The sequence below is a fragment of the Pantherophis guttatus genome, chromosome 7 (genome assembly GCF_059756535.1).
Source record: "Pantherophis guttatus breed Tessera chromosome 7, ASM5975653v1, whole genome shotgun sequence".
Lineage (NCBI taxonomy): Eukaryota > Metazoa > Chordata > Lepidosauria > Squamata > Colubridae > Pantherophis > Pantherophis guttatus.
The window spans coordinates 68,730,572-68,974,364 of record NC_142069.1 but is presented as its reverse complement, the minus strand read 5'-3'; the positions used below and the strand labels follow the sequence as shown (position 1 = coordinate 68,974,364).

Genomic DNA, 243,793 nt, shown 5'->3' with positions numbered 1-243,793 from the left:
TCAATGGGCCAGAGGCAGAAACTCAATTCCCTCCCATCTTTGTCAATGGACCATCATCTGCAACACAATAGGACCTATCTAGCAACAGAAACTAATACAATAGGACCCATCTAGCAACAGAAACTCACCACATGACACCTGGGAAGATTACATCAGCCAGCAAGGCTAACTAAGACCCCCCCCCGGAGTCTGACAACCAATCAGGATACTCTTTCGGGGCCCCAGGAAGTTCAAAGCCAGAGGGGGCATAAAACCCAGGGACTCGCTGCATCTCGGCCCCTTTTCTGTTCAGGAACTCAAACCATGTGATCCTGTCCACCATTAAACCATCTTTCCAAGCAGTCTCCATGTTTCCAGTGTCTTTTTCCCCACTTGGAGCTGAACCCAGAATGATATTTCTTCTAACAATACTAGCAGTAATATAGAATATGTTAGAGCTTGCAGCAATCCAACCAGCACACAAGTAAACAATTCAGCAGGATTCATTTATAAAAGAAACTTCTTTATATACAGTACAATACCATACAACAGAAGCCAGAACCAGAACTCAGAATCCAAAAAATACAGAAGCAATAATCACAGAAGCAATATAATACAGAGGCACTCATATATATACAGATCAGTGAACCTAAGCCCAGGCTCCGAGCTGTCTGGGTCACCAAACAGTCCCCATTGGCTGACCTGTTACCATGTCTACCCCAATTCACGAACTCTCTCACATCCTGACAGAATATTTCTTTTACATTGAATAGAAATGCATTAAATATATTTTATTCATTCTTCCTAAATACAACACTTAAATGATTCCAATTCTCCTTGAATAATGTGTTTTGTCAAGTGCTGAAAGGTTAAAATGTTCCCTGTGAATAATTTGTATACATCATTCTGTCTTACAAACAGAAAGCTGATTTACAAATGGATTTTATTTTTTTCTATTACCAGGATTCTTTTGAAACCATTAAAGTTTGATCTTGTACTTTCATATTCAAAAACATGTTTGTTTGGCAGAATAGAGTTTTACAAATCATCAGATAGTTTACACAGGCACTTAATTATGTCTTAAATTATTGTAAGAGGGGAGCTGTTTTAGTTTATGGTATCTGAAAATCGGAAGGAGTCTGGGGGCCACTTCAATTATAGTAATACATTTTATTAAAAGTTATAAGCTTTTGTGAGCTGAAGGTCACTTCTTCAGATGCATGGAGGAATTTGAGCAATTAGGATTTGGATTTTAATGAGGTGAGGAGGAGGAGGGGAAGACAGGATGGTGACAGAGATGGAAGTTACATGGGAAAATTCCTCTTATAATTTTATTTATCTATTTTAAAAATTTGTATGGCTGTCCATCTTAAAAGTACAACTCTGATCAGCTCATAGGAAAAATAAGAAACCATATAAACCATCGGTGTGAAACTCATATTGTCACGGTGGCATCACGTGACGTATCAGAACTTCCCCCTCTTCGCTAAACCTGGCATGGGCGTGGCCAATGCAGGCAGGGAGTTTGACAGCCCCGATATAAACCATAAAAGCCAAAACTAAAACTAAATACCAGTGCAAGCATCTTCCTAAGGTGCTCCAACAATCCTTCATAGGCCCAACTACTCTGTCCCAGAGCCACATCTTGATGGCCTTCCAAAATACTAAAATGGCAGCATGGATAAAGTTTCTTCCCATTATCTTCTTCGGTGTTTGAATCGAAAGCTTCACAGATGTGGTAGGTATTTATCACTATTCTTTCATTTTATTAGCTGGCCCAGTTTATTTGTTTAATTTAAGACATTTCAATAGCTGCCCATCATATAACAAACTCTGGTTGGCTTCCAGTCAAAAATTAAACCATTAAAACCACATTAAAGCAACAAATCCAGATAAGAACAAAAGTGTCAAGCTTCTGAAATGTAGTCATCGCATCTTATTTATTTGTGTGTTGTCTTTATTAGTTCTACAAAGAACTCAAGGTGGTGAACATGTCCAAAACACCTTCCTCTTATTTTCCCCACAACAACCCTGTTAGGTAGCTTGGGGTGAGAGAGAGTCACACACTTTTCAGTTTGTGCATGCATACACACGCAGTTTGGGCACTCGGTGTCTGAAAGGTTTGTGATCATTGCCCTATACCATTTCAGACAAGTGGCTGTCTGTACTGTTTGTCCCATTTCATCACAGCAATTAAGTGGAATAAACTTTTTGACTCTTCAATTTAGGAACATATATTTGTTTATGGATCTAAACACCAATTAAATGCCCAACTTTTGGCCCCCTTCTCTTCTTTTCCTTGAAGCAACTGTGGCCAGAAACACTAGAGACACCCTAGGTCTTGGCACTGGGAACAGATTTCATGCCAGGATAAGTTTTCTGCCATCTCAAGGCTGGGTGGAAAGGCTACTAATGGGAAATAGAGGGCAGTCAGTCAAACTAAATCCTATCAGGTCCGGTGGTGAGTTGGCTGACATTGTGCTCTGTACTTTACAGGAGTGGAGAAATCAGCAAACAATTTTTGAAACTAAAATGCAGATGTGAGCGCATGCCTTCTTTTTCTCTTTTCTTCTTTCCTTCCTTCTCTTTCTTCCTCCTTCCTTCCTTCTTTTCTTTTTTTTCTCTTTCCTTCCTTCCTTCTTTCTCTTTCCTTCCTTCTCTTTCTTTCTTTCTTTCCTTCCTTCCTTTTTTCTCTTTCTTTTCTTCCTTCCTTCTCTTTCTTTCTCCTTCCTTCCTTCCTTCCTTCCTTCCTTCTTTTCTTTCTTTTTTCTCTTTTCTTCCTTTTTTCTTTCTTCCTTTTTCCTTCCTTCTCTCTCTCTCTCTCTCTCTCTCTCTCTCTCTCCCTCCCTCCCTGATCGCCCCTTCACTCACAACAACCCAGAAAAGTTTAAGGCGCCCTTCTGGATTTGCAACTCTTCTGGACGAAGCAGCGCCACTCCCCGCAGGATGCCCAGGGCACCCGCCCAACGAGGCGCGCCGGCCAAAGGGGAGGCGAGGGCTCTGCCGGCCGGCCGGCCTCGCCTGACGGAAGGGGAAGGCTCGTACCCATGAAGCGGCCGGGGATTGGCTGCCGGGGAGGGAGGCATCTTTCGCCTTCACTCTCCCCGCCGCGCCTCCCCGCTCTGTAAATAGCGGCGCTTGGCAGGGTCTGGCGCCTGCTCGCCCGGGTGCACGTCGAGCCCTCTTCGGGAACTGCGGCAGGTCCGGCGTTACTCTCGACCGTTGAGGTAAACGGTGCCCTGCAGGCTGGGCGCCTTGTCACTCCGGGGGATGGGTCAGGCGAGTCGGGCCTAGGAGTCTCCCAGACTCCCGGCGCGCACATGCGGCGGCTGCTGCTTTTGCAGAACCTGCTCTCCCTCTCCTTGCAGTAGGCCTCGCCTGGGCAGCGCATGGGCAGTGGGAGCGGCGCGCCAGGTTAGCGAAGGGAGGCGGGAGCGAATCCTCTTCCGAGCTCTACGCTCGACCTGCGTCTCCTATGAACTTCTTCTTCTTCTTGTTCCTGGCGTTTAATGGGAGCTTCGTAGCCCTCCTTACCTCCTCTCTCTCTTTTTTTCTCGTTTCTCCTGAACCCCCCCCCACTCCCCCAGGCTTTGGGTTATAGGGTTCGCTTCCCTTGCCTTTTCCAAAATGGGTTTTTGGGCACATTCCCAATCGGCAGTCAGTCGGGAATGATGGTTCCAATAGATGTCGAGTCCCTCAGGTTGAGAGAAACATCCTGGCTATGCATCAGAGAGGAGCAAAATAAAGACTTTCGGTTTTTTTTCTCCACATGAAAATCCCTCAGGTGTTCAGAGCTAGAAACAGAGGCAGGAGAAAGCAGTTGGCTGAAAAGTTTCTTTAGCCACTAGATCAGGGGTCTCCAACCTTGGCAACTTTAAGCCTGAAGGACTTCAACTCCCAGAATTCCCCAGCCAGCAAAGCTGGCTGGGGAATTCTGGGAGTTGAAGTCCTTCAGGCTTAAAGTTGCCAAGGTTGGAGACCCCTGCACTAGATCATAAAGTGAAATACAACATTTAAGAGGTTTGAGGTTTCCAAGATCAGTCCGACTAAAGACATTCTGGGAATATGAACGTTCAATAGTCTTGGGGCAGTTGAAGATTTGCTTTAGAGAATTGCTTTAGAGATTAGAGACCTCCAAAGGCAACTTCTGTCTACATATTTAACAGATAGCATAGCAGTCCGTCCCTTTGGAGAGGCAGTTTGGTGTAGGCAGGGAATAAAAGAACTAGGGTGGAAACCAGGAAAGTGATTTCTACTCCTGCTTAGGCACGAAGTTAGCTGGTTGACTTTGGGCCACTCCTTCTCCCTCAACTCTGCCAGAAAGGAGGCAATGGCAAACCACTACTGAAAATGCTGCCAAAGAAATTGCATAGAAAATTGCATAGAAAACAGCATTCATTATTTAGAAGAGCACAAAGTCTTGAGGTTATCGGCCCATCCTATCCCCATCCAACATAATACTGTTGGCTTCTAGATTAGTTCCGTTTTCTTATTCTTGCTTAGATTACAAGTTTGGCTGTATTATTGCTACTTTTGCAACTTTTCTGGGATTGTTTCTGTATCAGATAATGATTTTCTATTTCTGTACTGTAAAGATCAGGTCAATAGCACAATTCAGAAATGTAGAGGAGGCAGTGATTTTCCATTGCCATTTCTTAGCAACTAGTGTTCAGTAAATGCTCCCTGTGATCTCAGAGAAAATAAATAGGTGTGTTGGATGCCTAGTTGTAATTGTAGTATTTAATGACTTTGATTTTTATTGTGTTAGTTATAAAAATTCAGAGTATTTCTAGTATTGGTTCACTTCCATGAGTAGCAGTATTAAGAAAAATAAGTAAATAACTTATTAAGGTGAATTCTCATTGGTAGATGATCCTATATGAATTTTTCTACAGCATTTTAAAGGCTAACTTAATTGGTGACCATCAAAACATCTTTTTACATCAACGAACTCATTCATTAGTGTATTTATGTATTTTGCAGAATTTTAAAGAATAATTCCATCCTGAATTTCCCATATTTAATTTTACTGCATATCCTGAGTTCTAACATTGGGAGAAAGATTTTTCATACCATGAAATCCTTATCCAGTTTCTTCTTCTATGGTTTTGCTGCAAGCTAAAAAGACCCCCAAACTGTAGGCTTTCCTTGTAGAGGCCCACGGTTCCCCCACACCACACTTTGACAACCACTACTCTAGAATATCCTTTTTTTCACTTGTGGTGATCACAATGATAAGCAGTGCTCCAAGTTTGAAGTCATAAATTCACATAAGGAAATTCTGTTGTTCCCATCTGAATGGTTTCATTTCAGCAGCCATATACTGGATTGATATTTTTTTATATTATTTATTTGTTAAATTTATTTGCCACCTATCTGGCTGTGAGGCTACTCTAGACAGTTATTTTTCTTAAGCTACCCATTTGTGAGTCAAAAATAGACCTTCTGATCTGCTTAGATCAGGGGTCTTGGCAACTTTAAGACTTGTGGACAAAGCTGGCTGAGGAATTCTGGGAGTTGAAGTCCACAAGTCTTAAAGTTGCCAATTTATTTATTTTATTATTCACATTTCTATGCTGCCCACTCTCCGAGGACTCTGGGCGGCTTACACCAAAGACAGTATACTAAATAGCATATTGCCCCCAACAATCTGGGTCTTCATTTTACCCACCTTAGAAGGATGGAAGGCTGAGATTTGATCCGCTGACCTGCTGAACTAGCAGTCAGCTGAAGTAGCTGCAGCACTGCACTCTAACCACTGCGCCACCTCGGCTCACCTCGGTTGGAGACCCCTGGCTTAGATCCTATTAATGTGTATTTGAAGTTTATATATTTTATATATTTTTTTAAAAAAGTGAATGACATCCTTGTTTCCATTTAATTTGTTTGCTATTTGATAATTGGGATTGATCCTATTGGAGCTCATTATAATCTCCTTTTGCTTTTAATATAATTAACAACTTACAAATATTAGTAAATTTGATCAACTCACTGCTCTCCTTATAGAATCCCAGCTTGCATTTTTTTTCAACCATGAAAACTGTTCATTTATTCACTTTCGTATATTTAAGTCAGTTAACAATTCAAAAGAATATGTGCCTTCTTATCCCATGTTACTCATTTTGGTAACTGTAATAGTCAAGGTGTTATATAACTGTATATTGATGTTAGAAGTGGCAACTAAACTGAAACAATGTTGCTATTGGCAGAACAGTATGAACATCTTTGCTACAGTGTTTAAAATTGGCTGTAAACAATTACAGATTTATTTGTGGAACCTTTTTTAAGGCTAAGATTTCTTGTTACTTATATGCATGCATGCTAGGACATGTATAAATTCCAAAATTGCATTTTGTTCATGTAAAACACTGAATTACAAGGGCACTCTAATTTTGGAGGCATAGGGGGTGTTTGAAATTGTGGGTACTGTGGTTGAAAACTTTGAAGGTTGAGAACTCCCAACAGCAAGAAGTAAAATTGTAAGCTGCCCTGAGTCTCCGGAGAAGGGCGGCATATAAATCATTTTTTTTTAAAAAAAGTCTTTCTCTTTTGTTCCATTGGAGGTGAACAGAGATCTGTTGTTTTATAGATTATTTCTTATCTTTTCCCCTGAAGTGTTTCAAAAATGTATCCCTGTGCTTGGGTAAGAATATCTCACAGCAACACTATATAATGTTTCTAACGTATAATCCAAATACATCTAAAACCATTATGTGAACTCCACACTGCCATAAATCAGTATGCAATTTGAGAGTTTCTCTGGTAAAGAGGGAGAAGGTGATATCCAAATTTGATAAATAAATACATTTCTGAAACCTCACTTTCTTTTAGGCTTGTTGCTACTAGCACTACTAACTGCTAGGATATGAGTTGGAACTTGATTTTATCATACAAGTTCAGAAATACCTTATCCTGTTCTATGTATTCCTGAGTATAACTGAACTACGATAGTTCTGATTACTGCTTTAAAACCCAAAGTGACCTCAGATAGCCAGAATAAACCTGAATATGAGAAATGCCACTTTTTCTCTTGTGAACCTACTTATGAACATAGATATTGATCTTCTCGAGGCACTTTTGATGTCAAACACAATGCAAATTTCAGATGGGGAGAAGGCTTTTTGTGATGGAATTTGGAATATTTTCCCTAAGGAGTTTCATTGGGTTTCAATTTATATATCTTTCCAGTAAACTCTTTGAACTTTTTTTCACCTAGGCCTTTAAAAAAATGTTAGGTGAGGTCAGATAAGGTACATGTCAAAACATTATTTCATTGAGTATAATGCTATTTCTTAATCACAATATAAATATTTAAGAAAAATTTAAAGTTGCATTGTTTGGTGTTTGTACCCATTTGCATAGTTTGGTGTGGCAGTTAAGATACCAGGGTAGACATTTGGGGAGACTTTCTGGTCCCACCTTTGGCACAAAAGGGCAAACCATGTCTGAAAAAGCTTGCCAAGAAAACTGCAAAGACTACAGGTGGTCACCAGGATTGAAAAAAAAAATGATTTGGACTGTGGTCCTTTTGGAAGAGAATTAAAATCTGGCTGTGCAGGCTGACTTGGAGTCCCAATAGGAGCGCTCAAGGTTGGGAGTGGCTGATGAGTTAGAGCAGTGTTTCTCAACCTTGGAAGCTTGAAGATGGGTGGACTTCAACTCCCAGAATCCCCCAGCCAGCTGCGCTGCGCTGGCTGGGGGATTCTGGGAGTTGAAGTCCACCCATCTTCAAGCTTCCAAGGTTGAGAAACACTGGGTTAGAGAAAAGATCTTTGTCCCTGTGATGCCTGTGGCTTTTTAGTCTATTTAATTCTTCTTAATTTTAACTCTTTTGTATTATCTTTTTATTATGCTGTAAGCTGCCCAGAGTCACTGTTATAGTGGGGTGTGTGTGTCATATAAACTTAATAAATGACTGAAAAAACTAAATAGAATTGTGGATTGTGGATTATTATAATTTTGATCAGTGTGGTTGGTAGGAACTTTTATTCAGAACAATGAACAATGTGAATTCTAGGGGAAGGTTAGGATTGATTGGTTTGGATGTGTTTTTTGAATTCTTGGAGCACCTTTGGTTTTTTCTTTTTTTTGGAATGACATGTATATTTACGGCACTTATCCTTTTTTTGATATGTTACCTGCAAAGTTCTGTTATGATCTTGTTTAGTAAAGAAAAGCCATTTGAACAATAAAAAAGGGCTCAAAGTGCTTGACTATTAGTGTGGTAATACTAAGAGCAGTAATGGTAATAATAATGGCAATGTGCGTTTATGGCTTATTAGCTGCCTAGATTTTACAGCAGATTTCTAAGGAATCAAGATTTCTTTCTCTCTTGTTCCATTAAAACGTTGCTTCAAAACATATTTATGCTGTATTCGTTTGTTACCGCATCTTTGCTATGGCAAGGTTTTCAATCATGCTGCAAGCATTCAAACACACGGGGGATCAGTTTGAGAGGCACCTTTCAAGATGGAAGCATTATCACAAGTCTGTCCTGGCAATCAGGAGAGAGGATGTTAATGCCTGGGAAAGAAGAGCCCCTCTGGCACCACGTCATGTCAAGATGTTGACCAATTTGGGGTACAAAGTTCTGGTGCAACCATCCAATCGCAGGGCCATCCATGAAAAGGTATGTTTAGGTCACGGTGGTGTTTGCATGTAGTATTTTATTTTGCTCTTTTGAACAGAAAGAATGCATGAAATGCACGGGCAAATTAATAAACAACAAAAGCTGTCTATACCAGGGGTCTCCAACCTTGGCAACTTTAAGACTTGTGGACTTCAACTCCCAGAGTTCCTCAGCCAGCTTGGTTGGCTGAGGATCTCTGGGAGTTGAAGTCCACAAATCTTAAAGTTGTCAAGGTTAGAGACCCCTGGTCTATACTATATAGAGAGATTTTGTGGAAAGCTAATGAAACCCTGACATGGATGGGCTAAAATGCCCTTACTCAGGAGCAAAGGAGCTGGAGGCTTTCAGAAAAGAAAGAAGGAAGAGTCAGAGACTTTGGAAAAAGATACCTGAACTTTGGAAAAAGATACCTGAGGTACCTCAAGCAAGACTTAGATCAAAAGCAAGGCTTGGAAGAAGGAATGAACCAAAAGAATGATAAGAAGAATTAGAGATAGAGCCCTGGTGGTGCAGCAGACTAAAGCACTGTTATTAACACCAGCTGCCTGCAATTACTGCAAGTTCAAATCTCTCCAAGGCTCAGGGTTGACTCAGCCTTCCATCCTTTCTAAGGTAGGTGAAATGAGGACCCAGATTGTGGGGGCAATAAGCTGACTTTGTATAAATATACAAAAGTATGAAGGCTATTGCTTAACGCATTGTAAGCCACCCTGAGTCTGGAGAAAGGCGGCATAAATATATATGTATATAAATATATGTATAATATATGTATATAAAGATAGGCAAGAGCAGCAGAGGTGAAGAAGGATGGATTTCACACCGAAGAATCTTTTGTTCAGAAGCTTCTCTTTTAATGTGAAAGGAATTATATTGCAGCTCTGCTCTGGGCTGATGAATATGATCTAACTGAAAATCAAAAGCCCCCCCCGCCCTTTACAGGACTGTAGAACCACTCCATTGGGGGGGGGGGCTTCTGCTATAGCTATGTGATCCTGGAAACAGATGTGACTGCTTTAATGAGTGGCAGGCTCTGTACAGGTGGTCCTTGACTTACAGCACTTGTTTCACGGCTGTTCAGAGTTAACAGTGGCACTGAAAAATAAAAGATACCAGTGCCTACGCTTAATGACTACGTGGTTCACTTAACCATGTGAGTTGCTTAACAACCGTGGCAGAAAAGGTCATACAATTGGGCACAACTCACTTAACAACTGCCTTTTTTAGCATCAGAAATTCTGGTTCCAATTGTGGTTGTAAGTCAAGGACTGCCTATAATTCGGCCTTGCCCATGTTCTAAAATAGCTCTTCAGAATCAAATCTGAAGAGCTGCACATCTCTTGACCAGTATAGATATAAATTATACTCACTTAGAATAGCATCTAGAAAACGTATCTCTGTTTTCTGCTTTTGTTCATCTCGGCTGTCTCAGTAACCTTTTAATGATCCATTGGCAGGACTATATTAAAGCGGGAGGCATTATACAAGAAGATATTTCCCAGGCTTGCCTTATTGTGGGTGTGAAGAGGCCCCCAGAAGACAAGCTAATTCCCAACAAGAACTATGCATTTTTCTCTCATACTATCAAAGCTCAAGAGGCAAATATGTCCTTGCTGGATGAGATCCTAAGCAAGGTAATACTGCACTTACTGAGAACTATTGTTATGATAATACCATTATGAAATGCAATAGAAGCTGTGTGAGAATACTTGTCAAGCATGCAATTAACTTTCCATACTATGACAGTTATCTATAATGTGTGTTAGGAGTTTTAAAGGCAAAAAAGGAGAAAAATACACATGCTCCCAATCTACTGCTATGCATTTTTAGACTATATTAATCTAAGCAGGAAACATTCCCATCAGTGTGGCTTACATTTCAATAGACATATATCAAATGCTTGATTTAATTTTTTACTATAATTAAAAGATGTTTATCTTTAATTGGCTTTTCCTTCTGTTCCCATACATCTCTATCATGAACTTTTCTCCATCCACACACAGTAAATTATTAATTATTAATTTAGGCAAAGGATTGGAGAGACGGAAATTGTATTTTAGGTTATTTAGAGAAAGTCAAGTGGAGTAAAAGAAGGATAAGTCAAATGCAAATTAAAAAATCAAGATTGTGTTGAAACGAAGAAGTCACTAATACCAAGAAATACCCTCTGGGGACAGAGTTGATTTTGAATTCATATTAATGATTTTTTTAAAAGCCTACATAATATTTTGAAGTCATGAGTAAAACAGAGGCACATTTCTCTTATGCTACTATTTCTGAAATGAAAGATATTAAAGCTGGCTTAAACTTTGATACTTGCTTCAATCCCATTTGTTCCAGAGATATATGCATGGGATTTGTGAGGCACCAAACCAGATATAAAAACTGAAACCACATTCACCTCTGTTAAAAATCTGGATCACGGAGACTAATGTGAGAAGCCACCTGCAGCCTGGCTTCTATGACTTGACTTGACGCATGCTTTCTCTCTATGTTTTTAGAAGATTCGATTGATAGATTATGAGAAAATGGTGGATCACAGAGGAGTGCGAGTTGTAGCGTTTGGAAAGTGGGCTGGAGTTGCAGGTATCTGGATTGAATATTAATGTGCACTTATTTTCCAAGAAGAATATTTGGGGTAACTATGAAGTGATAGTGTATATAAAGTGATCCTTCTGTTTTGTTCAGTTTTACTTCATTCATTTAGATTAGAATGTCTTAAATTTCTGCAACATATTGCACTCTTAGACCATAAGATTCTACCTTATCACAAGTCAGGCTATTTGTATAGCTCAGTTTCATTTGGGAAGTTGTAGACTGCCTGGTAGCTACTCATCCTGCCTCTTCCCATTAAAACAAAAACTAGAATGCAATGCTTCACTCAGGGGTGGATGGTTCACATTATCTAATCAGTAAGATAAGTAATAGATAATCTTATCCAGTATTTATTTGAATAGGAGATTGCATTTATATGTAGGATCTGGACTGGCTCAGTTTTAGATAAGAATAGATAGCAACTTTCTCCAACAGGAATCCTTCAAACACTGCAGGCTAGAGTTCCTTCATTCCTAGTAATTTATTTGATAAAGGTCTGAAGGGATTTGTACTTCTAAACTTCAGAACTGACTCATTTTGGAAAGGATGATGATATATATTTGATATACAAGCTATTTCAATTCTGTTCTGTGTTTCAATTGATTTTTTTGTTTTGGCAACAAAAACATTTTGTTTTGCATCATTTGATTAATAACTATATAAATTGCAATTCTAATCCAGGTATGATCAATATTTTACATGGAATGGGATTACGTTTTCTGGCTTTGGGACATCATACTCCATTCATGGTAAGACTATGTACCAAACTGCCAGCCAAACATTGTTAATCTTTCTGAAAGTGCTACTGACAACAGTAACTGTTTTCTGTCTTTGGTTTCAGCATATTGGTATGGCCCATAATTATAGAAATAGCAATCAGGCTGTTCAAGCAGTTCGGGACGCTGGCTATGAAATTTCCTTAGGATTGATGCCGAAATCTATTGGGCCCCTCACATTTGTGTTTACAGGAACTGGCAATGTGTCTAAGGTAAAACACATTTGAAATATGCCACATTAATACGTTTTCTCACTGAAATCATAAGCTATTATCTATATCAGGTTAATAAATAGTTTTTAGAAGTACATAATGCCTATCTACCTTATAAATACCGAGTGCAGTAATGTGATTGCCCCAGATGGCAGGTAAAACAAGGCATTGCCCCAGTGGTGAAATCCAATTTTTTTTACTACCGGTTCTGTGGGCATGGCTTGGTGGGCGTGGTGTGGCTTAGTGGGCATGGCAGGGGAAGGATACTGCAAAATCTCCATTCCCAGCCCACTCCAGGGGAAGGATACTGCAAAATCCCCATTCCCACCCCACTCTGGGGCCAGACAGAGGTGGTATTTGCTGGTTCTCCAAACTACTCAAAATTTCCGCTACCAGTTCTCCAGAACCTGTCAGAACCTGCTGGATTTCACCCCTGCATTGCCCTTATATCAAAGTGGGAAACTCATGGTCTTCATTCCTGATACTTTGCTCCTCTCTTTTTCTTTTGGCCCCAGAACCACCCTTACAGATATCACTTAATCTGTTTTATTGTTGCAAATTGTCTTGATAGTCAAATACGCTACTGGTTTTCATTGTGTTTTCCATGGAATCACAGTTCATGAGAACTGGATGGAGTTTTATAAAAGACTAAGTGCAAAATCTCTCTCTCTCCCTCCCTCTCCCTCTCCCTCTCCCTCTCCCTCCCTCCCTCTCTCTCTGTCTCTCTGTCTCTCTCTCTCTCTCTCTTTCTCTCCCTCTCTCTCTCACACACACATACACAAAATAGACTTTTAAAAACTAACACACTCACAGTTTTATGGCCCCAAAAAGTATAAACACTCCTGTAATGGTCAGAAAGGTAAATTAGGAATCCAACAGGACATTTAATTCATGAAGTTGATATTAGTCAGTAAGGTTTTTTTAATGCTTTGTGAAAAGAAAGTAAGGGCAAAATAGTTGTATTATTTTATTTATTTATTAAATTTATATACCACCCATCTCATTATAAAGTTTCCACAAGACTCAACACATATTTTTCTCCTCTTTTTTTCAAAGGTAAATGAAAATGGGCTATAGTCATATTAAAACTGACTATATGCCACAATGGGATCATGTACACTCATTGGTGGAATCTCCAGGATTTTAGAGACTTTCTCAGATCTCCCCATAGGATTTCTAGGCTGAAAGCAGATATTTTGCCCCTTAGAGTCAGAATAGCAAATGCACTCTTGTGGTCTGGGGTCCCTCTCTGTAGTATCTATCACACATTCAGTAGTAGAGTCTACAGAGAGCAAGAAATGAGAGCAAGGATTGAGAAGGAGGGAATGATGATCTAAAGTCAGGTAGGATATGAATAGCATTTTTCCTTGGCCAATTTGAGCATCATATGGGAGGTATGCAGTGGCGTATCCCAGGGCTCTGTTTTAGGCCCAGTACTCTTCAACATCTTCATCAATTATTTGGACGAAGGGATAGATAGGGAACTCATCAAATTTGCAGATGACACCAAGCTAGCAGGAATAGCCAACACTCCGGAAGATAGGCTTAAGATACAGAAGGATCTTGACAGACTTGAAGATTGGGCGCTATCTAACAAAATGAAATTCAATGGTGAAAAAAGTAAGGCTCTACATTTAGGCAAGAAAAACAAAATGCACAGGTACAGTATATGTGGTACCTTGCTCAATAGTAGTAACTGAGAGAGGGATCTTGGAGTCCTAGTGGACAATCATTTAAATATGAGCCAGTGGTTTTTTTGGCTACCAAAAAAGCCAACACAGTTCTAGGCTGCATATACAGAGGGATAGAATCAAGATCACATGAAGTGTTAATACCACTTTATAATGCCTTGGTAAGGCCACACTTGGAATACTGCATCCAATTTTGGTCGCCATGATGTAAAAAAGATGTTGAGATGCTAGAAAGAGTGCAGAGAAGAGCAACAAAGATGATTAGGGGACTTGAGGATAAAACATATAAAGAATGGTTGCTGGAACTGGATATGTCTAGTCTTATGAAAAGAAGGACTAGGGGTGACATGATAGCAGTGTTCTGATATCTCAGGGGTTGCCACAAAGAAGACGGAGTCAAACTATTGTCCAAAGCACCTGAGGGTAGAACAAGAATCAATGGGTGGAAACTAATCAAGGAGACAAGCAACTTAGAACTAAGGAGAAATTTCCTGACAGAACAATTAATCAGAGGAACAACTTGCCTCCTGAAGTTGTAAATGCTCCAAAACTGGAGCTTCTCTTTTTTTAAGAAGAGATTAAATAACCATTTGTCTGAAGTGGTGTAGGGTTTCCTGCCTAAGCAGGGGGTTGGACTAGAAGACCTCCAAGGTTCCTTCCAACTCTGTTATTCTATTCTATTCTATTCATACCATTACCGACTCCGCATACTGGCTCTATAAAGTATAGTATGCAAAAGTCTTTAGTATAAATATTATTTCCCATTGCCTTGCATTATTTCTAAAATCTTATATTTTTATCTGCAGGGTGCCCAGGAAATGTTTAATGCTCTGCCTTGTGAGTTTGTGGAACCCCATGAATTGAAGGAGGTCTCTAGAACTGGAGGTATTACTAAATCAATCATATGTGCATTAGAAATTTGCAGTATCTAGTATCTCTGTCTGATTTACTGCCTACTTCATCACAGACCTTAGAAAAGTATATGGAACAGTACTAAGTCGACATCAACATCTTGTAAGGAAAACTGATGGGGTTTATGATCCAGTAGAATATGACAAGCATCCAGAACTCTATACATCACGGTTCAACAATGATGTAAGTAGGACTTCTATTTTTTCCAGGTTAGGAGCTCCTTGTTCTTTGAAATTCACCATAAATTGGGAGCACCTGCCCTCTAGTCATGAAAACACTTGTCTGAAATTCATGCTAATGCTAGCAATTCTTGGCAAGGTATCCTACCTGAACAAAGCTTTTTTTGCGTTTTTTATTTTGGGTTCTTCAACTCTTGATTACTTAGACCTGCTTCTGAAAAGCCCATAATTTGCACGTAACCCTCAATGATTCAAAGTGTCAGCTTCAGAAGGAATAGGTTGCTGTCACCAAAATTCTCTGCTAACTACCACCAAAGGAAGTATACTTAAGGCTCCTGTTCAGTGGGATAGGATAATTTTCCCGGAGGTGGGAATCAGAGTGGTACAATCTCTCCTTAAGCATTCAGCATTGTAAAAGGAGGTCCCTTTTGACCACCAATTATCAGGCAGCCTGTTCTGCACCCAAATCTTTTGATGTCAAAATAAGTGTGAGGAATTCAGTTGATGGAAACAGCTATTCAAGGTAATTAATTTGATTCATGTAATTGACATCACAGGGAATAAGTAAAATACAGTTTCATTTACAGATTGCACCCTATGCTACCTGTGTGATAAACGGAATCTACTGGGAGCAGAATACTCCACGCTTGCTAAACAGACAGGATGCACAAAAGCTTTTGACTCCTCTCCAGCCTTCTCCTGCTGCTACTGAGGGCTGTCCTGAATTGCCACACAAGTAAGATGTTTTAATTAGGACATGATTTGGAAACAACCAGCTCAGTATCACAGTGGAATGGATGGAGTTGGAAGCAGACTTAGAACTTGACTGGCACTGAAAAAAAAGCTGGGAAAGCATTGGAAAAGCAATGCCCTTTAATCCCCGTTTTCCTTTTGTGATTGCCTATGCCACTTTAACATTACTCCAGAAGATGCTCAGATGTTCTGGAACACGATGAGAGGTGGTGCTGTAGGTTGCAAGACAGATGATGATTGGAGAACTGGCCCTAATATATCCAAAATAGCCAGATGCCAAGTTATCTTCTTTAGCTGCTATCTTCATCATTCCCATTATTAGTCATGCTGGCTAGACTGACAAGAGTAATAGGTGACAATTAATTTATCTAGTTGCTAGTTAAATATCTCTCTCCTGTCCAATAAAGACAAATAGTAATAAAATAGCTTTCCTCAATTTACAAGAAGAACATTAAAAGGCTTGCCAGCAACAAATATAGGGCAAATATCATTTAAACTTGTTAGGGCAAGCGAGACAGTTTAAAAACTGCAGATCAGTTTAGATGAAAATTTATTTGCCTATTGATAGATAACATCGTGGGGTTCCTTGCCAATCTGAAGATGTTAAAATCCTTACAAATAGCATGTCTTCAAATAATGTCAAGATTTATAGACCAGTAATTTGAGTTTGAATAGAATATGTCAACTCTAGAAAGCTATGCATTTAATCTCAGTTGTCAGGGTTTTCTGGGAAGGAACCTGGAATTACATTTCTAATGAATAATTCTGTGCTGAAGACATAGTTGACTAAATTAGAATCCTTCTAATCTATTCCTACCAATGCAGTAACTATTCTGTTATTGCTAATAATAATATTTTATTCTCTACTGAGTTCAGGTATGCATATGGATTCAGCTGCACTTCTCTATCTTGTGTAGGTAACCTGGTGACCTCAGATAGTTTGGATTTATACAGTCTCTTGGCACTAGCCATAGTGGTTGGTACTGGTAAAAATGAACCCAAACTATTTGGATGACAACAGTTATCTATCTCTGTCTTATATGACCTACTATGTATGGTTATTGTGTTATGATTTCATTAGTTTTAGGCATGTCACATTCTGCAGTCTTGATTTTAAACATACCTTTAAAAATACCAAAATAAATAGGAAAAAAATATTCATATTTACATCTAAACTTTACCTGATGACTAGCATTGTGTTAGCATTCTTCCCACTGCTTTCATTCCTTTTTTAATAAATTTACCCTGGAATGGTAATGCTTCTCAAGTTTCCAGTTTTATTCTTTTTTATAATGAATGACAATCTTACTGAGATGAATGTAGTTAAACCAACCTCACTGTATAAGCTTTAAGTAATGTTGAGCACACACACTGTCCAATTAGAACATGGTTTAGAGGCTAGATATTCAGAAATATAATTCTCATAATTTATGAAGATAGCATTTTTTCCACTTAAATTTATCCATAATGACATTTCATTCATTATTCTGAGGGATTTTTTATGTCAATGGATTACTATTTTGTTACGATCAATTCTAGACTTGTTGCAATATGTGACATCTCAGCAGACACTGAAGGATCTATAGAATTTATGACAGAATGTACAACAATTGATAGTCCATTCTGTATGTATGATGCTGACCAGCATATTAATCATGGCAGGTAAGAGATTTTATTTTTAAATTTGTACTGGTTTGCTTTTGAATTGATGATTCAGGTTTTTTTTTGTTTTTTATTATGGTTTTGCAATCCTTTACTTAACTAAGATGGGATGCCAAAATAATTTAGTTTAAGGAATTTCTGGAAATAAGTTTCCTGTCTTAACCACCCCTTTCGTGGCAATCATTTGTAAATGAGCCCCTTCTCAAACCATTCTGGCAGGGCAAGGGTTCTCTAAATAGTGTGCAAAAATTAAAAATACTTTTTTCCAAGAGAAATGAAATTTTTATTCTGTGTACTATTTACTTTAAGATCCAAGTCAGATTTGGGAATAGGTCACACTCCCAAGCATTCCCTAGACCAGATGTCTCCAACCTTGGCAACATTAAGACTTGTGGACTGCAAATCCCAGTCAGGAGTTGAAGTCCACAAGTCTTAAAATGCCAAGATTGGAGATCCCTGCTTTAGACCCCTGCCATAGACCCTATCTGATAGGTGGCCTCCTCCATCTTAAGAGACGGTTGTTCTTTTCCCCAATGCCATCCATGACACCTTTTTGACTGTTCATTACAAGGAATGAAATGTCTCTCTCTTCCAGTGTGGAAGGACTTGGGATTTTGATGTGTTCTATTGATAACCTACCAGCTCAGCTTCCAATAGAGTCAACAGAATGTTTTGGAGACATGCTGTTCCCTTATATTGAAGAAATGGTAAGTAGAGGATGCACCTTTTGATCTATTCTAAATAAAAGAAATCTGCTGTAAAATGTAACAGGCTTTAATGAAATGATTTCTAAATACTCTTTTTTACATCTTGCTAAAGTTTAATATCTTCAAATGGTTTAATATTTTCAAATATTTGTCAACTTGCAAAGCTTTCAAGTTGCCATGAGCAGGAGGGAGGGAGAACTGAAGTGAATTCCATACATTCTTTCTGACCGCAATCAGAAGGAGGATGTTAGGTTTCACAGCCAGCCAAAGTGGTTAATTGGAGAATGTGATTTATGACATGGCCAGAGAGGAGGGGAGAGACAGGGTCATAGGGGAACGTAAATCTACATAGGATCAGTTCTAATTGCATCCGAGTATTGCCGGAATGGTGCTCCTAATAAATGAATATATTTCCTTTGAAGTTTGGATCATGGCTCATAATTAATTAGGGCATCTTTCGGAAACTTGACAATATTGTTGGACAGTTTTTCTTTCTTCCTCTGCTCACACTGCTTGAGAGAAATTCATCATCTGGGGATAAAAATGTAGGAGATGAATGTTGCATACATATTATAGCCATTTCATTGAAGTTGTCTTCCTACCTAAATTATGATGGCTCTTTTCTGGATATGTTTCATCTATGTTAATTTGGGCAGTTCTTCAAAAGGTGGCTAGTGAAACATTTTTTTTAAAAAAAAAATTTGCAATGGATAATATTGTACTATAGCCCAATCTGATTGGCTATATGATATCACAATATCATTACATTTGTGATATTTAAAGTGGAAAATGGATGTTATTAGATTGAAAAAAGTTCGGCTGTTAAATAACTATGGTAAAACCAGTGAAAAATTAGGCAGCTGAAAACCTCCAATACAGTGGTTACAAAATTTAATACAGCTTTAATTTGCACTGAAAATATATTTTGGGTAGAGTTGGGTAAAGTAATAACTCTATTTGTGGAGTGCTTGGTGCTCTGTGAACTTGGTTGTTTGCTTTCAGATGTTTTATTACCTGATAGGTAACATCATCAGAAGTAGTGAGAGTTTGCTCCCTGTTTATATATGTAGTAGCTTATCCTACCAGTGTTGATAGGAATGCGGTTTTCTTCTCGGTAGTTTCTGATTAGGATAGTGGGTGTTTTTTTCCCCCTAGGTGTTGTCTGCTGTTAACTCCTTGGTTGCTAGAGTGGAATGTGATCTTTTTGTTTCTTTCTTAGCTTTTTTATTGGCTTTTTTTTTAATGGTATGACACACTTACATCACAAAAATGTAGCAAAGCTTTTGACAATTGACAAAGGCCTCCAATCCTATGGATGCCTCTGGGAACTATGGTTAACCTGATTTTATTTTTATCTTTATTGATAAAGCAATTTTCTGACAACTGATACAGTAAATAGAGGTTAGGAAAGATTTGTGGTTGACAAGTCTTATCTGGAGAGGGACATGACTATTGCAGTAGTTTTCTAGATACTAGGCTGCAATTTTATATCTGTAATCACAAATTGTGTGAAATGAAAACAATAAACTAAATATATAGCAGCATTATTGACTGTTTTGAGGATAGAATGGTTCAGAATAGCTACTAAAGATAAATATATGTTAAATATCAAATTTTAATCAATTTGGATTCTGAATACATTTTAAAATGGAGACACCAGTGACTGAATTTGAGATAATCTCATATAAAACTAAGCTATTCTGTTGGCTAGAAATGTACTTCAAGTGTCTTCATAGCACATCAAAAGTATTTTATGGTGCTTCCAATGCAAGTTATTCTTTTGCTATAAGGAATTATTCAAATATATTAGAACTACAACATTCACAGTCATTGGTGTGATATCAGTTTGCCTATCCCTATTTTAAACAGTGCTTCTGTAAAATCCAGTTGTTAAGCTGGTTTCTTACAGTTTCCTGAATAGTTTCTTTTCTGTTGTGATATTAAAACTTATCCCTGTTAAATTTAATTCCTTTCCAAATCTTGCTCAAGAGCAAAAAGAATAATGGAATATTTGTTACAGACAAGGAAAGGAGGAATGATTTATACATGGCTGAAAAAAAGAAGATAGAAACCATGTGATTAAAAATAAAGCAATGGATGGATAGTAATAATAAAAAGGAGGTTTTTATAGATTAATAAAAATGAATATGAATATGAGATGAATATGATATAATATGTAAAAAGCTGAAATAAAGGAAAAAATTAGAGTATGTGAGGAATAGAATATATTAACAGAAATTTACTAATTTATATAAGGAAGTGGTTGGATTAAGAACTAAGCCTCAATGTTAAATTGTTATAAAGATGATAATGATAATGTGATTGAATATTAACAAGTAATGTATTGATGGATGATAAAATTAAAAAAGGGGTGATTATGCTGGGATAAGCAGCAAACTAAGGTGATTATGCTGGGATAGACAGCAAAACTTAGAGAATTATACTGGGTATAACAGTAAAATATTAAGAAAATTATGCTGGGTTTGACAGCAAAACAAGATGATTATACTGGGAATAACAGTAAAGATAAAAATAATTATGCTGGGATTGACAGCAAAAATGATGATTATACTGGGAATAACAGTAAAACCTAAGAAGACTATGCTGTGATTAACAGCCAAAAGAGGATAATTAAGAGGAAGATTATATACTAGGATAAACTTTTAGAGATAAAGAGCAAAAAGAATAATCTTTTATGTTACTTTCTAAGAATTATAGTTCTTGTGTCTCTTGCCTTCTAGATAAAACCTGTAATTATCAGGGAATGTACGAAAAGGCATGTCTTGTACTGTATATTTGGCTTTTTGTTTGTATTTTGTCATTCTTCTTTTCTTCTTTTCTTCCAGCTTTTGTAATATATTGTGCTTGTGTACTTTTCACCTCAGTGGTGTCAATACGGTATTAAGTTAAAATGTGGAGAAGTAAATCCTAGTTTTAATTGCCAATTAACGTTCCAGAAAATTTCTCATTTTCAAAATAACATGGCTACTATTCAGCCAGCTTTTTCATTTGAATTTCTGTCTTGACAGTTCCTATGTTTTTAATATTTTTTTCCCCAAGGTTCTCTTACCTGTCCAACATACGGTAATTACATATCTGAGGATGTGTGTCTATGTGAAAGCAAGTATTCTAACAGAAAACCTTGCTCTCCACAGCTCCTCTCTGATGCTTCAGAACCCCTGGAAAGCCAGAATTACTCACCTGTAGTTAGAGATGTAAGTCTTACAAATCAATTGTCTTTCTTCCACACACTTTAAAAAGGAAATCTGGCATGCCAAGGTCAAATGTAAAGAATAATGATGTCTCTCCTATACCTTTCTAGGCAGTGATAACATCCAATGGTTCACTGACTGATAAATATAAATATATCCAGAAACTGAGGGAGAACAGGTAATACACAGAGTACTTTTTCCCTCTTCAGAATATATTAATCTCAAGTGTAAAATTATTGAGTCTATGTGTGCATGCTAATATGAATGTTTTGTTTTATGTGACGAGGTTAACATAGCAATCACAACATGTCTATGTCAAGTCATGAGAAAACAAAAGGAGCAAATATGGACCATTCCTTCTAGTGTCACCACTAATGATTAGATATTTGTGATTCTTTGGGAAAATGTCCAAAGTTTACTTTTAGATCTGATCATCTGGATTACAGTCTCTTGCCACTGAAATGTGTGGTATATAACGATTCACTTGAAGGTGACATTGTCATTGATTTGAAGGATTCATTTGAAGGCAATTCAATTTAGTGCAGAATTCAATTGATATAGTAAAGTGCTTTCTGCATTTTGTGATTGTGGCGACATGCGGACAACAACACATATGTCTTTTGTGCCCTGATCAATGCATACTTGAGGACCTTATGGCAATATAACAGTTGCTAGTTTGTGGGCAATATCTGTTTAACTTGTACATATTTTAATCTTGTATTTTATATTTTAAATATAATATACCATGCGTTATTTTAATTGTGATGCTTCTGACATGATTAAATAATGAAGTGGCCTTATATAACACTAACTCTGAAAGGGTTAAATTAGTTGCCCATTAGTTTTTGAACCCAAGATGCTGGTTCCCACCTTTATTGCACATTCAGAGTCCAAATTTAACATTTAGCAAGATGCCAAGGATCACAGTGGGAGAAGTAATGGTGCAAAGCAGCTGATTTTTTTCATCTTTTTCCCCTTGGGTTTTTTGAGGGATTTGGATTCTTCTTTGTTTTATAATGTATGTCAATCATGCGTTAAGACTTAGGCTATATTTCTGTGTATTTCCCATCACACAATTCAGAAAAAACATGTTACGATTTTTAGCAATTTTGGACAGAGAACCTTCTAGAGCAGTGATGGCTAACCTTTTTGCTGTCGCATGCCAAAAGCAGGGGGAGTGTGTGTGTGGGGGTCACCCACATGCGTGCCCACACCCATAATTCAATTCCTCTCCATGCCCCGCCCCCCCGCGCATGCGCATGTGACCCGCTCCCCCCGTTTTTGGCACACGACAGCAAAAAGGTTACCGGTGGGCCCAGTAGGCCCATTTTTCACCTTCCCCAGGCTCCAGAGGCTTTCTTGGAGCCTGGAGAGGGCGAAAATGGCCTCCCCCCCCCAGGGACCGGAAACAGCCCGTTTTCTGACTTCCAGTGGGCCCGGAAGGCCTGAAAACCAGCTGGCTGGTGCATGCATACATGCTGGACCTAGGGCCCACTCATGTGCCCACAGATATGGCTCTGCATGCCACCTGTGGCACCTGTGCCATAGGTTCGCCATCACGGTTCTAGGGATTGTAAGTGATAATTGAGGCTTGTTTTAATACCTTAGTGATTCTATTTCTCTGTAGAAGTGTTTGTTTCAGTACCCCACTTGGAGGGAGGGGCTTCCATGTTGCGTAAGGGGAGATAACCTCTGGTCTTGCATTGGTCTTGCATTTTGGAAAGACGTCCAGCAATATCATGCAGCCCTGGGTCTTTCGTTGTACACTCCTGGCCTCAGGCAATACATTTAATGCTGCCATTGTAGTCTCTGTAAGTTTTGGGTTGTGGCAAGATGAGTTGTCCTAATGGAGTTGAGATGATGTAGTAAAATTTGTGGGATTAAACCCTATTGTCTATTATCATCTTTCCTTTTGTGAATGAATTCAGACTGGCTAGCTAAAAGATTCTTACACCTATATTTAAACAAGTCTCACTGATCAATAGAGCAATAATCTATTGGGCTGTATTTAATAATAAGTGTAGATACTATGATGGCAGCAAAAAGAAATATATATTGATTTCACTGTAACCTTGTAAGTGTAAAGCTACTGCTAGAGTTAGTAGAGGCATATAGAGGTATAAATTTGCACACTTATCAAACTGACCATTTTTCACCATCAAATGCAATATTGAAAATATTTTCATATGGGCTCTGAAGGAATAAAATCCTAGTAATCAAAAGTTTTTAAAGCTAATTTATAATGTTAACAATTTTCATGCTTATTTTACTGATATTTACTTTAAATTGTATATATATTGTAGGGAATATATGCAATCCCTGACCATGGATAAGAAGAAGAAGGTTTTAATACTTGGATCTGGATATGTTTCTGAGCCTGTAATAGAATATCTTACAAGAGATCCCAATGTTGAAATAACAGCAGGTTTGTAAGTAAGGTTATAACCCTAAAATCTCAGCATTGTTGAAACTAGGGGAGTTTCATTTATTCAATTTTTCATTTATTTGAGAAGGATTGTCTCTTTGTTCCTTCTGTTTGTTCTTGGCTGGGGTACAGGTAGTCCTTACCTTATGACCAAATTGTTCAGCAAGTCAGTTGTTAAGAGTCACGCCCAATTTTACAATCTTTTTTTATCATGGTTGTCAATGCAGTTAACTGAGTTAGGCAGTCGTTCTGGATCCCCCTATTGACAACTGGGAAGGTTGCACATGACACTGGGACACTGTAACCAATGTAATTACATGCTGGTTGCCAAGTGCCCAATTTTTATTTTTTTTTGCTTGATCATGGGGATACTGCAATGGTTGCATGTGCAAGAGCTAATCATAAGTCACTTTTTTTCAGTGCTGCTTGAGTGATAACTAAACAAATGGTTGTAACTCAAGGACTACCTGTGCAGGCCATTGGGTGGAATGAACATAGATTTTACTTGCAGAAGGGCATCTCTCTCACAGAAGCATCCTACCATGAAAACACTAAATCTTATGACAACAACTACACTTACTAATTTATGAATTACAACAAGAAATGGGTAAAAGCAGAAGAAGGCAAGCCTCTGTTTCAGTGCCAAGGGGTTCTGTACATCTTCAGGCCTGCATGTGTGAATATTTGCTTTGCTCTTCCTCAGTGCTCTGTTTTTGATTATTATGTGGTGGGTTTTTAAAAATCCTAATATGGAAGCTGTCTAGAGTTGCTTCTATGACTGAGGTTTATAGATGTTTATAAATAAATTAAAAAAAAAACATCTGAGATACTTAACCTAAGATGGAAATTAACCCAATATACCTGTGTGCATTGATGTTTCTAATGTGCTGCTAGATCTTCTCCCTGAAATATGTTGTGTTCCTTTGGAATTAACTTTCCCAATACTGGCATTTTTTTTAAAAAAAAATTAAAATTGCAGAATTAAGATTTTAAACAGAATTGATATTTGGATGGAATCTTGGGCTAGCTCTTCTTTACTGTGATTACTCTTCAATTTTTTAAAATTTTGTTTAGTGATGTTATCAACATCTCTCCATGACTGATAAAATTCTAGGGTGGTTTTTTTTCCCCTTTTGCTTTATTTATTTAGTTGAAGATCCAGAGCCTTATGGCATTTGCTAGCAAATTGAGTTAAAATGCACCTGGCTGCTTACGGTGTCACCCACATTAAATCTCTGCCTGGTGGAGAATGTGGGAGTAGTTGACCTGAATGGCTTAGAATGACTAAGCCATCATTTCATTATTTTCATTTGTTGATACTCTTGATTTCTTTCCCCTCCAAACAGTTTCTTCGGTGACCCTTTGTCCTAGAACAGGTACTGCTTTGCCTGCATGGATTAGTTTAGCTTTAGTTAAATATTGATCAGAACTCCTCCTTCTGTTCTTGCCACTATGTACCACAAGATGGTTTTAGAGAACATTCACTTTTGGGTCCTGATTCTACAAATAATATTTTCCAGCAATAAGCCTTGTTTGTTGAAGTTTTATTGCTCTAATCCATTTGATACCTCGTTCTCCTTTCATCTTAAAATGCTGCCTCCCTGTTATAATGACTGCCTTCAGAAACCATTGCAAATCACTGAAGTTTATTATACCTATTTTATTGCCTAAGAAAAATAATCTTGCCAACTTGTGATGGCTAAAGTATCAAACAATTTCCCATTATTGATTTACATGACCAGTTGGGCTTTATATCTCACAGATAATCCCCTTCTTTTCTGGATGGCTCAGCAAGCTATGCCTAATCTGATAAGGATGTGAAACTTTCTGACATTGTTTCAGTGGAGTGCATGAGAACAAGGTTTTCCTGATCTCATCCTGCTAACGCTAAGCTACAGTTCTGGTTTTGAGAGGCAGCATACTTCTCAAATCAAAGATAATATAGAGGTTAAAAATACTGTGGGAGCCGGTCTTTTTCATCTATCATTTGCACTCTCCAATAGCCTCCATCATGAAGACTCAGCTTCAGCAGCTGTCCAAGAAATACAATAACGTTGTTCCCGTCTTTATGAACATCACAGAAGATGAGAGATTATCATCATTGGTGAAGAAACATAATCTTGTTATTAGGTCTGTATTTGATCATCAATTTCAGAAAATGAACTGTTCCAGACTAAGGCTCGATAATTTAAGCATCTGATTCCTAGCAATCACCCATGTTGGAATTCTATTTATTGAAACCTTTTAGGTGTTTACCTCCAAAATATCAGCCCCATCATTAGATAATGTTAGCATTAAACAATAAAAAGGAATTATAATGATAAAATAATCACAAAAATAAAGTCTAAATGTATATCTTAATATCTCTCATAAGTATACTCTGATGAAATATAGTGAAATTCACAAAAGATTATATGATAATACATTTGGTCTTATATAGATGTTGCCTTTTCTATTATTATTTAAAACATTTTTTTTTACACTAAGAACATGCTCCAGGCTACTCGAAACATTCACTACATTTTCTGGTTCAGGTGGTTTTTCCCCAAAGAACTCAGGATTATATATGCTAATTTCTCCCAACTTGATGTTTTTTATGGAGCTTGATGGAAGATCATCATCTGGAACAACACAGTTTGAGAAAAAAATGAGATATAAACTCCCTCCCTCCCTCCCATTTTATTCTTAACAACATCTGCGTGAGAGAAGAATAATAACAACTGGCCCATGTTCACTCACTGATATTATTTATTTATTTAATTAATTTATTAAAAATGTACTGTATGGCTGTACATCTGAAGCAAATAACTGCATGAAAACAATAAAAACTACTATAAAACAACAAAGATACAGTTAAAAAGAGACATAATAAATACAAAAGCTGGAACATCTTATGCATAATTAAAAATCCCAATGCACATACACTAAATCAAGTTCTGCTAACAACTCTGCCTTCTACTATTTTAAACCCAGTTTACTCAATTTCAAATTTGTCATAGTAACTGAAAAAGTTCATAATTCTGATTTCAGTGGACTATGTAAAACCAAAGAAGTATGTGTGGGTGTGTGAGTATCCGTGCAAACACGCATACACAAGAAAGCTCATGTAGCAAGAACTAAATGCATTAATTGCCGCACATTTAATTAAATATTGGTCTATTTGAGTTAGCACTGACAGCTAATGATTTCCCATAATGATTGAGCAGAAAGATGAAAAGGTATAGATAGGTCTTCTACCTACAAATGTTCAAGAGAGATTCCAGATTTAAACCTGGATCATTACATATGTAGCATGTGCCCTAGCCCTCTCAAAATTCCATTTAGCAATTTTTATATATTGTTGCAAAAGTGTTGCTTAATAGCGTTTGAAAAATAAATTAGAGCAGTTCGTATTTAGAGACAAACAAGTTAGTCCATTTCTCAGAAAATTTTATTTTAAAAAAATCTGACAAGTATTTCCTACTTAAACCTTGATACTGAATGCTATTTGTGGATGTAAGTATGCGTGAAAAAAAGTTATTTTTCTTTTCACTTTATTTTAAAAGTCAGAGAATGACCTTTCCAATTAAACTGATTTTATAGAAATCAGTAATTATGGGCTACCTTTCTCTTTAGAAATGAGACAACATTGGCCTGGGTTTTCTGCCTGTTTTGACAGCATAGAAAAGAATTGGCATTTTCTAGTGCTGACCTTGCCCTCACTTTTCCACCCTCTTGTTTTTAGTTTGTTGCCATATTCATTCCATCCTCTGGTTGCTAAGAAATGCATTGACAGCAGAGTGAATTTGGTGACCGCGAGTTACCTGACGCCTGAAATGAAAGAGCTACAGAAAAGGTATGACCCACCATGTTTGAGCACTTAGCATCCTCTGCAAATTTCTTAACATCATTCTTGAAGCTGAATGTAAGTTTAAGCCAGGTAAATGACTTAAATGTGGATTATCTCCAGGCACAGAAATTCACCATTTTAATCAGAATATCAAAATCCAGCATGGCTAAGTAACAACTTTGCTCCCATCTTGTGACAAACATACAAATGAGGCAAGGTTTGTGACAACTCTGCAGTGCCTCAGGGTTTTTTCCTCAAAATCCTTTGCCAACCATGGCTGGATTATATCGCTTAAGATATACAGCTTTTTGGTGGCAACACTTAGTCATTGGGAACCCATACCCATGACTTTTGGCAGTTATAATAGGGAGGTACAGAATGAAGGGAAGGGAAGGGAAGGGAAGGGAAAGGAAGGGAAGAAAGGGAAGGAAGGAAGGAAGGAAGGAAGGAAGGAAGGAAGGAAGGAAGGAAGGAAGGAAGGAAGGAAGGAAGAAAGATCAAAGACTACCTATATGACCTGGAATCGAAAGTTGGGCACCCTGTTTGAAAGAAAGTCATTTAGGTTAAAAACTTGTTTTCCAGATAATTTTTTGTGTGTAGAAAGCACATGTAAACCAGTATTCCTCTCACTGAAGAAATCAAGTGTAGCCCATTCAACTCACTGCAGTGATATTTGAAAACAACTTGAAATACAATGAATTGTATGGACCCTGCCTGCTGGAGCAATGTCTTTAAATCTTGGCCTCTTTAAGACGTATGGACTTCAACACCCAGATTTCCTCGGCTAGGATGGGTTTCAATTCTGGATGTTGAAATCCACACTTCTTAACAATTGCAAGGTTGGAAATCCCTGTGTTAGAGGATGGTTTGGGAGCTACTGAGTTCAATCAACAGTGGAATATAGGTAGTCCTCGACTTATAATTACAGTTGAACACAAAATTTATGTGAGACAGTTAAGTAAGTTTTACCCCTTTTAGGACCTTTCTTGCCACAAATGTTAAGTAAATCACTATATTTGTTAAGTTAGTAACTTAGTTGTTAAGTGAATCTGGCTTCCCCATTGACTTTGCTTGTCAGAAGGTTGCAAAAGATGATCACATGATGCTGGGACACTGCAACCATCAAAATATGAACCAGTTGCCAAACATCTGAATTTTGATCACTTGATCATGTGGATGTTGCAATGGTGGTAAGTGTAAAAAATGGTTATAAGTCACTTTTTTCAGTGCTGTTGTAACTTCAAATGGTCACTAAACGAAAGGTTGTAAGTCGAGGGTTACCTGAAGTTCAGGGGTGTCAAAACTGGTGGCCCGTGGGCCAGATGTGTCACATGCAGGTCATGCTCACCCCAGCTCCACAAGGGAAAAAAACGTTGCAATACATTACATGAAGGCAACATGACGCTGTGAAATTAAGCCCCGTGCTGTCGTTTGTAGAGATATCTTGCTGTTGCCTTTCACCTGGCAGCTTTCCTTGTATTACAGCGCAGAGGCAGCTGGCATTGCCATTATAAGCGAAGTTGGTTTGGATCCTGGCCTTGATCATATGTTGGCAATGGAATGTATTGATAAAGCAAAAGAAGTGGGTGCTACGGTAAGCTCGACTAACTAAAAAAAGAATCCATGTCATCGCCCACACTCCTTGTCCCCAGTTTTGTTTTTATCCTCCTCTTCCTCCTTAGAAAAACTGGGAAGCTTTCCTCTTTCCTTTGCTTTTTCTATGAAGCATCAGATTTTTACCACACACAAAGACAAAATGGAAAAGACAAATTCCTATGAATCTTAAATTTTGAATTTCACCCGAGCAAAGTCAATAGCCTGAGGAGCAGATTAAGTCCCCCAGAAAGCAACAATATGCAGCTGCTGTAATTTTAATGCATTTATAATAAATCCCATCATTTTCAGAGTGGTGTGTAGTAGAATCCCTTTCATGTCTACCCGTTTCTTTTTCTGAAGCTCATCGATAGCTATGGGATTGCAGTGAATTCACTTTGTGATTTGTTTGTGCTTAGAATGTGCAGGCTTTATATGAATAGAAGACCCTAAGTTAACTTTTAATTCTTTTATGTTACTAGACATTATAAAAGTTAAATGAATGAATTTCTAAAGAAAACTGTATAAAATGTCTTAGATGTCTTTCTGTCGACATACTGCAAAACTAGATTAATCAGAAATATAGAGTTAGACTACATTAAATAAATTCAGAAATTTAAATTGAGAACTTCATTTTCATCAACTCCAGGTGATCTCCTACACTTCCTTCTGTGGAGGCTTGCCTGCTCCTGAATATTCTGACAACCCCCTGAGATATAAATTTAGCTGGAGTCCACAGGGAGTCCTACTAAACACAGTTAAATCTGCAACCTATTTAAAAGATGGAGAGGTGACGTAATTTCTTTCTAACAGTATATACATTTGTTTGTATGTGTGAGTGCTTTCAAGTCCACGCCTTTCTTGTAACATTTTTAGAAATAGTCTGCCACTGCATTTCTTCTGGGACTGAAAGAAAGTCCAAAGTCATCCAGCTGGCTTCATACCTAAGGCAAGATCAGAACTCTGGTTTCTAGCTTGGTGGTTTTAACCACTGTATCAAACCGGTTTCCATGTGTATGCATATATATATGTTAAAATGAAAAGGTGGCTAATAGGTATATCAGGTTGAGGAGTTTTGAAAACTCTTCTGAAGTGAACAAAGTTAGTTCTTAATGGAATGTTTTCTTTTTCAGTTAGGCAGGGGCAGATATAACTGAGCCAATCTAAGCACAGCCATTTTTGTATCACTACCCCTTTCCAAAGTTGTCTTTCCCGTGTCATCCATGGCTAAAGGAAATGTAGCCTTAGCTGTCAATCACCTGTTCTATTAACTAAATTGTCTAGTTCAGGGGTGTCAATCTCCCATCCCATGGGCCAGATGTGTGAAGCACTGGCCATGCCCATGCCAAGTTTAGCGAAGGGGAAAAAAGTTACAATACATTATGTGATGCTGCTATGATGCCACAAATTTGACACCCATGGTCTAGTTCCTTCCTGTTAGAATAATCAGTGGACAATGGTCACCTAATTGTTATGTAGTTAGGTGATCAAGGAAGAAATCACTCTATGGGGGAGATAAATTTGATAAACAATACGAAAGCAAGAACAGTCTTCATGCTGCTATAATTGTCATGGAGACTGTTTTAAAGAAAAGCGAAACATTGATCAGCTCGAGAAAGGGCTGATTTCTCCTAATTCTGAATTAAATCTCCTTTGAATTCAGCCACATCCATTGGGACAAAATTGAAGAGGAACAAACAATTTGGCATAGTAATAACTTTTGTTATTATATGAGATTATGTTAGTAATTTAGGCTTTTAGGGCATGAAAAGTAAGATTTGAGGCAATGTCAAAATTTGTCTTAAGAAAGTTTCTATTAAGGGAATGCAGGTTATGTGTGTCATGTAGCACACTGAAGGTGTTGCGAAAGGACAGAGCAGGGACCTGAAAGGAAGTGGCCATAAATAAGATTTGGGAGAGATGCTCAGCCTTCATAATTGTGGGAGACAGGCATTTATAAAGAGGAGTTTACAAAGTTTGGTGGGCCCTGCCCTCAGATATAATAACACTTACATGATTGTTATTTTTCATAATCCTTAGATTATTAATATTCCAGCCGGAGGAGCTTTGCTTGATTCTGTTACTGTCATGGATTTTTTCCCAGGATTAAATTTGGAAGGTTTTCCAAACAGGGACAGTACAAAATATGCTGAACCTTACGGAATTCAATCAGCTCACACCCTTTTAAGAGGAACTTTAAGGTACACGGTAGGTACATTTGGCATCATAGAAGTGTGATTGATCGTAGAGAGAGCATGGGCACCCACAGAGGAAGTGGGAAATGGCAAAATAGATGTCATAACTCAAACCACATGGATTATGTATTTGCATGGGCTATGGAACAAAAGGATGAAAGACTGGGCTTTTGTGTTGTGATATCATAATGCATACATCATCATTTTTGCATCATTGTGGTTTGTAATACATGCCTGTGTCAGAGAGCTGAAGGTGTATTTCCACACCAATTAAAAGATTAGTTACTGTATTTTTTGGAGTATAAGATACACCTTTCCCCCCCCTAAAAGGGTGTGAAAATTTAGGTGCGTTTTATACACCGAATGTAGCCTTGCTCACCCACTGACCCTTACCCTTTGGCCTCTGCCTCCCAGCAGTTTACTGCTTTGCAGCAAGAAGAAACAGGTCATTTCAGCTTCAGCACAGCCTAATTAGCACAAGTTGATTGGATTGGCCTCCCGACTCTCAGCTGTTTTGCTCTCAGCTGTTTTGTCCGGGCCTCTGCTGCTTGCTGCAAGGAGGTAAATTGCTGGGAGCAGATTTTTTTGTTGTGCTAATCAAGCTATGCTGAAAACGAAAATGAAAATAAAGCAGGCTGTTTGCTGCAACGAGACAAAATTGCTGGGAGGCAGATTTCTTTTTCTTGATTTCCTCACCAAAAAAGGGAGGTGCGTCTTATAGTCTGGAGTGTCTTATACTCTGAAAAATATGGTAATTGCTCTTTGGTTTTTAATTCTGAACAGGAGGCTTTTTTTAAAATAGCCCCTGCTTTATACACAGATAATCCACAACTTGCAACCATTTGTTTAGTGATTGTTCCAAATTACAACAGCACTGGAAAAAGTGACTTATGGGTGGTGCTCACAGTTATGACTGTTGCAGCTTCCCCATGGTCATGTAATCAAAATCCAGGCTCTTGACAATTGGCATCTAACTCGTTGCGGTGTGCCCTGGGATTACCATTTGTGACCTTCCCAACTGGCTTCTGACAAGCAAAGTCAATGGACTCAATATTGTCATGAGCTGTTTTCATGCTTATTAGGTTAGTAGGTCTGAAGGTTTGTGTTATTTCCTAATCCTTTCCATTTGTCTTTTCCAGGGTTACTGTAAAGCTATAGAAGGTTTTGTGAAATTGGGATTAATAAATCAAGAACCCTGCCCTATGCTTAGTGCGACTACACCTTCTGTAAAATGGGTAAGTTATACCCGTTCCAAATGAGAGAAATAAAACTGAGGATGGTATGATAATCAATCAGTTCCTGTAAATTTAGTAAGTTTATAAAATGTATTGTTTTAAATTAGTGTAAATAAGAGCAAACCTGTAAAATCATTTTCTCTTGAGGGATTCTGGGTAGAGGGGCCATTATTCAGGAGACCCAGTCTTTGGTGTCAACCAGCCTTTTATAATTTTTATTGAAGATTTTTTTACAAAGTTAAAATTACAGAAAAATAAAAAAAAAACCACATAGAAGAGAGAAAAGTATATAAAAAGAAAAACAGAAGAAAATTCTATAGTATAGATCAAGAAAAGAGAAAGAAAAAAAGCAACTCCAATCTTCTTTACAGAGGTTGCAAGCATAATTAATCCCCCCAAATTACATAACATAGTTCCCTTCTTCCCATCTATAGCCCTTTTTAATCAGTAAGTCCAGAGATCACCAGTTCATTTTTATCTATTTTCAGCAAAAACTTTATAAAGGATTTCTAGTCTTTTATAAAAGTAGTTACTGATCCTTCCTAAGTCAAATAATTCAATTTAGCCATTTCTTCACATTCTGCCATCTTCCTGATCCACTTTTCCATTGTGGCTATTTGTATATTTTTCCATCTTTGTGTATATAATAGTCTTTTTGCATTTCCCATGAGTCTTTACCAGTTGTCTGTCCTTAAATCCTATTAGGAAAAGTTTTGGTTTTAGCGGAATATTAAATTTTTAAAATTCTCTGCATATGAATTTGCACCCAGGTTAAAAAAAAACCTTTTCACAAGTCTATCAAATATGGTAAAATGCCCCTTCGTGTTCTTGGTGATATGTGTCAGAAAACCTCTCTAGTGATATATACCTACAGTATATCATTTTATTAAAAAATCTCTCTTAAATTATAAGACAGTGTAAATTTTATTTCTTTTAACCACATTATTTCCCATTGATCTATCTGTATGTTGTAATATTTTCTTAGCTCATGTTATCATGCACTCTTTAACTCATTCATCTTCCATTTCAAATCTCAACAGTCATGTATACATTTTAGCAATTACATGTTCATCATCTGTTCTATACCTGCTAGCTTTTTATCTATATTCAACTTCTTCCTTAGTTGTGCATACGAAAACTATTGAAAAATAAATCCTTCTATGGCAGGGGTGGCAGTTGAAGTCTACAGGTCAGAGGTGCCCATCTCTTCTATGGTCATTGGTTCTCAGGATTTCAAATTCTCAATTTTCCTGTATTAACAAAACTTGATATGTTACCCATTTTTCCTTGCCTGCTGTTTCTTTTGGTATAATTTTTTTCTGCAATTTTTTAAGGCCTCAGTACAGTGGTGGGTTGCTACCGGTTTGCCCTGGATTGGGCAAATCGGTAGCGGCAGTGGCAGGAGGCTCCGCCCACTCGCCCGGACACTTCTGCGCATGTGCAGAAGTGTCACACGCACGCATGAGTGCGTGTGTACGAGCGAACCAGTAGCAAATGAAATTGAAACCCACTACTGCCTCAGTACCTTGGTTTTCAGAATTTCAATCTTTTTTCTTAAACTGTTTGTATTTAGAAAGAGCTAATGTGTAAGTTACTTGGACTTCAGCCTTCTGTCAAATATGATGAACTCCAACAGGCCGTCTGCAAACATCTGAATGAGAACAAAAAACAATTGGAAGCAGTGGAATGGTATGATAGAAATTGTAGGATTTCCTTCCCCCCCCCCACTTCTAGCATTTAGATATTTCATATACTGGACTGCTATATTGTTTTTCTTTAAAATGTGAATTAGTCATGTTTATCTTGAAATGTTTAGCTCAGTGAATAAATCAGTACTGGATTTGCTTGCAAGATTCCTGGAAAAGGTTAATTTATTGGGTTTTTTTAGCTGCCAGCCCTCAAATACTATAAGGGGAGTGTAATAATGTTTAGAACAAAAGTAACCTTATTAGTGAGATTAATTATAGAGAGAGCAAAAGGCAAGTCTCGAGCTAAAAATATCAGCAATATTCTGATTTTGCTGAATAGGCTCAATATAGAATGCGTTACTGAAGATCACAAAATTGTATGACTGTAGGAGGGAGGAGGTGAAGACAGCTCCACCATTATAGTTTACAGAGTAAATTGGAGGTACAGATACTAGAGTCCTCAGTCTGGCAGGATTATGTCTATAAATGTAAAAACAACAACTCATTTTGGAAGAATCTTTATGTATCATTCTTCATTTTAGGCCTGATATCAACAGAACAGTCTGTTTGTCCCCAAAAGATCATAGCTTGTACCAAGGCACAAAAGTATTCCTAGATGTCAGGCTTAATCATTAGGATAGAAAATATCTCCCTAAGAAAAGGAAAAATTAAGAATTCCATGCTACATATCTTATTTATATTATTTATTCTATTCCTTCATAGAGTCCCTTCTCTGCACAGCAAATGTACACAAGAAGTCTAAAAGCATGGCAGCAACCTGAAACTCCTTGAGAGAAATGCTTTTGTATAGCAGTTCATCTGTCATTTATGCCATAGTGCTGAATTGGTGTACACCTCATAAATATATGGGGTGAACTCAGGGTTTGGGGAGAAGTTTAATATCATACAAGAAGCCCTTGACTTATGACCATAATTGAGGCCAAAATTTCTGTTGCTAAGCAGGGCAGTTGTTAAGTGAGTTTTGCCCCATTTTATGACTTTGTTAAGTGAATCATGCATTCTTTAAATCAGTCTGGCTTTCTCCAATGACTTTGCTTGTCAGAAGCTGTCTGGGAAGGTTACAAATGGTGATCATTTGACCCTGGGATAAATATAATATGTGTCCGAATTTGGATCACATGACCATGGGGGATGCTCATGTGTGGAAAATGGTCAGTCACTTTTTTCAATGCCATTGTAACTTCAATGGTTACTAAACAAATGGTTGTAAGTCGAAGACTGTAATTTTGCTTCTCAGTCATTCCTGTGCAGAATATGAAATTCATACATCTCTGTCAATCCTGCATGTACTTAATAGGGTATAGATTTTCATTCTTCTTTTCCTAGTTTGACATTTTAGGATGTGAATTTTTAATAAAAAAATTGTCTCAGAAATTTGTGTAAGTTTAGGTTACATAGCCTACCTATATCCATGAAAATATAATTTTCAGGGTGGCTGTAATGATACTCAGATATGGAAGAATAAAAAAAAAACAGTTCAAGTGCTTTATCTTCTGCCCTTTACACCTGTTGAACATCTCCACTTGAGAAAAGTCTTCTTATTGTTCTTGGCATTACCTGTTTTTATCTGCTTTTCAGGTTGGGGTTACTTGGAGATGAACCTGTTCCAAAAGCACATAGTATAGTGGATGCATTGGCCAAACACATGGAAGCAAAGCTCTCGTATGGTAGGTGACAAGTTGTTCACCTATAGTTTTATTTTCCAATACAGGTAGTCCTCAATTTATAACTGTAATTGAGCCAGGAATTACGGACCTAAGTCATTGCAGTCATTAACAGAGTCACCATGTGACCGTGTCTGATTTTCCAATCATTTTTGTGGTGGCCATTCAGCACTTGTTAAGTGTACCCAGTGGTGGGATTCTGCCGGTTCTAGGCGGTTCGGCTGAACTGTTTGTTAAATTGCTGGCTCGCCCCACCCCTTGCCCCGCCCCTCCACACCACTATTTATTGCCAATAAATAGTGGTGGGCGGGGCGGGGTGAAGGGTGGGCGAGCCAGCAATTTAACAAATGGTTCGGGTTTTTTGTAATTTATTGACCTCGCAGCACACCGAACCATTTCTTAAATTGCTGGCTCGCCCGCCCCTCGCGCCGTCCCCCACCCGTGCTGCGCCAGCCTACCCTAGCCCATTCAGTCGCTGGGGGAGACGCGCGACTTTTCTCCACCCCGGAACACTGGCTGCCCAGGCTGCAGCTGAAGCTCTGCATCCTAATGGGCTCCAGGAGGAGGAAGGGCGCCAACTGCCCCATTGCTAAGCTCAGTAAGAGCAACCAGACGGTGGGCGCACCCGCGGTGGGGCGCAGACTTAAGGTGCCGCCTCCAAGCCGAGGGATGACCTGATAGTGCGGTAGGTGCGCTGGCGCCGCCGCCCAGACATAAGAGGAGAAAGAGTTGGAGAGAAAGAGAGATGAAGGAGAGAAAGGGGGGAGAAAGAGAGATGGAGAGAAAGAAAGATGAAGGAGAGAAAGTGGGGGGAGAAAGAGAGATGAAGGAGAGAAAGGGGGGAGAAAGAGTTGGAGAGAAAGAGATGGAGAGAAAGAGAGATGAAGGAGAGAAAGGGGGGAGAAAGAGATGGAGGGAAAGAGAGATGAAGGAGAGAAAGGGGGAGAAAGAGAGATGAAGTGGAGAAAGAAAGAGATGAGAGAAATGAAAGAGACAGACAGATACCTGTTTAAAAGAAAATACTGGGCGCCACAAAATCTGGGTGGGAGTAAGTGATATGGAGTTGGCAATGCTCACTCAGGTTTAAGGTTGTGTTTAAGTGTTTACATATGTTTAAGGTTGAGTGTTTAAAGTTGCAGACCCCTGACGTACCCCATCCGATCGCTTCACCCTGCAGCCAGTCCTGTAGGTCTGAGCCCGCCTTCCACCTGGGCAGCAGTGGCCTACCTACCCCAGTTGTATCACCTTGCCCTGCAGCCGGCCCTAACGTCCGCCTCGGACTGCCTCCGACCGGTCATTTTTATTTAATTAATTTAATTAAGAATGCTGCAATGGGCATAAATGATGAGCAGTCAAAAGTGCGAGGACCTGTCAGAAATCACTTTTTTCAGCCCTCTGGGTAGTCCCTATGTGCATGTGGACTACTCAGAGGGCTGAAAAAGTTATTTTTGACTTGAACTTGAACTTCCAACTATCCTCACATTTTACATTTTGTGCCCTATCTTGTCACTGTGGTGAAGAGAAGTAGTGGTGAAATGACTGACACGGTTGTTAAGAATGCCGCAACGGGCATAAATGTGAGGATGGTCATAAGTGCGAAGACCGGTCAAAAGTGCAAGGACCAGTCAGAAATGACTTTTTTCAGTCCTCTGAGTAGTCCCTATGCACATAGCCATGCCCACCCGGTCACATGACCAGCTAGCCACGCCCACCCGGTCACATGACTACCAAGCCACACCCCCAACTAAGCCACGCCCACAGAACCGGTTGTTAAAAAAATTGAATCCCACCACTGAATGTACCCATTTTACTCAACGGCTATTTTTGGTGGAATCTAGAAGCTAATAAAACAAAGGAAGGAAATATCTAACTACCAGATGGATTCATTCAACCTGTCTTAATTAATGTCAAGGAAACCGAGCATTGAGATGGTCAGACCATTCAAATGATACAGTCCAGATAGTCCTCGCTTAAGTGCTAATTGGGACTTCAAAATCTGTTGTTAAGGAGCAGGGTTGTGTCAGCCGTCCCAGGTTTGTTTGTTTATTGTTGCCAGAAGCATCACAATTAAAATAAAGCATACTATACGACATAAAATTTAAAATATAAAATACAAGATTAAAATATGTACAAATTAATCTTGCCCAGAAACTAGCAACATTAATTGCGTTCTGTTGTGTTGCCATGAGGTTCTCAAAGTGCACACTGATTGGGGAACAAAGGTATACATATGTATTGTTGTTTGCATGTCACCCCAATCGCAAACAGCAGAAGCTTATTTCCCAGGTTTCATCAGATTAAAGCTCCTCCATTGGTTCCATCCAGGGTTGGTTCTTTGTAGCTTTCCATAGATCCACTCTGCTTCAAATTCTTCAAAGTCTTCCATCAACCTGAGGAAGTTTTTCCTGGATTTTAATCTCTGCTGAGCTGGTTGTAGGCCATAGAGAGGGTGCTGTCTAGATATTGATGAAATGAGTCTCTTTCTTTGTGCTGCTGCTTCTCTGTGAACAGCAGGCAGGGCAATTGCCAGCTAGGTGATAGATCTTTACCTAGCGGGGTAGGTTTAAGGCATGTGGTGAGAAGCAAAACGTCTTCAAGGATCCAGTGTTGGGACATGAAATATGAAATATGACCTGGATGACTGGGAATGTCTAGGCATTTGATAATAATTCTGCTACCTTCATTCAGAGCAACATTTATTTTCCCAGCATGTGCTGATTTATATCAGACTGGGCATAACATTGTTTAACCTCCTCGAATGATTTTCCCTGTACAGCCATTGCCAGCTATCTCAGGTAATCAAGCAGGACACATGATCATATGAGATAGATCTACTTTATTATAAGGCTCCATTAACAGATCCTTGCAAATCTGAAAGTGCAAACTTCCTACTGCCACTTTTAACCATCTGATTACCATATTTTTCAGAGTATCATATGCACCTTCCCCCCCCAAAAGGGGGTGAAAATTTGGGTACATCTTATACTGGCCCCCACCCTATGGCCTCTGCCTCCCAGCAATTTACTTCCTTGCAGCAAGCAGCAAGAAGAAACAGCCCATTTCAGCTTCAGCACAGCCTAATTAGCACAAATTGTCTGTTGGATCGGCCTCCCAACTCTCAGCTGTTTCAGGCTGCAGGGATTGCCATCGCCTATTGCTGCACGGGCTCTGCTGCTTGCTGCAAAGAGGTAAATTGCTGGGAGCAGATTTTTTTTCCTTGCGCTAATCAAGCTATGCTGAAAACAAAAATGAAAGTAAAGCAGGCTGTTTGCTGCAACGAGGCAAAATTGCTGGGAGGCAGAGGCAGATTTCTTTTTCTTGTTTTCCTCACCAAAAAAGTTAGGTGCGTCTTATAGTCCGGAGTGTTTTATACTCTGAAAAATAGGTAATTAGGGTGGGTCCATCTTACTTTCAATTCTTTCTCTGACTGTTAATTTTGTGGTGACTCTACCCTCTCTTTGATCATTTCCTATTTCTTTCCCTCAAACGCCCCCACTCCCCAAGGTCATTCACACATTCCATTACAGGTCATAAGTCAAAAGAATCATGTGACTGGTTGCAACACTTAGCAACCACTTTCACAGTTCCAATTGCGATCATTAATTGATGACCATGAGGGCCATTAAGTGAGAACTTCATGTGACTGCAACTTCCTGCCAGCTTCCTCACCTATATTTCCCCCACCTAATCTGGCAGGGAAGGGCGTAAATAGCAATCACATGACCTTTTTAAGTAGAGAAGTGAATCTTTAGTATGATTTGGATGGGAGTTAAGCTGCTGTTTTAATGCATTTTTATTATACGGAAAAGTTAATGATAACTGAGTTTCATAATGTAAGTACAGATTTTTTTTTACAATTGAAACTTTATTTAGCAATAACACAACACATACAGATATACATGGAGATATGTATTCAATTCTGTGAAGCACATTCTTTATAGACAAAAAGTGTGATGGGGATTCTGAGAAATATAATTTATAAATGGAGAAATAAAATAATTAATTGATGTTATGCTAAGAAACTAGGAATTGAAGGGTAGACGGTGATATTGTTTATATATTATGTATTAAGAAGAGATTAAGATAAGATAAAGAAGTAGGGAAAAAGAATAATATGGCTGAAATGAAATATGTAAATTGTATTTGGAAAAAACAAAAAGGAAGATTGGAATAGACTAGAAAAATCAATATATAACGATGTTACAAGATGTATACGATATGACCTGGTCAACGCTCTGTTCATAAAATATGTATGTAAAAGAAAAAAATAATAAAACTTGTTTAAAAAAGATATGTATTCAATTCCCTTTTTCAAAAGGTGGATTAGCAGTGCTCTGTGCTAAATTTTTTATTAGAATCCTTTTATTGTACTTAAAATGTATTTTGAAAAAAACATTGTCTATGAATAACAGATAATTACTACTCAATATAGCATTAGTAAAAGTGCTGTTCTTGAAATAGTTTTGCAATTCACTTTTAATGCACAAGTTGGTCAATTTTTTAAGAACAATTTCCTTTTGTTTAGGATCTGGAGAACGAGATATGATAGTTATGAGGAATGAAATAGGAATTAAGCATCCCTCTGGTCATTTGGAAGACAAATATATCAACCTTGTGGTGTATGGAGATGATAAAGGGTATTCTGCGATGGCCAAAACAGTGGGATACCCTACTGCTATTGCAGCAAAGATGATTCTTGAAGGTATGTATCTTTCTTCCCATATTTTAACTATTATAAAATGCCTCCTGAAAAAGCACAACTTATTTACCGTATTATTCCTTTCTATTATATCTTTCTATTTATGTGGTAAGTTAAGCCTCAGTGCCCAACTATTTATTTTAAAGGGCTTTGATTACACTCAGTGAGATTTCGTTAAGATACATTCTGTTGCTCTAACCTAGAAATATGTGTGGAGTAATTTCTCATAACAATCCTGTCCTCATATTCCTAGTACGGTATGTTCCCCATTTTTCTTTTTCTTTCACTTCTCTTTCTCTGAGTGAAAGGAAATTAATTGTTCACTTGAAATTAATACACTTGCTTTCAAGAATAAGTAAAGACGCAAGCCTTAACTGCCAGTAGAATTCCATTGAATTTTTTTATTAAATGAATACCTACAGTTTCTTAAATGAAATGTTATAGAACTATTATGCTGTTATGCCCCTCTAAAATTTGTTCAAATAGAAAATTGTATTATTTTGTATTTCAGGTGAAATTAACAGCAAAGGTATGATCGTCCCATTGACAAAGGATATATATGGACCAATACTAAAACATATTCAGGCAGAAGGCATTGCATACACAACCCAGAGTGTTATCAGGCAATAAAGCACCTTTCATGTTCCTCTCAGCCACCTATCCACTGAGTTTCTAGTATGCAAATTGAAGCTTGAAAATGTGCCATGGATACCTTCAATTGAGAAGTCTTCTGTGTTGAAACCATTGAAATGAACGGAAGAGCAACAGCGTTTCTATTATCTTGAGAACCTCCAGCCTTTGGTTCAGGCTTTCACATGAGATTATCCTATTGAATTGGGTTTATTAAAGGCTACAGTGCCAACGAACTTATTTGGAAGCAAGTCTCAATGACTTCTGTTCTATTTGTGTATTTATCACAGTATTTATCATAGTATGTCATGGTATTTTTTCCTTCAGAAATGTAGGATTTTTATACATGAGGCAAGGCTCTTAAGGCTGTGCAGAAGTGTTTTTCATTGTTTCATAAATGCTGCAAAATTGCTGCATATGGTGAATGTTCAGACTATTTTCTAGTACAGTATTTAAAATGGATTTATAAAACAATGTATTTCTAAATTTAGAATGATTTGCTCTTTATTAGAAATGAAGAGGTTTATGACCTAAGTGCCCATACTATTGATTTTAAAAAGCTCCCACTTCACCCAGATATGGCTAAGTTTTGTCATTCATTGGTCTTCTAAGAGTGTAAGGGATAATTCATTTTTCCATTAGCCATTTTTGTAGTCACTGTGTGATTTGATCCATATGCTTGGTGAGCATCTACACTGATTCCTTGAATGATAACTATAGAGTCAAAAGTATTTTGGCTTTTTTAAAACTTAAATCATATTGTTGAGCTAGCTCAGTCTAAGTACTTCCAGTTAAAGGCTACAATTAGCAGAATTGGAAAAGATCTGACTCTAGAACTCTGAAGAACTTCTCCTAAAAAGGAGATGTTAATGTGCAATACGCCAGCCTTTCCTAACTTGGTTACCGTCCAACGGTATTGGGACTGAAGTTTTCCATATTGTTAGAATGTGTGAACAGTTCTTTGAATGTCATAAAAACTGATACAGCTGTAACAGAGATGATTTTATAGTCAAAGGGAAAACTCTTTTTCAGTTGCACTTTTAATTTGGCATTTTTAATGTATTGAGAATGTGATTGTAGACACTTCTGTATGTTTAAAATCCTATTGTGGAGGTAAAATGATCTACTTTGCTTTACATTTGCCAACTGTTATATTCCTAGAAATTATATTTTATATATTGGACAACTTCTAAATTCTGAAGTGCCATGTAAAGTTGCCAATTAGTTTATTTATTTACATTATTTTGAAGACAGAATATTCTGCAGTGCCTTGTAAGGTCCTTACATGCTTCAATATTGGAGAGAAACAATATATTAGGTAGATATCTGGTATATATAAAAATTATTTTCTTATTCTGTAATAGACTTTCAGATCAGTGTCACACGAATAATATGAATTATCTGTTTCAAATGAAAATATGATGTATTGTAAGGAAACCAGGATGTTTTCCTTAAAACCATTCTGGAATGGAGAAAGGTCTTTTTTTTTTTTTATTCCAGGGAGGGAAAAATGTGGGCAGAATTCATTTGGAAGTAGAGATAAAAATTGAATGTGGTGGGAGAAATGTGGAGTCTCCACTGACATCTGCAGCCACACACTGTTGACCATTCAGATAGCTAAACTAATATCAACATTTTCCCAGATTTCCAAGATACAGTGAGCGATAGCTCTGGCTCTTTTCTTAATATTTTTGGATATACAAATACTAAATTTACACATGGGCCCCTGATATTTGTTGTATTAGGTTAGACCAATTTTTAATATTGTATAATCCTGTGCACATTTACTGAAAAGTAAATTCCATTGTAGCGACGAAATGTAATGTGTATATACAAGTGTATCAGTAGAAGCTTTAATATCTATATAGCATTAATATCCCTAATTCTATTTTTTTGATGCTCACTTATGTTAACAGAAGATAATTGCTATCTGAAATCATTTAGTTTTTTTTTTTTAACAAAATGTCCAATGTTCTTTCTCTGCCTGTTGCGGTCACTGAGAAGTAGGAAAAGTGAGTACAAGATATTCACTGGAAAGTAGTGGAACTGCTTCATTTATACTTCGCAAATTTTGCAGAAAATTTCTTGAGGGCTGCTGGCCTGCAAACAATTTGCCACCTAATTTCACAACAAAATGCCTCGCTTTGTACAATCCCCATAACAAAAAGCAAGCAAGCAAACAAACCCTGTTCTAAAATAAATCTGAAAAGGTTAAATCATAAAGCTGTGTTATTGTGCATTTCTATGGCTCCTGCATACAAGAATGTATGCATGGAGAAGTGGGAGAATAAGGAAACTAAGAAGTAAGGAGTAAATGTGTCAGTAGAGTTTCAGGAGGGATGATGTCCAATTTTAGACTTCATTCAGGGAAAAAAGCACAACCTGTTTAAGAGAAATGTTGTTTCAGGTAATCCAGAATTGATTCAGATCTTTACTCTTTTCATCTCCCCAAATTAAAGGGTTATCATGGAAGCCTTAGTTTTATACGGTTTTCAGTTTACAGTAAAGGGGCAAGAAATTGCCTGACTAAATCCAGAGTCCCTGACATAAAAAGTGTGCTTGTGAGAGACTATTTTATAATTTGTATTGTTTTTGAAAATTACTTTCTTGCAGAGAGGTAAAGCGAAGGGTAATGTGTTACATTGGGTTTAAAAATCTGGTGCTTTTGCTATCCTGCCACACAAAAATAAAAATGTTTGACTTTCATGTGTGAGCATCTTTTTAGAGTAATACTGTGGGAGCAATTCTTCATATATGTGAGAGTGTTCATACTGCATTGTTATTATAATATAGTTTATGTACAGTTAGTGCAAAGAAGCATTAGATCTACATGCAGAAATGTTTTGAATTCTTTTAAGTATAAGGCATCTGTCAGAGATCCCATAAGGCCTTCTGTTTGAAGATCTCTATTTCTGATAACTGCATTCATGTAGTAAAGTATTAACCGCAACTAAATCTCCTTAGCTTTTGAGATCACTCAATTTCAGTTAAAAAGAAAAGTACAGCTAGCCACAGAGTGGCTTGTTCACTAAAAGGAAGACCTTCTATGGTTTATGAATTGGATTTTTTTCCCCCAGAATTAATGAAGATTGGTCAAGTTGCTGCAATGTTACCAAATGTCAAAATGACTCTTAATGGATAAACTTATATATCCATAGCATTGGCCTCTTTTACAGCTAAGGATGCACTTTAGAATGTTGCCTGATTTTGTAATGAAATATTTGGTTCTAACCATGAGAAATGAAGCACCAAGTTAAAATCAAAACATTTGGTTAACAATATGCCAGAAAGATATGTATTGGAATCATGAATCACTATTATCAATGAAATACTGGAAAACTTGCAAGCTTCATAGTGGTTGGACTGACATTTAGGAAAGGGACTATACAAGAATAATCTGAAAGTTTGCCTTTGTTAGGATTGTTTGCATCTCTGATATACTTATTTCCAAAATATATATGCCATTCAGTCCCCCAAAAAGATTCTAAGCCCTTTACAAATGCATATGTTTCTTGACATATAACTGTTTGTTTAACAATCATTCAAATTACAATAGCCTTGGGAAAAAATGTGATTTACAACCTGTCCTCAAAGTTACAGCTGTTGCACAGCCCCTTTGATCATGTGATCACAATTTGTCTGCTTGGCAATTGGCTTGAATTTACAACTGGTTGCAGTCAAGTGATCAGGACTTGCAACCTTTCCAGCTGGTTTTCAACAAGCAACATCAATTGAGGAAACCAGATTTGCTTAACAACCATGTGATTTGCTTAACAACAGTGATTTGTTTGATAGTGGTAAAGACAGCTGTAAAATCAGATCCAGTATGTGATGACTCACTTAACCACATTGTTTAGCAACTGAAATTCCAGTCCCAATCATAAGATCAACCTGTAATAAAAAAAAAAAAAATGAAAGCAGCAAGGAAAGCACCATCATCCTAAAAACCCCTAGTAACAGTAAGATTTCTTTTTGAATAACATAGAGAGGGCAAATAGTCATCTTACTTGCCTCCAATCGGAAAAGGCCTTGCATAGATGTCACCATATCAACAGTCCTTAAAAAACAGTAGCAGTTTGGAGGATCTGGGTGCCAAATTTAATCTTAAATATCAAGGCCTGTGACCATTTTTCTGCCTTGCCAATATTTTGCTGCTGAAAAATGAAAAGGCATCTCTGAAGGTACAACGAGGGTCTTAAAGAGTGATGAGGCAGATTTTATTTTTGCTAAGTGTTCAATACAAGCTGAAATATATTCATTTTTGTAATGTCGTGGATAAAAGCCATTGAAACAATGCTTAGTACAGACGTTATTTTCATAGAAACTTCGTATTTCAAAACACGTATATTTCGATTTCCCACAAAAGTTAAAATTACATGCAGAAATAGTTACCATTTAGGATGCATGACAATATATCAGAAGCTACTAAAATTAAGAACAGGTAATGAACTACATCATTTTAACAATGCAATTACACAGAACTAGAAAACTGACTTTGTAGTAAAATATAAAAATCTACAATTATAAATATAAATTTGGTCCATGGAATCCACTCTAGAAATATTTACAATAAGTATCAGTTCTACTAAATGCCTACTAAAATCTTAAAATGTTGAATATTACAGAGAATATATTTACATTCTACCATATTAAAAGTTAAATTTCTAACAAAGGTATTAGGAGTGCTATAAATAACAGGGAATTGGATACTAAAATGCGTGTTGCTGAAAACTTCAGCATCTATAGTTATGATAAAATTTAAGTGAAAATGTAATCACAAAAATTAAAAACTAATACTGTAAAAGACTACATACCATTCTTAGAAACTGCAGAGTTCAGTAAAATTAGTTCAAACGTAACAAAATGCATTACGAGATTTTTTTCCAAAAAGGCACACATTGTTAATGCATTTGCAAGAAATGTTTATTCAAATCAAATGAAATAAAAAAAGATTATCTAATAGCTGGACATCACCCTGCCCCACGTAAAAAAAGGAAATATTTCCAGCTCTGAATAATTGCTCTGTCATATTTTGATTGAAGTCAAACTAATGATTCCAAGCTCTCGGCTGCACTGCCATCTGGTAAAGCTGAGCCATTACTGTCGATGGATATGGAAGGATTTTCTTCTTGCCTTGAACTAACAAGACTGAGGACAGTTTTGTACAAAAACTGGTAATGGTCCTAAAAGATTGTGGGTGGGTAGAAAATGATGGGACATTAGCGTAGCTTGTATGGATTACAAGAATCACTAACAGCACATTCAGTCACCAGGTAGTAAAAAACAAGCAACCGCATGCTCAGGAGATGGTTGAAAGAGACACATCAATTTGTCAACCCCACAGAAAGGAGAGCATTTTCTTGGCCAAGAATAGTGCCTAGGTGATGGTAGGGAGAAAAGTGACATATTCAAAATAGTAAAAGTAGCTGTTCCTGAGTTATAGATCAAGTATATCCATGTTCAGCAAATTGGCAAATTAACTGTTGCCAATATGAAGCAATACCAGGCCTGCTATTTTAAATACTTAAAATGAGATTTTATCTCTTTGGGAATGGAATTTCACCCCACAAAGAATGCAGTTTCATTATGCAGAGTAATTCTTGCCTACTTACAATATCTGTGAAGACTCCAGGTCTCATCAAATTGACCATCTTAGCTACATGATAAACATCCACACAACTTTCATTTTCTAGCTGATGCATAAGTGTTGTTAAAGCACAGAAGGTACCTGCTGTCACTCCTCCATGCCTTATGAAAAAAAAATATACATGAATGTACATCTAGAAAAAGGACATGCTTTACATTGTGATAAAATATACAGCTGCTTAATAAAAATGCCATTTAGGACTTCCTAGAAGGGTAGAGAATCAATCAAATGTGATTTATTTATGATCAACTACTGGTTCTAATTACTATTAGATGGGCATATCCACTTAAAAAAACATACTAAAGGATTCACATTCTCTTATTTAAGAGCACCCTTAGTTACCTGCTTGATTGTTGCAGTTATGAAACATAAAAATATAAAAAAATAATGTACGCACACTACTTTTGGACCTTTTAACAACTGTATTATTATAAATCAGTAAATCTCTTGCCTTCTACTCCAGAACTATGCTTGCTGTTCTATCATCTTTATTTCTCAAAATTATTTCTTGTATGTATTTCTTGGATCTATTTTGAAGCTGAATTAATGTCTTTGAGTTGACATGACAGTTAACTTTTCTGTGCCACTACATATTTTATTATTATCGTTTTAAGTAGTTTTATATGCATGCTGTTTTAAATGTGCAAATATAGCAATAGACCATGTAAATACATTTCATTGCCTTAAATTACAGAGGATAGTGTTAGGGCACCTGACTAGAAAGTGGGAGGCCATGAGTTCTACTCCCGCCTTAGCCAAGAATGACTTGGGGCCAGTCACTCTTTCTCAGCCCAACCCTCCTCACAGGGTGGTTGTTGTGGGAAAAATAGAAGGAGGAAAGAGGAACTCAAGGTATGCTCACCACCTTTAGTTATTTGTAAAAATAATAAAGGCAGGATGCAAATAAATAAGTAAATAAATTTTCTAACAAAGCAATGACTGAATAATAAGAAATTATTAGTCATTGCTTTTGAATGATCTTCTACTTATAATGATTTTATTATTCTATTAAAGTGTTGCTATTTCTTTTCCACGTACTCTTAAACTGTTTTGCTCCATGGACAGTTCCCACGGATGCAATATACTGAAGTACTGGCAGAGTCAAGAGATGAGTCAAGAAGGCATTGTTAAGAGATTTTGAATACTGGCAATTTTTAAGTGAAAGAGAAATTTGATTCCAATTTCTTTCTATACATATGACTTTTAATAAATCACAGATGCTGTACAAAACATACATAGAGATGCCAACAACTATTGAAATTGAATTAATACTTACTCATCATGCACAATCATAGGGCCATCTCTGTTGGAAGTTTCTTCTTTTATGATGCTTATAAGTTCAAAAGTTTTACTAATAGGGCTATCTGGATTTGGCCATTTTGGACACTGAAAGTGCCTCACTTCAAGAACGTAATCATCCTCAAAGATTAAAAAAAAATAATGCATTTAATTGATTCACATTTATGAAACAGGTGAATCGATACAACTGAAAAACATGTTTGGCTTGAAAATTTCCCACAGTTCTGTGAAAACGTATTTGCCCCCCTTTAGGATTTTCTGAATGGTGATAGATCTTTGCCACTAAATGCATCAGAATTACTGATATATAAAAGATTGAGTGAACAGAATCTCAACCTCCTCCTCAAATGTTTGGGTCATGTTTTATTTAGTTCATGAACAAATAATCCTACACACAAAATAATCCCAGTTAATCTACATTCCTTTAAGAAAACAGGAGTGACCTGCGTCAACTCTGTTTTATATTATTTTTTAGCTGATTCAAGTGAAATTCTCATCATGCAAATTCTAGATGCAAGTCTTAATACCTCTGAAATTAACATTTTGAAAACCTAGATAAAAAAATCACTGATGCCTTTCAATCTGGAAAATATTACAAAACTATTTCTAAAATTCTGGGGCTCTACTACTACTTTAAGACAATCTTAAAATTGAGAACGTTTGGAAAAACAGTGAATTTTCCCAATTTTCCCATCCTGTTAAAATGAATAAAAAAGTGCAACATAAAAATTGAGACCATCAAGAGGACTGTAATCCTTTTTTTTTTTTTTTGCTTTGCAAAAACCATTGCTTGCCAAGATGATTGCTTATCTCAGTTATTAAAAAGTATTTCTGTGGAGGAATGTTTTATGGAGAGATGAATCAAACATGCTCACATTTGGTCTACATTGGTATTGTTATGCTTTCTGGAAGCCAAATTCTGCGTTTTACAGTAAGACTTTTATACCAATTATGAAGCCTGGAAATACTGCCATGGGTTGTTAGGGTTGTTTTGCTGCCTTGGGAACTGGACATTTGGTCATCATTTAAGGAACCAAATTCTCTGCTTTATATCAGAGAATTAAAAGTACATGAGAAAATCAGGACATTAACAATTAACTGAATGGCCAGGTCAAATCAAAACCTAAACCTTATACTAATATTTTGACAGATTGTGAAATGAGATGCCCATGCTATAAAATTCTGAAATGATATTGAACTAAAACATCTTGGTATGGAGTAATGGCCAGGGTTCTGATATAGGAATATAAAGAACTAATAACTAATTATGAGAAGCATACTAATCATTTAATTGTTAACTCACTGCCTTGAGTTACTTATAAGGTGATAAAATCTAATAAATAAATAAATGTGACTGAGATTACTGCACCTGAACAATTACTTTTTCATACTGCATTTCTCTGAAAATAAGACCCTGTCTTATATTTTTTTGAATCCTGAAATAAGCGCTTGGCCTTATTGCCATGTGCTCAAAAACCCGATTGGGCTTATTATCAGGGGATGTCTTATTTTGGGGGAAACAGGGTACTCGTTCACTACATATTGGATCACGATGTATAAAATAAATTAAACAAGCATCAATGTGAATTATTCACTCAGACTCCTTTTCATATCAGCAAGAATTTCTGATAACATTAAATGGCAAAGTTAAATAAAAATTAAGAACCTCCAAAATGGTTAAATACAGGTAGTCCTTGATTTATGACCACAATAGATCCCACAATTTCTATTGTTAAGTGAGACATTTGTTAAGTGAGTTTCGCCCCATTTTACGACTCTCTTGCCACAGTTGTTAAACGAATCACCATAGTTGATAAATTAGGAACCGGGTTGTTAAGTGAATCTTGCTTTCCCATTGACTTTGCATAACAGAAGGTCTCAAGATCATATGACCTTGGGACACTGGAATGGTCATAAGTGACATTTGGAATTACAAAAATATAAATTACAGGGCTAGAAAGCAAGCTATTGTAATCCACCCATAAAAGCAACATGATCATCTGAGTTATGTTTGAATTCAAATGACAGTAATACTCTATTGTATAGTAGGAGAGCAAGTATACTTGTGTAGCTTCTAAAATGAAATCCTGGATTATGAGTTTCTCTTCATTGGATAAACATTTATGCTCTTCTGAAATCAGGCTGACTTTAAAGCTCTCACAATATATAGGATCTTCTTTGTTTGGCCAGTAGACAAATTCATCTTCTGCCTGCTAAAAGGAAAGGAAAAGAAACCCTTCAGATTTGCTATGAAGAAAAGTAATGGTTATTTTAATAAATTAACTATGATGTAATTTAATTGCACATTCTAATATAGGTCAGAATCATGATGATCTTAAGCTTTATGATTAAAATCAAGATTTTAAAAATATGTTTTAAAAGACATTGTCCTGGTTTTGTTTAATAAATCACTAATTTTTCAGTGCATTTTGAAGCATAAATACCAACTTTTAAACAAAGTTATCATGCTAACACATGCCAGGCAACAATTTCCTATCTCTTTTCTTACGACAGAAATATATTATCTTTCCAGAATTCCATCATTTTAAGTATTTTATTTTATTATCTCTATTATGTCCAAAAGACTATTTCCCATGTCTTCATTAAGATATTAGTAATGAGAAAAGGGTTTTTAATATCATTTTCTTATTTTTAACACCGAGTTCGCTAATTTGTAAAGCGATGAGATTCTGTTTCGTGATTAACAACTCTAGTAAGTAATAAAAATGCTGATATGAAGCAAAGCATTTAATCTTACCATATTCTGACTATCAGGGAGCATAACAATTATTTGAGCATTGTGATCCCATATCATTTTCCAGAAATCTTTGATAGTGTGTAGCAAAGGATGTTGGGTAATAATGAATTCATTACTTTGATAATAACCCTGTAAAGAATACAAATTAAATTAAGGACACCCTGTTTCTTATAAGCATGTGTTTCTTATAAGGAGTGCTCTTCCTTTTAATAGGCTTGTGCTGTTTCTTTGAAGCCTCAGAAAAGGCATAATCTTATTAAAAGGAGGAAGATTCCTCCAGAAGATGAAGAACTAAACCAGTGCATAGACCCCAGACTACTGCAGAAACACTTCAGAGAGTTTCTTGTTCAACCTTTTCCTTAACCTGTTTTATAACTACATGGTTTAGGGCAGTGGTTCTCAACCTTCCTAATGCCGCGACCCTTTAATACAGTTCCTCATGTTGTGGTGACTCCCAACCATAAAATTATTCCTAAAACCATCGAAAATATGTGTTTTCCGATGGTCTTAGGCGACCCTTGTGAAAGGGTCGTTTGACTCCTAAAGGGGTCGCGACCCACAGGTTGAGAACCACTGGTTTAGGGAGTTTTTAAAATGGTTATATTGGCAAGGAAGAATATTCAATCAGTTTCATTTCTATGATAGCAAGTATGAATGACTGAGGATCTCCATAGGCATTTGTCTAAAAGTAAGTTTTTTTGACTATCTATGCAAGATGACCTACATCAGAATTATAATTTTACTAGTTCTCTATAAATATACTTTAAACTGGCTATATATTCAATTAGAGTGATACATAATTTGTGCTTTTGTTTTTGTGGTTTTAACTATTTTTAGCTGTTTATAAATTTTTAATTTCCCTTTTATTTTCTAGGGATTTTTCCCACTGCTTTTTTTTCTCTTCAGTATAGTATAGTATAGTATAGTATAGTATAGTATAGTATAGTATAGTATAGTATAGTATAGTATAGTATAGTATAGTATAGTATAGTATAGTACAGTACAGTACAGTACAGTACAGTATAGTATAATACTGTGATGGCGAACCTATGGCACACAGTTCAGCTCCTCTGTGCATACGCGCATGCATCCCACCAGCCAGCTGGTCTTTGGGTCTCTGCGCACATACGTGGGGGGGTGGGGCACATAAGGGGGGGTCGCACATGCATGCATGGGGAGTATGGCACATGTGGGGAGGCATGTGTGCATGCACGGGGGGCAGGGCATGTGCAGGGCCTGCACAAATGCATGGGGGATACATGCAGGGGCGCGCGTGTGCATTGCATTTTGGGGGGTTGGGAGCAGGTGCATGCATTTGCGTGCGCATATGTGCGCTTTGGGTACTCAGTCCGGAAAAGGTTAGCCATCACTGGTATAGTATATACTGCTCCCATCACTGTACAGTTTATTAAAAACATTTAAAAATAAGAAAGCAAAACATCACAAAAAAGATGACAGAAATGACAAAACTCAGTTGGTTGAAGTCTTTGTGTTGAAAAATTAGTCTGAATTGTGTTTCTGTGGTATTTTTCCTCTTCCTTTTATTGTGTTTGTTTTTATATTTTTTCCTCTTTTAATACTGACCCATGGAACACTTTCAGATTGCACCATGGATTTTCAGTGAGACTGATTATTTAGCTCTGCTTTCCTTCCAAAAGTTACAAAACAGGTAAATTAAGGTTCCCAAAGTTGATGCCTTTCATTAAAAAGACCCAATATGAACCTGCAGTCCCTGGTCTCTATGTCCTTTCAGTCTGTGATCAGTGGGAAGAGAGTGAGCTGGAGGGGAGGGGATTGCTTAAAGCTGCTGTTACTCCATCCTGGGGTTGGGATGGTTCAAAAAGCTACAAATAAATATTAAACTGTCACATCCAATTATAAATAGCTCCTGTTTCCTAACTTAAGGACTGGCATGGATTTCTGAATGACTCTTCAACTTAAAGAAAGCTGTGTCATGATATCAAAGCCAAATATTGTGTAATATTGTGCTGGTCCTTACATTTTACTTCATTACACATGTATTCAACCTATGGATCCTACTTCACACAAGATAATTGCAGCTCTTTGGTGTTCTCCTTGCCTTATCTAGGCTTGTTGCTGGTTTGTTTGGTCAAATGGGCAGGCCATGGCTGAGACAAAGAAAGTTCCTCAGAAAGCTGACACCAATGTGTAGATCAATTCAAATTGCAGTGTGATTTACAAGGTAACTCACCATAATATAGGAAGCATTAATGTAATCAGTGCCCTCACCAGACAATGATGAAATACCAACTCTAGATCTTTCCACTGTAACACAAAGATAAGAATTTATTGGGGCGTGTGCTGCCAAACACCAACCATTTTCTGACATATTTTTTAAAATTCTCCAAATCAGAGAAACTGGAGGAGCACTGCTATTAACACAGGAACCAATATCTGGAGCTATATCTATTGTAATTATTTTACCGAGAGGCCTGGTTTCTTGAGATCTGGAAGAATAATAGGGCCTTCCTTTCTTTCATCCTTCCATCTAAGCAAATGATACATTTTGGGTCATTTGTACATTGGATCCATACATTTTATCCCTTCAGATTAAGTTATGGTAAATTGATCCTCCTCCATTTAATAATGTGTGAATGGTCTGTAAATTATCAAAAGGAATCTTTCTTTCTTTCTTTCTTTCTTTCTTTCTTTCTTTCTTTCTTTCTTTCTTTCTTTCTTTCTTTCTTCTTTCTTTTCCTTCCTTCCTTCCTTCCTTCCTTCCTTCCTTCCTTCCTTCCTTCCTTCCTTCCTTATTTTCCTTCCTTCCTACTAAAAGTGCATGAAATACAAAACTGAAAAGAGAGAGTTTGGGATGATCTGAGTTACATTATCTGAAATGTACAGTTTTTCATAAATGCATTGTCATTTCAAGGTGCATCCATCTTATTCATTTTGAATTATATCTATTTAGACTTATACAGAAAAATACCAAAAGTTAATATAAATAACTACCGGTACTTAACACAACTTTTAGTATACTGCATAGCTAACTTCAGACTTTCAGGTCACAAATATTAAAAAGAGAAAGTAAAAAACAGCAGATTTGTTTTCCCCAAACTTCCTTTATCATGATATACTTCTGGTATACTAATAATAACTGCAATAAAATCACTGTCCTAATTTTGTGGTTATGTTTAGTGAATTTTGTTTTTGACAAACCTACCAGGAATTATAGATGAAGTCCTGTTCTTTTCTCTGTTGCACTGTTTCAAGGCAGTAGAATAATCGCACTGCTGTATATTTGATTGGTTCAGAAGCTGAATAAATACATACATAATAGTATTAATAATAAATGAACAACTGTAGTACCACTTGAATACTATTGGCATTGACAAAATTACCATCAGACAATTGCCAAAGGGAGCTTTATTCCAAACAGATTACATCCTGCGATGATACCTTTAACGCCATCAAACATCCACACCTGCCTATTCCAGGTCCTTGGGAAGGACTTGATAGATAAATAAATATGCCAAACCCAGTCTGAACATCTGGCTGACTTTGCTGACTATGAACCATAATAATAAAGAAGGGTTGCTTTAGGTGGACAATGCATATTTCCCTTTATCCTCTTAACTCAGAATAGTTAAGGTTTATTGCCTTTAACATGACTGCAATACTTCTGCATAAAAGCTATTGATCTACATCCAGCTCCCCAGCTACCAGGATACACACATGGACCACATAAAATGTTCGATCCAGCCATCTATAATTTTTCTAAATCTCAAGTTATACTAAACATTCATCCACGAAAAAAGTAAAATAGGTTAATGATGGAATTCTAAAGTACAATAAATTTATTTATATTCTGCCTTTGTTATTTATAGAAATAACTCAAGGCAGCCAATGCCCCTTCCTTCTCCTATTCTCCCCACACCCACCCTCTGAAGTGAGTTGGGCTGAGAGAGAATGACTGGCCTAAAGTCACCCAGATGGCTTTCATGCATAAGGTGAGACTAGAACTCATGAACTCCCAGTTCCTGAACTAGTGCTTTAACCACATGACTTAACTGGCCTTCAGTGAAAGAGGTTTTGTAATTAGTGGTACAGTTTAAGATACAAAGCAGTTAATGAGGATTAAATATAATAGATAATTAGAACTGCAGAAAAAACAATTACTACCAACCTGCCTTCCATTGAGGACCCGTATACTGCACGAGTCAAAAAGAGGGCTGTGAAAATATTTACAGACCCCTCATATCCTGGATATAAATTGTTTCAACTCCTACCCTCAAAATGACACTATAGAGCACTGCACACCAAAACAATTAGACACAAGAACAGTTTTTTCCTGAATGCCATCACTCTTTTAAACAAATGATTCTCTCAACACTGTCAAACTATTCACTAAGTCTGCATTACTATTACTATTAGTCTTCTCATCGTTCCTATCACCCATCTCCTCCCACTTATGACTGCATGACTGTAACTTTGTAACTTTGACTGTAACAGTACATAAATCCTTATGATTTATATTGATAGTTTCCTAGTATGATTTGATTGCTTATTTGTACCCTATGACTATCATTAAGTGTTGTACTTATGATTCTTGACAAATGTATCTTTTCTTTTTATGTACACTGAGAGCATATGCACCAAAGACAAATTCCTTGTGTGTCCAATCACACTTGGCCAATAAAGAATTCTATTCTATTCTATTCTATTCTATTCTATTCTATTCTATTCTGTTCTGTTCTGTTCTGTTCTGTTCTGTTCTGTTCTGTTCTGTTCTGTTCTGTTCTGTTCTGTTCTGTTCTGTTCCGTTCTATTCTATATCATCATCTGGGTTCTATAGCAGCAACTGGGACATGGTGTATCTATAAAGATACTGCTTACTATCAAGTATATTCATTGCCATAGATATCCAGATTATTATTATTCTTTTTCACTTCAATATATATATTTCATTTTTTACAAACAGCCTAAGTGATCCAAGCATCAGGGAGGAAAAGCAAATTCCATTTTATTCCTGATAGGTATTGCAACTGCAATATTGGAAAAATGACAAAACTTGTGATGTGATGTCAAAATGCAAACCCTGGAGTTTTCTCTTGCATCCCAATATTGTACACATCTGTGTAAGTCATATCAATTGTGTTATGAAGTCATAACAGACATTTTGTCATGTTCTGCTTAATCGGCAGACCCCAGAAACACATGGTAATGGTACTATGATTTCAGTGAGTCAAAATGTTAGGCAGCAAAAGCACAGAGTATCTCTCTATGGCTGGCAAGTAGTGTGAACTTTGTTGGGTGGTTTATAAATTTATATAGTTGCCCAACTCACACACAGTGATATTAGCATGCAGAAGGCACAGAACAAAATGCCGGGTAGTTAGAGGTAAATAGTTAGAGTATGCCAGAGGTAAACTGGCATACTTCACATGGCAGTATTTGCAACACAGTTGAGGAAACAGCTGAGGCAGAATTGCCAATTTCTTGAAATCCAAACAGCCTCACCTTGAACTGTTTCTCTAATCTTGTCTTTCCCATTGGTCCTGGTATTAAGAGTGAATTCACATAGGCATGAATGTGATTTTCGGGTACTTCTGTTTCTTTGCTTAGTATGGCTTCCACAAGTGCATCATGAATGAAGATGTACTGTTCCTGATTTACAACATGAAGAAATAGTCTTGGTCATAGCATTAATATTTATTGTGATTCAATGCCAGTTAATTTAGGCTACGTCCTACTATAAACTATTCAGCAGAACAGACTAACAATTATATACATTTTATTCCAAAGTTGGAAATGTTTTCTACAGTTACAACAATTATAGAGATTGCTACAGTACCATGCTGTAATGTATATATAATGTAATGTATTATTCATTACTGATCACAGGAGGCATCAACAAACTATAAGGTGTGTAATGTTTCATTTTTGTTAGAACTTGTCAGTCATATGTAGTCTCCTGTGTTTGGACTATCTTGAGGACTTAGTATGAATCCTCAGATCTCTAGTGTGAAAGTACAAGCAAATAAAAAAGGAAGGTACCATTCGTAGCATCAATGCAGGTACTCCTTGACTTACAACCAATTATTTAGCAACCATTTAAAATTACAACGGCATTGAAAACAAGTGACTTACAATCATTTCTCGCACTTACAATCATTGCAGCATCCCCATGGTTACATGGTCAAAATTTGGATACTTGGAAACCGACATGTATTTATGACGGTTGCATATCCCGGTGTCATGCAATTGCCTCTTATGATCTTCCCAATCAGCTTTAAGAAGTAAAGTCAATAGGGGAATTTGGATTTGCTTAATCACTGCATTTAACAACTGCAATGATTCACTTAAAAAACATAGCATAAAAGGTCATAAAATCAGACACAACTCACTTAACAACCACTTTGATGAGCAATGGAAATTTTTGTGCCAATTGTGGTCATCGTGAATTACCGGTACCTTTAATTACTATACTATTTTCATACATATATATTTGCAGGTATATAAGAATATTTTGAACAGTGCTATATTTTAAATCCACCCCAGAACTGATCTGCATGACAAATTTTTAGTTTTTTATTTTAGATCTAGAACACAAAAGGTAATAAAAAGGTCTCAGTAAGATGTGGTATGGAAACACTATAATAGTAACATAAGGTGCCAAGAAAGATCAGTTTAATGCTCCTGATACTGTCTCTACTGTTCATGTAAACACATTTCGGATTTCTTCTAATTATTGCAGTTGCAGAGCAAAAACCAGGGAGCTGATACTGATTTTATCTTATAAAATGATATAGGCATTTTCTACACTTCCCTTATAATAGCTTTCAAAATATGGCTCCAGTACACATAAAAAAAATCAGGGGGAACTTCGATAGCACCAGTGTGGATGCCACCTCCTTTTTTGCCCACATGCCACTGCAATGTAAAATGTGGATGAAGCCCACAAGTTTTTTGTTTTTTAATTTGATTTATATGCCGCCCTTCTCTGGAGACTCAGGGCGGCTTACAATGCGTTAAGCAATAGCCTTCATACTTTTGTGTATTTATACAAAGTCATCTTATTGCCCCCACAAACTGGGTCCTCAATTTACCCACCTTAGAAAGGATGGAAGGCTGAGTTGACCTTGAGCCTGGTGAGAATTGAACTCGCAGTAATTGCAGGCAGCTGGATGTTAAATGCTGCCTTAGGAGGCATTAGCCTCCTACACCACTCAGGCAAGTAAAATATGCTCATGCCAATTTTCTGTGATAGAATAGATTTTAATTAATTTATCTAATATATTTCTCTAATACACTGAAAATGTTACAGGTAACCCTTGACTAACAACAATAATTCTGCCTGGAATTGTGGACATAAAATATTGGCAGTCATTCAGTGGGTCACCACATGACCATCCCTGATTTTGACCTTTTTATGGCAGTCATTAAGAGAACATTGTGGTAATTAAGTGAATGCTGTAGTCATTAAATGCACCCATTGTATCCAATGGGCCTTTTTTACTGGAAACTGGAAGTAAACATTGGTTTCTGGCAAAAAGCTGGAATTCATGGTCAAGTGACTATGGGATGCTGCAAATGGCTGTAAATTGCCAAACGAATCAGCTTTCAGGTGGTTATGTTACCTGTATTTTTTTTTTTTTTTTTGTGAGGCAGGGGAGCCATTTTATAACAGGGCTCTGTAACCGGTATTGGAACCATAGAATATTTTGATTTGCCTCTTTTAAATCCATTTCAAAAGTTACCTTTGTGAATTTTCATGATACAACATGGACAACCTAAGCAAAGCAAACCATTTTCGTACCTCTGTCTGCACCAAATAATTCCTTTGTGTTCGAATATGCTTCAGGAACCCAAATATGTTGACAGTCCCTTCATGTTGAATTTGCTGGAGCATGCTGTCTAATACTATGTATGTGCCTGTCCTTCCAACACCAGCACTGTTAAACATTAAAAATGAAGAATATATCTAAATCTGAGAAAAAGCATTAATACGACTATTCAGATCAATTCATTCACAACAGGAGTCACCTGCAGAAGAAAGGGCTTGATACTTCCTTATATCTAGTTGAAAACAACATTTTACACTTTATGATTCAAAATCTGCTTTGTTAAAGTGAAACCTAAATGAGAAAGCCAAGTTATAAAGCAGACTGAAGTTCACTTGAATTGAAAGCATTAAGAAAATATACTGTGTTTCCCCGCAAATAAAACCCTGTCTTATATTTTTTTGAACCCTGAAATAAGCGCTTGGCCTTATTGCCATATGCTCAAAAGCCCAATTGGGCTTATTATCAGGGGATGTCTTAATTTGAGGGAAACAGGGTAGCTTCCTTATGGAGAGGTTCATTATGTTTTTGCTAATAATTAAAAGGAGAAAAGGGGAATAAATATCTAACGAGTGAAAGATGAGAACCACAGACCTGCAATGAACCACCACAGGACCTACAGCATGTCGTTTAGCATAGGATGCCTTTCGAACAAATGTCAGCACTGGCAACGTGTACTCAGGAACTCCCATGTCGGGCCACTGAGTATAATGATACTGAGAAACTAAACGACCACTTGACCTTCCTTTTTGGGAGCCCTATGACATAGAATAAAAATTAAATCAACAGCATTTATATTTATTTTATAGTTTTGTGAAGCCACATCTCTCACAATGTGACTCTGGCAATCTACAAAATTGAGTATGGTATTATTATTCAAGACAATACAATACAAAGCAAAACCAACAGATCCCAACAAAATCGAAAACATAAGCAACAATCAACTGGAATATCTACCTTTTTCACTTTGGTGTTCCTGATAGTGAAATTCCTCACGGTGTAGTAGGCAAGAACATGAATGCTCTTTTGTGTCACCAGAAAATTTCCATATTCTTCACTGCCATCAGCAGGCCAGTACTGATCACATTTTCTCTGGCAGCCAAGAAATATACAACGTTAATATGGAAAGGATGCTTTAAAGCATTATTTTAACTAGCAAACTGTCCGAGCGTGTGTATTTAAATATCTCTAGTGCTAAGTGACTACATTATATAAAGGGTCTGTGAAGGCTGTTATTTTTCCCCAGACTTTGGAATTTTAAAATATTTTATCTGATTTGAATGGAATGCTAGGCATGGAAATGGCCAATCGTGTTTGAAAAATAGTACTAAATTAGATTACTTTCAATCAAGGATTAATTTTTTCTTTCCAACTTTCTTCAATGTATTTATTAATTTTCTAGAATTATGGAATTCACCAATACAAATGAAAATAAGATCAAATCCAGACTTCTGCCTTCAAGATTCCTGGAGATGTAGTTATCACTTTTGAAAGCTAGAGAGAGAGGGGATTTTATTAAGAGCAGATTTCAAAAAAATTCTTTCTCAATTGAATTTGAACAGCTCAGGTTTTCTAATGACTAATATTAATTGAACAAGTGATTGCTCCATACTAGTATTAGGCCTTCCACTGTCATTTTCAAGAGAGTATTTCAAACCTATGTGTGTTTATTTAAAATGAACCTGCTCTGTTCCATGAGTTTATCACTAGAAAGCATTCAATTAATAGGTTTTATTGAGAAGTTCATACAACAAATAAAGCTAAAGAATATTAACTAAGAGATTTATACCCGTCCTTTCTCAACAAGGTTCGTTATCATTACAATGACTTCCACATTATGTTCCCATATCATTCTCCAGAAATCTTCCGCTGTTGATTTTAAAGGGCCTTGGGCTGCAATATAAGCTTTTGGTCTGTTGTAGCCCTGCATGAAATAAAGCAAAGAAGACAGTTTATGATAGGACAATGACACATGGTTCTTTTTAATGAAATTGTAGCTTCGGGCAATCCTCTATGAAATATATTCATTTTTTATGGATTGAGAAATAAAAATTACACCTTTTTCTTGGACTGAGGTTATAGTTGAGGATGTAATGTTAAATATTGCTTAGCATAGATTTCTCAGACTTTCAGGCTGAACTGGATTGATGATTGGCTCTCTCATCCTTTTACACAGTTTTTTTCAAAAGGGATGAAATCCAGCAGGTTCTGATAGGTTCTGGAGAACCGGTAGCAGAAATTTTGAGTAGTTTGGAGAACTGGTAGCGGAAATTTTGAGTAGTTAGGAGAACCAGCAAATGACATCTCTGGCTGGTCCCAGTGGGATGGGAATGGAGATTTTTCAATATTCTTCCCACAGGAGTGGGGAGGGAATGGGGATTTTGCAGTATCCTTCCCCTGGAGTGGGGAGGGAATGGAGATTTTGTAGTATCCTTCCCCTGCCATGCCCACCAAGCCGGTAGTAAAAAAAATTGGATTTCACCACTGGAATAACATGAACGGGTATGTGACAGACCAATATTTTATGTAAATTTGTTCCATTTGCTAACCAACTGCTATTTGACCCATGAAGTAAACACCAATATGCAACTTATCTTAAACAGGAGAAAAAAGAAAGAAAGAAAGAAAGAAAGAAAGAAAGAAAAAAAGAAAGAAAGAAAGAAAGAAAGAAAGAGAAAGGAAGGAAGGAAGGAAGGAAGGAAGGAAGGAAGGAAGGAAGGAAGGAAGGAAGGAAGGAAGAAATCTTTTGAGTAACTGGGACCTTTAAAACTACAGGTTCTAGGCATGGGGAGACTTGATTTAATCCATCAAAAGGCTTTTGATATACAGTATTAATGCTAATCTGAAGCTAATATTCAAGGAATTACTTCAAAATGTATAAGACTATCCAAACACACCATTTTGAGATTATATGTATAAAAGTAATTTTGTAGAAAAGCAGATAAATAATGGTGTCCTCACACAAACACAATGAGTCATATGCATGGACCAGACATCAGGGTGAAAATATGCAATGGCAGCATTTGTGTGATGACTTCATTTTGAATGTCATTTGGGTGTCACTATAGTTTTTGCCATTGTATCAACACATACTTAATGATGTCCCGCTGCCTGGAGGCCGTACGGATCTGGATGGGGAGGAACAGGCTCAGGCTCAACCCATCCAAGACCGAGTGGCTGTGGTTTCCGACGTCCCGATATAGCCAGTTGACGCCATCACTGACTATTGGGGGCGAATCATTGGCCCCCACGGAGAGGGCTCGCAACTTGGGCGTCCTCCTGGATTCACGGCTGTCTTTAGAAGAGCACTTGACGGCCGTGACCGGGAGAATTTTTTATCAGGTCCGCCTGATTCACCAGTTGCGTCCCTTTCTGGATCGGGACTCGTTACGCACGGTCACTCATGCCCTCGTCACCTCCCGCCTGGACTATTGTAATGCTCTCTACATGGGGCTCCCCTTGAGGAGCACCCGGAGGCTCCAACTGGCGCAGAGTGCAGCCGCGCGGGTGGTAATGGGAGCGACATGGCGCTCCCATGTAACACCTCTCCTGCGCGAGCTGCACTGGCTCCCGGTGGTCTTCCGGCTGCGCTTCAAGGTTTTGGTTACCACCTTTAAAGCGCTCCATGGCTTAGGGCCTGGTTATTTACGGGACCGCCTACTACCACTAATAGCCTCCCACCGGCCAGTACACTCTCATAGAGAGGGACTCCTCCGGGTGCCGTCAGCCAAACAGTGTCAACTGGCGGCCCCTAGGGGGAGAGCCTTCTCTGTGGGGGCACCTACCATCTGGAATGAGCTCCCCCCGGAGATACGGAGGATCCCGGATCTGCGCTCCTTCCGCCGTGCTGTGAAGACCTTTTTATTCCATCAAGCGGGCTTGGCCTGATCTCTTCCCTTTTTAAATATGTAAATTTTAATCTGTTTTTAAATTATTGGGGTATTTTAATTTGTCTGGGCCAAAAAGTTTAATTTGATTTTATCGGGTTTTTTAAATTTTGTGTATTTATGTATTTTATTGTTGGCTGTTCACCGCCCTGAGTCCTTCGGGAGTAGGGCGGTATACAAATCAAATAAACTAAACTAAACTAAACTAAACTAATGGCAGCTTTGGATCTGCTTTTAAGGTTCACGTATCAAATTGTGGAGAGGAAAAGGGGATTATAATAAATATATTGTTTTTTACAGTGCATATTCTTTTATACAAAGAATGGGATAAAGATGTAAGATCTCTCCATCTCCTCAAGAAATATTCTCTAAAGCAATGTTTCTTAACCTTGGCAAGTTTAAGAGATGTGGACTTTAGCTCCCCAAATTCCCCCAGCCAGCAGAAAAACACTGCTCTAAAGAATACATTTTCTTAATGTTCTTAATTTATTTTATTGGTTCGGTGACTTAAGCTCTCAGCTGGGTCTCTTTTTTTCTTTTTCTCAGCAACTTGGTATACTTCTTTCCAGTTTCTTATTGTTTCCAGTGCTGGAAAAGGGGAAATCTTTCAGCGATCAAAGGTCAAAACTCACACAGAATGCTGAATAAACAAAAATAAAAGAGCCATATGTGGGAAGATGCAAACTTACATCAACATAATTGGCATTAATATAGTCAGTAGGTTTTCCATCCTTGTCTGAAAGTTGGGTAAGTTTAACTCTGCTATGATCATCTACATTGGAAAGAAAGTGAAAATAAGAATGTTTTAGCAACAGGAATAATAGTCTTTCTTAACAGTGAACTACTAAAATTAAAAAAATCAGAAATTATTTATAGTGCATCCACTATCCTACTTACTAAACATAATACAATAAGGTGAAAACAAACCAAAATAAAAATATACAGGACTCGAAGAGAGAGTGTAATTGCTTTCGGTAGAGGGTTTTTTTGGCTATATATGAAAGCTTCTATGTGAGTTTTTAGTGAAATATTCCTTTTGTAGATGATCTACACTGTTCCTAGAGAAACAAAAGATTCCTTGGGGTAATTAGAGAGGGAAGAGGTTGCTTTCTTTTCTGTACATATTGACTTATACATGCACTAGCTGAATACCCGTGCTCTGTTACAAAACTATGTGATCGGGCTTGATAAATCGACACTTACAGCTTAAAAATTAATGAGTAGTTATGATTGGCCTCTCCTCTCCCTCAGCCTTGCCCCACAGAAACATCTCCTATCCTATCCCCTTCTCTCCTTCAGGCTTGCCCCACAGAAGCCTCCCCTATCCTATCCCCTTCTCCCCCTGAGGCTTGCCTCACAGAAGCCTATCCTATCCTATCCCCCTTCTCTCCCTCAGGCTTGTCCCACAGAAGTCTCCCCTATCCTATCCACTGCTTGCTGCTGTGAAAGTAAAACTGAAACTCCTCTCCTCTGTTTGTGTTTTGCATTTGGAACAGATTTCTTTTCAGGTGGAGAGGGGGAGTAGAACTTAGCATCAGAGCCTGTTAATAATAATATAGGAAATACTAATGCTCTAATGGTCATTTCAAAAAATCGTTTCTTAGTGAGCACCTAGAAGCCAAGAGGAACATACGTGGCAAATTTCAAGTTTGTAGGCTTTACGGTTCTGGAGATTTTGTGATGATTTGTGAGTGGTATTTCACACACACACACACACACACACACACACACACACACACACACACTATCATTTAAACCAAACTGTTACAAATTTTTAAAAAATGTTTCATTGGAATACCCAAACATAGTATAGTAATCTGTTTAAACCTCATCTTCCTTCTCTAGCAAATAGTCAAGATGGCTTCTCCAATTACATAGAAATATAGCAGCTAATTTATATCATATTTCTTAACATTAACAACTTTAGGATGGACTTCAAGTTGTAGAATTTCTCAGCATATTACTGTTTACAATAAATAATATGTAGAATTACTTACAGGCAACAATATTTATGTATCTATTCTTATTCTTGTTATCTGGATGATTAGAACTGTCTGATGTAATACCTAGATCTACTGTGCAACTCTGAATTTCCTGAAAAAAAGAAAATAGAAACATGCTGCTGAATACACATGTATATTTGCATACATGGCCCCACCCCACCAAATATCCACATCTTGCCACTATTTCTTTACTAAAATAAGATTTGTTTAAATAATTCCTTACCTGATAAAACTCTTTCAGTGTCTAATGAAGGAATGAATGCAAAAATAAAAATAAATCAAATTTCACAGCACACAAATGAATGTTTATATATTACAAATACAATGGAAAGCAGTTATGGTTATGAGATACACATATATACGGTAGATATATACATGTTGATAATTGAATATTGCTGAGTATTTCCAATAATAAGGCATGCAATTAAAATCATTTTGAAACATAATTTTACTGGCTAGATCAGGGGTGTCAAACTTGATTTCATTGAGGGCCACATCAGGGTTGTGCTTGACCTTGGGGGTGTGTGGCCAGCTTGACGTCACTCATGTCAGGGGGCGCCTGTGGTGGCCCGAGTCCCCTGACAGCGAAAATGGACTACCGAGCTCTGTTTTCAGTTGGGACATCCTCCTGCAACCCTCTACCAGCAAAAATGGAGCTCACACGTGGCCCTCCCAAGCTCTGTTTTCGCTGGCAGAGGCACCACAGACTGCTCCTTCACTGTTTCCAGAGTGGCCCCATGGGCCAGATCTAAGCACCCCGCAGGCTGGATCTGGCCCGCAGTTCATGAGTTTAACCCCCCTGGCCTCGATGTATAATACAATGTTCATTGAAGTCAGTGGAAATACATCATTTTGCTATCTTAAATCATAGGTTGTTTTCAATGCATAATGCGTAAAAATGCTTGTGATTTTTCAGTAGTATTGTCTTAAACAGAAAGTTGGTAAATGCAAACTTGTTTTGCAAATAAAAATATTAATGGCAACGTTTCCATTAAAACATGCAAATAATGTCATGCATAGAACTGGTAAAATATATGAACTGCAAATGAAGTTAAATTTCTATTTCACTGATGCAAGACACAGAAATTAGGTATCTAATGGGGTTACTTTTAATGTTTTCAATGCTTTATAGCAATACTATTCATGCATTGCTTTCTAGAGAAGAAAATCATGATGTATACATGTATTCTTATGAAACTAATATGACACACCGGAAGTCTCACAAATATAAAATGTGAAACTGAATAAGGTAAAATTCAATGTATTATTCTGTTATATATTGATCAAGACTTCCAAATGTTTCTCTTTTCCTGTACTCCGAGCACACTCTGTTTAAGTATAGTGAACAAAACCATTTTACTTCCATATTTATTATTCAGAATTAAGGTCAGAAGCAGCAGTTCAGGTGCGACATGCCAATTATGTCAAAACTCAACAACTACTCAGCTTCAAGAGCATAAAGTACAGAATGAGAAGTCCAGTGAAAAAGGAGAAAGAGCAGAAGAAAAAGTAAGAGGTTTAAACTACAGTACTGTGGGTCTAAAAGAGAACTGTACTTAAACACAGAGGGTGATTAATTGAACTATGTCAAATGAAAGAGTTCAATGGAGTTCACATTTAGCAGATACTGCAGTTAGGAATTTGATTTTTAGCCAGGTCCTCATCCATGTGCCTCACACCTATGAAACGTATAACACATGAAATGGGAGTACAGGACAATAATAAGTTTGAGATGGGGAGATTTACAGGAGACTGTCAGAATAAAACTTCCTCTTCAAATGTTCTACGTGCAGAAAGGCTCAAACATAGTTTCTTGTACTTTTTTTAGTTAGTTCTTATGTGTACTTTTTGCAGCGTTATTACTACAGTTTTTTACTATAGTAATTAAAAGTGTGGTTCAACCCCACATAAGCCTAGATATTCTTTTCATACAGAAACTACTCAACTTGATCCTTGCCACATACCCAATCCACTTTGTGCTCATCATAACATGGCTGAGATTAAACATTTCTTTTCCATATATAAATATGGACATTTCACAATTCATTCTTTTAATTCAGAAAATCTGATTTTTTTTTTCACTTATGAATATACGTTCAACTGTGCCTTTAATTTTAAAGGAGCAATAGTTCGTACCTCAAATTCTTCTGCAAACCCATTACTGGCATGCAAATCCGCAACATGTTTTGGAAAATGTTTTGTTGGGATTGCTCCAACATCGTCTTAAAGGTAAATTGAGAAAAGTGGAGAAAGGCGTGGGGAAGAAGAAATGTAAAAAAGGTAAATAAAGTAATTGTAAATAAGTACTTATTTTTAAGTTATTATTTTTGAACAGTCAAGTCTTAATGAGTTCCTTCATAAACATGTCAGAAGATGGATCTCTCCATTGTTGAAATGCACCAGTGGAACATGGAAAATTGTTTCTGAAGACACACAATTATCCAAGCACATCTATTCTAGGATAAAATATACATCAGCACAGCAAACTAAATACATTTAATTATTGGTCCAAGATTGATTGGTTCTCCTGAAAATTAGAATAAGCACATTGCAATTGAGTGCCTTATTTCACTAGTTTCTTTTTTTTTTCCTTTTGGAATAAACTCCTGCCAGAGTTTTTTAGTGTTTATTTTTAACTTTTCCTCCCAAACTTTAAAAAAACATATTTATTTAATTGTTTTTGTTGACTGTTTTTAGCTGGATGAAATCTGCATATTAAATGGGTGGCTATATATATATATATTCCAAATAAATAATCATAACTTCAGGGAGATACCTATACATTTTTCAGATCCTCGACTTATTAAAAACCAAAAAAGGCTAAAGGATATATAAAAATTTTCTGTGATAAAAGTTTAATTAGCTTTTTGTTTGAATGGCATTTCCCCATAAAATATTTAAATGATGTGGCTGATTATTCTTGAGCTTCTTCTAGGTTTTTTAGAGGGATACTGTGATTATCTTATTAGAAATGAGGTATTGAACTAACCCCCTCCCCAAATATGAACAATAGGTTGCTTTGTATGTTGTTTTTCTTATGTCATACTTTGTAATTTCAAATGATGAATAAACATTGAAAAAAACTGCACAAGAAACTTCTATATGTGTCAGCAGATGTTCCCTTATTTAAGTTAAATAACTTTTTAAAGCTTCAGCTAACAATGATTTGCTGTTTTGTATTAGGATCCATCTGTTCTTCTTTTATCTGAATAGGCTTGAATGCACAGATCAAATTAGCAGTTCAAACCTGCATAAAACTGCATGAATGTGCAAGAATAACTTCACACCTTGGGGAAGGAAGCTGTCAAAATGTATTTCCTAATGAAATTAGACTATATGTTACTTACTTACTTACTTTATTTGATTTATATTTGATTTATTTTTAACTTTTAAAATTAACTTTTAAAAGTTAATTTTCTTTTAAATACACAGCCATACAATTTTACTATAAGGAAAAGACAGAAGCACACTTGTAATAGGCATAGAAATTACATGTTATATAAAGTGGGATAAACTTATATGAATATCTACACACACAAACACACAAGGGATAAAGATCCAGATGTTGCAAAATAAATAATTAAAATAGAAAGATAAGTTGTATGAAGGACTGTTAGGCTGCTTAGAAAGTTCACTTCAACAAGATGGAACACAGGATAAAATAAATCTTCTCGAATACAATTTTATTTAGGGAATTGCTAAAGAATTGCAGTTAGAGAATTGCTCACTATCATATTGTAAGCATATTGCCGATACTTATTGTCGAGAGAGTGATTGTCATTGCTCATTGTCAATTGAAGCTTGCTAGAATGCTAGAGATAGAGCCCACACACATTTATCTAGAAAAGGACTCTTTGTCCAGCCTTTTCTGTGCTTTTTCTGCGTGATGATTAATTTATTTTAACTTTTTATTTAACTTTTTAAAGAATTTTATATTTTCTTAAATGCAAGGCACATACACTTAGCTTTTATCTCCCTTCAGAAATAACTTTTGGATTAATGTCTACAAATCGAAATTAAACCTGACATATTCTCTATATATCTAAATATACTGACATTGTTAATAATGAAGGTGGCACAGGAGATGATAAAATAGATTTAAGTTCAAATCTTTTTGCTTTGTGCTCCTATATAGTTTCATAAATATAAAATTGTCAAACAATAAATTTGCCTTTTAGGAACCACATCTAGAAATGCAAAAGACCAAGAGTCACTCATAATTACATTTCAAAGTGATTATGATTATCTACATGTTCAGAAATTTCTAGAACAGGCTTCTGATCAGATACCCAAATACAGGAGAACATAAGCCTCCATTCTGCATATAGAACTGATCTTGATGTTCTTCTGCTGGATGCTTAGATTTTATAATCTGATTGCAAAAGCCTGAATGGAATGTCTATTCAACATATAATTATATGGTATATCACCAGGGATGAAATCCAGCAGGTTCTGACAGGTTCTGGAGAACCGGTAGCAGAAATTTTGAGTAATTCAGAGAACCGGCAAATACCACCTCTGGCTGGCCCCAGAGTGGGGTAGGAATGGAGATTTTGCACACCCACCAAGCCATGCCCACAGAACCAGTAATAAAAAAAAAAATGGATTTCACCACTGTATATCCTGCCTCTTCATCAACTCACAATTCTATTTACTGAAATGATGCATTAATCACCATGATTAAAAATGGTCATTCTTCATAAAATAAATTCTAAGCATAATACCTGACACAGGAAAGACTGGTGCTGGGGGAATGGATATCACTCGAGGGGATGTATTATCTTCTAAATAAAAGTGTGCAGTTTGAAAGCATTTCCTAAAACAAAAAAAAACAAAACTTCACATAAATATAAGACAGTTCCACCCAGTATTAAGATTACATTCGTCTGTTAAATCATGACTGAAACACTTGAGGGGAAAAATATTACTATGTATGCATGTTCTGACACCTACATGTCAACATCAGTACAGTACATTCCAAATAATAGGACATTCCTCAGCCAAAGTTTAATACATTTATATTGCCTTGATTTCTAAATGACAGTTAAAAAAAAGATATATGCAATGACACCTTAAAGCTTTAATTTCGGTTAGATCACTCCAAAACAATATATGACACAATTGTTTTTAAATACAATTTTTACCTGAAGAAGATGCAGAAAATATAGCAGACATCTGTCATAGTGGCAAGGGTATATCACTGAAACACATTCTTAGTAATGAAGTTTAATGTTTCAGTGATAAAACTATTACTGCAATAAAATCCAAATGCTTCCTTAACAGGTCTTTTTCATAAGCTAGCTAGCTTAGTTCTGGATCTGCTCTTTCAAGCATCTTTTTATATTATACTGAGAGATGTTTCTCCAGGGATATTGAATTTAATGAAAAAGTAAAATATTGTGAAGAGGTTCCAGTAGTTTCCAATAAAACAGCTGAAATTCAGGGAGGAAAGGTTAGTTAATCAAATGATCATCACCCTGTAGCACTCTTTATCTATGCCCATTCATTATAGATTATAGAACATTTCATTGATCAATAAAGAAAGTTAGCAATTTAAGTCAAAACATTTACTGTGTTGCATAACATAATTTGAATATTCTTTCAGTACTCCAGATGTGATGATAATAGAAATAGCATCTGGTAAGAGCATGCTATTAGCAAATTAAAAAACAGTACTAATCAACTTCAGCTTCAAACAATGCAGTTTTTCCTTAATTAAAAAAATCAATTTTAGATAATTATGCCTACTAATAACTTTATATGGATCATTTATTTTATCAGAAATATTATTTATCAAATATGCTTTTTTTAATATGAGACAGCTGCAAAGAAAGCCCTTCCGAATGAGTCAGTTTTTTCTTTTTCATTTTGTATTTGTTTTCTGACTATTGCATAAATTAATGAAGCTGGATTTTTTTATTTTCAAAGCTATTATGCTTCCACTGATTTAAATACTAATATATTATAGTGGATAGAAAATTCTTTTACACTGGACTTAATAGACTTCATTGCATTATGCTTCAATAAACTTTTTGCTATGGAAAAAGGAAATATAATGATAAATTAGTATTTTTTTTTAATATGAAAGTACCATATAAGATGAAATAATACTTAAAATATGTGTAAGCAATAGTTAATTTGGGCAATTTAAATAGCCAGAATATTCAGCTAATTAACCTGATTTACTAAGTCAAATCAGATCAATTCAAATCAAGGGGAGTTTATATGTTTAAGTCACAAAATATTCCAAGCAAACAGAGTTCCAACTTCTGGAATATTTTTGTGTTAAGACAGAAGGAAGGCTTTTGTTCTTGTATGAGACAGCACTAGTCTTTTCTTACATGACACAAGTATTAAATGGTGTCAAAAGAGGAATCTGAACACAGCAGCAGCTCTAGAAAGAATAACCTCAAATACATGGCAAGTACAGCAATTGATTTCTTATTCCGGGAAAGTGGCAGGAAATTGGTTCAAGTCCAGCAGGAGTTAGAATTTGCAGGCTTTGAAGGAGAGAAATGGCCTGAAGAGGACAAGGAGGCACGCTCCTGATGGCCATAAGTGGGAAAGACGGTGTTCATGTGTTTTTGTGTGTGTGTGTGTGTGTGTGTAGATTGCAAATGTTACTACCTAGCTACTGCCTAATCACAAACTATTATTTATCATCAATTATTATTTAATATTTATTATTATATTATTATTTTCAAACTTTTGGGCAAGAACAAGACTATGGAGAGCAGGTTTACTTATGGGAAACTTCAAGGACAATGTGAATTCATAGGTGAGTTGATTAGACATTGCCATAAAGTTTGCACATTTCTTGAAATGGCCAAAACACAAATCGAGTTGGCACAAAATAAACAATTAGTAGAACAAAATGAAAATTTGTGACAAAGCTGTAAATGTTGAGAAGCTGAAGATGATGAATCATCTGTAAGACTATGTATTATATATGTTAAATGAAATATGTAATTAATTCCTTGCTCTATAAAACAACTTTAATATTCCTCATCTGTTTTTGTGTGACTTTACCACATCCAGAATTAAGATATGCCAAGAAGACAAGAGACATGGGAAATGTTGCTTGATTTGCACTTTAACATGAATCTGATAAATTTGTTTTGAGACAATAATACAAACTGAGATCTAATGATTAGTTGAAATTCATGCCTTTTTGTGATGATGTTCCCAATCCCTCATATCAACTGAAAAAAACTGCACTTCTATTTTAAACATAATACTAATAATCACAATATCCATATGAGTTTTCACATTATACAGATATTAACATAATTGGCTTAAATGTGCCATAAAGAACAACTAGGAATTCACAAAATTATGCTTCAAGCAAACATTTCTTGTGCCCAATCAAATATGTGCATCTTCATACTAGTAATTTGCTTGGTCCTTAAATTGTGGAGAAATAATCTCCTCAACGATTCTAAGGAATGGTCACAGAATAAATAACTTAACCCAGAAGACCATCCATTTATCCAGCGCAATGTATTACTTCAGTTGAAAAAGTATCAGCCACCATTTGCCCAATGTCACAGTGCATATTTAGGATTGTTCTTAATATTTTAACAGCATTTTAACATGATTGAAATTTTACTTCAAACAAGGAACTAATATGCTCAGACCTTCAATTATGATTTTCTATTAAATTCATTCATCTGAATTCATTAACTCTCTATTAAAAAATTACCCAAACAGGATTTACCAATATCAGGCAGAGAAATTATTAACAAAAATGAGTATAAATGAGGCTGACAAAAAAGAAAAGCTTACCTCCAGTATATTAGAATAGCAACAAGTATCACTAGACAGGTGAATGTCAAGGTTGATACGATCACAAGGGGTATAACTGTCTTCTGTTCTGGCAGTCCAATAATCAACTGATGGCTACTATTACTTGCTTCTGCAGTCGGAGAAAATTGAAACAGCCTATATTTAAACTTTGGCAAAAGACAGCACATAACTGGCCATGATTTCAGAACCTTAGGTTATTGTCACTTACCCATATGCTTTACCACAGAGAGCAAAATGTGTGTGAACGTGTGTATTCATAGACAGCACATGTACATTTGCAAACCAGTTTAAGGGAAATAGACAGAAAAGGCAGCAAAGCAGGAGAAGCCATGCTTAAGCAACTGAACCTCCTCAGAGTCCAGAATCCCATTTGCCATTCATGATTTTATGGCGAAAAAAATCAGGTTTGATTCAATCCAGAATAATAAAGTAGGCATGTCCTTTATTTATTTATGGCTAGAATCAATAAAAATAATTTCATATATGTTTCCCTATAGTTTAATGCTGATGGGATGCAATTACTGTTTCTAACTTACCATTTTTATTCTTTACTCATACTTTATAATTAAATGTTTTGAATATGCTCTTCATTGAAGATCAGACCTGCATTAAGGTAACTCCCATAAGAAAACAGGATTTTTCTATAACAATACAACTCAGAAATAGACCAGGCTTAACCTTTCTGCCAGTGGAACGTGGAAGAAATTGTAGAATGTTTTGTATCAAAATGTCTGCTTTTCTTCATTAATATATTGACATCAAATGGCAAGTATTCTTCTGTAATTATAAATGGTTCCATAAAAGCTCAATATATTGTAATGATCTAATGAAAAGAGTAGAAGCTAGAAGCTAAAATTATAATCTTCTAAGTCTTCATAGAGTATATTTGAAGTATTAACATAGTCTGGAGACATAGGCACATATTGTGAAATATTTCTAAGTAAATTTCCCAGCAATGACAATATAAATGCGTTCGTGGAACCCATACATAAATCTGAGCTCTTGGTTGAAAATGAAAACAGTAATAATAATGGGATGGGGGAGGACAGCATGACAGGGGGCCAAATTTGAAAACCTACTATCTGAAATAAATGATTTTATCAAGACAAATAGAAAATGCTTTTTTGGGCCAAGTTTTGTAGTTTATTTTTTAGTAAATACCCAACTTGATGGAAAAGTCTGTATTTAAATTGCATCACAGGACTAGAGAAATAAGCCATGATAAAAAAAATGAGGATCAATTCTAAATTATTATTACACTTAAGCAATCCTGACAATGATTTCAAGAAGATGTTGTGTGGCCCATGGAGTTATGTTCAACAATCAACAGAATGGATATGGCTAGCAAAATGGATTTCTCCTTCTGCAAAGAGGTCAGTGATCCTTCTAAGCAGATTTGGAAAGCACAGAAAAAGGATTGAAAGAAAGGGAAAGACTGATTAAGCTTGTATGGAATCCAAACCAAATAGCATTTTGTTCATTGTAACATCATGAAAAAGTAGGTGCTGTGCAAAAGAGTCGGGTGCATATAAAACTTCACAAAATCCTAAGGAAAAAGGCAGTCACTATTCGTACCAAACTGCACACATGTATTAGCATCTAAAATAACATTAGGCTTCTCTATTTTAAGTTATCAGCGTTTCCCACTACACAAGATTGTGTAGAACATCTTAATGCCTGTAAATTGAAGTTTTTTTTTTGAAACTTCTTCAGATTTCTGAATTTATATTACTGACAATGGAAGGATATAAACTGTGCATTTTGGTCATACACCAAAATGCACAGCCAAAAAAAAAAAAAAAAAGGCAAGCAGCCTTTTTAATAATCTATTTAATACTATCTATTGACTGTCAAGAATCTGTTCAGGGCAACTGATTCTTCTGCTTTCAAGTTTGTCTTGCTCACACAGATCTGACCTGAATAATCTGATAAAAATTTCCACATGGTTTTAGTGCAGAAAACAAATCAAAACTTCTAAAATCATTGAAGAGATTTTTCCTCCACTGAAGAGGCTGGGGTATTTAGGAACCTTGCAAACATAATGAGTACTGTATAATGAACGAAGAATAATGGACTGCATTTAAAAACCATTTATAGAGAACAACACAAAAACCTTAATCTGCTAAAAAAAAATTGCCTACTTCTAAAGGAATGCTATTAATGAGATCATCCTCCTTGCCAATATTCATTTATTTATTACAACCCCGCACTTTTGGAATAACAGGTATTTTTAAAGTCAGTGGCATAAATGCAGTCAAAGCAGGGATGATGGCCACCTTGGGATCTGCAAGAATTGCAGCCTATCCTGGATCTTCACTCTAACACCTCCCCCCCACTCTCCCATTATGGTCTGCTGGAAGACTAGTGCACACTCACAGAAGTACCTTGGCATTTGCCTAGGTTTGTAGAGTGGAGATAGAATTAGTCACCAGCAGAAGAGGGCTGTGGATGGCCAGCCTTATTCTGTGCTGCACAATATGTATTCTGGGTGGCATCAAAGAGATACAGAAAACTTTCAGTTTTGCTGTTTTACCGTTGTCTGGATTTGTGCAATTCAGATATGGTAACAACCTGTAAGTGCTGTTCCATTCAACAGGACTGCTCTAAGCTGTGCTGCTGCTGGCCATTCAGAAAATAGCTTGTATGTGCAGATCCTGCTGCTTCGAAGGTAGTAATGATGAATTATTACAATGGGGCACCTCATTTATTTAGGGACCAAAAATTTTTACTCATACATATGGTTTAGACTCAAAGGGCCAGGTCATTGAAACTTGCGTTTTGCTAAATAAATAAATAAAGTCCCTCAGCCACAGTCTATAGCCATAGATAAGTCTAATATTCAATCCATTCATTTAGACTTGAAAATCCATGAAGTGATTTTCTCTTGTGTGCATGAAGAACACTTTAAAATCATTTGTATGACTTCAGGCTTACTCCTATTTCCTGAACTTAGGTTTCATGTGCATTTCTAGTTGATTAACAAAATACCACTTCATAGAAAACATTAATGTTTAACTGCTGCTCTGCTGAAATAAAAATAAAGCAGAGTAGAAGGAAATACTGTTATAATACCAGGAAGGGGTAGAAAATCAAAGATTGCTTCCCATGAAGCATAGCATGCAACCTTTCTAATGTATCCTTTAATTGCTGCTTAGGGTGAACTGCACACAATGTATTATATTGTTAATTAGAGTAAATTAAATGTACTGTCCTCATTTAACTTTTAAAATCCCTCTTTGTATATTTCATTTCTATCCTTTATACAAATTGTCAATAATCTGATTGATGTTACTATTGGAAAGCTGTTCAGTGTAACACATGGATATACATTTTACTGGATTGTTCCGATGGTGAATATTTCATGTGATGATCTAAAATCTATATGCTGGATACCCATAACATCATTTTAGTGAAGGTAAAAAGAAAAAAAGAAAACAAAATGTATTTCTCAGAATCTTTAGCCTTATAACCATGCACACTAGCTCAAATTGTTGTATATGAGGCTGAAGTCTCAGAAACGTAAAGACACAATTCTTTTCTACACACAAAAGATAAAAGGTTATATAATACTGCCCTCTACAGATACAGCTTCAGTGTGCAGTTCACACTTAATTTATCAAATTTAATTTAAATCTTTATCATACGAGACCGTATTTTGACATTGCATTATATCATATGAATAAAAAACTGATTTTAGTTCCCTAATGTTTATTTTAAATTAAGTCATATTGATATAAAGAAAAATTTAATTCTTCTTTCAGTTTTAGTGCGAGGGAAGATAGCAAAGCCTTTATGTCAAAACAATTGAGATCAAAAGCTTTTCCTTACCAAGAAATGTCTTATCATCAGCTATTCTAGCTGAATTATATAATAAATTCATAGTTCTAAAAGTCAATACTGATGCTTTGTTTTCTTCCCATTCCACTTCATTTTTTCTTTTGTATTATATTAGAACATAAGCTAACATAAAGAAAATGTTTTGCACTTAATCTCCAAAAAGTGTCATATTAATGAACATTTCCTAGATTCAGAGAACACATTGTTTTGAATGAACACGGGCCTTCTCATAGTATTGCCTCCAAGTTACAATCCACAGAATTCTCTTTAAAAAGATATTAAAATCAAATTAGAAGACTGCTATAGCTATGCAAATCATGAATACCCACCCACAACTAACCTGCCTCAGAAATGTTGAATACTGTGGAGACAGCTCTAGATATGAATTCTATCGATGACTGTTGCAGTCCAGGAGTTAATTCTGAGTTACCTGTTCCAACTACCCCCTCCAGGTCATGTTCATTAACATCAAAGAAACTGAAATCTGTGGACATCTCCTCATTTATGCTATCTGAGGTACCTGGGCCTGAACCACTTTCTTCATCACTGGTAAAAACTGCCCAAGATTTAGATTCTAATGTTCTTTGCAATGGGCTGCTAAGAGTCTGAATGGAATTATCCAGCAAAGCCTGATCACCGTGTTTCTTCATCTTCCTGTTTGGAGCCATGGCTGGAACTGATGCTTGCTTGAGTTGGTCCGTCTCCTCAGTAAGTGTACGGTCTGACAAAGAACTGAGGATTTTCTTTGCTTCCTTTTTCTGAGGCCTTTCAAAATGTAGTTTTCTAATTATGTTCTGATGACTGTTCACACTGTTTAGGTCAGTATCTGGCTCATCTACCTCTTCCTGAGTTTCTCTGTTGGAAATGCATGTGTGGCAACCACTTACAGGCAAGCCACTATCATACTCATCATATTCATGATCAACAAGAGAAGACCATGATGCAGGATCAGAACTGGTTGTGGGGAGCAATTGAGTGGGAATTAATAGAGGGTTTAAACTTTTGCTGCCTTCACTGCTGGAAGAATCAGCCGTAAGAGAACTATGTGCATTGATAGAGGCATGCTGAATGGAATCAGAAATTATTTCAGGCATAGAAAACGTCACATCAACTATCTTAGCACTTGAGGATAAAGTGAGAGACTCAGCCTTTGGCAAACCATTTGGAAGGCTGTAACTCTGAGTAAAGGCAGCTGTATTTGGCAACATTTCAGTTGGCCCAACAGGAATAGTCACTGTATTCACTGCATTCAGGGGAAAAGCATTTTTATTTTCAAAATTGGTTGGTGGATACGGCACACCATTATTATACAAGGAAGGAGAAACCTGTTGTATGTCTTCACTCTTATGCAAATAGGGAGAGATGTATTCATCACTTACATGGGGAAAAGTTAAACTTTCTGGTGAACTGATAGCCTTACCAACAGTATGGGATATATTTACAGCAGATGGTTTTGATGTAGAATGCAATACTTTTTTATTTTCAGCTGCATTTGTTGCCCTTTGAGGCAACATTTGGTTAAAAACAGAACTACTACTATGACCATTTGTAACATTTTCAACCAGTACTGGATCACCAGGCACAGATGTTTTACGCACTGTATCGTCATTGGAGGATTGAAAGGAGGTTTGCAGCAATGAAATATTATTTAGGGTAGCTGAAGCCCAGTAAAAGTACTGCTGGCTGGGAGAAGGCAGTGTTTTGCTAGAAGCTGGGGTAGAGGAAGCTTGCTGTGAGCTTGCACTAAGCATAGGCTTAAGCAAAGTGTCATCAAAGGCCGGAGTTGTAACATGCAAAGACTGAATAAGAACATTTTCCAAGCGCTTACTAACATAATAACCAAACACCTTAGTAACAGGAAAAGCAATAGATCCTGGCAGGATTCCCTTTGCACTAGAGACAGTAATGAGGCTTTCTTGAGGACGTATATCCTGCTTAGGAATCTCATAATTAGAAACCGATGTAGGAGGTTCAGTCATTTCATTTTCAGTATGAGAAGCCATTTCACTGAAAGCAGAAATTTGCAGTCCTTTGTCATATCCATGCATTACACCATTTTGGGGAGTCATCTCAACCTCACCTGTAAATACAGGTGTGCTGCACATTACTTCACTGGAAGGAACATGCGAAGAAGCTTTCAGTACTGACCAAATATCTGTGTCAGGCAAAAGGGACTCACTACCAGAATGAGCTTCAGAGCAATCCATTTCACTAGAAAGAAAACATGGTGGCCGCAGAAAAGTATCAACTTGCGAGACTGCAGAAGAAGGCTTAGGCACCGGCATATTGCTATAGCTGCTAAACAATGGACCCTGGTGAAATGTGCCAACAGACTCATGCACAAATTCAGACGTGTAATAAGAAGCAGCAACAGTTTGAGGAGAGCCCACATTACCAGATAAAGCATAAATAGATTCAGACATTGTAGACACTCCATGCCCATTGAAATCATTGCTGGGTGGTTCCACTTGAGATAACAAGTGAGTTCTATCATGGCCAAATCTCAATGTCTCTGAAGTAGCATGGATCATCTGATATGACGTCACATCAGAAAACTGAGTGAAGCGTGATTGGGTTAATGTGCCACCCTCCTCCAATGTCAAAGAAACATGCAGGGACCCTTTATCATTTTCAATAGCTGGAGCAGCTTGTGGAAATGTTTGAGAAACCATATATAAATGGTGAAACATTTTACTACTGGAGGAAGCAGAGGAAAATGGAAGCAAAGGTACATCATCATAGGAAGACAAGGTGGATTCAAATGACACATCAACACTGGGAAATACAGGTGTAGCATGCAAGGTCACATCACTACTTGATGCTTCAGGGGAAGTGTTGAGCAACTGAGTGTCAGACAATAAAGGGGTGACTAGAGGAAACACTTCACTACTGTAGGAAGGTTGAAGTGGTATCTCACCATTATAAACTGCTTGAGTTGTCTGAGAGAGTACCTCACTTCCAGAAGAAGCAGAGCCATGTTCTTCAGAATTTGATGAGACAGAGTAAGATGATAACTCAGAAGAGGAGAGAGCAAAGGTAGAAGAATGTAGCAATACTGTAACTGCAACTGAAGTATCTTGTGGCCCCTCGGGATCATTAGGATAAAATGCTGTTGTAGGAATAGGGGAATTAACGTTAGAAAGATCCTTGCTATCCAATGCAACAGCAGTACTATCTGTGCTATTAGGATACCACTCATTTTCATTGATTGCAGATATTTTGGGAGCAGATTCTTCTGCTTTTGAGGGTAACATGTCTTCTGATAGAATTTTGACATAGTTTTGAGAAAGATCATCCTGTGTGGTTGTGTCTGGACTCCCAGAACTAAAAGTATTTTCCTGAGATGTCTCCATAGTAACTAACCGGGTAGCAGAGGTGATAGGAATGGAACCCCAAGGGTCATCAGTTTCTAGGTCAGGCTTAAAAGCAGATACTTCTATATCATCTTCATTACTATCAGCAGCAGATTCTCTGGTTGTTTCATTGCCAGAAAAAGTGTGTGCATACTCTTCCTCATTACCTTTGGAGGAGCTGCTTGCAGGAGGAACAATTGCTGTTGCTGCTTGAAATTCCATGGCGTTATCCTCTTCCTCCTTTAGTCCTTCAGTGATAGGTGGAAAAGTTTGATGAAAAATTGTTTTGGAATGATCAGGTAAGTATTTCTCTTCTGTGAAATATCTCTGTGTTTCATCTTCATTGAATTTTGTTTCCATTCTTTCCTGACTGTAGCTAGATGTAGTTAACTGGAACTTGCTTTTTTGTATTTGGTTTGTTGCACTATCTCTACTGGCAATTACAGTAGCATCTTCATCCAACCCTGTCCTTTCATCTTCCATTTCATCTTCCTCCTTTAAAAACAGGCAGCAAACATGTGTAAAATATAGTTAATGTCCTCTTAAATAATGCCTGAATAAATGAACTAAGATATTATAAGAAATTGTATTTCGGTAGCTTATAGTAGCAGAGCAGTGATCCCCAGGCATTGCAGATTGGCGGGGTGGGTGGGGGGAAGGAAGAGGGAATGGTTACATACAAGTGGTGGGCAAGTACGTGCATGTGCACAGCTCCATTTGTGCAAGTGGTGGGCACATGCGCCCGCTGCTTGCACAAATGGAGTTGCGCACCCGCTCACCTGCCACTTCCACAGCCCATTTCTGAAATGGCCTGGTAGTGGGCTGTGGCCTGGGAGTATATCCTTTTGAAAAAGACTGCCAAAAGTAGAATCCAAGTTGTTTTGGGAAATAGCAATATTCCAGAATTTTGCAAACATACAGAATGTTTTCAGTGATGTACATAATCACTATTAAGAAATACATATGGTAATGAACCAGAAAATAATTTCATTAGATGTCATGAATTACATTTGATTCCCATCCAATAATAAGCTCTATGTATAATTATTTCCTTTCTCTCTTGATAATAGTTACTGATACACAATGTAAAATATATCGTAAGATTCAAAGTTTTCATCTCCTCAAACAGTATCCTCAAACAGTATACAAACTCAAGGTAAACCACTTCAAAATCAATTGCAGAAAATATGACTTCAGCAACAGAGTGGTCAACACCTGGAATGCTTTATCCGACCCTGTTCTTACAGCCTCAAACCCTCACAGCTTCAATCTCAAAATGTCTACCATGGATCTCACCCCATTCTTAAGAGGTCCGTAAAGGGGGCATGCATAAGCACTTCAGCGTGCCTACCGTCCGTCTTTCTGTCCCCATTTATCTGTATTTACTTCCTTTGTTCATGTTTATGTTCATACCTATACTTGTTATCTTGTATATGTTTGACAAATAAATAAATAAAGTATGAAGTACAGCATGACTGGGAAACCTATTTAAAAGAACACATGGCAAAACCTATTTTTGGGTACGTCTGTTTTCTGCATTGTGTATAATATATATTTTTGAGAAGATGTTTTAGCATCTGTTCGTTGATATAAATCAGTCTGATTCATATAGCCAATCAATAGCCATGTCCTAGAAGTGTCTACTGAGATATATATGCTGTTAGTTCAATGACTCTACCTTTAGACACGTTATAGAACTGCAGCCCTGTAATCATTTTTCATGCTTTACTATAACTTACCATATTATTTAGAATGCTTTAGACTAACTTTGTGATAGCTAAATATTTTACTTCAAATGTCAAAATATTCACACTGAATATTCTATTAAACACTTATTTTCTATTAGCAGTAGCATAATATCCTGCAAGATAATGTAATAAGAATACCTCATAATCTTCTGTTTCAGTCAATTCAGGAAACAGTTCAATTTCTACAAAAGAAAAATATGAATGTTTAAGCTAACATTTAAAATTCATAGACAATAAATTGTTTAAGTGCTTAAGATCTATTCTAAAGTTGTTGTTTTTTTAAAAAAAATCACTTTACAAATATTTTTAAAAAGTTTTAATGGAATTACTGAATAATTTCTGTACTTTGGTTTCCAGCACAATTATTTCTGAGACGTAGTATGGTACATAGCAGAAATATTATAAACTACTGACATTACATGATCAAAGGAGCAGAAATAATTATCTAGAAAACTCTGATAGAATCAATCTATTCTAGGATACAAATGTATAGGGAAGATTAAAAAAACTAATCTTTAATTTAATATTGGAACTTCTATGTCCCAGGACCAAGTTATATGAGACTGTGGTGATCACAGGATCATAGACCACATAGATAATAGAAATGCATAATAATGAAATAAACCATATGTATTGGGAAAATGCAATCTAGATATCTATCTTTTGATTCAAATACCAGAGTTGTATTTGTGTGTCTTAACTTTGGAACTGGTCATACTATACTTTGGAAGTTAATCTTAATATTACTTGTCCCATATTTTATTCATGATATTACCATCTCTGAATTATGTTCTGTTTTAATATTTTATGTTTTAGTATTTTGATGACTGTTTAAAGTTGGGATCAAATATTTTAAGTAAATAATATATTTAAAATCAATAATGTGTAGCACAAATAATATCCTCACCATCTTCCAAAATATTAAATTTGTGAATAATTTTTCCAAACAAAAGATGTCAAATTTCCAGTCATGAATTCCCACATTATATCTTAATCTGTTTATTAAAGAAGCAGGAATATCAATGTACCCTTATGACTTTCTTAAACCTGAATCTATTGAACATGTCCATCTGTACAGCCCATTCCATAGGAATGTTAGAATTAGTCTAAGAAGTTACTCTTATGTTTTCATTTATTACAAGGTTATGCTATTACTGATTGTAATCCTTTAATAACTTATAAGACTGGGACGTGGTATGCCAGCATAAAATAGATTTTGGGAACTGACTGCTAGTAAAACAAGACAAATATCGTATTAATACATCTGTATTTTTTCATTATCAGTAATTATTTATCTTTAACTTTTAATTATTGTATTATATCATAAACCTCATTCTAATGCAGGGCAGAATCTTAATATATTTAAATAGTCAACTCAGGATTTTTTAACTTAGGCTACTCAAAAACCATATCAAGTTTTTTTTATTTGATCTGAGGAAAAAACAAATCTATGTAGGCATATACTATTTTTTGCAAATCACAAGCTAAAAGGGAAGAAGCTTGATAAGGTTACAACCATTGATGTGCTGGTAAATGTTTAAAATTCTGTAGAGCCTGTAGTACAGTGGACTAAAGCACTGTTATTAACATCTGCTGCTTACAATTACTGCAAGTTCAAATCTCACCAGGCTCAAGGTTGACTCAGCCTTCCATCCTTTCAAAGGTAAGTGAAATGAGGACCCAGATTGTGGGGGCAATAAGCTGACTTTGTATAAAATATACAAAAGTATGAAGGCTATTGCTTAATGCATTGTAAGCCGCCCTGAGTCTCCGGAGAAGGGCGGCATATAAATCAAATTTAAAAAAAACAACAAACAAACAAAAAAAAACCTCAACTTTGGCAACTCCATTGTCATCATTCCACTGCTAACCCAAAAGTTGATTGGCAAGCGGGTCATTAGGGCTCAAATTCAACCAATTCACAAAATTTCAGGAAATTTAACAATTGCCTCGCAAGCCTGTGCGATCTGGACCAAGAACTAGTTGTACCCCTTAACTAATAATTTAAGAATAATTGGAATAGTTTGGGCATAATTGGAAGTTCCATACAAATTAAAAAAAAATGCACCATACTTTTCTGGTGTAGAATGTGCACCAGAGGTGTTTAAACAGTGTACATAAATACTTAAGTGTTAAAAAAAACATATTTAGGAAAAAATAGCATGGAACGCAGCAGTTTTTTTAGAAAAAAACCAAAGCAAAAAGAGATGCAGAATTTTATTAGATGTTTAGGAAAAATGATCTTACCTGTTATGTTCTGAAGACTAAGAAGCTAATGGATAAAATAATGATGATATTCCCTGGCTTCTCAATACTGAAAGTCATATATATATGATAATACTGAACGTCACACACACACACACACACACACACACACACACACACACACACACACACCTACATACATATATACATATTGGTGGTTTAAATATTTTTCTATTTCATCCAGGAGTGAAATGCTCCTGGTTCGGATCGGATCACCCGATCCGGTAGCGATGGCGGTGGGTGGCTTGGAGAACCGGTAGCAAAAATCCCTGCCCCCCATCATGCCCAGCTGAGCCACATGATCATCATAGGTTTTTTTTTTTACTTTTAAAAGCATTTTTTCTACAACCTCTTCGGCTGAAAAAATGCTTTTAAAAGTAAAAAAAAAAAGCCTCTGATGATCGCGCGGCTCAGCTGGGATCGTCAGAGGCTTTTAAAAGCATTTTTTTCTGCAACCTCTTAAGGTTGTAGAAAAAATGATTTTAAAAGTAAAAAAAAAAAAGTTGGCCATGCCCACCCAGTCACTTTACCCCCCCCCAAGCCACGCCCATAGAACTGGTAGTAACAAATTTTACATTTCACCACTGATTTCATCCATTAGTCACAATTACAGCAATCTTACAGATATTGCTTTTGCAAACTATAACCATGGAGAAGTGATGCCCGAACACCTTTTCCCTTTCTGTTTCTCTTTTTAAAAGTAAATATTTTCAGATCCCATACTTTGTTTTAATTATATAAAAATTGCACTGGGTGGCTTCCAGCAAAAAACTTTATGCTTTAAATAAACAAATGCTGCTTCTCTTCTTTTTTTAAAACATGCACTGATAAAGTTTTACATATTCTTGCATTTTTGCCATCATTTGCTCAATTTAAATTACCAACAAAACACTGAACACAGCATTAGCTCATGATGAAGAGCCAGGTCTCCCTTGAATACTGATGAAGAAATAAATGCAAGTGAACTTTATTTGCATAAACCAGAAACCAGGCTGAAAAATCAGGATGCGTCTCGTTTCAGAAGATGCAAAAAGGGACAAGAAGAAAGACTCTGAAATGCAACAGAAGCTTTTTCAACTTCATCACAATAAGTCTGTCTAAGACAAAATAGTTTCTCGAGTTTTCTATAACAAAGAAGTTTCCTAACGTCATACTTCCTTGCTTGGAAGAAAACAAATGTTGAATAGGTTTATGAGTTCTTTGCTGATAAAGGGAATAACAAATAAATTTAATCTTATTAATTAATTCATTAATTAATCTTATTAATTCATGCTACTCTGACTGAAAAAAAGAGTAAAAAAACCTATCAACTTAAAGCTGTTTGGAAATATATTCTTTAAAAACAAAAAACAAAAAACTTTACAACAAGCAAGGGAGCAAATTCAGTGTTTCATGAATGGATGTTTGTTCTCTTGTTGAATCCTGAAAGTTCACCAACCCTTCTGAACTAGATTTAAAACAGAAAGGCTGTAAGAAGAGCATCTATGAGAAGAAAGGGAATTTGTTCTGCTGGGAAAAAAATTAAATATAACCTTATTTATGGTCCTGAGTCATCATAATAAATTTACTCAAAGAATATTTCACAGAAATTCACTCCTTCCAGCAAATGTGCAATAGCACTATTGTTTAACATGAAATTTTTAAAGAAATTAGTGACAATACAATAGATACTAGCTGCAAAATTGGATAATTCATTTCAGTGGGAAACAGATGAAACAAGTGAGTCATATTATGTCTTTCAAGAGTGAAAATAAAGTTTTGAAATAAGTGCAATTAATTGTTAGTCTTCTGATTTCAGCAATTCAACATTAAGAAGCAAGGGAATTCCATCACCACTGCACTGAAATCTCATTTTAGAAAAGCAACATGCAATGGAATTTCAGAATCATAAGAACAGAATTTATTAATTACTATGTCCCATATCACAGGTCTTTCCTTAATAAATAGAAATTAGTCATATTTTATACATTCTTTTAAACACAGACACTTACTATTTTTACTCCAATTGGAATTATGTTGTGTAGGAATCTGAATCTAATAATATTCAGATTCAGAATAATAATATTCAGAATAATAAATTTAATTTATTATTTTTAAAAGTAATATTTGGCATATTTTATGTATTAGCTCATAATAAAACTTATTATGGACCCCCAGATCTTATTTTTATTCTAAAATAATAAATCTGGTTCTAACATTTCAAAGGAATCTTTGAAATATCTCAGAAAATGAGATATTTAAGGTGAAGAACACTGATATAGAAATACCATTGCATTGTATTTTGAGCTGGTTTGCAAGTAAAAGACCATTGTGGATTTTTAAGTAAAATTTACCTTTGTAAACTTACCTGGGTCATCTAAAGGCATGTCAACAATAACTTGATCACTGTACTTTCCATACAGACCATTAGCACAAATAGCAACTATCTGAAGAATATAACTTGTATTGGGCAGCAGGTTATTCAGAATTGCTCCCTGAAATGATTTAAATTCATAAACCATATTTATTACTTTCTGTATTTCATATAAAGTTACATATTATATTTCTTTAGTCACAGAAAATTCCACTGACAAGAAAAGGCTTTCAAATTAATTTAATGTAAATATAAATATGCAATTTTAATCATTCCAACACTTCCACTCATCCATTTATGGCTTATTATATGAAGAAAACAATTGAAAATTAATTGTTAAGCATTGACTGAATAGCCACAATGCAAGATTCTGTAAAGGTTCCACAACTCTCTAGTAGGTTGTACTCTGTTCAAGACTGAAGTATATTTTTATGTGTCTATGTATGCATGTTTAGAGTAGATATATGTATATCGGTGTATCAGATATTCAGTATATATTATTGCAATTGTGATTTTTTTTCTCATAATAATCAAGGAAAAATGTTTTTGTTAATGGGTCATTAATGATGGCTGCAAACTTAAACACATTTAAATTCAGTTGTACAAAAATTCCTTAAGTCATGACCATAACTGGGGGTCGAATTTCCATTGCTAAGCAAGAAACTGAAGCAAATAACTGCATTTGTTAAATGAATCATGCAGTCATTAAGTGAATCTGGCTTCCCCCATTGACTTTGCTTGTTGGAAACTGGCTGGGAAAGTTGCAAATGGTGACCACATCAGTGGTGGGTTGCCCCTGGTTCGCACCGGTTCTATAGAACCACTAGTAAAACTGGCAGGAAGCCCCGCCCACTGACTCTGACATCATGAAAACGCTTCTGCACTTGCGCAGAAGAGCACGCACGAGCGCAAGCAAGCGCACCCATGCGGCCCCGTTGCGAACTGGTAGTAAAGGTAAGTAGAACCCACCCCTGGACCACATGACCCTCTGATGCCGCAAGTGTCATAAATACTTGCCAGTTTCCAAGCGTCTGAATTTTGACGAGGCCACGAAGATGCTGCAATCAGGGTGAATGGGAGAACTGGCTGCAAGTCACTTTTTCAGTGCTATTGTAACTTCAAATTAATAGTTTCAAATCAAGGACTGCCTGTACTTCATCTGCATAGATGTTATTTAACATCATTGCAATCAATTTGGAAATGGACAATATTCGTGTTAACATATGTGGACCCAGAGTGAGCAGCACGATGGCTTAGAGGTGGAGCTCTCATGCCACAATCGTGAGGTAACAGCAGATATTTTTCTCTCTGGGCACAAAGTGAAAATATCTGCTGCAAACTCTGCATAGGCATGAAGGGCATCCGACTAGTAATGTTCAGCTTCATTCAGTCGCCCCAACTCTACCCCAATGCAAGGGATGACACGGTTGTTAAAAGAAAAAAAATGCGGACTCAGCATACCACTAACACTATTGGTACTGGCTACAAAACCCACCAATTTTTCACCTTGCAAATTGTATTAAAGATACAGATGACTGAGACTTTCATATTCTCACCTGTCTGTTACAGGTTTTCCAGCTTTTAAAAAGCATCTCTGAAAATGACCTCTAAGGCAATCTGCAAGATGGAGTGGTAGAGAAAAGTGGGCAGCAAAACTTCCTTTTTCTTAAGATCGCTTAAGCTAATTTACCTAAGATTTGGAGTGAGTCTATTCTCCAGTTATGCCTACATCCCACTTCATTGTGTTATAGAGAATTCAGAGAGTTTTTAAAGTGTAGATGGAGAAGAAGCAGCATTTGGAAATCTTCCTCATGCAGACTTTTTAAACTTTTTAAAGTTTATTTATTTTGGTATGAGGATAGTATCTCTAGCTAGAGATTTTGTATTAGTATATGATTATATGCAGCTGATTCACAGAGCAATTATTTTATAACATTATAACAACCATTTATAATATAATCAGATATTTTTGATACCATCCACAAGGACATTTAACATTAAAATGGGACTAAGCATAAAAACATTTGGAGTTAAAAGCTGCACTGAATGTCCATTAAGGAAAGTAATCAATATGAATTTGAATATCATTGGCTGAAATGATGGGTGAACTGCACAACACTGATTTTGTCATCATTTGTGATAGTAAGTTTTTTCAGAGGAGTAATTATTTGTTCAGATGAGTAAATTATAGATTTTTCTTATGCTTCTGATAATATCTTTATTGTAAGAGATTTATATATATATTTATACAGGTTATGTGACTGCTAGCCTGCTGCAATGATCCTGGCAGGCTAAAATTAATAAAGCAAAAGGAACACCCAATAGAACAATTAAAAAACATCTACAATAACAATTGGAGGTCCAAATCAATCCCTTCAATCTTGCAATAGGCAGTCTATAAGCAAATAACCAACCAGGTTCGTGCTTGTGGGAAAAGTCAAATATTTTAAGGCTTTACAAAACACCAACAGGGTCAGGCCCATCTGAATCTTGGAGGTGGGGGAGTTGCTCCTCCACAGGTGCTGGGACAGAGAAAGCATATCTGTGTTTTAAGCATGTCTGCTTAATAGATGAGACCTGGAGTGAGCCAATCTGTTCCATCTGGTAGGTTTAGCAGAAACAATAAAAAAGTATGTTCCACAAACAACTTTGCTCTAAGACTTTATAGCAATAACCACCACCTGGATTTGAACTCAGAAGTTTACTGGGAGCTAGTTCAGCTCAGGAAGGACTGATTTTAAATGGGCATTTCAAGCTGCTCTTAATGCCACAACTGGAATCAATTGCAGCTTCTAAATGTTTTGCAATGAACTATGAGTGCAGAAAGAGCTTCAAGCAGCATATCAACTCTGTTTGGGGAATGCAACTCCACTCAGAGTTAAAGAGGGAAGATCTTCAGATCCGGGAGTGTTCTCCAAACCCATACCCAATGATATTGCCAGGGTTGAACCAAAGTTATTCCCTATCCAGACTCTCACAATGTCTAGACATTGACAAAATGCCAATTCAATTAATTCTTGATTTACAAGCATAACTGGGACCAGAATCTTGCTGGCGTGAACCCCGCCCCCCCTTTTTTAGTTTTTAATGGTTATTAATTGTTTAGTTTTAATTTGTTAATGGGTTTTAATTCGCACTGTTTTAATTTGGGCCAAAGTATATAATTCTTTTAATTAATTTTAAATTTTGTATTGTTATGTATTTTAGTTTTGGCTGTGCACCGCCCTGAGTCCACTAGGAGAAGGGCGGTATATAAATTGAATAAATAAATAATAAATCTTGGTTGTTGAGTGAAGTGATCATTAAATGATATGTCACGTAACTGTTTTACTTAATAACTGCAATCCCAGTACTCCTGGTTGTGGCTCTTAAGTGATCTTCTGAGTTGTTCAATGGACAGAGTCTGAGGTGAGGCATGTAGGAGTGCCTTAGGAGGGTGGAGCAGGTTGTGTAGGGGCCTGAGGCAGGTTATAGGACCCACCAGCACATGAAGCTTGAGCCTGCTTCCTGCCTCAACATGCCCAGGAAACCAAGAAGAATAGGAGGCTCAGGCCCAAGCACCCCCCCCCCCCACAATTCTACCAATGTTCATCAACAGGTGTGACCAATGCTACTACAATACTGTAACCAGGTCTAAAATCTGGCTGAAAAATGTCCAGATAATCAGCATGGAGACTTCAATCATCATCATTCCAAGCATCTAAGGCCCTGGTGGAACCATGTACCAGAGCCACAAGGCAAGACCAAGTTCCCTCTGAAACCCAATAAGAATCCATCAGGTGCTGGGGTAGATTATCCAACTAGGTCCTATCTTCCTGCAGTAGAACAGTCACAGATTATTCCAAGACAAATGTCATGGCATTAAAAGTGACATCACTCTATTACAGATCATGTCACCATAGACCTGAATTAAAAACCAGATCTAATACATAATCTCTACTGTGAGTTAAGCTAGAGATAAACAGGCTGCCATGATGACCATATATTCCTGGTTCGTTTCTAGGTCTATATCCATGGATGGAAGGCTCATCTTCACTAGTACCGTAACCCTGGGAAACTCCACTACTAACCCAGATTCCAATAGATAGGCAGATTACTATGTGCCTGTGGGGATGGTATATTAGTCTCCTCATCAGACCAATTTCACCAACAGGGTCCCAGTGCCACTTATTTCTGTGGCAAGGGGTTTGTTTTATACCAATATTTACACAATCCATGAAATGTCTTAGTAAGGGAATGATTGTAAGGAATGGGAATGGCTTAAGGATACTGCATTAGGTGAAACCAACTTGGTAAGCAAAAGCTGTCATAATTATCCTGCTGAAGCATTTTAAATTCAAGTTTATCCTAATCTAATCCACTATATTTGTGCAATCCCATACATTTTGATTCCCAGTTCTAAAGAATACCTTCACAGAAAACCTTTTAAATTGTCATTTACCAAGTCCTGATAACCATCTGTTAGAAATTCATGTTTTGTCTGGTCTTCTCCTTCCAACTGTTGGTAAAAAACAGCAAATTTTTCTATCATTGTGTCATATACAACTCGTGGTCTTTCCCAAGTAACAAGAAGACTGGTATAATTCTTTGGATCGGCTTGAACATTTTCTGGTTCTAAGCTGCAAACTTAAAAAAAGAAAAGGTGGTTTACAAATTATAGCAACTATGTATTAAAAAACAACTATAAAATAGACCTACAGAGAAAATTCACATTTCTGGCTTTCACCCATAAAATAAATCTAATTTTTAATTAACCAATATATAGTCCTCCTCCCCATAATCCTCATTCCATAATCTTTACTAGAGCTATTACTAGAACTGTTAGCTTCATTTTTTACTTTTCATACTGTAATATCTTTATATATTATGAGTTCTTATATAAACATTTTAGAAGCATATGTTAACTTGTTAAATTTATGTCTTTTAAAAATGGGAATCGAATAAATATGATGAGGAAATAAATCAAACATGTACTATTGCTGTGATATAATTGCAAGAACTAGAATGATAAAAATAACTAAGGAATTGAGATGAATAACTGATATCTCTGTTTCAAATATATGATACTACCCTCCTCACATTTTTTTAAGCTTGGAGATTTAATCTGGAAATCCCTTCTCATTTTAAGATGGAAGATCTTACCTCAGACTATGAGAGAGTTTTTGGTTTTCAAAAAAATAACAATGGTCATTCTATATCCAATTAAGTATAGAATTGCTGTGAATGCTTGGATAATTTGGGTGCAGTGAAAACACGTTCTGTGGTATTGTGGTAAAAATCAATTATTTTCCACAGGCCAGAAAAGCTAAACTGTTTTTAATTAGATTTAAACTAGTTCAATGCAGCCACCTTAAAAAATAAATTAGCCTAAATTCAGACAAAAAAGCCTTTAACTCATTTATTGAGATGTCACCATTGCCAATCAATTTTCATTAAATTGATTTCACTTGTTTTTTAATGTGTTTTTCTCTAACATTATTTCAGAATTTATCTTTTGAACACAAGAGGGCACTCACTAGTCGGTATAGCTTTCCAACATTAAACGTGCATGATAAAATAAATTTTAAATTGGTATTTTTCCAATTTTATCAAACTGAAGTTTAATAACACAATCTTATTTAATGTGTGACCCATTTAAAGCTTCTTTTAGAATAAACAATAAACAGATAATGTATTAATGCTCATTTGCCTGATTTTGTTACATATTCCTTTGTTAGAGTGAGTGGATACTCTGAGTGCTTGATTTATCCAGTGGGCAAAAAACCCTTCACTCAGTTGTATTAATTGCTTTTTGGCCTTTGGCTAACTAAGCTCATTCACAGTGTGGTTGGATTATACTAAAACAACAAAACATGGAATCTATGTTGGGTGAGTCATGTGACAAATGTGTGATGGTATCATCAATCACCACAGCTTATATACTTGTTTTACATCTCAGGATGGAAATACAAAATTGTGGCATTTGCAAGATGCCATTATCACAAATGGATGATACTTATCTAACATCCACACTTTTTGCTGTGAACGGGAGTTATATCTATTGCAAGTAATAGCTCACTTAACCAAGGTGAAGGCAATATGAGAAGCCTTATCTAATTTGGTGTTTTCCAGATGTACTAACAATCCCAAGGTGTCTAAAAGGCACTAGCCTGATGTAAAGGCACGTACCTATGTGTGCATCCCCAGGACTATATTGGTATAGCTTCAAAAGCTCAACTGCATGACAGATAATCATGCTGGACAAATGTTCAAGTTTGGGCAAGGTTGAATTTATTTGCTCATTTATTTTTTGTTCCTTGCTTCATGCCCTACAGCTAATTAGCACAAAAGATAATTGTCTTAAAACTCTCTGCATATGGACAGTTGAATAAGGATCTCTTATTGTTTTCCTTAGGAGCAATTCACTGTGGCAAAAATTATGCTTAAGGCCACAATTTTAACACACAAGTACCTGCTTCATGAATTTCTTCCTGTCCAGTGTATGATGAAAATACTTGGCCGGAAAACTTGTGCTGTTGATCTCTAAAATTATTTTGTAGGTAGTCCATTAGCATCACATAACCAGATTGCTGCATGGTTAGAACATCACAGAACACTGACAGCTGGAATAAGACAAGAAATGGAAACACAGAAGTAATTTAGTAAGGAATACATTTTTGAAAAGCCACATTCAGATGATGGAGAAACATGTATTACTCTAAATGTTATGTTGCCTGATTCTTCCTATATAATCTTTTTGTTCAGCAGAACATTAGTTCTTTAGAACTAGAGAGTTCATAAACTCTACGGACAAACATTTTAAAAAAATAAAAATTTGAATCTTTCTAGGCAAGTATATCAAGGTTGATGACTTTATTATTAAACTCTTTCCATACCTTCCATTCCAATGGACCTTTTTCTCTTCTTTTGTCACTAAAGAAACTCCAGTGTATTGTGCAGGGATTTTCACTTCGATGCCACCCCCCATTTAATTTTAATCTCCAAGCAATTGTTTAAAAGAAACATACTCAGAACCTCATTTTGTCATTCTTTTTGTCAATAAAAGAATTCAGATGTACATCAAAATGGCATTTTAAACCACAATAGAAATAAAAGGGGGGAATATGAGAGGAGAAGAGAAAGAGAAGACATGAGGTAGCACACTGTAAAGTTTGAAGTTCATTCTGAGCCTTAACAAAATACTTTTTGTTATTGTTCAACATTGTTATAGATACAATCCATACTATCACAACGTCAGTTTGTAGGTACAGATATTCCAATCACCAACAAGCAAATATATTTTGTTGGTTTGGAAGAGAGCATGCTTTTCCTAAAGCTGGTGTAGATATAGATACCACAACTGTTTATTTTTTGAGGAAACTCTGTCCTTGTTTCACTCTAATCATGTAGATTTGTCGTCTGATGCTGGCTGCAAATCATTTTCCTTTACCATTAGGATCAACTCTTTCATTCAGATATGTATAAATCACCTGGTTTTCTGAAATGTTAACAGTGTCTTTGAACACAATCCATTCAACTGTTTCTGAGCATGGAGGAGTTGACAAAGATCCATTGTAAGTGTAATATTTGTCTGTTGAATTTGGCAAAAGATTCAACAAAATGAAAGGTTCCAGTTCATTTTTCTTCCCTGCAAAATATAAAGAAGTTCCCATGATGATATTTAAAATCCAAATTGCATGGTGTAGAAATGGGGTAGCTAGATGAAGGCATGGATCTGTCTAGGTTAGAATTCAAGACTGAATTCTCTTCAAGATTATTCAAAATCAATATAAATAAGGAAACCTGTAATTTGCCTTGTCTCCAACACACAATTTATATCTCACAGAGCCATAGAATGCCAGGCCCAAAATTTGGGAGATAAAGGCTGTGTTAAACTTTGTAATGGTGTAAGGCTTCCTTAGCATCTTTTAAAATTTCCCAAGTCTACCATGAAGATACCTAATTTTTCCAATGAGGAGACATGGAAAGATTAAGGGGCAGAATTGGTACTTTAAGTCTGTGAAAGGAAACCAAATTAAAGCATCCCTTTTACATAAAGTTATGTATGATAGATTGTTAATCAGTGGCCACTAGCCATGGACTAAAATGTTCAGTAATCCACTTATCCAGCCAAATCCTTTTTCAAGCTCAGTTTTGCTCCTCCTACAGACCCTGAAATCTCTCTGTTCCAACTGATATTTTCCTGCTATACCTGAATAGCTGCAGTTTTAGTATCAGTATCAGAAATAAAGAAAAAAAGAAGAACTATTAGATTAAGATACCAGTTGAAGGAAAAAATTAGAGGTGGAGGTTGCTTCTTTAATGCTATGGTTATGAGCTCCCTAAGAATCTCATTAGCTTATGCTAAAAAACAATGGTAGACTACATGGTCTTTTTCTTTAATCAGGAGAATAACTCTTAAAATTAATGCATGTATATATTTAATTATAAGCCTCCTATAAATTGTCATGGTGGGAATCTGATATTTACAGATTCCACTAAACTCCCTGAGCCTGTTCTTGTCTCCAATGGATCTCTTATAAACAATAGAATTGATTACAATTCACCAGCTCTGTCATCTATCTTGGGAACTACAGAAAGCGTCCATTGTTGAAACATATTTTCCATCATGGTGGCACACTTTCCTTTTGGTAGAAAAAGGGATGCAGTTCTCTTCTCCATGCCTCTAAGAACACAGAACACAGAAGCCGAGATCTCTCTATCATGGAAATGCTTGGTGGACCCATTTCAGGAAGGGTGAGATGGTATTTGTACAACAGGGTTTCAATGCCTTAAATCTGTTCTTCACTGGGGTTGCTGAACACATGCCACGATGATATCTTACTGAGAGTAATGTGTTATATTTCCTCTGTGTTTTATTTCAAAACCCAGATCTCTCAAATAAACAACATGCTATAGCTACTCTCTTGATACATATTATTCTAATCCATAATATTTAAACCAAACATAAAGGAGGCTATTACAGCTTGTTTGGGTGCGATTTACATTATTCCTTACTTAAATACTAATGAAACACTTTGATTTTTTTTTTTTTAGTTTACTCATATTGACTAGGGTCTGAAGGAGCTACAAAGGTGCCCTGTGCACTAAAATAAAATTTCCTTTGAGATGAACCCGATTCCTGGTGATCTCACATATCTTATGGAAATGGTTTGTCATTAACTTCTGATTTTGTTGTTTTAATCACCACTGTAACTCATAACTGTTAGATTGTTGGATTCCAATTCCTAATAAATTCCAACCCGAATAGTGAGTTTCAATCTTGCACTAGTCTGCTACCTGGCCTTTATAAGGAAGGTTCATATTTTGTCATGATATGTAAAGTTATTTTTTTAAAAAAGAAAACAGTATCTTTATTCACATAAAATGATATTGAATACTATGGCTGTGATAATAGGGGAGCAGGGCTGATTAAAATCCTTTGGAGACATGTTTTGCACAGCATTGGAGCCATGTTCTTTTGAACATTTGGCATGGCATCTAAGCATGTTCAGAAGAACTTCCATTGAGATGCAATGTGCCTACTGGATGGTATGCGGAACCCTACCATTTATATAACTTCGGCTATAGAATTTGAACAAATTTTTGCCATGAATTCCATAAATTCATATATTACCAGGCTTAGAATCTTAAAATTGATAGCTTCATATAATTTCTCATATTTTATCACAGACTCACCAAACCGACTAACGCTGGCCACTCCTTCAATAATTGAATTATAATCTATATTATCTTCCAGACCAACCTGTTGAAGAAAGATTGGTTTTTTTTCAATAAGAAATCATGCAAGATATTGTTAGTTTGATAGTTAATAAATTATAAAAATTACACTTCTTTTAATACTTTACACAGACACACATTAGTGCCCAAACCTTTTTAAAAATAAAGCTATTCCTTTTTATGCAAAAATAATTAACAATAATAATACCCATACATATAGTACAACTCTTACCCTCAAAATGGAAACAATTACATTTCAAAGTTGAAGAATCATTAAAAACTATTACCTCAAATAAAACTGATAAAGTTCTTAATTTCCCATTTCCTTCAATTGCTTTGTCGATATCTGAAAACTCATTAGAATCATAACAGTAGATTTGCATCTATAATATAATACAGTTAAAAAAATTAATAGAACAGTGAAAAGAAGGACATTCATTAGTTCTGGTATTTATATTATATTAATTTTATTATATTATATTATATTATATTATATTATATTATATTATATTATATTATATTATATTATATTATATTATATTATATTATATTATATTATATTAATTATTATATTGCCGCTTATTCGCCCATGGCGACTCAAGGCGGCTTACAGAATATAAAATGACATTTAAAACAATATAAACTAACAAAAACTAATATAGTACAATATAACAAAATAACCACCCACCTCCCACCCCCTGCCCTGGTGACAGCAAATCACATGAGCCATTTAATGGGCTCCATCCCACTCTGGCCCGCTGGCAGAACCAGGTCTTCAGCGCCTTCCGGAAGAGTATTTGAGTGGGAGCCATTCTAATCTCTGGGGGAATGATGTTCCAGGGAGCCACCATGGAGAACCACCATGGGTCCCACCAGGTGTATCTCCCTTGGGGGATGGGACCCGCAACATTCCCTGCCTTCCCGTTCTGATGGGTCAGGTAGATGTGACCAGCAAGACACGGTCCCTCAGATAATTTATACCAGGAACTTTAGAAATTTAAAGCACTGATATGCTCAGATGCATATCACTTGGTTTCAAACAATATAATATATGGATATTAAATAAAATTATAAATTAAGTTTATTATTATTACAAAATTATATAGTTAATGATTATTTTTCCATTAATAATGGAATACATATCAAAGTTATTTAGTAGCACTGAGACATTAGCAATATTTTAAATGATTCCAAAGCCATGCATAATCCTCTGTTGTTCAACTGATATTGTGCTGGATTTCAGAAGAGGCTAACTCTAGAGTGTTCTGATTGTTCTAAAGTTATCAGCAGTAAAAAATAACAAGGAAAGTGACAGGGCAGCCCATAAAATACCAGAATGGTATGAAATTCCAATTCTACATAATAATAATAATAATAATAATAATAATAATAATAATAATAATAATAATAAAAGTCTGAAAGCAAAAAGCTCTTTACAACTGTCAAAAAGAGGGCCATAATAGGTTTCAGGTGGAGCTGGATTAAGGCTAACCTAAACACAGCCTAACAATAGTGCTCTTCAGTCCTGCCATTGCTTAACTTAAATTAAGACTTAATAAGTGTTGGAAACTAAAGCTGAATGTGGCATTGAAAGGGTAAAAGTCATGTTAACTAGAGAAATAGAGTCTATGGTGCCCTCCTTTTGCTTAGGACCTTTAACACATGCTTATTTGACTGAGTAGCTTTAGCTTCACTCTCTGGTAAGAGCATACGACAAATCCGAAAAGGCAATTGAAGAAAACATTAAGGCACAAGAATGATTCATCCAATGGAATTAAACCTAATCTGTGCCCCTTGAAAGACTAAAAGCAGCACCTCAAAAATTGTGTCCAGAATTAGTAACTAGCACACATGGCAAACTAGCTATATTCTTTGGAACTAATTGAGGTTATCATATCAAAGGGAAATTTATTAATGGCATTTATAGCTATTTAATTATGTCTAGGCAAAAGAATGTGCACAAATATATTGATACTTATAATGTTATTAAATCAATTACCTCAAGGGGATATTTTTGTCCATCTATACTATGTTCAGATCCATCATGAGATACATTACATTTTCCCCAGTGAAATGTTATCCTGCTTGCTTTAAATATTGCTTCTGATCCTCCTCCAATCACAAAGTATTCATTTTTCAGCTTAATTTCCACTGGAAAAAAACAAAAAATAACTATTATTCATTATATTTAAGAAGAAAAGAGGAACTTGCATTTCAAATTTATCCGCATTAATTTTAAGATTATCAAATCAAATATCACACCATGAGTGAAATTTAAAATAGGTTAACTACATTTTCCCCCACTGAAATCAACAGGATTTGAGTTAAATTAGGCTTATTATTAATTATAATATTAGTCACATATTTCAACTCAGAATACAGTTTGAATTTAACCTAGTAATTATTTATACCTTATGTATGGGAATTATGGAAATATATAGGTAGACTCCAATATAGAAAGGGTTAATTTTACAGCTAATTAACTGCTAAATATTATTTTCTACTCTCACTGTGGTACTGCTGAATGTTTAAAGTAATAATTTCTAAGGACTTTAGAGATGAGAATCAAGGAATTACTAATAGCTCTCTTTCCCTGCCTCCCACCTTTAAATGTTCACCCACATCAAGCATTTCTTCCTCACTTTTCTATGAAAACATGTCCCATTGCCTATTTGGAAACACAATGTAATCCTGGTTTACTATTTATGTTAACATAATGTAGCTAAAATGAATCTAAACTAAGCATTAATATATAGTGTTTGCATGTTAGATTAAATAAGATTACTTATATGAGCTTTAATATATTTTGAACACTTTAAGTACAATGTTTTTATATATCAGTTTTGTTTTTTCAATTTATAATTTTCAAAAGTTCAGTTTGCTTTAAAAATTTTCTGAAAAATAAAAGAACAAAATAAATTATGTAGCAATACAATTGGTTTGCAACAACATAGCTTCAGCAGATAAATGGTACAATATGTTACAGTAGGGAAACCTACCCTGTTTTCCCCAAAATAAGACATCCCCTGATAATAAGCCCAATCGGGCTTTTGAGCGCATGGCAATAAGGCCAAGCACTTATTTCAGGGTTCAAAAAAATATAAGACAGGGTCTTATTTTCAGGGAAACACCTTATTAATACTAAATATTATATCAAATTTAATTAAATAGATAGCTCAATTTCAAATGTTGAAATATATTTTATAGGCCTGGTAAATATTCAACAGATTTCTATTCCATACTTCAAGTTTTTGTAATTTCCCTTCAGTTTTCAAATGAAGCATTAGTAAGTAATTTAGTGATTCAAATGTATGTTTTGAGGAATAATTCACCGTTTTCTTATACAAAAAGAATACAAATCATTAGAACCAACTGATATGAAGATTTGCAAGTTTTATAATACATATTCTAGACAAATAATATTCTATATGATTAAATACCAATTGGATAGATGGTATGTTTATTTCAACTCATTTATTTATGTGACCTATCAATACATTGATAATCTGTACATGGCAAACTCTCAATAATTAGAATGATGCCTCTTGAAATAGAACATTGCAATTAAGTATGATAAATTTTTAAAAATATCTTTATAAACAACTCTGTGAAAATATTAGCTGGGTCTTTGTGACATAACATTTTGCACAATGTGGGCTATATTAATAGCATGCATATTATGCTAAAATATATTTATATTCAGAAAATAGAGAGGACTGGATTATAGGAATTATGTTATTTCAAGGCTATTTTTGTTAATATATTTCTTTTGTGCCTGGTATCCTCGTGATTTAATGCTTGTTTGCTATTGCCAGCTGTCTTCCCATTAATTGCAAGAATCTTACTTTCAAAAAGATAAAAAATAATAAAATAAATCAAGAGACTGTAAAAAAAACTTTAAATAATTGCTTCACATGTGAACAAAAACTTCTATGAATATCAAACCAAATATGAATATGTATTCTGTACCTGTTTTGCCTGTATTATAGATTAAGGTGTCTTCTGAAGTTTCTTCTTCCCAACCTTTGAACTTCAGTTGCTTGAGGTTCACATTTACTTGAGTGAGATCTTCATCAATATTTATAGGTGACTGCTTGGCACCATTGCATGCTGGATATTTTTTCCCCCACTTTGTTTGATTTAAGGCTCCTAAAAATCAAAACGAATCGGGGAAGTAATTTAGTTAAACGTATTTGATAGCTTTTCATTTGTTTATGAAAGCCACAAATTATGTTCTAAAAGATATTCTGTTAATCTCCGAAACAACAAGAGTCCCCTCTAATTCACATGCTTTTACAACAATATATGACAATGCCAGAAAAGTTGTTATGAATAACATTTACAAATGACCTGCCATATCACAAATCTCAGCAAAGGTAGTACATCAAAATATGAATCTTTTCCTTGAACATGAAGTTTGAGTTTTAGCACAATCATTTTCAGTTTCATGGTGTCTACAGTAGGAATGCATGAGGGAAAATGGTGACATATGCATATGGTAAAGATGGTTTCACTGGAAGATGGGTGAAGAGGAATTATAAAGATGTGTGTCCTCGACTTACAATTGCAAAGGAACCTGCAAAGGAATATGGTTGTAAGTTGTGACCAACTTGATTTTATAACCTTTTAAAATGGGTCTATGGAGATTCTCAGCCATCCAGGTCATGGTTGTCCCAAAGGTGCTTTTTGAAGAAGCAACTGGACTTTCTGGTTTTTCGTTTTTCTTTGAAGACATTTCACTTCTCGTCCAAGAAGCTTCTTCAGTTTCTTCAGTGGGAGCTGAAGAAGCTTCTTGGATGAGTAGTGAAATGTCTTCAAAGAAAAATGAAAAACCAGAAAGTCCAGTTGCCTCTTCAAAAAGCACCTTTGGGATTTTTTTGAGGTGGTTTTAAAGTGAACCCATTGTTTGCTATGAGGTATTTTTGCTGAAAACCATAGATAAGCACTATTTTTTGGCAAAGATATTGCAAACAACTGTTTGCTAAGCATCCAAAATGTGCTCAAGTGTCTGTGGGACAGTCAGAACATAAAGTTCCAACTTACAATTAGTCCCAGTTGAAGTTACAGCAGAACCCTCCTCCCCAAAACAAGCAATTATGATCCGGTTCTTAAGTGCTGGGTACTACTGATTCACGTAATGTTTCAGTATGTAATAGACAATTAAGTAAGCATTTATTTTAACCACAAAAAGGCTGATACTTTGTTTTTTCCTCTCTTTGGTATGGAAAGAATGTGCAAAGTTCGATGATCTTTCTCATCTTCAATACTGCTTAACCTTGGGATGGTCTTATCCTTGGCAGAAATGGATGATGCATTCCAGGAATAAGACAAGATAAGCATATCTCTTTGGCTTGGCAAAATCAAGTGAAACAATGCTCACTGAGAAAGGACAAATTATGCTTCAGAATATATATAAGCTGGTTGGCAATCCCCACGAGATGGAAATTCCATGCAGACCTGACTGAGACAGGTGCTGCATAATCAATAGCTCTGAAGAGGCCCACCGTCCATCATTTTTCTGGGTTCTCTGACTGGCAGAAAAAGTCTTTTGTCTTCCTTTTGTTCTTGAATATTTTTGAATATTATCTGATTGCTATTTTATGTTATGATGTTATGTTTATAGTTAATGTTATGTTGTTATACTGGTTTGGAATAAAGCCATATGTTCTTATATTCAATGTTGTCATTGCTTCTGAATCCAAAAGTACCTGTGACTCAAACCTGCTGGGCTGGACAAAGAGCAATATACAACATGATGCATGTAAATTTTGAATCAGGCATCAAGACACAAATATACAGTCATGGGCCACATATGGCATCATATATTCATTTCATCAGTTTAGCATTATTGCAATTTTTTCCATAGGCTCCTGGTCATTTTTATCATCCCCAATTTCTAGTTCATTCATTTTTGGTTTCTATTTTAAAGTAATCTGGAAACTCAGCTGGTCCTTAGATTAATATTCAGCCATTTTTCTCAATCACTTTGGTTTCAAAATTCATTTCAGCAAAGTTGACCTATCAAAGAGTGACTCCTCTTAAGTTTCCATTTCTATATATTTCCCATATTTCATCCAATGTCTAATTGACCATAAGTATGTCAAATAATGTTTTAGTGCAAGAGTAGCAAAGTGGTGTTCATAGTCCTTCTTTCTGATATAGCGTTTGTCAAATTTAAAATGCCCCTATGATGTGAGGTCAGCAAATCTCCCTAGATTTCCATATTCTTTGAAAATGTTACAAGGTTTCCTGTCACAATTCCATCATTTTATATAATAATAATAATAATTTTATTTCTATACCGCCCTTCTCCTGAAGGACTCAGGGCGGTGTACAGCCTGTTTAAAAACACAAACAAAACAACAATATAAAATTTAAAATAATTAAATAAAGTGGCTCAGATTTAAAACCCCAATAAATTTAAATATCCCAATTTAAAAACTATTGTGTTGCTAGTCCGGCCTGGCGGAATAACAGGGTCTTCAGTGCGCAGCGAAACGCCCGGAGGTCGGAGATCTTACGAATTTCCGGGGGCAGTTCGTTCCACAGGGCTGGGGCTCCCACAGAGAAGGCCCTCCCCCTGGGCACCGCCAGTCGACATAACTTGGTTGACGGCACCCTGAGGAGACCCTCTCTGTGGGAACGGACTGGTCGGTGGGAGGCTATTGGTGGCAGAAGACGGTCTCGGAGGTACCCAGGTCCTATGCCATGGAGTGCTTTAAAGGTGGTAACTAACACCTTGAATCGCACCCGGAAGACCACTGGGAGCCAGTGCAGCTCGCGCAGGAGGGGTGTCACATGGGCACAACGAGTTGCGCCCATAACCACCCGCGCGGCCGCATTCTGGACCAGTTGGAGCCTCCGAGTGCTCTTCAAGGGGAGCCCCATGTAGAGAGCATTACAATAGTCCAACCGGGAAGTAACAAGGGCATGAGTGACCGTGCGTAGGGCGTCCCGATCCAGAAAGGGCTGCAACTGGTGAATCAGGCGAACCTGATAAAAGGCCCCCCTGGCCACGGCCGTCATATGCTCTTCTAAAGACAGCCGTGCATCCAGAAGGACACCCAGATTGCGAGCCCTCTCTGTGGGGGGCAGAGATTCACCCCCAATATGTACTGTTAATGTAAAATTTTCACAAGATTTTCATATTTGCATGAAAAATGTGGTGATCTAGTATTATTTCAGTCTATTATTTTCACCTATTTTCCCCATCCTTCATATGACAAGATATGTCAAGTATATCACTTGGCAGATGCCCAGAATCACCAACTTAGGTCTGAATACCTGAATACATGCTGAATACCTCTAAATGAAAGTATATTCTGGATTAAGTTTCCTTTCACAAATTGCAAAAGAGTGAAACAAGAACACTTACAAAGCCACTCAGTTGCAGTCTAGCCGTTGCTGAAATATTGATCCTGTACACACCATGCTAGACAGCTGCTTTGCTAACTTGAACCCCCAATACTAGATGATTCACGAGTGTGAGAAATTGACATCATATGTATCATTATACTATTATGCAAAACATGTATTTTGTGTCAGTCATGATTACATGGATATGGGCCTAATGCTGGACATGATATAATTGTGGCTTCTATTGGGCATCCTTGATAGAAATAATAGTAAGGCCAGATGTTACTTCCTTGGCAAGAATAATACTAGGAGCAGAACAATATCATGCCAAATTCATCACATTCTCTTTAGAGTGAAGGGCAGTGGTGGGTTGCTACCGGTTCACCCCTGATCAGGAGAACCGGTAGCAGTGGCAGCGGGAGGCTCTGCCCATCCACCCAGAAGTCTCTGTGCATGTGCAGAAGCGTTGCACGCAGCCATGCACTTACGCCCACGGGCAAACCGGTAGCAAATGAAATTGAAACCCACTACAGTGAAGGGCATAAATGTAACAACGTAACTCATTAAACTATGATTTTCCATCATTATGGCAGGATTCTGAGCAATATTTCCAGGAAAGAGTTTGTAACAGAAAGTCCACTTAAAAATAAAAACAATCATATTCCCTCCTCCTAGTTCTAATTTACCAATCTCCAAAAGTTAATAATTGTTCGCTATGAAACAACTGACTTCTGACTGCTTAGATTTAAATGTTACCAAATTTTAACAAAGTTTTTAATTATAAATCTAACCTTGCAAACTGTGTCACCCATTTAAATTAATAGTAGACAGCCAGAATTGCATCAAAAATATTATTACATTGGCATTTTGCTTGATTACTCTAATTTTTGCTGAGTTCTATATAATCTGTCACAAAGAACAGAAATATATAATGGCCTGTCATCTCCTCATTCTCTGCCAGAGCAGGTAATTACTATGATTTTCAAGCAGCAATTGTTCTATCCTACTCTGAAAATATTCTTACCACTGTACTTCCCTATGTCCTCCCTATACTTCTCTGTTGCTTATTGGAATTGATCCTAAGATGCTAGTCCTGCAGCTGACAGATACTGTATGTTGGATTTTTATCCTTTCCGAAAAAGAATGAAACAAACTTTCTTTCTTTCAAACAAAAGAATGTTTGAAAGAAATGAGGTTGAAATTCTGTCAATGAGTTTAATAGATCGATGGAAGAGAATATTTGTAGCTCAGGATTGAACTGTAACATGGTTGATGTACTGATGACATTACCTAATGTGGTAATGAAATGTCTGCAAGAAATCAACCAAACTCAGAGAGCATCAAACACCCCACAGTTTAAGAAAACTCTGAAAACTGAACAGTCTGGAACCAACTAAGTAGGGAGAAGTTACCAACAGAAAAAGATCAGTGAGAAGGCTACAAAGAGGGAAAAAATTACCAGTGGATTCCTGTTCAGTGGCTCAGAATGTTAATGATTTATCTATTCTAAGTCCTACCCCCTCCCAGTCACATGATCCAGAGTGGACCACGTGCAGCTTACACAGCCTTTCCCAGCACTCTTGGTGCAACATGAATGAAAGCAAAAATTTACACTTAGAAACATCACTTTGTTACACATAACAGATGCACCTTGGCTCTTGGTAAGAAGTTGGAAGGTATTCCAGAAGTCATTCTCTGCATGCTGTGGCTACATTATTTATCAATGCATTATATACATTAAAGGTTTTTCTTTTTTTCTATTTCTCCCTTTTGTTTTGAACAACCAATACACACAATGGCACATCCCTGCTAGTCAGTGTGTTTCCTGTTTAGGAGGTTGCCGTACTTATGCCAATGTGATATTTCAGTTTTTTTCTTTTTAATAAATTTGCAGACATTTCTAAAGTTCTGTTTTCACTTTGTCATTATGGAGTACTGAATGTAGATTAATGAGGAAAAAAATGAATTTCAACAACTGCAGAATCAGGCTGCAGCATAACAAAATTGACAAAAGTGAAGGGGGTCTGAATACTTTCTGAATGCACTGTATACAGTATTTCAAGAGCCCAGGAAAACCGTCAATAGAGGTAATGACTATTCATTCAGCGACCATTTAAAATTACGACAATGCCAAACGAGACACCTATAGCTAGTCCTTGAAGTTGCAGTTGTTGCAATGTCACATGATCACAATTTGGGCACTTAGCAACTGGCTATCAATTACAATAGTGGCAGCATCCTGTTATCACATTTGTAACCTTCACTGTTGTCTTCCAATAAGCAAAGTAAATGGGGAAACTGATAGGAGATTGCAAATGTCGATCACATGATCCTCTACCCAATAGCCATGGGCAATGTGCCTAACAACCACCACCACTGGAATTGCTGCCATTAAGTCAGCATGGTCACATGACATTACATTTAATGACCTCATTGTTTGATGACGGGATTCACAGTTCCAGTTACATTTGTTAGCCAAGGATTACCTTCACTATAGGGAGTTGAACTATTTTCAGGTTGAAGTCTAAAATATCCCAAAGAGTTCTTGGATGAATTAACAAGAACTGAATTCACAGTAAGCAAATAGAATAAGATTGTGATAAACAGTGAATATATATGCTATTTCTTTAACTGAATGGATTTCCTCCCAGAGAAAATATCAGAACTTTTAACCTGAAAATCATTCTCAAAATTTAAAAGTTCATTTCCCACTAATTAAAAAAAAATGGACTGCTGTGAACAGCTGGCTAGGAAGTGACATTCAAGCTAAGTTCCTTTCTGAATTATATCAGTATAGGTGACCTTTAAAATAATTGTAGTCTCAGTGACTGTAGTTGATTCTGAGTTATAAATTTATAGATCAGAAAGAAGACAAACTTCATAGTCTGTGGAGCAATGTCACAATTCTGTGTGGCTGTAATATTCCATATATCTCATTTTGGGATTTTTTCTATTTTAACTGAGTTATGCATATTTTAAAGTTGGAATTTATGATACAATCCCACTCCCTTATAATAAATATTTTAGAAAATCTTGCTGAATCTTTCAGATTCAAGTTTTGGTCTTGTGCTCCAATATATTATTGCTAATACGTTTTATGTGTGCGCGCTCTCTCTCTCGTTCTCTCTCTCTCTCCCTCTCTCTCTCTGTGTGTGTGTGTATGCATGTCCTGTCGCTACCTACCCTCTGACCGGTCTCAACACAAACTGTCACAACGGCATCCAAGAACATGTCTACTGTATTAACTTGAGGGCAGCCACCCCAAACACTTTGTACACTGACACAAAAGACTTTTTTAGTAATTACACTTATACAATCTGTCACACTTCGGATGTTACTGAATTGTAAGTTCCAGATGCTGTAGCTCAACATCAGCAGAGCTTCTTCTAAGGGGAAGATATTTCCCAACAACCATGATGGCTCTCCATATTCAATGTATCTGCATCTCAACACAGGACCTAACAGAGTCTGCAATCTAGATATCAAAATAAGAAGACTTTTCAGTTGATGGCTGACAGAAAAGCAGATGTTTCTGTTGTCCTATAGCATAAGAAAGAGCTGATCTTTGCCTGCTGTCACTCATATCCAGAAATGATGAAAAGAGAAGAATGGGGGACATGGAGAACTTCAAGAGTTGCTACTCACACACTTCCGGATATGAAGATTTGATCAGTACACATAGCAGCAAATATTTATCATAATTGAAAAACTTTTTCAAATGTCCTATTTCTGCATGTCTCACCAGTTAGAACAACTGAGCATCTAAATATACAAAGAGTATTAATATTCTGCACAACTTGCAGAACCAAGAGGCATAGATGGAAGGAAAGTATTTGCATGCAGAATTAGATAAAAAAACAGAGGGAAAATGTCATTTAGCTAACTCTGAATGTAAAGCTTCTCTGAAGACAATCTAGAACCACTATGCATTATAAATATTTAAATGAATAAAATTAGATATACAAACTACAAATAAAGATATTAAAAAGGTATGCCCTGAGTAGAGCAATGTAGAAAATATGTTATCCCAATTATACCGGCAGGCTCCAAAATTATTCTGAATAGATTGCTCTATTGTATGAGCGCATGCATGCAATACAATAAAATGAGTGCAATGCTGCTTCCATTGAATTTAGTAGAATTTATCCTCAGGTATATAAGTAGAGGATTTTTAAACTGGAGTCCAGTTTAAAAATAGCCACATTATATGTAACTCATTAGCTGAGACCCAATTATATATCTCCAACCTTAGTCAGACAGGTGATGCCATGGCTGTGCTGGTTTAGTGAATGTAAGTTGTAAGGGTCTGAATGGAGAGAAACCAACTTTGACTCAACTTGGCAAGACAGAGTGACTCTGGATTCTTGGTTCCTCAGGCCCTCATCTTTGACTCTGGATGGGATAGCATTTCGCTGGACTGTGCAATTTGGGAGTCCTCTTGGGAGGGCTCCTGCTGAAGGAGCAGGTGGTAGCTGTGGCTAGGAGAGCCTTTACACATACTCATCCAGTGTGCCAATTATATCCTTTCCTGGTCTGGAAGGCCTTGTTGACAGTCACTCATGTCTTGGTCACCTCTCAGTTGGATTACTTCAATGCACTATACATGGGGCTGCCCTTGAAGCCCACTCAAAAGCTTCAATTGATCCAGAATGTGTCCCTTGTACTATCATGGGTATCCCTAGGTTTACTCGTGTAATACCTCTATTGCACGGGTGTCAAACTCAAGGCCCGGGGGGCAGATCCTGCTCACGGGGTGCTTAGATCTGGCCCTCAGGGCTGCCCTGTAAACAGTGAAGGCGTGGCCTGCGATGCCTCTGCCAGCGAAAACAGAGATCGGGAAGGCCACATGCAGCACCCTCCTGGTTAGAGCTTTTGCTGGTAGAGGATTGCAGGAGGCCGTCGCAGCCAAAAACCGATGTCAGGAGCCCGTTTTCTCTGGTAGAGCACTGGGGCCACCACAGGAACCCCCAACACGAGTGATGTCAAGCTGGCTATGCCCACGCTGACTCCGCCCCCCGAGGTCAAACACAAACCTGATGTAGCTCTCAATGAAATTGAGTTTGACACCACTGCTCTATTGCATAATCAACACTGGGTTCCAGTTTCCTTTTGGGGGCAATTCAAGGTGCAGATTATCACCTTTGAAGCCCTATATGGCACAGAGCCAGGTTATCTACAGGATCACCTTTCCCTTAGGACATCTACCTGTCCTAGCAAGTCAGATAGGGTAATCACACACCTAGTCATTTCCCTTAAACATTACAACTTTATGTGAGGCAGGGAGTATACCTTTTCTGTGGGAGCCCCTGCTCTATGGATCCCTTTTCCCCTGAGGTTGAGCAGACCTTTAGCCTCCTGGCCTTCTGTAAAGCTTTGAACACCCGGCTTTTCTCCCAAGCACTGAAACAGGAACGAGATGACTACTTTTGGAAGCTTGATTAGGCACTATGTTTGTTTGTTTTTAATATTTATGGTTTTAACAGTTTTAATATAGTTTTTATGTTTTAATTCTTAATTGGGAACTGTCCAAAGTTTGGTATCAGGCAGATGGCTTATAAAAGTTTCAAATAAATAAGTAAGCTTTATAAGCAAGAGTTATATTGTACTTTCATACAAATATAAATGAAAACTAATTTTTGAAGAGCTCTTGTATAAGATGTTACATTTGAACATTCCCCCACCCTCCACTCAGTCATGTCTAATTTTTGGAGACACTTCAATACAGTCTTGCTGACTTGTTTTATGAAATATTTTTCATATAATAATAATTTATAAAATTCTATGGCCCCCAATGACTCTGGATCAGGGGTGAAATCTAAAATTTGTTACTACCAGTTCTGTGGGCGTGGCTTGGTGGGGGAGTAATGTGGGCGTGGTCATTTTTTTTTTTACTTTTAAAACCATTTTTTCTACAACCTCTTCGGCTAAGAGGTTGTAAAAAAATGCTTTCAAAAAGCCTCTGCCGATCAGGGAACTCAGCTTGGATCATCAGAGCATTTTAAAAAAAAAATGGTTTTTTTCTTTTAAATGCTCTGACGATCTGCCAATCAACTCAGCTCGGATTATCAGAGCATTTAAAAGAAAAAAAAACCTTTTTTTCTTTTAAATGCCTTTGACGAGCCGCGCGATCATCAGAGGCTTTTTTTTTTTTACTTTTAAAAGCATTTTTTCGGTCGAAGTTGTAGAAAAAATGCTTTTAAAAGTAAAAAAAAAAGCCTCTGATGATTGTGCGGCTCAGCTGGGCATGGGGGGGGGTTGCTACCGGTTCTCCGAACCACCGCCTCCATCGCTACCGGATTGGTCTGAACCGGGAGCATTTCACCCCTGCTCTGGATGGTTTACAGTTGTTGAACCATTTAAAAACAAAGAACAATACAAAAACAGCATAAGACAAAAGAATAACACTGGCAAATAAAGTATAACTTGTATAAGAAAATTATATTTGAAGGGTCTCCTCCCCCTCCCCGTGTCTAATTCTTGGAGACTGCCTGGACACAAGTCCCTCCATGGGTTTTCACAAGGTTTTTCAGAAGTGATTTGCCATTGTTTGCTTCGTAGGGCTGAGAGAAAGTGACTGGCCCAAGTTCTCTTTGCTGGCTTTGTGCTCAAGATGGGATTAGAACCAGGGGCAGGTTTTAAAACCTGTCGCTACTGGTTTGCTCGTTCTGCGCGCATGATGGTTCTGCGAATGTGCAGAAGCGTCCGGGTGGGTGGGTGGGCGGAATCTCACACCGCCGCTGCTATCGGTTCCAGGGCGAACCGGGAGCAATCCACCACTGATTAGAACTCACTGTCTCCTGGTTTCTAGCCTGATGCTTTAATCGCTATACTAAGATGGCTTTCATTAGAAGTTTAGTTCTATGCATATCTATGTCTCCTACGAACAATTGAATACTGAATTTTCATGAAATGCAAAACTTATTATTTCAGAGGACACAAAACGCTTGCAGGAAAGGAAAAGGGAATTTTCTACTCTTATATTTTGTTCCTGTCTTTTAATGTGTTAGGGCACTTTTTAAAAATGTGTAAATGATGTAAAAGAATCAGGAATTGTACAAACCCAATGACAAAAATCCAAAGCCAATTTCGATGGGTTCATATAAGTGAGCATAAACAAAAACTTTTCAAGGCAATTGCCATCAGCATTCCTCCTAGTGTGTTACATTATAGTGTTATTTTCTGTGTCTCTATGCCATTTGGCATAATTTTTGCACTTATTCAACTTTAACTGCAGTTATTTGTAATTGATTTCTTAGGAGATAGATGAAGATTGTTCCTGGTTGCAGCAAAATTTCTGTCCCACTGAAAGTAATGCAATATAGTTGGAATGACATCTGGAGTCTACTCCAGCTATAATTTGTCTGAATTGGCTGGATTATGGTAAAAGAAAGCTAGTTTAATTGTTGTGCCAAATGTGATGTGTCTTTCTACCTCCAAACAATCTGGATGCAGTTTTCTTCCTATCCTGAAAGCATTTTTGGAGAGGTTGATTGAGCCTCTTTCATCCTTTCTGTTCCCCTCAGGGTCTATTTATTTCTAAATATTGTTCTTTTGTCTTGTGCTGCTTTTGTCTTGTTTGTTTTTAAATATTTCAACAACTGTAAACCATCCAGAGTCATTGGGAATTGGGTGTCATATAATTTTATTATTATATGAAAAATATTTCATAAAACAAGTCAACAAGGCTGTATTAAAATTTGTGGAATCATACATATTGCTATAGTTAACTTATTGGTGAAATTATTCAGTTGAGTATATTAATTGCTGATTTATTTACTACATGGTTTTAATGTATCACCTATTTCTATAGGATTAAAAATAGCGTAAAAACCAGAAAATATGTAGAATAAAACAGAGCAAATATCTCTATCTAACTACAGCAACTGCTTTATAGACCCCTATGCACTATAAACCATAAATTAAGACAATATTTTGTGATGATGAGTTACTAATGGTTTTTTAAAGTGATGATAATACAGGCAAATTATTAACGAATGCATTGATTTTAATTCATGGAAACTTCCTGCACAAGTTCTTTCAGTTTTCTTGATGAGGTTCTTCAAAAATAATTTGTTACTTCTTAGATGTGTAGTGAGTGACTCACTGTCTAGTCACCCAGTTAGGTTTATGTCTAAGGCTGGGCTAGCTTATAGACTCCCAGTCTCTAGCCTGAACCTCAATCATTATACCAAACTCATATTAAGAAATTAGAGAGTTCTGAATCACTTTTTAGATGCTATATTAATTACTAATTACTAGCTGCTCTTTTTCTTTTCTTTTTCCTTTGATTTATATTGTTGTTATGAATAACTTTTGCCTTTCTATAAGGAAATATGGCATGTTCTTGGATTGAATATGGTTGATTATTTCATTTATTCATGGCATTGAAATTAATTATTCATGAAGTGAATGTTGATAAATTTGTTATGCTTTCCATTTTAAACATTCCTCTTCTTTCACATATTTATAAGATGTATAAAAAGGATACATTAATTATGCCTATTTGAAATGTAAACTTGCATCCCTCTTAGAAGAGAATACGAATATACTTGTATTCAAGGAAGAAGAAGAACACACCAGTAAGGTACAAAGTGCTCTCTGTGAATGCCAGTGGAATGAGATTTCTCCAGAGAAAGTAGATCACAGGAAGCTGTCCAAGAGCAGAGGGTCTGCACTGGAATTATTCACTTCTTGAAGGTTTCTGACAGAAAAAACAAGAGAAGGCCCATGCCACTGCAGCTGTTCAACAACTTTGAGCTCTATATATGGAAGGTAGTATCTGACCATCAAAATAATTTTATCATCCCAAACTCTTCAAATGAATGAAAAATAACAATCTTATTTCCACAAGGATCAACAAAATAAAATTCTCTATTTTCTATTCTGGGGAATAGAGTTTGGGAGAAAGGGCTCACAATATATTAATCAGTATTCATCTGGAGGGGATAATATATGTATACGTGTTGGATTTTGTTTTTAATGCACTTTTTTCAATGTCTTGTTTGCTTTTCATTTTTGTTTTGTTTTGTTTTTAAATTTTTTGGAATTTTGTATTTTAACTTTTTTCAAATAAAATAAAACTAGATTAAGAAAGAACAATATATATCAGCCAATGGAAATTTACACCAGTTTAGCTTAGTGCTTAAGGCATCAAGCTAGAAACCAGGAGATCATGTGTTCTAGTACTGCTTAGATATGAAAGTCAGCTGGGTGATCTTGGGCCAGTCACTCTCTCTCTCAGCCCAACCCAACCCAACCCACCTCACAAGGCTGATTTGTGGAGAAAATAGGAGAAGGAAGGAGTGTTATATATGTTTATTTTATTTCACAAAGGACTGAAGTTTCAATCCTAGATACATTTGCAGAAAGTAGTATTTATGGGGTATACATCCATAGGTAGGATCAGATGGCTCTTGAGTTATTAAATAATAATAATAAAGACAGGATGATAAAAAATCTAATCTCACAAAGGAAGGCAAATATATAGATGTTCCAGGATAATGTTGCAGGATTCAATCTGGTCAGTCACTAGGATCAGAAGTTTACTCTTCTGAGCCTTTGAACTCATGCTGGAGCCAATCCTCAGGGAATGTCTCTCTCACCAGAATGTGTAGGATGGGCTCCAGCACGAGTCCGAAAGCTTGGAAGACTAAGCCTCTGGTGTCTGACCCAGATTGGATCTTGCACATCTAAATCTAAACTAAATAGTGAAATTTAGGAAAACAAAGGATAAAATGATAAAAGAATAAAAGAACTTCCTCTTGACAACGTAAAAGAATAATTGTAACTGAATATCTTGAAAAGATTGGACACTCCACAGTGGCAAAGTATCAAGCCAATCAGGATAGTTTCTTATTTATTTTATTTATTATTTATTTATTTTATTAGACAGAGACATTTCTGGACATCGAAGTGACAATAGGCAGCTTGTTAGAATTATGAAAACAGATGCCCCCATATCCTACATACAGTAATTAGTCTGAGATAATAGCAACATCTTCTTACATTTTTTTGACGTTAGATCAATTAAAATAAAAGTCAAGCAAAAGGACACACATTTTCTGTATTGCATTGTAGAATCCTGGGTCCACTAACCATACGGTGCTAATTAGTGCTAGAGAAAGAAACTGGCAACAAGGCAAAACCCAAGAATGCACAAATTTGCTATCCTGAATAGCATATTTTTAAACAAAAGTTAACTACTGGAAAGTAAATAAATCAGGAATCCCAGCAACAATAAAGAACAGAATGGAAACAGAATCCCCCAAATACACTTTTTCTTTCCTTTGCCTAATAAATATCTTATAATCCACAAACATGCATGGAAATTCTACAGCGTCAAATGATGGAATGTATAAACCTGACTGAATTTTGTTTTGGTGCAAAAATAATGCTGTTAGATTCTTGATTCTTTTCAATCAATAGTAAGAAAATAAGGAAGCAGCTATGAAAACACATTGGATTGGTGGCATTTTTAGAATATAGGAGTGATGATACATGTCTCACCTCTAAGAGTAATTCAAAGCAGTTGTAAGAATCAATTAACTTGATAAATAACCTGAACGTTAAAATCCTAATTGAAAAATATACATCTGAATCTTATTTTTATCTGCACAATTTCTGTAATAAATTATTCCTCATAGTATTATTTCCATCATTATAATATATGTCAGAATAAGAGATAAAATAGGCAGAAATGTTACTTTGTATTCTCTCTTTCTGACATTTTCTGTAATAAATATTATTTTGAAGCCTACAGAGCATGAAATTAATACTATTATTCTGGTCCTATATAATGAAACCTTACATTTGGAGAGAAATAAAATGTTTTAGAATTGAGTATAACTAGTATTGTTAGAGATTATCTATCTATCTATCTATCTATCTATCTATCTATCTATCTATCTATCTACCATCTATCTACCATCTATCATCTATCTATCTATCTATTATACATATATTAAAATGCTTTAATTAAAAGCTAATATTTCATACTGGTTATTAAGAAAATGGGATAACATTTGCGGATTTTAAAACCAATATTATATTATTATATTGCTTCTAATAATACTGTACATTTCTTGGATGCACATTTTCTGTATTCAGGAACATTTATTCTTAGATCAATTTTATTGCTTATTATGGTAAAATCTGGGCTATATATGAATAGGGGCAATTAATTTCTTTAAGGAACTATTGGTTTTTCCCATTATCATCTTAATACATTATATGGAAACTTAATACTCATTCTGCTATCTCCAAATCCAATATGTTAGAAAATGGAGAATAAGATAAAAACATTAAAACTATTCTAAGAATTCCTTGTTCTTCAAACTATACATATTCTCTTGACATTTTTATTAAATCAGTGCATTATTTTATTAGAACTCTGCCTTGTCAGACTTCTGTAGTTGTTATAAACTCTTCCCTTAGTATTATCATTGTTTCTAAACTTACTATGAATCTCTGACAGAGAAACCATATAATCAGTAATAATATAATTGGGGATTAATCAGAAATTATAATATTTGAACTATAATCATGTGAAGGATATTTATTTAGTTAATAGATTAGTCATGAAGTATAATCAAAATTTTAACATTCATTTTCCTGTCAACTTTTAGTACACTTTTCACATCATTTAATGTAATCTTCCTTTAATGTTAATTTCTTTCATTGATGTCAACACAACAGCAAAGCATTTTTTATGGATTTGTACATTTTTATGGTCAAGCAATTCATCCCTGATTCTTTCAGCAGCCAGTGACATCTTCTTTTTTTGAATGTATGTAGTTCAGCAACACTGCTCAGGCTTGAGAAAACAATTAAATGAACTCTTAATTCCCAGTTTAACACGTTCATTAATTAACCCAGAAGAGATGGGACAGAAAAGGTCACTTCTTGTGTAAGACAATACAGGCACTTACTTACTCATCATGATAATCCTTTTCCAGATAAACTATTATATACAGTAGGAAATAGAGTAAAAGATAATAAACCAAAGAATTAGATGTAATATAATACAGCTAAATGTATTCTATACTAATTAGCACCATTCATACATCTCTTTGTATCTTTGTAAACCATTTGTGCTTTTACCAACTCCATATAGGGCCTGGTGGCTCAGCAGACTGATAGTATTGTGATTAACACCAGCTGTCTGCAATTACTGTAAGTTCGAATCTCACCAGGCTCAAGGTTGACTCAGCCTTCTATCCTTTCTAAGGTAGGTAAATTGAGGACCCAGTTTGTGGGGGCAATAAGCTGACTTTGTATAAATATACAAAAGTATGAAGGCTATTGCTTAACACCTTGTAAGCCGCCCTGAGTCTCCGGAGAAGGGCGGCATATAAATCAAATTAAAAAATAAATAAATAAATAAAGATACCATTTCAGTATTGTGTTTTTGTTCTTATGCAGTGCCTTTTTTAAAAAAAATTCCCGTTGTTGGGAACATCATCATTTTAAATCACTGGTCTTCCCCTTCCTCATGACCATCCATTCTCCCTTAATATATTTGTTTGCAATTCAGTCCTCATTAATTCCTTCTATAAGTCACTTGAAAGCAAGATGGGTTGCTACCTATCTTAATATGACCAATTACCTATCTTAATAATATGACCAATTCATCCCAATTTACTTCTTTTATGTTGATCAGTAACTTATGTAATCAGCCCATATTTATTTTTGACTCTATCTCATGCTTTACCACACAAACCTTGTAAATACCCATTTTTATTGTTTAAAAAATAATATATATGTGATAAATATTACACAGAAGTGCTAATAATATATATACAGTATATATATATATATATATATATATATATATATATATATATGTATGTATGAATAAGTGAGACATCGAAACTAAATGTATCTACAAAGTGTAATACAAAACTACAATTCTTTAACAAATTTTGACATCTAATCATAAAAGCCATTTACTGCTCCATCTTTTCAGATTTAGTAATATGTTATTTTGATACAAGATTTATATATTATGCTTATTATAATATATACTTATTATATTAAGAAAATGCCTTAGACTATTAATTCTTTACAACTACATAGATAGACTTTCTATAAGCCATTTTCCCATACACATGATACTAAAATACAAACATTAACCTAACTTGATCTAGTTTTTGCCCTTTATGTTTAATTGCAATTGTTCTGTCAGATATGACTATCCTGTTCTTTGGTACATTCATACTAAAATGCATAATCCTATGTGAGTTTTCCGCGGGCCGCCCATGAGGTCAATATTGAGAAAAGACACGGACACGAGTTTTCTCGGGATGAGACGAACCCAGATCTGACTCCGGGAGCCTCTTTTATTGTACACAAACAAAGGCAGGAGGGGTTTGTTAGCTTAAGCCAATAATAAATCACAGCATGTCTCATGTAATGCATACGTAAGTGCAAGTAATACAGAGAAGCAATGCCCAAATTTGAGAAGATCTACAATCCTAGCTGCTAGTAATTTGTTACAGTTACCTATGAGTTGTTGCAACCTTTATCTAGTTTCTCGCATACGCGGTACAGCATGATTCTCTCATGCCTGCGCGTAGCTTCTGAGCATGTCACAACATCTCCTACTTTTTGTTTTAATTTTTTAAACACGATCATCTTCCTCATCAGAGAGGACAGATAGCAATGCCTTTTGCTGTAGTATGTCGTTAGTGTCTGTTTGAGCTATGTTAATATGTTTTTCTCTAGTTTGGACCACACTCTCTACCGTGGATTGGATAATACTCCGGATTACGGGGATTAGGCATGGGAGCATGAGGAGGCCTAAAAGAATGACACCAATCATGAACACTGCTTGCTTCCAATTGCGGAATATTCCTCCCAAAAAACCCCCTTCATCAAGTATTCCCGTCCACTTTTGTACGGGTACATGCACAAGCTTTCTTAACTCAGCGGTAAGGTCCGCTACAACTTTCCCTGTCTCATCTATTTGTAAACAACAGTTTGTCAGGTTAAACTTTCCACATACTCCCCCTTCTTTTGCTAAAAGGTAATCAAGGGCTAAGCGATTCTGATACACAGCAGTGCGCAATTTGTCTTGAGCGGTCGCGATGGTGTTAAGAGCTGCATCTATGCGTCGGCCTGCTAACTCCAAAATGGCTTGTAAGCGAATAATTCTGTTCAGCATGTAGATCGGGGTTCGGTAGCCGTAAGACCCGTCCTCAGCCCATGTGGCGGGGTCGTAATATGCGATGACTCGTTCGGGCGGCCAGTCGTCATCTTTCCAGTTGCCCACAGAAACGCCACCAAACCCATTGTCAAGCGCTCTCTTTTTCCGCCAGTCATCATAGAGCGGAATTCCCAGTGTTTGTTTTTCAATGAGTGGGAGGAGAAAAAACGATGGTTTGATCCATCCCAGAACGCAAGACCCGCTCCAGTTCGGTGGTAAATATTCATAGGCGAGGTTGCCACAGACCCAATACATGCCTTCAGGAGCTGTCCAGTGTTTATTGGGCTTTAGTAAGTAGGAGAAGAAGGTGGAATTAAGTTTTGTGGGTTCTGTGAAGTTGGAAGCAGAAGTCCACATGTGATTATCCCATTGTCCTTTACAGAGGAGAGTGCCGACGGGGTGGTAGCTGTTTTGATAGAAACAGTTAGTGCCAATGATGTTAGTAGTCAATGTCCATGTAGTGGAGGTGGGGTGAGGTCGCATTGTAAGGTTTCCGGCTGCAGTCATGTTGTTAATCAGCGCAGGGTCGGCCTCAAGGACTTCCCACGGCCATTGCTCTCCCATGTTGGTGCCCCCACACACGAAGCAATTTTTTACGCCTAGGGTTTGGGCAATTTTTGAAGCGAATTCCAGAAAGAGATTTCGAGCAGTAGTAGATACTATAGGTGTGGCTTCCTCTCGCAAGGTCTCAAGTGTGTCATAGACTGACCATTGTATTCGTCTGGCCTCCTCTAGAGTCTCAATCTTTGCGGTTATATAGGTTACTGGATCCTTGCCAGTGCCATCAATTCCAAGGCCATAGGCTTCCATTTTTGGATGGTCTTTCGCGAATTGAAGGCGAATTCTATTAGAGCCAGTCACCCGTGCAAGAAGGTCAATAGTCCTTTTGGCCGTGTTGAGGGGGTTGTAGCAGCCTTTATAACCACCTCCAGTGTAGTCACATACTCCTCTCCAACCAGTTTTTAGGGGGTCACCCCAGGTTATACAGGGTCGCAGAAAGGGGCGGCCCACCGGCTGGGGTTGATTTCGGGTACACAGATATTTATGATTGTGTATATAGGTGTTACGCCATGCTTGGGAGCCACATGAAGTGGAGGCAATTTTGTCCATTGCATCACATACGTCGAATTCCAGCTCCCAGGTGTCCGCTTTGGTGAGTGTTGTATGGTTTTGGTACTTCAGGTTGGCAGCCCCAGCATTTCCAGAAACAATGCCCAAACCTACCCAAACAGAGATGTTGTATCGGGTGGCAATTTTCGGGCTGTGGCAAGTGCTCTTGTTGCCTTTCTTGCAAACTTGGTATTCTGTTCCGTTCAGAAAGCATGTAGATTTGCTGGTCCTGCACCCGTCAGGCTTTATATTAGAATAAACCATGGTGTGGACGGTGGTTGTCCCTTGGTTGACTTGAGTAATGCAATGGCTACAATTCTGATTTTGATGTGCATTTCGGCGCTGTCGATGGGCATGTGTGGAATGAGTAGGGCTGTGGGGAAGGACATTGAGGAGAGTAGCCTTACTGGAATGAGTGGAGGTGGCAGTTTCTGTAACATCACAAAAGTACAGTCCAGCATCAGTTGGCCGTAATTGGTTTATGCGCAGGATGTAAGTTCCTTGTCGAGGGGCAGTCATGCGGATACGGCTGGAGGGTTGTAGGGGCTCGCCATGCTGGATCCACAAATGATAGTGTCGAGGGGAGCCAAAGTATTGACAGCGAATAACGGCAGTGGTGTTGGCGTGATAAACGGCTCGGATCGGGGTGGTCTGAATCAATGAAGCATTGCAGTGGCCCAGAAGTAAAATAAGGATAAAGATGACGAGGGCAAGTACAGCGAAAGCGGTCAGCTGGGTGCATTGCGGGAGGGTTATCGGTTTTCACATAGTTCTCGCGGTAGTTCGACAAAGGTCAAGCCACTGTGGCGGGGGTGGGTAGGGTGGCGGTGGCTCTATCGGGTTCTGGTGGGTTGCAATGATAGGGACGGACGTTTCTCCCGGGGATCCAATAGGTCCGATCATCGTGTTGCACTGCAGCGTAGCCACGTCCCCAGGCAAGAAGTTGTGCAGGTCCTCTCCAGGTAGGGTCAGGCAGCTGGCGAAAGTAAACAAGAAATCGGACCGGATCAGACGATGGGGTGGTGAAGTGACGTTCCGCTGCCGTAGTCGGTGGCGTTCCGGCGATGTTTAAAAAGTTCAAAGTATGAAGGCAGAGGTTTAGGAAATTTTGAATGGCTGGTAAATTTGGAGGATTAAGGTTGCCTTCTCCAGCCGTGTGGCGCTCTAGGGCATTTTTCAAGGTCTGATTAGCCCTTTCTATCACTGCCTGCCCCTGACTGTTATAGGGGATTCCAAATTTGTGCGTCACTCCCCATTTGTTAAGAAATGAGGCAAAAACTGTGCTTATGTATGCTGGCCCATTGTCAGTTTTTAATTCTTTAGGGCAGCCAAGGACGGCAAAGGTGCGCAGGCAGTGATTAATGACATGTTTTACTGTCTTTCCCCTTTGTGGGGTTGCCATGATAAATCCAGAATAGGTATCAATGGTCACATGCAGGTAGTTCCATGGTTTAAAGGAGTCGTACCTTGTGACGTCCATTTGCCAAATCTCACAGGCTCCTATTCCTCTCGGGTTGACACCAAGGGGGAGCCCATGAGCTTGTTTGCTACATGTAGGACATTGCTGGAGGATGGCAGCGGCTTCAGCAGCGGTGATTCCGAATTGTTTCATCAGGGCCTTTTTGTTCTGATGGAAATATGCATGGCTTTCCCAAGGGGTGGGGGTTTTAAGTAGTGGGAAGAGATTAGCAGCCGAGGCTGCGGCATCAGCCACCTCATTTCCCTGGGTAAGGGGCCCAGGGAAAGGTTGATGGCTACGTATGTGAGCAACAAAGAAGAAATGGGTGCGGTTAGTAATAAGCTGCTGTAGTGCCAGAAAAAGGGCCAGCAGTGCAGAATCAGTGGTCAGAGAAATATATGCTTCATGGATAGTCCTTACGATCTGTGTAACATAAAGACTGTCCAGGATTAAGTTGAAAGGCATGTCAGCAAATTGGTTAAAAGCAAGAATAGTGGCAGCAAGTTCAGATCTTTGTGCACTGGTCTGGGGCCCTGTTGTTCTGGTGATCCAAGAGCCATCCTGTAGCCAGACACAGGCACCGTGAGTTTTTCCCCCGTCAGCAAACACTGTTGGGGCAGAAGGAAGAGGTGAAGAAGAGCAAGGGGAAGAAAAGGATATAGGAAGTTGTGTGAGCAATTTAAAACGAAAATCATTTGGGGGATGGCATGATACAGTACCATACCAATCATTAGTGGCCCACTGGAGGGATTCTGAGGTGGTCATACATTGTTCCCAAGCATGGAGAGGCATTGGGACATGGAGGAAGGAAGGCTCCTGGCCCACCATGGCTTTGGAGCGCATACGTCCTTTAATAGTCAATTGTGCGATTTGCTCAATTTTTTGAACTATTGTGTTTCTAGGTGTGTGTGCCAAATGAATCCATTCTAGTATCAAAACTTTGTTGGGTACCTTCTGAATCAAGGCTCCAGTGGGTAATGAGGGGGTGTTAAGAATGACCAATTCTAACGGTACGTTGGTCACACACCGATCTACCCATATCCTGCTCATAGCTTGTTGCACCATTTGTAAAGCATCAAGCTGTTCCTTGTTCAATGTAATTTTGTCCGCAGGATGTTTCCCCCCGCCTAATGCTGTGAATAAGGGTGTCAGTTGACTGGTGGTCAGTCCCATATATGGACGGGCCCAATTGACTGAGCCCAGGTACTGTTGTAACTGTACCAATGTAGTTGTTTGTGGGAGAAATAAAGTAGGCAGGCTGGGGGTAGATCTAGCAAGAGACAGTTTGTGACCAAGGTAAGAGAAGGGTGGGAATAGCTGTACCTTCTCAGGAGCAACCATCAAACCCCCTTTCTGCAGAATAGCTAAGAGTGATGGGAATTCCTTAGACACTGTACCCATTGGGCCAGGAGCGGCAATCAAAATGTCATCCATGTAGTGGTATACCAAAAATTGAGGGTGTTTTTGCCTGAATGGCAACAGGATCTGATGCACATAATATTGACACATAGTGGGACTGTTAAGCATGCCTTGAGGCAGTACTGTCCATTGATATCTAGCGTTTGGTGCTGAATTGTTGTGTTCAAGTATGGTGAATGCAAATAGTTGCCGGTCCTTTGGGTGCAGTGGAATAGAGAAAAAGCAATCCTTGAGATCAATCACCATTAAGTCAAAGTCTTTGGGTATCAGGTTCGGATTAGGCAGGCCACATTGCAAAGGCCCCATGGGCTGTATAATCTTGTTGATATTACGCAAATCCTGTAGGAGGCGCCATTTGCCTGATTTCTTTTTTAATACAAAAATGGGTGTGTTATATGGGCTGACAGAAGGTTCCAAATGCCCTTTTTCTAGCTGTTCGTGTACCAGTTGCTTTAAGGCATCAGCTTTGGTTTGGGGCATAGGCCATTGATCAACCCAAACAGGTGAAGGGGAGGTAAGAATTAGACGCAGAGGTGTGGGCAAAGTCATTCTATGGTGAGTTTTGTAGTCAACCGAGACATGAGGTCTCGTCCCCATAGGTTGACATGGAGAGGAAGGACAACAGGTTTAATATAGACCATAGAGGAGGTGTGAGGGGAGGAAGCAGCAAGCCATTGGCGGCTGACGTGGGCAGACTGAGAACCACCGACCCCCCTGACTGAGGGGGAGGATTCGGTTTCCCAATCCGCCGGCCACTCGTCGGAGCGAATGACAGTAACGTCGGCGCCAGTATCCAGCAGTCCTGTAAAAGGTCGACCATTTAAAAGAAACGTTGCCAGAGGTTTTGCCGCTTGTACGGGCTGTTCAATAGCAAGGAGATCAGATGGAAGATCAGACGGAAAAGATTGCATAGCCGGGGTAATAGGAATAGCTTGAGCAGCCAGCTGGCCAGCGGAGATGAAAACAGGAGAGTTAGTAGTGAAGATCAGTCCAACAGAAGAGAGATCAGCAGAGTCGGTTAGAAAAGGGGATGCCAAAATGCCTTGAGTAACTAAATCTCGTTCGGGAAAAACCAAAAGAGGCAGTTGTGGCAGGGGGGAATCAGGGTGCAAAGGCAGAAAGTAATTATTCCCAGGCAAACTGGCATGAATGGTCTCTGAGGCTCGAAGAGAAAATCGAGTTGGAGGAGGCTCAGCCTTGGGTGTGGGGCTAGCTGGCGGCCCCGAATTTAGTTTCCCTGGTCCGAATTTTGAATAGGGTTGGAGCGACATTGGTTTGCCCAGTGATAGCCTTTCTTGCAACGAGGACAGATGGTTCTGGGCTTAGTCCCCTCGTCACGCCTTTGCCCCGCCCCTCTAGGGGATGGGCTTTGCGGCTGATGCAGCATTCGGCACTGATTGCGGAAGTGGCCCGGCTTCCTGCAGTTGTAACAATTCCCGTTTTTTCCATTCGTTTGTAATGCAACAGCAAGGGTCTCCATTTCGAATGCCCGTGTTCCCACAACACGACAGGCTTTGATGAAATCAGCCAGCGTCGCATTGGGGTTGGCAGCAACGGGTTGAAGGACCCTCTGGCAATCGCAGTTTGCATTTTCTAAAGCCAATTTCAATACCAATTCAGTTCGAGCCTCTATATTGTCAATTTGCCTGATCAAAGCCTTTTGCAGCCTGTCAATGAACTCCGGATAAGGCTCGTTTGGTCCCTGCATGATTTTTGCAAAGGATTTTGTAGGGCCGTCCGTGGGATCATCCACCTTATCCAAGGCAGCCACAGCGGCATTGCCAACCAAATCCAAGGACTCGCGGGGCGCAGTGGCTTGCAACGGGCCAGTATCAAATCCAGGACCCGCCAACAGGTGCCCTGCAGTAACATTTTGAGGCAAGCCCCTTGCTATGGCTCTGTTGGCTTCTTTTAGGTACTCTGAGTTCCAAATTGCATATTGGGAGGGCTTCAGAATCATTCCCATCAACAATCTCCAGTCTGCCAAAACCATCGGATTCCCTGCTAGCAAGGTTTTGACTAATCCCTTTGTATAGGGAGACTGGATGCCATAGAGGGAGGCAGAGCTTTTCAACTCTTTGATTGTTCTGAAAGGAATGGGGGTGTAAACCGGCACTGGCGGTCCTTGTGGATTATTCTGATTAGGTTGGTATTCCACCGGGAGACAATGTTGAGCCAATTCCATGTCTCCTTCTTGTTTTGCCATTTCCAGGGCTTCATTCAATGCACTGCGCCATGGATTGGGAGGTTTTTCAAAAGAAGGTTCCGTGGGAGCGGTTGGCGCTGGATTTTTCATCTCGCTTCCCCCTGCCGTCCCTACATAGGGCGGCGGTGGCAAATGGGGCGGGGGGGGAACCGAGGATTTAACGTTCCCTAAGGCCGATGCCATTCCTTCTTCGTGAATTTGGAGGCACTTAACAATTAAGCGCCATGTTGTCAGAACTTCTGGGGGGGCTCGGGGTTCCTCATGGAAATAAATGCCCAATTTTATCCATAAGGAGACTTTTAAGGACCCCTTTTCCGGGTAAGCCGGACAGTGTTGTTGAAGATATTTTAGTACACTAATTAGATGTTTTTTCGGGGGAATGGGAAGCGGCTTGCCCGCCGCCTGACTGATTGCACTAGATAATTTGCAGATATCTCGAAGTTCATTGAGATGAATTGCCTGGTCCTTCGAGAAGCCCGATCCCATACTCACGATGTGGGAGGGTGCTCCGTTCACCGACGGCCGTCCCTGGGTGCGAGGCTATTCCCAGCCGGGGGTGAGATGGGTGGGCAACACAGATATCAATCACGTCGGGGTCACCAGATGTGAGTTTTCCGCGGGCTGCCCATGAGGTCAATATTGAGAAAAGACACGGACACGAGTTTTCTCGGGATGAGACGAACCCAGATCTGACTCCGGGAGCCTCTTTTATTGTACACAAACAAAGGCAGGAGGGGTTTGTTAGCTTAAGCCAATAATAAATCACAGCATGTCTCATGTAATGCATACGTAAGTGCAAGTAATACAGAGAAGCAATGCCCAAATTTGAGAAGATCTACAATCCTAGCTGCTAGTAATTTGTTACAGTTACCTATGAGTTGTTGCAACCTTTATCTAGTTTCTCGCATACGCGGTACAGCATGATTCTCTCATGCCTGCGCGTAGCTTCTGAGCATGTCACAACAATCCTAGTGGCATTTTATACACTATCTGCATAAATATAATCTCTACACACATTGTACACACATTAAGTACATTGTAGAATCACACCCAAATTTAAACATTTTATAATTCCACATGCACTTGCAGCCTTACCATTGCTCAACAATCTCAAAACATTTACAATGTTCTTCTCATCCATTTTTGTTACGTTAACACTTGATGTATTTGGATTTGTTTCAATTCCATTCTTCAACATATCTTTCCTGTATACTGTACATTTCTCACATGCTGTACTTCTTTCAAATACTTCTCACTTTTATTCTTAATTCTGTTCAATTTTCTAGAAATGTCTTCTTCATCCACTTCCAAATCTATTTATTTCCATCAGAACTGCTTTGCATTTTCTCAGCCTCTTTTAATTTTAATTATTCATTCCTATGTTTCTGTTTCTATACGTTAGATAATATATTTCTCTCATCCTAAACTTTCTCTTACATACATTTTTCTCATCCAAGTCTCTTTTACTTCGTCATCTCAAATATTAAAAGTATCACTTTTTATATTTCCCTTTATTGGGACTCTTCCGTGTCACTCTCTAATTCTTTCCATATCACTTCCCATTATGTCCACTTCCCATTCCTTCTGTTGGGTGATTAATCTATGTACTAACGCCTTTCATGGAGGACTATTTTCCTTTATGCAATCATTTTCCTATACCCGTGATGGCGAACCTGTGGCACGCAGAGCCATCTCTGTGGGCACGCGCGTTGTCGCCAATTGCTCTTCCAGGTTTCGTCGTGCACATGCGCGCCTGACAGCTGCTCTCTTTCTGGTTCCGTTGCACGCATGCTTACATGAAACTAACCCACAAAATTGCTGTATTGGTAATTGCCATACCACAGCTTAGCACAGTGATGGCTAACCTTTTCAGCACTGACCGCCAGAAACTGGAAGAGAGCAGCTGGCTGATGTGCATGTGTGCAGCGGCCAGCTCCTCTTCCGGGTTCCGGTGCTCGGTACCAAAAAGATTAGCCATCACTGTCCTATACTCTACTTTCTCTTCCATGTGCATTTCCCCCAAGATCTATTCTTTATGCTACCAAAAATGATCTCTCCCATGTCCAGAATCTTTCATCCAGACAGCCTTCCCTAATTTGTTCATTCATATTTAACTAAATCATTCAAGCTTTTAGATTTATATTCATTCCTTTGCTTTGTACGTTATGAATAAATTTGTGTTTAAACTAGGTATTGTCATTCAGCATGTCACACAATTATCTCCTGAACTTTTTTCTAAGTTCTTCCTTGATCATCATTCACTGGAGTATAACATGCAATTATCACCACTTACAAATTCCATCCACAAAATGTAGATAATATATTCATATTTTGTGATGTACATTTTTAGTCTTTCCATTCATAATTAAACCAACATTTCCCTCTCCATAGATGTATTCATAAATTCTACTTCACAATCTCAGGAAACCTTTACTCTGACTTATCTTTTTTAGTTTTTCTTTTAGTTTTATTGCTTTGATTTGTGCTTTTTTATGATTTATCATGTTTCCCCGAAAATAAGACCCTGTCTTATATTTTTTTGAACCCCGAAATAAGGGCTTGTAAAATCCCCCATTTTTTCTGCTGATCCCAAATAAAGAATGATCAGCAGAAAAAAAAAGGGGGGCGGGGGTTTCCTGCAGCCTGTCCTTTCTTTCGGATTGCAGCACAGAGACACATCCCCAAAATGCTCCATTCAAAGCTTTCAGCCTTGCAATCCTGCCAGGGGTGTCTGTGCTGCGATCCCAAGTAGAGAAAGATCAGCAGGAAAAGGGGAAGGAGGCCGGCAGCTGGGGAGGTGCTCTGGAGATCTGGGTCGAGTTGCACAGCTCTCACTGGCTCAGCTGATCAGCGGGCAGCAATTATGGGGCTGAACCTTCAGGAGGTGACAGGGGAGGGGAAGGGAAGGGCTGCCTCCTGTGCTGGCCATGCCCACCCCTTCACTAGAGCTTATTTTCAGGAGAGGGCGTATATTTATGCCCATCCCAAAAATCAAGCTTGCCTTATTCTTGGGACATGTTGTATTTTGGGGAAAACACAGTACTTCTATTATTTTCCAAATCTCAATATTCCACACCTCAAGCTTATCCCCAAATGGATCTACATATATTGATCTTGACTATTTATCATAGCTTTGGTCAACTGAGGTTTTCACATAAAGCATTTTAGCTATACAGACAGCACTAAGTTACCAACTAACTTATTTCCTGCTAAGTATATACAGGCAGTCCACAACTTATTACCACAATTGAACCCAAAATTTCTGTTGCTAAGCAAGACAGTTTTTAAGTGAATTTTGCCTCATTTTGCAACCTTTCTCACCACAGTTGTAGAGTGACTCACTGCAGTTTGTTAAATTTGTAACACAGTTATTAAGTGAACCCTGCTTCCCCACTGACTTCGCAAAAGGTGATCACACTGCAACCATCATAAACACATGCAAGTTGCCAAGCATTTGAATTTTGATAACGTAACCATAGGGATGCTGCAATGGTTGAAAATGTGAAAAATTGTCATAATTCAGTGCCAGTGTAACTTCAAATGATCACTAAACAAATGGTTGTAAGTCAAGGACTACCAGTACTGGTTGATATGCCATAAGCATAATCAAATTCCAAGTCCAACTTTACTCCCAACAGACTCACTTTAATCTATGGAAAACTTACAATAGTTACTACTTAAACTTACAAGCAACCTTAACTTTTATAGTCACGGAGTGTGGAAGAATGGGCTACTAAGAAACTTGTAGGCACCTGTACTGAGCCTTCTCCCCAATGTCAGCTGGGCAAAATTGGTTATGAAAGCCACAACCTTGAAACAGGTGGGGGAGGAGACAGGAGGAGCTGTGTGTGTGTTTTGGAAGCTCAACAACCACAAAAAAAGAAAAAGCAGCCAAATAAAAGAAGAATGTTTCATAGAGACTGAAGGAAGAAAAAGAGGCACAGCACTAAAAAGATGCCAGTACTTTACCTGCTGGGCATTTATAAAGAATAAAATAGAAATATAATGAGAGCGAGCGAGACAGAGAGGATTTAAAGAAAGACCAGGATCTATAAGAGTTAAAATATTGTTATATCCTAATAATAGTAGTATAGCAGCAGTAGTACTATACGTCTAGTAGAAGTAATACGTACAGCATAGAAGGACGAACACTAGTATAGTAAAATAGTAGAGAACATTGTATAAATGTAACTAGTAATAGAAATATAGTATAACACAACATACATAGAAAGAGTCACATATATATATTTGTATGTTTTGTATCTTGGATATTTTTTCAAAATAAATCATCTCCCTAATCTTTATAGGGCGATATAAAGATCCCATTGTCTAGGGTCCTATACTTTTTATTGATGTTTTGAGTTGGAGTCAATCAAATTGGGTACAGTTTAAAAAGAACCTGTGACACAGGGAAATTTATGTGACAGCAGGGTTTGACTTTCTTTGCTAACCATATCCTAAAGACAAAGGAGGTTCACTTCACAAAGCCCAATGAAGAGAGCTGGCAGCAGCCAATTAATGGCTTGGATTAAGACCAAGAGCCGTCCTCGTGGATGCTGAAAATAATTTATTTTGTCACAGATAATCTAGGAAACCCACACAGTATACTTTGTGAAACAGAATGAAACATTAAATTTTCATTCAAGAAATGTGATAATATGCAGATCTCTTTAAAGAATTGACTTGAAAGCCAGTAATAACTTTTCTGCCTTTTGAAAGGAGCATGATTTCAAAAAGGCCATTTCTTTGCATCATTTAGTATTCTTACAAAGCCTTCATTATAATAATGGGATGTGGCATCTTCTTCTTAATGTTTGACAATGGCAGACAAGTAAAACATGCTTTAACTGCTATTTCAGGAGCTTTTGTATCTGAGATGAAATATGCATCTCTGGTAAGCCGTCTGATCCTACCCATGTATACCTGGAAAATAAATCCTACTTTCTGCGAATGTATGAATGTACTTGGGATCAGTCCTCTGTGAAATGAAATAAAATACTTTTATCTTCGGTTCAAACTAGAAATAATAATCTTATGTATTTTGTGATTTTCTAAAAATTAAGGTTGCAGAAACACATGGACTGGACTGAGAAAAGAACTGCAATAACTTCAGTTCTGACTTGACTCTCTGTGCTTGTGTTTTGCTCCAGAGGAGAATTCATCCTCAGCACAGCAGATAATCTCCATGCCCATTGGAGAAGCCAAAGATAATTTAATTTTGTTTTAATGTATTTTAATATTTGTATTGTGTGTTTTTAATTTTGGCTGTTCACCGCCCCGAGTCCTTCGGGAGAGGGGGCGGTATAAAAAATAAATAAATAAATAAATAAATATGACATAATTGTAAACTCTTCCCTTCCCTCCACTAACTTCCCCAAAAGTACTATAAAAAGAACCACACGAGATTTAGCATAGCCTTAGTGGGTCACCTGCCATTTTGGCAGCAAGTCAATTTCTTTTGGTTTTTAATTTATATCAAACAATATGAAGTCATTAATAGCTTAACGACTTAGGGAAAATTACATTTGATGCAGGAGATTTGTGATGGAATTGCTAATTTTATAGAGAAAGCTGTGAAGGGTAGATTAATTATTTTTTTTTTCTAGTGATCCTTTTATGAACTGATCTTCAGTTACTGTTGAATACCACCTCTATTCCCTCCCATCTGCCTCTAAATTTCTGACAAAAATCTAGGTTAACTTGAATCAGGTAAAATCATTTTTATAGTACACCCAATAGTACCTGAGTTGCTTCCAATGACATGATGATTTATATTAAGTAAGACAAAATAAACAGAATACTGTTTAACATCATAAAAACTAAAACATAATCCAAACCATTAGTGAAGACAAACTTCAAATCAAGCTAAAGGCCTGGGAAAAGAGAAACAGAAGGCCAGAAAGCCCAAACAGTTGGAAGCAATTGTTTATTATTTATACAGATTAAGGATTTCTATACAACAGGTCTTCAGGCACTTTACAACCAAGAAAATAATAAAAAACAGTTTTACGTAAGTCTTTCAACCACACTACAAATCCTAATCAAAATTCAATAAAAATAAAATAGAATAAAAATCATATTATTATAATAAAAGGTCAGCCCATTGATCATTCAGATTCTACATGAAACAAAATACTTTTGGTGTCTCCCAGTAATGGGTCTCCATGGAAAGGCAGTTCCATAATAGGGCATTTAATGAAAATATTTTTCTTTGCCCTCTTAGGTTGAATGTTCAGGGAAAGAATATTCTGTTTGAAGGAAGATACTTAAAAGGCCATCCTATGGAGGGCTTTATACAATATAATGCATCCATTTCAGTTTATCAAAATAGCTGTCCACAATGCCTTCCTCATACGCTGGGCAATATCGTAAAGCAATCAGGACAAAATTTTAACTGAAGTGGCAACATGGATGCAATAATTGAGCAAGACCTGTTTGATTTCTAAGCCAGTTGTCTTCTAATGATCCTGTCAAATGGAGTTAAGCTTCAAGATGAATGAAATAGGAATTATAATTGTCAAATAATTATAATAGTGCTTATCCTTGTATGTTTATGCATGTCTTTGAGTCAATGTTGACTCCTAGTGTCTCCTTAGATATGTGCCTTAAGTTTTCTTGGCAAGATTTCAGAAGTGGTTTGCTTCCTGGGACCAAGAGAGAATGATTAGCTGTCACCCAGCTGGCTTTGTGCCTAAGGCAAGACTGGAACTCACAGTCTCCCATTTTCCAACCTGGTGCCTTATCCACTATACCAGTCTGGTTCTCACTACTTCTTATTATGCCTACAGCAAAGAAGTAATCAATTCAAACTGACAAATCAATACATTCTGACCCAGGAACTCCAAAGAAGATACTTGACACTTGGGTTATAGATGACTGAAATAATTGAACACTCCCAAAATGGTAATACACACTATGTTGCAATAATTTAATCTTCAGTCTCCAGTGACTTTGGGCAAGTGAGTGCACACTCAGAAGAAAAAATCATGCTAAAAGATATTACACAGAAAAATGCCAAGATCAATTCTCTATTATCCCAGAGTATATTGCAGAAAAGCAGCTTCTTGTTGCAGATTAATAGAAGTGATAGGAAAAGCCAGAGAGATGACCATCTGTAAGGAATACTTTACATTCTGCATTAACCTGACGATTTCTTGTTCTAAGTAAATGCAGGGGTGAAATCCTACCGGGTCAGACCGGTTCGGGCGAACCAGTAGTGATGATTGGTATCAGTTCGCTGAACCGGTAGCAATTATTACTGGTGGCCCCACCCCCGCCTGCCTGGTCACCCAAGGTAGCAAGCGTACGCTGCGCTGTGGGAAAAATGAGAGGCCCTGTCGTCCTGCAGAGCCTGCCACTGCTGGAGTGGAGAGGGGGGGCGAGGAGAACGGCGAGACTCAGGGAGTAGGTCAGGCGGAACTGGCTGACTCAGGGCTGCTCAGAAGCCACCCCTGCCACTGCCAGAAGTTTGGGTGCCTCGGCTTCAGATCGCTCCCTCCCTCCCTCTCTCTCTCTCACACACAAAAACAGAGGTTGGAGAGCTCTCTTGCTCTCTCTCTCTCTCCAAGCACCCTATGCACAGCCCATTTGAGGAAAGGGCACACACGGATGGGCATGCTTGGCTGCAGGAGGAGGCCCAGGTGTAAGACGGCCTTTTCTGCAGCATCCCCCTCCCCTCTTTCAATCAGCCTGCAAGGGGTGGTTCTGCCTTTGCATAAATGGGGCGGGCAGTTTGTGCGGAGGATTGGCAGGGGGGATGTGTGGTCCTCCGCAATGGAGAGCAGGGCAAGAGAAGACTCTTCGCTTGGGCAGTCAAGCCAGAGGGGAACTCAAAGCATTGGGGGCTTTAGAAGGGCAGAATGTGCTTCAGAATGTGCAGCTCCTAGCTCTAACAGTGAGTGACGTGAGTGACGTCAAGTTGGCTACGCCCACCCGGTCACATGACCACCAAGCCACGCCTACTAAGCCACACCCACAGAACCAGTAGGGAAAATTTTTGGATTTCACCATTGAGTAAATGTATGATTCTACCATTTTGAATAAACAAAATATATGCTTGTCTTAAAGGCATGACAGTAAATATAATTGAGCAATTATGAATATAAATGAAGAAAAGTAAAAGAGGAGATGCCTATTTTACTTGTTACACATAAAAATATTCATGATAAAAATACATATATATATAGTTCTTTTCTTTTACTACTATTAACACTATGTTGGAAGATGTAATTTTCCCACCTCCTATATTTAATATTTATCCCTAATAATTTCAACTGGAATATAATTTTTAGGATTTCAATGGTTTTAATATTTTATGTTCCAAGGAAATGAAAATAGGGAAAACCTTAATTGATATTAAATATTCAGCTGACGATCTGAAGAAAAAGTATTTTTCTAAAAATCTGCAGAAGGAAATAATGAAAAAGTATGCTACTGTCTGATTATTCTCAAACTGCTATTTTGGATGAGTGTCTGCTGAATGATCTTTTAAAGAGTACAATTATGTATATCAAATTATCTAATTTGTGAATATCTGAAGGTATTAATCTGGAGAGCAGACAGGATAATTTTACCATGGTAAATCCAGTCCACTCTGCCTCCTTGCTAGACTATTTTACTAAGGAAAGATAATGACCAGACATACATGGTGAACTAACATCTACAGAACATGAAACTACATCCCAGGCTGACTTTCCATGTGATTCAGATTCATACTTAATTTATATACATCATAGGAGTTTCTTGGTAGATCAGGGTACCAGATATAACGGCAGTGCAACATGAACCTGAGAAACTAGGGTGTGCAAGTAGTATTTTCTAACTCATGGGAGTATGATTGACACCACTCTGCATTATTAAAGCAGCCACACCTTTTGCAGGATTTATGTGCTGCTTTGGCAGCTGCTTCTAGATGTTTCTACATGTCTATGCATGCACAGCTAGTTTATTCCATTCCATTACCCAAAGAGAAAGATAGTAAGATGCAAAATTATAACAGCTCTGAAAAGATCAGTCTAATTAATTAGAAACACATTAAATAGTTTCAAAAGAGAATGTAAATAAGTCATAGAGGGAAACCTCTACAAAAATTACATCTATTATCTCTAGTGCAATGAAGCATTGCATACTGAAATGGATCTTCCAACATGAAGCACTTCTTTCAAATACTTTGCACAGCCCTGAGACCAATCCCACATGTACTGAAACTTGTTTTGATTTCAAGCAATTGGAATTGATTCAAGACTATTCATTCATTCATTCATTCATTCATTCATTCATTCATTCATTCCCCGCCTTTATTATTTTTTATAAATAATTCAAGGTAGTTGGATTAGGAATATAACACATCTTCCTCCTCCTATTTTCCCCACAACAACAGCCCTGTGGAGGTGGATTGGACTGATAGAGAATAACTGGCCCAAAGTCACCCAGCCACTTTTGCATGCCTAAGGCAGGACTAGAACTCACAGTCTCCTTGCTTCTAACCTGGTTCCTGAAGCAATGGACCAAACTGGTTCTTTGAAGTCTCAAGTGTCTAAATTTTCTAAAAGAAAATTTGTTCTTTCTGCTTGGCCTGTCAGTAGTATGGGCCACTCATTATCTCCTAAGTGTAGGAATGGATGATATCATCCTCCTTCCACTCCCAGCTCACTGAAAAAGCACCCCATACCCATGTTTTCATTTTAGCATTGATTCAAAACTGTTTTCTGATCTGAGCCCATCAAAGCAGACGGACTTTAGCAATTCATTTCATCCTAGTATCAGTCCCAACTCCAACTGGCTACAGGGCCTGCCACACCCCTTTCCCTCCAGTGGCTAGTCACTGTCATGGGCAGCCATTTTGATCTGATAACAGAAGAACAGAATTGGAAGGGACTTTGGAGGTCTTCTAGTCCAACCCCCTACTCAAGCAGGAGACCCTATACCATTTGAGACAAGTGGTTGTCCAGTATCTTCTTAAACACCTCCAGTGATGGAGCACACACAACTTCTGGAAGTAAGCTGTTCCACTGGTTAATTATTTTCACTGTTAGGACATTTCTCCTAAGAGTTCTAGGTTGGTTCCCTCCTTGATTAGTTTCCATCCATTGCTTCTTGAACTGCCTTCAGGTACTTTGGAGAATAGGTTGACACTCCTTTTCTTTGTGGCAGCCCCTCAAATATTGGAACACTGCTATCACCTCTAGTTTTTCTTTTCACTAAATTAGAAATACACAATTCCTGAAACTGTTCTTCATATGTTTTAGCCTGATATGTTTATATGTTATATTTTTATACAAAGTAGCTTTCATATATTTCTATCTACTGGTTTCTTACATTCTCTCTGATTGGCAATTATTATTTTTCATTACGTTGAGATTGATCTAATATTGATCCATTAAATCAATGAATTATTCTTAACTGTAGAAGTTCATGCTTCTTTCAACTTTTAGGTCTCCCAGTGGACACAAATTTCCATGCTTCCACTGCATTCCCACCTATTTCCAACCCCCAGTAAACAAAATGTTATTTCCCTTTCCCTTTTCCAGAAAACCTCTTTAAGATGCAGTGTAGTAGCATTGCTACTTGCTTCTATGATACTGAATTACTTGTTCATCCTTGCTATAAAGTTTCCATGGAACTGCAGAGCAATATAGGAACAAAATAACAATCTGTTTCCTATTGCTTTGATTACTGCAGCAGTAGAATAACAATGGAATCATAAGAGGAAAAAAAAAATCTGGATTAATCTCAGAGGAGATAACCGAGTCCTGGTAGTGAGGGTGAAGGTATCGAAGAAAAGGCATTATCTCTCTCATCGGGACAGAATCCAGCTAGCAAGACTTTGCTTTGCTGCACAGGTAGGAAAAACAAAAAGCTTGAAAATGACAAATACCTTGCAATGGTTGTAGACCAGACTGAGCACCAGCCCATTGCTAACCCAACTGATATCTCTAAAATTGATTTAAGAAAATTCAGGAACATCATGGGAAATGAGATTGCAGGGCAGAATTGCCCTAAATATCCTAAAAGTACAAAGGTTTATAAGCGGCGCAGTACTGTTTTTAGTGAAAAGAGGTTGTGCCTTTAAGGGAAAAAAAAAATCTAGCCAAATGCAGTTCAAAAATTAATATTTCTTTGCAGTAACTCAAGGTAAACAACCTTTTAATCACCAACCATGCACTTCAAGTATATTGGCACCCAGGACACAATAGTGGAATGGTTAGAAAGATTTTAATCCTTTTCTGGATTTGAAAGATTGATCAGCAGTTTTTTGCTTCACAAATTAGACCATGATTATTTCAAGAATTGCCACCTTTTTTTGTTCCATGCTAGAAATAGTACAAAATCATTACTGGTTTCTTAAAACTGCGGTCAAGGCTTTGGTGCTATAAGAAAGTTGTCCAGAGGCTGCATGCAATAGGGGAATAAGTCAGCATCATAAGACCTTTTAATATTTTTAATTAGGTACACAGAGCACATTTTTAATAACTGATCTTTATCAGCTCATACTGCAGCCAACAGGAACAATTTGATTTGGCCAGGAAAAAACCCCAACTTGCTGAATTGTCATAATGAAGCATTGTGAAATAGGAGCATCCAAAAAGTGTCAAAATAGTGTGATCAAACAATTGCCTGTTTTTATGTGACGCACACCATTGCGGCTTCCATCTTAATGTTTTTCACCACACTCTTTGAGCACTCTTGGTGAAGTAGCAGATAATGTCCTTACCTGAATAGGACCAATCAACAGCTTCTGCAAATTTTCGCTGTGGTCGAAAATAGCCAAGAATCAGTTCTAAAAACAAACAAGCAACATAAAAAGTTAACATTAAACAGCTGAGATGGGTTTTAAAAAATATTATTAACTTCAGTGCATTTGCTGTCAATTTTAGTGACTTGGTGTAATTGCCTGTGCAGGAGGCAGCATCTGGTTGACTTTAGGCCTGGAAACTAAAACATAATGCCTGGAAGATTTCAAGGAGACATCGCTGTGGGCTGCACTGGGAAGTAGAGAAAACTTGAGAGAAGAAAACCATGGCAAAGTCATGTCTGTGTTGTGGCCATGAAAAGTACATAGACATGACCCTAAATTCTCCAAGAGTCAATAACACATTGAAATTTACTCTGACCTTTCTTAAAAATAACTAATGCATATTCTATCCAAATATTTACTTAATTTGTACTACTATATAACAAACTTTCACTCAGTTCTTGTTTCCATTGTTCTAGTCTCTACTTCTTAAATCAATGTAGCTTTCCAATGTATACTGGGAAAGAATTTATTCACCGGTATATATTCAGAAGGTTTACATGGCTGCCCATTCACTCTCAGTGATTCTGGGTAGTTTACAAACATTAAAAAATCCCACTATAAAAGAATAAAAACAATACCCACCCACCCCAGCAGCAACAAGCAATCAAATAAGCCACTTGATGAACTCCATCCCTCTCTGGATTCCACAGGCCTGTTGGCTGAACTAGGTCTTCAGGGCTCTACGAAAGAGTATCAAGTCTCTGTAGGGATGATATTCCAAAGGGAGGCAGCCAACACAGAGAAGGCTCTTCTTCTGGGTCCTGCCAATTGCACCTCCTTAGGAGACAGCATTCCCTACCTTCCTGCTCTAGTGGGTCAGGTGGATGTAACTAGGAAGAACCGTTCTTCAGATAACCTGGTTCCAACCCATGAAGGGCTTTAATTTTATTTTTCAAAAAATATTAGTATTAGGGTTGATTATTTGAGATTTCATAAACTATGCCCATGCTTGAATGCTCTCCCTAATCTTCTCTCATACATTCTCTAAAGAATAGCTTGGGGTGAAAATCCTGCTTTGCATTATAGCAAAATTCTTGGTCTTCTGGTTCACTGCCAGATAGCAAACCAAAATCAATCAATCAATCAATCAATCAATCAATCAATCAATCCCCAGCATGAGATTCTATTTTCATAGTTGGATAGTAACTGAATTAAGTTAGAGCAAGGGAAGAACTGTGGTGAAATAGGTTAGAACATGAATTTTCATTAGTCTTTCACTTGTTTGAATATTGTTCGACATTTCTTAGAAATGTTTAGCATGTTAATAAAGTTTTAAACATAATGTTATTAAACTTTAGAAGAATTACAATAGCCATTTATTAAAAATCTTCTTAATTGTATTGGTAAACATGAATAGTCATATAATTATATAATTACATCACCATTGTATGAAATATTATATACTTTTTTAAAAAAAAAGTTTAGCCTATTACATAAAAATTATAAGAAATATAAGACTATAAGAAGTATATAGTAAGAGAAAAAATAAATGTATATGCAAGCAGAAAAACAAATGAAAGAAAACACATTCCAAATAAATGAAAAACAGTCTTAAATGCATTATAAGCTCACCACCAGCTCCAACCCTACACTTAAATTGTATTTAATTCTAAACATTGAGAAAAGACCATTAAGAGAAAGGGAGAAAATATAAAATATATATCTGACATTTGAAATGATATAAGTTTCTTTGGTGTCATCATGATTCAAATTTTGAACAGTGATCTAATTCAGGGCATTTAGATTCATATTGTCTTTCATTCAGCACAAAGCTAGACCAAAATCTGGGATTGATAACATTTTTAAAGCTAGTCTTGACCATCTAGGACACAAATATTCTTTCATGAATACATAATCACTTTTTTTTGCAACAGTGAAAGTTTTCATATATTGAATATTCAAGATTCCTTGTGTGATGAAAAATCACATTCAAATTTTCTACCCCATAATGCCCTGACATGTCTAACTACTTTAAATGCTGGAAAACCAAATCCCTATTGTTAGAACCAAAATCTTTCCATTCATCTATAAAGGTGGTGACGTAAAACTCTCAAGCTGTGTCCAAAATGGTAGAAGTGAATATTATGTTGTTGTTGTTTTTTACTTTAATTTATATGCCGCTCTTCTCTGGAGACTCAGGGCAGCTTACAATGCGTTAAGCAATAGCCTTCATACTTTTGTATATTTATACAAAGTCAGCTTATTGCCCCCACAATCTGGGTCCTCATTTTACCTACCTTTGAAAGGATGGAAGGCTGAGTCAACCTTGAGCCTGGTGAGATTTGAACTTGCAGTAATTGCAAGCAGCAGATGTTAATAACAGTGCTTTAGTCCACTGTACTACAGGCTCTTTTTTGTTCATTCCACTATTGTGGCATTGTCAAAACTTATGTTGCTTCCATAAAAAAATTAACATTTAAGCTTACCAATCTTCTTGAAATATATAAGTAGAACTAATCTTACTTTATATTATCTATCGGTTTTAATGCAAAATTAATTTTTGCAATAAATATATCTATATTTCCATAAAAGTATGGATATTTTTAACTGCCTCATATCTTTTTCCATCTAGATGATAATTTTGAAATGTTATCTATTATTATAGCTAATATTATTATAAATAAATAATACTGGGTATTTCCTTTTGCATAGTAATCCCAGATTATTTAATAACTTTGGAACAATATATAAAACCTAATATTAACTCTATGAGCTTTAGAATTTTCTTGCCAATTGGCAAGTGACTCTCCAGTTTACTGAATATCCCATATATTTATTATACCTACATACCTAAAAAATTATCAATGCTTGTAGACAATCTTTTTTAAAAAATCACTTGCTCATTACAGCATCTTATTCAGAAAACATTTTAAAATGTTGTATATGTTTTATTAAGCATATTAGGAGTTCCATCACTAAATTACAATTTAAAGGTGATAAAGACATCTTTGATGAGTTTCATATTGCATTTTAATTACTACTGAAATAGTTTCACGTTGCATTTTAATTAATAGTGAAATAATCCCATCGATTATTTATTTATTTATTTATTTATTTATTTATTTATTTATTTATTTATTTATTTATTTATTTATTTATTTATTTATTTATTTATTGGACTTATATGCCGCCCTTTCTCCACAAGGACCATAAGCAACAACAAGTCAAAATTAAAATTCAAACAATAATATAATATATATAATATACAGTCAGAAGATTGGGAGAGGGTATGGGAAAATAATTATAGTATGACAAAATTGGCAGCATACAAGGAGAACCATTAGAAGATGTGGTATAGATGGTATCTAGCTCCCTCGAGACTAGAGAAAATGTACCTGAATGTAAATCCTGTTTGTTGGAAATGTAAAAGAGCTCAGGGTACTTTTTTCCATGTTTGGTGGCTTTGCCCAGAAATAAAGAAACATTGGAAAAAAATAAAAACATGGATAGTAGAAATAATAGATCAAGAAATTGAATTAGAACCAGAAGTTTTCTTATTAGGCATGATAAAAAAGAATATTAGAAAAGACATAAAATATTTGACACTACACATAATTACGGCAGCCAGACTGGCTATAGCACAACTGTGGAAAACAGATCGTATGCCAACAGATCAGGAAGTAATTCAAAAAATCTACACATGCGCAGAAATGGATAAATTAACTCTAGAATTAAAAGACAAGGAAGACTCAAAATATTTTATAGTATGGAATAGATGGTATAAGTGGATAAACCAAAGGAAAAAAGGGTAAAGATAAGAATTAGGGGAAATGCAAGTAATTAAAAAAAAATGCATCATCATATAGAAAGAATAGGTAAATAAGTCACTGTTTGTATATTTGTATATATGTGTTTATATAATCACATGTATTTAGTATGTTAGTGTAACTGTGGATTGAAAATGTAAATTTTACGAGTGAGAAAATTTGTATATTTTCTCTTTTTTTTTCTTGTTAATATTTTTAAATTCAATAAAGTTTGATTTTTAAAATTAAAAATAAAATAAAATAAAATAAAATTCAAACAATAAAAGAATCTAAAATTCCCATTAAAACCCCTATTATATGAGAAGGATATGATATTCCAAGAAATACACTCTATTTAATTTTTTAAACTTCTGCCATACTTAATTGAAACTTGATTTGAACAGAATTCTAATAATTCTAGAGGTATACAGTAGATAGCTGTTGTTTTTTTCAGATACATCTATAATGATATACTATGATTGGCAAATGAGGTAAAATAATCTGCCAACTACCTGTCAAATAGAATTCTATTAGAAAAGTTTGAGTCATTCATCTAATTAATTGCTATCTCCAAAAGATCAAGTTGTATGTACAGGCACTTATAGTTTATGAAGTAAATATGACGGAGTACTTAGTGATATTAAGAGTGTCTATCACCACTTTCTTTTCTTGAATTTCTTTATCCATTATTTTATGTTATCTGCGTTTTCTATTATCTGTTGCTTTTCTTAATTATTAAGCACCCACTAAAGTATTAATTGAAAAACTATGTGAGATTTGCACATAAGAAATTCCAGCTTAAAAACTCCTTAATGAAAAAGAAAATGATAGTCCAATAAAAATGTGCATATTCACATTTATCATCAGTTAATAAGTGTCAAATGATGCTAATTCCAATATTTAAACTATAACAATATTTCATTGTTTTAAATAAATAAAAACTGATGAACAAAACAGGAGCAAAAGTAATTTAGAATGCACTTGACAAATATTAAATATATTACATAATTTTAATAAGAAAAACATGCTTACTATGTGATGAATGACTATAATAAATAGAACAGGTTTGAATAGCATTGTTATTGTGTTATTTCTTAGTATAATACTTTGGAAAAATTAGCATATTGTAAAGAAAAATATGAAGAAAAATTTGTCTTTCAGTTGATTTTAAAATTTACTTTATTTATTCTACAGGTTTATGTACAGTATTTGCCTTAAGACTGCCCAACACAATGTTTACAGGAGACCACAAATAGCACATCCTGTTTATGTTCCCTAGCAACTAGTATTGAGAAGCATGAAATTTTTGATATTAATAATAAGTAACCACTGAGTTTTACTCTTCATGAAATACAGGTATATACTTGTCTATTTTAATGCATTCCAGAAATTGCTAAGAAGTTATCCTCATATCCATATTATACAATAAGATAAATATGAGTGCCTGTATGTATTAACATCAATGGATTTATAAAATTATTTTTCAATTTAAATCAAGGCTAGTTGAACTCTCAAAGTGGAAATTTAAGAATTCACAATGAAATCACAACAACCAACAATACTGAGTAGGATAAAAAACAATACTGAAACCAAGCTTGAAAATATATTTGAAGAATTGGAAAGTCATTGCTGAAAATCTGCTAAGTAGCGCAGAGTTCCTCAACCTTTCCGGCTTTGCAGACCGGCTTGCTGGGGTGGGGGAAAAGATTGTTCTGCACCAGAGGCCAGCAAGCACACGCATGCAGCTCCACTTGTGCAAATGGAGCCCGTACACATGCAGCCCACACACCCCCTCCTCGTGCAAGTGGAAATGCATGCACACACATATTTACCCACTACTTCTGCAGCCTGGTTCTGAATGGATCACGGCCCAGTAGTGTAGGTCATCTAGTTCAACCCCCTGCTCAACCCCCTGCTCAAGGCCTGAGGAATGTTGTCCTATACCATTTCTGACAGATGCTATCCAGTCTCTTCTTGAAAGCTTCCAGTGATGAAGCACCCACAACTTCTGAAGGCAACCTGTTCCATTGGTTGATTGTTCTCACCGTCAGAAAATTTCTCCTTATTCCTAGGTTGAATCTCTGCTTGATCAATTTCCATCCATTATTCCTTGTTGGCTTTAAGTGCTTTGGAAAATAGGTTGACCCCCTTCTGTCTGTGACAGCCCCTCAAATATTGGAACACTGCTATCATGTTACCCCTGGTTCTTCTTTTCACTAGACTAGTCATGCCCAGTTCCTGCAACCATTCTTCATATGTTTTGCCTCCTGTCTCTTAATCATCTTTGTTGCTCTTCTCTGCACTTTTTCTAGATTCTCAACATCTTTTTTATAGTGTGACCAAAACTGGATGCAGTATTCTAGATGTGGTCTTACTAAGGCTTTATAGAGTGGTATTAGTACCTAACATGATCTTGATTGAATCCCTCTGTTGATGCAATTTAGGATTGCATTGGCTTTTTTTGCTGCTGCTGCACACTGCTGGTTCCTATTTAATTGATTGTCGACTATGTCTCCAAAATCCATCTCACAGTTACTGCTATGAAGCCTGGTTTCACCCAGTCTATATGTGTACTTTTGGTTTTCCTTGCCTAAGTGTAAGACTTTACTTTTCTCTACACTGAATTTCATTTTGTTAGATAGGCCTAGTGTTCAAGTCTGTCAAGATCCATCTGGATCTTGAGCCTGTCATCTAGGGTGTTATCTATTCCTGCCAGCTTAGTATCATCTACAAGTTTGATGAGTTCCCCTTCTATTCCCTCATCTAAATCATTTATGAAGATATTGAAGAGTACTGGACCTAAGAGGAACCTTGTGGTACCCCCTACTTACTTCCCTCCATGTAGATGTAGTACCATTAAGGACTGTTGAGTATGTTCTCATGAAGTTAAACTTAGATAAAGGATCCTGAGAAGAACAGAGCTCTGTCATTATATTTAGGATTCCTTCCTTCCTTCCTTCCTTCCTTCCTTCCTTCCTTCCTTCCTTCCTTCCTTCCTTCCTTTTCTCTCACTTAGCTCTAGATAGAACAGCCTTTCTCTTGGTAGAGATGGGCCTAGTTCCTTTTTTCTGGTCTTTTGAAACCTTTAGATTGCTGAGATACTTCAAAGCCCTTTCCCTGATTTGATTTGATATTAACATCATATATAATTTTATGTTCTTTGTAATGCTGTACTGTTTTTATTTTGACAAGTTTTATACTGTTTTTTTTTTTTGTATGTGTGTTAAATCATCAAGAAGTGGCATTGTTGGTTTTGGTGACTACAACTACATCACAGTTTATGTCCCATAAATGATATATAATGATAATATAATGAAATATATTGTTGAATATTTATTTTATTTTGCAGTCCTATTACAGCTACTGTGCTCATGAAGCTTAATAAGCCCAAGATTAAAATCAAATTATATATACAGTTATACAATAAAAACCAGAATTTGGGATATGGTATAAGTCTAACAAGTTGTCCAGGCAATATATGTGTTCTACAACTTTAAATGTATTCTGTAACTTTAAATGTAATGCTGAGTAATTGTACTGCTGAGTCATTGTAATGACTAATGACTGCTGACTGAATGCTGACTGCAATTATCATAATTGTACTGTTGAGTCATTGCACTGCTGACTTCACTTATCTTAAGTGGATAATTACTAGTGTAAACTGTATATAAGAAGGAAGCCAAGCTATAGTCATTGTTGGACCTGCTCTCATCATTGCTTGACTTGCTGCTTGATTGGAACTGTTGATTGGAACTGTTACTGTTGTGTGTGAAGACATGGATGGATATGCTACCATCGTGATTTGTTACCAGTGTTGAATTGCTGTTTATTACCAACTGCTGTTTGTCTGGTAAGAAGATATCTGTAACTTCAGACTGATTTGAATGGCTAAAGACTTGGATTGACTAAAAGACTATGCAATTGTTTTTCACTACAAAGTAAAAGCTTTGTTAAACCAGTTTGTATGTATTGTATTCATTGCTCTCAGTACCATTTCTCTGTGCACTTACTCTGCTGGTTGGTAACACAACAATATCCTTAACAGGATATGCTTTATGAATTTAAAAAATATCCTACTACAAAACATACAAATGCATCCAATGTCTAAATATATTCAGAAGGATGTGATCAGAAATATTTATCTGAAATATATTCCACCATAAATAAAATAATATATACAGTTATAATCCACTTAATATACTCTCAAAAGTGAAATCATCACTTACAGGTACAATTGTTGAAATAAACTTAGCAGACATGTACTATATATATTTAACAAAATAGGAATCTCTTAAATTATTTTAAAATTATTCATCTTACAGTATAAGACAGCTTGAAAAGTCTAATTCTAGCCGTTGAGTCAAACATGTAACAGGATTAATAACTTTTAATGGGGTTTCATTTTATGTTAATTTGATTAGCTTTTTTAAACAAAAAACTCTGTAGTAAATGCATGTGCGCGCGTGCACGCACACACAAATACTCTATTAGCTAACTAGAAAGGTAATACTATTGAATATCTCATTATTGTACTGTGTTCAAGAAACATGACTGTCTAAAGTAAGACTTCAGTATAAAATATGTAATATGCAATTTGGAAACATTCAGCCAGTACAGATTACGAAAAAAGTTTCATTTATGTATCATCCAGAATCCAGTCAGTGGGTGATGTCTATAAATAAATAAAATATAGCTTTTCAGTCACAGAAGTCCCATTTAAATAGTGCAAATAATACACATATAGTAGACAGCTCTATTTTCTATACCCACATATGCAGGGGGGGATGGGCAGAGGGCTAAGGCCAAGTAAGTGCTGGCCTAGGGCAGCAAAGCTTAGGGGCCCCTCCTTCTGAATAGCTGCATTGTAAAAATGCAAATCTTTGCATCAACAAGAGGTGGCAACATCATTCACTGTGGCTTAGAGGCACCATATACCCTTTGGATAAGCAGCACAGGAATCACACTCAGTGTGCTATTATATGAATGAAACTAGGACAAAAAGACATCAGAAAATATATTTCAACTCCCACCTGGAGTTGGGTATTCACAACCTGAAATTGCTTTCAACATTTTTCCACAGAATTGTGTTAGATTTACTTTGTTCTACCCTTTAAATAGAGAACAACTTCTATAATCTTCCTCAAACAGTTTTGTCAGTTTGGGTTTAATTATGCAAACACACTCAGCTACAGAACAGCTTCTCAATTCAAAATTGTGCCAACTATTTCTATTATCATAGAATTGGTTCCTTGTTTAATCCTTAACAAAAGTGGTCTAAGAATCATTTTCCCCAACATCTCTTTTAACAAATCTCAGGGCTTTAGAAAAAAACATTTTAAAAGCATCCCCTTTTCATCTGGAATAAACTTTTATATCCTATAAACCTAATTATGGAGTTGATGTATCTGCTTTTGAGCCCAAGGCTGGAAAATTTTTAAGGTTTAATTATTGCTTTCTGTCGCCAGCTGTTTTTCTAATAGCTTTGTTAAGTCAAAAGCAGATGTACGGTAACTATTCTAATCATACAGGAAGTTTCATTGCATTAAAAAAAAACACTGACTGAAAAGTATAAAAACATAAAGATGAAATCAGCTTGTTGGTGTGGTTTAATCATGACTTATTATATTATACATTATTATTATTATTATTATAATACTTCAGGTGTATTTATTTGTAATTATTTCATATTTAGATAAGATTCATTTTAACATCTGAAGTATCTTCTACTTTATATGGAATGGATGAGATCCTGTAATTTGGTTATATATTTACTCCCATTTTTCCTTTTTTCTTTAAAAAAAAAAAAATAGAATTGGCCTCTATCCTTCTCACCAAATTTTAGAAATTCGCCTAAAGCAGATGAAAAAAAAAAAAAGCCAGAGAGAGAGAAAATGGTTGTCATGGTATCTATGTGGTGAAACTTCTGCAATGCACCTCCATACTATTGCCTTTGAAGACCACTTTGAAAACTATATTGGTCCAATATGCAGCAGGTTGCACATTGATTAGGGTCAGTTGCTATGACCATTTTATACCTAATTTGCAAGCTATGCATTGATTAGCAGGGTTATTGGTGCAATGCAAAGAACTACAGGTAGTCCTCGACTTACAACAGTTCATGTAATGACTGTTCAAAGTTACAATGGTCCTGAGAAAAGTAATTTATGACCATTTTTCACACTTATGACCATCGCAGCATCCCCATGGTCATGTGGTCAAAATTCAGGTGCTTGGCAATTGGTTCATATTTATGATGGTTGCAGTGTCCCAGGGTCATGTGATCACCTTTTGCGACTTTCTGACAAGCAAAGTCAATGGGGAAGCCAGGTTCTCTTAATAACCATGTTAGTAACTTAACAACTGCAGTGATTCACTTAACAACTGTAGCAAGAAATATGGTAAAATGGGGCAAAACCCACTTAACAAATGTCTCACTTAGCAACATAAATTTTGGGCTCAGTTGTGGTCATAAGTTGAGGACTACCTGTAGTGGGTGTTTTATGAGATAAGAGAGGCTGAACCAGGCAACTTTGTCTATATGAGGCCATATATTATATAATATATAAAAGGTATTTATCTTAGCTGGATAAAACTACAAATCACTAATGTGGAAATTTCTGTCTTCATTTCCAGTTGCTTATTTAAATTTGTGAGAAGGCTCATTTTTACACATCTTTGATTTAATATATCATAGATTCTACAAAGTTAAGAGTTGTTCTTTTGGAGAAGATGACATCTGGGATGATAGGTTGGGGACTACAGCCAAATACTAACTTTATTAACAAGAATCCCAGAAAGTGGCAATTGTGTACCTGTCATGGAATACAGTGTAAGGACCCATAATTTGATCATCAGGATAAATTACTGTCTAGACAAAACAATTCTTATTCAGCAAATCTTCCTGAATAGGAAGATTATTTAATTCCTGTGATAAGAGAACTAACATTTGGATTTGGAAAATAGATTTGTTTTTGTTCTCAGACTTGCAAAACCTTTTGATGAGGAGCTGGGTCCAGACAAAAACAGATAATTAAAAAGCCATCAAGGGTGATACATCTTTTATGTAGTCCAGTTCATTAAGTCACTGAGCTGTTTTTAATAAAGGAATACTGTGCTCTAAAATAATGTAGCTTTCGTTCAAAAGCGTTTCCAGGAAAAATAATTGTGCTTAGCTTAATTTTATGCAGCTTATGTCTTGGTAGCTTATAATAGAGGAATAAAATAAAAAGTATTTTTTTAAAAAAATTACTCAGTTATTAAGAGGTATTACACAATCCCAAGTGATCTTTTAAGGAAAAAAAAGACACCTGGTATCTCACTAGTATATATAAATTAAAAGATCTATTGCACTCTTTTTATGGATGCTAGCAAAAGAAGAAAAAGAAAATAGAGAAGAGCCTGAAGGGCAAATACAATATAAAGTATCCTGGGAGATTTGCAGAAGTGATATTTAATTGAGTTGCAATCCTCAGATAATTTACTGTTCATTCAGTTTTATTTTATTCTAGTTTAAGTCCTATATGCTCTCAAAGCAAGAAAAATAAAATAAAATCAAAAGTTGTTTTAAAAAATCAGTTAATGGAAGGGACCTCTGTTATTTCCATTTGACTGTTAAATCATTATCTACAGTAGCATCACTACACAAATGACAACACATATATATGTATACAAATGATGTAAACTGATGCAAAAGTTCTAAATGCAATGTATGTTTATTTATTCACTTACTGATCAAACTTATATATTACCTTTGAGAGTTCATGATAGAGATTTAGTCCACAATCAGTCATGGAATGAACTAGATCTTCCTAGTGTCATTCCCACATTTTCACTATAACATATTGGCATTTTACTTGAAAAATGCCTTCAATACAACAAACATATGTTTGGGTCTGGCATATGTTGTATCTACGCATAGAAATACAATACTGACACTGGTTCATATATAGAGTAGATTTTCTATTGTTCATGTTGCATTGAGCTAATACTGAATGTATTGTTCTGATTTTCCATGCAGTCAATGTTTCTTGGATGTTCAGCTGAGACATACCAATTATAAGAAGCATTTAGTGTGATACAATAAAATATAGCCATTGTTACATAAGACAGACAATGATGAGGATACCATATGCCTCTTCCCATGGAGCAGGGGTGTGTTAGGCCTTTTGCTGACACACAGGAAAATACTTGATTCTTCAACTTGAAGTTTTTACTGAACACTGTACAATTTCAATAAGTTGAAGTATTTTGAATGACAGCATGTGAACTTAGAGTAGATTGAACATATGCAGTGTACATGAACTGCATATACTTAATATATATGTAAGGTAAAGGTAAAGGTTCCCCTCGCACATATGTGCTAGTTGTTCCCGACTCTAGGGGGGCAGCCTCATCTCTGTTTCAAAGCTGAAGAGCCAGCACTGTCTGAAGATGTCTCCGTGGTCATCTGGCCGGCATGATTAAATGCCAAAGGTGCATGGAACACTGTTACCTTCCTACCAAAGGTGGTTTCTATTTTTCTACTTGCATTTTTTAGATGCTTTCGAACTGCTAGGTTGGCAGAAGCTAGGACAAGTAATGGGAGCTCACCCACTTATGTGGCACTAGGGATTTGAACTGCTGAACTGCCGATCTTCCGATCGAAAAGCTCAGCGTCTTAGCCACTGAGCCACTGCATCCCTTTTATACATGTACATATACTCAATATACATGAGTATATTGTACTCATTAAAACCTGAAGAGTATTGCTGAATTCATCAGTATCACCACAGTATCAACATATGGTGATGTACTCATTTATTTAAGTTAGACTAGCCAAAATGATTTTATAAGGAATTTGAAGACAATTTCTACTTTTTATAAGTATCTACTAGTTTTATGAACATTACTTGGCACTAAAGAAAATAAAAGAAATTTTTATTTAGAGGACTTTTTTATTCTCTTAACTGATATACAGTAGTTTTTCTTCTTGAGATAATTCCTTATAAACCATCTGACTCCTTTTTAAAGTATTTTAATGGTGCAATGCTCTCAGATCTATTATGTTCTCAGCATACAACCGATCCATTCACCTTGCTCATTTGAACTGGTCTATTTGTTGCCTTAATCTACTTCTCTCAACCTGATCATTTATTCTTAGTCATAATCCACTCGGTTCACATTATTTGTTCCTTTAATTTATGTGGCTGCCTATTGTACAGATGTGATTCGGGATAGCCAACAGCACATTAAAAGCACTAGGATAAACAATATCAACATAATATAAAAAAAATCAATGATAACTGAGAATAAACCCAGAAAACATTCAGGAATACAACAACATTTCATTTAACCTTTTGACCAGTAATGCCTTGGAGCACAAGCAGCACTTCAGTGCTACACAAAAGGCTAGCAGGGCTGGAGGCCCATCTAATCTCAGGGGTATATTGTTCCAGAAGACAAAAAAGACCCATTTCCTAGGCCCTATTAGATGACATTCTTTAATTGAGAGGACCTGGCCCCATGCCATGAAGGCTTTATATGTGATAACCAGCACCTTGAATTCTACTCAAAAGCATATTGCATACAGCAAGCATACTGCAAGCAAGTGTAGCTCATGGAACAGAGGTGTAACCTGGGTGTACTGTGTACTGTGTAACCTGGGTGTACTGTGTATAAAAGCCCAAGGTACTGGGTGATATGGAAGCTACCAGTTCCACATAACCCAGGTATAGCACATTGTAGTAATCCACTCAGGAGGTACCACTCAGGAGGCAGACAACTGCCACACAAAACAAGATTACGAAAAGTCGTCTTGGTCACAACAGCTATCTGCCACTAGAAGCCCTGAGTCCAGAAGGACCTCCTGATTGTAAACCATTTTTGTCTGGGATGTACATCCAAAAATGGGAAAACACTAGATCCAGTGGAGGGCCTACATCCATCCAGTCTTGCCAAAGTTCAGCCACAAATATGTGAGCTTCTGCTTACTGATCATTTCCTTTCTGATAGCAATCTATGTTTTGTATAATTCTTGCACTCCATGGAACTCTTAGAAACAATATCCATGTTCTGAAGAAAGAAAAATTGGAATTTTCTTAGAAAATAGGGATACCTACTCATGGTAAAACATTAGAACATTTATCTGCTTGATAAATACTTTGGGCAAGATATGAAATTCAATTCCACAACCTAACAATTATAAAAAGAAAAAGAGAAACTCTGATTCAGAATCCCTGAGAATAGTGGGACTTCCAAATTCTCTTGGACAGACCAATTGGTTATGAATGAGCAAAGAGAATAACTCATAAATTAACTGTAAGTTTACACTAACTATACACTAACTGTAAGTTTTCATGTTTGAAAACTTACAGTTAGTGAATGCTACTGGCTTTAGTTGTATTCAGATGCACGCATTGTTTACTGCTTATTTTCTTGCTTAAACAACTGGTGCCAAAAATCTAAAACATCGCAGAACATTGGAGTGCAGTAACTCATAAAAGTCTAAAATTAAAACTCCTGTTTCTCATTTCTTAGTGACTGACATGCATTAAAACAAATAAAACACAAGTGGCCAAAATAGAACCAGTTTGGTCTAAGGGTTAAAGCACTGGCTTAGAAAGCAGAAGACTATGCATTCTAGTCCGGCCTTCACCAGGAAAGCCAGCAGGGTAACTTGGGGCCAGTCATTTCTCTCCCAGCCCAACCTACCTCACAGAGTTCTTGTTGTGGGAAAAATAGGAAAAGGAAGGTGTTGAATATATTCACTGCCTTGAGTTATTTGTAAAAATAATAAAGGTGGGATATCAATCAATCAATTAATAGTGGAATATCTACAGTACTTAATTTGTTTATCAAGACAATGCTGTATGTTAAACTGCTGTTGCTAAACTGCTTTCTTCTATTTAGCTGTTCAGAGCAATAGGTTGTAAAAGCATGTTGTATTTTTAACTGCACTGCCTTCTTGTTGCAATTGACTGAGGACCATTTGTGACTCTGAACTACAGCAAACAAGCAATCAGAGTTAGAAGAATTAAACAGTTCACTCTTCTAGCTTATCCTCAGCTTCTGAAGGTCCTTCTTCTTAGATAACAAGAAATATTACAAAGTTGTCTCCTTCTGCTATTATTTCTTTCTTTCAACTTTACAACATGTTGTAAACAACATACAGCATTTGATCGATAAAGATCAATAAAGAGCTATGCTCGCTGGAGAATTCTGGGAGTTGAAGTCCACAAGTCTTAAAGTTGCCAAGTTTGGGGACCCCTGCTTTACACTTTAAAACAAATAAAACATAAGTGGTCAGATAGTTTGGTCTAGTAGTTAAGGCACCAGACAGAAATCAGGAGACTGTGAATTCTAATCCCACTTTAGGGATGAAAGCCAGCTGGCTGACTTTGGACCACTCACTCTCTCACAGTTCAGCTCACCTCACAGGGTTGCTGCTATGGCAAAAATAGAAGGAGGAAGCAGTATTAGGCACAGTATGTTCACCACCTTAAGTTAAAGGCAGATAAAATAAAAAAATAAAATAAAAATATTTTTTGGGGGTTGTCCATACCACCAAATGAGGCTACCTAAAACTATGCTTATATAAATAGATAACTAGAAATCTGAGTTAGATATTTGCCTAAAAGGTCACAGAACAGCACCCTAACCAGTGAAGTGTGTTTTGGAAAGGGGACTGTCTATCCTGGCAAATGTCTGATCTCTTTTAGAAAAGCTGGACTGAAGCATTTCATCCTGCTGGTCCACAAAATGAGTTTTCAAACTTTTGATTCACATTGTCCCATTAATTCACTGGATAATTCATACCACACCATGCCTTCTTTAAAATTTAAGAGCACTATTTCTATAAAGTTAAATTTAAGGCTTTTAAGTCACTCTTGCAATGCTGAATGTAGCTGATACAAAATTTAAAGCAAGAGAAAGCCAGTCAAATTTGGAAACTCCTAATGGCTTGCCAAGAAAATATACAAGTTACAGTTGTACAGGCAGAGAAACGGGTCTTTATTCATTAAACTCCATCTGGAGCCCTTTATTTCTACATAATACATTCCATTTGAAAAAACAATGGTATGTCAGTAAAACTAAAAAACAAAAATGCCGTCCAAAAACTGTTTAATTTTGTATCTCATTTTTCTATAAACAACCAAAAAAAAGATACTTATCTATATATTTTTCAGGCTTTAATTAAAGGATTGGATTTAAGTCAATTTAGATTTCTACTGAAGCATTAACTATGTGGAGCATTAAAAGCAGTTTACTAAGGATTCTGCTCTTTTTTAATTCCAGTCTCCAATATTGTGTTAGCCTTGAATGTTAGTGGCTAGTAATGAGTATTGCAAATAGAATTGGGATTCAGTTGATGGAGCAGCCATTCTTCTGCCAGCAGGCTCCCTCTTTCACTGGTGATAGAAACAGACTCATAGCCTTGAGGAAATAAAATATTCACGCCAAGGTGAGTTCAAGTGGAGCAGTTTGAGATTTCATGATTTTGTGTTATAATGTTGCAAATTATAGTAAACTTGTCATATGTCAGACATGTTTTATTATGTTAGAATAAGGAATAATAATCCAAGAAATGGGGATTCAGTTATGAGGACATCTATAACTGCTGAAAGATTAACCAATAAATAAGGTCTGATCCAGGAAGTGATGGAATACTGTTCAGGATTTATATGGCTTTCCTCCTGCAGCTCTTTTCTTGGATAGGCTGTACAGCAGAATCATTGAATCTCTTTGATGTGAGGAAAATGGCAGAGGTTGAAGATCAGGGCCCACAATTATTTATGTATTTATTTATTAAAGCAATTTCTATGCAGCCTACTCATCAGACTCAACACAACTTTTAATATTAAAACGTTAATATTATATAATAAACAAACAATAAACACTATCAAACTATTCACATTAGGCTTCATTACTATTGCTATTGGTCTTCTCATTGTTCCTGTCATCCATCTCCTCCCACTTGTGACTGCATGACTGTAACTTTGTTGCTTGTATCCTTGCGATTTATATTGATATTGATGTTTTCCTAGAATGATTTGATTGCTTATTGTACAGTATGACTGTCACTGGGTGTTGTGCCTTGTGATTCTTGATGAGTGTATCTTGTCTTTTTATGTACACTGAGAGCATATGCACCAAAGACAAATTCCTTGTGTGTCCAATCACACTTGGCCAATAAAGAATTCTATTCTATTCTAAAATGTAATATAAATAAATTTAAGTATATCAGTTACCACCTTCCAGTTTATAGTCTTTATCTATAAATATTCTACTAAAGAGATTGTTTATGTATTTATTGTTTTAAAAAATTAGATGGCTGCTCAACTCACTCATGGTGACTACAAGAGCGACTTACAGAAATAAAACCCACAAATACGTAACTCAATAAACACCCCCCCCCCCGGGGCAACAGTGAAACAAACCATGTTCTTGCAAATTCCCTGAAGGGTGAAAGAATAAGGGTTAGTGTGACTTCTGAGAACAAGCAGTGCTACAGATAAGTATCTACCAGTCATCAGTCTCAAGATTTCTCAATGTATAGCTAGATAACATAGGGTAACCTCATTTTATTTAGTTGTCCCAGGAGTAAAAAGGGCACAAGCTGTAAAAAGTGTTGTAGTTAGTATCAGCATCTTGAATTGAATGTGACTTAGCACAATGAGTCCTGTTCCAGGAACTTAGGTATTAATCTATCAAATCATATACTACCAGCTAATAAGAGGACAGCTTCCAAATCATTTTCATGGGTAGCCTCCTTAAAACAGACGAATGGTTACAATGCCATTATTGCAGCATTGTTGTTGTTCAGTTGCTAAGTTGTGTCCGACTCTTTGTGATCACATGGACCACAGCACACCAGGCTCCCCTGTCCTCCCGTCTTTTGAGGTTTGCCTAAATTCATGTTTATTGCATTGATGACATTATCTAACCATCTTATCCTCTGCCATCCCCTTCTCCTTTTGCTTCAATTAACCTATCTGCAAAAAACCTAAGTCAATTTTATATTTGATAACATCTAGAGAATTGGGCTACTATATGAAATGCAGTGGCAACTTATCACCCTAAACTTTAATCTTAGTTCATTCTATCTCTATATTCTTTTTTCTTTATGCATTATGATTTCCCCCCTAATATAACCATAACTCTTCTTTCTTCAAATCCCATCTCCAATGCTTTCTCTTAGCATTTACTACTATGTAATATTTTTTCCTGCCCTATTTCTGCATATGTCTTCTAATCAATAATTTTCCTTGTTAAAGCACAGCAGCACTTAATATGAAAACTTCTAGGAAGTGAATTCTTCAGAGATTTATCTATCAGTTATTTGATAGCTTCCAACTAAGCAGAGAACTCATTGTCTTCAACAACACATTTCGGCCCAGATAACCATGCTTTTTAAACGCATCTCTTATCTTACCTCTTAAGATAATTAACTCAATTTAATAATTTTAATTGTAGATGTCTACTACAAGATAAAATAGCAAAGCTATAAATGGTATTTCCAAATCAACTTTATTCATGTCAGGGTGTTCAGGCATCAGTGATTTCTTATTGCAATCTTTTTTGTATTTTTTTAACTAAAAGGAAAAAATAAAGAAATAATAGCTGGTATATTTTGATGGTACAATGAGAAGGTATCAATTTTAAGGTATGTGCATGTGTATTTGCTTGTTTAATTAATTTATAGGCTGCCCCACTCTATCATGACTCTGAATAGAATAAAGTATAAGACAATTTAAAACAATACCAATTAAAAAGCATATCTCTGGAAAAAATACCAAAATTCTGACAAACCCCACAAGAGGTCCATCACTCACGATAACCCAAGAGAAAGGACCAGTTTTAAGGGTTCATTTGAATAAGATAAGAGTGGTGGACAGCGTATAAATCTTGGCGTAAGCTGTATCATTCCAAAGGGCAGGAACTAACAGAGAAGGCCCATTTCCCAAATTCCATCATATAACACTATTTAATCTATGGACCCACAGCATGCTGATTCTGCCAGATTGTATAAAATGACTAGAAACTATGGGGGACAGACAGTTCCTTGGACCTGTGCCATGAATGGATCTGTAGATGAAAACCTGCACCATGAATTGCACCCAGAAGCCTATGGTAACTAGTGTGGCTCATAGAGAAAAGGTGTTATATGAACATATTATGGTATGCTTATCACTGCCTGTGTTTCTGTATTCTGGGCCACGTACAGCTTCTATGATATTCAAGAGTAGCTCCATGTAGAGTGCAAGGCATTCATCCAAACACAAAGTGACCAAAGTATGAGTGACTTTCTAAGAGGGTACTTCAATAGTGAACTGATGATAACTGGCCACAAAGAAAAGAAATTACAGCAGCCTCCTATAGATATTAAACAGGAGCTGTTTGCTGGTCCCTGATTGAAATAAAGAACTTGAACTGAAGAAAGGAAGGTGAGAGCACTGAGCCCTAAGGCAATTCATAGAGAGGATCCTGGCTTGATCTCTCCCTCACACAATCAATCAACATTAGCTTAATCTGACCACAGAGGAAGGAAGATAAGAACTGAATACCGTGATCCCTACCTCTAATCCCTGTAGGTGGTCCAGAATGATACCATGTTAAATAGTATTGAAAACCACATTTTTCCCAGATTCTTGTCCCAGTTCCAGCAGATATCATCAGCAAGCACAAACAATGCTGTATCAGTGCCATTTCCCAGTTTGCAATCTGAGTGAAAGTAATCTAGATAATCCATATTTTCTAGGTCTGTAAACCAACTATCTTTTCAACAACCTTCCTTAAGAAGGCAAGATCAGACCCTGCATAAATTTTCTCCAAGACTGTCAAGTCCAGTGAGGAGAAAGCATACCATTTTCTATCGGTATATTATAAATCTTTCTCTCAGTAAACTATATATTATCACATGGGTTCAATCACATATCATTCCCCCAGACAGTCTTTACCAAACAGGAAGAATATGTAACTAATAAGCAAATTACTGCATTACCAGATCTGAAGATCCTGTCCACTTCATCAGAATTACTGGCTCAAATAACTATACGAAAACATGCTTCTAATACATTAGTATGACCTACTCAAATGGAGTCCAACTCCAAGCAAACTCTGAGTGATTTTGTCTACCGTAGGCTGAAAATGTTCCTTACAGTGGCCATCCAAATACTTCTGTGTTATGTCCCTTCCCAGCAAGATAAAGTCATTTTAAATATGGTCTCTGGATGTCTAGCAGCAGATACATAATGGTAGAAAAATGTGTTTTGAGATTCTTATTGTTACAACATAATCCCTAATATGAGTTTGGTCAAATTCATTGTTCATCTTCCTCCAGTAATACTCCAGACATCTATTCTGGCATTTCATCTCTTGACATTCCTCAGAAAACCAAGGAGCATCTTAGGAACAACGCACAATAAGAGGTTGCATAGGAGCAATCTGAGTCAACACCCACATCACTTGCCTATTCCAAACAGTAACCTAGGCCTTGGGGGAAAAGCCTAAGCTCCTTCTGAAATCATTATCTACTTGGCACTATTAGTCACATGGGTGGATCACTCTAATAAATCTTATCTTCTGCAGGGTCAATGTTGGGAAATGCCCAGCCAGGTAGGGAGGAGGGATCAAGCAGGGAATTAGCCTTGAATTGTTGTACAGCTGCAAGAGATCCAGGACTAACACAAACACACATACACACACACACACCCCAACTCCATGGAATCTTATCTCTCTGTGTTTCCAAGGGAAAGCAAACAGTCTGGGGAGATTCCTGTATTATAGAGAGAATACAATAAAGTAGTTAGGTTGAATCCTACACATGAGGATCCTGTCACTTGTACCTGTCAGACAGAGGCAGCACCAGGCAGTCAAACAGCCATTAGAAAATGATCTGATTGTGGCAATTCATTGATATTTTACATTCTTAGATCACATCACAATTGTCTCAAGGCAAAATGCAAACCCTGGTCCATGGTTGTCATGGTGGACATGAATTACTGGGTTGTCCCAGACTGTATGTCACCTAGAAGTAGTTTAAAGTACCCAAGAACCATAAACGTTGGGAACGTGACTCTTAACTAGACAATGTAATCTAGCAATTTAGGCAGAGATGTCACTGCAGCAATGACAAAATCCAACTGCTTCTTAAAACCCAACTTGAACCACAATGTCTCATACCCAATGATTTGCAAAGTAGATCCTCTAAAAGCCATAATAATTCCCACCTGCCTCATTGTGTCCTGGGCTTGCAAATGTGCAAAACATGAAAAATATCCCCAAGAGGGAAACTTTCTTCCCTGAGCTCCTCCGTGTTTCAGTTATAATACCAGGTTGGTAGTCTCATAATCAGATTATGAATGAGAATTGTCTTATCTTATACTCAACTAAAATTCAATAAAAGCAGCTGGAGACCACAATAAGTAAGGATTTGATGACTGGTTACAGGAATAAATACTAGAGGACAGGACTGGATAGTTCTGAGCCACAGGTCCTGCTTCCTCTCAAGCCGGTCACCCTCATCTTCCCATCATATCTCCCTTGGTGAAACTGCTTTCCTTCTCCTCTTTCCCCCTAGTTCCTCCCACCCTCACTCTCAAACCCATCTGATCAGTGGTGGGATTCAGCCACTTCGCACCACTTCGGGAGAACCGGTTGTTAACTTTCTGAGCAGTTTGGTGAACTGGTTGTTGGAAGAAATCATTAGGGCAGAGAACCGGTTGTTAAATTATTTGAATCCCACCACTGCATCTGATCATCCCTATCCTTAATCCCATGCAACCACAAGAACCTCCCTCCCTCTATTAGTTATAGACCATCCTTTACTAGTAGTCCTATTGTTACAGTAATGTCATAGAAAGAAATTGTTTACCAGAAAATGGCTGTTCAGATATTGATAGGGAAATATGCCCACCCTGGAAGGTGTGCCATCACTATGAAATGTTGACATAATGATCATTATTGTCATCATAAGACTCAACAGTATCTAAAATATACCTCTAGGTACATGTGAATCAGTGGTGGGTTGCCCCTGGTTCGCACCGGTTCTATAAAACTGGTAGTAAAACCAGCGGGAGGCTCTGCCCACTGACCCCGATGTCATCAGAACACTTCTGAGCATGCTCAGAAGTTTCTGTCCATGTGCAGAAGAGCGCGTGCATGTATGAGTGAAGCAAATGCGCGCGTACGGCTCCGTTGCGAACCGGTAGTAAAGGTAAGTAGAATCCACTCCTGATGTGAATATAAATCCACTTCATACACTGACTCAATATTGCAGCTAACAAATAGCTTGGCTATTACAATTTAATTCTGCATACCAATATGTGATGCATGTTCTTTAAACCAGTACCCGAAAGGTACACATTAACAAAGCAAACCTATCTTCAGTGTTATGCATGTGAGCAATCTTGCTGCCACAGAAACCCCTAATAAGCTTACCTGAATAGAACCAAATAATTACATTGCACAACCTAATTCATGTTGGGCTCAAAGCTAGAACAATTCCACAGGCTATACTATTACATTTGTGCAATAGTTCCACCACACCTAAATCTCACTGCCTCTTAACCAGTATGACACACCACAATTGATTGTGTTTTCATTCTAAAAACACTTTGGATTTATATATATATTGCTATATAGAAAACTGGCCAATGCCATTTGCTTATGCATTTTTTAAATCAGTAAGTTTAAATTAAAATTTAAACAACAAAAATGAAGGTGACATGTGAAAGATTTATTTATTTATTTGTTCGATTTATATGCCGCCCTTTTCCGGAGACTCAGGGCGGCTTACAATGCGTTAAGCAATAGCCTTCATACTTTTGTATATACCTGCTTAGTAGGGCTTTTTGCCCCCCCCCCAAGCAGTGTTCTATTTTATACAAAGTCATCTTATTGCCCCCACAAACCGGGTCCTCATTTTACCTACCTCAAAAGGATGGAAGGCTGAGTCAACCTTGAGCCTGGTGAGATTTGAACTTGCAGTAATTGCAGGCAGCTGGTTTACTTAACAGTGCTTTAGTCTGCTGTGCCATCAAGGCTCCAAGATAACAGAGAGGGTCTTGTAAACATTGTAAACACCAGCCTTTTTCAAAATGGATGTTTTAGAACTACAATTCCTAGATTTTCCACCACAACTGAAGAGTACCAGATCGATAATTATATCTATCTATCTATCTATCTATCTATCTATCTATCTATCTATCTATCTATCTATCTATCTATCTGCAAGGTTTAGTATGTTATAAATGACATTAGAATTTTATATATTCTTGTAAGGTGTCCTAAAATTTTGGAATGGCACCATATGTATGCATAAACAAAAAACCAATTAGGATTAAAAACTTATCTGGATTAAGTCCTATCATTATTTACTTTTGGAAAATATTTCATACTAAGATTTCAGATTGTAACATGCAGCATCACCTTGGGAAAAATAAAATGTCACTAGAAATATATATATATATATATATATATATATATATATATATATATATATATATATATGTACACACACACACACACACACACACACACACACATACATGTCTTCTTAAGTTTTTGCGGGTGTGTGTATGTAAAAAGTTAAAATCTCGGGTGTTTTCCCGCATCATTATAAGTTTGTTAGTTAAAATGTTTAAAATCCTGGCTAAGATCACAGCTCAGAATCCTCTAAATTCCCAAAAACCTTTTTAAGGTCTTTCAAAAACTCTGGCTGAAATCCTAACCAACACTTTAAGGTTAGGCAATGTTTCAACAAGCTCTCTACCTTGTCATCTTCAAGCCTTTATTATCAGTGTAGAAGCTGTGGGTCATGCTTCATTATACTAGCTGCAGCCTGAATGTGTGTTAACGGTCCAGTTTTCTCTGGCTCCCTATTACCAACTGTCAACTGCAAAGAGGTAAGAATTCTAGTAGGCATCACAGCACCACTGGTTGCCTGTTGAGATCTTAGCATATCTTCTGGCTTGGTTCTCTCTCTCTCCCTATTGCTAGCTATCAACTGCAAAGAGGAAAGATTCTGAGCTGTGATCTTAGCCAGGATTTTAAACATTTTAACTAACAAACTTATAATGATGCGGGAAAACACTCGAGATGTTAACTTTTTACATATATATACATATACATATATTTATTTCTTTTAATTCATAGGTATAAATGTGCGATATTTTTGCAATCAGGGTTTTTTCCTATGTTGAAAGATGTTAAAATGGCCATGGTGGGATGAAATCTCTATTCATCGCTTTCAGGCCTGTCAGACATTTTATGTTGTTTCTTCTGAGACTTATGGGAGACTGGGATAGCACTATTTCGGCCTTCTTGGACCTCTTCAGCCAGACACACCCATATTTTATGACTCCTCCCTGTAGAGGTCAAATATTTATTTCTTTTAATTCATAGGTATAAATGTGCGATATTTTTGCAATCAGGGTTTTTTTTATATACATATATAATTTTATATACATATAATATATATATACATATATGTGTGTGTACAGTTAATATTTCGGGTTTCTTCCCGTGTAATTGTAAACATATCCTTAAAAGGGTAGTAGCACTACTACTCTTTTAAGGATATGTTTACAATTACACGGGAAGAAACCTGAAATATTAACTGTACACACATATATACCTGTGAAAACTTACATAAATAAATAAATATAAATACACACACACACACACACACACACACACACACACACACACACATATATATATATCACTACTTAAAGAAATAATAAGATGAGAGAGAGAAAGTAGAAAGAGAAAAATCTTCCCTTCTACTACGTCCTTAGGATCTTCTGCAATGAAGGATAGAGGGTTCTCTGATATGTCATGATTAATTAAAAAAAAGAAATGACAGTTGAAATTAAATAAGTGCTTAGGATGCATCTTCAATCTCATTATTCTGGAATAATCCTATTAGTGTATTTCAGTTATTCAATGAAAATGATCTGCCTTCTTTTTCACATATTTTTCAATAGTGCTGTATTTTGTCTATAGTACCTCTAAAATAGAAAAGGATTTATGTCTACTCTCAAAAAAAAAAAAAAACCTAAATTATAAATATTGTAAAATGTAGCAGTTTCCTTGGACAAATAGCTCTTGCTGAGTAGTAGTTTTATTAATCAAAGCTTTATCATCTTTTCCAAGATTACTTTTGTTTCCTCAGACAAAAATATCCTGGTATCTCCCAATAGACCCTTGCCTTAATGAGAAAAATAGTTGATAAGGATAATTAGTTCATTAACGAAAATATGAGTCAAATTGGAAAAGTTTAAAAAGTACAAAAAGTTGCAAAGAATAAACCTCTTTGATGCTTTTCTATTAGAGATCAGATTTCCAGGGATTGAATCACCCTGTTTCAAGAGGAATTGAAATTGTCAGCAAAAGAGCTGAACCATTTCACCCTTAAGTTCCTAATTAAAGCAGGCAGCCACAGTGGGAACTGACCATTTAAATGACAAGTAGAAGAAAAGAAGGAAACAAGAGTTGCTAAGATGATATTACTCAAATTAATTACTTCACAGTAATTCTACAGTTCTCAGTGGAACACATTGCCCAGAAAAATAATGCAAGGATGCCAAAATACCATTTAAGCTATTTTCAATTCTCTTGCAGTGTGTAGGTCTAAACAGGCTCAAAACTAACACTTTGGCACATTGTATTGATTGCTGTAAACTATCCAACTACTTTGAAGAATAAAGAAAAGTGAGAGAGCATCAACTGATTATGGTATCAATTCAACATTGTTTCTTTTAAATAGCCTATATATTGCCACAAATACATGCAAATAATCTGCCATCTTTCTTGGATTGTGTTTTGTATGGTTCACTGACTATTTATGTTGTTTTCCATATTTGGATTTTGTTCACCACCAGAGTTGTTTTGGCTTGGGGGGTTCACTATATAAATTTAAATAAGTAAAATATTAATTGATGGAAATGCTCCTATATGATGAATATTAACATGAGACTACTTCTGTTCCTCTACATAGGTAGCTGTATACTATTTTAATCTATCTTTTATCTTCTTCACATTTTAAAATAAGATTTAAGTAATCCAGGACTTCCTAAAGCCTTGAAGAAAGGTCACGATATTGGGGCTGGAAAAAATTATCCGGGCAACTAAGAGATAGGTCAAGAGTTCTCTACATATCTTTACTTCCACCTAGTGATCATCCAGATTTTTGCAGCCGAGATTAGGCAGCCCTAGTTTAGAGAATATATCATGTTATACCAGGGGTCCCCAACTCCTGTTCTGTGGCCCAGTGCTGGGCTGTAGCACATTCAGAACTGGGCTGTGGAAGTGGGGGGCAAGTGTGCATTTGTGAAAGTGGCACATGCATGCAAAACCATTCCCTTCCCCCTCTCCCCGCCACCACCACTGGTCCACAGAGATGGAATGGTTGGAGACCGCTGTGTTATACAAATGACTGTACATGTAAGGCCTTTGAATATGATCTCAAAACTATAACACCATTTATAGCATTTTTGCATTTTTGTTTTACTCTCTGGCCTGATCTATGCTTTGTCAGGGTTATCAATCACCTTGTCACCTATGTAATGTGGTTGTCCAATATTAATATTGGCTCCAGGAATTCCTAAGTGTTCAGTCTAATCTCCCAGAAGAAATGCATCCCAATCCTGATCAGACCTATTTTTCAAATTCCCAAATCAAGCCATATTCTTGAATTCTATTCAGTTCAGTTTCTTCTCTTTACAGCCTAAAGTCATGCAGAGCAGAAGAGAATCCAAAACTAGTACATTCATATATTTAAATTAAATAAGAAATTAATATAGGACTTTGTGTCGGAATCCCAACTTCAGGCATTCAGGATGCTACAATGGTTGTAAGTGTGAAAAATGGTCATAAGTCACTTTTCTCAGTGCCGTTGTAATTTCCAACAGTCACTAAATAAAATGTTGTAAATCAAGGACTATTTGTAATTCATCCTCCTAACTTTCTGGAAAACTCTAGGAAGCCCATCTTGTTGCACATTAATATCACAGGAAAGTAGGTAACTAGTCAAGGGAAGCAACTTATCCAAATAAACAATAAGAGTGTACAGTGCTTAGATTCAATTCCAGAATGATGCATAAACATAGCACATATATCAGCAAATCTTTAAATTAGCTGTATTTTCTTCCAGGAATGTATGCCAGCTACAGAGGCCAGCTACATCTTGAGAAAAGACACAGGTGCTTTAAAGAATTGCAAACAGGTGCCACTTTTGTGCCCTTAAGTACTTCAAAGAACCTTTTGTAATGTGAATGTGAAGTACACAGTCCTAAGAAATCAGATTACATGGCGCATTAAACTCATCAAGAGTACCACTTCTCAAAATGGCATCAAACCAAGTAAACATCTAAACAATTTTATATACACACACACAGCTCAAGGTGTTCATAATGTAATCAGATGGCATTAGTTATTTGGCCAGAGCTACCAATGGCTGCATCCTCTGGCCAATAGTTAATACAAGCTCTGGTATCCTGTGGTACCTGCTAGATATGGTCAGCTCTCTTGGAGCTTGGTGAAGGTTTTCTGGGCTAGATGACTCTGGCCTATTCTTGGGCAATTCTGAAGCATCCAGACTAGAAGCATTTCATCCAGCATTTTATTTCATTTATTTCATTCACAGAAGCTTAAAAGGAACCTGCTCCCTCAACCTTGTTCAAAACCATCTGAATTGCTTTGTTGAGATGAATCAGACACACATGCCAATTCATGAAATGAATCTCATCATCTTCATGACAAAAATTACTTGGTATCTACTGTATATTGCTTATACTTTGACTGATCAGATTCATCCTTAGATGTGTCCAATAGTCACTCAAGTTCCATCACCTGCAACAATTCTGTATACTTTTATGCACCATAGACCCAGGAACAAAGATATGCCGGAGGAAAACATTATTTCCTGTCTATACCAGGTTGCATTAGGGTAGCCAGCCAAGTTCAAGAGAGGACACCCAGTTAGATCTACCATACTTAAGATCTGGACCAGCCAAATTTACAGTATATCCTACCCTGTTCAATGAGTTTGGTTTAACAATAATCCTTCACCTGACAATATTCCATTCATGGCATGGACACTACTCTGGAATTGATATAAATTGGATTTCAATAAAGGAGAATATTTGTAGTTCAGGGTTGAAATGAGTGGTCCTTGGTCCTACAATTGATGATGTTACCTAGTTTGGGTAATGAAACATCTGATATAAAGCAACCAAACTCAGAGAGCATCAAGGACCCCGTGAAGATTATTTCTCACTGTGATAGGAATGAGATTAAGGAATGAGATAACTTGCTTCATGGGCATTCTGTGAAATGGACTGGTAAAAGATGAAGAAACCAAGAAATCCACAAAAGCCTAAGCTGTTCCTCTCAAGGAAGACCGCTTCAGTATGAAGTCCTGAGATCCACCAATGCCTTGAGTGTCTCCAATATTATATTCAAGATTACCCAAGCCAGCTCAGTTAGGTTTTCTATTATGCAGTCAATACACCAGTGGAATTCCTGTCTTCACCTGACATTGCACACAAATATCATACTCTTAAAAGATATGGCTTCCCAGTGAAAGGGCCTGAAAAGGAGATGAAAGACCTAAGGACTCTAGCAACCTCCAAGTGATTGCAATTCATGTACAGAATATTCTCTAGCAGCAGATATATCCTAGGAGACTTACCTTATCTGAACAGACTGTTTTTTTTTCCAATCAATTACTCAATCACAAATCATGAAAAGGTCCCCTAAGTGCTTCTTTTTTCAGCTCCTTTTATGAAGTTGTAAGGAGCATGATTTTTAGTTGCAATACACGTAGCCAGTTTAAATTATGGTGGTGCCAGGGTTAGGGTTAGTACATGCCAAACACAAATATGATTATTACTGTTATTGCTATAGACCTAATACAGTAGATTTTATCGGATTTTTAATAAATCTATTAAAGTTTAATGATATAGCTATCCAAAATGTGTCTTGTTAGAAATGACAGCTCGTAACAATCCTTTCAACTTTCCAAATGAATTGTAATAATTTGTATAATAATTATGTCAATACATTCATATCTGGGAACAATTCCTTAACTTGGAAAGCAAAATGTCTACTCAACAAACTCCACAATAAATTATCCTTGTCCAATAATTTATTATTTTTATGGTTCTTTCAGCAAATATCTGAAAACAATGATGTGTCATCCATAGGAAAGCAACTAGACAATGGCCAACATTATACCCTCCGTATAAATTAAAAGTTTTGTTCAAACCAATATCATTCTAGTTTGTATCCCAAATCAAATTAGCACTTCCCACCCCACTTCAACAAGGTAACCTTGTTGAAAATATTCAAGAAAAAGAATCAGTACTTCATTATAGAATGATATCTTGTGTCTTTATGCAATTGATATTAAAAATGTAAATGCTTGTTTAAGGTGTAATAAATTCAAGTTGTGCCTCATTTAAAGAATCAGTGTCAGCAACTGGAGAAATGTTACTCATCTAAACTGAATTCTATTCACATTGAACAAATATGACTTTAGTTAAGATTTTTTCTGCCAATCTGCATATTTTGACACTCATTTATTTTTTGTTCAACTTATTAATATCTAGCACCATGATTGGAAGAATTCAGTTAAAACAATAATGACTACCAAAGCATTAAAAAATATTATATCACTCATCCAATTCTACTGGAGACTCTACTTAATAAACTCAGTTGCAAATTAAGTCTTTTTAGCAGACTTTGAAATCGGAATGCAAATTAACTTGGTGTATGAAATAATGATATACAGAATTTTTTTGCCTAGTTGAAATAGGATACTAATTGTCATGGTGCAGAGAGGTTTAATATACTAAAAGGATGTTTACCCATTGGGTAAAGAATAGAGATTAATGTTTTTTGTGGTAAAAGTGGACTTGAATATAAATTATTGCACCATATCATTACTTTCAGTAAATATTAATAATATAATGTACAATAGGCTAAAGAAAAATCCAATGCTAGTTTGTCAACATGTAACACTTGTAAACTGATCGGTGTAATATGATTCCTATTGTAACTAGTATTAATTACAAAGGAGAAAAGGCACTGTTCGATTCAATACTTTCAACTGAATCTGATTATGCAAGTTGCAGTGTTTAAAAAAAACCCAGGTATTTGAATAAGTAAGTGATGGCAGCACTTAGATTAGTAATGAATTGTTTTGCAACTGTGAGCTATCTGTGTAATACATTTCACCCGCTCCCTCCCTTGCATTCCACTTCGAACTACATTGGAGGTAAGAGCCATTGATTTCAAAAGAAAGAGGTTTCACATCCAGGGCTAACTGCCTGAACATGTAACACAATGTAATACCCAGGACACTGTACAGACAGGTTGATGCCTGTTGTCAACACCCTGCTTGGACTGTAGGCGATTTCTTATTCCCCATCTCATTCTCTTTTTTAGGTCATATGTGCAGATGTTCACCTAAATGTTTCATTTTGCCAGGGAGAATGGCTGAAACGGATTTCCTCTGCTCTCTCTCTCTCTCTCTCTGTCTGTCTCCCCCCCCCCCTTGCCGATTTCATGGCCATGCCACTGATCTGTATGAAATCCTACTGGATGTGGCAGAGAGGAAAGAATGCAAGGAGGAAGCTTCTTCATATCTACCGATCTGCTGGTAAATGGGAAGCTATACTTTCCTACACTCCGGTAAACAGAAGCAGGGGGAGAGCAGCTTTCAAGAAACGTCCCTTCCTTTAAAGAAACTCCCTCCCTCCCCCTCCCCAATATGAGGCCACCACAATCGGCGAAAAGGAGAGAAAGAAGAGCAGGTGCATCCCACGCCCACCGGCCAAAAGGGCTCCTTCCTCACTCCAGGCACGGCACCCCCAGGAGCGCCTTCTTTCTTAAGTTTTGTTCCCGGCGCCTAGGAGGAGGTGGGGAAGGGACGCGAGGGAGGGAGGAAGGGAAGGGAAGAAAACCGAGAGAGGGAGACCATTCCCAGCCTCGTCGACGGCGCGGTGTGCAAGTAAGGCAAGAGAATGGGACAGACTGAGGCGCCAAGGCAAAGTTGGCCGCACCGACGCCATGCAAAGCGGCCCTCACTCACCTATTGGGCAGAGGCAGAAGAGCTGGACGGAAAGAAGCAACAAATGCCGAAGGAGGCGCATTTCCAACCGGTCCTCCTGAGGGTTTGCCTCTTTCTTCCAAGTAGCCTCCTTTGCTCCTTACTCCCCGCCGGTAAGCCGCCTTTTCTCTCGCCGGGGGAAAAAGGCTCGCCGGGGCTGAAAGGCTGCAGGGCTGGGGGATAATTAAGTCCCGTTAGCGAGGCGCTGCGAGAGAATCCAGCTCGGGCTGAGCGGCCAAGCGCATCTCGGAGCGCCTTCCCCCAGCCTCCTGGCAGCCCAAGGCGCTCGGCGAGAGGAGAGCAGGGAGCGGAGCGCAGCGGAGGAGCGGGCGCCGGCTCTGGGATCTTCGGCGCGTGCGGGAGAAATGCACGGGCCCGAGCACGAGCGTGACAAGACGCGCGCTCCCGGTGGGGCAGGAGCGCCCGCCTCAGCCGAGCTCGGGCAGCCGCCAAGCTGGGAGGAGCGGCGGCGTGGAGTGGGCTGGGGCGCGGGGGGCAGTCGGGGGTGTGAGGATGGGGTAGTGGGAGGGGAGGGTCGCGCGCCCATGGCGGAGGAGGCGAGGGAAAGAGGGCGAGCGCCTTCAATCCTGCAGCTGAAGCATCCTTAGTTGGTGGGGGGGGGCTGCTCGTGGTTGGGATGCCTTTTTCAAGCTTGCTCTGCTCCCTGGTCTCCAAAAATAAGGTCAAGAAGGGGGGGGATGTGTGGAGGGAGGCAGCCTTTCGTACAGATGGTTGTTTAAAGGTTTAGTGTGCCCGCGGGAAAAGAAATTAAAGAAATGACGGAGGGGGTGGGGAGAGGGAGGGAAATCGTACATTATCTCCCCCCCACCCTCCTCCCGGCAGAAAAAAAATGAACTGGTGGTGGTCTCTGTCTCCCAGTAGCGGCCTCCGTCAATGGCCACACCAAATCGTCACAAAAGCCAGTGGGGGTGACAAAAATATCGGTAGGCATCCCATTACGTTGCTATTCCTGCTGTTGCCACCAAAATACAAAAGGAAGAAATGCAATGGTTGCAGGCACATTCCCTTCCTGTCCCTTGCCTTCCCCGTATAGTGATCCAAACTTTACTGTGAGGTAGGATAAGAGGGCACAATGGGGTAAAGAAGCGAATCGTTGCAGATTTTCTCCCCCACCCCTTTTAAAAATAAAAATCCAACCTGCCTTTCTCCAAACTACTTCACTGCTGCTGAAGTCCTGTTTCCAAGATGGTACAAGGGTTTTATAGAAGGGGGAAAAAAAGGTACCTAGTCAATCTTAAAACTCTTAACAATATGCAGAGCTAGCAACTGCTCCATCACTCCCCTCTTTCATCTTTGTTTTGTGTGTTTGCTGTCTTGTCTGATGAAGATTTGGGGGAAAGTCCCAAATTCACATCCCATTATCAGATTCTGAGCTGTTTTCCCTAAAAAGCATGGCTTAATGGATTTGGGAACTGAAAGTGCTACTCACTTTCAATGGATTTGGGAACTGAAAGTGCTACTCATCTTTAGGGAAGATGAGAACTAAAGATGAGAACTATGAATGTTGGCCTTGCCTGGTTTTGCGGAATTAAGCATGTCTTGGTCTAGTTCAGTGATGGTGAATCTTTTGAGCTTGGTATGTAAAAATTTAGAAAAATGTCTAATTTGATTCTGCTGGTGGATCTCTCTCACACTCCCTAAACAAAAGAAAATTCTGTATCTCTTCCCCTCCTCCCCACCATCTAAGCCATCCTAAATAGTGACACTTGGTGGTAGCATCAAAGCTGGGCCTGAAATGGAGACTCTGGCCTTGACTTCAGCCCTAGTGGCATCATGGCATTTCGAAAAGTTCACTTTGCACCATTCCACAAGGCCTCTGCAGCCCAGCACTTTCCAGGATCTGTCATACACTGTTTACCTTTAGGTGCTATTCTCTTTCTGTTTCCAGGTTCCTGCAGCCTATCAGGGTTGCAGCTCCGGGCTGCACCAGATCTTTATTGAAGCAGCTTCAAAGAATGCTCTTCAGAGGCCTTTGCAGTCTCCAAAAACTGCACAAAAGCAAAGTTCTTCCATTATTTTTTGAGATTCTGGAGGCCAACCCTCTCTCACTACTTCCAGAAGGTTCAGAGGCTGTGCGAGAGCACACAGTCTGTTCTTGCATGGTCTCCGTAGCCTCTGAAAATCATGTGGAAATGGGGCACACTTTTGAGAATAGTTATTGTTGGTTGTTGGTAAATGCTAGTGTGTTACTTTTTATGTACGTCATAAGTTTACCATCACTGACCTAGTTAGTAGCAGGGTTTTAAACTAGATTGGGAAATTTAAAAATCCTGGGATTAGAAAACAGTGAAGCTATACTATGACCAAGTAAAGTAAATGAATATGTCTACGAAGCCTGAAGGAGACTGCTTTTACTTTGGTCCCTGTTTTGTCTCCGGAACACACACTTGTCAATCCATGCAGTATAGGCTGACCTCATTTAACAACCCTAATTGGGACTGGTAACTCGGTTACTAAGGAAAACTGTTGGTAAGCAAAACATCAGATAATCTTCCTGTTTGTGGCAGTCATTAAATGAATCGTCCATGGTCATTAAGCAAGACATCACATGACTACTTGCAATCTTCCTTGCCAGTAATCACGTGGGACTCTGTGACCATACTGAATGTGTGATGGTTGCCAAGCACCTGAACTACAATCATGTAATTGTGGGATTGCTGTGTAGGACATACAGTAAGTGCCAGGAGAGGTCCTAAGTTCCTTTTTTTCAGCACTGCCATAACAGTCCCTAAAAAATGACCATTAAGGGAGCACTACCTCTCTCGGCTATCTAGAAAAATTGGGTTTTTTTCTATAGAAATCTCTTATTTAGCACTCAAAGCAGCCAGTGACTTGAGATTCTGCCCTTGCAATGCACCCTAATGTACAGTTCTGGGCTAAAATCTTGCAGATGCTGAAATGCCAATACCAGTAACATCATGTATACCATACATATTTGCATTCATTCAGATAAGTGGGGCTGGTGTTAGGCAATGCACACAAGGGATAAGCAACACAAAGCCCCCAAAGAACAATGAACAATAAAAACAGTTATTGTGAGGGTGTCTCTAATGATCAACATTCAATAGTTCAGAATTGTATAGATGATTTTACTTCAGTAAATTACACTCTACCTATTGCTACCACAGTGGTAAAGGTAAGAAATTACAGGTAATTCTTGATTTATGATACTAAGCCTGGAATTATGGTCACACATCATGCTGGTTGTTAAGTGGGTCATCATATGACTGACTTGATTATATGACTCTTTTGTGGTGGTCATTAAGCAAATCATCATGGCTGTTGAGTGAATGTGCTATTGTTAAGTGAACTCATTGTTCATAATGGGTATCCTTGGCTGGAAACCAACGATACACACACACACACACGAAATACTCCTCCCTCCTATTTTCTCTTCACCAGCAACCCTGTGAGCTGGGCTGTGCTGAGAGAGGATGATGGATCCAAGGTCACCCAGCCGGCTTTCATGTGTAAGGACTAGAACTCACCGATTCCTGTTTCTAACCTGTAGCCTTAACCACTGGAACAAACTGATCATCACATAACCAAATGCAGAGGAGCCAGTTGTCAGAACTTTGAATCAAGGTCATAAGTACCTTTTTTTGGATCCGTCATATCTTTGAATGGTCACTAAGTGATTGATCATAAATTGAGGACTACCTGTATATATAAAGGAAAATTCCCAGGGTAGCGTATTTATTTATTTAAAAAGGAAAAGCCATGTGACACTTCACAGCCTGCTTTAATTAATATGTGTCATGTGTTCAATCTCATACTTAACCAGTTTTTAAATAACAGACTTATCTTTTTTTCCTATGACATATATTCCCTTTTGCTGTTGGAGAAAAGGTAAGATATAAATCTAACGAAACAGGATGTCACAATAATTAGAGGAAACTAAAAGCCTTATATCTTTTCTATAATGTTAATTTTCATACTTCTGACATATAATGGAAAAATGCTCACCCTAAGGTGACAGTTGTTCCTATCTATAACTTCTGTAACATATGCAAGTTCAAACGAGATCTTAATTATTATTTAATTTCATCTAGCGTACCAGGATATCTCGAACATGATATGGAAGCCACTTTTAAATCACGTTTAGTATATCTGATGTATGTGTGTGTGTGTGTGTGTGTGTGTGTGTGTGTGTGTGTGTGTGTGTAGGTGGAGTTTTTGTTGTAGATAATTTGACAGGCTTTAACTAACCACATATCTTTCAGTGGTTAAGGCTCTTAATTCTCATTTTCGCAATTGTGAGCTGTCAGTAACTAGTGACTTGGATCTCTGCTGTAGCAGTTAGTAAAAATCAGTAGATTGTCAGGTTGTCTCCTAGACTGCCTGTACTTATGGTAGGTGTATTTGTAACATTAACCTTGCATCTTTGATCTCCACCTTATAAATTGAATCAGTCTTCACTGTTGAGGATATAACAATAGGCCACACAGAAATGTAATTTATTACATGTATTAAAGGATTCTGTTTTTAAAAGAGAAATGTCACCCTTCCAGGAGACATTTCAGTGGAATGCAGCAGCAGCAGTAAGGATGAATGTTGACCTTTTGCTTCACTTCAAAATTGCCCTCAATTTCTTTTCTTACCATGGATGACTTCAGCAATATTCTGGTCACAATAACCATTCAATGATATAATTTCCATGAAGCTTGATGCGCTTATTGCAACCTAGTAGCATCGAAAGTCCAAACACCCATAGCTCTTGTAAATTGATTGTAATAATGGTGAGGGCCTTGGAAGATTATGGATACCCCTACACTTTAACATGCTGTTTTCCAGTCTGCGAAGTAGAAGAAAATATGTTAGAGTTATGCCTGGCTTACTGATCTCTCCTCTCTGTCTCAGTAACAAAGTCTGACTTGCAAATGGTGCTGTCCTAAAAATTCAGAGCAAGAAATTCCTACTGGCAGGAAAAACGCCTACCAATTTCTCTTGCTCAAGTGGACTAGTGATGGGACTGGAGGAAAAAATGAATTAGAGAAGTAGGTTTCCGAATGTTCTCATCCCAAACTTCTTCATCCTTAAAAATGTTTAATTATGTTAATCTACATGAACACTTATTCATGGACAAGGTATATATAGTGTCCTCCTTCTGACATTATTTCCTTTTAATATTCTTATTCTTCCCCAGGCTATTTTTATGATGATTCCTTTGGGTGATAGCAGCTTTTCTTTTTTTAAGTACTGCAAATAAGTATTGTTCCATCTTTCAGCATTATAATTCCTACTGGTAGGAGTGGTTCCAAAGTAGCTATAAGAATGAAAAGCATGACAGAACTGGTTTTCTGTAAATGGGTTGGTCATGGATACCTCTTCTGAGTGTCTTGGAAGAGAGTGACACTGTTATAAAAGATAGTATAAAAGGAAATGCAAAAAAATTCCTTTGAAGTAGTGAAGAATTATTTTCATAAAACAGAGTGCCTCCAAACTGGGAAAAAGAGACTTGCAATAAAAAAACCCAAACCAATTTATTTTAGAGTAAGAATTATAATTCTTACACCTGCATTCCTGCAAATATATGGAGATATGGTTACAATTGTTTGACTTCAAAAGCTGATACAGCAATGTTTGGAGCTATATGTCATCGGTGTTTCCCAAACCTGGGTAAATTCCCCAAACTTGAGTGAAAGTGTTTTTTCACACTAAACCATTAAGAATTTTTCAGAGTAAGCGATCAAGCTTAAATTGAGCAGTCAATGCAAACTCTTATTTGAAGAAAAGAAGGACAATTTGGAATTCGTATGGTTAGCAATTCATGGTGAACAACTTGTGATAGCTTGGAAGATCATTATACAATTATTGCTGTTTTCAAGCACCTACATGTATGAAGTAGAATTTTTCATTCATGCTGTCATAAAGAGCACTAATGAAACTGCTGATTACTGAAAATGGTTTGGGTAATGAAGGAGAAAGTTGGGGAAACACTACTATAGGTGGTAAGCATTCATACCTTTTACTTATAATTTCAGCTCCATGAATTAATATGGGACAAATTGGGTATTCTACATTGTGTTCACGTCATGTATTCCTTTCCCCCTAGAAGCAAATATATTTAGAACAAATACTATATCTTTACAGTGATGCTACACATACAAAAAAGATTCTTGTGTAAAATTGCTCATTATCCTAGAGCAGGGGTGTCAAACTCACGTCGTCATGGTGATGTCACATGACATATCGGGACTTCCCCCCCCTTCATTAAATGGGTGGGCGTGACCAACACACGACGCATCCAGCCCATGGGCTGGGAGTTTGACAACCCTGTCCTAGAGGATAACACTAAAGTACTTATAAATTAAGTATTTATTTATTTATTCATTCATTTTCTATAATCCCACATATTGAATTTTATGGGTCTCACCATGCCTAAAGCCTGATATATCCTTCACAAGTCCCTAAACGCAAGGATCAAATACTGGTTTTTCATATCTCCTACCTTGAAGTTGAGAAGGGAAGGAAGAGTGTACTGAATGAACAACAGAATCTGGGTTGACCAGGTGAAAACAATTTGTGACGTCTCTTGATTTTATCCATCTTTTACCATGTTTGTCTATAGAATGGAATATTGAAAGTGGATAATATCATGCATATATACATACGTTATCACAATTTGTGATATCTGGACCCAGTTTGTCCAGAAATGCAAAATAATTATCAATCTTCATTGATTTTCATAATTAGCATTATCAATTAATGACTTCTAGGAATTCTGAAGAATACTTAGAAGAAGCAAGTACTTCATACTGCGCCAAAGGTGGTTTTTCAAAAGGCAAACAGACTTTATTTTTCTTTGAAGATGTTTCACTTCTTTTGCTTCGTGGGAAGCGAAATGTCTTCAAGGAAAACCAAGTCCATTTGCCTTTTGAAAAACCACCTTTGGGAGAACTATGACCTGGATGACTGAAAATCGCCACAGGGATTAAGTGATTCATATGTATCATCCTCCAGAATTCTAATCTGCATTCTTTATAACTGAACTGCTATTTGATGATTTGTATTAACAGGGTAAAATATTCCATCTTCCTCTTCCCTCGCTCCATTCAGTTTTTAAAAACTTCTACTTATCCTAGCTATAAATGCGGTACCTTTTGCAATTATTTTATAGGTACTTTCTACAGTATGAAAAGGTGGAACAAAACAATTTAAATGAAATAACCCTATTTTATTTAGATAAACCTATGAACTATTCTGATAGAAAACATGCCAAAGGGAAGAAGAACAGGAGTGATCCAAGAAACTGTCACTGCTATTTAGCCATTTAACCATACTTACGCAACTGGCTGCTTCTGCACTAAGTAACCCACCGTCAGCATTTCTCACAGAAAGTAATCATATGGTATCCACTAAAGGTGGCTTTTTTAGCCCAAAAAAATAGGGCTGGAATGAAAATGGCTCTTTTTACAACAAACAAAAATTATAATATCAAATATAAAGATATTAGAACAGTATAAGTATCAAATGTAAGACTTTGTAGTAGATACAAAGAAACAGCAAGGAATGCTTTCCTGAATGAATGGAAGGATTTGGGATGAATTTGTCTATAAAGGGGGAATCAAATGTTTTTTAAAAATAAATTAGTAGTTCTGTAGGATTTCTGAAATAAGTAATATCACAAAAACTGGTTATATTGTAAAACTGTGATTTGGAATAAATCTCATGGCTAATTTTTATTTATTTATTTATTTATTTGTTTTCATTTCTATACCGCCCTTTCCAAATAGGACTCAGGGCGGTGAACAGCCAAAGTAAAAAACAGAACATACAAAATTTAAAAAACAGTTTAAAATAATTAAATATTTTGGCCGTAAATTAAAACAACCCAATTTAAAACCAATTTAAAATTTAACTCAAGCCAGCCCAGCTAGTTGAAATAAATAGGTTTTCAGGGCCCGACGAAAAATCCGGAGGTCTGTTATTGTACGTATCTCTGGGGGGAGGTTGTTCCAGAGGGTGGGTGCCACCACAGAGAAGGCTCTCCCCCTGGGGGTCGCCAGCCAACATTGTCTGGCGGACGGCACCCTGACGAGGCCCACTCTGTGCGAGCGTACTGGCCGGTGGGAGGCTATTGGTGGCAGAAGGCGGTCTCGTAAGTACCCTGGCCCTAAGCCATGGAGCGCTTTAAAGGTGGTCACTAACATGACCACTAATGATATCAGGAGTGTATGAAAAGTGCTTATATATTATAGGTAATAGGTAACCAGGCAACATTTAATGGAGAAGACACTGTTTCAGTCCTGTAGCTTGCATAGATGCAGAAGTGAGAAATTTCATATGAACTGCCACTTAATAAAGCTGAGAGATTTGCTGGCCTTTAACAGTTGAAAGTGATGTGAGATTGAATCAAGGTTGGTCAATCGGGACCAGAAGTTTACTCTTCTGAGCTTTCAGACTTGTACTGGAGCCCAGGGAACTTCTCTCTACTAGAATATGTGCTTTCGGCTATTCTGTGAGTCATATTTATATGGTGCTTTCCTATTGGTTGATTGGTGTGTTAATAGCTGGTCATTGGCTGTTGTTTCCTTGTGCTGCCACACCCTTGGCTCCTAAGATCCCAGATTTGATCTTGCAACATTATACTGAGGCATGTACAGTATATTTACCTTTATACTTTGATTTAAGAAGATATACAAAGAGTTGTTCTTCAAGACACAATAGATTGTTTGTAGAAGGGGTGAACACCCCATTTTAAAGCCAATAGTGCATCAAAGCATAAAAACTCCCTTCCTAAAAAAGCTCCTTCTATCTAAGTATTTTATATCATGCCCAGATAAATAGTAAATGTCCCTACCAATATAAATTTGATTTTAAGCTAAAATGGGTTTAAACAGGAACAGGTACTTCAATAGCAACAATTTTCTCTCAGATGCCACAAAAATAGCCCCAGATCATTTTACCCTATATTTATAACATACAATATATCCATGCAATCTGTTGCAAAATGTTAATTAGGACTGCCATCATGTAGGTTGCATATTAGCGGTTACACAGTGTTAAAATAGAGTGCAACAGAGCCCAGGTAGCATTTGTTATGTGGGAGGAAGGAACTGAGACATGCTTTGCTAAAAGATTCACAGTATCCAGAGAGTCACCATAAGGTAAACAAGGATACTTACTAGACTAGAAATAAGCTACATTTGTTGCTCTGGCTTCACTTTTCATATTTATTTCTTTGATTTTTGGAATTTTTTTGGAGTTGGGGGATGAAAGTGCTTTGTTGACTACAGAATTCTGTTCCAAATACTTTTTGACACAAAATAATTACTTGAAAACTCCTGAAAAATTCACAGGCATTGACTGAGGTGAACTGTGGTATAGCAAACAGCAGATTGTATTCTCTCTTATTTATACTGTGGCAAGTATGTTAGCACACCATATGTGAGCTTATTCCTCTGTAGCAATTAGCATCCTAGCTGCTTGCAATCATAAACCTGCATACTATACATGCAGTAGCTTAATTCGTGTGTGTGTGTGTGTGTGTGTGTATAATTTTTCATTTAAGAAAGGGAAATCAAATGTACTGGCATAAAGTTCATTTAACTGCATTTGAAAAGGGTCATGGAATTATGATTAGCCACAGGCTGGGTATGAGTCAGCAGGATGATATGGTGGTAAAAAATGAAAAATGGAAATCAATTGACTGATTGATTGAATGATTGATTTGGGGTTTGTGTAATTAGTCACATTGTTTCTAAATCATGAGAATTCCTACACTTGATCTAATTGGAATTGAATTGACCACAGTGGCAAATTATTTCTGGTTTGATTGCCACTCTTTAGGAATTCAGATAAATTGGATCAGGTTCAGATAAAGGTAGAAAATAACTGTTCAGAGGATTGGTATGACAGTCCTAACTGGTGGAATGTAAACTGGGTAAGCTTAGTCTTCAGAGGTAAAGATTGACTGAGAGATCTGTCACTCTTTAAGTACCTGAAGAGCTATTATACAGCAAAAGACACAAATTTAGATAACTTCTGTCCTAATGAACTACTGACTTGAAGTTATGGAAAGGTATATTTCAGCTGAATATTAACGAAACAATTCTCATGACAAAATGATTCAAAAAAGGAATCAATTTACAAGTAAGATAGTAGGTTGTCTGCCTTTGGGCGTAGTCTAGCTAAAGTTATTAAGTCATCTATTAGAGTTGTTTTGTGCTGGATTTCTGTACTAAGTAGACCCAATGAATTTATGATTCCTTCCCATTCTAAGATTCTATCACAGGAATTTATTTCCAAATAAACCCTAACCCTAACCCAAATAAAGAAAATGTTTGAAAAGTTCCAATCCAATGCATCCAGACTTGGAAAAGAATCAGATCTTTTTCCATGTAAGCCCCAGTAAAGCTTATATTTGAATAAACATGCATTAAGCATTTCTCTAATTATAAGCAGACTTGGTAGATCATCATTACCATTGACAACACTTAAGACTTAAATTTTGAGTAAATCCTTCTATACATATTACTAGAAGGAATTTGTAGTACCTTGAGGACAAGTTTTAATTCCTTGTATAGGATGGATTAATTAATAATTAAAGGATTAATTTCTGGTCAACCATAACTGGGTTCAATAGAACCCAATATTCTATTTAGATTGCTCAGTATTTCATAAAAAAAAAATCTGGGATTCAGTCTTTAGTATAGAGAAAGTTTCAGCATTTGAAAAAATTATATGCTTTGAATTTAAGATTTAACATTATGATTTGAAGAGAAATCAAAATTGAGATGATTCCATTATATATTTCTTTTTCATATAGTTCGCCGTTCACTTTCATATTGTTCAATTTTACTGAATTGTTTATGTAAGCTAGTCTCCAAATAAACAAATAAAATGGAAGTTTCTCTTCTCATATATGAACAGCTAATTTGGGAGAGGAGAAATAGTGTTTATATGGAGCCAGTCCTTCCAAGGTACTCCTACCTTAGGTAGCAAAATGGTGAGATATAGCCAATGAGTTGATAGAACTGTATGCACCATGTATTCTGTCCTATGTAATTAAAAAACTATTCTATAAATAAGACTGAAATAAGATCGAATCCTCATACTGGGAGGCATTGGTGTTCATGCCATGTTGTCTTAGATATCTTTCTTTTCCTCAGTTTTCTTCAGTGCCAATTGATTGTGCATATCCCAGGAAGTAGTCTAGCAAGTGAATTCTTAATAGTTAAGTGTAATTGGTAATAGTATATTTACATCAGCGGCCCCCAACTTTTGGGCACCAGGGAGCCAAAAGGTTGAGGGGGGGGGCGTGGCTATGTGCTGCCTGCATTGCATGGATTGGGCTTCACTTGTTTGTGCGGCCCAGTTTCTGGCATGCCGTGGATGGGTGCTGGTTCACAGACTGGGGATTGGAGACCCCTGTACTACATGAAATCTTAGGTTTATCCATATAGAATTGTTTTAGTAGTTACAGTTTTTCTGCTTCCTTGCCTGTCCATCCCTCCCTCCCTCCCTCCCTCCCTCCCTCCATCCGCCTGCCTGCCTGCCTGCCTGCCTACCTACCTACCTACCTACCTACCTACCTATCAAAACAGTACTGTTTGTAACTTTAATATATTAGATAATTTCACCACTCTATTTTCTCCACGCCTGCTCATTGTCCCAAAGCAGCTATTTGGTACAGGACAAGTTGCTATTGGCATCAATGGCAATTTCATTCCTTTATCAAATAGTGACTTCAGGATACGATGGTTGGTTTATTTTTATTTATTTTTTTAAAATTTGATTTATATGCCGCCCTTCTCCGGAGACTCAGGGTGGCTTACAATGCGTTAAGCAATAGCCTTCATACTTTTGTATATTTATACAAAGTCAGCTTATTGCCCCCACAATCCGGGTCCTCATTTTACCTACCTTAGAAAGGATGGAAGGCTGAGTCAACCTTGAGCCTGGTGAGATTTGAACTTGCAGTAATTGCAGGCAGCTGATGTTAATAACAGTTAATAACATTGCTTTAGTCTGCTGCGCCATTAGGGCTCTGCTCCGCACCAGGGTTTATATTGGCCTTTGGGTAAAACATGGTGAAATAGATGACACAACTGTACACTCTGGGCCTGTTCCAGTGGTGGGTTCCAACTGGCTTTACTACTGGTTTTCTTCATGCATGCGCTTTGCGCGTGATCACCACGCGCATGCGAGCTCCGCGCAAGCGCGTTAGGTATCTGCCCAGCTGAGGTGTGGCAATCTGCCGCACCTATCAGTTGGGCTAAAAAAGAAGAAATAAAAGTAGAAATAACGCGGGGGGGGGGGCGGGAGGGCCCAGCTGCCAGACAAAGAGAACCAGTTTGGTGACGTCACATCGTCACCGCTACCGGCTCGGCCAAACCGGGCCGAACCGGGAGGAACCCACCACTGGGCTGTTCCCAACCTTTGTCTGCAACTGCAGACAAAAAGTTCAAAATCTAAACACAAACTGTAAAATATTCTATTTTAGTAAAGACAAATAGATTTGTATATCCAAGCTAGCTCATTCACAAATAGATCCCCCACAAAATTGTCACCAGGGAAAAGAATAATTTCATAATCTCAGCCAGCATGAATTTTAGCATCTGAATTAAGCTTTACTTTCAGCCCAGAGTGTTGTGATTATTCATTGGTTGCTTTAACTACATGGGGAAAAAAACATGATTTCTTTTTACACACTTTCTAAAATCTGGGAAGGATTTTTAAAAATTAAAAAGAACCTATGTTGATCTTCATTCAAAACATTTGCAGCTACAAAAGTTGGTAAGACATTACATTTTTTTAAAAAAAGAATCTAGAACATTGTTTAGCAAAGGAAGTTTAGTAGCTACCAAAATTATTTGCAGACTAGACCATTCTCTAGTTCTACAAGGTTGTTCTTTTAGTCAAATCCTCTGACTCAACAGAGCCTTTGGAGAAAACTGTTAGGGTATGTTCCATGCATAACAAAAGTACTCCCTAGATATAAAGCAACTACTGTTGAGAAAAATGGGAGCTTTCTAGGAAAGAAGGAAAACAACAACAAAAGAAGGAAAGAAGCAAAGGAAAGAAAGAAAAAACACTGTTGTTCATGAATGTGAAAACATTCCCTTTATCCCTTGATCTTGTTTGTAGATGAATTTAAAACCCTTATACATATTTACTTGGAAATGTCTCATTAAACTCAATGGAGCTGAGTTTGTATAGAGGTTGCCCTTAAATAGAGTGTTTTAAATTTAACTACTGTAAACATTTTTTGTCAAGATTTCTCCCCTCCCCCCACCCTGAGTATATTTTTAGAGTTATTACTGCATTACTATATAATTATTAATTTTTTATATATGAAAGATGCAAAAAAATCAGATTACAAGTCAAAAATACATGATATTACAATTGCAATAAACATGCAGAAAGCATTGTACACATTTGAATTTTCACTATTAAGATGTTAAAACTGTAGCGTGCAATCTTTCAGTTCACCTTTGAGGAGAATCCAACTCTATTTCATTAGCCAGGAAGACTGCAAAGTATCATTTCTCTCTAACAAAAATATATTTTAGATTGACTTTTAGCTAAGCTCATTTATTTCTAACACTGCGGATAGTATTGTTCCTGTTATTTTTTTTTCTAATAATAAACAACAAATCACAACAATAGTATCTTTAATGTCAGAAAAAGAAAGTAAATTATCATATGACTTATACTTCTATTGTACTAAACATGTTGTTTTATGACCGGTGTGTGTCTTTGAATTCTTATAAGCATTTCTGATCCTTTCAAAACCCATTTAAAAAGATAGATAGACAGACTGATACATTGTTATCAAACTACCAAGATTATACAGTATTACTTTCATTTCTTTCTATGTTGTGATTCAATTGGAGCTACATCACACAGAAGCATATTGTCTGCCTCCTCATCATTACAGAGGTAATTCAAATGCTAAAAATTGACAAATTCCATTAAGCCAAGAATTGGGGATACAGACATTATTTCACAATTGAATATTTATCCTTTTGGATATCCAAGCATGACATACCATACATTCTTCCTAAATTGAAACTTGCCAGATATTTGAGATATAGTTTAATTTTAAAAAATTGACATCTTTAGCCTAACTTTCTTTGAGGAGCCAGGGACATTATAACAAGAACATATAACCAATATGGAAATATAAGTAGATTAGCACATAACATATGTACCAAAGTTCCTTCAAATTTATTACATCTCCACCATAAAATCAATGGGAGCCAACCGTTTTTCAACCTTAAAATTCTCATAGGATTTATTTGCTGACAAAGCAAAGTTTTTAAATCCTAAAAACATGTCTACTATTTTTAAAAATCTGGAGCCATTGGTTGAGTAGTCTGGGATACTTTGATTCATTAGTGTAAATTGCTTGGATATTATCTAAATTTATTTTGATTTTTTTTTAATGGTTTAGTTTCCATGAAGGCCATTTCCAACAACTTTAATACTTCTGGTGTTTATAAGGCTACCGTGGCCTAAGAGCTGAAGAATGTAGATATTTTTTTAATGGCATGGATTCAGCCTATCTAGGTAAGTACCTTTTGCAGAATTTCTAAACTTTTAAAAGTAGTTATTTAATATCTAACTGAGGGCTTTACCTTCCTGAGAACTGGGAAGTTCATGTCTGAGACACTTTCTCAAATTACATTTCTTCCCCGACTCAGAGTCCTTTTATCTGAATATGTCTTGCTTGCAGCCCTTCCTCTTGTTCCTCAAAATTATTCCTTTTGTCCTTTACAACATATCATACAGTACATGATATGCTTAATTATGGTTACTGTGGTTAGGAAGTTCAGTATTAAGATTAATTACACTAATTGCATCAATTTCCAAAAGTATGCAGCGTTATTGGATTGCAGAATGGATACATTAGTTTATTAATGTATTTCTGATAAACTATCAACTATTGGAAAGAGTGAGACTTAAGCACAGTATTGAAATCAAATCAAGGTACATCCTTTCAATTAGATTTGGATACTTATAATTTGACAATATACCATATAATTTGACAATTATATGGATGTAGTAATGTCTAACTAAACCACAAAGAAAATGATTTTCTATCTTTGACCTTCATCATGCAAATAGTGTTCATCTACAGATATAGAAACTTCATATTTATTAATTGAAAACACTCCTAAGTATTAGTTATATAACCAAGCATCTGATCTTATACCAGTGTTGGAACTCGATTTAGCATTGTATCTTTCTCATAGGCTAAAAAATACATTAATAAGAAGATAAATTGATATAGAGAAAAAAAAATCAATGTTATATTCCAAGGAGGTTTTTGGCCATCAGAACAGCCAAGCTCTTTAGACATTTATTAAATTAAATTTGGCTGCGAGCTGAGAAAATTTCAAATACATTTATTCAATATATAAATGAATTTTGTAGCAAGGATTTGGGAAGAGAGCAAATATCAAGACTGATAGCAATTGTTGAGAAATAATAACTATAGCTGCCATCCAATACATTTACTTGGAAGTACATTGCACTGAAAACAATATTTTTAGTCCTGCATAAATATGATAGGATCTAAAGGCCAGACATGATAGCCTCATGACAACATAGCAACTAGACATATTTTCATGTGCTTTAGCTTATTACTAGTCATAATTCACTGATAACTCTGATCCAAACTGGAACCACCATTTTCAAGATTATAATTCATAATTCTAATCAAGAGTAGAGCTGCTGGGGAAAGGGTTAAACAATCTGCCAGTCACCTTGTTCAAGATTCCTTTTACTTTCTTTTGAAATGTAAAAAAAGGATATACTCTTATTTCAGTGGTGGAATTCAAATTTTTTTACTATCGGTTCTGTGGGCGTGGCTTGGTGGGCATGGCAGGAGAAGGATACTGCAAAATCCCCATTCCCACCCCACTCTGGGACCAGCCAGAGGTTGTATTTGCCAGTTCTCCAAATTACTCAAAATTCCCACTACCGGTTCTCCAGAACCTGTCAGAACCTGATGAATAGCACCCCTGCCTTATTTCTTTAAATTTCCTACCTGGAGAGGAAGAAGAATCCTGAATTAAAGTGATTAGAGGTAACCCAAATTGGATTAAGATTCCATACATTTCCTCCAATGAAATGAAGAGGGGCAGTTGTATGCTATGTTATTAAGCATGTAATGCGTAGTCTAACCAGGGAATTGCAGAGCTGAAGATTAAACTTACATTCTACTACAACTAATGAAGATGGCCACACTGGAGGTTGTATCCTTCTCATCTAGGACAAATATCTTAGCAAGAGAGAGACCAGCTTGACTTAATTAGCCCAAGAAGAAATTGCCACATACTGTACATTCACTGGGGAACTGAAACACATAGCAGGGTAGACAATATTTTAGAGGGCTCTAGGGAATTTGAAATATTAAGAGCTTATTGTAGGGACTGTCGCAAAAGAATGCTAGTAGGAACTTAAATATTCAAACAACTTGCCACAGTGAGCACAGCCAGGTGCAAAATGCTCATTTAGTAGTAGCTAAACTGTTGAAGTTGCTATATATGCCATTCCTTCAAGACTTTCATAAAGCTATTCTGAAGTTGTACACAATTCAATAATTTGAAAGAAATGCTTCATACTTGAATGGGTGTGAGCATAGTACCTCTTTGTCACCCACTAAAAAACAACCTGTGCCTGAGAAAGATGTTGTGGTTTTAGAGTCAAGGTAACCTATAACTAGTATAATTTACTTCTGTTATCTATCATAACTTGTAGTCAAATGGATTGCCTTTTTCCATTAACAGTATATTAAGATGCGTATTCCTATCTGCTAAATCTACTTAATGTAATTATCAAAGCATTTGTTATTCTTGTGCTTATTGATGATATCAATTGACACTACCTTCTTCTTTCGTATGGAAATCTGGTTTGGAAAGCAGCAACTCCACCACTACCAACGAGCAAGGGATGGGAAACCTTTGTATCCTTTATGAATAATGAGAGCAATGACAACAGTAGAAGTTGCAGATAGGGATCTGGCATTCCTATATATCAGTGCACCGAGTCTTGATTTGATTGAATCGAATCCCTAGTACAGGTCTCCTGCGTGAGCAGGGGGTTGAACTAGATGACCTCCAAGATCCCTTCCAACTCTGTTACTGACTGACTGAAGTCATTGTCGTCACATTTGAGTTGCATGCATTCACAGTTCCACCAGAACATCAAGTTTAGAGAACCTTAAAATCAGGGCTGAAATCCAGCAGGTTCTGACAGGTTCTGGAGAACCGGTAGCGGAAATTTTGAGCAATTCGGAGAACCAGCAAATACCACCTCTGGCTGGCTCCAGAGTGGGGTGGGAATGGAGATTTTGCAATATGCTTCCCCCAGGAGTGGAGAGGGAATGGGGATTTTGCAGTATCCTTCCCCTGGAGTGGGTTGGGAATGGTGATTTTTGCAGTATCCTTTCCCCAGGAGTGGCGACAGAATGGAGATTTTGCAGTATCCTTCCCCTGGAGTGGGGATGGAATTGAGATTTTGCAGTATCCTTCCCCTGCCATGCCCACTAAATTATAAATTCAGTGGTGCTCCTCATTATATTAAATATCAATTAACCCATATCAATAGAGTGATGTTGCTGCTAAGAAACTAAATTCTTGAAATAATTCAACATCCAGCAGTGGATGAAATCTGATATTCATTCCAAATTTACTCAAAAATAAGGTTTTTCATCTATCACTGGCATTTGATCAAAAGAAATTATCACTGCTTTCATTTTTGCCACCCTCCTTAGTAATTATGTAGAAGATTGCAGCTTCATCTACTATTTTTCATTGGAAGCATTTGTTTTCCCAAAAGAAGAAAAGCTTCTACAACTATAAACAGGCCCTTTTCTCTCTGCCCAATATATAAGTATACAATAAAATTGTATACTTATATACAATTTTATATATTCCAAAAAGCAATGTGTATAAAACCCTTAAGTATAATATAGCAAATTCAACATTATACATGTTTCTAAGCATAAATATCAAAATCTTTCCTGTAATTGTAATATAGCTCTTTCTCCTACTTCCAGATACAACATCTGAAATGAGCACTGCTTGTAATCCACAGCCTTCTGTTCACCTAAAAAAAATTAAGCACATTGCTTTTCTTTCCAGTGGAAGTTTCTTTGGTAGAAATGCCACTGATTATTTTACAGAGATAAAATGAGTCAAGATCCTTGATTAACCTATAGATTCCCGAGCAAATTGTAAAGCTTTCTAGGAAATAATCTTGGAGGCTGCAATTACTGTAGTATAAACCTCAGGACGTTCCAGCTTCTTCTAGGTGAGTAGTGGGGAAAGTGAGGTGGGGAGCAGACAGGAAGATGGTTACTCAATGAGTTTCTCCCATGGCAACTGATATGCCAATTATATATTTTCATTTATTCCATAGCCAAAAATATGAGTCATTAGAAGGAGCATCAGGGTTGTTGCATGAATAATAAATGGCACAAAGCTTTTGAAGTCTCTCTAGGTACTCCTCAATATTAATGGCTGTTTTGGTGTTATTTACTAGGTAGCGTATTAAGAAAGAAGCAGCTAGTATTTAGAAATACAATTTGCCAGAATGACACCTTTAGAAGATAAGGGTTACTTGGTTGCCAGGCAACAGATATTCTAAAACCAAAAGCTAACTGCAGAATGTTATGAGCCTCAGTAAGCCATGATAAGGAAGTTCTACTTTTTCATTCCATTTATTATGTTCATAAAGAGACTGTTTGTGACATTTGTAATTTCTCAGAAGGGAATTAAGTGTCCAGGGCATCAAATTTGATAGAAACAATTTTTTATTATATTTTCTTCTTAAAACACAAAGGAATAGTGCATGCCAAGCTGATACACATCAAAGTATTGTGAAGTAAATTCTAAATCTGAATATGATTCAAGAGATCAATAACTGGGTAGAAGATTGCATAAAGTAGTGGGTGGAAATCACTGTACACTCTAGAGCAGTGATAGTTAACCTTTTTGGTGCCGAGTGCCCAAAGGGCACGAGCATACGCGCAAATGCATGTGCGCATGCCAGAACCCCCAAGATGCAATGTCAGCAGCCCCCACTGCATGCGCCCCACCCTCCCATACCCCGTTTTGGCTTTCAGGTTGGTGCAGAAGGCTTTCCAGGCCCAAAATGGGGTGCAGGGGGGTCCCCGCGCTCCGTTTTCGGCCTGGAAAGCTTCCTGCACCAACCTGCACCCTCCCGTGCATGCGCCCCACCCCACTGCGCATGCATGCATGCATCCCCACATGCGCCCCACCCCCCACACATGCGCAACAGTGACACGAAGACCAGCTGGCTGGTGGGAGGCGCACATGCATGCACGGTGGAGCTGGGCTGGGGCGACCGCTGGTGTGCCCACAGAGAGGGCTCTGCATGTCACCTGTGGCACGCGTGCCATAGGTTTGCCATCACGGCTCTAGAGCATTAGATTAATGTGCAGTGGGAAGGTTTGATACTGCAAAGGAATGTATCATGTGGTATGTCTTTACTCAAAGCCAAGATCATAACCAACCAGAGCAATTCTTATTTGTTTCTGGAGAATATGTCATACTATTCTAGGAAATGAAGGACAAATTAGGGCCAGAGGGAACAAATTCTCCAAATTACATATAAGCCCAAAAAGCAAGAGGATATTAAAAAGTAAATCCAAGCAAGAATGTGATATATGTTCAAATACTTCTTCCTCTAATGAAATATGTGTCATGACCTCTGAGTATTATGTCTCCCATATGCATTGTAAAAACAAAAGGGGGCAGAGGAAAACATCCCAGAGAGTCAAAAACAATGATTTCTATAAAAGTATGCCACATGTGCAAAGTTATCCTAATTTTAATAGAAATGCAGGGTATTGATAATGTATGTTACCGTACTGGGAAAGGCTGACCTGATCAAGTGTGCGTCAATTGTGATCTGATAGGGTGGGTGGCCAACTATTAATTTTTATATAAAGTTTATTGTCATTGTACGTATATACACAGTATACCCATACAAGGAAATCACATAACACCCAGAGACCAAGCCCAACACACATGACAATCCCCACACACACCAAAAATTCCCCATCCCTAAACCACCCAAGCATCCACACAGCAGACCAAGGCAGTTTGAAGACTCTGGTTCTTATGGTCCTTTATTTTAAATTCAAAGCAATCTGAGATGATCAGCTTTCAAACAGAAGTCACCTTTTCTGAAGAAATTAACTAGGCATTAACTTCAAATATATAACTAATATTTTTGACTTTGACTTTGACTTTCATTAGATTTCTATACTGCCCTTCTCCCAAAGGACTCAGGGCGGTGTACAGCCATATTAAAACACATATAATTTACAAAATTTAAAAAACCATTAAAATTGCATATACAAAAATTTGGCCCGCAAATTAAAACTAACATACACCTATTTAAAATTCATATTCATGTTAGGCTAGCCTGGCTTGTTGAAATAAAAGGGTCTTCAGGGCGCGGCGAAAGGTGCGCAGGTTGGGAATTGTACGTACATACATCTAGGGGCAGCTCATTCCAGGAATTGCACAAAATCCTCAGCCCTGCCCTGCAAGGGGTCTTCCCTCACTCCCAGTTGAAGGAGGGAGCGGGTCACCCTAAACAGGGCTGCTGGGTGGTTCTCTGCAGACCCGATAAGAGCGGAAAAATAATTAGATTTTGCCGCTTTTATCGCCACTAGGTAGATCTTAATATGAGGCCTCACCAGTGTTCGGTCAGATTCAGAGCGGCTGGCCCTCCAATCGCTCTCCAGGCCTCTTTTCTGGTGCTTCATCTCTCTCAGCTCCTCAGAGAACCAGGGAGCCAGCTGAGATCGGCACCAGATCAGAGGCCGCAAAGGCACAATGCGGTCCAAAGCTCCAGCGGCCGCCCTATCCCAGGTGGCCACCAGTTCTTCAGTCGCACCGTGAGCCAGTGCCTCAGGGAATGGCCCAAGCTCCGTCAGGAACCTGTCAGGGTCCATCAGGTGCCTGGGATGGAACCGTCTAGTTGGCTCCATCTCCCTGCGGCGAGGGGTAGTGGTTTGAAAGCCCATGCAAAGGAGAGAGTGATCAGACCATGACAAGGGCTTAATGACTAAATCCCCTATTTCCAGATCACCCTGCCACTGACCAGAGACAAAAATCAGATCCAGAGTGTGTCCCCGCATGTGACTAGGGTCATGAACTAACTGGGTCAGGTCCAAGGCCGTCATGGAAGCCATGAACTCCCAAGCCGCCATAGACGTTTCACCGATAGATGGCAGGTTGAAATCCCCCATAACCATAAGCTTGGGGGTATCAACCGCCACCCTGGCTATCACGTCAGGCAGTTTGGGCAGGGCTGCTGCCACGCATCAGGGAGCCAAGTACGTAATCAGCAGGCCCATCTGCACCCCACGGCCCCACTTCACGAGGAGGGACTCACACCCGGCTATCTGAGGTACAGTGGTCTCCCTCGGACATAGACTTTCTTTAATAATAACTGCCACCCCCACCCGCCCCTGCCCTGGGCTCTCGGCTGATTGAATGCCTGGAAACCTGGTGGGCACATTTCAACAAGGGGCACCCCCCCTTCCGGACCCAACCAGGTCTCTGTGATACCCGCCAGGTCCGCTCCCCCCTCTTGAATAAGTTCATGAAAGAGAGGGGCTTTATTTACCACAGACCTGGCATTGCACAACATCAGCCGGCGGCCCAAGCCCTGAGGCTCTGTGCTACCTGGGGAACGAGAAAAGCATTGGGGACCGGAATGTGCAATCGCTCGAAGATAAGGAGTGCGCACTCCTGAAACATGATATGGCCCCCTGCTTCCACCATACCTGCCCCTCCCACCCACAGTACTAATTAAACAGCCCTCACTAGATCGAGTTCTAGCCCCCTCCTTAGTATCCGACCCTGCACCCCTAATGCCGCAGCCCCCCACCGGACCCGGCCTTGACCCTGGTGGGTTACCCCCCAGACCCACTCTGGGGGGTAACTTTATTCCTACCAGTGGCATGTGAGCTGGGAATTCTCAGAGCTGTGGTCCCAGTACTTAGGGATGAAAAAGATTGACCTAATTCATTCCAGATTGCAAAGGGTTGTTTATACCATCAGCATCTTCTGATGTTGTGCTATAGTTTTTTTCTGAAGCTTAGAAGATAGGGAGAAAAGAGAAAAAGAAAGACTAATATCACACGTCTCTGCTTCCCTCCCCAATGTCTTTTGTTTCCTGCTGAACTAATCCTTTTCACTATTAAATCTGCCTCACTTGCCATCCTTCTTGCTTGTTTAGATGACTTTTCCCAAGCTCTCTTAGTTGTGCACTTGACTGATGGTTCTTATATTGGCAAAACGATGAATGAGCTAAAGCTCAATTCTGTGTTTTTTCTGCTGAACTGAAACATGAAGCTGTTAGTTTCTCACACAAGATCTCACACATTGAAAGCAGCCATCGTGATATGAGGCAAGGAAGTCTTTAGTTCCCGTAAATGAATCATGAATGTATTGTATATTGGATTTAAATTGTATCTTTCATAAATGTTAGATTTATAGCAAAATATTATGTAAGTCTTAAAAGAACATTTTGTAGACAAAACTACTAGAACAGTAGCCAGCATCAAGCCAATTTGGTGTCAATGTGATGTTTTGTCATGATGTCATTGCACAAATTACTTAATTATGTACTTGTGCATAGTGAATTTCACTATTTGCTTCCTTGTCTCCATCATAGCATTCATGAGTGCAGCTTTTATACTAGCTTGAAACTGTGGGCAATTTGAAACTAAGGAAGAAATAATTGGGCTACTTAAATTAGATGTACTAGTGCCTAGAGTCATTGACTGAGATGGGAAACTATAGAAATCAGGGGTGAAATGCTCCCGGTTTGGACCGGATCACCTGATCCGGTAGCGATGGAGGCGGGTGGTTCAGAGAACTGGTAGCAAAAATCCCTGCCCCGCCCCACGTTGCCCAACTGAGCCGCACAATCATTAGAGGCATTTTTTTAAAATTTTTAAAAGCATTTTTCTACAACCTCTTTGGCCGAAAAAATGCTTTTAAAAGTTAAAAAAAAAGCCTCTGATGATCATGCGGCTCAGCTGGGATCATCAGAGTCTTTTAAAAGCATTTTTTCTACAACCTCTTCGGCTGAAGAGGTTATAGAAAAATGTTTTTAAAAGGAAAAAAAGCCTCTGCCGATCAGGCAAGTCAGTTGGGATCATCAGAGGCTTTAAAAAAAAAAAAAGAAAGCCTCTGCCAATCAGGCAAGTCAGCTGGGATCTTCAGAGGCTTTTCAGCCGAAGCAGTTGTAGAAAAAATGGTTTTAAAAGTAAAAAAAAAAAAAAGTTGGCCACGCCCACTCAGTCATACACCCCCCACACCAAGCCATGCCAACAGAACCGATAGTAACAAATTTTACATTTCACCACTGATAGAAATTAAACAACAAAAACAAAAACAAACAAACAAACTAGCTGTGTGGATAATTTAATGCCTTAAGGCCTATTATTTTTATAGAAATTTCATTGTATGCTTGGACAGCCATTTTGTGATGAACTTCCTATCTCTGCATCTATTTTGGGAAAGTACTCATCATATGGCCTCAAAATCTCATTCAATATATTGCTTAAAGCTCAATAGCATTGCCTATCCTTGTGTTATATCATCACTGGGTGGTGGAGCAATGATTAGAATGCAGTACTGGTAGTCCTCCACATATGACCACAATTGAGCTCAATATTTCTGTTGTTAAATGAGACATCTGTTAAGTGAGTTTTGCCCCATTTTATGACCTTTCTTGTCACAGTTAAGTGAATGACTGCAGTTGATACCTTAGTTTGATTCATTTGTTAAATGAATCTGGCTTCCCCACTGAGTCTGCTTGTTGAAGGTTGCAAAAGGGAATCACATGATTCCAGGATACATAAATACGTGCCAGTTGCCAAGCATCTTAATTCTGATCACGTGATCATAGGGATGCTGCAATGGTGTTAAGTGTGAAAAACAGTCATATGTCACTGTTTTCAGTGCCATTGAAACTTTAAACAGTCACTAAACAAATGGTTGTAGATCAAGGACTACCTGTAATGAATTTTTTGCACCTATATTTATTGCCAAAGTTAGGGTTATTATGTGAATCTGGCTTCCCCATTGATTTTGCTTGCCAAAAGGTTTCAAAAGGGGATCGCATGACCTTATGACACCGCAACAGTCATAAGTATGAGTCAGTTGACAAGCATCTGAATTTTGATCACATAATCAGGGGATACTACAAAAGTCATAAGTGTGAAAAACTGTCAAAAAATCACTTTTTTCAGTTCTGTTGTAACTTTGAACATTCACTAAATGAATTGTTGCAGGATGAGGACTATCTGTATTGCAGGCTAAATCTGCCCTCATTCAGTTCCGACTGGCTCAAGGTTGACTCCGCCTTCCATCCTTCCGAGGTGGGTAAAATGAAGACCTGTTCTGCCCCAGCTACGGACCCCAAAGAACGCAGCACACACAAAGTCCGTTCAAACCTTAGTTTACTAAATAAACCAGTTTTTTACAACAACGGCTGTTAATTAACTGCATTAACAGCCGCCAAGAATTCAAAGAATAATACTGAAAGCTTATTGTGGTTGGCAGAATGCCCAGAAGCAATTTGCAGGAAGCTGATAAGATAAACAAGACAAGACACGAAGGTATGTGAACGAAGTTGTTCTCTGCAAATTGCTTCAGTTGGTGTTCCTCCTTAAATAGGCTAAGGGGGTGGCCAATTAACCCCAAGCCTTACTCTCAAGGAGACCTCCTCCTGAGGAGCCACTCCTGCCTTTTGGCAGCTCTGCGCACCTGTACATCGAGAGGAGGCTCCTCTTCTTTGTCCTCTTCACTTAAGGGAGCTTCTGGAGGTTCTGAAGGCCCTGGCTGAATCCCCGCCTCTGGCACCACATCTTCTCCAGCCTCCTCATTGTCTGACTCGAGTGCCAACTGCACAGGCTGATGGCGCAGCACCACACCAGCCTCCTCGCTGTCGGAATCAGCTACTAGCTGCACAGGCCGCTGACAGGCCACAACAAGACCCAGATTGTTAGGGGCAATATGAAGACTTGGCTGTTCAAGCAAATAGGCTGACTCTGATTCTGAGTTTTATTATTTATTATTTATTAGTTAATTTGGTTTAAAAATGGGATTTTGTTATACATGTTTTTAACTTGTGTTCGCCGCCCTGAGTCCTTCTGGAGAAGGGCGGCATATAAATACTTGAAATAAATAAATAAATAATAAATATGTTGACTCTGTAAACCTCTGTAAAGAGAGGGCTGTAAAGCATTATGAAGCAGTGTATAATTCTAAGTGCTATTGCTATTGATTCAGCCTTCCATCCTTCCCAGCTCGGTAAAATAAGGACCTAGATTGTTGTAAGCAAACTGTAAACCATTTAGAGAGGGCTGTAAAGTATTGTGAAGCAGTATATCAGCCTAAGTGCTATTGCTATCATCCAGTGTTTGAACCAACTCTAAATAAAGAGTGTATGTTCACTGAAGTGGTATGTGTTGTGCCAGTAAACAGTACCAGAGATTTGGTTGATACTTTATTTCAGTCCTTCGGTGCAAAACTCTCTACTTCTGATAAGGTCTAATTATATTTTAGCCTGGAAGGAAACTGATGAAGTAATTCACACCCTGACTTTTTTCCACAATTAGAAAAATATGCTTTTATTTTCTTCTAATGAAGATCTTACAGTTGGGATACTGGGGTTCTTTATTTTGGACAATGTTTGCAGGATAATTGATAAGGACACAAAGTCCGTTTTTGATTTTTGCAGTCTAACAGGAAATTACAGAGCAACTGTGATTAAAGGCAAATGACACATCTTGATGAAGAAAAATTATCCCAGCTTCTGTATAGGTAAAAATCACTCTCACTAATTATTTGAAGTTGACTGTAAATTTCAGGAGGATTGGGTAAGGGAATGAGATCCTGATACTACTGCTCAGGGTTTCTTCTCGTGTATTGGATCTCATAATTCAGAAATATAGATTGGTCAAATAACCAGAACATTACCAAATCCTGACAAGTATTACCAATAAAGGGAATATTTTCAGGGTTGAAATGAGGGATTCTTGTGCTCTCTGAGCCTGATTATTTTCTTGCAGATGTTTTATTACCCAAACTAGGTAACATCATTAGTAAGGAGTGGAGTTTGCTCTCAGTTTATATTCTACTCGCTTGTGCTACCAATGTTGATGGGGATGGTCTTAGAGAGTCTTTGGTTGGACTATTTACTGTTGGCTTGTTTGGCAATTCCTTGATTGGGGTATTATTCACTTGATTGTTTGTCTGATGTAGGCCTGTCAAACTGGTGGCCTGTGGGCCAGATACATCACATGCAGGCCACGCCCGCTCTGACTCCGCAAAGGCAAAAAACGTTGCGATACATCACAATCCAGCCTGTGACATGATTAAGTTTGACACCTGTAGTCTGATGTTAATTTTGGAGTTAATCTATGCTCATCAAGGTGTTGATTGCTAGTGGGGAGATGTTTTGGACTTTTTGTTCCCTTTTTGGCTTGTTGATTATCTCTTTTGAATAGTATATAGATACTGTTTATGTTTATATGCCTATTAATGGTTATTTTGCCAGACTTCTAGAAATTCCCTAGCATTTTTGGACTTGGCTTGGTCTAGGATGGTCACAGTTTCTGATTTAATATATAGGTAAGTCTGTCTATATGTCAGTTAGTATGTGAAAAGTTATTAGTCTGATACATATGCAAATGTACCAGAGGCAAGAACTGGAAACAGGTTGAGAGAGAAAGACAGAAAAGGGAAAGGGAGAGAGAGAGATTAAAATATTTAGGCAGATAAATCTTTATCTATGTTCTACAAATGAGACTCTTTAATAGGGATTGTTACAACTTTCCTTTTAATGCCCCAAAGAAATTCAGACATGGTTCTCCTTTTGCTGGTCTTCTTAACGAAACCTTAAATTTAAATGACTATTAGCTCTCTTCTCACATATTCTGTCTCAGCTTTAGAGAGCTCGCCTATTGTAATCAAATACAACAGTTTCTTTAGGGGTACTGAATTTCCTCCCCTCTCAATGGGAGTCACCAAAAGGGAGAAGAAAAAAATTTGGTGTGTCAGCAAAGGGACAATCTAATCCTCTTTGCGACTATATCAGCTCTTGCAGTTTTGCTCTACAAATCAAAAGGCATTCCGTTAATGAAAGACCCTTTCCTTTTCATTTTTATTCAGCTTGTGAAATGTGACTAGTATTCACAAAAAGGAAAGGGTGGAGGAGAAGAAGTTTCAGCAAACTTTCAACACCAATATCCACAAGAAGAGTCTACACTTTGATTTGTTGCCTAGTTTCCGTTCACTATTCTCCTCTCGTTTCTCTTTCTCCCCATTCTCTCTCTGTTTCATTTTACGCTGTGGACCTTCTCCCGTGGCTAAGTGCACTACATTCAGAGAGTCTTACAAAAACAAAGCTCTTGTTTCTTGATCAGCAACAAACTCATCTTTGTTTGTGCAGCTCAGTTAAGGAAAGCAGGCCAATTTGATGCAGGTTTCTATGGTTCATGGGTACAAAAGCATCTATTTGTATGCAGGCTCTCTGGCAGCCACACAGCAGACTGTGAGATCATCGAATGCTGGAATCACCAGCTGTAATAAGGAACTGTTAAATATATATATATATATAAAAACTCTTTTTATTCAGTGCTTTTATTTTCTCAGCTATCTGTGCCATGGATTTATTCACAGTTCTATGGGGTAGTAACAAGGGCAGCTACCAATACCTCTGAAAACCGAGAGCCCATTGGACCTTTCCCCCACTTTTGTTTAAGGACTAATGATATTTGTCTTAAGCAGGAAATGATGCTTGACTGCTTCATCCCAGGATTATAATTACTGGAGCTGAAAGAATTCTCACCCTGTATTTGACAGACTTCCATAGCACTTCTGTGATGGCCCCATAATGTCCCGCAGCAGATAATCATCCATTTCACAGTTGCTTCTCTAAAATCACTCATTTGATATGAGGTATTTAGAGATATTCATTTTTCAAATTCAGCCAGTTTCCCTAACATTCACATTGCATTCTGATATGTAACATCTTAAAAATGTGTCCCATTAAATTCAGTGGAACTGAATTTAGGTATGGGGTATCTGGGATTGCAACTTTAAATGAAACCATCTATTTTATTATGTTGGCTTTTTTGGCGGGGGGGAGAGCAGTGGTTGCAATAGGATTTTATAATTCAGTTTTTAAAAATGAGATAGTATAATATTTCATTATAAACACAGTCCAGCATAATTTTAATCATGAAATCATTTCATTTCAATACACCAATGGAACAGTCTTCATGGTCTCTGGCCTTGGTTGTTTTCCTGCAGATGGTTTATTGCCCAACTATGTATCATCTTCAGTGGTATTATTCAGTGCTATAATATTCTCCTCTATTGGAACGATCTGGTTTGAATTGTTAAAGATTAGTCACTTGCCCTTTCCTCTGTAACCCAGGAAAATTCCAAGTTGCTTAGAGAATCACCTTGACCTCAATAGCCATATACCCTGTATGGAATACAGCCAGACCTTTTTCTTCCTAAAATCTAAGAAATGTAGATAGGTCTGTTGCATATGGCAAATGCCTTTATAGGAAAATCCATTCCCATAAACCCATTTCTCTGTTATGTGTCCTTTACAAGCAACAGTGATAACAACATTATCCCTTGATTCAAAATGCATATACTCTCCCCCCCCCCACACACACACATACAAATTAAGAATGACTTCAACTTAAATGATCACTTGCTTTCCGGAGAGTGGGCTAAGTTTTGCACATTATTTTGGAGTAAGTGGTATACCAGACAAAATGATGCAGTGGTACCAGTTCTGGAATTCTTGCCATCAGCTATGTTGTATTATTGGTAGAGTCTGCTATTCTATCTTCTCATGTGCATATTGTCCACCATTCTGCTCACATTATTGATCTGAAAAAGCCCATGGAGACAATTTCAGGATTCTTTTCTCATGATATAATTGAAACCTAGAAAGCTTTAGTTGCTGCAGTTCACTAGAAAGATGAACTTTTATGAAAGATGAAATATTATGAAAGATGGAATATTAATATACATCCCTGGATCAATTCATTAAAAATTAAATGTTAAATTAAAAATTAAATGTTATTTTAAAAAGAAAAAACCCAGTGGAACGGAAATTTGGGATGATTATAAGAATTGAACAGACTATCATGTCTAGCATGATGAATAACAATCATTAATATTGCCTTTCAAACCTGCAATGAACTTGATTTGAGAACTTTAAAACAACTGCCAAGGTCATTAATATTTCATATGTTTTGGATATTGGATCCTATAGTTTGGAGATATTTGAACTTTGTACTTAGAGAGCAATGTGTTCTCTTCATGAATGCAGAGTATTTCCTAGCCACCATAAATGCTTCACTCCTTGTAGAAATCCTCAATTTGCATCTATTTCATACTCTCCAACACACTTCTGGATATTGTCTAGCAAAAATAGTTGTGTGTTGGGAGTTCTGAATTAATTAACCAGAATGTAATATGAACTAAATGGAATGGAAAATGTATGCAGAAGTACTAAGGGTTTTGGGTCTTTTGTTGCCAGGGGTGGGTGGGGGCATTTCAACTTCAAGATTAAACTGTATACTGGCTTACAATAGGTGCTTATCAGTGACATCATCAAAGTAAACAAAATCCACATGGTGCAGATGGCATCAGGTCATGAACTCTATCAGAAATGACGTATTACTAATCCCATCAGGAAAGGCTACTTGCCAGCCCTAAAATTGATGATTAACATCAATCTCCATTTCATTGCATTGACTCTGTAACCCCAGATTTGACTTTACTGAAAAACTTTATTTTGAAGCAAACCTAATTTTGATAGCTTCCAAAATAAAGAAAATCATATTAAAGTTATATTTTTATTGAGTTTTTTTTAAATTAGCACTTTAAATTCCTGGAAATTAACTTTGAAAACTAAAGTTGGGGTTTTTGTTTCCTGTTCTCTTTTTCTGAAAATAAAGTAAATATGTATATTCCTCATCCCACACAGTCCTTAGAACAATCCTTCTCTGTTTTGGCATGTCAAAAATGTTAATAATGCTACACTATATAGATGTGCCTCTGATCCTGCAAATCTGTTTGATGAAATCCTCATAAACTGGTGACTGCAGTATCTGCTTTTTAGTAGTTTTCCTAATGCTTAGATAAATTTCTCTTAAATAGTAAAAGTTGGCTTTCATGGCAGCCTTTCATGGCAATAAAGCTCAATGATATCTATACATTAGATTATAAAAATGTTGACTTGGAACTATAGTTAATATAGATAAGTTATAATTTTCTTATAAATATCCTGGCAATTGCGGAATCAATTTAAATGCAATACATCAATCTTCAGCTTTGATCTTTTTAGGCTAATAGGCTTGGGGACACATTCAGAAGCCTTGCTGGAAGAAAAAAAAATGCATGAAAAGCAAGAGTAAAATTGTAGTCTTTTAAACTCCATGGTAACTCAAATTGCCTGACAAATCCAGGTCACATTTCCATTTTGGATTTCTTTCCTCCTGCTGAAGAATAAAATAGCCTCTTTTAAAAACTTCTTACTGACTGAAAATTGGTGAATCTTCACAGAGGCAGCCAGTTGGAGCTGACCAATTTGTGGATTATATAGAACAATCCAATGGTTGGCAAACAGAGAGCAATTTTTTTTTATAAAGAAGGGAAACCAGCACAATAACGGTGAGTGCCCTCAATGCTGTCAGTGCCAGGGGCTTTAGGCTCCCAGTAAATAGCAAAAGAAAAAAAAAGTCAATTGGCAAAGGAGAGCTACGAGAAAACCTATTTAGTTCAATGAGAATACTTCAGTAAGTTCATGATATGGCCATAAAAGTAGGCTATATTTCAAGCAGCCTTTCAGATTTCAAGCTAAGCTGAAACATCCAGAAATATGGATGTGAAAAGTCTTCAATTGACCCAGTTATCAGAACTTGCATTGTAAAAGCTGCATGGTCAGCTTAGACATCTCTGGACTGGGTTAAGCTTGGTGAATGGTGATTAGGTTGATGAAGGAAGTCTAATTTTTTCTTCTGATTTCATTCATTTGTTTGAGGGGTGAGCACTGATGATGGTACCTAGTTGTGTAATGAAGCATCTGCAAGAAAATAACCAAGCTCAGAGAACACCTCATTTCAACCCTGAGCTACAAATATTCTCCTTTATTGGTATTCATTTGTGTTTTTTTAAACAAAGAAATGTAAATATCTATCAATAAAATTGAAGACTTCAGATAAACTAATCTCATTTTCCTCCAGAATAATTCATTTCCATAAGTAACCACCTGTGAATTTACTGAAATGTAACAATGGTCTCCTATTCCCATAAGAAGAATAACTCAAAAACTGAGAAGCAGAAATCCTGATCTATTAATAAATAACATCTTCCAACTGAGCCTTGGATGAGATTGGGGAAACTCAATTTCAATTCCAGACTACGGAAATACAATTTGTGTATTACTTCCCTATCACATAGCTATGCCCCATTCTCTGCCCATTACTTCATTAGGGAAACAATTCTTTATTTTTAATTTCATTAAGGTACTGTTGCTACACCTTCAGACCAGTGGTGGGTTGCCCCCAGATGTTGTCATCAGCGATCTGCGCGCAATCGCATTGCAAACTGGCAGTAAAGGTAAGTAGAACCCATACCTGCTTCAGACTCATTGTTATTTGTTGTGAACTTTATTTTGCAGTTTGTTTCTCTGATCTAATAAAACACCCCAAGTGAAAAAAAAATATATTTCTCATATTTATACAGAATAAAAGACTTGGACTGCAAAATTCAAAAAATACTAAATTAGCAAAGGATCTTTCAATTCATCTAATATTGTCTTAAAATTAATGTCTTAAACTTAAGACATGGCTGCATGCATAACTCTTCAAGATATGCATACAACCATGTTTTCTCCTGTAACACACATCACCAAGGATTCCATGATCATTTTTAATTTTTTCAAAGAATATATTAAAAGCACTAGTCACAACATGACTATTTTGAAGTAAGCCCATTGAAGTTTACTGTCTGTGTAGCTCATTCTTTTCCAAAATGACAGAGAATTAAAATGTTTCTTTCAACACAGACTTAAAAATTACAATATTTTCAATTTAAATCTACATTTTAAAACTTTGTTGTATTTTCTTAGTCTTCCAATATGTTATATTTAGTGTCTATTATATTATAATAGTTTATTATATGAATATTTGATTTTGATATCCATTGCCCTAAGAGATTCTTTTCTGGGAGGAAAGTACAGGATATTTTTTAAAAATAAATGCCTAATATAACAAAGAGGAATAGCATGTATAGTCTTAGTATCAAATTAACAGTAGTTGGTTTCCATTGGGGAAGCTTATTGTTGGTTTCTTCTTCCAGCAGGTATGTTCCTTCAGTTTCAATCTAAAAGGGGAAGAAAGTGGGGCTATCAGAATCGGGTTACAAAAAAACACACAAAAAAAAAAAACCACACAAAACCAAATGATTTCTAGATTCCAGAGGTTTCCAAATCTCTTTGAAGTCATGGTTCTGGTTGTCCAGATTTGCAGTTCAGATCTCATCCCTCTAAAAGAAAGATTTGATGTAGTTATCAGTTTAACCTCCTCCCTTTCACAAGGATTTGTGTGCTGCCTTGCAGTGTCTTCATGTCTGGATTCTTCACAATACTTACTACAGGCCTTGAACTAGCCAGTCCTCTCTCCAGTAAACAGCTGAAATGAACAAAACTCAATATCTAAACAGTTCCTTAATGAGTTTGCTTGTAGTTTGTTTTTCAGAGAAAAAACTTGGTTACCTTTAATTTAAAAAAACAGGGTGACTGATTGTAAGGAAGTGAGGAAAAGTGAGGGTTCAAATCCTATAACATGAAAGATCATCCTACTACAAAGTTTCCTCCTCACAAAGGTGCTTTTTTTCAAGAGACAACTGGACTTTCTGGTTTTTCTTTGAAGCTGTTTCACTTCTCATCCAAGAAGAGAAGTGTTTCTCTTCCTTAATAACTTTAAAGATGTGTGCAGTCTGTGGACGTCACCTCACAGAATTCTTCAACCAGCATGCTGTAAGTAACCTATAAGTGTTTCTTCCTGTTCTGTAGCTAAACCAGAAGTTAGCATGTTCAGCTGCTAAATACCAGCGTTATGAGAATATAAAGTATGATAACAACCCTTGATTGAGGCACATACTTGAAGGCAGGTAAGGCATTCTTACCTTTGTTCTTTGACATGCTGAAAAGCATAGTGGCAAAAAAAAGGGGGGGGAGCCCTGTGCTGGGAAGCATGGAATCGAGGTAAGTTCTGTCTCATTAGTAACAGAACTAGAACTAGAAAGTAAAAAGAAATAATAAGAGAGAAATGTGTAATTTTTATTATGAGCCACTAACAAATAACCACACTGCTAAAGTGCGACTTCTGATGCACCTGAGAGTAATTACGACTTATCCATCATAGGAGTATATAAGTAAAAAGTAGTTCCTGTTGTGTGACAGTATAATGTATTGATATAACTTATTGCAGTGGTTATTTTATTTTGTATACAATCTGGAATCCAAGATACTGAACAATTTAGGGATAATTCTTAACAGCATATAACAGTTTATTCTGAGATACTTGGAAGTGCTTAGGAAAATGCATCTGGAGTTGAGGATGATGCTACTTTTTTTCCCCAAATGAATTGAAGCAATATAGCATAAGAAAGTACATCTATGAAATACCATGGAAGGTTCATTTGAAAAAATCATAGAATGCTATTACAAATAGCCATTAAAAGAGAATATGTATGTCCTTTGGGTAAAGCATTCCAAATAATTCAAAATATCTTATTTTCATAAAGCTAGGGAAAAGGAACAATGTATTCCTAATGAGTGGCTTGGCTGAATATTGACTTTAAGACTTGTGGACTTTAACTTGGCAATTTAAGTCCACAAGTCTTAAAGTTGTCAAGGTTGGAGACCCGTGCATTAAAGCATCCATGTCTTTGAATGACTTATTCAGAGTAATTCTCAAGGCATGTACTTCCCCATAGACTACTTTCTGAGATAGAACAAGAAGCAATGGGTAGAAACTAATCAAGGAGAGAAGCAACTTAGAACTAAAGAGAAATTTCCTGACAGTTAGAACAATTAATCAGTGGAACAACTTGCCTCCAGAAGTTGTGAATGCTCCAACACTGGAAATTTTTAAGAAGATGTTGAATAGCCATTTGTCTGAAGTGGTGTAGGGTTTCCTGCCTAAGCAGAGGGTTGGACTAGAAGACCTCCAAGGTCCCTTCCAACTCTGTTATTCTATTCTATTCTATTCTATTCTATTCTATTCTATTCTATTCTATTCTATTCTATTCTATTCTATTCTATATTGTCCTTTAAAAATAGTTTTAAAATAATCCTGTATCAAACAGATGAGTGAATTAATAAAGAGCTCCTACAATCTGCTTGCAAAAATCTGGATGACTACTAGCTAGCCATAAGTAGATACAAAAATATTGCCCACCAAATATGGTAGCCCTGGTTAATAAAAAGTGATTTCAATTTTTTTAAAAATAGTTTGTGTCTGAGTTGTAAAAATTATGAAGATGCCATAGATCTCATGTGCTTCTGTTAGAAAGGCTATAGCTTTTTTTGCAAATCATAGAATTCTTTTCTTTTTATGTGTCATAAGAGAATATATTTGATTATTAACATTAACATTTGACACAGGGGCACGGGGTCTAGTGGTTAAAATGCTGGTTTGTTTACCAGAAAGTCAGCAGTTTGAGACCCAAGTATTGCATGATAGGGTGAGCTCCCATTCTTGCCCCAGCTCCTCCACATAGCAGTCTGAAAGCATGCAAATGCGAGTAGATAAATAGATATCGCTTTGGTGCAAGGGTAACAGCATTCCAGAAGGTAACAGTCTTGGCGTATAGTAATGCCAGTCACATGACCATGGAAATGCCTTCAGTCAATGCTGGCTCCCTAGGCTAGGAAGCAGAGATGAACATTGCCTCCTAGAATTGGATACAAGAAGGCAGGGGAAAACACTACCTTTACCTTGTGACATTTGACATGACCAAGAACTATATTATACTGTTAGCTCCATTAAACAATTAAGTAGGAGATGAAAACATTTGAAGTCATTTGTAATATTATTAGTAAATATGCAGGAATGCAGAATATAGCAATATTGTGGGAATAAAAGGAGACTTAGGTTTTTAAAATGAGGCATCTGTTTCATTTATTTATTCATTTTAAAGAAAGATGGGGTGTCACTGAACTGGGAATGGGCACCAGGCTGAAGGGTGTATCTGGACATTTACTGCTCACAGTGCAAATGAATTTCCAAATCAGAAATTGGCACATTAAATGTGGTGAATCTATTTTCAGCAATTTTCTATGCAAAAATGAAAATGGCACACCAAGATACATGAGAATATTTACATGGGTGGTTGATTAGCACAGCACTGCACAAGCCTATGCATGAAAATCTGATAGATGATTTCAAGAAAGTTCATAACAGCTGAAAATGTGCATATATTGTACTGCTTCATGGGGGTGGAATACAAATGAACAGAATATCTTCCAGCTGCATCTACCAAATAAACAGGGAGTTACTAATTTTCTTCTTAGGTTACCCTATAAATTACTCATAGATTTTACTGAATATAGGTATAGTTTAATTTTTTTAGGCATAGTCTTAGAGATGAACTTGAATAAAAGAAAATTTAGACTTGAGTAGCTAGTGGTGATCTGAAAAATAATATCATGTTGATTGATACAAGTATTGATTTAACTATACCAGCATTTTCAGAATTTGTATTTCATAACTGGAGCAATCTTAATGCTGTTTAAATTTTAGACTCCTATCTATGCTTCTGTTTCCTCTTCATATTTTTCAGAAAGAACTAATACCATATTTAATAGTTATCTGAATGCACTAACTTCAATTCCAGTCTTCAAAAAGAATGAACAAAATGGGTGATAGGTTGTCAGAGAGTGAAACGGATATTGAATTGCTCTAGAAGCCTACAGTACATATCTGGCACATGAAAAGTGCTGGGTTTTAAATTCTAAAATCTCCAGTTAGAAGGGAGCTGGGCTTGTTAATATATAAAGACATTAAATGCTAGGAAGTCGCAGCAAAACATTGGAAAGGAGGCGTGTCCAGATAGTTTATTCTGCTTCCCCAATCTAGCTTTCAGATGTAATGAAATATATTGTCTTAGTATCAATAGCAAAAAAAGTATTGAAGCTGCAGTCCCACCATCTTTCCTACACAGAATAAAAGAGCATCTTGTGTTATCTCAAAGTACTACATATCTTGCATCAGATCTTGATAACAATATCAAAGATTGATAAAAACGGTCATCCTAAGATCTTGGAGAAGTACTGCAGATGAAGTAGACATCCTTAGACCAATAAAAGTAGTTTATATTTGTGGTAAGAAGAAAAAGAATGATTGGCCAAGTCAAATGTCAGGAGTAAGATTTTCCTTAAATAAAAAGTAATATATAATAATAACAGAGTTGGAAGGAACTTTGGAGGTCTTCTGGTCCAACCCGCTGCTTAGGCAGAAACCCTATACCATTTCAAACAAATGGTTATCCAACATCTTCTTATAAACTTCCCATGTTGGAGCATTCACAACTTCTGGAGGCAAGTTGTTCCACAGATTGTTTTAACTGTCAGGAAATTTCTCCTTAGTTCTAAGTTGCTTCTCTCCTTGATTAGTTTCCACTCATTTCTTCTTGTCCTACCCTCAGATGCTTTGGAGAATAGCTTCGCTTCCTCTTGTTTGTGGCAGTCCCAGAGATATTGGAACACTGCTATCATGTCTCCCCTAGTCCTTTTCATTAAACTAGACATACCCAGTTCCTGCAACAGTTCTTCATATGTTTTAGCCTCTAGTCCTCTAATCATCTTTGTTGCTCTTCCCTGCACTCTTTCTAGAGTCCCCACATCCTTTTTACATCGTGGCGACCAAAACTGAATGCAGTATTCCAAGTGTGGCCTTACCAAGGCATTATAAACTGGTATTAACACTTCATATGATCTTGATAAGCCTCAAGTCAAGAGAAAAAGTTAAACCTTAAAAAACCTAAAATGTGGCTTTTAAAAAAAGTTAGATCCACATAAAAAAAGTATTCCATGATGTTTTCACCCCAATTTATGGAAGTTGTCTGGCATGCTCAGAATCTTTTGTGGTCTATAAATCAATCAATCATAGATAAATAGGGCAGTTCAATGCCATCTGGAACTACTTGTCATAGAGATGCTAAACTATTCTGCCTCTCAAGATTGAGCTGCCAGACACATGTGACTTGCATCTAATTAAGCAATCTCACCTCAGTATTATCTTCCTGTCATATGCAATCTCTGATGTCAGTGTCTTTTCTTTTGTTCTTCAAAGTTAAAACATAATCCCATTATCAGTCAAAGATCTATTGGGTTGGCTATCATTACCAACACCTTTTCTATCTGGAAAATCCATCCATCCATCCATCCATCCATCCATCCATCATCGGCTGTCTCCTGTCTGTCTTCATTAAATCACTTTATTAAGTCACTGGGTTATGAATAGTAACCTTCATAATAAACATATCTGTAGGCTATCATTCCTTGACTTCTTGGACACTAAATATATATTTTTAACCCTGTCATTCTAAAGCCTTTCTCCCAAATTTTATATTGGTGTAAGAGTTCATAAGCAGCATCTGTTAGGCAGTTCTGGGCTTCAGCCTTCAGGGTTTAGTGACCTTAATAGTATAGACAACATATTGTCTACATGGGACAATCTACAATCATGGGACATGTTTGAAACCTTTAAATATATTAAGGATGTGACTAAGGTTTTAAAAGGCAGTATTTCCAATATTAAGCAAAACTCAAGAACACTGGGGCATAACCTCAATCTGACAGGAGGGAACTTTAAAATAATGTTAGAAAGTATTACTTCACAGAAAAAACAGTGGACGTTTGGAACTAACTTTCAGCAGAGATAATCATCAGTAACTGAGTTTAAACATACTTAGAATAAACATATTACATGTGTCCTTAAAAATTGTGAACAGCTTGGATTTGGGATACCAATATTCAAAAAAGATAGTATCAAACACTTTGCTTTGCCATTTTCCTTACTCTAATTTCCTTAGTTTATAGAACTTCTTTAAAAGCCAAAGATCTGCATGTGCAGCTTAATATATGATTTTTACAAAACTAACAATAAAACTTCAGGAACGCCCATGTCCACCAACAACTACGGTAATGGTTGCAAGTCCATAAACAAGACACAGGATCTAAAATCAGACAATCCCAGAGTATTATATCGCAAACAGATGCCAGACGTGAGCAATGAAATACATTCTGGAAATGACTTGAATAAATTTAGAGATTTATTAAAACCTATTGTGATGAGGCTTAATGAACCCCACCTGGCAATTCAATTCCCAAGGGTTGGGCCACAATAGAAAAGCCCAAACTTTTCCAGTGTTAATTAATAAATAGGCTTTAAAGAAGACCAAATGAGAAGGCCCTCTTCCTCTTCTAAATGAACATTGTTCTTCCTCATGAAACACTCTTGGACTTATCAAACAGGGAATTTGAAGGCATTATATAGAATGAAAACATACTAAGAGGCAAAATCACTATAACTTCAACCATGCAATGAAAAGTTACTTGTATATTTTTATTTGTACATCATTAATTGCTGAGAAGTGCTTTACTAAACATTGACTCTTAAAGAGAAGAAGCACAGATCTTTTCCTGCTTATTAAAATGAAATGCTTTTCACTCAGAACATGGCTGGGGAAATGTAGCTTTGATATCAAAGCCATATTTGGCCAGTTGATTCAGTGGGACATCTGTTTTCTTCAAAGTAACTTTTTAGATCAAAGTAGCTTTCTTCTTCAGGTTTTCTCCTCAGATGAATTATGACTGAGCCTTGTTTGTGTGAGTGGTTACTCTTTAATTTATCAAACCATTTCATTATTTAGCATGATTCCCAGGACTATTTTATTTTTGCATTTAATTGCCACAAAATATTTTATTGCAGGTTTTTTTTTTTTTTTTTTTTTACTGATTTTGCAGTATCTTCCTGGAGGCAAAATGTTGTCAGGAAATTATCTGGAGATTGTTTCCTTGGTGACTGACACATTTTAATTTCCTATTGTCCTTCAAACTAGGACACTACCTAACTCCCAATTCAGATGCTATATTTTAACCTGTATCTTCACTTATGCTTATAAAACCTATTTGGAATATGTTAATATCCTCATTTCTTTTACATTGAACTGTGATAAGTAGTCTAAATGAACCTCTCATGACAGAGGAGGATGTTCATTAAAATGATTTCCTTTTTACAGACTACTGTGCAAAGTAGAGCATTTACAAAAGGGGCTCTTGCTTGCATTCAGCAGATTCTCAATAGGCCCTGTAGCAAAGACAAGGAAGATTATGAATGGCATTTTACAAGGCTGTCATCGCTCAAAAACTCATTTTCTTTCTTTTTTTTTAAAAAAAAGGGGGGGCAGATTTCATCCTGTACTGCCATCTTTTTCATATATTTGACAAATCGCCAATTTGCCTAAAGCTTCTCAAAGAATGTTCAAATATTATGCATTAGTGTAAGGAAGGAAAACTTTTTTGTAGGTGTGAATATATAAATCTCTAATGACTTCTTGGCACTGGATAGTACCCTGAGGCTTTATGTTTTCCCCCTTCCCTACTTTGAAACTTGCACAGGAGCTACAGAATATGGAAATTGAACAGATCATAACAAACTTATAATAAGGAGGACGGTTGGCGCTGCGGGGATACAGACAGGGAAATGGTGAGCTCTGCGGAGCTCTGCCAAAACCCTGTCTGCCAAGCTGCTGCCGACAGGTCTTCGGACCTCCCCTGTCTTGAAGGGACAGGGGGACAAGAAGGGACCCCTTGGGTGGCTGAGAGGAACGGGCAGGTTCCTCGGGGCCAGAGACTTTCCCTTCACACCGGCGGCAGTGGAATGACAGCCATGGCGGCTGTCCCGAAACCGCAGCAACCGGGAACAAAGATCGTGCTGGAGGAGAGGAGGAGAAGTGGAGAAGAACAGGGAGCTTGTATGCCGGGTGAGTTTAACAATTGCCCAGGTGGGAGCTGCCCTCAGATGTGGATTGCAACAAGTGAACCCCTGTTTTATTAGCGGCTAACAACTACAGGGGCTAAAAGACAAAGGACCTGTTTGATAGAAAGCACTTATGACTGTGTGGAAATGGTTTAGTTACAATTTTTTAAACTATTTTTTGTTTTTATTTTTCCTGTGGATAAATGAGGCTAGACTGATTTTGTGGAGTGAGACTGGATTATATCTGGGAGAGAGGAAGGAGAAGAGGAAACAACTATGTTTTAAAAGTAAAGAACAGGCCTGGTAGCTCAGCAGACTAAAAGCATTGTGATTAACACCAGCTGTCTGCAATTACTGTAAGTTCGAATCTCACCAGGCTCAAAGTTGACTCAGCCTTCGATCCTTTCTAAGGTAGGTTAAATGAGGACCCAGTTTGTGGGGGCAATAAACTGACTTTGTATAAATATACGAAAGTATGAAGGGAGGAAAATGCAAGCAAGATAATAATTAAAACAAAATGTTATCAATCAATTAAATATGTGAAACTAGGAGTAATGTGAAACATGATTTTGGAAATTAGCTAAAGTAGAGTTTTGCTCCAGGTTAATAAATATGGTAGGAGTGGAGGAAGGTATTATATTAGAAAACAGTTGAAATAAAGCTTGGAATTAGTTAAAACTTAAAATAAAAGTTAGGAGTGGAGGAAAGCATGAACTGGAAAACAGTTAAAGCAACGCTGTGGACCAGCCAATAAACAGAGTTAGGAGTGGAGGAAAGCATACGCTGGGTAACAGTTTATATGAACTGTGAACCAGTTAAAAATAAAAAGGTAGGAGTGGAGGAGACTATACCTGGGGATCAATTGAAATATAATTGTGAACCAGTTAAAAATAAGGGTAGGAGCGGAGGAAATATGCACTAGAAGACAGTTAAAGTAAAGCTGTGAACCAATTAATATATAGATTAGGAGTGGAGGAAAGCATATATTGGGTAACAGCGAAAGCTAAACTGTGAACTAGTCAAAAAATATGAAGTTAGGAGTGGAGGAGAATATACCTGGGGAACAATTGAAATATAGTTGTGAACCAGTTAAAAATAAAGGTGGGAGCGGAGGAAAGCATTGCTGGAAAGCAACTATTTAAGTTGCAAACCAATTATAAAATAAATATAGGAGGAGTAAAGGAGATAAGGTTGGTGTGTAGTTAAATCATACTGTGAACCAGCCAAAATAATTTAAGATCAGGATGGAGATAAGCCTTGCTGGAAAGCAGCAGATTAAGATGTGAACCAGCTAAAAAATAAAATTAGGAGGAAGTGGAAGAAACTTTACAGGACAATAATAATATAACTGTGAACCAGTTAAATAATCAGATTGAAGTTATATAAACTATGAATTAGCCAAAATAATTTTAATAGTATAAGAGAATAACTATGGAGTAACTAAATCAAAATAAAATACTTTGGAAGTAATAAACTACAGAGCAAAATGTTGATTGATTTTGTGAAAATTCCAAGAGAAAAGGGAAATAAATTTTTGACAAGATTTGGATATTAGTTGTGATCAAGAAGAGGTGAAATATAGATTTGGTGTAATGGGTCTTAAATTGAGAAATATATATGAAATATTGATTGCTAAAATGATAGAGATTTAGAATGGTGGTTATAGTCTAGAATGTTGGGCGAAATAATTGAATAATAAATGTTTAGAATAAGATTTTTTTTCTTTCTTTTTTCTTTTTCTTTTTTTAAAGATGTAATTGGATAAAAATGGGAACAAAATTGATTATGGGAATCTTAATAATTGTACTTACTATATGATAGTATAAGCACCTGTTCTAAAAAGATGTATTTTATGTTTTGTGTTTTGAAAAATAAAAAAAAATGGGAAAAAAAACAAACTTATAATAAGGTTCGTATATAAGGCTATAGAAAGCTCTGCTGCTGCTACTTTTCTGGTATGTCAGAATCTCCTAGTAAAACCTCTAGCATTATTCCTGGAATAATCCTTTTTGCCACCCTCTGATTTCAAAGCAGTCTTAGAATGAGTATATGATCTTGACTCATTTACAGTTGATTTGATGAATGGTGAAATGATGACCGGTAGATTTTGATATTAACAAATGTAGTATCTTTCTGGATCACTTGGAGATTTCAGCTTGGAGTTGTCCCTCAAGATCAGACTGTTATAATTATTCTGTAGTATAATTTGCCTCTGTTGCCTTTCAAAAATTACATGAAATTATAGATCATCAGAAAAGGTGAAGTTGGGTGTATCAGTATTCTGATGACATCAAATCTATTGCTCTCAACATGCAAGGGAGTTGGGAGTGGAGGCACCGTGTTACGGTGGTTCTCCTCTTATCTCTCTGGTCAGTCATAGTTGGTGTTAATAGGAGGACAGAAGTTGACCCCTAGGCCCAGTTAATTGATCTGTCCCCGTCTACACACACACACAAACACAGCCAGCCGAGGGTTAAGAAAGTACTTGGCATGCACACAGGTCATTATCTCAAACTTGGCAACAATATAAGCACCGTCTGCCAAGAGCTTTACTGCAACAGATAACATAAAATTACATACGCATTGCAAATAGTCCAGCAAAAACAATATCCCTTCGGCAGCTTCAGACGTTGTTCAAGTGACTAGCCAGAGTTAGTTTTTGTTCGTCACGGAGTTTTACCAGCCACCACCCTCTCTTATATAGTCTCTGGGATGTGGTCCAGTGACTCAGCTATAATCCCTAGCACGCCTCCTTAACTGCTGCAACCGTTTATCACGCCTTCGTTGGCGTGCATCCAGGAATGACGGCTCTCCTTCTTCGCTCTCATCTGAGACACTTGGCTCCTGGCTAATCTCCTCTCCCTCGGCCGGCACCTGAGACAGTGCCAGAGGGGAGGGGCCTAGAGAGGGAGGCCTGGCTGACTCCTCTCCCTCATGTTCGGAGCCTTCTTCCTCCGATGAGATAGGCTCAGAAGGCGGGGCCACAACATTAATATAGAATTGCATGGCCAAACTGAAGTGAAGAAACTCATGCTGCACTTGTGCTGAAAATGTTACACTGGCTGCCAACTGATTTCCAGGCAAAATAGGAAGTTCTGATTATCACCTCTAAAGGCCCACATGCTTTGAGTCTGGATTATTTTAGAAATCACATTGTTCTACATGATATTCCATCCTCTGAAGTCATCAGATGAGATTTGGTTTCAGATGCAATGGCTCAGAAATGTCCCGAGTGAGACCCGATCTCTGGATTCCACTTTCTGTTGAACTAAAAGATGTAAGCAACTTGTCGGTATTCAAAAAGGCTTTGAAGACACAATATGATTTTCTCAAAGGATTTAATGTTCAATGTTTATTCTTTTTGAAAAAAATAACTCTGATTTTCTTTCTTGATTGTAATGCACTGGTCTCTAGGAGATGCAATATTGAAAATAATAAATAGGAAATAGGAAATGTGGATCGTCACAGAGATTTGTGGACAAATATCATAAAACTCGGTTAGAAACTATGCTCTGTTTCCCACATCAACTTAACATTAAATGGTACAGTTATAAGTCTTTTAAGAACTATAAATGTAAATTAACACTAAGATAATCAATCTAATTAAGATGAAATAATGATGCATTTCAAGTATGAAATAGCCAAAGAAATATAGTCAAAGAGAATGCAAGATAATTAACATCTGGGAGAATTTTCCCATCACTAAATTAAGTTCTTCTCCAGCTATCTTTGAATTGGCAGAAAACTCCCCTGCATGACATTTGCTGTTTCCATTGCCAGTCCTTATCCTGCTTCTGTTGCCTCTAATCCAAGCCACCGTAGTAATGGATGCCAAAACTTAACAGGTGTTAATAAACCTTAAGGTTGTTCTTGTTGGTGTTGAAATAAGGCAGAAAATACTATTTTAACAGGTTGCAAGGCATGTTTCTACCAGGGTCAGATCTAAGTGGAGATGCCTCTTGAGATATAATTGTTTCAAAAAATACAGCCCTGCAGATATGCATGTAACAGTTTTCAGGAACACTCTAAAGCAGCTGTGTCCTTCCTGAACTTGTGATGACTTGCTGCCATGCACTGCAAATAGTCAATCAGAATAGAACTGGAAGGGACCTTGGAGGACTTTTAGTCTAACACCCTGTTCAAACAAGAGACACTATACCATTTCAGACAAGTGACTGTCCAGTCTTTTCTTAAAAACCTCCAGTGAGGAAGCACCCACAATGTCTGAAGGCAAGCTATTCCACTGGTTAATTGTCCTTTGTTAATTGTTAGGAAGTTTCTTCTTAGTTCCAGTTGCTTCTCTCCTTGATTAGTTGCCATCCATTGTTTCTTGTCCTGCCTACAGGTGCTTTGTTAAACAAGTTGAACTCCTTCTCTTTGTGGCAACCTCTCAAATACTGGAATGCTACTACCATGTCTACCATAGTCCTTCTTTTTTCTAGACTAGACAAACCCAAATCCTGTAACTGTTCTTCATATGTTTTAGTCTCCAAGCCTTTAATCATCTTAGAGGCTCTTTGCATTTTTTCCAGGCTCAGTATCTTTCTTGTAATGTGACCAAAATTGGATGCAGTATTCCAGGTGTGGCCTTACTAAGGCTTTATAAAGCTGTACTAATACTTCACATGATTTTGATTCTTTGCCTGTTTATACAACCAAGGATTGTATAAACACTGCTGGCTCATATTTAAGTGATCGTCCACTAGGACTCCAAGGTCTCTCTTTCACAGTTAGTTTTTGAGCCAGATTTCACCTAATCTGTATTTGTATGGTTGCTTTTTCCTGCCTGAATGTAAAACCTTGCTTTTCTCCACATTAAATTTCATGTTGCTGGATAGGGCCCATTGTTCAATTCTGTCAAGATCTTTTTGGATCCTGAGCTTGTCTTCTGGGGTGTTGGCTATTCCTGCCAGCTTAATGCCACCTGCAAATTTGATGAGTTCCTCTTCTATTCCTTCATCTAAGTCATGTATGAAGATATTGAAGAGTACTGGGCCTAAGAAGAACCCTGTGGCACCCCACTGTTTACTTCCCTCCTTAAAGATGTAGTACCATTAAGGACGACTTGTTGAGTATGGTTTGTTAACCAGTTGCAAATCCATCTGATGGTGATGCTGTTTATCCCATATTTTTCTAGCTTACCAAGAAGTAGATTGTGGTCTACTTTGTCGAATGCCTTGCTGAAGTCTAAGTATACTATGTCCACAGCATTTCACTGGTCTACTAATTTAGTCACTTTGTCAAAGAATGAAATAAGATTGATTTGGCATGATCTGTTTTTAACAAACTCATGCTGGCTTTTAGTTATAACTTTATTTGTTTCTAGATGTTTGCAGATCTGTTTTTTTATTATCTTTTCCAGTATCTTACCAGGTATTGATATTAGGCTGATTGGTCTGTAGTTTCCTGGATCTGTTTTTTTTTTTTTTTCCTTTTTTGAAGATGGCAACCATATCAGCTCTTTTCCAATCCTCAGGTAATTCCCCAGTGTTCCAGGATTTTTGAAAGATATGGTACAAAGGGTCTGAGATAAGACTTATCAGCTCCTTCAGAACTCTGGGATGTAAACCATCAGGTCTCAGTGATTTATATTCATCAAGATCAGATTGTCAAGATTTATATTTGTCAATATGCAATGCCTGGAAAAGATAAAATTCTGTGGCAAATCATACAACATCAACAGTACATTTTTTCCTCTGATATGATCCGTCTGATATATATGTATTAGATTATTCAGTAGACTTTTCTTGTTGTTCAGTTTTCAGGCACTTGACCTGAGGGCCTTTATTTTGTCTACGTTCATTGTAAGTAATGGCTTGTTTGAATTCTTATAAGCTCAGGATTCTATCATCCATAAAAGAACCTAGCCATTTTTTGTTCTTGTCAGCTCCTTTTGCACTTCTTCAAGTTTTTGAAACATCAGGGTTTCCTCTCATTATTCTGCTTCAGCAGAGATAGAGAAAGAGAGAGGGGGGGGCAGGAGGGAGAGAGAGAGAAAGATAGAGAGAGAGAGAGAGGGAGGGAGAGAGAGAGAGAGAGAAGAAAAATTTAAATTAATAACTTAAAATCTGACATCTGGGATTTCTTTTGGTACGATAAAAGATAATGGTATATAAATAAAATGAGAATTATTTATTGTGTACTTTAATAAATTTTGCAGAAGTATCTGTGAAAAATCCCTATTAAATCAATATCTTCAAGTTGATAATCATTATTCAGAAGACCATTTTCCTATTTTATTATGCAAAAGTTTCCTGGAATAAACACAGAAGCCAGTGAACAATGTTGGGCTATGCAGAGAAGAATTAAGCAATTGGTCCTTCAAATTCTCCTCTTTGTAAAAATGCTTCACATAATCACAATTCTCCTTTTAAATATAGCCCAAGGGTGTGAAGAGATGTGTACCCTAGAGCGAGCTAATTAAAGAAAGTGCACTGAAGTATGTATAACTAACCACAGCAGAACAGGCCGGGCAGATGCCCGTAAGCAATGAAGAATTCCAGGCGTGAAAAATAATTCTAACCTCCCTCTCAAAATCTCAAAATTGTACTCTTCTACATGCCAAAGCAGGCAATGATGGTAGTAGTGCCTTACCTACTAAAATTTATTTAAAGGACTTTACCTCTGTAGGTAACACACAGTTAAGCGATTTAAGAGCCTAAACTTAAGAATCTTATGGAGAGCCCTTCCTTTGATGTCATTCTTTTATACACAAATGAGTTAAGCCATCTGTGCTACATTCTTCTGAATGGGGCCCTGAAGTCCAGCCTGGGCCTTTAAGTTGTGCCTTAAAAGCTGCCAGGCTTACATTAAACTTTCCACTCTCCAATACTCCATTTCTCCTGTCCTTGTTTGAATCCAGAGTCACCCTTACAGGGTAGATGGGTGGCAGAAAAATTTGATAAACAAACCAACAAATAAATCTTAAAGAAACAAACAGGGCTGTCCAACTGTATAAAGTAGCAAAATTCATACAGCGTAATTGAACAAGGTTAAAATATTCAGGAAACCTATAGCATGAATGGATAGTGCATCTTATTCAGACAATTATTTCAGGTAATACAAAATATGTAATGAAATGTTATCTAAGTCTGGACTTAGAATTTCAGTTTTTATTATACGTATTTAAAATTGCTGCTTTTGAAGTTTTATTAGACATGTAGGCTCATATATAGATATGGTGTCTGTGTGCATTTATGCATGAGTGCGTATATGGGTGTGTATGTCCTTCTGGATGTGTTTTATGGTTTTTTTGTTTTGTTTCTTATTAGCTGTCTAGAGCTACTAAGTACATACATATTCTAAATAAACTATTGTGTATGTCCGGAAGTAGATTTGATTGACTTCAGATCCAGAGTCCAGATCTTCAGATCTGAACTTTCAGTCTTAAATTATAGCTCTGTGTCATTTCTTTTCATAATATATACAGCATTTGATGAAATACAAAGCCTTAGGATATGAATATCCTTTGAATGACTTGAATGAGTCCTGCTGAGTAGACTTAAGGCAACTATGCCAAGTATCAATATATCAAATGTTGATACTTGTGAATTTCTTTTTTTCAAAGTGCTTGTAAGTGTGAGCAGAAATACTTGGGAAAAAAAGGAAGAATATGCAGTTGTGCTCATAAGTTTAACATACCCTGGCAGAATTTATAATTTCCTGGCCATTTTTCAGAGAATATGAATGATAACACAAAAACCTTTCTTTCACTCATGGTTAGTGTTTGGCTGAAGCCATTTATTATCAATCAACTGTATTTATTCTTTTTCAATCATAATGACAACAGAAACTACCCAAATGACCCTGATCAAAAATTTACATACCCTGGTGATTGTGGCCTGATTACATGCACACATGTTGACACAAAGGGGTGGCTATGAAAGGTAACCATCCTCATCTGTGATCTGTTTACATGTAATTAGTGTGTGTGTATAAAAGGTCAATGAGTTTCTGGCCTCCTGACAGACCCTTGCATCCTTCATCCAGTGCTGCACTGACGTTTCTGGATTCTGAGTCATGGGGAAAGCAAAAGAATTGTCAAAGGATCTGTGGGAAAAGGTAGTTGAACTGTATAAAACAGGAAAGGGATATAAAAAGATATCCAAGGAATTGAGAATGCCAATCGGAAGTGTTCAAACTCTAATCAAGAAGTGGAAAATGAGGGGTTCTGTTGAAACCAAACCACGGTCAGGTAGACCAACTAAACTTTCAGCCACAACTGCCAGGAAAATTGTTCAGGATGCAAAAAAACCCCCACAAATAACTTCAGGTGAAATACAGGAATCTCTGAAAACATGTGGTGTGGCTGTTGCAAGATGCACAATAAGGAAGCACTTGAAGAAAGATGGGCTGCATGGCTGAGTCGCCAGAAGAAAGCCATTACTATGCAAATGCCACAAAGTATCCCGCTTACAATATGCCAAACAACACAGAGACAAGCCTCAAACCTTCTGGCACAAAGTCACTTGGAGTGATGAGACCAAAATTGAGCTTTTCACAACCATAAACGCTACATTTGGAGAGGAGTCAACACCATTCCTACTGTGAAACACGGAGGTGGATCGCTGATGTTTTGGGGATGTGTGAGCTACAAAGGCACAGGAAATTTGGTCAGAATTGATGGCACAATGACTGCAGTATGATATCAAAAGATACTGGAGGACAATTTGCATTCATCAGCCCGGAAGCTGCGCATGGGACGTACTTGGATATTCCAACATGGCAATGATCCTATACACAAGGCCAAGTTGACCTGTCATTGGCTACAGCAGAATAAAGTGAAGGTTCTGGAGTGACCATCTCAGTCTCCTGACCTCAATATCCTTGAGCCACTCTGGGGAGATCGCAAATGTGCAGTTCATGCAAGACAGCCCAAGAATTTACAGGACCTGGAAGCTTTTTGCCAGGAAGAATGGGCAGCTTTACCATCTGAGAAGATAAAGAGTCTCATCCACACATACCACAAAATACTTCAAGCTGTCATTGATGTTAAAGGGGGCAATACACCGTATTAAGAACTGGGGTATGTAAACTTGTGATCAGGATCATTTGGGTAGTTTCTGTTGTCATTATGATTGAAAAAGAGTAAACACAGTTGATTGATAATAAGTGGCTTCAGCCAAACACTAACCATGAGTGAAAGAAAAGTTTTCATGTTATCATTCATATTCTCTGAAAAATGGCCAGGAAATCATAAATTCTGCCAGGGTATGTAAACTTATGAGCACAACTGTAAATGTGTTTCTTTGCAAATTAATTTGAATTATTAGAAGTTGCCTCTGACTTGTTTTTCTTCTGGATCTGGTTAATAATGTCTGAAGGAAATAATAGTTATCTGTAGATGTTTTGTCCAGAATAACAATTTTGGATGGGAGAATGAGTATTGGTTGTTCCTGACAAGGCAGAAGAGGGATGTGACGTAAATTTTTTCAGTTTACTTGATTTATTTGGAGTAATTCTTTTCCAGAATAATCTCTCATTAATTCTGAAGACTGATGTAGTCTATTATTGTTTCAGATGTTGGAAGTGGAACATGGAAAATTGTGGTAGGGAATCTGTGGGGAACTAATGGTTCCCCACTTAGACTTACAACACGTGCTATACACACTTTCCCCAAATGAAAGTGAGAGCAACCCAGTCTTCCCTTTTTAAAGCTTTGTCCCACAGAGGGTCTACTTTGGCTGTGTGATCTGCCTCATCCAGGCGATAAGGCCAGTGTTGACAGACTCCTTCATAGGAGTGGCCAAGCTTGACAGGCAGTTTAGCAGCCTTATTGGCAACCCAGGAAACCCAGATCAACCCAGATCAAAGACAGCAAAGCATAGCTTGGTGACAATCCAGCAAAACAACTAGAAATGTAAAACATTATTTCTTAATAAAGATAAAGGTAAAATTTTCCCTGCCCAGTCAGGTCCGATCTAGGGGGCACAGTGTGGCTCATTTCCTTAATACCCTTTTAAAAAGTGTGTAGTCTAAAAAGGAATGTGACCCATGCTCTGCACTGACTCAACAACTAGTTTATTGGCATTCTGCTAAATAATTTGAAGACAACTGTGTTGTCCTTTCTTCATTCCAGAGTCTTCTAGAGGGGATGCAGCCAAAACACATCATCATCATCAAACATTTATTTTGGCAAACCCCTGTAAGATACACAGTTGAAACTTGGTGGGTAAAACTCTCTAAAGGGCCTACTCTCCCTGTTGTTTGCATTTCTTTCTGACCCAAACTGAAGCAGCTTCAGGCATTGATGTTTTCCTATTATAATCTATGGCTTTTATTTTTCAAAGTGGCTTGAAAACCAACTGAGTGGCCATAGAATTTCAAATTGTAAAATTGAATCAAATTACACCATATTGAAATTCCAAATCAGCATTAAGAATTGAATCAGAGATAATTTGCATAAGCCTAATTTGATTACCAATGAATTTTTATATACTAAATCAAGAGAAAATTAATTATCTTTCCTCTATTCCTAATTCTTCAAAATAGACTAAGGAACATAAATACTTTCTGCTGGAGAGCTGATGAGAATAGAAAGTCCAAAAGTTCAAAAAGGAATGGAGTAAAAGGCTAGCAGAAGCTCTGATTACCTTTGAAAATTTTGGACTACGCTGTTAAGAATCCTGTATTATTATAATTGAGGATGGTAGTACTTCAGATCATCTTGATGGTAGCAGATTGTCTCTTTTAGCCCAGTGGAAAAGTAGAGACAAATAGGCTATATTCTAAATTTTGATGTAACTGTCTTAATGCACTTAAAAACATTCAAAGCAGACATTGGTATGCAATGAAATTCTTTAGTGCTCACCAGTTGCATTAGATAGATTCTTAAACTATGAAAGCAAAAAGATCTGAAGCAACTGGTTCATGGATCCCGAGGGATGTTTCCCACGCACCTTGTTAAAAACTTTGCTTCGGCATGTGGCCTCCCAACTTTAAATGAAGTTGCTCAACTCCATATGAATGTGGGAACATATTTAACTAAATCTTATAATGATGCACTGCCTATTAGTTTCCTTCTGGGCCCAACTGAAAGCATCATTTTAACTTTATAACTTGGACTTGACATAACACAGAGATGGACTTCTTGGGATGACAAAAAACAAAAGTGTTTCTTTCTTTCTTTCTCTGTCTGATTCTGGCACTTACTTTTTCTTTGTCACTTTCTCCCTCCCTTTCTGCCAGTGATTATTGTGTGATCTGATGATTTGTCAATTAAAATTTTAGACTGAAAACTCTGCTTCAAGTACCACAAATATCAGAAATCAAATTTGATTTAACTAAGAAGAAATCTTTCTTGGTGAGTTTTCTACAATTATGGAATACTTCTCCCAATGCATCTACAATGCAAAAGCATAGATATCATTAGGGATCCTACAGGACCTTCCATTTTACTGAATTTGTGGAAAGTTCGATGGAGTTTGTATTAGTCTTAATGAAGTGGCTAGCAGGACCACAGTGTCATTTGCACACATAAAGCTACTGTTGTGCCTATGTAACAGCAATAACATCAATACATCAATATTAGCTGGCCCACCTATAGGAAGTACAGTGACTTCCTTTCTGCAGTTGAATGCATACAAATCAAAATACTGAACAAAAATATAATTTTAAAAATTGTATCTTATTGGTATATATACCAGTAGAATAACTTCTGTGTTATTAAAATAGAACCAACCAAATCTAACCAGCAAAGTTTCTGGAAGAGTATACTTACTGCCACATCAGGTTGTTACTTACAAATATATCTAATTTATTTATTTATTGCAGTTGATATACCATTCAATCCAAAAAAGACCAAGGTGGTTTAGTAAAGTTAAAATTTTTAAAAAATTGTGTATGCTTTCAAACCAGTGTTGATTCCTATGACTGCCTGGAAAAGTCTCTGCAGTTTTCTTGGCAAGATTTCAAAAATAGTTTGCTGTTGCCTGCTTCCTAGGGCTGTGAGAAAGGGGCTGGCCCAAGTCACTCAGCAGGCTTTGTCCCAAAGGCAGGTGTAGAACTTTCTAATCTTCCAGTTGGTGCCTTAACCAAACTTGCTCTCTAAAAACTGTAATAAAAAATAACAAAACCAACATCAATTTAATGATTCTACTTTATAAATTTTATTTTGCTTTATGTGTCTTTGTGCAGTGAAGCTTAGTTGAAATCAAAGTAAACTATGGGCCCAGTATCTCAATAGAACTTACTTCCCTAAGAATGAATTCTAATGGTAAATATATAAGGGTAAAAGCAACACTACTGTTTCTTACTAAAGTAAACAAATATGTGTGTTTAAATATAACCAATATATGTGCTCTGATTTCCATTTGTTAGATTTATAACACAGGAAAGACATAAAGAGATTTCTAAAAAGCAAAGTGTAATTAATCATGGGGGGGGGGGGAGAATCACAGGTTTAAGCTTGATCATAAAATAAGCTAACATACTTGACTGTGAAGCCCATATCCTAAGCAGAAAATTATTCTTCACACTCAGGCCAAATGAAAAGAGAATCAAAAACTAAAGTATTTCAGGTAGTTGAAGCTCATGCTTTTCATAAAAGTACAAAGTTACAAAAATAAATAAAATTTACATTTTACAATACATAATATGGATTTGTTTTGTGAATAGACAACAAGAACAGCTGCTGATTTTGACAAAGTAAAATTGATTTTGGCCTAATCACTTCTTAAAATGTTAAAATGAGGTAATTTAAGCTTTAATGCTCAAATAAACATTTACCCAAGAGAACATTCTGAACTAAATAACTTGTCTTTGGAACAAATGGATAAAATCAAGTGTATTTGTGTTGTGAAGCTTAAAAAATAAAACACTGGTTTAGACTGAGACAGAAAATCTCTGAATCTTACAAGAAATCATGAAAATAATACTACCCTAGTAAGGATGATAATATGATAATATATTCGGAGTGTTTTGAAATGGTAAACATTATTAAAATATAGCCCTGAACCTGGTCACAGATAAATTTCTTCTCTTAATAGATTATTAAAACATTTACTTATATAATTACATTGAAATAAAGGTATAATATCACATTTATTATACCTTTTCTTTCAATGTAATTGTATAAGTAAATACAACATATTTACAGTACAAGAAAAGTAAGGGAAGAAGTCAAAGAAGAAAGAAGATAAAAAGTAGAAAAACACAAAATATGAACAGAAATATAAAGAAATTTCTGATTTGTTAAAAGCATTTATATTTGGCTTTTCTATTGGGGAAAATGCTGCTGCAATCAACAAACCAGGCAACATATTGAAGGAAGAAATTAAATTTCTACCTTTCAACCTACCTTTAATTTAGTGTATTTCTTGCGGTGATCTGGAAACTGTTGCATTGTTATAGTTATAGATTATATTGTTATAGATGCCCATCTCTCTCTCCCCCTGCTTTCTGCCCTTTTGGTCTACAGCCAGAGAAATGGAAAAGTCAATTCAGTTGACCAAGATAATGCAGTAACCTCTTCTTTTGCTCAACCTGATGCATTTCTATTACCATGAAGTCATAACTTTTGGTTTCAGTTGTACACCACTTAGATTTCAACTGATTCTTAAAGATGGTCATATTACTTGCACCACAGAAGAAGACTTAGCATTTCCCACGAGGTGAATACCAAAAATTGAAAAGGAGAATCCATAATGCAGACTTCATTAGCCTTGTATAAAGCAAATTAAGAACAATTGTGAAATGTTGTAGGATTGCACACCACACCTTTTCTCTCATAGCAAATAGTTGGGTTATCAAAAGATCTCATATTACAGCTTCTAGCAGAAAATTAAATGGGCAATTATGGCATGCATATATAAGCATAGAGTACACCCTTTTAATTATATTCAGGTTTTCCACTTGCACATTGTGTGAAAATTGTACATTCTTATCTAGAGCTATATGATGAAAGCTATATAGCTTTAAGGAATATTATAGAAACAACCTCGTGATTTAATCACTGGTTATCTAATAACTGTGTTATGCTATCTTTAATATAAAAATATGGCCTGAGTACCTTGTTGTACATAACTTTCCAGCAACATAGAGGACACATGTTAAACACCAGAAATTATGTGTAAGAGAATTACGATCACAGAATGATGAAGTGATGTTTTTTTACAACATGAACAAACCATGTAATATTGTTGCAAGTGGAAATGAATGCATAAGAACACTTAAATTAGCAGCACCCTCTCAATGTTTCTGAATACAATTGCTTATTTTTGATGGATTATCCCTCTTTCTAATCTGTAGACACATTTGGATGTATTTTGCAATCCTTTAGCCCCACTTCTGTTTATTTTGTTTGAAAGTTTAAAGAGCAAGAGTGCCTCCTATCTGATGTTAGATAGGGAGAATTCTCAACAGGACTCCTGACTGAATCTTGGACATAACTATTTATTTGTTAATAATGAGTTCTTCCTAAACTACAGGAAGGTGGTAGACATCGCACCAAGCATACTGATAAGGGACTTCATTCATCACATGCTTTAACTGCTTTTTGGATTTGGAAGTGGGAATTTCCTGTGGCAGACCATTCCAAAATGCAAGTTGAATAGGAAATGTGGATAAAAACACAAAAGTTTCCCAAGCATTTCCAATATAATATGTGTCACAGTCTTACATGAGCGCTTCAAATTCTCTTTATGAATTTATCTCCTTTTTCTGAATACTGAAGGAGATGCTAGATAAGCTCATGTATTTATAAGCTTCACAATTTGCTACTCTCAACCATAACTGAAGGCGCATGGGAAAAGCTTCCAAAGGTTGGCCATTCAGAGAGAAAAACATCAACAAACAAACAAAAAGCAACCAGTCTGGAAATTTTGCTTAGTATCAAAAGCAGCTGTAATTTTGCACATACATCCAGTGCTGTTGTACTTGAAACAATGAGTACAGTTTTGTCTAGAATGAGAAAAAATAATAATAATACAGATCAACAATATAATGTTGTGGATATCTCAGCATTATTACAAAGATTTATCAAAGATTTTCTGGTGGGATAGGGGCATTTTTATATAATGATTTTTAAAGATCTGCTTTTTTTATGGTTGGCAGGTAAATGTATACATTTCCTGAAAATAAAATGGATTTTATGCAAAGGCAGAGGGAATTAACCTTAAAAAGCTCCTAACATTTTAATAGTTCCATGGTCCAAGAAAGCAATGAATTTTCTAGGAAATGTATCAATAAAAGGGAGAAGAATGAATAAAGGGCGTTCAGGACAAAAAATGTACATAAATTTGATTTACAGTATATAAATATTTATATATCAGCCAGTTACATATTCTTCTAGCATTGTTAAATTACCAAATGCTAAATATCAAACTAGCTATATCAAGCTTTGCATTAAGCACAATTTTGTCTTGATTTACTTTAGAGGCACTTTATAACAAACTTTACTTTAAGCAGGACCAGGCCAAGATATTTTGTTTATTGAAGTATAACTGTGAATGTTATCCTGAGTTAGAATGCATGATATAGTATTTTGGAACCTGAGATACAAAGTTTTTAAAAGGCTCCTCCCCTACCTAGCAACTAAACAACAACAATATATCTGGGAGGGGGAAAAATCAGCTGACTGAGGCAGCTGAAGTGCTTCTTAATGGAGGACACAGCAAGAAAGGTACTCAAGAACTTTTACAAGAATGCTAGCTAGATTTCCAAACTGGGCACATTACAAATTGAAGCCATTAGCTTTCTAACCGGCAAGGCTTGCTTTGATTCCATCATTGAGGTATATGATAAGTAGCCTGCCTTGCTTACTATCCACAAATGCATACAAAAAAGACATTAGTTGTGGAAACGATTTAAGCCTGTCTGATCTTCGATAACTACTTATTTTTCAATGCACAGGGGAAGTACTTTTACAGTTGAGTCTTTTTTTTTTTTTTTTTTGCCACAGCCCTGTAAAAGATATCCAGAGAATGCATTGTTATAATTAAGTAAAAAGCTTTTATTTTTCTGCCTGATGCTGAAGTGTTATAGTGCTTTGGAGCTCCACAACGCAACGTCACCTATTGTTCTCCATATGGGGAATCTGTATTACTATCTTATTTTCCAATAAAACTATAAGGCAGGCATAGTCTAAAAGGAACTTGTTACATAACCAACCCTCTCACTCTCAGCAAAATAAACATGTTAATGGAATATAATTATCCTGCAACACAGAGAAAACAGGTCCATTACAAGAGTGGGTTCTACTTACCTTTACTACCGGTTTGCAGCAGGGCCGCGCACGCACACTCGCTTCGCTCACCCGCGCGCATGCTCTTCTTCGCAAGCATTTTGATGATGTCAGGGTCGGTGAGCGGAGCTTCCCGCCGGTTTTACTACCGGTTCTATAGAACCGGTGCGAACGGGGGCAACCCACCACTGGTCCATTCATTAGTCTGAGAGCAGAGAAAAAAAAGGGAAAAACCAGAATCATAGTAATTCATTTGCATAATGACCAAATGAAACCCACCCACCTTTTTCTTCAGTTTTTTCTTCAGTCTATACTGTTTTCCCCAATTTTATGTTTACAATACATTGTGTAAAATATGGACGTTCAAGTGAAATTAAGGACCAATAAACATTTTAGCTCTGAAACAATAGATTTATATAGATTAGTTTAACAAGTATGGGTGGTAACAAGTTTCTGGTTTTGATTTATGACCCTGAAAAGATGAAAATCCATAAGAAGTGAGAAGATAGCTTTGGGAAAGAGATGCAGTTACTGGAAATATCTGAAGGTAGGCTTTCCACTTAAATTGTCTTCCTTTCTCATTTTTGAGCCATTCAAATGCAGCATTCCTTCTCTACATTATTTGCTATGTTGTACCACCTGCAACATCTCACATTTGGAAATATATGGAAGAGTAAATATCACATTGTACCATATTAGACGGAATCAAAGAAGAACTGCTGTCTCCTCTTACAGATACAGTATATGTGAACCATCATGATTAAGGCCAGATCCTAAGACATACATTTGAACATACAAACTGTCTTCAAATGTATTTATTGTTGGAGATCAGAGTGTTGGCCAGGATGGGGTAGAGTGTGTGTATGTAGAGGGCAGCTTGATTACATGGGTGTAGTTGCCCTCTCTTTTGATAGGGCAACTAGAGCCATGTAATCAAGCTGCCCTCTTTTTTTTTGATAATGGGTAAACACAAAGTCACATGGGCAGCTGGTCCTTTTAGCAAAGCTTTCAGAACTATTGTAGAAAAAAATAAATCAGCCATAATCACTATATTTGTGATTAGCTATGTGCCAGAACCAAAGTGATGCTTCCTGGCACAATATTTCCCTACAAAACTCAACAAATGTTTCTTTTTGCATTAAGTTATGAGCAATATAACAGGTCCTCAGAAATGAAACCTCAGTATGAGGGAAGTCTGTACAACAGACTTTGAAGAATAAAACAAAGCATATAAAATGTATTTAATATAAGAATTGTTACGTTGGGTGAATGAGGACACAGCAAGCCAGGCAGTGAGTGGCAACAGCTCTTTAATGTAGAGTGAGAATCCAGCAACTGACCAGGGGAAACAGCTCCCCTTATATACTTTGCAGCTGTGGTGGTCAGCCAATCAGCTGATGGCTAGTTTATTCAAACTTCCCACCAAAACTATATAAATAACACTCCTCCCCTCCCAGAAGTCACTTGGGGTGGACATTAGCATATGTAGTCCCACAGGTGACCAGGGCGTGTCCGCACCCTAGTTGACCTGCGCAGTTCAGTCGGAGGTGCAGCGTCAAGCGGGTCAGAGGAACTCCGTTTCTCCCTGCTCCGCCAATGGAACCTCCGAAAATTCGTTGTGGGCGGCTACTTCTTCGGTTGGTCAATCTTCCGTGATGGGACGTCGCTGGATCTCGGGGCCGACAGCTAAGTCCTCCGCTTGAATCAGGCTTGAGTTAGCCTTGGAGTTCTGTTGGTAGTTAGGGAGCGGTTCATCAAAGCTGTCTTCTGTGTCGGCGGCTAATCGCTTTTGAAGCTGATCGATGTGCCGGTGCCAAATCCTCCCATCTCCCATGTCAACTCTATAAGACTTGAGCCCGGTTACCTCCGTAATTGTCTCGGTTTCCCAGAGAAGTCCATTCCCGTAATTTCTTGCGTATACCGTGGTCCCTATAGTGAGCTCTTCAAGTTTCCTGTCCGTCCCTCTGAAGTTGTCAGGGACTAGCTGGGGTGCAGCCTGTCCAGGGCTTCGGCCTGTGGCGGTACATGGTGTGGCGTGTTGGGCCGTTAAGAATCTGTCTATTCTTTCCTGCCAGTCGGGGCCTAGGCGTGAAATGGCTTCCTTAGCTGTTCTCACAAATCTCTCCGCCAATCCATTGCTAGCCAGATGAAACGGGGCGGAGAGTACGTGCCTGATCCCCAACTCCGCCAAGTACCCCTCAAACTGCGTGGTTGTGAACTGGGGCCCGTTGTCTGAAACTAAGGTGTCTGGTAGGCCATGGGTGGCGAACAACTGCCTTAGCTCCCTAATGACTGCATCGGTGATAGTGGCTTTCATAAGTCTAATCTCCAGCCACTTCGAGAAGGCATCCACGATGACCATAAATACCTGCCCATGCAATGGGCCAGCAAAATCTATATGGATCCTGGACCAGGGACCCTGAGGCTGCTCCCATTCCCTTACCAGTGCTGTAGGGGGGTCTGGCCTAGACTCTTGGCAGGGCTGGCACTTCCCCACCCACTCAGTGATGTCCTTATCCATTTGAGGCCACCAAACGTAGCTCCTAGCTAACCCCTTCATCCTCACGATCCCGGGGTGCCCCTCATGTAACAGATTCAAAACTTTTTCCCTTAGGCACAAGGGAACAATGACCCGATTGCCCCACAATAGACAACCCCCTTGCATTGTCAGTTTGCCTCTTTTGTTAGTGAAGTGTTTGAATTCCCCGCCCTCAGTCTTTTCCAGCCACCCCCTCATGACCCAACTCATGACTTTCCTGAGTACGTGGTCTTTGGTTGAAGCCATCGCCACCTCTGCTGAAGTGGTGGGTCCTGAGTCCAAGACGTCAATCAGCAGGACTGGTATTCCGGGTGTGGGGTCTTCTATCATGTCCAGTAATGGGCAACCGCTGAGGGTGTCGGCGTTGCCCATGCTCACCCCTGGTTGATGTACCAGGCAATAGGAGTATGCTGCCAGGAAGACACGCCCAGCGTGTCATCCTGGGAGACAGGGCTGCCGGGGTGGGTTGGTCCCCTGCTATGAGACCCAGAAGGGAGCGATGGTCCGTGATGAGGTCGAAGTCTCTGCCGAACACGTACTTGTGGAACTTGACTCCCGAGACAGCTGCTAGGGCCTCCTTTTCAAGTTGACTGTAGTTCCGTTCGGTGCTTGACAGAGCCCGGGAGTAGTAGGCAATGGGTGCCTCTAGACCGTTTGGTAGTCTATGGCTCAGGACGGCCCCCACGCCGAATTGGGATGCGTCACAGACTAGAAAAAGGGGAAGCATAGAGTTGTACTGGATTAGAAAACTCTAGGCCAACAGGAGTTTCTTTACGGCAGCAAATGCGATAGCCTCAGCCTTCCCCCAAACCCATGTGGACTTCTTGGCCAACAGTCTGTGCAGGAGCTCTGCTACTGTTGCCTTGTCTTTTAGGAACATCGCGTAGAAATTCAACAGTCCCAGGAACGCTTGTAGTTCTGCCTTGTCTTTGGGGTGGGGGCCTCTTGGATTGCCCTAATCTTGCTCTCGGTGGGGTGTATGCCAGTTCTGTCTACCCGATACACCAAGAATTCCATGGAAGGGACTGCAATCCTGCACTTGTTGCGTTTGACCCTGAGTCCTGCACTTCTGAACTTCCCTAGAACTTGTCTAAGCCTCTCCCCTAGCTGTTGTTCGTCCTCTGCAGTGACGAGCACGTCATCGAAATACGGGACCACCCTGGGGATCCCCTGTAATAGTCGCTCCATGGTGCTCTGGAACAGGCTGGGAACTATGCTGACTCCGAATTGGAGTCTGGTATACTTGAAGGCACCTCTGTGCATAACTATAGCCTGTGCCTCAGCAGTAGCACCATCTACTGGCAACTGCTGATATGCCTGTGCAAGATCGAGTTTTGCAAAGATCGTGTTGGGCCTGAGGGAATGTAGCAGATGGTGTACGATCGGAACCGGGTAAGCGCTCTGTTGGAGGGCCTTATTGATCGTACATTTGTAATCAGCACAGATGCGCATGGACCCATCAGGCTTAACAGGGGTCACTATTGGGGTCTCCCACCGGGAATGATCGACTGGCACTAACACCCCTTGCTTAATCAATTTGTCCAGTTCGACATCAATCTTCGGCTTTAGGATGAATGGTACCCTCCTGGGCTTCAACCGGATAGGGGCAATATTGGGGTTGAGGTTGAACGAGATAGGGATCCCCACATACTTGCCGAGCCACTCGTCGAACACATCCTGGAACTCCTGCATCAGGTCGTCCTTTGCACATTGCGGACTCTGGTGAATCCCATGCCCAGGGCCCTGAACTAGTCCATGCCCAGGAGGCTTGGGAGCTTTCCGCTGACCACGGTGAGGGGAAGCTTCTCCCGGAGTTCCCCGTACGCCACTTGGAACTTGCTGATTCCTCCCAACGGGGATGCGGTTCCCCTGGTAATTGCGCAGTCTGAGCCGCTGGTACCGTAGGTGCCGTTTCTGGACGCTGGGGACAGCCTTCTTTAGCTTGTCCCAGGACATGATGGTTATTGGGGACCCGGTGTCAATCTCCATTACGCACTCATGCCCCTCGATTTCAACCGTCATGTAGGTCTTCTCTCTGGGGGATGTGCAGGTCCGGTCGATTCGAATGGTGCAGGCTTTGAGGTCCTCGATTTTGTACCCTTCCTGTGACCACCCTTCTTATTGGTCTTCTTCCACTGTGCCGTCTCTGATTGGCTAGCGTTGCTCCACGGCTTGTAATTGGAATTCTGCTTGGATCTGCAGACTCTAGCGATGTGACCCTTCCGATCGCATTGCTGGCAAATGGCATCTCGGAACTTGCAGGTCTGGCATGGATGGGGTCCCCCACAGCTTGCACAGGCATCTCGGTGACCTCGACGGTCCTGCCAGTACTGTTCGGTTCGGCAGACCTCCTCATCCGACTCCTCCTTGCTCTCAGTGTATACAGTTTCCTGATGAACTGGGGCTGACCTCTGTGCTGTTCTGGCCTGTGTCGTCCCCTGTAGTCTCTCGGCTGCCTTGGTGGAGGATTCTTGAGCCCTTGCCTCGTCATTGCGATGTTCAATGTTAGATTCGTCTTTGCAAGCAATCTCCTCTGCAAGCGAATATCTCTCACTCTGCAGATTAGTTGCTCTAGGAGCATCTCATCTAGATCTCGATACTCGCACTGGTTTGCGGCCTTCTGCAGGGCAGCGACGTACTCGCTGATCAATTCTCCCTCCTGCTGCATTCATTGCCGGAACTCGTACTGTTGGACGTATTTCGATGGTGTCGGGGCCTAGTGGTCCTTCAGCAGCGTCTGGAGCATTTGCCACGAGATGGTGTGGACCGAGTTCGGTTCCGACAGGGGTTCGACCATGTCAAATACCTTGGGTCCACAATGGCTCTTTCGCACGTCTGGCAGCCCCTGTAGGTCTCTGGCCACTAGGAAGCATTCGAAGCAGAACAAGTAGGATCCCCACTTCTCTTCCGTTGGGTTGAAAGGCGCTAGCAGTATATAGGCAGACATCGTCGGTAGGATCTCTGGGTACTCTGCTCACTCGCCTGGCTGGATTCAGGGTTGCAGCTTCCTTGTCAGCTCGTGGCTTCAGCTCTTCCATGGCTTCTGGCCTCAAAATCCCATCCTCGTCGCCAATATTACGTTGGGTGAATGAAGACACAACAAGCCAGGCAGTGAGTGACAACAGCTCTTTAATGTAGAGTGAGGATTCAGCAACTGACCAGGGGAAACAGCTCCCCTTATATACCTTGCAGCTGTGGTGGTCAGTCAATCAGCTGATGGCTAGTTTATTCAAACTTCCCACCAAAACTATATATATAACAAGAATCAAAGCCAATTCTGTGATAGAAGCTATTAATTTCAGTTCATAGTGTCTAGGCATGATCCCTGTTCCCACAACACGATTAACTGTCTCAATGCGAGGGTGGGGGGAATGTATAGTAGAAACATTAAAAAGAGGAACATCAAAAAGAAGTTAATTCAGTCACTGACTTTCAAGAGATTAAATTAGTTTCAAATTGATGAAGTCATGGGCAACATGAACATCAGTGGTGGTATTCAGCTGGTTCTATCCGGTTTGGGTGAATTGGTAGCATCGGCTGTGGGAGGCTCCACCTACCTGCCTGGATGTAATCATGTCCCGTTTTTGATGCTTTGCGCATGCGCGCATGCTCACATTTGCAAACCAGTAGTGAAGCTAAGTGAATACCACCCCTGATTAACATCATAACTCTACCCAGTCAGTTACCCAAACTGATCTGTTTTGCATAGCTAGTTATTGCCCCAAAATCTGTACAGAAGGAACAAAGGAAAAAACAAGTCTATCCATTATGTAATTCACTTCTAAGGTTGTCAACTCTCAGAATTTGATTGGCTGCTGTGACTAAACCCTCTCTGCTGCTGCCTGCCTGCTCAATGGGGAAGAAATGATGTAATGAGCCCTTGTAGCATTCCATTGATGCTACAATGACTCATGAATATGCAAGTACTTCTGAAAAAAGTGGGTAGCAATAGCACTTAGATTGATTGATTGATTGATTGATTGATTGATTGATTGGAATTTGTCAAACAAAAACAAGAACAAGAATAAGAGAATAAAAATACAATGACAGGAACAATAGGCACGTTAGTGCACTTATGCATGGCCCCTCTACTAACCACTTAAGTATGAAGTAAGGTCCACAGAAGTCAATTTGTGATTGAAACTGAAAATTTGTAGCTGAGATAACTGAATCAGGTAGGGCATTCCAGACTTTGACAACTGCATTACAGAAATCATATTTTTTACAGTCAAGTTTAGAACTATTTACATTGAGTTTAAAGCGGTTGTTCACACACGTATTATTGCAATTAAAACAGAAAAAGTCATTAACAGGTAAAATGTTAATACTTATAATTTTGTATGCAATATCTAGGTCTGACCACAAGCAACACAGTTCTAAGTTCTCTGAACTGAGAATTTCGAGCCTAGTAGCATAAGGAATTCTATTGTGTACAGAAGAATGCAAGAATTTTCTCGTGGAGTACTTCTGAACCTGCTCGATTGTACTGATGTCAAGATATATGGTGGGGATTCCAAACAATTGAATAATACTCTAAAAGTGATCTAGCATAAGTTTTATAGACTTTAATTAGCAATACAATGTTTCCAGAAAAATAAGCTTTGCAAAATTAAGTTTACAACTCTTAATGCTTTTTTAGCAAAGCTGTTACAGTGAGCTTTGGAGCATAAATCATCAGAGATAAGTACAGCTAGGTCCTTAACAAAGTGAGGGTCATCTGCTAGATCAATGCCACCTAGTTTATACTTGACATTCTGATTACGTTTACCAATATGTAAGGCAGAACATTTATTAATCAAAATTTGAAGTTGCCAAATGGATGACCATTCAGACACATAGTTGAGATCACTTTGCAAAACAACAGAATTATCTGTAGAATTGAATAATTTTACATCATAGGCAAAAAGAACACAATTGCTTTTTAGTTAATCACATAAATCGTTGATATAGAGCAAAAAAAGCATGGGACCTAAAACTCTGCCTTGTGGAACACCACTGGTAACTGATACAGGATTAGACAGCAAGTTCCCTATTTTGACTTTCTGCAGTCTATTAGACAGGAAAGCAGCAATCCACTTGTGCAAAGGTCCAGAAATGCTGTAAGAATTTAATTTCAAGAGCAGTTTATCATGTACTACTGTATCAAAAGCCTTACAAAAATCTATGTAAATTGCATCAACAGCTTTATCTTGATCAAGACATGTAGGCCAGATGTTTTTACAGTGCAAAAGTTGTAAATTACAGGAAAAGTTTTTCCTAAAGCGAAACTGTTGGATAGCAAATTATTTGTCTCTAAGTGGTGAACAGAATATAAGACGCTCTGGACTATAAAACCTAGCTTTTGGGGAAGAAAACAAGAAAAAAAAAAACTGCCTCGGCCTCTGCCTCCCAGCAATTTGCCTCCTCCCAGCAAACAGCCTGACCTTTGCAGCATCCCCATGTTAATGTGATCAAAATTCACATGCTTGGTAACTGGTCCATATTTATGACCATTGCTGTATCCCAAGGTGATCACTTTTTGTGACCTTCTGATAAGCAAAGTCAATGGGGAAGCAAGATTCACTTAACAACCAAGTTACTAACTTATCAACTGCAGTGATTCACTTAACAACGGAAGCAAGAAAACTTGTAAAATGGGGCAAAACTCACTTAACAAATGCCTCTCTTAACAAAAATTTGGGGTTCAATTGTGGTTGTAAGTCAAGGACTACCTGAAATATTCTGTTAGAAGTCCAAACTATACTTCTAAATAGAATCCAGTAGAGATTGAATTGGTTTAGTGATTTACTAGGTAAACATGTAGAACAGTGTTTCTCAACCTTGCTGAGATTAAGGTTTTGAAGTTCAGATTTGTGAACTTCAACTCCCAGAATTCCCCAGCCAGCAATGGGGCTGGGGCATTGGAGGAACCCTGATGTAGGAAAAGCAAACACACATCTCGTTGAAATCTATATGTCAGTATTTGAAAACTATATGTCATGTACTGAAGTGACTTTATTCCACAATAGCTAGCAAGCTGGTCAACTGTGGTCCTGTACCTGCTAGAATTTCTATATCAGAATATATTTAGAAATAGATAGTAAAAACAAAAATTAAAAAGTACTGAGATGAAATCCTTCGTATACTGTGCCACTTTTGATACAACAGCTTGTAAGGGAGAGAAAAGGTTTTGCTAAACTGCCCTGGGAAATCACAATGAATGATTATGCACTGTATTTTGCCATAGACCTGCAATAAATGATGAATTGCAATGCTACCAACTGTGGGGGGAAATGGTCCATTTTAAAAGTAACCACATTTGAAAATGTGACGGAAACAAACGGATAAAAGCAGAAATCATTAATGTAAAGTATTCTTCTACATACAATGTCCATAAACAAGCCGATGGATGCCTGCAAGCCTTTTGAAATATTATACAGTGTGTTAAAAATGCAGACAATTGTGCATTATGCATGGCAGGAATGGGAGACAACTGAAGTAAATAATTGACATTGGGTTAATAAAAACCCTACCATATCTGGCATACTATGTTACAACTTGAGTATGAGGAATGGGTTTGAATTGCAAGCCCAGATTTTTTAAAAATGTGCACATTGTTTCGGCGAAACCAGGTGGTGCTTTAAAATGCAGTCTGCTATATATTTTGCAGCCTATTTCAGGGTAAGGGATTAAGAGAGATACTCCATCCCTTGGCAGGATGAAACAGATAATAGCCTACCCCGAGCTGCAGGTGTATCAGGCATATCAAGCTCCTTCATGCTCCAGAGACTCTGCAGTACAGTAGTTTTCAATTTATGACCTTTCGTTTAACAGTGGTTCAAAGTTACAACAGTCTCAGAAAAAGTGATGTATGATCCGTCCTCCAAATTACAATTGCTGCACCACCCTCACAGTCAAGTGATTGCAATTTTGGTACTTGGCAACTGACTCTCATTTATGATGGTTACAGTGTCTTGTGGTCATGTGATTGCAATTTGTGATCTTCCCAGTTGTTTTCCGGTAACTTCTTCGGTAAGCTGGTGTTGCTGAATGACCATATGAGTAGCTTGACAGCCATGTGCTTTGCTGATGTGTGGTGATTCACTTAATGGCTGCAGTAAAAAAAAGTCATAAAATTGGGGACTGGTCACATGATGACTCACTTGACTGATTTAAATCTCAATCGTGGTGATAAGATGAAAACTACCTATAGAAACTTATCAAGATTGCTTGTGTTTCTAGAACAGGGGTGTCAAACTCACGTCTCACGGCATCATCACATGATGTATCGCAACTTTTTCCCCCTTCACTAAACTGGGCGTGGGCGTGGCCAGCGCATGACGCATCCAGCCCCTGGCCATGAGTTTGAAACCCCTGTTCTAGAAAGATGCTCTGGGTGGGTTCATGGATTGTGCTAAACCATAGTATTTTTAACCATCATATTTTGTGTTATTCATACTTTACATATCACTAGGAGTTTAAAGAAAAGCTGTGGTGTGCAGGATGCAGGGTCATGGGTATCAAAATCAATATGATAGTGGACAGAGCATTGAGATGCAAGACATGCCCTTTTGTATCTGCACTGATTGTTGCATGCAGATTCAAAGGGGCAGGGCCTGCAGCACAATGCTTCTACCACATTCTGACACCCCGCCCCAAAACTTCATTACCTTGTATGTGAATCCAGCTCAAATGTATTAGGACATGTTTTTGAACCATGAATAAGAAATCTGTTAAAGGCTTCATTTATTCTTGAATAAAGCTGCACTACCTTCCAGTAAACCTACACAGGGTTGTTACGTGTCTGTTAACAATATCCAAAGAAAAAGCTTATTGCACTGTATACTCAAGCTGCAAGTAAATATAATTCAGCCTGCTTTTATTTAAATTCAGAACTATATTTCAATTTGAATGTGGAACTCATTTGGAAAACTACTAATGCATTATTAGAAAGTCTACTAATGAAATGAGTATCCCTTAATTTAGTAATAGGCTATTCCATTAACAGTTACAAATGTAGGCTACTTAGAATGTAATCGTTATCTAATATACAGTTTAAATATTACAAACAATTTTTACATTTTATTCTTATCCATTTCTATCATAAACACATTTGGTAATCTAGATATAACCAGCGGTGGGATTGAAATAATTTAACAACCGGTTCTCTGCCCTAATGATTTCTTCCAACAACCAGCTCACCAAACTGCTCAGAAAGTTAATAACTGGTTCTCCCGAAGTGGTGCGAACTGGCTGACTCCCACCACTGGATATAACCATCAAAACACTTAGAACGTTGCAAATTCCACAAACCTGCATCCTGACACCCGTTGTAGAGTTTGGAAATGTGATGGCATCAGGATAAATCTGCATTGCAAGAAGCATTCCTAAGTGGTATCTATGTGAATGGAGGGGGAGTGGAAGAAGCTTTGAAGACTGGGTACACAAACAGCAGACACTGAAAAGTCATGATTGATTGTAGATGCTGAATCTGCCCTATTTAAGATGGAAGCGAATGCTGAAACTGAGCAGAGAATGAGGGGTTATGACAAGTAATCATTTCCATGGTCTACAGAAACTTTGTAAAGATTCTAATGTAGTAATGGGGGCATGAAGGAAAAAAGGACTGTTCTGAAGTAAAAAAAAAAACAGTATTTTCTCTACTTCCATTTGAGGGAATATAGTGTTGGAAGAAATGTCCATCTGGGTTCAGTTCCAAGTGGGGAGAAAGACACTGAAAACATGGAGGCTGTTTGGAAAGATGGTTTAATGGTGGACAGGACCACGTGATTTGAGGTCCTGGGAAATTGAACACATGGGAGAGAGAGAGAGAGGGAGGGAGAGGGAGAGGGAGGGAGGGTGGGGAGAGAGAAACAGAGAGAGATATTTATACCCTCTCTTGGGCTTTGAACTTGCTTCCTGTTCCTGTGGCAAGGGCATGTACTCTGATGGGTTGTCAGGCTCCTTGTCGAGACTCCCATGGGCCATGCAGGGGTAATTTTGTAGGCTGTCTTGAGTCCCAGGCTTGGTTGAACCTTGCTGGGTGATGCAATCTTCCCAGATACCATGTGGTGAGATGGGTAGAGGGCAGTGGTGGGTTGCTACCAGTTCTCCCCGGTTCTTGCAAACCAGTAGTGGAAATTTTGAGTAGTTCGGAGAACCGGTATATTCCACCTCTGCCTGCCCCGCCCTCAATCTATTCGCTGCCTCCCAAGTCCCAGCTGACTGGCTAGAAGGAAAAAATCAGGGCTCACTTGACAAAGAAGAGAGAGAGAGAAAAAAGACACCTTAGCTTTAAATTGAGAAGCCAAGAAGCCTCCCAACTGATTGGCTAGAACTGATCCACTCCTTGTAAACTGCTCGGTAGTGGTAGATTGGCAATTGAGGCCAAGCTGCCTGAAATTGGTTTCCGATGCTCTCGGTGGTGGCAGAGCGGCAAAAAACTGTTTAAACTCTTGCTGCGGTGCTTCAAAGGGCCGCCCTACAGCTGATCAGCGGTAAAAGGCAGTGTGGTGGTAGACCAGTGTGTTCCAAAAACAAATGGGTAGACCGGTGCGTTCCAAAAACAAATCAGTAGGCCGGAACACTCCAAAAACAAATGGGTAGACCGGTACGGCTCTGCAAGCAGTTAAAAGCCTGGTAGACCAGTACCTCTGCTAAATCCTAAAGAATTGTTTGTCACATGACCATCAAACCCTGCCCACAAAATAAGCCACGCCCACAGAACCGGTAGTAAAAAAATTTAGAACCCACCAGGGTGAAGGTCTTTTGTTTTGTAGATAAGCTGGCCCAGACTTTTTTCTTGTAGATAGGTTGGCACCAGTCTTTCTGGGGCTATTAACAAAGGTGGGGGCTGCTTTCCAAGAGCATATTTCTCCTTTTCTCATCCAGGGAGGTATAATATTCTGCCTTTTTAATATTTCCTAGATTGTTTCATTCTTCTAAGAGTGAATGGATGTTAACTTTCTTCAGTAGTGAATATAGAGATCCTGCCACTTCTAATGGACAGGGGACACATGCTCAATTTGACTGGATGAAAATGCAGGAAATGTGGTTAATTGGGATATACATTAAGCATTTCAGTTTTTCCTTGAATATTGGTCTATTGTCTGACTTGTCCACTGCTCTATTTCTAATAAAAGGTGGCCTTAAGCCAAATCACATTATACCACAACAAAGCAACTGCTGCTGAGTTCCTCAGTTGCAGGGTGAGGGGCTCTTAGCAGCCTGTAACTTGGCATATCTTGTAAAAAATGCGGTTTGAAGAAAATGGTATGGGAGGAATAAAGAAGAATACATCACACAGAAAGGCTTCTGGGTCATCAAAAGCGTCAGTGGGTGGACATTCTGTGGTGAATTAAAAAAAGATACTTAAAATATCACTTTGTTATATTAATTCTTTGATGGTAAAATCAATTTCTTTGAACTTACTGACCAATCTTTCATGACCACCTTTGATTCATTTTTGTAAAAATAAAGTGCAGAGTTAAAAAACAGTTGAACCAACATATTAATTTTAATATAAAATATAAAAAATAATATAAAATATAAAAATATTTTTTAAAAAACTCAGCTGGTGTGAGAATTGCCTCCATTTCATCCTGAACAACTGGGTGGTGGTGACATAAATTCATTCCTCATTTTAAAGACGAACGGTACCTTGTGGCTTTTTATTTGAGAAGAATATATTCTATAAAAATGGGAATTTCCCCCCCTGATCTGGATTCAGGATTTAGCATGTTGGAGAATGCATACTGAGTTGGGATGAAGAGGAAGAGATGGAAAGTGATTGCTGATCTTAAGACATGGTGCCATGTCTTGAGGAGGGATGTGGTTGGGGAGGGATATTCTCTCTCTCTCTGTCTCTTGCAGTTGAACTTTGGCGTGCAGAAGAAAAGGAGGGTTTCTTCATCCAAGCAGAAAGAATCGAGAGGGCCGAGGCACAGTGTGGACTATAGAGAAAGTTCCAGGAAAGCAACGGCAAGAGAGCTGTCATAAGGAGTCTTGCTCAAGTGGGTGGCTTAATAGAACTTCCATACCAAGGGGCAGTCTTAGTGGGTCCCACCTACCTTCGCTATTGGTTCAAAATCGGGAGCGCGCATGCGCACACTTCACTCACGTATGGTGCTTCTGTACATGCACAGAACCTTCTGCACATGCACAGAGCATCCGTGATGACATCTGGGTGGGTGGGCGGAGCCTCCAGCCACCGCCACTACTAGTTCACTCGAACCGGGGCAAACTGGTAGAAACCCACCCCTGGGCAGTCTACACTGCAAGAGCTTGGATAAAAAGGAAAAGTCTGATCTTTTGGCTTCCTTAAGAGCTGGACCCCTCAAAATTGGAATTTGCCTAAAAGAGGGTCATGTGATCATGAAGCTATACCTATTTTGTTGGGGCAGAATGTGTTCTATGAATACATTTTTTTTTCCTGGCTTGGATTGCTCTATGAGAAATGAGGTCTGGAGAAAAAGGTTTCTGCATCTAAGCAAAAACAACAGAGAGAACTGACCCTAGTCACAGCAGTGCTGGGGGGAAAAGAAAGAGGCTGTCATCTCGTTGGGAATTCAATTGGCTTTATGGCTTTTGGGGTGAAAGGTCACTAACTCTCAGTTGTCAGTTATCACAGTGAAGATAGCAATAGCAATAGCACTTAGACTTGTATACCGCTTCATAGTGCTTTTACAGCCCTCTCTAAGCGCTTTACAGAGTCAGCATATTGTCCCCAACAATCTGGGTCTTCATTTTACCGACCTTGGAAGGATGGAAGTCTGAGTCAACCTTGAGCCGGTGAGATTTGAACTGCTGAACTGCAACTAGCAGTCAGCTGAAATAGCCTGCAGTGCTGCACTCTAACCACTGCGCCACCTCGACTTCCAACATGTAAGTTGGTCTTCAGAAGGACTGCTCTAGCGCTTTTATCAATGTTTTTCCTTGTTGGGGGTGGGGGTGGGGGAGGCAGGCAGGCTGTAGAAGACATCTTTGATGAGGGGACTGAGGAGCATAAGGTAGGGAAGGGATGTCCTCAGGACTGGGCTCCTTCCCAGAGATTTAAACAGAAAGAACTCTCTGCCCAAATGCTCTCTTCAGTTCAGAGACTGAGCAGAGGCCAACCCTTTTCTGAATCACTAAGAAGCCCTTCCTACTGAAGCTCCTCTGACGACCCCCCCCCCGCCTTCCCTTCAGGTTTTCTGTCTTCTGGGAAACACCTCAATTCTTTGCTAGAGACCTTAAATTCACATTGGCAAATTTAGACCATAATTTGCTTTTGGGTCTGAAAAACATAACTAGGCCAAAGACTGCTATATAGAAAATAATTTCTGATGGTAAAAAATTATCTTAATGTTGTGGTAGAGGACAAAGGGAGGCATCTTCATCAAAGTAGAAACAATGGTGGGCTTCCAGTTGGCACCGCTGGCATCGCGGACAGTCTTTTTGGACCGCCAGCCCCGCGATTCTGTTGGAGCCATTCTGACAGCGCTAATCAGCTGTCAGACGGCTTAAAAACCTCTCCTTTGGGAGAAGAAGGAGAGGAGAGCCGGTGGGCGAGGGTAGAGCTCCCCGGAAGCCCCTGGAGTAATTCCAGGGACTTGGAGGGTGAGAGCTCCCCGCTCAGCCCACTGAAGCTCCGGATCCGTGGCGACTCCGTTTAAATGGAGCCAGACGCCGGCGACCGACTCTGCTGTCAAGAAGATGATTAACTGATTTCAAAAAGCAGACAGAACGGAAGCAGGAGAACAAGATTTTGCAAGTATATGCTTAACTCCTGGGATACATTGTCTCTACTTGATTTTGCTGAGCTGGAGGTGGAAATGGCGTCTTCGTTGTGGGTGTGAAAGTGTAAGTTGGAAATGAAAGTGCTTGTTAACAGATTTATGCTCAGAGACTGGATTTAAACTGCTGGGATTTGAGAGCTGGGTGTAGAAAAGACTATCTTGCTTGATAAATTACAAATAAATCTGAGAAAGCTGTTCAAGAGGTTTTATGGCTGTGAAAAGAAAAATTCTTTTAAAATAATATGGCTTCCAAGCAAGGAGTTTCTGAAAGTGGTGGAGGCTCTCCAATGGCGTCAGAAATGACACAGAGAACTGAATCACAGAGCCAGGAGGATTTTTTTAAGAGACCTTACAGAATTTATAAAGGAAGCATTGAATAACCAAATTGTAATTATTAATAACCTAACAGCAATCATAGAACAAAAATTTATAGAACTGGTGGAGGATATAAAAGCAACTGAAGATGTTTTTGAAGGAAAGCACAATGACAATGTAGGAGACATTTTGACCAAAACAGAGAAGCTGGAAATGGCTGGCTCTCAAGAATCTTCCAACTTTCTTCCTGCCCTTTTGGAATTAACTGACAGAACTTTTCAAAAATATAATTTGGAGCAGAAAGAAGAAGAAACTGACCAGCCCTACGATGTTTCGGAGGATAAAGAAGATTTGGCAGAGGCTTTCACACAATTAATTGAAATGCAACAACTGGACTTTTCTTGCAAACTGATCGAGTTAATTCTTCATTCTATGAACTGACTGATTATATAAGCAAGAAGAGTCGATATGGGGGCTCTAAATCAGAGGAAATGGTTCGAAGAAAGGGACAAGTTTTAAAGATACATCAACCCCCAGTTAAAATTCAAAACCTTCTCAAAATAAAAGTAGGAGGGAGGAAGAAAGATTGGAAAAAATACAGAAAGAAAGGAAGAATGGAAGATTAACTTTCTCTGGTCTAACTATTGATGTATTAATGATTAATTATAATGATTAAGTAAATGAATTAAGAGTTCAATTAATGATTAATTAAGGTTTAATTATTGTTGTATTAAGATTTTTAAAAATATTTGAAGGAGGAAGAGTAACATGATTAAGTAAATGAACTAAGAATATCTTACAGATGTATTACGAGATTTTTAGGCTTTGAATGATCTATTAGTATTTGTTAATGGTTTTTAAAAACTCTTAAGGCTAAAGGATTATATGTTATTCTGAGTTTAAAGGGAGGTTGATGAATAATCTGTAGAAGGGGAGTTAAGGAGTCTAGGGAGTTTTAATGTCTTGCATTAACTTAGTATATTTTAGCGTGTGTTTGGTAAAATTTATACCCTGTTTTTCCTCTGGAAGTCGGGGGAGGGGAGAGGGAAGGGGGGGTTGAAGTTTGGGTTAACAAATGTTTAAATAGATAAGTGAAAATGTTATTTGTTTGAATTTAAAAAATAATAAAAACTTTTTGTTTTAAAAAAAAAAGTAGAAACAATGGTGTCAGTTGACCCAAGAAAATAGGGATGATGATGATGATGATGATGATGATGATGATGATGATAATAATAATAATAATAATAATAATAATAATAATAATAATAATAATAATAAAAAATTTATTTTTATACCTTCCTACTCCCGAAGGACTCAGGGCAGTGTACAGCCTATTAAAAGCACAAAGATAAACAACAATTAAAATTATTTAAAATTATTAAATAATTTTGGCTCAATATTAAAACCCCAAAAAATTTAAAACATCCAATTTAAAATCATTACATTGATAGCCCGGCCTGGCAGAACAGCAGGGTCTTAAGGGCACAGCGAAATACCCTGAGGTCGGAGATCTTACGCATTTCCGGGGGCAGTTCATTCCACAGGGCTGGGGCTCCCACAGAGAAGGCCCTCCCCCTGGGTGTTGCCAGCCAACATAACTTGGCCGTTGACACCCTGAGGAGACCGTCTTTGTGGAAGTGAACTGGCTGGTGGGACGCTACTGGTGGCAGAAGTCGGTCTCGAAGGTACCCGGGTCCTATGCCATGGAGCGCTTTAAAGGTGGTAACCAACACCTTAAATCGCACCCGGAAGACCACTGGGAGCCAGTGCAGCTCGCACAGGAGGGGTTTCACGTGGGCACAACGGGTTGCACCCGTAACCACCCTCACGGCCACATTCTGGACCAGTTGGAGCCTCTGAGTGCTCTTCAAGGGGAGCCCCATGTAGAGAGCATTACAATAGTCCAGCCAGGAGGTGACAAGGGCATGAGTGACCGTGTGCAAGGCGTCCCGGTCCAGAAAGGGCTGCAACTGGTGAATCAGGCGAACTTGATAAAAAGCCCCCCTGGCCACGGCCGTCATATGCTTTTCAAAAGACAGCCGTGCATCCAGGAGGACACCCAGATTGCGAGCCCTCTCTGTGGGCAGCAGCGGTTCACCCCCAATAGTCAGGGATGGCACCAGCTGACTATATTGGGACACCAGAAGCCACGGCAACTCGGTCTTGGAAGGGTTGAGTCTGAGCCTATTTCTCCCCATCCAGACCCGCACAGCCTCCAGGCAGCGATTCATCACATCAAGGGCATCATTGGGGTGGTCTGTGGTGGAGATGTACAACTGAGTGTCATCAGCGTACTGATGGACTCTCACCCCAAAACCATGGATGATCTCACCCAGCGGCTTCACATAAATGTTGAACAGAAGGGGCGAGAGGACCAACCCCTGCGGCACTCCCCATATGAGGCGCCTCGAGGTCGACCTCTGCCCCCCTGCCAACACAAACTGTGAGCGGTCAGAGAGGAAGGAGGAGAACCACCGCAAAATGGTGCCCCCTATTCCTAACCCCCTCAACCGCTGCAGCATGATACCATGGTCAATGGTATCAAAAGCCGCTGAGAGATCTAATAGGACCAGGACAGAGAAGCAACCCCTGTCCTGAGCCCTCCAGAGATCATCCACCAATGCGACCAATGCTGTTTCTGTGCTGTACCCCTGCCTGAAGCCCAACTGGTACGGGTCCAGATAGATAGCTTCATCCAGGTGCTGGGGAAGCTGTCGTGCCACCACACTCTCAACAACCTTTGCCACAAAACGAAGGTTGGAGACCGGACGGTAGTTAGCTAATTCAGCCGGGTCCAGGGACGGCTTCTTGAGGAGGGGCCTCACCACTGCCTCTTTCAAGGTGGCAGGAAAGGCACCCTCACTCAGAGAAGCATTTATAATCCCCTGGAGCCAGCCTCATATAACCTCCCAGGAGGCCAGTACCAACCAGGAGGGACATGGGTCCAATAAACACGTGGCAGCACTAATCTTACTCAGAACCCTGTCCACATCTTTGGGAGCCACAGGATCAAACTCCTCCCAGATAATATTCTCAAGACCTACCCTCGTCTCCTCCCCTGGATGTAGGGTCAGCCACAGACAATGTACCTCCAAAAGTCAGTGAGTCTTACTTACGTTATGCAGGAGCTTCCACATTAAGAGGCAGTCTGCAGTACATCCAAAGAGCTACTCTTCCTCGGCAACACAATGAAAAATAGTCTGGTTTTGTTTCAAAGGTGCTTTTTCAAAAGACAACTGGGTTGTTTTTTTTCTTTGAGAAGAAGAAAACTTCTCAACCAAGAAACTTCATCAGTTCTGATGGTGGGGAGATGGAACCATCCTATCAGAAACTATCCTCCCATCTCCTCACCATTAGAATGGATGAATCTTCGTGAACAAGAAGTGAAATATTTTCTTTTTCTCCCACAACTAAAAACAAAACAAAACAGTCCAGTTGCCTTTTGAAAATACCTCAAAATACCTTTGAGACAACTATGACTTGAATGACTGAGAACCTCCGCAGACATTTAGGCTGTTTTTTTTATTTTAGGGGATAACTTCCCAAAGGTATTGGCCTACCATTGCTGGTATACAGAAATGCTTGGCTAAAGAATCACTGTGAGCACCTCACAATGCTTAATGGCAAAGGGCCTGGGGTCTCCATGGAAACTTCAGAGTCTTTGTATCCTCATCCATCCATGTCTGGGATTAACTCTCAGTTATTCCCTGAGTAAGAGAGTAATTCATTTACAGAGGTAAGTTGAATTTTTCAAGGACTGCTGACTCTAGGCAACCCATCCCATTTTGTAGCTATCAGAGAATTGGCATATTCCGTAGGGGAAAAGCACATATGTGTTGTCCTCTTAGGAAAAGGGAAACAAGGGCAAATGTATTTCAGAGCTGTTTAATCTTTTATTCCTTATCAGTGATAAAAGGCTGAGTCAATCACTTTTCCAATTGATCAGGATCACATAGCATCTTTGATCCGTGGTAGTGGAGTGGTTACTGCAGGCTAACCCACTGCTCACTCCAGGAGTTCGATTCTGAGCGGCTCAAGGTTGACTCAGCCTTCCATCCTTCCAAGGTTGGTAAATTGAGAATCCAGATCGTTGGGGGCAATATGCTGACTCTGTAAACAGCTTACAGAGGGCTGTAAAGAGTGGTGGGATTCAAATTTTTTTACTACCGGTTCTGTGGGCATGGCTTGGTGGGCGTAGCTTGGTGGGGTAATGTGACTGAGTGGGCATGGCCAACTCGACGTCACTTACGGTGGGGCACCTTGCTGTGAGTAACATTGAGTTGGCCACGCCCACTCAGTCACACGACCAATGCAGAGATAGTGCGATTTCCTACATACCTCCCCCTCCACCCTTGGGCTGACAAAATAAAACCCTGTCTGCCAAGCCTGCCTGCCAAGCAGCCTGGACTGGAAAACGCATGGCTGGGGCAGAAGAGCAGTTCTCCTTAACAAGCTCCGAATTGTTGCTGCAAGCCTGGGTTTTGTTTTGGGGCACTTTTTTTCAGAAGCCCCTCGAAGATGCACTATTTTTTTACAGAACTCTACCTCATTGTTGCGGTGCTGTTTGTTGCTGCTGCAGGCGCTGCTGCGGACATTGGCACTGCCCAACAAAAGAACCGCACCGGCTCAGGGTGACTGTGAGGAGCAAGAGGGGAAGCCAAGGCGCTCACCCCATAGTGGCCAACTTCACGCGTTCTTGTCCTGTATGTGCTTTCCCACTCCGGTTCGGCACTCCCGGCATGTGCAAGGAGTGTGAAGGGAGACAGACACCGTGTGGATGCGTTTTAAAAGTCAGAGAACTTTGCCCAAGACTTCTCGTGTATTCAGGGTTTACACCTCTCCCAATGATGAGTTTGCTGGCGATCTAATGAAACGTCTTCCAGCTCTTCAACAGCAACTTTAAGAGCGCTCCCATGGAAGAAGCCAAGAGGAAAAGGAGCGGCGGCAGGGGCAACAGGGGCGTGTAACATGTCCCTCTGCGGTCCCCTCCTGGGTGACAGCCAGGGTGCCGCCTCCTCTTTTCCTCAGAGGTGCAGTGTCTGCCTCCCTTCACACTCCTTGCAGAGGGACAGACACCACTGTTGCCCCCGCCATCGCTACTTTTGCTCTTGGTTTCCCGACTTCTTCCATGGGGGCACTCTTAAAGTTGATCTTGAAGAGCTGGAAGACATTTTGTTAGATCGCCACCAAACTCATCGTTGGGAGAGGTGTAGCCCTTGAATACACGAGAAGTCTTGGGCAAAGTTCTTCCAAGTCATCTCCTCCTTCTCGGCTTCAAACATACACACAGAGCAAAGACGCAGTCCACACACCTCACAGCGCCGGGACCTTCTGTGAGGAGATGATGCATGCCTCTCTGCAAGGAGTGTGAAGGGAGGCAGACACCGTGTCTCTGAGGAAAAGATGAGGTGGCAAAGCCATGGCTGTCACCTGGGAGGGGACTGTGCCACTACTTTTGCTCTCAGCTTCTTGGCTTCTTCCATGGGGGCGATCTTGAAGAGCTGGAAGACATTTTGTTAGATCACCGCCAAACTCATCATTGGCAGAGGTGTAGCCCCTGAATACACAAGAAGTCTTGGGCAAAGTTCTTCCAAAGTTTGGCCAAGTCTTCTCCTCCTTCTCGGCCTTAACGTGTGTGAGCAAACACACACACACCTCATGGCGCCGGGACCTTCTGTGAGGAGATGATGCATGCTCATGCACCATCTCCTTGCAGAAGGTCCCAGCACCGTG

At 37.8% G+C, this 243,793-nt stretch overlaps 3 protein-coding genes across 11 annotated transcripts; 1 reads left to right on the top strand and 2 right to left on the bottom strand.

The window, feature by feature from the left end:
* The first annotated feature begins 2,844 nt into the window (after positions 1–2,844).
* On the top strand, positions 2,845–43,989 carry AASS (aminoadipate-semialdehyde synthase). Of its 4 annotated transcripts, XM_034431076.3 has the most exons (25): positions 2,845–3,206; positions 8,386–8,608; positions 10,063–10,239; positions 11,107–11,191; positions 11,882–11,949; positions 12,042–12,188; positions 14,686–14,764; positions 14,847–14,974; positions 15,558–15,706; positions 17,263–17,385; positions 17,981–18,092; positions 21,248–21,307; positions 21,415–21,482; positions 23,608–23,729; positions 25,076–25,105; positions 25,733–25,859; positions 27,454–27,564; positions 29,044–29,152; positions 29,801–29,941; positions 31,192–31,359; positions 32,486–32,581; positions 34,155–34,270; positions 35,869–35,957; positions 40,480–40,656; positions 41,165–43,989. In XM_034431076.3, exons 2-25 carry the CDS (start codon positions 8,396–8,398, stop codon positions 41,281–41,283), a joined length of 2,814 nt encoding a protein of 937 aa, XP_034286967.1. In that variant the 5' UTR covers positions 2,845–3,206; positions 8,386–8,395; the 3' UTR covers positions 41,284–43,989. The 4 variants fall into 4 exon arrangements, with proteins under 4 accessions (XP_034286967.1, XP_087730322.1, XP_034286966.2 ...); XM_087874196.1 differs by lacking the exon at positions 25,076–25,105; XM_034431075.3 differs by lacking the exon at positions 2,845–3,206 and having other exon boundaries at positions 8,275–8,608.
* Positions 43,990–45,478: 1,489 nt separating this feature from the next.
* PTPRZ1 (protein tyrosine phosphatase receptor type Z1) lies at positions 45,479–167,047 on the bottom strand. 6 transcript variants are annotated; one of them, XM_060687121.2, is made up of 30 exons: positions 166,137–167,047; positions 135,231–135,296; positions 99,734–99,913; positions 97,764–97,915; positions 96,052–96,147; positions 95,723–95,789; positions 93,514–93,671; positions 92,496–92,646; positions 90,486–90,670; positions 86,039–86,165; positions 81,565–81,608; positions 76,666–80,173; positions 72,468–72,597; positions 69,407–69,498; positions 66,819–66,904; positions 64,906–64,926; positions 64,677–64,773; positions 63,369–63,451; positions 60,582–60,716; positions 59,750–59,884; positions 59,387–59,550; positions 58,768–58,903; positions 56,469–56,615; positions 54,172–54,265; positions 53,200–53,273; positions 50,988–51,116; positions 50,293–50,442; positions 48,207–48,349; positions 46,896–47,031; positions 45,479–46,466 (listed from the first exon to the last, which is right to left on the bottom strand). In XM_060687121.2, exons 1-30 carry the CDS (start codon positions 166,195–166,197, stop codon positions 46,326–46,328), a joined length of 6,888 nt encoding a protein of 2,295 aa, XP_060543104.2. In that variant the 5' UTR covers positions 166,198–167,047; the 3' UTR covers positions 45,479–46,325. The 6 variants fall into 6 exon arrangements, with proteins under 6 accessions (XP_060543104.2, XP_060543105.2, XP_087730320.1 ...); XM_060687122.2 differs by having other exon boundaries at positions 50,293–50,439; XM_087874194.1 differs by lacking the exon at positions 166,137–167,047 and adding an exon at positions 158,811–158,937.
* Positions 167,048–239,430: 72,383 nt separating this feature from the next.
* Positions 239,431–240,305, bottom strand: LOC148112913 (uncharacterized). Its single transcript, XM_087874193.1, has one exon. The coding sequence runs from the start codon at positions 240,289–240,291 to the stop codon at positions 239,500–239,502; it is 792 nt and encodes a 263-aa protein (XP_087730319.1). The 5' UTR covers positions 240,292–240,305; the 3' UTR covers positions 239,431–239,499.
* Positions 240,306–243,793: the final 3,488 nt, after the last annotated feature.

Coding starts and splice junctions, on each gene's coding strand:
- AASS (XM_034431075.3), top strand. CDS start 8,378: ATGGCAAGGTTTTCAATCATGCTGCAAGCATTCAAACACACGGGGGAT. Junction 11,192..11,881: donor AAAGTGGGCTGGAGTTGCAG/GTATCTGGATTG, acceptor ATTCTAATCCAG/GTATGATCAATATTTTACAT. Junction 15,707..17,262: donor TGTCCTGAATTGCCACACAA/GTAAGATGTTTT, acceptor GATCAATTCTAG/ACTTGTTGCAATATGTGACA.
- LOC148112913 (XM_087874193.1), bottom strand. CDS start 240,291: ATGAATCGCTGCCTGGAGGCTGTGCGGGTCTGGATGGGGAGAAATAGG.
- PTPRZ1 (XM_060687121.2), bottom strand. CDS start 166,197: ATGCGCCTCCTTCGGCATTTGTTGCTTCTTTCCGTCCAGCTCTTCTGC. Junction 64,927..66,818: donor GGTTTGCAGAAGAATTTGAG/GTACGAACTATT, acceptor TTCCTTCATTAG/ACACTGAAAGAGTTTTATCA. Junction 56,616..58,767: donor ATTATTTGGTGCAGACAGAG/GTACGAAAATGG, acceptor GTTGTAAATCAG/GAACAGTACATCTTCATTCA.